The following is a 211,426-nucleotide window of genomic DNA, read 5'->3' as shown; positions in this document are numbered from 1 at the left end:
TTTACTCACATTCATGTGAAAGACACACATAAAAATGATATCCATGCTTAAAATCACTTAGAAGCAGTCTGAAAGACCCCACAGTTGCAAGTGATACTGCAGTACTTAGCTAATACTCATGTTTCGATGGCTTTGCCTTCATGATTCTTCCAGTGGTTCCTTTATGTTTTCTGGTATTTTGCCAAACACCTGTGAATCAGTGCACAACAAATATTCCTGCCATTTAATTTAGCCTTGCACAGAAAGGCTATATTAGGCCTGATGCAGACCTAATCCCAAACCTCTAAAGAGGTTTAAGGCACTCTGGTTTCACCTAATCCTGAAACCTAAACCAGAATCATTGAAAACCTCCATAACACCACAGGAATGGGCAAATAAAGGGTTTCCACTATGAAATTATTAAAAGGACACAGTGTATCTTTTGGATTTGAGACCTAAAGCTTTACCTAAGGAGCTTGGACTGTCCACAATAAAAGTGTTTATTTTGAAGATAGGAGGTTGAAAGGTTTATTTGACTAGAGGGCTGATTTCACCCCTCCCTCCCAGAAAAGAAGAGGGGTCATCTCCTAGAAGAGTGCAAAATGGGAAAAGGGATGAGGCAAAAGGAACAAGGGAGGGGCAGCCCAGTAAAGCAGCTGAAGAAAATTAAGCCCAGGTTTCTGTTTAAGTCTCAGTCATGGCCCCCTGTGAGAAAGAACAAAAGAGCAAGAGCACAGCCATTGGTGCACAACTGGGTCGTGGTCTGTGAAGTTCCTTGCAGCAAACACGTAAGGAAAGAGTTATTGGTGACATAATAAATACATCGCTGCTGTTCAAAATGGAGAAGGTGCTCTTTTGAGATCTTACTGATGGGAGATAACATGTAAAAACATGCACTGTAATGGAACTTTCAATTACAAATTGCATCCAGCTGTAATAAATTTGCTCTTGCATTAATTCATGTTAAATTAATTGGATTCTGTCATTCTTGAATTCTGGTACCACCTTATCTTCCCATATAACTCATTATTTTTGTGTTGTGAAAGGGGTATTTCATTTTCAAGGTGACTGTAGGGAATATTAGCTGTACCGTGTTCTAATAAACATTTAGCTCCTAACAAATTAAAGACCTGAAAGTATATTGCACATGTGGTTTCATTATGCATAGCATTTTATAGCAATGATCTGCTGCTTTAAATCTCTTAATTCAAATAATTTCAGCAAAACATGTAGGGAAATGCGGGGCTATATCTGTGCATTATACAGTACTGAAAGTATTTATCTGTGCTTAGGACACTCCTAATAATGAGAGGCATAGCCTCCTCAGTGTACTGCGTTTTCATAACCACAGAATGCTGTTCAAGAGCCCTTTAGAGCATGGATTTAGGAACCAGTGTTCCTACTGATGAGAGGTTTGATATAACTTCAGTAGAAAAGCAAGCCCTAGATTTACCTTCACAAACTTACAAAAAAATCTCCATGCCTTTTTTTTGCATCAATAGAAGTGGAACAGAATAGCATTTATGTAACAGCACTGCAGTACTCTAGGTGTAATTTAGCTTTGAAAGACTTTTTGGCTCAATAAGCAAAAATGGCAGGAAAACTGAAGAACAATTTTATGAGGTACCAGTCTTTCTAGCTGGAATTATAGCAGTATAGCCTTGTGAGAAGCTACATAAATGAGGAAGCTTTTATCTCTTAGCCAGGTGACACAAGCAAATGATGGTTTATTTGTTTTCCTTGAGCAAGTCTTGATGTAGCTGAACAACAGGGAATGCTTAAAGGGGGAGACTATGCCTTTCTGCAATGCTGTCATGTGTACACGTGTACATCACCTGTCTGAGGAGGGTGGATGGGTATGTTCCAATCCCACATAGCAGCATTTTTGTTCTAGCAGCAACAATACATACTGAGTTTTTTAACTGTTGCCTGATTTAATCGAATTATGTCACCTAACCATTAACTTCCATTTGGAACCACTTCAGGAGGCAACCTTCTTCTCTAAAGAGGCTGTCCTGCAAGACAACATCTGGAAAACTACGTGTGGCTATGATGCACTGAAAGACTTGGGTCTGTTTATTCCAGAACAAATCCAGACTGACAGCAGCTGCCACAAGAGGTAAATGCATTCAGGAACACGGTAAGCCCGTGCTCAGCAGAGCTCCTGGCAAATGAATGCTGTGCAAGCAGAGCGGAAGAGAGCCTAAAACACAGCCTAGCACGCACCCCACTGCTCAAACTTCATAATGAGAACTATGGTGAATCACGTAAGTCACAAACTGACTCGATGCATGCTCGATGGCAGTAACAGGCTGACACCAGCACCCCAGCCAAGGCCGTCCCAGCTGGTTCGAGCACTCCTTGCCAGTGCTACAACTCTGCTCCGTCAGATCTCGTCCTTCACATGTCCTGGCGTTCGTGTCTGCCTCTACAAAGCAGTGACACGCTTCAAGTCCAGCCTGGCCGGGCCTCCCAGTGAAGGCAAGATCCTCCCGGGTTACGGAGCAGGTGGGGCCGAGAGCGGACGGGCACAAAGCCGCTCACCGCCGCGGGACCCGCAGAGTGGGGCTGCCTCCCGGCCGCTGCCGGCACCAGGGGCCTCCCTTACCGGCCACATGTCCCCGTAGCTACCCGGGGGCCGGCGAGGACCCACAGGCTGACGGGCCAGGCCGGGCGCAACGCGCTCTAAGGAACCAAAGGCCCGCCGAGCCCTGACACCGCATGCGCGCCTCCTTGCCTCCCCGTGACGTCATGAGCGGTCTGCGAGCATCACGCTGGCGCTCGGCGCTCCTCTGTGTTTGCCTGGTTCCTGGGAGGCAGCCTTGGGTACAGCGGAGGATCGTCGAATTATCGCTGTCACACTTCCTCCCTTCCCCAGGCGGAGCGGCGCTCGGTGAGAGACGGCGGGGAAGAGGGGGGTGGAGGGGGGCCGCGCTGCATCCCCGCCGCCACGGAGGACTCCCAGCTCGGCCGCTCGGGAGGCGCCAGCAATACCCGGAGGCGGTGGCGGAGCGGAGAGAACGCCCCTGTCACGGGCTCAGCGCGTATGTGTGCGCGCGCGCCTGCGCGGGGGTGTCGCCACGGCAACGCTGGAGCGGCTGTGCGCCTCAGCCCGCCGCGTGCGGGGCCGGCGGCAGAGCCTGCGCGGGGCGCGCGCCGGGTGGACCGTTATCCTCCGCCCGCCTCGCGCCTCCTCTCACGGGTGACAGAGACCGGGGCCACCCTGTGCGGGCGGTCAGCTTGGCTCGTCCCGGATACCGGGCCCGTTACCGGTACCCGAAGGGGTACGCGGAGTTTGTCCCAGCCAGAGGAGCGAGTGGGCTGGGAAGACGCCCAAGACGGGACAAATGCTTGAGGGAGATGTGAGGCCTCTACTAGAGAAAAGTAATATTTTGATTAGAGTCTGCATCTAATTAATTGCAGTTAAGCGGCTCTGAATCAGTTTGTCTGGAGAGTCTCTCTGCAAGGTCTGTTCTGGCAGCTGTAACACTAATGCCTTGTTCTTTGAGGTCAGAATACACCTGATGAAATATTTAATATCAGTGAGCCATAAATACCAAACTTAGTTGTAATGGAATTTACAATTCTAATGTATTGAATTTTACAATGCTTCCATAATAATCCCAGTGCTTTGCTTTTAGGACCAAGAGAAATTAGTGGTTTTAAGGTATTTAAAAGTAAGCGATAGTGAACCAGCTTATGTAAACGCCACTTGAACAGATAAGGCGAGGCAGGGAACTGCATCTACTGCATTTTGAAACCAGTTCTGTCTATGGAAAGCACAGCCTCAGGTGGGTTGGTGCATACTCTGTGCCTTACTCCCACCATCTGCAAAATTATAATGGCAGTCCTCAGGAAGACTTAAAAGTGCTTTAATACTTTTCAGTTGAAAGCATTAAGAAAAGTAAAACATAGTATTGTTAATAATATGTATAATATAGTGATATGAAAAAATAGTATTGTATTTATCAACTGGTTAGAGCTCTGATCAACATGATCTGGTCTCATAGCTGACCCTGCTTTGAGCTGGAGATCAGACTGCAAACCTCCTGAGGTCCCTTCCATCCAGAGTGATTCTGTGATGGTATAATTAATACGCTAATTTCATAATGCAAACTTCTATTCAGATATAGCCTACATAAATCTACAAAACTAGCCTAATTTCAACAGATTGACTCGAGTCCCTAGGTTTTTATTTTTATTAGTATCAGGAAAATGAAGGAAATCTTGCCTGAATGGATTTTTCACAGATTGATTCATTGAAGGGGAAAGAAAAAGATGAGCACCGCTCCTTTGTCTTCACATAGTACATAACCTGGGCGTGCTGCTCCTCTTTCACGGAGCGGCAGCACTGGTGTTTTCAGATCTCGGGTAGCAGGGTTTACTTGCTTTTGCTCCCTCTACTGGCAGTCTGATTCTGCAGCGAAGTATTGCGCGGTTAGCAAGTATGTGAGACGTCGTCTATGTTACAGATATTTTCAGCATGGGCGCTTTGTTTGCTGTGTACCGTTTTATGGACCTAGCTGACATTCTGAATGTAATCTTGCAGTGTTTAGATAACATCTGCATACTGACATCTGACATTTGGATTCTTTTATTGTATATTTTTCTTTTGATAGTACTGGTTGTTTGAAGTGAAAATGCCTTTACAACTCCTTTATATGCCACTTTACAGTAGAAAATAATCTAATGTCCAGATTCGATAGCTTTATTTTGAAAGGAACAAGGTAAAAAACAGGCGTGATGTGTGCTCTGGAAAAAAATAGAGGAGAGATGGAAATCTGTGTGTAACTTTTACTCTTTTGAAGAGCACATCACGTTCTTCAACACAGTTCTTTGTGACCTGTCATTCATCCAAAGCTCCTTCCACCAACCCATGATTTTAGTAGCATTTCTGTGAGGCTTTTAGAGAGGGCTTCATGACTGGGAAGCTTTTCATTAATAATTTTTCCTGTCTGCATAAGTTATGTGGAATATAGAGGACATTTTATTTTTTTTTTCTGAATTACTACATTTTAAAGAAACTACTGGAGTAACTTCTTGTTTCTTAATGATTCGTATTAACTTTTATTGATTTACAAGTAAACTAGTTTTTTCTTGTTGTAAAAATATCCTTGTGATCATGGAATCTAACTCTGTTCTAGCTTGGATGTGTCATTATCAGTTATAAAGCTTCTGCAGATGGAAATTATGTTGGTGCATGCACTGAAATAGACGCCAGTTTCTAATATCAGATAAATAGTCTGGTTTTGGTTAATTGGTGTAAGGACTTACTTTTATGTATTAGAGTTACAATATTAGAATCAGAACACATTAGGGAGCAGATCTTTTGACTAAGTACATTATGCCTTTTGTGAGCCTGTTGACCATTGTAGAAAAATGTGAGTTTCTTTTTGCAAAGAAATGCTTAACTACTGACCCGTGTATGTTCTTACATTAAAAAGAGACAATTTTTTTGGCTCTCAATCACACAGTACATTGGGCTATATTATGTTTTGTGTTTGCATAGCATTTAATTTGAGTACTATTTCTCTGCAAGCTCAGTCATAACAACATACTATTTCATTGGAACAGTAAGAACTGTAAACCAGTCATCGCTAATTAGCTTATATGGGAGATTTAATGCTGAAGATTCTGGTTTTCCAAAATTATATTCTATGAAGCACTGTCTTCATTGCGGAAAATAGCTACTCTAACTACTCTTCTGTAATAAATTATTTTGTCTTAGCTATGTTGGATCATAGATGTATGTCAGTGAGATTTCTGGGATTGTGAAGACAAACAGTAATGATTAAAAAAAGGTTGAACTTTCTTTTTTGGACACCTCTTCTGAGTTGTAATGCTGATACATTACTTTTGTACAAACTTGAAACCTCAGCACAATATTACATGGTTTTGTGTATGTCTCTAAAAGAAAAAAGGTAAGTTTAGTAGCAGTAATACTGTTTTGATCCCATCAAATCTGTTTGGATAGATTTATGCTTTCTTTGTAAGAATGCAGTTTGACTGCACTAGAATACTTGGTAGTACAAGTGAAGGCTTTCAAATTAGTAATAGCTTGAAGACTAGTTTAGCTACTGGTGTTTTTTTCCCAAAGTATCAGTCTCTGTGGAGCAGTAAAAGTGATCACAAAGCAAGGAGAAAGAAAGAAATCTACAAAAAAAAAACCCTGCACAATTTCTGCCCAAGCAAACCAGCTTTCTTTTGAAGGAAGTTGTACCATAAAAAGTGGATTTTTTTGCTGTTCATAAGCAATAAAAATAATTTCACAACTGTAATGAATGTACTTCCTATGGTACATTTTAATTATATGCAGCTAATGATGGCACAGCTCATCATTTCAAAAATTGTTTCAGTGGCATTTATGACTTGGTATAAATGCTCATATGTCATAGGATTACTTGAAAGAACTGAACCTCAGAGATGTCAGGTTTGCCATGTTGAGAAAAGTGACTCATTAAACAATAGATGCTAGTTATCAAAAGTAGATTGTAGAGCACATTTAGGCTACAAATATTAGAGTCAACAGATTTACTTAAAAAACAGTGTTACTGGATGTTGTTTAAAAAGGCATATGTTAGCCTTGAAAGTTTCCAGACCACTAAACTGGAGAGTCCAGGCTATGTCATGATTCAGAAGCATTTAAAATATGAATCAGTCTCTTCTGCATCTCAAAAGTGAAAGTTATAGGGGAAACCACCTTTTCTATAAATGGATTTACCAGCACAGGTCTTTAGAATTGTAACATCATACTGTAAGCAAATTAGGAGTCTTAGGAGCAAAAAATCTTTTAGTCAGCAAATTTTCTCTTTCATGATTTATTTTTAAAGGTCAGAAGGTGACCATTACAGTCAAAAAATAGTAATTTGTACAGGAAAACCTTCCCAGATGAGATGCAACCCTGTCCTAAACCTCTGATTTTGCAGCCTAAGTTTCCCAGAGCTGCTGGGTGACTGTTGGGCATAAGGTAAATCTGAGCAAGAACTGTTTGGAAAGAAACATAGACTAATGTTTTGCTTTTTTTTTTTTTTTTTTTTTTTTTTTAGCTATTCCATAATTTTTCAGTAGAAGCTAAATTTCTTTGATTTAGAGGAGAGAAGGATTCTGCTTTAAAACATACCAGATAGGAATCTTAGGACAGACTTTTCGCACTCAGACAGCTGGAGCAGCTGTAGATTCCCCACAGGAATGAAAATGCTACAATTCAAGATTTAGAAAGGTAAAAAGTGTGACCAGAGCATTAAATAGAAGGGCCATATGACACCAAAATTAAGCTCTGTGTTTATTATAAAGAAAATCCTAGTTGTAGAAGGAAAAAAATGAACTTGTTCCACCACTTTCTTTTTTCCTCAGGAGAAAACACAGAATATATCCTAGGTAATAAATCTGTTTTATGGCTCACATGAGAAAGGGTGGAGAAACTCCCATTATTTTCTTCCCAGAAATTGAAATGCACATGAGCTAACATGGGAGACACTGGGATTTTCATCCAACAAATGCACAGCTGGCTTCTGCTTTTATTATTTTTCTAAGCCTAATAATTTTTCATTTGATTAGCTGGTGGCTGACAAAACTATCACTTGCTCAGTGTTTTGTATATTTAGTAGAGTAAATGTGATGCAAAAAAAGATACTGTAATACATACCCAGAATTATAGCTCAACTTGTTCAGTTGATGAGAAATTTCTACTTGCCTCTCCTTAAAATGCAAGTTTCTGTCATCAGGATTTGAGTTTGAATATCAAGAAAGTAACTTTCTGAGAACTAGATAGAGGAGAATTGTGTAAGCATTTGAGAATTTATTTTTTTTTAATTCACATTGTAGAATTGTATGCTGCTCTACATATATAAATAGTCAGGAATCAGTTGGCATTCTACAGTGCCAGTTTTGCCATGAGAAAGTGGTGAGACTATTTGAGCGAAAAAAGTCCTAGTTAGTGTTAGGAGGTGGGAAAAGTAGAGTTGCCAACAAGATATATCAAGGATTTTAAGTGTACACAGAGTGAGCTGTGCAGAAGACCCACAGACACACTGTGTTAACCCCCTGAAACCCACACAAACCAATGAGACAAAGTAATAAAGTGAGCAGAGGCATAAATGTAGGAGAACAGGAGCTACCTAGGAATGAGGTTACTCTGAGCCATGTCTGTGCAGACCTCAGTAAAGCCATGGATTCTCAATTTGAAATCAGGAGGAAGAATGGCCTGTCACAAAACTTCTAATTGTGCCTTCTGCAGAATAAAGAAAACATATTCAAGAATCCAATATCCTGTTCTGTTTTGCATTGACCATTAATACCAGGGACGAAGCAGATTGATTTCTTCTGTATTGACTCTCCTGGTGTTTAAAGTGCTAAGCTATGCCAAAGCTTGCTGTCTTTGTTGTCATGGGCAAAACAATGCTAACACCTTTGCTAAGTAAGCAGCAGAGGAAGGAAAATGCAATTTTATCCCAGATTGATAGGTCTGTGTTGTCTGAGCATTTAGTGTGTTTCTAGTTGTTATTTTCAAAAATTCCTAAACAACTTGATGTGTTATGGGGTGTCATGGTTTAGACCCAGTGAGCAACTAAGTACCATGCAGCCAGTCACTCACTCCCTACCCTTCCCAGTGAGATGGGGAAGAGAATCAGAAGAAAAAGGTAAAACTCATAGGTTGGGATAAGGACAGTTTAATAGGACAGCAAAAGAAAAGAAAAAAACCAACAATACTAATAAAAGAATGTACAAAGTGGGTGATATACAAAGCAATTTGCTTACCACCCAGAACCTGATGCCCAGCCCATTCCTGAGCAGCGATCCCTCCTCTCTGGCCAGCTCCCCACCTTGTATACTGAGCATGACATCATATGGTATAGAATATCCCTTTGGCTAGTTTGGGTCAGCTGTCCTGGCTGTGTCCTCTCCCACCTTCTTGTGAAAATTAACTGTATCCCAGACGAAAACCAGGACATTGGGACAGGAGAGAATATGAGCTATCTGCTTTAAATTGAATATTTTATGATGTTTTCTCTGGTTTTAATTTGTAGTCATTTATAAATGGTAGATGTTTAAAACCATTTAAGAATTTTTAAGTGAAATAACCTTAGAGCTAGAGGTTCATTACAAAGCCAAACCTCTACCTAATTTGAGGTCAGTTTTGTGTCCTTTTATACAGTGGCTGGCTGATGAAGGAATGGTTTTGTAAAGATTAGTAGAATCTATGTACTATGTATCTATGTTCTGACCTGGCTCCATTGCACTCACTAAATAATTGCTGACAAGTTCAAGCTCTGTAACCAGAAGGTTATGATGTTGCTAAATGCCACAAGCCAATATATTTTCACGGTAATGGAGAAATATGAGGCTACTGAAGTAGCAGTAGATCATCATGGGAGCTCTCTTTTGGTTGTCTCTCTCATGTCTGCGAGGGATCAGAATACTTGATGTATGGGACTGCTGCTGGGGACATGGAAGTGTATGAGCCTGTATCAGCGATGGCTGGTTCCGATTGAGTGTTACCCAGGGCAAAGGCCCATGTAGCAGTCTCTCCGGAGGAAGTATAATCAGTGCAGCCAACCTCTCTGTTTGCATCCTTTTTTCTCAATCTGCCTTGTTAGAATTTGCATCTCTGGCCTGCCAGTATTTAGCTATTTGCTCTCATAAATTTTCTGTGATGGATCTGTTTGACCTTCTGAAGCTGTACTTTGAATTCTTGCACCTGCGTTAGACCCTTTGATTCTTTTGTCCTCTGACATATGAGATGATGCCACATTGATTCCCAGCTGGGCGAACATGTTACTGTGTGACTGGAGGGGATGCATTCCTGGTGTGCAGCTGGAGACACTGCTGGTTAGTAGAGGCAGAAGTGGCTTGCTGTGGTGGCACAGGCTTTTCCTGCAGCACAGCACCATGGCAGTTTGATCCCTTGTCCCAGGTGCAGAGGGTTCTCCACCCAACTTGCTGTAGGTTGCAGAGAGGGACAGAGTCCATAGTGCTGTACCACACAAACAGTTGATGCGCAGCCTTAACTGCAGAAAGGTCTCGAGCCTGGTACTGTTATATAGCATTTATGCTCTGCATGAGATTTGCCAGGTCTGCTGTTGGTAACAGTTTGACATTATTGAACAAGGCTCTCAAATTTGAGAGTAATTGGGAACATGTGAAACATTCAGGACTTTTTTAAGTTTTACTTTTTTTTTTTTTCCCTAGTTGTGTGTTTAGGCCCCCCACCTTTCACTTCAACAATTGAGGGTGTTGGTTACTTCCTCCTGTGTTTGTGTAAGAAAAGCTTTTTATAGTCCGTTTTTCCAGTTGGCGTATGTACTTCCTCCATTGCAGCTTAACACATCATTCTTCCCACTCCCTCCCAACAACTGAAGCTAATGGAAGACCTTCGGGTTTTTTTTATTTATAATAAAAATGGAGCTGTGGGGTGGGGAATGGTCATTATTCCTACTTTGAAATGTGTCCTTCAACAAGTTGTGTTTTGTTCTTGGTAAAGGAGAAGCATGTAAGGAAGCAAAGAATAATCAGCTGTATTTAGTTTACAGGACATTTAGTTTGAACTGGACATTTCCAACTTAGTTTTTGTTTAGCTGAAAATCTATCTGTAAAACCAGAAATTTGTCAGAAACATGAATGGAAGTGGGCTACATGGCCACTTCCCCTTCATTGACTGACAGAGGTTTCACCATTAAAGACAGCGTGCACTGCATCCTGCTTAAGGACAGTACAGCATCTCGTTTACCATGTCTTCACTCCTGCTTCCTGGATGTTTTTATCACCATTTGTCCAGGGCTGTTATTTAACCCCAAAATAAAATTAGTAATATTCAATATTGCAGTCTTTCCCCCGCCTCTATGACAGATATCTACTGGGAATATCCTTTATTTCCTATCTTTTGGATGATATTTCTCAATAAAGGTTATGTTTTGGAACTAATTTTCCAATTAAAATTATTTTTTAATATAATCTTGCCAGGTTTTCCAACACTAATGAATGCTGCCCTGGTCCTTCAGTGGAGAGGCATGTGCAGACATGGCAACTGTGGACTGAACTACCTCACTGCTTCAGATCTTTGATATTTTTAGTCTCTATATAAGCCTTTATTTTTCCCCAGTGACTAGTTTTAAGGTGACATGGTAACTCTAACCCAGTCAGGGCAGAAATTCACTTTTCTCTTTTCCCATATACTAGCTCCACTGTAAGCTTGCAGCAGAAAAGTGGGTCTGAGGGACGCAGAGATTAATTGCAACACTGGGCCTGAGAATCCTTGTGCCTTAAATCTCATGTCCCACCATCGGATGTCTAAGGTCCTGAGAGGTCACTTTTAGCCCCTTTTGTATTCTGTGATTACTCTGTGAAAATAACATTTTAAAGGCACTTGCTTATTTTATTGTTCCACTGCTAAATAATTGAATTCAGCACTTAGCATTTAATTATAGTTATTTTATACCATAAATATTGTATATTGCCTGACGATGTAATTGGGCATTTTTATAGTAACAGCCTATTTTTTAAAATAAGGGGAAAATCTCTGAAATTCTTGCCTTCGTGCTTGTGGCCATTGAATATGGTTATCATTATCTAGTGACAATATATGTTCTTCCTAACTAGGATTCTCTTCTTTTTCATGCTGATACTATCTCCATGCTAGATTATTCCTGTCCCTAGTAACACCTCAGGGCAGGAGTGGGAAGTAAATGTGTCCCATGTGGCCACTTTAGACAGCATTTTTTGGTGTGGGGAGATGGGAAAGGAGCGACAATGGGGTGGAGAGACAATGGAGTCTTCATGCCTGACCCTTCCCTCATGGTCATATAAGTAGGGCAAGCAGAGGGGGAGTAGGCCCATGGCTTTTTGTACTATCAAGCTAGTTAGGAGTAACGTGGGAGTACACTGCATTCAGGATGGGGTGAAGTTATTTGTTCTCCCATGCAAGAGGAAGGGAGCCAGGGAGGAACTGTGACTCTGAGTCACCCGTTCTTCCTGGAGCGCCTCCTGGGGTGGTGCCGCTACATGCAGCCCAATACAAGACTGAGCCTGAAGGCTTGAACTAGCTGATTGCAAATATTTTACAGAAGTCTTATTTTCTCGTAATTGCTTTAATATGATTCAGTGTTTTCTCTTTTGTCTGATCTTGTTGATGAGCCTTCCTGCCTGATCCTTCCCCCGATGTCAGGGGAGCAAGGCAAGCATTCCCATACCATCTGTACCGTTCCTGCTGTGTTTCACCTCTTGGTTTCAGTGGCTGTGAGTAGGTGCATTTTGAAGGGTTGTTGCTGTTTAATACAGCAGACCAAGACCATGTCCTTGCAGAAAAATGGCTGATTGTGGACCTGTTCTTGTGAAGCCTTTGAAACTACTAAGCTGATTCAGATACTGGGGGTAGAGCAGTGTGCAGAATTGGGGTATGGGTACTGTTTGCCAGTTCACATTCCTAGGGATCCCTGAAATTAGAGCTCCTGTGGAAACCTGGAACTTTGCTTCTGAGGCAAGTGTTGTATATGAACTGAGTCCAAAGCACCCAGTGTTCAACAGATATATGAAGAATGGCTAGGATTTAGGTTCCAGTGGGTCACCAACGGTATTTACAAGAGACTAATAATAACAGTGAACAGACTCATTCCATTCCCGGATCTCTAGGGTTTTAAAAATCCAGCAGAACCAGCAAAATACCTAAAACCCAGCCACTGAAATCCAGCCAAGTTTTGTAAAGATTACAGTGGTAGCTTCAATTAAATATAAATTGTGCACTTTACATGTACAATTTATTTAAAAGAAGTTATTTTGCCAAACCATAAATGTACCAATAACTAAACCAAGAAATAACAGATTAAGAAATCTAAGTTTATAAGGTTTAGAAAAAAACTTTCAGATATTTTTAATGCTTTTGTTTAACCATGTGATTCATATTTAATACTAGTTAGACCTAATGCATACATACATAGCATTATAGCAGGCTGTACCCTTTCATAAGCAATTGACTGGTCTGTGTTATCACATTTGTTCAACACGGGTGGGGGGAGAGGGATGTAGAGTACCACTGACTTGCATAATCTTTTGCATATAGTAGAAAAAAAATCTGTCTTGCATTATACCTACAAGAAATACATGGATGTTCATAATTCATATTGTCCCATAAAATTTAGAAGAGCATTCAGAGACTGCAAATGAAGGTAATTTATGTATAAAACCTCATCCATGAAGAATTTATTGCCATAGTAGGTATAATATACTTTGGCACAGACTTCTTCCCTGAAACTAGTACTTGCAGACTTGAAAAAGCAACATACCAAAGACCTTGCAGGTGAAACTATAATCTGTTTTATAGAAAATACATTATTATGAAGACTTTTGTGTTTGAGAGAGCTAAAGCCAGTTGCTAAGTTAATGTTCCATGGCTGTTACAGATGTGTGTGAATATCTTCACTGTGTGATTAGTCTCTTTAAAATCAGTGTTAGTGTAGTGGTGCTACCTTTGTGTAATTATTATATATGTAAATATTTTGGACTTTACTGGGAACTAAGGAAACTGCAGAAGTACATTTATATAAAACATTCTAATGTGTAGTACCTAAAAATTAATATTCTGCTTTGCAGAGGTAGTTTGCTAGCAATTTCATGAAATCCAGATTTCATTTCCTCCTGCAAGGACTGCACTGGGACATGGGGCCTCATCTTCCTCTCTGCACTTGGGCAAAACTGCCAGATAAAGGCTACGGGATCCATCCACCATCCATCTCGTTGCCATTTTGAGACAGAGGCATTTCTGGATGACCACAGGGAGATGTGGCTCCTGTGCCCAGTAGATTCTTGCTGGTACACTTGGGCATATGGTGCCAGAAGTGAGGCCAAGGCAGAGCTGTGATTACATTGCAGCAATGTTGTGCTCAGTCTTGGGGGAGATTTCAGCTCTGTCTCCTCAGTGCTTGGGCGGCTCATGCAGCTGGAACAAAGATATATTTCCTTTTGTTCCTTCTGGTGGAGTCTGGTTTCTTTTTTCTTTTGAGATTACATTGTGCACATATGCTTTTATAATTGTTGCTTCTTCTTGACCCAAACACTTCCATGAAAGTTAATGACATGAAATGAAAATCAAGGGGGGAAGGCAACCCATTGCTACTCCAACATTTTGCGTAGTACAAAGTAACCTTAAAATAGGGCAGGATCTGGGGTACTGTAGAATATGCCGCTTAAATGCACATAGCTGGGAACGGAGAGAAACAACTGCTAGCATGGTGTATTAGAGGGATTTTGGCCCAAGTCAGCAAGAGAAGCTACAGGGCTTATTGCTATAAAAGTGGACCAAAGCTCTAAAGCATTGGTGTAGAGTGGATAGGACCTTTAAAATTCTTCCCCAAAAGATACAGTGGTGTAGGGAAGCAGTCTGCTAGGCTTGGATGGACAGACAACATTATCAGTTCCTCTGGGATTTTAACTAGTAATTCCAGGAAGTCTAGGTGTTTCAGGAAGTGCTATTAAAATATTATGCTATTTCTTCCGGATGTAGATCCTTGGACAGTACACTTACATTTAGCCTTTTCTCTGTTGGCCCTGCAGCAGAAATTCTAAACTATTGAGAGCAAGGATAACTTCCTTTGCCAGGTGTATTAGCTGGAATTATATCTGCTGCAGAAAGAAGTAACTCCTGTCTTGAAAGTGACATGTGATTTTTGAGGTCAGTCAAAATTTATCTCATCGAGGATGTAATTTTGCTACTAAGGAAATCTTAATGGGCTCATATCTGAAGTACTATGTTCAGTTCTCTGCTTTTCCAGATGGGTTTAGTGGAGTTAGAGGTGGTGCAGAAAATGGCAACTGAAATAATTGGGGGAAATGGAATAACTGTCATGTGAGGAGAAGTTGAACAGGCTGGTTACTCTTTAGTTTGGAGAAAGACAGATATTTATTACTGAGGTTTACAAAATCATGAAAGTGATGAAAAAGCTGAATGTTAAACTGTTGCCCTCCAGATCCTGTGATGCAAGAACTAGAGGGCACTCAGTGAAGCTAGTAGGAGATCAGGTTTAAACCGAAAAAAAGAAAATACTCCTTCATTTTCTGAAACTTCAGATAGTGAATTTTTTGCCACAGGAGGTAGTGAAGGCAATGGTATCGGTGGGTTCAAAAGGGATTAGTCGATTTCATAGACAGCAGGACTACAAATGTAACATCATTAGTATAGTAATTGTGCATGGAGGAGTATGAGGGGAATGAACTGGAAGAGTAGTCGGGCTTCTGTCTTTTGCCTAAGTAGCATCTCTAAATAGTATGCCACTGTTGGAAACAGGATACTAGGTTAGACAAATCAGTTGTCTGACCCTGCAGGGCATGTTTTTCTGCAATACTAGAACCATACAATGTTTTTCTTTGAAAAGTTCTTATTGTTAGTACATTGAATTCTCATAAGGATAATCAAGAAAAAAATTGGTAGCAAGTGCATTAGTATTGCTTTGTTGATACTTGAAATATTAATGTATTTTAAAGTCTGATCCATTGATAGTAAAATGCCTGCCTGTTACTGTGCATGTTACTAACATGGCATTTATTTGGAAAACGTACAACTTGGAAAATGAATTTTAGGTTTGTGTGTTTATTTTTCTTGGCAGTGAGTTTTAGTTATCTCTGAAGTGAAAATCCATCCAGGTGCAGTGAAGCTGTATGGTGCCATGAGTACTCTAGCAGGAAGGTATGCAGGATAAGTATGCAGGAAGCTGAATCAGAGTAGTTTCTTCATGTTCCAATACTGTGTGCTACTGAGATGTCTTTGTGCTAGTTCCAAGTAGGCCAAGTTGAGAGAATGAGACAGAAGAGGGACTTTGGGCCAACCACATGCACGGATCAGAGGCCCAGAACTTGGGACGTGGCCCCTGTTCCAGGCACTGGGCTTTAGTGACACCACAGACCTGCAGTGACATCCCTGTGGGTTGGAGGATCCTCCTCAAGCACCCTGTTCAGTGCCTGCCCAACTCCTGATCGGTTAGTCAAACCCTGATTATTTAGGCTACTGCTTCTCATACAGTAGCTAGCTCTTTTATTATTTATATCTTTTTTAAAAAATTATTTAGGTATTGTTTGTTATCAACATCTGTAGCATTTAGAGGAGACCTGCAAAGAGGAAGAAAAAAATCATGAATTCACTTTAATATAGGACACAGAAAAGTTCTTTAAAATGTTTTGGTCTTTAATCTTTTTTTTTTTGTTAAAAAAAATTTGTCTTTTATATGCTTTATTTTTTGAAATATTAAGCTTATCAACAAAAACATTCCCTGCTTTAATTCAAGGACGTGCACTTTGTTCATATGGAGACTTTTGAATATTTGCATAGTTCCTCTGCTCTGTGCACAAGCTTTTAGTAGCGATACTTACACAAGCCAGAAACTGTACCAGTGCAGCTCAGGTTGGTTCATTGTGTCTGAGGAAACTGGTAGTGCTCAGCTGTCAATGAGAAATCCAGTGTAAACAAATCCTCACTAGTGGTCTCAGATGTGCTATTGGGAAGCATGTTTGGCTTTTGATTAAAAGAAATGGAGTGTTTGGTTCTTAAGAATATCTTTTTTTCCTCTTGTTTCGGTTAAATAAATGTTAACACAAATGAAGACCTTAAAACTGTCTGACTAAAGCCTCAGCTAATGGAGCTTTGGTTCCATGAGAATTTCAATGTCATCATCCTTTTTGTTTTCTAGTTTTCTGGGGAAGTACTTCAGCTATAGGGCAAAAATAAACCTTTTAAATCTTCTTCACGCTTAAATACATTTATGCGTATTTTTAGTTACTATTTACTTATTGCAAATTTATCTTGATCGGAAAAAAAGTTTCAGATGTATTGTTTTTTTAACAAAAATTTGACCCTCATCTTTATAGACACAGTTTCACTATTTTTCCTATCAGCATTTAGTTCAAAGGAGCACTTCTAAGCACGCAGGCAAAAAACCAGTTCTATTGTGTAAAATAGAGATGTGTGTTTTATATCATGGGAGTTTAGAGAACAATGTAAAGGTCAATTGTGTTGCTTGCTCTCCTGTCACATGACGTGGGTGTGTATATGAATGCATCCCTGGAATTCCACTGTGGGATCTGCATCTTTGAAGCTGATGCTAAAATTACTGCTGAGGCTCTTCCAAAGGCGGATACTGATAGAAGATTCAATGAAATCGAAGGTCGCCAGTCTGGTAGGTGTTGAAAGATACCTGGCTATGATACTATTTCTGATTTAATAATGCGAATGGGAGGCTATCCCTTTGTAATAATTAGGACTAATTACTGAAGAGGTGTTGACAGATGGGCTAAGAGGAAACAAACTGCCTTTATCCAGTGGCTTAGAGTCAGATTACTAGTCTTGTGTTATCTGTTTCTCAGAAAGTAGAAGCTTCAATCATTCACTAAGTCTTCAAAGGGGAAAGGGATCTTAACAATATACAGGATTTGGGATGAAGCTATGAAATACGTCTTTGACTCAAAATGGCTAAATTAATCTCCTTTCCATAAATTATCATACTTTTAAAGTTTGAGTTACAGATGGAGAATCTGATTGTAGTACTGAAAAATACATGAAATCAATATTGATGACTGTCCTGTTGTTATTTGTTGTTGCTGCTCCTGTTCATGGATTAGTCTAAATTCAATTCCTTGCTGTTAATTATATTAATATGAATTCTTTGATTTCCTTTTATGCCATGCTTACTATTCACCTGAAATGGAGAAAAGGGAAAATATTGAGTACTCTGTCATGTTCAGTGTTTGTTTTATGCAGATGTCATATCTGCTCAAAAAGCAGAAAATACATCTGCCAAACATAATTACAGTTATTTACCTTTTTAGGAGACAAGATCATGCATATTTTAGGAAGAAACTGAATTACAATATAATTGCATTTACTGAGAAATTACTCATTGATGTAGGATTTCCTTAAAAAATATTTCTTCTCTTCTTTTGGATGTAGTGTCCATGCAGTACATCTGCATGAAGTAAGTGGATACGATTGTCCAATATGAATGCCGCTAGCAAAGACATTCAGAGTTAGTGCTTTGTCACTAGAATGAGCACTCATTGTGACTTTAGGCAAATGACTTAAAAGTGTAGCAACCCTCCATCTTCTCAAATAACTGTTTTTAAATGCGTTTCTTCCCACCCACCCTCCACCATATATATAGGTCCCGTTTTTCTGAGAAGCATGAGATAAATATGGTTGCATTGAATACCTTTTATAAGAAGAGGTAGCTTTCAATTATTTATTTACTTTTAACAAAAGAGGCCTTTTAATTAGTGTTTAAATATTTATAACTGTTTTATTGTGCTGTAAAAGCAGTTATACTTTGATCTAGATTTTCTGGTTTGAGACAATAGGGTTGGTAAAAGTTTTCGTAATGAATTTGGTCGGAACATGACATAATCTGATTATCTGATGAAAGATTGACACTTCAGTTCCTGCCAGCATAAAAGTGTGGTACAATAGGGGGCTCTTCGGCACACATTCAAAGGCTGGGAGTTCAAGTTCAGGTACTGCAGAATTGTTCAAAGTTTCAAATTAAGGTGGTGAAACAGTTTTGCATTTTTCACTACATTTTTGGTCAAGAGTAGTTTATCCTGGATAAAGAGGAGTGAAGCTTGAAGTTACATGTGTGAACTATGTAACTCTATTCTGTAACTTTGGCTTTATTTCTTTCGATTTGCTAAGTAGTAGTTAGCATTACTCCTTAAAATGTAGAGAAACTAACTGATCAGAGCATGCAGACATAGGAAACAGTTCTAGAAATTGGGAATTAAGCATCATCAGTGTTCAACTGCTGTTAAATGCAGCACCAGCTTTTTATTAATATCCCTCACATTTAACAATTTAACTGTCTAACATATGATTACTCTTATCTCACAGTCTTGAAGGTGAGCATATTTAACTAATGCATCCTACATGCTTATGTAAAATGGATGTAGACTTATGTGATCAAACTGGCATGAAAGTACAATTGTGGGTTTGTATCTAAAGTGTAAGCTTAGCCTAAACTGTTAAAATAAACATTTTTTTAAAAATTTGATATTCAGGTAGTATTTGCCTTGTAAACATCATTCCTGTTTGCACTGTAATTATAGTGATCCTTATTAGATTTCTTGGACTAATGTGCTCTCCAGTAGCTTGGCTTATCCAAATACTTAGAGTATATTGGATGGGAATCCTAAAAGAAAAAATGACACATACTATTAGTAATTAAGCTTGAATTTTGGGATATATTTCATAGCATAAAAATACTTTATAATCTGTAACTTTGACTCATATATTTAAAAGTTATATACATAACACTAAGTCTTCTCTTTTTTAAAAATACTGACGGGGTTCTTGGAGAAGGTAAAATGTGTGTACTGAACAGTAAGGTCTTTACTGAAATGCTTCTGACCTTGAGAGTTCACCTGAATAAGGATTTAAAGTTTTAGCCTAATGAAGTGATCCAGATTAAAGTACTGTCCACATTGCTTTATTTCTTAAAATACTATGTGGCATGTGAATCTCACTGGCCGTGGGAAGGGACTGTTTGTGCCTGGAGTCAGTGAGTGGAGTCCTAACCCCAGGTCTAGTAACTGCGCCACCCTGGGAGGTCACTTACTGTCCCGGTCTCGGTTTCTCCATCTACAAAGAATGAACCACAATAATGCTGGTCTCAGAGATGTGCTGTAGTTTACACAGAAGCAGAAACCTTCTAAAGAGAAAATGCTTTATGAAATACTGCTGTAGTGAATGAATCCTGCAAACCCTTCCTCATCTGAGCAGTCTCACCGATATCATCTAGCAGTTTGGATGGGTGTAGATCAGATCCAAAATTTGGAATTTGAAACATGATCTGGACCAAAATAGGAATTACCCTTCGTTATTTAATATTACTTCTATGTTTACGTCAATTTATCCCATTTGCTATTTGCAATTTTGAAGTATATTTTTTAACTGTTATGAAACAAATGTTGAGAATATAAACATGGAGGGTAGGAAACAGGTAAAATATTCTGATATAAGTGTCTCTCACACTATGGCAATGCTGGTAAAGTACTTAGACTGTTCAATTATGTGCAGAATTGTTTTTTCTTCTTTTGTTGTATATGTATTTTGTGAACATATTTTGTACTTTTCCTTTTAATTATATGAAATATAAACTATGTGATAAAAGTAAAAGGAAATCTTTTTGAAAGCACAGTCAGAGCTGAACTTGCAGTGCATTTTAATTTAATTGCCTGCCTCTGCAAGGTGTCTCACTCTTGGTAAGGCGCACACAATAGGGGGTTATTTCATAAGCAGAAGAAAGCATACAGCCAGGAACGCGAGCAGAAGTTTTAAAAGTACGTGAAAAACAGATTGCTTCATTGTGTCTTCATAAGAGTCACTACTCAGTATCTCCTCCCACCACATGTGAATTTCAGGGACATTTATATTCAAAGAAACTTAAGGACTTCTGACTGTAAATGACAGTCACTTTTACTTCAAGTATAGCCAAAGCAAAATCAAATGCAACACTATTAATTCTGTGTGTAATAAAGTATTTGTATATGTTTCTTTTATCAGGGTTTAATCCAAATATAATATTTATAGAGTAAGAAAATAATTTATATACTTTTGGTTTAATTGAAACCAAACTCTCGTAAAACTTACTGAGATACTAAAATGAATGTAATTTTAAGATAAATATGAAAATGGGTTTTGGTCTCTTTCTCCCTTATTGTTGACTGTATCAGACCAGATCCTGAGCAGAGCTCAATGTCAATGGAAACAAATCCATTTCTAGCAGCTCTGGATGTGGTCCTGTACATCAGGAATCAATTGATAAGTCATTGTGTGATGTATTGTAGAAGCATAAGTTAATTTCCTATAGGTTATATTTTTATTATGTAATATCATGTTACATATACATTTCCTTAATACTAAAAACTCTTAAGTTCTGTTTCGCACTTCGAAGTAAAAAGTATAGAAGACAAAATGTCATCCGATTTGTGCTGTGTTTCATGTTCCTATGCCCTGTGGGAGGAAAAGAAAAGTAATAGAACAGACAAATAAATAAACGTGGTGTTGAAACTGGCATGACAGTTTCTGCTCTTGCGCAAGGGAACTGCAATCAATTTATTGTCTTCATTGGTCAAATGCCAGAATAACAGTATAATATTATACAAGAGTAGATTAATTAAAGTGTAATTAGAATGGAATAAATTAAATAATCATAAAAGTTTGTCATGGGAAAAATATGTGTTTAGAATTAATTAGTTTTCAAATAAAGTGATATTTTAATTACTCAGAGTTACAGAATCCTTAATTGCAGACATATAATTCTGGTCCAAATAACTTCAGTTGCTGTAACAACTTGATATATTTCTTCTCTGTCAATTCTTTTTAATAGTTTATTACTAAACAAGATTATTGCAGGAAATGTCTGCTAAAATGTCTGGAAGATGTTTAATTAAGCCCGTGCTATCTGAGGACATTTTTAGCTCTTGGAACCAAAAGATTTGTAGCTGATGCTGCACTATGCAGCACCCCTAATTAAGGAGGATGGGCAGACAGAGCCCTGTGGCTGACAGATTGCTATGCATGGCTGAAGTAGAGGCTACTCAAAACAATCTTTTGATGGTCCTTGATTTATCAATTTTCTGCTAGATTACAATGATTTATCAAGTGTACAAGCTCAAATTCATTTTAGGTCTGATGGTATCGTATAGAGAGACAGTTGTGTAACTACTTCTTTTCACTTATATTGTGCATTTTCATATTCTTCAGATTTTCAAAGTGATTAGGCATTTGCTGTCTTTTGGGTTTTGTTCATTTGGTTGGTTTTTGTTGTTGTTTGTTTGCATTAATTTTATGGATAGTGTGTTGCAGAGCTGAACTACTATGGGCTTTTATGCCTGCTTTCTTTCTCCAAAGGCAGCTGTCTGTAGTTATATCATTGCACTTTACCGAGCAATTAATGGTTTCAGAAAGTAAAACAGATGGGTGTCTTTTCCCTCATCTGCAAAATTAACCTGTTTATGAAACACTAGAATTTCATCTGTTTCAGCTGTATTTCATGCTGTATTTTAGACTCCCTTATTAAGAGCTAGTGCAGTAACATGTGAAGCAGGGGTTCTCGTGTTTTCAGACCCCATATTTTTGGCATAAAAGTATCCATGATATTTGGCTGTCTCCAAAATGTTTACTTCAGTAAGATTTGCAATGCCCAAAATGTTTAACTGTGTTAAAATAGGTCAACCAGCTGATAGCTGAAGGCAAATATGTCAGAATGAAAGACTGAAAAAAAATTATCAGTCCGACACAGTGGGAGTATTAGAATGATTAATGTTTATGTTAATTTATGGCTTTTACATATTGATTAATAGCTTTTTGTTTCAGTGACCAAAATGTGTAAGTGGCAATGAGATCCATATGCTAACTCAGTGTCTTTCAAATAATTACAATCATTCTTAGTTTTGTTCCCATGCTGAATCTATGTTTTCATATAGAAAATAACTGTAGTACAGTGACTTTTTTAAAATTGCAGATGGAAGTATTTGAAAGTGAACCTCAAGACACAAGCCTGGGTTTCAGTATTCCTGAAGGTTACACACTGACATGTATATACATTTTTCTTGCAAACTTCATTACTTAAAATCGTAATACATTGTGGTTTAGCCTCATTCAGTTGGGGGATGCTTAGAGACAAAAAAGGTGCTAGCACTGTGAGGATCCATTATCTGTGTGGAAATCATTAAAAATGTACTGAATTGCACGATGGTTATTAGTCATTTTCTTTTCTGCTCCCATAAGATTTCTTGGCGTATCACCATTTGCTGATAAGCAATTTTGTTTGCTATCTGTCCATTGACTATTACAATTAAAATGTGGAAACTTCCATCATTCATTATCTAAATGTCAGGACAGAAGGTAATTTTGGGGAGCTCCTGAGAGAGGATGAGCTCCTAACTTCCCTTAAAGTCAATGGGAAATGGAGGTTCTCAGCACTTCTCAAAACAAGACTTTTGAAGTGGTTTTTTTGAGCAGGCAGTCGTTAGTCATTAGAAATTATTTGGTGACTATTTAGAATGAAAACTCTGACAGCATTTAGTGTTCCCAACCTATAAAAGGAAGGACTCTTGTCAGTTGTAATGTTGGCTGTGTGGCAACAGGTTTATGATATCAGCTAATAAAGAATTGTATATATATTAATCATTACATTCTTTTTGACATTGATGTGTCTCTATCTAGCAAGTTGTGCAAGTGAGAGAATTCTATCTAGAAATCCATCTACAGTGTCTAGATACTGTATTTTCCAGTGCAAGCACAAGCACACTAATGAATGCTTCCAGTCCACCATTGTGATTTTTTTAATTATATTTTTAGGTTTTGAAGTCACATACGAAATACAATTATACATCACTGTGCTTGATCTCTACTTTGGTAGTCATAGGTAGGTAGTAATATGAAAAATAACCAATTTAAGAGAAAGCATTTGGTTATCCTTACTCTTGAAAATTAAGAGTGCTTTATTAGTACATTTTACTGGTTAAATCGGAAATTTCTACTAATTCTAATTTCTGCTTGAAATCAATTTAATTATTTAAAGATTTCTACCGATTTCTAATTTCCACTTGAAATAAATTATTTTTAAATTAGCTTTAAAGAAGTCCTAGAAGTATAATACATTTTATATCTCAGTTTAGCACCAAAGATAGCAAAGGGAGCTTTAAACTGAAAGCCATGGTGTTAGTTGACTGATGAGTGAATTTTCATATATTCTGGGGTGCTGACCTTTGCAACTATTTGTATAGCACTCCCACATCTCTTGATCTGTGCAGGCAGTTGCTATACAAGCTTCTACTGATTTTATTTTTACTAGTGCATGTTTCTGTCTTTGCACACAACAGACATACCATGTGTTTCGGGGGCTGGGGTAAGAATGGGAAAGGCAGGCTGCCTGGCTTTTAGTTTTGGATTTTAACCTAAGTGGATGGCACATTCTTCCCTAAGTGTTTTGTATGTGGTAGCTTGTTACAGGACACAAAAAGGTATTTCTTTGTACAGTCAGTTACTTTTCACCTCAGGTGCAAAGGATTTCTTCAGATGGCTGTCTCGCAACATCCCTTTCTATTGCTGACTTCCCTGTTTCAGTGTGTTCTGTCATTTTTTGATTTGTACATGCAAAATGAAAAGCTGGGCTTAAAAATTTGTCACAACATGTCTGAAGAATTATTTGATTACCAAACCGTATACCTGTTTTCAGACCTTTTGTAGTCAATAACCTCTAAAAAATCACTTTTTTTTGCAGTCAGATGAGGTGAACTTTAACTCATTCAACTTATGCAGATTTGTCTGGCATCTCTTTTAATTACGTATGGAAATGCTACTCATTAAATGGGCTCTTGTAGCCTTAAACTCTTGTCCTCCACTTCCTAGAAGTGCCATATAACCAGGCAGCATTTTGCATCAACCAAGTCCCACTGTGTTCTGGCATAATTCAGTGAGGTGAATCGGGTGCAGTTGGACCCTCCTGATCTATCTTTGCTACTCAAATAACTCACCAGTAAGGCAATAGCTGGCTGCAGAAGGAAGGGCCACGGTATTCATAGTCAGCTGTGTTATAAGAGTGTTTCTTGGGCAGAGGATAGTTCATACTTTCAGTGCTATGAAACCCAGTTGTTCATAGTGGGTTACAGGCTGGAAACATGGAAATGCTGTGTTTGGAAGGCTCATAGTGCAAGGACTGCCTGCTATATTTTAATGCTGGAGATTATAAATGTAATGGAATAAACAAAATTGTTTGCGTTGCATTATTAGTTTGAGGGAGTCTTTTATTTCCACTGACTTTGTCTGCAGTTACAGCTAGTGACCCACTTTGAAAACACACTCATGCACTAGAGCTACGCTATACAACATGGCAGAGTGTCACAAAACTTTTGAGTGAGTGCAGGTAGGCATAGAAGTGCAGGCTAAAAAAGGGCTTTTGTATGAATGAAAAAGAAACAGCCTGGAAAGGGGGAGGAACAATTTATTCACATCTTTCTCAACTCCTTCTTTGCTCTGATTTTTCCTTTGGGAGGGTGGCACCTGGTAGACTAGGAATTTTCAAAAAATAACAGGGATTTCATATATCTGTTTCTGAGCACACCTGGATGTATTGAATATTTTGCAGTAGTAATTATGTCTGCACACCTGCTGGTTTCAGTCCCAAATCAGTTTGCCAGACATGCCAAGAGAGATTTATTTCTCCTATACCTGACAAAGCTCTTTTACCACTGAGTTTTTACTACTCTAAGAAGAGGATTTTTACTTGTCTTTGCTTGAGCCATTGGTATCTCAAACTGAACTGTGGAGTTTGTAGGGGGAGGAGGGTGTTTGGATGATATTTTAATAGCAATTTGTTTTTGCTTCAATGTGTGATAGAAATACAACTGACAGGAGTGGGAACAGGAGAGTTGCTGAATTCTGCTGGAGTTTTTCCTGTGGGAATCTGTTAATGTTTTTAATTCTCTGAGAGATTTTTCTAAGGTAATCCTTTTGACATTTACATATTTTAAATGACTCTCATTAAATGAAAGCTTAACTTTTTAATATCAAATGCTGAAGTGATGATACTGGAATACCACTGCATAGACATTCAAATGGTTTGAAGATTATTCTAATTGCAACCTAAACAAAGTGAAGTTTTGTGAGGGATATTAATAGTGAATTGTTCTTTAAAATAACATGATTTTGAAGGAAATTCAATTGTTCTGGCATTTAGTAGCATTGTATGGTGCACATAGCCATTTGCTAGTTGAAACACTAATTTGAACAGCTAGGTTTTCCACTCCTTGCTCATGTAGCAAATATAATCTATGGAGGAGCCCAAGGGTTTGCAGTGCACCTTGTGAAAAATACTCTTAGTTGTCTGTATCATATCAGAGTAACTCAACCCCTGAAGGAGGATGCTGTTACCAGCACAGGGAAGGCTGGAAGAAGTAAAAAGAGGAACATCTTTTTTAAAAGAGGTGTTTTAAAATGAGGTGTTGCATCTCTTACTGGTGATACCCTCTTGCAAACAAATAATGTCATAAGCAAAATGATTCATATTTTTAACATCCTTTCATAGGAGGCAGGAGTCATAGCATGAGGATATCTCAGGGACAAAGATATGGTCTAGCCCTAAGATGTTTTTAAATGAACTTTCTTCTGTAGGTTGCACTTTGCTTGTTCAAGCCCTTGAGCCAGATTTTGCTCTCAGACCTGCCTAAATACTAAGCAAATTCATTTAATTAAATTTGCTTCAGATATCCCCAGTTAACAAGAACAGATTGGTCTCCCTGGGGCTAGATGGAGTTAACAAGAAAATATATGTTGTGCTAATTAGAGAACTCATTTTCAGACACCTGGGGTGAAACTTTAAAAAGTCCTAGAGATTTAGGATTGAAAAGACATTTGAAAATGAGTCTTAGGCTTCTAAATCGCTTAGGCACTTTTGAGAAATTCACTCAGGGGCTTTAACCATCACACAGTCATCATATTTAGCATGTTTGTAGCCGTCTGCTTAGCAAACCATGGTATAACCCTTATCTATTAGTATCGGTATACCACAATGTATTTCATTATCCCTGTAAGTAAAGTAGAAATATTGAGCTACCTGATGAGTTGAAGGTAGGCTAAATGTTTGGGTTTATTTTTTTCTTTTGAGGACACTTATGTGTCAACAGGAACAGATGAAGGCTTTCTTGGAGTTTTTAAGGCACTGGTGCACCAAATTTCCATCTGTTTGGGACCTCTTGGGACTTTCTGTTGATTTAGGTACCTAAGACCAAGATGTAATTAAAAGTTCTTAAGTGACTTGTCCAAGCTCATGGATGAAGAAGGCAGCACAGATGCAATTTTATAGTTCATCACTTGCTGGGAGAAAAATGAGACGCTTAATACTGTCGCATTGCCATTCATCTGCTGAGTCATGATAGGAAGTAATAAGGAGTCATCTCATAAGCCCAATAAAAAATGACATAGGTTTAATATTAAGCTAAATTTCCAGATTCATGTATCTGATTAGCAAAAAAGCAAGCAAAGAACCAGACTTCAAAGAGCAAAAAGTCACTTCATTACTTACAGCTTGAAAGTATGTTTTCAGTTGTTGGTTTTTTTCCTGTAGCCAGTCTGAGGATTTTTCTGAAATACTGTCCTTGTAAAGACATGCATTAGTAGCGTCTGTTTCATGCCAGGTAAAACCCTTCCCACAGCCACGCACACACTTGCTGTCTGTCAGCAAAAACTTCTGTGTCAGTAATTAGAAAAATGCTATTAAAAACCTGCCTTGTAATCCCAGATAGCCTCTGGGTTGACTCAGTTCTATTTTGTCTTCCTTGCGCAGTGCAGTAACCCAGGATCATTCCACCATGAAGAGGGACCCTGCTCCTCTGACAAGCTGCCTAGCTACTGTTTTATTTACATGGTTCTACAAAGTGTCATTTTGAGACAACAGCATACAGCTGTAGTGTCCCAAAGAGGTGACCTTTGGTGACAAAATCCGTAGTCTAACAGGTTTGTAACACAGGTGAAGCATGTTACAGATGGGCACTTGGGAGCTGGATCTCACCATGGGGGCAAACCTGTACATCGTGTAATCATGTGAAAATTTACTCCAGCCTGTCATGAGTCTAGATCATCAGACAACATCATAAAACAGATGAGTCAGGGCACTAAAACATGGAGGTTATCCACTGAGCTCATTATTTTCATAACTAATTACACAGTGCTATTGAGGGAGAACTGTACATTATGCTGAAGAATCCTGTTTCATCACTAGTCCTAAAAGATAATTGTGTTTAATTAGGACCTATAGATACCATGGTGATTACCAATCTATAAACACTCAAGGTAGACCTGCAAATGAGGTGCAATAGCAAGTGCATCCATTAAACGCAATTCAAAAGCTGATACTGAGGTGAGATGACAATTAAAAGTTGAACTATTTTAATTTGTCATGTAACTTGCAGCTTTAGCACTCTGTTATGATTCTCTGCAATTCCTCTGCTGTGAACCGGCAGGCAGAAAAACACCTGCTGATCTTCCCTTACTGAATTTGGAAAACTTTTTGTTTAATCCTGTGTAATATATGCATGAATGGTAAAGAGTGATGAGAGTTGACAGCTGTAGTGGCAAAAGCTGTCCTTTTCTGTATGAGGACAGGTCAGAAAGGAAGAAGCAGAAATACAAGCATGACTAGTAATGTCACAGATAAAGCAGTAAAAACTTTCCATGGTTAAAATATTTCTTGCAATGCCTGTTACAATGCATTTTCCAATGAATTGCAAATTGTATTTACAGTCAAAGAAGCTGCTGGTTACCTTGTCCCAGCACAGGTCAGGAGGGTCATTTGCAGCAAGCGAGAACACAGAAAAGTCATCTTTGTCCTGTCCTTTGGTGCTTGTGCACAACTGCTGCAAAGGTGTTAATGTGAATGGAAATGCTTGGTGAAGGTGCCAGATCAGTAAGAGTGTGCCTAATCAGATCACACAAACTATCCTTGTGACTTCATAATAAATTGTCCATCGCATTTCCCATGTTAGACAGGGCAACATGCTTCCCCACATACTTGCCCTGTTCTTTGCTGACTTGGACCACATTTGAACCAATGACATACAGCTGAAAGCATCCATCTCTCTTTATTGATCCTTTGGGGAATACAAACCCCTCGGAATAAAATGTTTAACACAGTAGTCACTAAGTTAGTGTGAAATATTGCATTTTTTTTTTCAAGTAACCATGCTTGGAACCAAAAATTCAAACACTTGGGATTCTTGTGTAAAAATGATCATAACGCTAATCTCATCTGAAATTCTTTTTAGTTGCTATGTTCACTGCAATGCTTTTCTGTAAATGGTTGTGAGTGGAAAGCACAGAAGTAGTATTTTTATGGGGAGGAAGGGGAAAGACTTGCCAGGGGGTTAAGTGGAATGATAAATTGCTTGCCCCCTGAAATTATGGTATCCAGTTTCTTGCATTTTGTAGCTCTTCCTTTTTGCAGCAGGGAGAACAACTAAACAATTTTGTATTTGCAAGTGTGCAAGAGGTGTGTACACACAGCCAGCTCAGCACTTACCTTGCTTACAAAGGAAAGCAGCAAAAAGCAGATTTGACAGCTGCTTGATCAGTCCATGTTAAGAGGAAATACTTTGCACTGAACTGTATGGCAAATAGAAATAACATCCAATTATGACAATTCAAAGAGGAAAGTTACTAGGAAAAGCAAATGTCCTGATCAGAATATATTTGAAGTTGTAATTTCACTTTAGGCTGCCTTACCCTCTATGATATCTTGTCATCTTCTCACTCCCCCTAGTTCACTGGTTAGATGGCTCTGCCACCTCCGGATCCACAGTTTGTTCTCAGAGGTACCGGTGCTGCAGTCCACACACTGCATTTTTCCTGTGGAAACCAGGAACCTGATGTCCCCATTCTTTTCTCTGGGTAAGTAAACCAGGATTTCTGGCTTAGTTGAGCATCATATGGACATTTGTTTTTAAAACAAAGTGTATTATTTAGATAAATTGAATCTGGAGAAAACAACAAAATGCATGGTTGGTGAATGATGGATGTGTTATCTTTGTACCTTCAGTTGGGGGGCGGGGGGGAGAAAAAGAAAAAGTATCAGACTGTCTTATCAGACTGTATGCAGTGGTCACACTAAAAGCATCTGTTCTTACTGCCAGGTCCGAGAATGGGTTTATCCATGTCTGGAACCTGAAAACACACAGAGTGGACAAAACACTGGATGGCCATGGAGGAAGTTCTGTCTACTGCGTGGAGACAATGGGTGGTAAAAACAGGCTCCTCAGGTTAGTAAAGCAGACAAAAAACAGTGAAATTATTCTTGTCTCTGTGATGTACATGACTGAAAAAGAGAGGAGAAAAAAAGAGGAAAAATAAAGGGGTGTCTTATTTCTGGAATCACTGAAAGTCTCCCCAACACATATGGAAATGTACAGAAGTACAAAAATACAGAAAAACTGTAGAACAAAAAGTGGAAAAAAATTATAAAATTAATTTCTTTATGATATATGTGTGATGACATCACAACAACTTGGAGTCCATAATGTCTTTATTACTGCAAGTGAGATCAGGTGAGGTCTTTGGGTAAAGGAAATACACTTGGATTTGAAGTTGACAAATGCTCCACAACTGGTTCTCAGGGAAGATCAAAATTGATGTAAAGAGTTTATAAACAGAGGGGAGAGGGAGAAAAGATAAGGAAGGAAGAGACGAATCAGAGATGGGAGAATGGAAGACTGAAAATGAGCAAGAATGCTGCTTGGTTTGTTGCAAAATACCTTCTGTTCTTGTTTTGCAAGGGAAGGTCGGGAAGATTTGTGTACTTTGGATTAGACAGGTGATCTAGAGTAGATGCCAAAGTGTCTGTATGACTAGGAGGTGTTCTGACATGTTTATCTAGAGAAGACATCTCTTATAATATACAGTGGAACTCATTAGCATTTATATTTGTTACCTGCTTAAGTACAATTATCAACACTCTCCCCCATAAAATCATATTGAACGAGCATTGTTTGTATAGAGTTTTTCCATACCTCTATTTTTGCTGTGTATTTATAACAGTTCACACAGCAGTGTAACTTTAGGACAGCAGTTACCTGTATTTTTTGTTTCTTTGTTCTAAAGCTAAATCCACAACAATTTCTTGCAGTACCACATGCTTTGTATCGTCGGTGCTATAAATGTTTTGACAGTACTCACTCAGCTGAACAGCAGGTGGCTGTTTCTGTATTGATGTTGAAGAAGTCCCAACAGCCTGTAGATTTGCATCTACCTCTGTTCAGGTTTCATGCTTCCAGCAGGTGATACTGCTAAGTAAAATAAGAAACGGCTGAGGGGTTTTCGATGACTCCTTGTCCCAGGTGATAACACAAGGACACATATCCTGTGCTACTGTAGTTTGTGGATTGGCAGCTTCTCCACATGATGCTTTGCTCCAGAGCCAGTGGGATCACGTAAATACATAGCAATCGATGCTGTGCCCTTTGTCTGGCCCCCTTGGTCTTACTGTCTGGGACCAACACACAGATGTTTCTGTGGGACGGAGAGGTGTGCAGAGGAGTCTCTGCATGAGCTGCAGTAGTACATTGCCCATGCAGCCGCTGGTTCTCTGATTTGGGATGTTTTAACCACAGCATTTCACTATTTAATTCCTGCTACTCACTGCATTGCCAATCCCTCTCATGTTGCGTCTCCACACACACACAGTTGCAACAGTCTTCCGTGCCCTCCCTGTGGCTGTGGGAAGTTGGCCACTGAATAACTGTAGCTTTTTATTTACCCTCAATGCCATCTTTGTTGACTTGCTATTTGTCTTTCAGTGTCTATTTCATTGCTAGGATGAAAGAGTGTTAAATGTGTTACTCTCTGGATACTTTTGTTCCATTTTAAATTAGATCTAAACAATGGTAAAATGTAAGTATTTTTATTACAAAAATGTGCAAATACTCATGAGACTTCATAAATATGTATGCACATTTAAATAGGATAAGATGTGTTCGATCAAGTCTCTCTTCACAAGGAAACGTGGCTACCTGTGATCTGACTGACTCTTAGGTCCTCCTCCCTCCCAGTAACTTTTGAACTTATTGGCCAGTTTTGCAGAAGGGTGGTGGTCTTGGTGGCGCTGAGTGCCCACACATTTCGTGACAGACCCAATTACTACCCCCACAGAAGCTGTACTAAGCTCACTCCTTCACTGCATGTTAAAGACCCAATTTGGAGATACTAACCTGCAGGAAGCCAGGCTCCCTCAGACCTGCCGCTCACAGATAACTTGTTTTACTGTAACAGTCAGGGTCGTGACCAGAGGATCTGCTTGTGGGATTTAGCAGAGGGACGGACTTCAGTGACAAATTCTGTCTTCACGGAGAATGTGGGATTCTGCAGATGCGCTCTGTTAAAGGTGGCACAGGGACGCTGGCTAATGGCCATGGCAGCCAAAGCCCCGGAGGAGGTAGGAAGCATCTCTTTTTCTGGTGCTTGGGAGATGGCTTTTGGTTTTGAAATGAGAGAGTTCAGGAGGGGAAACATCATTGCTCTCAAATTCTCTGCTCAGGAGAGGGCAGCACAGGGAACCTTTGGGGGTTCTAATCACTAATTTTACCTGCCAGAAAGATGACTGAATTATATAACTCACGCTCTAATAACAGGGATTCCACCCCAAGATTTGTCTGACATTTAAGTATTTGCAGCTGCTGGTCTTTCATGTGCAGGAGTTTTGAAAACTCTTCTGGTGCTGCTGAATACTGTTCAAGGGGAACAAGAGTCCTTCTGGGGAACTAATGGTCAGAAAGTCTGTCATCAGATGGAGGTACTCATCTTCCATCTGAGGCTGAAAGTCATGTTTGGTGAGAGAAGGGGAGGTGCAGGTGATTTGTAATGCGATATGTGGTCTTTCACCCCGGGCTAATTCTTTAACTGGTACTTTGGCTGGAAGTAGTTGAATTACTATTAGCGGCCAGAGGTTTGCTCAGTGTGAGGTAATTGTAGGGTCCGTTTCAGTTCCTACAGGATAAGTGCACATCTAATACCCATTATCACAGCAATCATTGACTGACAGCTGTGTTGGCATTTTCTACTTCTGCTTTGTAGAAGTCGTATTTTGGGGTTTTTTGAAGGACTATTTGAGGACATCACACAAAGTATTTCAAATACTTTACATCAAAAATACCCAAAATACGAAAAAAGAAAAAAGTGACATAAATATGAAAAGCAATATTGTAGCTAATTGCAAATTGTTCATGAGCACAAAAGGTCACATGCTTTTCTGGACTATAGGATGCATATCTTGAAACTGAAAGTTGCATATTTTATATACAAAGTATTAAGTGGGAATGGTGCCTGTATTGCAAGAAAATGTGAAGTTTTTATTACTCAGAAGTTAAGCACATATTTAAGTACTTTGTTGGCTCACAGCCAGAACGTTCAGCCCTTCACAGAACTGAGTAAGCCTGTAGACACAGCCACCGTACAACCATTCTAACTCCCATACATTGTTCTGATCAAACAAAGAACTCTCGCCATTTTACAGAAGTGCTTGATAATATTTAAGTTAAACAATATTGACAAGTGCATTCTCGTGTCAGCCGGAGAAGAGTTTTTGTGTCAGGCAAAGAGAACACACACCTTCTGGTAATGAAGAATTTAATAATCCTCTGATCCAAAGAGAAGACGTTTACACCAATGTCTCTTACAACTCATCTCTGTTTTATTTTCATTTGTTTGCTTGGACCCTGCAAACTGATAATGATTTGCAGTCTCCTGGGGTAAGAGAGTTCCACTCAGTGTATGAACCTTTACTTTAGAACTGTGTCAGGTTTCAGTAAATTCACCTAAGCTCCCATAATATATAGTGCTTCCAAATAGGCAGCACTGTGTGAGACACAGTACATTTGCAGCTTATGATTAAAATTAAGACTTAATAAGTGTTTATGCTTGGCTGGTGCCCAAAAAAGAGTAATTTTGTCTTAAAGCAGGTTCAGTCCATAAATAATGAGATCTGAACAGGCATTTATTTGTTCATGATTGCATTTAAATCACCAATTATGAGTTACACGCACTTTTTCTTGCCAATTTGCCAGAAACATGTTAAAAGCTTTATTAATGTGAAAAAGAAAAAGGGTGTGTTTCCTTGTGGCCAGTTTTAGCCACCCAGGAACACTATTAACCTCAGGCAAAGGCAAATCATTCTCCTATTAAGCAAAACCAATATAAACACAGAACTTCAAGTTTTAGGTTACAGTTGTCAAAATATATGAAATAGTATTTATTTCCAAAGCTCAGTTGCCTCTAATGCAGACAGTCTCTGGAACTGTCAATCTAGCACAGGCAGCTCATGCCTGCCTGCCTTCTGCAAAAAGCTTTTCTCATCTTTGTGTTTTTCTTTGTCCTTTGCAAGCCCAACCGTAGCCCTTGTACCAGTTCGTCCATTTTTAATCAAGGCAAAGAGAAGGAGGGCAGGTTTTTTCTTTCAACCAGCAGAAGTGCATTTATCACAGCACACTTCTCCTTCCTTGTTACGTAAAAGTTGCAGTTTCAGTCTTGTCTAGGAGGCAATGCCCTTTGGAGAGCCAGTGATGAAAGACACAAGATGAGAGCAGGTCATCTTCATATTTATAGTCCATTTCCTGCAATAGCTAACTTGATCATTATGCTGACAGCAAGAAAGTTGCCAAGAGAAAAGCATCTTTTCTTAAGAGTGTAGCTCCAAAGAACCAGAATTCCCAGATGATCAAACTTTGGTCTGTTCATAGGTTTGGTCTACATATTGGATGGCTCTTCGCTGTAGTCTCCATTCCTCAGATCTGGAGAACAGTTTCCTGCTCCAATGCTAAGTGACTTTAGAAGGTGTTCTGTATATTGTGTGTAGTACATTGTTGACGTGCAGTCCTAGAGCGCAGCTGGCTTTTGGCAGGCTAGCTGACAACCTCTAGAAATAGGAAGATGTTCTGGCAAGCTTTGAACTAAAGGTATGGGATTGGAAAGCCATCGCAGCTGCTGTGGCCTTGATTGATGGCTCCCAGAGGAGCCGTATTTGTATAGTACCTCATCTCAGATGCTTAAGAAAATTCGCATGACTGGGGCTGTCCAACAGCACTGCTGAAATGGCTGGTGATGCTGGATTTATCAAATGTTTGAAGTCCTTCAATTTTACGAGATAATGCAGACCATTGTTTATTTCATTAAAATAAAAGATCACCTTAGTGAATAAGTATGCATTTGAGAAGCAGCGATGTTCCTGGCAGCAAGTTTTTGATACCTAAGAGCTTCTATTTCTCCATAGTTCCAGGCTTGAGAATCAGCCCAGAGTGAGGCACTTCCACGTCAATCAAGAGACTCAAAACCTTCCAGTGCCAAATCGCAAAAGCAAACTCCCCTGATCTTGCCTGCCATCATCCTGAGGTGGAAATGAGCTACTCCCTTGGCAGAGGAAAGACATGTTTCCATGCTAAAAAAAAAAAAATAAACCAAAGGAAAATAATAATCAGATCTGTAATTCATTCCCATCAGTGCAAGCAACTGTGGAAGCTGCTATGTAGACAGAGAGCAGGTGTTTAACACAATATTGTCCGACCCTGCTTTGAACAGGGTCAGACAATATTGTGTTAAAAATACCTGTGTGCATTCACTGCTCCAGCCTGCATTATCAGATAATTCTGGGTTTACATTTTGTTAGTGCAGCCAGCCAGCAAGTAAAAAAATCCAACTTTATATATATATGTATATATATCCTGTATTTCCACACAAGTTCCCTGTTAGCATGACAGAACAGAGGAGACAATGCAAGCGTCCACAAGTGAATATAACAAAAAAGTTAGCAACAGAGATGGAAAAAGGGGAAAGGGAGAGGAAGCAGGGAAGTGCTTTCAGATTAAGCAGTCTCCGGTATTATCTAGTGTGCGCACAGTATCATCTACTGCATGGAAAGACAACTATAATACAGGTTAAATAGAAGAGTGGAAGAAGAGGATGTGTTCATTCTAGCAGTTTTGTCTGGTCTTTCTTAAAACAATGCATTTATTTAGATAGCTGTAGATTCCCCTACAGCTCCAACTTAACATGTATTCCTCAGTTTCCTCCAGACAGTTTTTACTGGAAGAGCTTATACTAGCCTTAATCACCTTAAAAGACTTCTGGTTTTAACAGTAGAATTTTGACCTGGAGCCTGACCAAATACTCTTGTTTTCCTGATGTCAGGTTCAGGTTTTGGAGCTGCCATCCAAGACGTCAGTCTGTACCTTGAAGCCAGAGGTGGGTGCCAAGCTGGGCATGCCCATGTGTCTGAAGTTATGGCAGGTAAGGCAAGAGTGCCTGCTAATTGTGAAATGTTTCCCCTGTGATTCATTTTATATGAAACACATGAATCTTTCTTCACTTGGATTTTGATTTATTATCAAACCAATCAAGTAATTATACTATTAAAGGGGGGAAAGATTTGTGAACATCCTTAATGTAACTTTCAGAGCTTTCCAAGCTTTAATGGAAGATTTGCAAATGCTCAGGGAAAGCTTTGTATCCTTAGGATAGATATGGTTTTTGCATCAATCAAGAGGAAAATGAGTGACTTACCAAAGCCAGTTGTTTGATATGGTTTCTCGCTGCATTAAGAATGATGAGAAATGATTGGTTTACTTAAAAACAGTGATTGTAATGGCAGGTTCCATTCACTTCAATGCCCTCAGGAGAAGGAAGCACTCTACGAACATTTCTATTCCAGACATACAATAGGAATAAAATATTTATGGTTGTATTGACTTCGGACAAAAAGGTAAATAAAAGCAGTTAATGAAAACAAAACCCCACGTTTGCAGAGTATTCAGTAAATAATGTTTATGGGGTGCCACCAGTGAAAAACAAGTAATACAAAAAGGTGGCAGTAGAGGGAGGATGGAGTTTAGGTGATTGGCTCTAAAACTCCAAAGAACTGGAGACAAAGCTGATTCCCAGTTTAATCCCCCGATCACATGGTCTGCAGTACCATCTGAACTGATTTCAATATGTTATTCTGCAGGTTCATCTGAACATTTGTATTGGTTTCAGTTGAAAAAATTATCACTCAGTTGTGAATCTGAGGCTTTAGTGTCTTCACTCAGGGTCCTGAACTGACTGAAGTCTAGAGGAAATCAGGTGCCGACTTCAGACAAAAGTAGGAGAAGCCACGGTTCAAGTCCCATGGTGTAATTAAAAACTGGGGGGAAAAAAAAATAGAAGGAAAATTAAATAGACTGATTAGGCTTTTATTAAACAGAAAGTTTCTCCTAAAAATGCAATCAGTGTTCAGTGTTCAATGAAATGAATGGGGCTTTCTGTCTCCTGGACATATTTTAATAAGATGAAGATAACTGAGGAAATGTTCAGTGCTGAAAATTTTGTTGCCTGTATAAAAAGTCCTCTGTCTTACCATGTTTTCTACATGCATTAATATTGCTATTCCTCTAGGAAGCCGAGCAGGTGCAGAGTCTTAATTTTATGTAGTTTTTAATTTTGTTGCCAGTGGGGATAAAGCAGAGGACTGGGAACTGGGAGAGGTAAATTATTCCATGCAAATTCTGGCTTTGGAAGTCACCACAACTTCCTAGACTGCAACAGGCAAGGATAGATAATCCGTTACAATCTCACAGCTGTATTTGCTCTTTTACAAATGTGTGCAACTTGGTTTAAAAGCATGGGGGAGGAGGATATTCTTAAGGGCAAATAATTATATGTGGTGTACTGAAGTGATGCCCTGCATTCTGGTTTGTGGTTTTGCTGGAAGTGGCTCGCTGAGTAACCCTGTAACCATAAAAGCAGAAGAACACAGGCTAACCCCGCTGCACCCCTTCCTGAATAGAGGCCATCCAGGATTTCTTTGTACATTACCACATTGGGCAATATAGACATACCCAGGAGATTAGCACTCCCCAACCCATCGCTTATGGGCAACGTGTTGCCTAAGAGACTATTTGATGTTGCTTATGGCACAGTAAATTAACAAGTTGAAACAGAAGCTGACATGGAGAGAGCCACATAATGGTCTGAAGGAAGCATGCTCAGCGTTGTCCAACAAGAGTTTGGGGGCTGCAGCCATGTATCATCATTTTGTTCTGCATGCCAATAAAAAAAGATCCTCCTATCAGGGAAACAACGCACCTTACCAGCAGCAGCATGAGTTAGAAATTCTGCTATAGAGCAGAAGGAAATTGAGGCTTAGGTTAGGCTTGTAGATTAAGCCTTACTGGCTTCTCCCAAGCAGTTAAAATGCTGGCAGCTGTTTATTTTGTTGGTTTGAAATGTCCCCCTCCCCCCCCCCCAATTTTACTAAGTCTGTCCTTAAATGTATTAGTTCATTCAGTGGGTTTTTTCCTTGTGAAGGTTCATTTTCTTAAATACATTGTCCCTTCAGCTTCACACCTTCCTGCTATTACTAATTGGGTGGGGTAGGATTTGCAGGAGTAAGGATAGTCTTCCCTTAAATTTTTTGCACTCATTGGGGAAGGCATCGTGTTGCGTAATGGCGCAAACAAAATAATTCAACAGGAATAATACATGTAGAAACTGGAAACGCAGAGTTATTACTTTATATAAACTATAGCAATTATTCCTGTTGAGTTGACAACAGATCACCTTTTCTTCCTTTCTTGACAATTATCCAAATGCAACAACAAAATGTTCTGCTTAGGAAGAACAATGATTTATAATTTATTTTTTCCACTGAAACCAAAACATGACTGGTGAAGACTTTTTGCCAGAAGTGTATGTTATTGGGAACTGCAATAAATAGGCTGTTGTGAACCACTGCTTGGTGAGTCCAGCCATCAGACTGAGAGCTCCCCCGGTCTTTCAATAGCTTTTATTGTTTAAGTATATGTACTCATTGAAATATTACACTTCATGTGGTTAGGGAAAGTTAGGAAGAAGTGTGCGAGACCTTCATTACATAGAGAACAATACTTTGTTCTTAAAGTAGACCAGTCTTAGATCTCGCCTGCAAATTACTGGTTTTCCAATCTAAGCTAAGATACCCACATGACCAAAAAAAAAAAAAAATTGCTTGGCATTTCCCCTAATGCTGAGGACTCACCTGTCTCTCTTACCTTCATGAGGGTTATGAGCATCCATGAAAATATCTGTCCATCCCATTTTGAGTAAGGCAGAGGAGCTGATCCTGACCATGTCTGCAGAGCAAGGCAGACCTGTCAGATGTGGGTTAGTGGTGGACTTGGTTGGCAGTGTAGGTTTACAGTTGGACTCTATGATCTTAAAGGTCTTTTCCAACCAAAATGATTCTATGATGTTATGATCCAAGTCGTGTTTATTGGCTAATGAAAGCTATACCTTTTGTAGACCCCCGGGGCTCTGGAGGAGTCATGTGCTCATAGAAGAGCAGTACAGATAATTGGGGGAAGGTTGTTTATGCCCAAACTGGGGGCTTTTTTTAAACTTAATTGAAGCACCTATGAAATACTTTGTTTTTCTTTGATGGTTTTATCCATTATTAAATATAAATAACATCTGGAATGTTTGTTTCATCTGGATTTTTTTTTTAACTTTTCCCTTGGTATTATAAACCAGGTAGTCTTCATCCAAAAAACATGATGAGTTAATATTAATTCACAGATATTTGACATACATTCATTTGCTGTTTTGATAGCAAATCAAAAATTTGACAGAAAAATCATGCACAGTTCTGGGCATTATAAGACGTCTTCTTTGTGGGCCTTTCTAGCCAGAGCATGCTCCCTACCTTTTCAAAAGAAAAAGGTTCTTAAAGCAAGGAATGAGGCTCCTGCAGGATCCCAGGTGTGGGCAGACCTGTTCAGAAAGATGATGTAGGGGATTTCCCCTTGGTTTCCTTCTTTTAAGGGGCAGTTTTCTTCCCCGCTCAGTGAGATCCGTTCCTCATTTAAACACTTCTCTAGGCCAAATAAATCTGAGAAAGAACATGAGGCTTTTACTCAGCAGTCTTATTACCTAGACCACCCATCTCTTGTTAGTTTAACTGCCCTTAGAACAAATAATAACCAGTGGGAGAATAGTCCGGACCATTAATAGTGGCAGTGAGCCTTTGGCCACTGCAGGTTTGTATCATGACATTGACAGCCAGCGAGTTTGAAGAACCTCATTCAACAATGTGATGCCAGTAAAAATTAATTATTTATAAATGCCCTTTACCTTTATTTTGAACTGAATACCAAGCAAATGAATCCTGTAGGATCAGACGGTGTTTGGAAAGAGATGAATAAGCTGTTGGATACATTTCTTAGGGTAAGAGGTCCCGGCGTGAGATGGTCGTAATCTCAATGTCCATTTTAGTGTTTCTTCTCCTATTAAAGAAATAACTGACTTTAACAGATGCCTGTTTTTTAGTTGCTTTTCATTAGGGATTTGCATCTTCACTCACATAACCAGTTACTGCTCATGGGGTCATTAGTCTTTTGGCTGGAGCAATGATGAATATTTTCCTTAAGTGTGACATGTAATCCAGTAATGTTCCCTTCTTTGAGTTATTTCAGAGGCTTAAATAAATTAGGTGTCTGCCCAGGGTGCCATGCCCTCTGGCCTGTGACATCATTAATCAAAATAGCTTTCAATTGGTTATAGTGGGACTCGGGCGCCCGTTAACCCCTTGGTGACTCACCCAGAGATTCCTGAGGAGAGGTTCAGTGTTTACCTTTAAGAACTGTGGTGCACTTGGGTAAACGATCCCTGTGTGTAACCCTACACTTGGCAATGTGAACCCAGAATCTTTAAGCATGGCACTTCTTTCAATGTCCATACCGGTTTGTATAGCTTGATAGTAACCCACTTTTTTAAGGAACACAATCAAAGTTCAGGCCATGAAGTGAAAATTTCAGGCAGCCTTTTTTCAGGTGTTGTAGAGGGCAATAGTTTGATTTTCAGAGAGAAATTTTCTATATGTGCGTATGTCAGATACATATTATATACATAAAATGTAGAATTTTATATGTAGATATAAAAACCATAAGTGCCTGTAGCAGTTACCTAGCAACACTTTTTGTAAGTGGGTAGACTATCAAGACTATACATTCAGACTTCTAAACTTTTCACTTCTACACCACTCAGCATTTTAATTTATTTTCTTGATGTTTGGACTGAAACCTACCTTGGGATGATAATTTTCCTAACAGATTATTTACTTTTCAAACAATTTTACTTTTCTCTTGATCAGCACAACTGTGATTCACAACCTTTGCTTCTGGCTGGCTATGAAGACGGATCAGTGGTCCTTTGGAATTTGTCGATGGGAAAAGCGTTGAGCCAACTTGTTTGCCACCAGGAGCCAGTGATGAGCCTTGACTTTGACTCAGAGAAGGAGAAGGGGATCTCAGGCTCATCTGAAAAGGTGCTTAGCATCTGGAGCCTCAATGAGCAACAGAACCTCCAGGTCAGGATCATTGGCCCTCTAGTGTCATTTATCCCACTTTGCACTAACAGTTTGATAGACTAAAAAAATATTTAGTCATGAAGAGGAGTTGTTGCAGATCTCTGGCTAATTAATCACAGACTGGTTAGAATGTCTGTGCTATGTGACTAGACTTAGCAAAAGATGGTGAGGATTTAAAAAAAAAAAAAGAAAAAACCTCTCTCACATGTTTCTGGTTTTACCAAAGTTGCAACAGGCACACAAGCCTAGCATTACTCAAGCCATTGCCTCTGTATCTTCATTTATCACGTTAGTAGTATCCAGCTCTTGGAATGTCCTAAATGTTATAAATGAGTTATAAAAATGAGAAACAAAGGATTGATTTTCCAAAGGTTCTGCTTGAATGGATAGAGGTTTCTTTCCACTGTGGGAAAGACAGAAATATTCCATGAAATACTTCACAAACAAGAAAGAGTAGGAGTAGCCCAGCTAGCACCAAGAGGCTATGAAGTTTAGGCAACCAACTTCTTTGGCACCTTTAGAGCCCTAGCCAGAGACAAGGAAAAATAAGTTTATTTGATATAGCAGTTTGTGCCTGAGCTATACATACCTGGAATGGCTGGTTTAGACGGAGGTCTCATAATCACCAGTTCAGGCTATGCTGGTGAATGGCAATAAATATTGCTTAATCTCGACAACTTTAGCAAGTGTTCCAACAGTGCCAAGGGGTTAAGTAGGTTTTAACTAGGTGTGGAAATGAAGTGCATAAATAAGGCTCATGAAAATTAAAATGGCCCATGCATAGCCTCTCCACTGCTGAGTGCTGTAACCTTTTTTTAAAGTGGCAGTTGTCCCTTGAACACGCAATGAAGAGGATCTGAACCAGCCCCTGTGTGCCCCCATATCATCCTTGAGCAGAGAGCTGCTGGATACACCAGTTCATGCAAGAACAATAATCGCTCTTCCAGCTTGCAGCTTTTGTGGAGATTTTTAGGTAGTGTGGCAAGTTAATGTTGTTTTCTGAATGGTGTTACAGGAAGAAAAGCAAGTGCTTGGACATCCAATGGTGACTCATCAGCTGGGGGACACTGTGAAGGAATAGATTCTGTTAGGCCTCACCACAGAACTGGCATTTATGGAGTGGTAGGGCACTGAGACCCCAGTGCATGTAGTGTAAATGCATCCAACTGAGATGATGTTTGGAGGACACAGTGCTCACCGAGGAGAACATCTGAACTTTAATAAGCAATAAGACATGAAGTAAAAGAGGCACGCCAGACTCTGAATAAGTAGCAAAGGCATTCTAAGCAAATGTGATAAAGAAGAGTTTTAACAAATCTGGTACACAATTGTCATGGTTTGGGGTTTTTTTTTTTTGGTCATGTTTGCCCTCCCCCTGCCCCAGCCTTTCCATCACTATTGGCACACATCTGCACCTGGTGTCCTTAGCTCAGGGAAGCAGAAGGAAAGTGAGTAGATAAGTGCCAGTAAGAAACTTGGTATTGACACTAGTTTTCTAAGGCCAAGGTGTCAGAAATCTGACATCATGACAGGCTTCTTAAAGCTTCACATACTCTGGTGTCGTAAAGGAAGCTGTTCCTTCATATTAATTATAGCATAGCTTTTTCTTAAATTCAAAGAAAATATTGTTCTCCACAGCACATTTCAGTTATGAGTTAACCTTAATGCAGGGGTACAGGTATGACTCATGGGAAAATAAACAGTTGTTCACCTGAAATATTCCAGGTATTGTTTTTCACATGTTTTTTACATGTGAATGTATTCACATTCCCAGGAGATGTAAGATTAGTTACATCTTCGGCACATCACACTAAGAGATAGTAGCTTTTCTCAGAAGAACTTTAAATGCCAAGTATTATAAACTATAAGTAATGTTCCTGTCCTTCATGCATAGTGTGAATGCCCTAATAAAATGCATCTTTCATATGAGCACTAGAGATTGTCAAGGACATAGATTAAGTTTTTTCCCACTATTGCATTAATAATATAAACCAGATGGGGATTTTTTTTCCTGACATTCCAGGTACCTGAGGTAATGGTAGACGTTGGAAAGCCACTCAGTGGCACATTATTTTTATTCTAAAAGGTTTTAATAAGTAAACGTGGTGCATAGCTATCTGCCGTTGGAGAAATAATGACGCAATGATGGTACTTCAGCTCTGTTTTAAGTGGCAGTGTTCCAGTGTGTCAATGAATGGATGATGAAGGTAACTTCATAGTTTATTGCTATGGGGAAAGTTCAATGTATTGTCTTCTACAAGAAAGTTGCTGAAATCATCACTGTCACCAAATGACTGGATTGGTTATGAGCCTTCTGATTTGGACGAGATAGTGTAATTATGTGATGATGTTTGTGGTAGAATGTAGGAGGTAAACAGCTTCTGCAGGTGAATAAACAAAGAAGAACTAAGAAATCTGATAATCACAAAAGCTTCTTTATGTATGACAAGAAAAAAAAATTCTATAAGCTGTAACGTAAGTAAGCGCACAAGTTTTGTTGGTTGGGTTGCTGAGGCTTTTCCCTCAACTGCTGAAGCTAAGACTGCCGCTATCTTGGCTATTTTTGTAAGAAGAAATGGGCTTAAAGACATAATTTGGGTGTAGGAGAGGGAGATTAAAAAAAGAAAAAAGAAAAATCATAGATAGCATGTGTTAAGGAGGGAAAGAGAGGTGGATATCTGATGGCCTCAGCATGTCCAAATTTCTTAATGCATCTGCTAGTAGATGCAAGTGTCCTTGATCATGACTGGCTGAAAGCAGCTCACCTGTTTTTACCTCTTTGTTTTCTTAATTACAAGTTGATTTTCTGGTTAGGAAATGATGTTGGTATGCATTTGACTACAGTAGTTGCCAGTAAGTAACTGGATGGCACAAATCCTAGCACTAGGATTTCACCTTACTGCATATACCTTGAGCAAGTTGTTCTACTTTGTTTTGTTTTTCTCTCTCACTTCTTGTATTTGCAGATCATGCACAAATGCCCACTGTTCCCTCATGTTCCATAGCCAAAAGGCATCCCCATTATAGGCTTCATTTTCAAGTTGTAGCTTGCTGATGTCATGCAATTTCTCCCAGTTGCCCTGAGTTTGCTGTATGGATCTTGCCCACATAATTGACAGTAATGATGGGAAGCACCACGCCCAGGATTGGTTATAGCCATTAGCTAATAATCTCAGTTACAGAGTAAGGCCCATCTTACATTTGCCAGGCTGGTGATGTAATAAATCTTTCCTTTGCCAGTGTGCATATGCCAACAAAAATCCCACTGAAGCCATGCTACAGTAGTTTAACTGGGGAGTTTGGAAGAACATACATACTAGCAAAAAGCACAGGTTTTACAGTAGCAGCCCCACAAAAAAGGCCCACATACAGCCTCCCACTGTTCATCAGGCTTGTGCAGAACTTGCTGTCCTCTGTCCTGAATTGGCTATATATTGGCTATATTGGCTATTCGTCAGATCCTGTTTAAAATAGGAATGTATGGAGCATGCAAGAAGCACATCAAGTTTCATTTAGCCTTTTTTCTCATCAAATTTCACATCTCTTGCTGTTTGAGTAAGTAGCTGGGCAGTTGTTCTATAGTTGGAAAGTAATTGCATACGGCTTTGTGCCTGTAAGATTCCAAGATGTGTTCAACTGCATCTGAAACCAACTTTGAGCAGCATTTCTGAAGTTTAAGTTTTCTACATCCAGTATTATAGTTAAAATTATTTGCAATGAATATATTCTTTATAATCTGGTACTAACTATGCATCATGGAATGTCCTCCGAGAAGGAAAGCTACTCAGATGTAATATGCTTATCAATCCCTTCCCACCTCAGAAAAACAACAACCACCACACAGTGTATTAAAACATGCACTGAATTGTATTAAGCTTTGGTACAAGACAGCTACAATATTCAGTCTTAAGTAAATGGTGGCATTAACGCATCATTTCCAATTGTGCTAATAAATAACAGCACTTTAGGGTCAGCACACACCCAAAAGATGTTTTCCACATTGTGACAAAAGCTAGGCTATTTCAATAGACACGCACACGCGCATGCACACACACACACACATTCTGCTGCATATACTGCATGTGTTTCAGAGGTAGACTGCTGACTAATACAAGTTACCTGAGGTAAGAACAGCAAAAGCATATTATATTGAGCTTTTCCTCTGCGCTTCAGAGGAAGCTCATGTCAGTGAAGTGAAAACTTTTCTTTCCAAGGGCTAAGTCCTGTGCATCCCTAGTGCCTCCCAAAGGAAGCTAAATGCCTTCAATTTAATTGTGCCCCTCAGAAACTTTTGCCCCAGTAGTCTCCAAACAGTAAGTAAAGGCTTCCAAGATTGAAATCAGTAACTTGGTTGTAATCCCATTCTTGGAATTTGGTGTAAATAAAAGTCTCTTGGGAAGGAGTACTAGAAATACAGATTTCCTGACACTGTAACCTAATTCCTGGAAGCATTCCTTTCTCAAGACTGGTAAATGCTACCACAGCTTATTTGGTTTTTTTGTGAGGGGCCACAGTAGTAGAAATAAGTAGCAGGTAGTTTAAACATCAGCACAGAATGTCGGCATGGGAATATTGCAGAAGCAGGGAAAATATATGGCTATAGCTCTGAATGTTGCAGCTCATGCAAGAATAGCTGGGAGAAAAGAGCAAAGCTGTGTAGTCTGGTTCTCAAAACCTTGACTCAGAGCTTCACTTGTGACAGAATATAAAGAGCTTTAAATGCAATATAAACTAAAAACATACAAGGGATGCTTTAATTTTTAGAGAATGGTGCCAGAGATAGATGGGCTCAAGGTCAGGTCTTTTCCATCTCTGTCTATAATTGTTCTCACTAAGGCATCAGCCACAATACTACCTGTGTGATACCAGCGTGTATGGGTGGACACTATACCTTCTAAAATCCCCGAAGGTTTGTTTTAAACAATTAGAGCTCATCTATAACTTTCTCACACAGGTTTACAAAACACAAAAACTTGTCAACGCTGGCATATCTGATATCACCATCCGTCCAGACAAGAAGATTTTAGCAACAGCAGGGTGGGATCATCGCATCAGGATCTTTGGCTGGAAAAAACTGAAGCCCTTAGCAGTGCTGGACTACCACACAGCAACAGTCCATTGTGTGTCCTTCTCAGATCACAGAAACCCCTGTGAGAGACTGCTAGCAGCTGGTTCAAAAGATCACCGCATCAGTATCTGGTCAATATATACTCAGACATGATGTGTTCTGCACTGGCATGACCTAGGAAAACGGGATTGGTGAAGCAATTCTTTACACTATAATTCAAACGTGGATGTGGGGAAGTGGCAGAATGTATTTTTAGGCTGAAGTGAGAGGCCTAGGTTAATTTTTATGCTGCTTGTTCAAGCTGCAAGTTTTGTTTTCCAGAGAGGGAAGTGGATTTCTAAAATTCATAACAAGCAGAGCCAGGCCAGTCACAAACAAAGACACAGAACAAGTCACTTTCTACAGGTTTTGCAACAGCTTTTCTTTGGCAGGGTGCTTAAATAACTTGTGCCAGTATCTCCTTTTGTGAAAAAGGACTGGAATCCCTCAGACTGCAGTGGGGGCAGAATACATCTGTTTGTAAGTCATTTATGTATCCAAGAATCTGAATCGGTGTAAAATATCACTCTTCCTTGAAAATTTATACCCATTAAACCACCTCTAGTGGTTTCTCATTGTCAGTTACTTTTTCTTCCCCCAAACTGAAAGGCTATCAGAACAACCTTGATTTGTTCACACTTCTGTCAGTTTCTAACTTAAACCAACAGCCAGGAATGTGACTAGGGACGGCCTTTGGCATTTATGAATTTCATTATGTCTCCTGTCACCTCAAGCCTCACAATTAATCACAAGAAAGAAAGGGGGAACAAAAAAAAAAAATCTTCCCCTGCACTGCACTGCACAGCTATGTAAAGCCTTTTACGGAGCCAGTGCTTAAATCCTTTCCATAGACTGATGAGCTGAGGGATTTAAACTCAGCACTCCAATTAGCACCCTTCTCCTTGGAGCGTTAGAGGTAGGTTTCAGCGTGGCAGGTCTGGGATTCGGCCACACAACTCCCATTAACAGGTAGGGGAATTGCACGGATAAATCCTTATCCATGTAGTGCGAATGGCTCCGTTAACTTGTCATCTCTACAGTCATGGAAACTGAAGTGCATTCATGAAGTGGGGTTTTTTTGTTGTTTGGATCATGAAGCAGCATTTGAATTTTTTTAAAAGCATATTAGACATACAACACTGTGTTCATAGACACCTTATTCAGTCAAAAAGCTGCAGTTACAACTGTCCCACTGAAGCAATTAGCAAGGGCCAGCTTGTTAAAAAGGGGGTGGCCTGGAAACTAGAACTGAGCTTTACAAACTGAAGTGTTTTGTGTCCAGGCTGTGCACTGTTGATACTTGACTGGAAATATATGTTTCTGCCTCTGTTCAGAGCTGGCTATCAAAGAAAAAGTCATCAGAATTGTAGTGAACAGCAACATCAAAAGACTTTAGAAATTATTTCAGGGAAAACACACAAGCAAATTAAGGTCTGGGTCTGCTATCCAGCTGTGCTTTACAGGCAGAGAATACTGTTGGACTAAAAGCCTTAAGCACCAAGCCTAATGTTATTGCCATTAAAACACAGAAACAAGATACTGTTGCCAGACTTTTCTAAATAAAACTTGGCCTTACGCATTTTGGAGTGACACATTTGGATGACACTTTAAATAATGCACTTCTTTGATTCTTTCTTTACTATTCAGTAGCTGCATGGGGGAATCACACTGCAGTTGAAAGTTAAAGCCTAATTTTGAGTGATCCTGAGTCAGGGGAAGGCGCTAATGTTCATTACATCTGTCAGACAGTTGCGTAGATGGTAAATGCTCCATCTCCACCCATCATCCACCTCCCACACAGAGGAGTAGCTACCTACACCATACAAGAGGCTCCAGGCCAGCAGCCTTATGGAATGAGACGGGGTCCTTCTCCACAAACTTGCTGCTGGAAGAAACCTTTTCTTTTTTCTTTTTCCTCTTTCTCAAAGTAGGTCAGAATGTACCATAGATAAGCAAACAAAGAAACACATTAAATAAATAAATACAGAAAACATTGTTGTGTGTAGTCCAGGGACCCATCATAGGGAGTTTGCAAAGAGATTTCTTTTTGGCTGTCCTGTCTCATACTGCACCACACACGAAGCCTGTCACGCAGCCGTGAGATTGGTGTCTCCCATCTGAGTGGTGCTCTGCAAACAGAACTTAGTGAAGTTCTACTGCATAAGAACAATTTCACAATCAATTTTTAAAAAGACATAACCCAGTGGTTACATGCTTGGGCTTTAGTCTCCTCTCCACTTAGATTATAAATAAATAAGTTAAATTAAATAAATGATAGAACCCAAGTCTCCATCCTGTGCTTTAACCTGTGTAATCACTGCACCTTTTTAATCAACAACCTTGAAGTGGGAGCTGATGCAGGCCCACGCCCTAAAAAGCACTGTCAAGCTGGTGGTTGGGCACTGTCCCAGCAAGTGAAAAAACAGCTCTGCATCTCCTCAAGCATGGATCTAGGTGTCCTGTGTCAAAAATTAGCACTTTATCCCCCCCGCCCCCGCAATTCCAAGGTACAGGGTTAGAGTCACAGCTGCTACTGTAATTTTGCATGGATCAAGGCCAAGAACACATTGTTGGGACTCCTGGTACAACAGGCATGGGACTGTTCAGTGCTGGAGCCCAACATGCTTTTGGACTATCTGAAAAACTTAGCTTCTGAGCAAAATTTAAGTTTCCACAGCTTATCACTCAAAAAAAAAAAAAAACCAAAAACAAAACCCAAAAGAACCCCAACCCTCAAAACACATACTCAGTCCCTGTGGTGTGAACCACACTCAGTTTCCTCTCTCAACTGTGCATCCCAGCTATTAAATGTTCCTTTTTCTCCCTTCTTTCCAATGGACTCGAGAGCTGGAGAGCTGCTCTGCAATGGCACTGGGGTGGCGGAGAGGCCTGGAGGGTGCAAGCGTTCCTCTTCTCCATGGTGGCAAACAGCAGCCTACACTGTTGGGCAATTTCCACAGAACTGAGCTGAAGTTTAATACTCATCCAGCAGACAAGGAAAAGAAATCCAGGGCTCGCCCATCTTGGGCAAATGGTTACCATAGGAAATGAGAAGGGCCAAGCCTGGTCCCGGCAGAGAAGAAGTAATCGTTCTCTGCTCTCAACCTTTTGACAGGAAATGGTAGCTGTGCCACCAGAGAGTATTGTAAACAGTGAAAAGCCACTTTCAAAACTGGAGCAGGGACTAAGATTCAAACCTCTCCAGCATTTCAGGGCAGCTCCATGCTCAGCACACCCCTTGTCCTGAATGCCAGTGATGAGCATGTAATGCTCCAGGGCCATTGTGAGGCTCCAAGGCATTGACACAGCCTGGCTTCTGCTCCTGCCACGGCCAGCTGATGGGCTGGCTCACAGCCACCCCCACCTCAGGCCCCAAAGCAGTAGACAAAATGCATCTTTAATGAAGACCTGTGCATCTTCCACTGTAGGAAACACCTTTTGATGCAAATTTTATGATATTGGCACAGTGGCAGCCCCTAGGAAGAATGGATTAATACCCCATATCTTAATAAGAGTACTATTAGATCAGAGCCTGAAAGTTAGGAACCTTTGAGTATTTTCTTTTCTCTGAAAAATGCCATCTACTGCCAATGTCAGTGTCTAAAGTAATTATGGAGCTTCACAAGGGAAGATACTCTAAAGATTACTATGTGCCTTCACATCTAACTTACTGCCCTTTGCTGGGGGGTTAAATATTTATGTTTGTCTGACTAGGTAGATTTAAAAATAAACTTAGTCATGCAATTATAAACTGAAAATGAGGGCATGAACTGCATCTGTAATCTTTACTAGTAGACAGACACAGAGGTAGTTTCATCAGCTTCAAGAGAAAGGATGTTGCAGATCTGCTTGCAAGAACAGACCCATCCTATGCTTCTTTACCTCCCATTAACCAAGCACTATCCATGTCATACTTTTGCACATTACAACAATTAATTCATTAACACTTTACATCACTACTGATTTTATTTAAACACTTGGTAAAGGGAATTTTATTTTTTTTATGTTATTGTTTCCTTAAAATGAGCAACCAGACTACATTCATTTGATTTAGAGCTGAGCCTAAATGTCATAGTTAGAAAGTGAATTACTTCTAAAAGTTTATTTGCTTAAGGAACTGACCTGGACTTTCCCAAAGTAGAATGATTTCCAGCAGGAAGGACACTGTCTATTTTGCTATAGATGTAAAATACAGTTGTCTGATTGCATCTAGGAAATTAACAATTCTTTTTTTCTGAAGGAAAAAAAAAAAGTATAGCTCTCTACAATTGTAACATGAGCATGGTTATCACTCAAGATTTCAGCTGACTTGCTAGCAGGGAGGTTGTGAGTGAAGAGCCACCTTAAGCTGATGGAGTTAGCTCTGGAATCTCACCTGCCAGAAAGGAACAGGGCTAGCCTGTACCTGGCCTAAAGGATTCAGGAGTGAAGGTGGTGACAGCTAAATGATTACAAAAGGCTTCCTCCCAAGAATCACCATCTTTGGCACTGTGAGAGGGAAGAAAGCAACCAGCATTCATAAACTAATAGAAATAAATCCCAAACACTAGCATTTGTGCAGCAATTACATGGGATATTTATCACTACTGGAATGAATGGTGATCTCTGACCCTCTAACATTTTTTGCAAATGTATCCATTAGTTCCAACCCCTTTCTCTTATCAGTACATGAGCCATAAAGCATTGCAGTCCTAGGTGTAGATGAGCAAGGAAAGAGGACATTAATTGTATTTGTAGTAATGAGTAAAAAAGGAAGTAGGCTGAGGGCCTGCAATGAGACAGTTGTTAAATTTAGCCTTATACAACGCAATTGCATCAGTAAGCCAATAAATTACTCTCTGCAGCTTGACTTGGATTGCTGCAAAGATTTGAGTTTTAAAGAACAGATTTTTATAGTTAAGTCAATACTGGCTTCTGAACTGCTTTGGTTTTTAGCACATTTAAGATGCATCTACAAAGCCAACTTACAAATTAATAAATCTTTAATTCACTCTGCCAAGAACAAAGATAGAACACTGACTACTGCAGGAGCCATGTTAGTGATGTAAACCAAAGGACTGGGGATTAAACAAGGATTACCGAGTGCTAAATCAATGTGTTTCCTTTTCTGGCTGTGTGTCTGTGGTGTAAAAGTATGGATCATTACATAAAACATGGCACATGACTGCCTGGATTAATACTAGACAATGTTACAACAACATTGAGACACAAATTTTGATGTTTAAGCATGACCAGTGTGCTACCAAGAAAGTGATGGTGCTGACTAAGGAAGAAGGCATGGTTTTGCTGTTGTTTGTAGTATTCTGAAATTCCAGCCTGGTCACCCTACTAGAGTAATTTTTCCACGTAAAGCTGGCTGCATTTAATCTATGCCCTACTCTTCTGGGCCATGCTGGAGGTTTCTTTTATTATGTGAAGAAACCTATCAAGAATTAAAATCATACTGGTTGTTGGGGGGTTTTTTTGCCAATTCATTTAAGGATCTCACAGTATGAAATTAAACACAAATCCACCCCACCTATCCCCCCCATGTCTGCACCATCATATAGAGCAGATAGATAGAAATGTAACTTTTTAAATAGACTTAAATTGAAGCATACCAGTTGTAAAACTTGCCGACAACATCAAAGTAAGCATGGAGCAAGTAGCCATATTCTGGATACCAAATTCTTTGTCCCCTGACCCTACCACATACCCTCATCCCTTTTGATCAAGACAAGACCAGCAGCCAGAGCTTGGGCTGGTTAGTCACAGAGCCCTTCTTGTGTATGGTTTTATTTACCACCACCCCTTATCAAACACCACAAATCAGGTCTGTTTGGGTTGAGCCATCCGTTCCCCTATGCATTTTTAAAGCTGTATCAGCTGCATTTACTCAGCTCATTAAGAATTTTGTCCCAGAGTAGTGACACCCCCAAATACATTTAAACCTCATGTCTGAGGAAGTACATTTTGTTTCAGCTATTAGTGGTTTATTCCTCATCAACACAATCCATCACAAAAACTTTGACACTATAATGTATTATTAAACCACATAAGCTCTCAGTTGTGAAGGTATTGCTCGTCTGATTAACGGTATGAAATATATCTGTATGTTCTATCAGCATTCCTATGTACTGCTTTGTTCTGACTTATCTCAGAGGAATTTGATTTGCCATTCAATATTTTAAAAGGAGGGGAAAGGCGGGGGCAGGATGAGGGGGCAATTCAAAACAAAGAAGCAACTTGCCCCTGTAAGTTTGGTGATATAAAGATTCTAGAAAGCACAAAGGGCCTTGAAGCAAACCACTTCCAGGAAGGTGACAGATTCCTAATGGGAAAAGGACAAGGATGGCGGGGAGGAAAAGTACCTAGAGCAAGCATACAGTGATAGGTCTGTCTTTTTAAACTTGTACACCAGCTCATTTCAGTTTCAGAAGTATTTGCTTTTACCTTCCCACCATCCTTTTTTAAAAGTGTTGGAACACTAGGAAATCCTGTAAACCGCAGCCTACACCTCTAAATAAGCCTGTGCTCACCCAGAGGACCATGTATTTATTTCTCTACTATGAACAGTCATAATCCCAAATGTTAACAGCGCCACTGGAGATAGAAGCATGAAGGACTGAGGTCTTGAAGCAGCCACATTCACTGCAGAGCCATCCCAGAGCAGTACTATGTCCTTACAAGAGAGTGACATGTGTTTATTACAATTTGAAGTTCTAATTAATTGTCTATTACAATTTGAAGTTTTAATTAAAACAAACAAACACCCAACACACAAAACTAACAACTATTACATTAGATTGAGATTACAGATGGATGCCATTTCCTCCTAGTTTTTATTCACAGTATACGTAAATTAGGGCAGCAAAAAACTATAGAAATCCTTTGGCACTTTCTGGACAGCAATGTTCTCTCTTTCCTACCAGCTGCAGGGTTGATTGATCCTGATTATGTCCAGCTCAGGGAATCTAGGGAGGATGTTAAAATGGTGAGCCATTATTCTGCTCCATAGCTCTGGCATCTCATGCATGCAAAGGTACATTTTCCAGGCACCCATGGCATTGCTTCCTATAAACATGTTCTGACATAGGTAGGAGGAAGGTTGGTGCATTGGGCCTACGTAATAAAATATGGCAGAGAATGTGGACATGGCATTTGTCTTCATGGTAATTAAAAAAAATTGCTGATATGAAATCTCAGTGATTCATGGATATACAGAAAAGCATCTAGGCTGCTTTTAACATAATACTTATGGTAAGTACTGTCTTTTCAGATTTTTTTGCCTCAGATATTTTGATGGCATGCAGACTTGGCATCATGCTAAATAGAGACATTGAGTCTCTATAGTTTTATCTCTTGAGCCCATCTGGTTTGAAGTAGTTGACAACAAGCAGGAAAGATAATAGAATGAAAGACTCACTTCATGTTTAAGGCAGTGCTCAAATAAAAACAACCTGGGAGGAGGGCCGCCGCACTCCCCTCCTCTACACTTTTAAGATGATTGGAACAGGACAGCTTCGCCTGCAACCCCTCCACTTGCAGCACTAGCTCTGACTGCCCACTGTTGGAGCTCACACCCCAGTCAAAAATCAGCTGAAGCAAGCAGGGTGGAGCACCAAGGGAGAAGGGGAACCATCTGCTCCCCAGAACAAGGGACAATGGGAGCACTAAGCAAGCAGAGTAAAAAAAGCAAATGCAAATGCAGAGCCCTTGTCCATCAACCAAGCTAAGACTATGGAAAAAATAATAGTGCAAACACCTCACACAAAGGTACTTCAGTAAGTTTTACATGTTATTTCATTTTTAACTGCCTTTTGCAATTTACAGATACAGTCCAAGGACTTCAGCCTGAGTACCTGGGCACTTGTGCAATTACCGCTATTACAGGCAGGTATAGAACATGGCAATAACACCAGAAGTGTCCTGCCCTGCCCATGGAAACAACCATTGGGTTAGTGACAGTGACCAGAGCTAGCTTCAGTGAGAGCATATTTGGTTGCAGGAAAACATACCCTTTCTTTCTCCATCTACCAATGACCACTAAGAGCTGTTCATACAGCTACTAAAAATTTCTGCAACTAGAACTCAGGCTAGACCAGCCATAAAAGGGCACTTGCTTTCTCAATGAGGCACGCTGTATGAAATCTTGGTCCTGTCATGGAGGTGATGAGAGGCTAGCCTTTATCAGCTACAGAATCACTCTAAGAGCATAAGATGGAAGTTGCTATACAAGTTTGCATCATTTTACACCATGTAGGAGCTAGTCTTGAAATGCATATGCTCTCTTTCCCTTTATGCTGCTTTGTCTCCTCATAGAATTAGGTCCTAAATGTGACTTTCCTGGCTTTTGTTCTTAATCACTTTGTTACTAGTTCAAATGTATAATTTTAACCTAAATAGAAGTGAGTGATTTATTGTAATTATTTTGTATCAGCTGCTCTTCATAAACTTTTTTTAAAAATCTGGAAAAACATTTAATTTCCCATGTGGAAAGAACACATTTATCATACTTTACTCAGATATACTTGGCCAACTATTGCACATATATGCAAAACATATGTGACATATTCAAGGCTGAATTTCATAAAACAGAAATGCTATGAAATGTGATATAATAAATATATTACACAGACATATGTGGCCAATTTATAAAACCATGGTATCTTTGGTAAATTTATAATAGGTCATTTCTATTAATGGGGGGGGGGGGGGGGTGACTGCATTTTTCTGGCATATGCAACACATACAGTACTTTACATAGACTTCCTGAAGGGAGGTGGACCTTTGAAAAGCAGACTTGTACATCTACATATATAGTGTATATGGGACATGTACATATTTTTCAAAATTAATGTATATCTTCAAAAATAGCTCTTGCTTTTTGCATTGATCACGTATACAACATGCTGGGGAAAAAAAAAGGTACAAAATATTATTCTTGGAAATTAGCAAACCTCTGATACTCTAATTAGATTCCTACAGACAATGGGTATCTCTCACTTAATACAGAGCACATTTTATAAGCAGAGCACATTTTATAAGCACACACTGTGCTCGTGATAATGGCCAGTAACAGAAATATTTGGTTATCATTGCTTTCATCTAGTTGTGTCAAACACTCATGTAAATTAAATATCTTACTGATCACTTGAATTAGACTAATTAAATGAAGAAAAAAACCTGCATACGTGTAGGAAAAAAGTTACATATATATACACACATACAAGCCTCTACACTAGTAGACTGGACTCTTCATACCAGGTTATAGCAACGGCTGAATTATTGCTGGTTGATTATCTTCAAATTCTAACTCCCAGATTACTGCCCTTCCTTATTTATGCCTGTGTGCTTCAAAGATCAAATCTTTGCTTTATAAAACAAATCTATATTTTTCTTTCAGATTGCTTATTTGCAAACTCTGGCAAAAGTTCTCTAAGTGTTCCTTTTTCGTGCATGCATGATCTAATTCATGCGATGCCCAGCTCTTCCCTCTGGAGGGAGCCTGCTCTTCAGGCACGGCCGGGCAGGGGGTGTGCGGGTGCAGCATCCTCGTCCGCTGGAGCCGCGGTGCAGTGATACCCACATGTACCAAAGCCCCCCCGGGGGTGTGGGGGGGCCTCTCCTGGCTACACTGGCAGTTAACATAAACCGCGGGTCAGACCATTGCACCCACGGTCTCCACGCTCTGCCAGCAAAAAAAACGCATTTGTTTTCAACCCATCGTGAAACTTAACAGAAGGAACAGCAACGAGAACCAGAACATGTATGTGCACACACATGCTCTTCCCCCACCCTCCACCCCACCATGTTCAACAGGCTCACAGCAACTCTTTGAGCTCCTTGGACAAAGGTGCCAAAACTTGCTTTGCAAGTACTGCTGCATTAGCTCTTCCAGCACTCCCCTGGGCAGCAAGGCTCAGTTTCTGTCCCCCAAACCTAACCTGTGGGTGTCTAACTTGTTTCCGACCACTATAGGGATCCCTTTACACAGGCAGAATGTTGCACAGCACAAGTGAACCTGCTTTTTTTAATTCCTTTCAAACCAGGTCAAGGTGTGACTACCCCTCAGCCAGGGATCCAGGCATCACAAGTTTAAATCCACTTGCTGTAAAGAATGAGGTCTGTTTGGCAGGGAGAGGGCAGCGCACCAGCTGAGGTGGCCCTGAGCCATGCAGCCCCACTAGCCATGATTCCTTGTAGGGATGCACTAGGAAGCACCTAGCTCATGGGAGACCCACACTGTCCCCCAGTGACCTGCTGGCTGCAAAATGCCTTTTTATGCTTACTGCAGTCCTTGGGTCATTCCCCACACTGCAACCCACTGTTACACAGGCTGTAGCATGAAGGAAGCCAAAGTACTCACTCCCTTGGCAATGGCCATGCATATGTGTGCGTGAGGTTGACTGAAGAGATGTCAATGCCCCAGGATGCTGAGAGGCATCTACTGGGGACCACCTTCGTGGTTCCACCCAAAGCAGTTCTAGGGTCTCCCTGAACAGGAGGAAAGATTAAAAAGAACATCCATTAAGTGTGTAAACAGTGTACATGAATACTGCAAGCACACAGAAGTCTCATCCCCGTGGTCCTATCCTACATTGAATTTAGTCAGATCCAATAGCAAGGAAAAAATAAAACCACCACCAAAAACCATTCCTGAAAACCTGAGCTATCCTCAGTGCTTGGGAAAGTGATCAAGCAAAGACCTCCCCTGTTTCACCTGTGGGTGCCTAACCCTATATTTATCAACTGGGGTAAGTGATGTGGTTTTCAGACCTTTGGAGCAATCAGTAAATTCAGCCTCTACCTCTGGAAAATGCAGCCATGTGGCTAATTTATTCTCTAGCCTGTTTGGAAGAGACAAAGGGTGCTTGTAACCTCTGCGCTTGGGCCTGTTTTACCAGCAGCTTTTAAATACACAGTGTTATGTGTGACTTGAGACCACCATAAGTGGAAGCATTGTCTGGAAATGCTGCAGCCTTCTTTCCAAATGTGTGTCACGGACCATGGTGATGGCATGTACTGTGTGAAGTTTAAACATACATGTAATCAAATCATACAAAGGCATTTTTAAAATGAAACTGCAATGCATATAGATAAGGCATGGCCTGTACATGATATACTTTAACTGGCTGACAAGTAACATGAAATTAAAGTGTTACAGCTTTTATGTGATTTTCAAAAGGCTTCTACTACTCAATGTGCAGTGTTACAGGGTTTTTGTTTGTTTAAAGTGGATTTTTTGTTGTGATAGAAAAATAACACTGCTTGCTTTCCATATCTGGAACAGTCCCATCCAGTGAGACAGACGTAGCTATACAAGGCAGAAACACTAGTCAAAGCCCTGAGGAAGCTTGATTCAAGGACTAAAACATGACATGAAATGAACTGCTAACATCCTTAATACTAACATATATAAGCACCTTGCCTGTTGATGGCCTAAAGGCAAGCTTAGAAATACCGTTCTCATAGTTAAAACTGCAGTCTTGATACAGCTGCATGGTCTCTCCTTCCCATTCAGACACAGGACTTCTGTAGTGGTTCTTCTAGCATAGAGGCCAGACTAGTAATCCTGAGGGCCCACTGACCACAGCCATAGGTTGAAGTTCTGTGATTCTGTCTTCTTCTAATGAAGATAAATTAAAATTCCTACAATCAAGGCAAGGACTTTGAGCCACTGTCTGTAAGAGCACAGTTTAGTTCTGTTGTCTTGGGTCATACAGTCCTCTCAGCTCTTGTGCAGTAAAGTACATTTGAAAAGGTGTGTGGCCAGTCTGCACTGAGAGCCAGTGGCACTTCTTGCAGCACTGTATGTGCATTTGCAGAAAACAAGTGCTTACAAATACAAACCGAAGTATACCGTATCCATCTCAGCCTGGGACCCCAACCCTGCAAGCTGTTGCATAATGACAGATCATGACAACCATAGGCAGCTCTGGCAACCAGGGAGCAATAAGGGAGGGAGCAAACACCTACGGACATGCACTATTTGCTCAGACTAAACAACTCCCGTTTAATATCCCTCCTTATTTAAGTGACCTCAGTTTTTAGGGGAGGTTTAGACTTCAGAGCAGACAAATTGACAAATATATGCAAGTAATCAAACAAGAAATTAAAGAAAGAAGAGGAAAAACATTTATAAATGTCACTGTCCAATATCTTTTAAATTTAAATGAAATAAGATTATCTACATATATCTACAAATATCTACATGTATCTACAACATTTGCAGATATGATTCTTTGGTTGTCTTCACTTTTTCCTACACTGCAACTATCAAGAAAAAAAAGTGTTTGTATAATCTTTGAAAGAAATAATAAATATAACAACTTCATTAAACGTTTGACCAAAGCTTTGGCACTAATCAGTTTACAGATAACAAACAATAGCGAAAACTCTGAAATAACAGTGGCAAAGCAACAGAGCACATCCGAAAGCCATTTCCAACTGACTAATAATAAGCACAAGGCTATTTTACATCAACCTTTCTGAGAACATTAATTATGATTTAGTCAGACACTAAGAATCTCACAATTCACTGCAAATGTCAAATAAAATACATATTCCTTGCACAAGTCTTTTTCATTGATCCAGATATGTTTTTTATAACAGAAAAAAATTACATAAAATATTCATGTTAGCCTGTATCCCTTCTTAAACCCTTCCAAAAAGTTTTGGAAGCCCAAAGCCCACTGCCAGAGATGGAATAAACATTGCTATTAACACTGCCACCTGCATAAGGGAAGGATTATATTTTAAAAGGTTTGTAGTGAAAATGCACAAACATGGATGAATAGAGGACTTAAAAAAAAAAAAAACCCAACCCTTCTTTTCATAGAGTTAGTGGAAGAATCAGAAAAGTGTTTATAATACTGTATACCAACACAGCTGAGGAGCTGTTCAATACCTTCTCTGAACACAAAGGGACTGCTATTCAGTGAGCATCTGGCAAAAAACACAAGCCAGCTATTCAATACACATCACTGGAGAAACTGTGACAACAGGCCCATCTTTTCAACAATAAGGAAAGACTACTGAAGGACGGAAAAAAGAATAAAGTACTTACCAGCTCTAAGAGAGAAGATGCAGCAAGCAGGTAGGTGCAGAATAGGTGCTTTGGGACTACTGTAGTTTGGGTCAGCCAAATATGAGGGGTGAGGCATTCTGGGGAAAAAACTTAAGTTCCTCTAAAAGGCACCTCTCAACGTAAGAGCATCAAGAGCTCGGGAAAGGATGTAGGAAGGCAGTACTGTGAGGCTGCCTGGGAAGCAGCCACTCTACAAACTATTGCTGAGAATAGACAGCCTGAACTCTGCGGGTATTCCCTCCACTCCGAGGCTGGTTTTTAAAACTTAGCATCCATTGTTGTGAAAACGAGAAGCTGTACATGGCTGTGCTTTTGGCCATGGGCTTTTCTCAACAGCTCCAGAAAACGCTGTTGTGGTTAAATTGACCCAATGAACCCCAAAGCTCACGAGCAAGTCAGGACGGGGGAGAAGCTGACAGTTAGTTCTGACAGTGAAGATTCAAAGTGTTCCCGTAAGCTAAACTCTGCTTCCTCTGACAGTCTCCTCGAAGAACCACCTCGGCCAACTGTGAACGAGGCCAAGTGTCCCCGAGGTAAGAGAGAGACTTATATCGACATGTGCAGAATTACACTCCATCCCCGGAGCCCGCCGCTGCCGCGGGCTAGTGTCCGGCGGTGCTCACGGCCAGCCCCGCAGCCCTCCCTGCTCGGTGCAAACGTTGCACATCCCGCTGGGCTGGGAAACACCCGTAGCACCGCCAAAACTGGTGGTAATACCAAATCTCCATCACAAGACCCGGCGGGCGAGTGAGAAGGGGGCAAGTCACCTCACCGCTGCCGCTTCCCCGTCCTCCCACCGCTTACCAGCGGCCCGACTGTCCTCAGTGCCCGGCGCATTCGTGGGGCATCCGCAAGAACGGAGGCGCGGGGGTAGGGAGAAGGGAGATAACGACATATGGCTTCATTTATCAAAGTGCAGCTGCGGGTCACACCGCGATGGGGAGCACCCCCCGAACCCTCACCACACGCCACCGCCCGCCCTCACGGCCCGCCGACGGGTGGGGAGTGGGATGGGGGGGGGGCGGCTTCCTGCGATTGGGCTCTCCGATTGTCGATCAGGTCAAGCTGGCCTATCAGCTCATTCGTAAGGCGGGAAGAAAGGGAAAGGCGGGAAGGGGGGGGAGGACGGTAACGGTCGCGGCACGCGCGGCCGCCGCTAGTCTCTCGCGCCGTCGGCGGCTCCGCGGGGCCCGGGCGGCGCCGTTATCTGGGCCCGTAGTCGTAGTTGGCGGGCGCGCCGGCCGACGAGTACATGTTGGCGGCCGCCGCCGCCGCCGCAGCCGCGTTCATGTGGTGGTGATGGTGGTGGTGGTGGTAGCTGTGCCCGCGGATGCTGGGGAGGGGGTACGGGGCGGGCCGGCTCTTCGCCCCCAGGTAGTGGTCGTAGGCGGCGGCCGCCGCCGGCGGATACTTGTAGGGGTGGTGGTGGAGGGGCTCCGAGGCGGTGGGCTCCAGGCGCAGTTCGTGGTGGGGCGGGCTGGGCCGGCCGCCGCCCGCGCCGCCCAACGGCACCAAGCCGCCGCCGCCGCCCGGCAGCGCGGGGCTGAGCACGCGGGACATGAGCTGCTGGTGCGCGGCCTCGGCGTGCAGCGGCGTCCCGCCGGCCGCCTCCCGCTCGTACTCCCGCCGGCTCTCGGCAGCATCTGCGGGGGCACACAGCATCAGCACCGCCGCCCCCGACGGGCCAGGCTTTAAATAATAAATTTAAATAAATAAAAAAGCGGTGCGCGAAGATAAAAGCGAGGCTTGCAAGTGAAGTGTGCAACAGCATGCAGCAGGAACCGGGGCTTGTGGGACGGGACCTTCTGACTGCGATAAATGGAGCTGAATTGACTGACAAGCTGGTACACGCCTGAAATTTTTGCAATTGTGTAACACTAAACAAATACAGACTTCCCTTTATTTTGCAGGCCCGGAGTATGTTGGAAGAAAGGCCCTCGGTTGTCTTTGCAGTTGTTTGCGTAATGGAAAAGGAGTCAATGGGCAGAGGTGCTGTTCAACCTGACTGCAGCTCCTGAATGGGAGCAGGTCGGCGCTGAACACGCTGCCGAGGTGCGTTAAAAGGGCAATGCGAGGAGGAGCCAGCAGCCATCGCTGCATCCCTGCCTGAAAAGCTGAACTTGCTGCTGAAAAGTCAAAACCGGGACACTAAAGGAAAAGGGTGGTGTTTTTTAAAGCAGCAAAGTTGCTTAAGCACAACGATTCAGTCTTTTAGACCTAGGAAGAATGAATTAGGCTATGAAGGTGGCTTTTTTTGGTTTTTTTTTTGTAAATAGGTGGTAGCACAAAGCTCATTAGCAATGGAGCCATGCTCGCTGCAGGTGGCCATGCACCAGCATGGTGAGCAAGGCTGGCCCAAAGCATGCATGCGCTGAGGCCAGCTGTGCAGGCCAGCAGGTCCAGGGTGACAGGCTGGCCTGGCTGTTTGGGGCTCTCACCTTTCTCTGTCCCGTTCTGGTGGGCCGGGGAAGAGACTGGATTCCGGGATCTGGCAAAAGCGCTCATGAGAGGAAGGGCCCCTGGTCTGTGATTCCTGGGCCTGGAAGAAGAAGGGGAGAAGTGATACAGAGCCAATGATCCAACAGAATGAGCACTTGGAGCATTGCTGCTGTGAGCTGCAGCTGGCAAACAGAGCCTGACAGTGTCCCCCAAACTTCATGCAAGCCTTGTGCAAATGTAAGCTGGGCAGGTGCATGCAAACTGGTGGTGAGAGTGGGGTGTAGTTGTAGTCGGTAAAGACACAGCCTTACCAGTCCTCAGGGTCACAGTCTCTGAATCCCTTGGCAAAAGGGTTGCTGGCGATCTTCAGCTGCGTGATCTGTAAGGAGAAGCAAGGAAATGTCTCAAAACAGCATACACTGGGCTCCCGGGTCAGACAGCAAGCATGTCTCTGAGTAAGCTTTGGGAGTCAGCGGTGCCTGGTGTAACAGAGACGGCCCAGGTGGCCAGTGGAGCTGGGGTGCGCTCTGCCACAGAGCACAGATATGTGCTCTCCCTCTGTTAGAAAATACGGGCTAGTATGCTATCTAATATGAGTTCAAGGCGAAGGGAGAGGCAGCCTGAGTCGGCTGAAAAAGCTGTGTAAATGCACTTGTAAGAAAATGCCACATTATATGGGTCACCACTGGAGCAGCTAAGACAAATCACTGGATAAATCATACTTATGTATTTATTTAATTCGCCGGGGAGAAGGCAGGACATTTTCTATATTTAAGCAAATCCACGGATAAAGTATGTGATTGTGAGTTTCCGGAATGGGTTGAAAAACAAACTTTAAGCCCCTCAGTGACAGTTCCAGCCTTAGAGGTCAAACTGATAGAAAGCAGGAGAGAAAGAGCAGCTGTCCGGAGCCATCAGGCAAATGCCAGCCGGGGAGGGACACTGGAGCCCCTTAAAGGCACAGCCTTGCTCCGGCCCTTGCCGCCTCTCCGGAGCGGGGTGTCGGCCTGACTGCAGCATCCCGGGGGGACCCCGGGTCGATTTGCTCGGAGCCGCTGCAGACAGTGACACCGGCGCTGGCTGCTCAGGTACAGCCCCGCGACCCAGCCCCGGCGAGGGCTGCAGCATCTGCACGGAGCGAGGCGGTTTCAGAGCAGCGCTGAAAAGCCCCCAGTATGAAATCGTATTTGCACTCGCGGCTGATCACTGATGCGATTTAAAGAAGCAATTGGATTAACTGCTGCCCAGAAATCCGCATAAGATTAGGGGGGGTGGGTTGTTTTGTTTCGTTTTGTTTCGTTTTTTAATTTATAATTGTATTCTGGGGAGGAACAGAAGTCTACGAGCTCAGAGAAGTAAAATCGCAGATTTATCCAAACAAATTGTGCATGACATTTCGCAGCGGGAAGCCTGTAGTTTCCCATCTAGCCCCGGTCTCGGGTTTACATTGGTAATGAGGTTCCCCCGGACGGGGGGAAGCTGGCGATGGGGCTAGAGCTCATGTCGCTTCCTCAGCGTGCAGCGATGCGGCTCTGCGCAGCGCCCCGGCTATCGGGTTCCTTGAGCTGCCCCAGAATGGGTTTAGCAGATGGGGAGGAGGAGGCGGGAATACCCCCAAACACCCCCCGTCGCCGCCGGACACCCGCAGCCCGACCTTCAGCCGGGCGTAGGGGCTGAGCCAGCGCCGGGCGCGCCCGCACCCGTGGTACCTCCCGGGGAGTGACCGCTTTTTCGTTGTCCCGGGCCCCGCTGCTGCCTCACCCGGTGGTTCTGGTAGGCGGTCACGGCCGTGAAGCGCGTCTCCTCGAAGACGAAGGTTTTGAAGTTCTCCTCCGCGTATTTCTCGCTGTCTTTCCGGGGGTCCACGTAGACCACGTGAAAACGCGGTTGGTATCTGTGCATGGAGTTCAAAATGATCTGAATGATAAAACGAGCAAGCAGACAATAACTGATCCAGGCGGAGCATCGAGAGAGGAGAGCGCAGCCCCCGGTCCTGCCGGCTCCCCTGCCCAGGGGCAGCCGCGGGGCTGGGGCAGGACGGGGCGTGGAGCCCCTGGGAAGGGCGCGGGCAGGGGCATCCCACGGGAATCACGGCGCGGGGAGTCCCCCCCGGTGCAGCCCCGTGTTTGATACCTTCCCCCGAGAACACTTACATGCCCGTTGTCATCCAGCAAATTGTTGGTCAGTTTGAGCTTATCGAAGGAAACGATCTGCTTCATCCACTGCGCCCCTTTCGCCGGGGAGTCTGGGTGGTAATGCACCCTCCCGGGGGTGGCGGGATCGGCTTTGCCGGCCACCAGCCAGGAGGAGCTGTGGAAGGCGTACCTGCCGAGAGGAGAAGGAACCCTTAGCCGCAGCCTCAGGGGCTCCCGCCACCGCCCCCTGCAGCAGAGCCCCGCGGGGCTGCAGCACCCCGTGCCCCGCAGGATTCAGCCCGGGAGGGTTCCCCCGGCCCGGCGAGGGGGAAGCGCCGCCTCCCCCATCACTCCCGCTTCCTACGGAAACGAGAGGAACGAGCTCTTCTCCACAACCGGACTCGTTGCGGAGGAGAAATACTATTTTGTCAGGTCACCGATGGAACTGGTGGGAGAGAAATCTGCAGCACGGAAGAAATTTATAGCTACCTGCGCAGATTTGGGAGAGAAGCCTCAACAGCTCCTGCTTCCTCTAAAAAAAAAGGGTGAAAGGGAACCCTCTATACAGTAATGTTTTGGCTTTAAGTGAAAAGTGGAAATTTATGTGTAGATTAATAGCAGGTCCAGAGTTTAGCTGCCTTGTTTCATTCTTTCAAAGTACATATTCAACAGTAACATTTAAAACAGAGAAACCAATCTTCTATACACGTGTTTACTTTAAAAGCCAGTGTTTGCACAGGGGGAATTAGACACCATTGGACTCGAGCAGAAACATTACTTTTTAAAGATATACTCAATTGGATGTTATATATCCCACTTCCCTTGACAAGCAAACATTTCTAGGACGCCCTGAGAATTTGGATATCTGTCTAAATATTTATATATCGGACCCTGCGATTCCTACGCGGGCTGCCTGCTCGGCGTCCCGATCTGAAGCTAAATACATAATGCGCCTTTCACTGTCTTTAAATTAAAGGCGTTGCAAACCAGACCGCATCGCTCCCTTGCAAGTCGCCGGTTTCCAAGGCCTTCCTACGCTGTTGCTGGAAACAAGGGCAGGGCTTTGTGGCTCGCACGGCCGGTGCCTTTCCAGAGCACAAAACCTGGTCTCTTCACCCAAGCACCCAGCGGGCTCCCCGGCGGGCACGGCACAGCACCGGGACGCCCGCGGGGCTGGCACCGCCGGGCCACCTGCCCCAGCCGAGAGCCTATGGCACTCGAGGAGCACCGAGGGGATTTTTGTCGGGAGGAGACGGGGAGCTGCGAGACAGGGAGTGTTTTACTAGGCAGGACAAGGCGGGTCCTGCCCTGCCGCCCAGCGGGAACCTGCAATCTGTCCCCGGCCGGTGCGGGCGTTGTGCGAAAGCCGGGGGGGGGGGGGGCTGTGGGTCCGCGCCCCACGCAGCCGCGCCGCTCCTGGCCCCAAATTCGTTGCAACGGTGTGAAACGGACCGCAGGGCAGCCGCATCCCGCGTCTCCTCCTCGTCTCGCACCGACATATGTCTGGCCCAGGGGCGCATCCCCGAGCCCCCGGAGGACAGGCAGCAACCCGCCAGCCCTTACAGGGCCGACCACCGCGGGGTGGGCAGGGTGTTACTTGCCGGTATCGCTTGTCGTCCACGGGGACGAAATCCATGAGGAGCATGTAGTCAGCCATAGGGTCCATCCCAAATATCTTCACCTGGAAGGTGGGGAACATGCGCCTGGCACAGAGAAGAGAGAGCAGAGCTGAGTTGAGGGGCAGCAGGGAGCCCCGAGGGGCCGGTGCGGGTACTCACGCCCTCCCCGGCCCAGGGGTGCTCAGGGCCGGGTGCGGGAGCCCCGCATCCTTCACTGCCCTTTCCCTCCAGCTGTCCCGGCGCGCGCCCGGTTGCGATGTCAAGTCCCTCGCTGGAACCGCCGGCCGGACCGGGAAGAAAAGGCAGATACGGCCGGGCAGCGTGAGGCGAGAGGCTGCCGTGTCCCTCGGCAGCATCCCGAAGGACGAGCCGGGGCAACGCCGGACGGCCCTGCCTCTCCCGCCGGCTCCGGGACCGCTTGTGTCGGACACCTGAAATGGCGAGACGCGGAGGCTGGGGGGTGGGAGTGAGGGAACAAACGCCACCACCGCCTTTGCCATGGGGAGACACAAGTGAAAAGAATTTCCTCCCTGCGATTCCCCCATCCTTCCAGCAGACCTGATTTGAGGCAGATACAAGGCATTATCCCGTCTTTAGACCCACACCCGAGCCGGGGGCAGAGCCCCGGGAGGCTCGGGCAGCCCAGAGGGGCACGTCCTGCGGGCGACGCGAGGGAACTAAGTTTCCACTTCTGCAGCTTCTGCCCCCCCGCCAAATCTGCACCTATTTTAAAGCAGCGGTTACAGCAGCAGCGTGGTCCCTGGGGCCAGCGGGAAACTTCCCACAGCCCGAAGGGGCAAATGCACACACCCCCCGGCGGGCAGGGACTAGAGAGCAACTCGGATCTCCCAGTGAGCCCCCTCCCTCCTCCACCTCGTTGACAGAGCTCGGCCAGGCTCCCGGTCCCCGCACCTTTGCGGGGCGAAAGGAGAGTGGGAAGGAGGCCGGGGCTCCCGGGCAGGGCAGGTCGGCTCCCGGGGCTGTCCTCACTGCTCTACTCCGCGCAGACGCCCGGGGACTCCAGGCTAAGCCGGGGGCGCAGGTCCCAGGCTCAGGGAGTGCACGATTCCTTAGAGGGGCTGCGGGGCAAATGCGATCGGGGGTGGGCTAAGGGAAGGATCCGCGGCAGCACCCCCGTCCCTCCCTCCCGCTGCACACCGAAGATGCGCCCTCGCGTCGGGGCTCGTTAAGGCTTCGGGTTTGTTTGATTTTTTTTTTTCCGTGTAGGAAACCAAGTGAGCGACAATGAACGGTGTTAGGGAAAGGGGGTTTGTAGCCGTTGAAAAACCAAACTCCCAGGACCCCCTGATCAAACCCAGACATCGAGAGTCCCCCCTCGACTCATTCTCGGGGCGCACGGCCGGAACTGCTGTGCGTCTTCTCGGGCCTTTTTTGGTTGTGTGCCGCTGCTCTCCACCGAGGAAAGGCTGCTTGCCTTCACCGCGACCAGGGCGACGGGACTGCGGGGTTCTGCCCCCGTGGCTCCTTCCAGTCCGGGCCCGGCACTGCCGGATAACATCAGGATCGGGCGGCTGCGTCTCCCTCTCTGTAACGCTTTAGCGAACTCTGGAGGACGTTTCCAATCGCTCCCTCTGTTATTATTATTTTTAAAGGTGTAAAAGCCCCCATTAGCTCCAGTTCCGGTGTTTCTTGTTTTAAAATTTAGTTTTAAAACAAACAACCCGAGATGATAAGACCCACCTAGACAAACAGCAGGGCCAGCCCAGAAGCGCTGGGAGAGAAAAGGCTTCACAAAGCCTTCCCTGAGCCTTTTCCTGCTGGTTTTACCCCGTTTTCTCCTGTTTTTACCCGCCTGCCCGGAGATTTGTCGGTGTCATGAAGTAAACGAAGAGGAGGGGGGAGAAAGCCCCTGATTCAAATCGAGATGATTAATTTCCGAGCCCTTTCGGAGTGGAGTATTTGCACTCTTTTCGCTGTCCTGGGAGAGCGAAGAAAGCCAGATCGAAGAGCTCCTGTTTGCAGAGAGCCTCCGCCTGGAGCCTGAACGACCTTTTCCGCTAAGGAAAGCAGCGTCGAGCCCGGCGCCGGGCTCAGGGGCCGCGGCCGGAGACAGCGGGCTGCGCGACCCGGCGCCGGAGCAGGCACCGTCTGCGGGAAATCGCGCCCAGGGTCCCGCTGCGCCGGCCTCTCCACCGGCTGCTTTTACACCTGGCACTGCGGTGATTCTTTTATTTTTGTAAAGTGCTAATTTAAAAAAAAAAAAAACCGCAACTGCGTATATATAATTTTTTTTCACCTTCGGGACCCTCAGAACCACTGGAGGGAAAGCGGGAGCGCACGGCCGCGGTCACCGCTGGTGCTGGGCCCTTTCGGAGCGGAGCCCGACCTGCCGCGTTGTGCCCTTTCCCCCTGGCGACGGGGGCTGCGGCAGTGCCCGGGGCTCCAGCTGCCGCCGCTGCAGCTTTCCCCAGGGCTAACTGAGAGCAAGCACTGGGGGATTTGTTAATTTGTTTTGTTTTATCCCCCCGCCCGCGACGGATCGCTTTAAATCAAGGGAAGAGACCAATACGCTCGCCCCTCCCGAAGGCAACGTTTGCCCGGAGCCTGCGCGGGGAAAGCTCCGCAGCTCTGCCCGAGCGGCCACGGCGCTTCCTGGCGATCCCAATTAAATTCAGTAATTAACAACTGTAATTGGTACTCTTCTTTCTCCTACATGTTTTGCTCGTTTCTAACACGGTCGCATCAGCCGCTTCCTTTGTTCCCTGGCCGGGAGCGGGGCCGAGGAGAGCCGGGCTCGTTACTCGATAGTCGGGAAATGCAACAGTCCTGGAGGACGTTTCATTTTGCAGAATTAGGGTCTGTTTGCCACCCCGCCAGAAGGAAAAGATCTGCCCGTGCTAAAATACTATTTAGTTACAGGTATTGCACGAGTTTCTTTCCCCGCTGTGCCGTTCTGTCCGCTCCGGGAGCACAATGTCCTCCGCAAACACAGATCTAAGTCCCGTGCGGGGTAACCGAAAGCCGAAGGCGCCTGGTGGAGCACAGCGCCCTTTCCAGCGGCAGCGAAACTCGGTGGCGGAGCGCACGGTACGGCTCCCCCCGGTCGTGTCGGACTGCCCTGCCCGCCGGCCCCCGCACCTCTTCACAGCTATCCCGCAGCACCCGAGGCCTTCGGGCCACAAGAGCTCGCGGATTTCGCCCTGGGAGAAGCGCTAGGATCAAATGACGGCAACCGCCGGGCCGGGCCGCCCCGCAGCTTGCCCTTGGCCAGCCTCAATTTTCCCCCAAACAGCGAATTCAACCGCCTCCGGCCGCGCCCGCGACCGGGCTCTCCCGTCCCGGCTAGTCTGGGTGCCCGCGGCCGGGGCTACCGGCTGGAGAGCCGAAGCCGCTGGGGCCTCCGCACTGACCTGCCGGCCTTGGTGACGATCATCTCGGTGCCCAGCTGGTTGAACTCGTCCCACAGCGCCTTCATCTCCAGCTGGACGCTCACGTTGGCCACCTTCGGGTTCTTCTTCACCGGCGCCTTGGCCGCGGCGGCCGCCCCCGCGGAGCAGCCCGAGACGACGGCCGGCCCGGCGGCTGCTCCCCCGGAGCCCTCGGGCGGCTCGGGGCCTGGAGGCGGCGGGTTGGCCCCGGCCGCCGCCCCGCCGAAGGGGTAGCCGTGCTGGGGCTGGGGCGGCGGGTGCGGGTGCTGCTGAGCCGTGCAGGGCTCGTAGTGCGGCGGCTCATGCTGTCCGTACGGGTCCCCCGGGGAGGGGGAGAGGTGGTACCCCCCGGAGGCGTTCAGGCTGCTCAGGCTGTTGGCCGTGAAAGCTGCAACATCGCAAAAATGGGACAGCTGGGTGAGCCAGGGGCTGGAGATAGCTGAAATCATTCCAAAAACAGGCGGTCAGGGCTCCGCTCCGGCTCCCGCTTTCCCCCCCAGCTCCGCTCCGCGCGGCCCCCGCCTCCGCGCCGCGCCGGCTCCGCGGGGTGCCCTCCGCCTCCTCTCCTGCCCCGCGCCCAGCCCAGCGGGGCGCCTCCCCCTTTCCGCTTTGCTTGGCCCCAGCCCCGCTCCCCCCCGGGGCAGGCGGGGAGCTCACTTCTCCCGCTGCCTGCCTCGGCTCTTTTTTTTCTCCTTTTTTTTCTTTTTTTTTTTTTTTTTTCTTTGCAAACCCGAGAGATCTGCCAAGAGCCGCGGCGGTGCAGAGCCCGTGTTATCTCTGCAGAAGGCTTCCTTCGCCTCACAAGATTTAGGACAAAGCAAACTTTCTTCCCCCCCCCCAAAAAAAAAAAAAAAGGAGGAGGGGGGAACTCAAAGAAAGAAACTGGTTCTTATTTCCATGTAGCTACGGTGCTGCAGGTAACGTCCCTTGCTCTGGGGCCGTGGCTGACAGGGGAAGCCGGATCTGGTTTGGCAATCCCCCCTTCCCTCCATCTCCGGGCGAGAGAGGGGGAACAGACAGGGACAGGAGCAAAGCTCCAGGTCCGCGCCGAGGAGCGCCGGGACGGCCCCGGCCACGCAGCCCTCGGCCGCAGGACTGAGCAGGCCCTGCGGCGTATGACAGGCCGCCCCGGCGAACGGATGGCTCCTTCAGATCCCCTCCGATGCTGAAAGGCTCCTCGAGGTCCTGGGGGTCTCTTGAGTTATTTCCGCTGCCACCTCCAGGCCGGACAGGGGCTGCAGAGCCGGCGGGAGCCGAGCCCCGGCCCGCCGCTGCCCCGGGCTCGGCCGGCGCTGTTGGAGGATGCTCCCGCACCTCCGAGGAGACGCGGGTCCAAGCGGCGGAGCCGTCGGAAGCCGCGACCGGGGCACGGGCAGAGCCTTATTCTCCAAGGAAGGGCTGCGGGGGCCCAGACGTGCCGGAGGGCACGGCAAAGTTCCCTCCGACCTCCCCCCCCGGCGGGCAGGCCGCGCTCCGTGCGCTCCCCCCGGCCCTGACGCCGGGCCGGGACGCCTGAAAACACCCCGAGACGCGTTGGCCGGGGGGTCCCGTCCCCGCAACCCTGCGTGGCCGAGCGCGTCGCTCACCTTCCATGTCCCTGGTGACGGTGCTGAAGTGCATCTTCTGCGGGCGGCAGCTGGGGCGGGCGGGCGCGCTGCGGCCGCCGCGGCGCTCCTCCAGCACTCCCTTTCCTGCTTGCTCGGCGGCGGCGGCGACTGAAATCAGAGAGGCGATACTGAAAGCATTTGCCTTGGGAGACAGAGGGCTGTTTTCGTCCATAGGGGAGACACCAATGCAGGAGCAGCAGCCGCGGCAGCCTCCCACCACGAGCCCCCCCTCCCACCCCCTCACTCCCCTCCTTTCTACCGCACCATCCAGGGAGGTGCGAACGAGACCCCCTCCTTCCAGACGGGGGGGGGGGAAAGGGAAGCTTAAAAAAAACTAAAAAAAAAACCCAACACAAAACAACCCAAACCCTCTGCTCCCCCCCGGGAAGGGCGTTGGGGAGCAAGAAACTTCCCCGGGGCCCTTTGCAGCCAGCGCCGAGCACCGCAACGGCCGGATCGACTCCTGTCAGCGAGAGGGGACCCCCGGGGGGGATAAATAAATAACCCCACGAATTTCTTCCCCGGGTCTCAGTTTATCTTCCCTCAACTTCGTTCCCTACGATTTATTAATTTATTTTCTCTCTTCCCTTCCCCCCCCAACCACCACCTCCTGCTTCTGCCCCCCCGTCCCCTCCTTTTCTCCTGCACGTAGGGAAAGTGGCTCCCTTATAGGCGCTTTCCCCCATTCAGTGGCTGGGAGGCGTCACATGGAAGCCGGGGGTGTTTGCCTGCAGAAGCGGCGGCGGCGAAAGCGAAGTGAAACTCCTGCCGAGACGGTGTCAAAGGGCTGGGGAGGCCCATCCCCGCCTCCCGGGCACGGCGAGCGGCCGGCGGGGAGGGATGGGATGTGCAGCGGGGCGGGCGGAGGGGCCGGCGGTGTCAATCACGGCGCCGGGAGCCGGTCGACGGGAAGAGCCGAGCCCAGCCGAGCCCGGCGTCACGCTGCGGATGTCCGGCACCGAGAGGGGGAATTGCTCCCTTCCTCCAGCCCGCATCCACCGCGGGGCTGCGGACTGCCCCGGCCCGGCCGCCGGGGCTCGACGGCCGCGGGGACTCGCAGCCCGAGCCGCCGCAGCAGGCGGGGACCGGGCACGTCGGGGTGCGCTGCGGGCGCAGGTACCGCCGGCTGCCTCGCCGGAGCGGGATGGGACCCCCCAGCCCCGGGCCACCAAACGCCCAAAGCACCCGCCGGCGTTCGAGCATTTCCTTCGCCGAAAAAAGCAGAGAAAACGGAAAGCCACCGGCGGGGCGGCAGGCAAGCCCTTGCCCGGCGCGGCATGAGAGCGCGCTCCGTCGGCAGCACCTGCATGGCCCGCCTGGGCCGGGGGCCGCTGTCCCTCCCTGCCCTGGCGAAGGTGAGGCGCTACTCACCGCCCGGCACCGGCCACTCGGAGCGCCGCGGCGTCCCCCGGGCCCTTCCTCCGCATCGGCGCGGGGCGAGGCAGTGCACCCGCCCCACCGGGCCCGGCCCGGTCCCAGCCCCGGTCCCAGCCCCGGTGCCGAGCCCTCCGGGCGGGTGGCTGCACCGAAGTCTCGGGGGAAATGCCCTGATGGGGCGGGCGGAGCCGTGGGGCGCGCCGGTGGCTACCGCCGCGATGGGGGTTGCATAACCCGAGCGATGCGCGGAGAGCTGGAGTGAGCAAGCGGGTTATATATAGCTGCCCTGTCTGTAGCCTGCGGGGCTTGATTCTTCTGTTGAAATATTATCTTTGGATGTGGTAAAAATATTTGCAGAGAAAAATCTAGACTACTCTTACATATTTGAGCATATGTTCCTGCAGCTAACGGCATAAGGGCAGAATGTGACACGATTAGTGTTTTGATTCTTCGCTGCTGCTGTTGCTGCCCTCCGGCCGGGGCAGTTTCTACCCCGAGCTCAGGGACACGCCACGAAGAAGAGTGTCCCGGTGCTGACCCTCGCTGCGTACCTGGCGGCAATACAAGGAGGACGAGATGGGATTTCGTTAGGGCACCTCGGGGCAATACCGGAGGAACACGAGGAGCCGTGAGTGCGAGCTGCAAACCGCCGCCGGGAGCTCAAGGGCTGGTGTGAGCCGACGCGGGACACTAGCCCGTTCCCCGACGTGTGCCCGGCTCTGGGCAGCCTCTGTCCCAGGAGGAAAGAAAATATAGCCCCCTAGAAATTAAGAAAAGCCCCGAATCTAGCGCCCCAGCAGTGTCGGGGAGCTCGCTGCTTGCCCGCAGCGTTTCCCAGGTTTCTCCTTCCCTGCTCCTTAGGTAAAACCCCAGTTGGAAGCGGCTCCACGTTGGGGACAGTCCGGGCGCGGACGGGCCCCTCGGCCTGTCCACCCGCCCGGCGGGGTCAGGGATGAGCAGTCTCTGCCGGGGATACGGGACCGCCGGGAATCGTTGTCAGCCGGTTCCCGGGCGGCAGCAGAGCGAGTCCCTGCCGAGCCGGAGGGCTGCAGCGCCGAACCCCCAAACCCCTGAGAGGAGACTCCCCCCCGCGCTCCACTCCCACACCCCGTGCCTGGCCTCGCAGGCCGCGCGGGGTTCACACACGCGTGAGTGGGACCGGGCGGAGCTGAGACGATGGGAGGGCGAAACCCCCGCGACGAGGGAACCCCGCAGCGGCAAAGAAAACCTGAGGGAGCGGGTGGCACGGCGCTGTGTTGCAAACGGGGTCCTCTCCTCTCCTGCACCCCCAAGAGGTCCTAAACCCAGAGGTCGCGTTTGCCAGGCGTCTCGCCCAGCTCCGCGGGTGTTTGTCCCGTTTCCCGGCCCCTCTGCATCGACGGAGCTCTCTGCAAAGTGCACCCAGCCTCCACGAGGGGTTACTAACCCCGCCGTTAGCGATACTGCTCTGCCCCCGGCGCTGCAGTCGTCCCTGAGTCGGGGGCTGGGGGAAAATGGATCGAGCCCGGACGCTGTCGGAAAGGCACCAGGGAGAGGGTGAAGGGGGTTTCTTTGCTCCCCTCAGCTCACACCTCACCCAAGCAGGTGGGAGGGGAGTTCGGGGTTGTCCTGCGTCTCTCCGGCGGGAACGGCTCCACGCTACGGAAACGCCGAGAGCTCGACGGGGAAGAAGGGCAGGACGCCCCCCCGCCCCCCCTCCGCGGACACACATCTGTTTCGCCCCGAAAAGCTCGGGTCCCGGCGGTGCAAAAGCCCGTGGCGGCACCGAGGAAAGCAACGCGCTGCAACGACTCTCGCGTCCCCCGCGACGGCAGCCCTCAGACCCAGCGCGGCCCCCGGAGCCCGAGCATCTCCGCCTCCCCGCCGCCCCACCACCTTCTTCGGCCCCGGCGAGGCAGGTATCCACTGCCGCCTCCTCCCCCGTTTGGGCCCCGCACCCCGCAATCCACCAGACCTTTCAGGCGAGGCGGGGGCGGACACCGTGGGCTGCTGCCTTCGTCCTCCCTCGCGGGGGTCTCCCCTCCGGCACCGCTCCCCACGGGCCGGGCCAGGTGCCCTCGGGCGCGAACACCTCCTCTCTAGCGCCGGGGCCGTGCTTACACCAAACCACGACCCTTTTGCTGCAGAGGTGCCGAGGTCCCCGAGGCTGCGTCCCCCTGCGCACCCTGAGACCAGGCTGTGCTGCAGGTGCACCGCGGCCCGACGGGCTCTCCCCGCGCTCCCGGGCCCCGGCTGGGACACAGCTCGACAGCCCGCCGGCTTCTCTCCGTCCGCCCTTCGCACTCACCCCTCCGCCCGCATCTCTTCTCTCGTCCCTCCCGCGATCCCTCCTTTCTGCCCGCTCCCTCGGCCCTTGCCCAGCCCCGCCGACCCTCCCGCCCCCCAAACCCTGCGCCCCGACGGGCCCCCGGCGAGCCCGGGCTGCGGGGAGTGGTGTGCAAACTCTACAGGGGAACTTGGGGGCGGCCCCGCACGGTCCGGTTTGGGCTTGGCACGGCAGCCCCGGCTCCCCGCTGAGCCGTGGGGCAGCAAATAACTAGCGGGGGGACAGCGGCAGCGATCCGGTGCTGGGGCCACGCAGGGCCGGGGGGGGGAGCGGCACCGCACTCCGCGCACACGTCCGCATATGCTTATTTCTCTGCACACTTCCCAGACGAACAACCCTGCGGCGGGGCGCCCCGGGCTGGGAGGGTGAACCCCGCGGCCCCCGCACTTCCCCGCCCGCAGCGGCAGCACTGCCTGTGCGCTGCGAACGATGGAAAAGAACAGTACGTGAAAGGCTAACGCTGCCGGTAGCGATGCTGTTGGCGAAACAGTAATAATTCGTAGAGGTTCAGCTAACGGGAGCCGCGGACATTTACGAATTCGTTGTAAAGGGGGAGAAAAAGAGGAGACCGGGGAGATCTCGGCAGGTGAAAATAGCCTGCGGTTCCCACGGGTCCTGGGAAAACCAGGGATTTTCTGGCATTTAATTTGAGACGGTTATCGATGAGTACTGTTCTTATAATGACAGTCATCCTTGTTATTATTCCAACTACGGCGATTATTATTATTGTTATTTTGCAACTGACGCTTGAACTATAGGAACCGAAATTAACGAATCTATCTAACAAATACAAAAATCAAATGTGGTAACCAGGTCTTACCGAGAAAGACATACAGAAAGACAGAAAGTAGGGCAAGACAGACAGAAAGAAATAAAAATGAAAGAAAGAAAAAAGAAACAGACAGAAAGACAGAAAAAGAAAGGAAGAAAGAAGAAAAAGAGAAGAAAGATTAGAAAAAATAGAAAAAGAAAGGAAGAAAGAAGAAAAAGAGAAGAAAGATTAGAAAAAATAGAAAAAGAAAGAAGGAAAGAAGGAGAGAAAGAAAGAGGGAAAGAGGGAAAGAAGGAAAGAGAAAGAAAGAAAGAAAGAGAAAAAGAAAATACAAAGACAAAAAGAGGACTAAGAAAGAGAAAGTAAAAGAAAAGGAGAGACAGAAAAAGACATTGGAAAGACGGCCAGACCGATAAGGACAGACGAACGAAAAGGAAGGCACGGCGAGCCAGCGCGGGGACGGCCGCGCTCTGCCGGAGCCGCTTTGCCCAGCCGCTTTCCCGCACCTGGAGCGGTTTGGGCTGGGGGTACTGGCACCATGGCTCAGTGCCAGTCGCCGTCCCTGCGCGAGGCCCTGCGGGGTCCCCCGGCGCTCGTTGGGGCTCACGCCCCCGCTGCAGCTCGCTGCTTTCCCCGGGGCGCCCCGACCCCGCTCGCCCCCGTTGCGCGGCCTCAAGAGCCCCCGCAGCCGCCTCGAACCGCTCCCCTCCGTCCGCCGCGACGCCCGAGCCGGCGGCAGCGGGTGGCACTTCCCCCGCCCGACCCGACAGCCCGCTCCCGCCCGGCCCCGCCGCTGGTGCTGAGAGGGGATTTGAACCCGTCCCGTCCGGCGGCCCGGCGGCAGGTGCGCGGCCCCGCGGAGCGCGGCTCGTCCTCCTGCGGCACGGCGACGGCGGGGCGGCCCGGTCCGGGCACCTGAGGCCGCGCCGCGAGCGGCTTCTGCCCCGGCCGCCGCCGCCGGGGTCCGCGGCTCCGCACGGTAGACGCGCTGCGCTCCGCCAGTGTACGCGTTTGGACTCGGAGTTGGGGAAGGAGGGAATGAAAGGAGAGAAAAGAGAGAGAAAAGAGAGAGAAAAGAGGGAGAAAAGAGGGAGAAAAGGAAGAGAAGAGAAGAGAAGAGAAGAGAAGAGAAGAGAAGAGAAGAGAAGAGAAGAGAAGAGAAGAGAAGAGAAGAGAAGAGAAGAGAAGGGAAAGGAGGAGAAAGAGTGAGAGAGGGAGACAAAGAACAAAAGAGAAAGAAAGAATGAATGAATGAAAGAAAAAGAAGAGAGATAAATACCCTGAGGAAGAAAGCATCCAGTAATAAATAATTATTGTTATAACCACCACAATCCTCATGAAAAACAGTTGTTTTCTTGCTAATAGGCAGTCATGCGCCTGGGAAAGCTGGGGCTTGCGGGGCTCTGTGGACTGCCTGACCCCACAGACGGACATGGTGGGGAGCCCACGGCTGTACATGGGGCTCCACAGGGCCCAGGGGAGTGGGGCTGGGCTCCTGCATCCCCCACACTGCCCACGCCCCCACAGGCTCCTGCTTGCCAGCCTTGGCTCCATGTTATTTGCCATGGGGATTTCGGGCTGGTTTTATGGGGTCACTTGCCTGCAGATCCCAATGTAGAGATCATGCACGGGGAAATTCTCAGAAATAAAACTGTCAGCCACTCTCCCCCCAGCACACAGCCGGCAGGGTTTCTCCCTTTCTCCCTTTCCCCCCTTTTTTCCTTTTCCTTTTTTTCCGTTGGTTTTTTTTTTTTTTTCCCCCCCTGCTGACAACTGCTCATGCTTCTCCAGTGAGATATCTATGCTCTCCTACAGCACAGCTGCCCTGTGTGGCCCATGGTTTGGGGCTGTGAAGTTTTTGGGACCCCTGCCCAGCCCCAGAGGTCCCTTGGGAGCTCCAGGGTGCTGGCCTGGGCACGTGCACCTAGCAACTGGAGTCATTGCCTGGGGCTCCCCTAGGAGACTACTCCAGCTCTTCTGGTTTTGAGTGCACGAGGAGCTGCCCCTAAAACCAGTCACTCTCTGTCACTCCTGTCCTCATTAATGTTCATTAATACTGTCAAAAGGTTCTGTATGGGGGTGCTGCTCTGCTGCCTGGGGCTGACACACACGTCTGCCACTTAATATGTGTGAGTGAATTTGTGCCCATCCCCTCCGTTCTGGCCCTTTCCTCACTTGCACCCCAGCTCAGCAAGGAGAGGGAAGCTCTTGCCCGGCTGCCTGCACTCCCTGAACATGCAGGGAAATGGGGCTGCAGCTACAGGGGAATGAGGTGCTTTTAGTTTGAGAGAAGGATCCCCCTGATCCAGTACTGAGGTGCCAAAAATGGCTCAGTTGACGCGTGTTTCCTTATCGCAGCACAAGTTTGAGGAAAAGCTGTGAGGAGCACTGCAGAGCTCAGGAGGACAATGCTGCTGCGCTGCATTCAAAGGGAAAGCATTCGCCTCACTGCTTCTTGCTAGATCCTTTCTGTGGAGTGAGAGCAATTTTCAAGCCAACCACTTGCAACTGAGTCGCTAGAGGGAAGGGGAGGCATTTCTCCATGACTCGGTTGTGGTCGTTGCACCAAAGGTTTGTATTCACTCAGTCCCGCAGCAGCATCCTGTGCAGACATTTGTTTTGGCTAAAGCCAACCTGGTTCTCATTTGGATGTGGTCACTGAGGCCTGACCCACACAGGCGCCGTGCAGGTTGGCTGTGTGGGGGTTCGCTTCCATGCAGGGGGGGCCCAGGTGATGCCACCCCGCACGGGGCTGCAGTTAGATGGGCATAGTCCTCATATGGAAGGGATTTACAGAGCTCAGTCACTGTCAGGAGATGAGGTGGCCTCCAAAGCTCCCTACCTGCAGTTGCTGTAGGTCATCCTGTAAGGATTTTTTCCTTGTGAGGACGTTTTCCCTCTTCTGTCAGGCCAGTAAAATCCCCCTGACATTCCTTGTTGTTCCACCTTGTCCCCTGTCACAGCAAAGAACAGATCAACATCATTTGTTCTGGAGCTCATATGTTTTCATGGGGGTTTGGTATGGCAGATGATGTTATATATTAATCGCTAACACAACACAGTATGTTAGCACAAACAAATTAACACAAACAATAAACCACACGGCTCAGCATGCTAATGGGAGGCTGCACAATCCACAGGGCTCCCACTGGGATAAATCCTCTCCCTGCATTGCCAGGTATTTCACTGGGCATGTTGCAAACTTAACCCAAGCACCATAAGGAATGGATGCTTCAGCTGACGTCAGCTGCTTCTTCAAATCCAATCCAGCATAAAAACTGACTAACTCTACTCTGGAGATTTTTCTTCTTGCGTCAATGCTGGAGCTGTACCCTCTGGAACGCATCCAGCTGGGAGGCAGTGGGCTCTGCACTGTCACAGGGGGCAGCTTGCGCATGTTAAAGTCGTATGGGAGAGTGCAGTCTCTGAGAGCAGAGACCAGACCTGAAGATGAGCCCAGGACCTTTCCAGGAGCCCATATTTGTCCGCAAAAAAGCAGTGTTGCTTCTGCCAGCCTGCTCCACTCCTTTGTCTTCTCCCTTCTCCTCCTTCTCCTTTTCCCTTTACACACTTGTGGATGTGACCTGTGTGTTGCTCTCAGCTCCATTTACTTTTTCCTTGTTCCCTGGGGGAAACTTCACCCCTTTTTGGAGCACTGTGGTAAGGCAGGTGAAGCAGGAGTGGTGGTCCCTTCTGCATGCCTGTAGACCACACCAATACTACTGACAGCACATCCCACTCCTTGGGCACAAGGAATTTGAGGAATTCAGGCCATTGCTCTGGCTCCTGCTTCCACCACTCCATCAACCCAGGCAGGTATCTTGCTGTGGGTGCTGGGGACAGGCATATTGTCTCTGCTGGAGCTCAAGGCTGCTGGAGCAGGCAGCCACTGCGGTCAGGGCCTGCCAGGCACAGAGACCAGCTGGCTGGATGGCCAGCTCTGCCCGCAGGCATGACATGCCCTGTACTCTGCGTGCTCCTGCCTGCAGAGTCCTGGCCAGAGATCTGGCACCCCTTAACAGGCATCTCATGGAAAGGAAGGGGCAGAGACTTCACTAAATGCCGGGAAGCCCTTACAATAGGCTTTGTAATCCCTGCACAAGGCCTGCTAAGGGCAGTGGTGTGTTACTAAACTAACTAAACATAATGAAGCAGAGCAGAGTGGAGCAAGGCTCAGTGCTCCCACTCCTGCCTCTGCAATGCCTTAAACAAGTTCAACAGGGGGTGCCCAGGATCGCTTGGCACATCTAAATCCCTTTGCTAGTTGCATCTCAATGTCCTTCTGTGCAAGCAACAGTGATGATGTTTAGTCACCTTAGGAAAGCTGTTTGGCATTGAAATGGATCCAGGATAATTTTGGCTTGGGTTTTTGTGTAATTTATTTATTGTATTTTTAGGTTTTGTTGTAAAAAATAACACTGTATCATTTCTAGTTCTTCTCTGATGACATCTTAGCTGTTGTTCTTCCTACTCATTAATTCCATTTCCCCCTTTTCAGCTGAAATGTCAGCCTGGAACTAGTCAGAAATCCACTTTCCCCTGGATTTTTTATGTTTCTTGTGATTCTCTCATAGAATATTTTTAATGGAAAAGGGTGTTTGAATCTAACCTGTTCTCACAGATGTGGCTGATGTATGAGGAACATACTTGTCCTACTGGGTTCAGAGACAGGGTTTGGAAAAGAGATGTGAAGGTGCACAGTCAGACTCCCCAGAGTTGAGAAGCAGCACAGCTGTTTCCTGGCTTTTGCTAGAGAAAACCTGTCCCTGGTGAAGCCAGTAGCGGGACTTCTGTCATCTGAGGGAGGCACATGTGTAAGGGGACCCATAACACACCCGGGGCCACTGGCTCTGTGGGGGCCCTGGCTGCTACTGGCCCTGGAGGCAAGGGCTCTCTGCCTCTGCCATGCACAGCTCTCTGCGGTCTGTGGGTACTTCCCATGGGTCATGGCCTAGGAAACACTGCCATCCCCACAAATAGCATGAACCAACTGGCACTGAGGGGTGGGTTCAGTTTCGGGAACTGCCGATGCTCACGCCTTCCTCTGCGGAATTAGCACAAGGACAGATTAAAGAAAGCCAATTTCCTTTCTCATCAAATCAATTCCTTCTGGGGCAAACAAAGCCACAAGCGCAGTGCTCTCGTCCTCCCGTGATCTTGTGGTTTGCTCTGGCTGGAAGAGGCAGCTTTGGAAAACCCGAGCCCATTTCCTGCTCTGCGTGCTGCAGTGTATATCCTCGCCTCAGCCCTGGAAATGCTTTGATGGATATTATTAGGCCCGGAAAGCATTTGGAGCTCCTTTCTTCCGTACAAGCTGACCAAACTGCTACAGGATGAAAGAGGGGCAAATTGGAAGGGTCTGTGGATGCTGCAAACAGGCTGCATTGCTTAAGGAGCCCAAGTTGCGCTACCACCTTCTGTATGGACCAGAGCAAAGCAGCCACAGGGCCACGGTCACTGCCAGCACCAGGGGAGGGGAGACATCTCTTTCATACCTTCCTGCCAAGAGGCAGAGCTGTGGTGGGGCACCACCAAATCCATGCCAGCGAAGCCTGACCTCTCCTGGCTGCATCCAGCCCCATGCAAGGCACCTTGGCCTCTCAAATCCATATACCAGGTCTAGCAGATCCCATCCCCTTCCCCAACCCACCCTCATCAAATCCCACGAGCGAGGGGAACCAGCCTTTTGCCCCTCTCACATCGGCTGTTGCCCAGCCTGGGTCTGCATACCCCCATCCTTGCTCAGCCCTCCAGCCATCAGGAGCAGAAGTCTCTCACTGCTTTGAACGGCAAAGTGGCTGAAAAGCAAAGCCAAACAAAACCTTCGCTTTGCAAGGGACTGGAGCTCTGATCGGTCTTTCGCTGCTAACACAGTCAAGAAGTGACAGTGCAGAAATCTTGGGGAGCGAACAGCACTTGTGGTTATTGGTGAAATCCCATATTAGTAGAAAGGTCTGGTAAATGGAAGCAGGAGTCGCTCTGACTACAGCATCTGTTGGATGTGGAGAGTGGTTATGACTCTCTCCAAATACAATGCACATGTACTAGGGAAAATGACTGCTACAATAACAGGAATAAATCTTAATAGAGACTTGGGTGATAACAGACACCATAGGGGAGTTATCAAAATGAAAAACATATGGCAGCGTCTCTGCCAGACCTGCATGGAAACCCCTTGGAAGGACTAGTAGACCTTGTACCTGAAAATGAAAAAAGAGCAGGGGAGACAGTGACAGGGGAATAGGGCTGAGGGAACAAGATAAATCCTGTCATCATGCCCTGCTGAGAAGCTAGAGCAACGGGGGTTTTGTGTCAGCGTCGTGCTGCCTGTCTCCCTTCTGCACAAGTCTGGGTCTAAAAGCAGCCCAGTTCAACAGACTCTTCCCCACTACTCTCAGCTTTGGCAAGGCAAAAGGCTGCAAGTCAGGCTGGACAGGGGCCATTTTTTACTGTGTTCAAACAAGACCTCGACCTGGATTGCTTATTAGCACAAGATCCCATTTTCTCTGCCTTTTGGCAGCAAGCAGGGGCAAGGCTGGCAGAGAAGGAATAGCAGAGGAGCAAACTCAGGGCCTAGTGAAGTTCAGGCACAGCCCTGGGGTGCCAGGGCAGGATGGATTTGTTTTCCTGCAGTTATAGGAGCTATAAACTGAGCCCAGACTTCATTGTATAGCAAAGAACAAGCAAACGGGAAGCTCGACTGGAACTGACAGTTTCTTGGCAGGAAGCAGTGAGAGACAGGACAGAGCAACGTTAAATGAAATCACACCTTCTCCCAAGCACTTAAATGTCTTCACCAGAGGAGAAACCACAGATTAGCCAGAGTGCAGAAACCCAGCTTTGCTTTGCTCTCCCTGCAAGCAGCCTGGCGGGTGATGGATAAACGTGAGCACAGTGGATACAGAGCAGGTCGGCGCGAGTTGAAGATATTGTTTGTTCCTTGGGTTTGCAGGAAGGGAGCAGGAGGCATGAAGTCCATCCCCAGGATCCCTGAGGTAAGGGGAGGTGTCCAGCCTTTGCTGATCAGACCCCAAACTTTGGGGTCAGGAACAGGATATGACAATCGGTTACCTGGGAGGTTCCCCACCACCACGGGGACCAGCCATTTCTCCTTGATTCTGTTCAAAGGCTGGTCCCACACCAAAACCTGACTGCACTGACCCCCGCAGCCATAGGATACTGGGGCAGAGCCCAGGGCAGAGGGAGAGTCTCAAGCAGGGACTGTCACCTCCTCCTTCATTTTCAGAGGTGACTGTGCAGGCTACCATCATCCAATCCAGGGCCAGCTTGACAACTGGGGATTAAATAGTGGAAAATTCAAAAGACAGCTGAGGAAGGGACTTATATTAGTGAAGACACTCGGCATGCTAGCTAGCGTTAGATGACCAGGGACACCCGCAGTAAATAGAGATGTTGTTATGGTAATGGAAACAAGACTGGAGGGAGGGAGGACCACAGAGCAGATGCTTAAATGCTTAATGCCTCTAAGCTGTCAGGGACTTTGCCCCTGGCTGTCATTATTTTAATTGCATCCTAAATCTGCAGCCTCTGGTTGGATCAGGTGTATGAGGACATGGGATGGATAGACTTTGGTGCCTGCCACAGCCAAGACTACACTGAAGAGAGAGTCGGATGTGATCTTGGCTACACTGATCATCTACATTGATATAATCCAGGGTTAATAATCCCATCTGACATGTTTGCTTACAGTCAAAAATCATCTCTGTCCAGGGGATCAGCAAGGAGGAGCCTGAAGATTTGAGCTGGTCTGTTCCAGCAGCAGAGGGGCAGATCCTGCCTTTGCTTCCCCAGGTTGGGACCCACTCATGTCCATGGCTGGAATAGTCACTGGGACAAGACTCTGTCCCAGGGACAGGCAGGGACTGTCTGACCCCAGACAGGCTGCAGATGCCTGGTTTTGGCTCAAGCTAATATTAATAATTAGAATCATAGAATCATAGAATATCCTGAGTTGGAAGGGACCGATAAGGATCATCGAGTCCAACTCCTGGCTCCACACAGGACCAGCCAAATCAGAGCATATGACTGAGAGTGTTATCCAGATGCTTCTTGAACTCAGTCAAGCTCGGTGCTGTGACCACTTCCCTGGGGATCCTGTTCCAGTGCCTGATCACCCTCTTGGTGAAGAACCTTTTCCTGATATCCAACCTAAACCTCCCCTGTTGCAGCTTCATGCCGTTCCCTCAGGTTCTATCACTGGTCACCAGAGGGAGGAGATCAGCACCTGCCCCTTTGCTCCCCCTCGTGAGGAAACCATAGGCTGCAATGAGGTCTCCCTCAGTCTCCTCTTCTCTAGGCTGAACAAACCAAGGGACTTCAGCCTCTCCTCATACGTCTTCCCCTCTAGACCCTTCACCATCTTTGTTGCCCTCCTTTGGACACTCTCCAATAGTTTTATGTCCTTCTTGTACTGTGGCGCCCAAAACTGCACGCAGTACTTGAGGTGAGGCCGCACCAGTGCGGTGTAGAGTGGGACAATCACTTCCCTAGACCGGCTAGCAATGCCACACTGACGCACCCCAGGATATGGTTAGCCTTCCTGGCAGCCTGGGCACACTGTTGACTCATGTTCAACTTGATGTTGACCAAGACCCCCAAGTCTCTTTCAGCATAGCTGGTCTCCAGTGTCTCATCACCTAGTCTGTATGTATAGCCAGGGTTGCCCCTTCCCAGGTGCAGAATCCGGCACTTGCCCTTGTTAAACCTCATGTGGTTGGTGATTGCCCAGTTCTCCAATCTGTCCAGATGTATATCAGGCAAAAGAATTCAGAGATCAAACAGCATCTTTATGCCAGCCCCGACCAGAAGGTTTGCTTTATCATGTGCTTAGTCACAATAAACCAGCCAATAAAGTAGTAATAAACGGTCACCAAAAATTATTTCAGAGTCAATAAAACAAAAATGGAGTTTAACAAGGAGAAATGAATTGTTAACACTCCTCCTCTTCCCTGTCCTATAAAACATGTCGGGTTTTACAGGCAACAGGCGAATGCAAAGCTCCCCTGGTCTTGCGGAAAAGGCAGCGTGACCATTGCTACCTTTTGCAGTGAACAAGGTGACAACCCCAAAACCCCATCGTCAGCACAGCCCCAGTTCCCACTTCTGTTGCTGGCTGGGGAGCCCTCCACAAGACCGTGGGCTCCCCACAGCTGCAGGATGCGGCCCATGCCTCGTGCTTCCCCTCCGCTGGCGACAGGGAGTGCTGCGGTGACACAGCCTTTCCCTGCGGCAGTCACAAGCACTGTTGGGAGCCAGACAGTAAAACCGCGGGGCGCTGAGCTGAGCTCTCGCACTGAGCAAACAAGCCTTTCTAAAGGTTTAGAGGACCACCTTCATGTGCAGAATGACCCCCCATGTTTAAACCAAACAATCTTGACCTCTCTATGAGTTTTAACCACATAAAAGCTCACCTCTTGGACTCTCCATTAGGTTTTATGATGTGCTTCCATATTTAAATGGACATGACTCACACCAGGGTTTCTGCCATGCATGTGAAAGAAAGAAAAGATGAATGCCAGATGTTATGTATGAGTTACTTCAGGGGAAAAAAAAGGAGAGAAAAGGAAATTAAATGTTGGGCTGGGCTTTCACAGCTCTCCCTGTTCAGGTGAGCATCAGGCTGGTAATTGAATTTGCTTTAAAAATGTAAGCTCCTCCACCTGGCCACACTCCTGGCTGGCCTGCAAGCATGCAGCCCCCCCAGCTTGCCCTCCTCACAGCAGGGGCTTCAATTTTCTGTCAAAAGTCTTCTGACCAAACCTGGCAGCTGTCAGCACCTCCCTGTTTATTTGTGGAGCAGGAGGGTGCAGGAGGGGTGCAGAGAGCGGGCAGAGGGCAGCCCTGCTTTGGGGTGATGCGTTCCCTCGCCCAGAAAACCCCGCATAAGGCAGGCAGGTTGGCCATGAGATGCAGAGGAGATGCACAGGTGGGGTGGGGTGGGGCAGGGCAGGGCAGGGCAGGTTTGAGGGTGCAGGCTCTAACCGTTGCAGCTGGAAAAGCACCTGGCAAGCCACCAGCCATCCCTACCAGCTTCTGGCTGCATTCATCCAGGAGCCAGGAAGAGCTCAGCAGTAGACTACCTTGCAGCCTTGCTCCTGCTTGTACTTTCCGAAAGGACCATCTGTGCCTGCACAGACCCCCTGGATGCTATCACCTCAACCGCTCCACTCTCTATGGGCTCATTTGGCACATAACTCACATTCCTACCTTGAGAGGACGGTGGCAGAGCCTCCAGCCAGGCAAGCATGAAATCCCCAGGCTAGTGCTATGGGTTAGTCCTTCCCTGCACTGTGTATACACACAGAGCACGAAGCATGGCCATGCCCATGCTGAAGTCATGGGCACCAGGTCCTGCTCTCAGAACCAACATGAGAGCACAGGGGCTGCAGAAACCCTCAGCACCACCCATGGTGAAAGAAGGACCACCACACCCATTGCATCTTTTCCAGCAAGGGTGAATACAACCTTATAAATCTAACCAGCTATTTGTGCTCAGCCCTTCTCGGGAGTCTCTTCCTGGGAGGGCCTGATGCTCCACGTGGCCTCTCCTCCCTGCAGCTGGCTGGGGGATCGGCACGTTGACATGAAAGGGGTCCTGCTGCTCCCAACTGGGGCGGGCTGTCCCGCTGCAGACAGATGAGGCTGAAACTCCACACTAAGCATGTGTAAGGACATTAAGCTGTTGGAACTAAAGGATAATTTGAAAAGTATTTTTCTTAATACTGGCATTAGGTTTCCCCAGCTTTGCAGTTGGTAAAGAGAAGAATGTCCTTACTAAGGGAAAGCAAGTGAAAGCTGAACCGAGGAGGAATTAGGGGGTACTGGATGCTTGGAGCTGGGTCCCCTTGCTTGGCTGAGGGCTCTGATCACATTTGGGACAAGAAGAAAGCCTGTTCCCAGCCCAGACCCTGCTGAAATACCCTAGGGGTCACTGGCTTTCCCTCACTGGCAAACTGCAACATAGTGAGAGGGAACCAACATGGCCACACACTCTCTCCCGTGAGCAAGAGCATCCGTGCTGCATCCTGCCTGCACCGAGGGTAGGGCTGCACTCCCATTGGGACGCTGGAAACATTACATTTAGGCAAAACCTTTGTTTTTCCAGAAGTGATGAACTGAAAAATTTTTCATCTTCATATCACACAGAAAGTCCCCATGGGTACCTGCTGAGCTCTGCAACTTCTTTATATGGCTGCTGAGTGACCTGGTCATGAATAGAGAGAACAAAACTCTACAACTTTTATTTCCCTTCACATCTTTAAACCTCTATCCTTCTCTGGGTAAATCAGTGCAGAGTCAGTGAGATAGCAGATCTGCAGTTACAGCAGCTGCAAGTGGTGTCTGGTGAGTTGTTAGTTCTCAGTGCTATCCCATTCCCCAGCCCCACAGGGATGGCAGCCCTTCCTGATGCTCTGGGGCTGGTAAGTCATGGCCCTATGGTGCAGCCTCTCTGCTGCCTTTCTGCATTCCCACCTCTGCCCCTGCAAAGGTCCCAGGGTCGCAGGCTCTGTGCTTGCCTCTGCTTCTGCTCCCTGCCTCTGCCACCACAGGCCAGGGCAGCAGGTGGGATGCAGGGCCCAATGCTGCACCCCAAGCTCCTGAGTGCAGGAAGCTGATAAGTTGGTGGCTTGCGGAGTGCAGGGAGGGACGGTGCCAGCCACGGGGCATCAGAAGAGCCCATGTCCCTCATAGAGGAATTCCTGTGCCCTTGCAAAATGCCCGTGTGAATGGAGGCAGGAAAATTAGCTGCAATATGGCTTTTTGTGATCGCAGAGAAATGGCGAAAGGAAGGAAAATAAAAAAAGTTCCGTTTTCCTCTTGTTCCCCTTCCCCACGATGCTGGAAAGGCTCAGGAAGTGCCCAGCCATCAGGAACAATATGAAAAAGCCCTGGTACCATTTTCCCTGGTGAACCTGGCGGGATCCCAAGCAGGGACCGTAACACCCAGCAGAAGTGGGAGTCCCTCGTGCCCCTTGTGGGGAAATGAGATCTGGGCTCCCTCCTTTCATTTTCCTCCTCTTCCTTTGCTGAGTGCTGCTGCCATGTCCCAGCACGATGAGGAGGGATGTCCCACCCTGCCTGGGCACACTGTGGGCATGCACAGCAGCAAGGGCTGGGAGGGGGTCCCCAATGAATTCCTTGTCTCTGGCCCGAGTGGGAAGCAGTGGCTTGCAGAAGGACACATGCTAGGTCACTCCATCAGCCTCTTTAACTTGCTGTCTCACCCCCCAAAATGCCTTTTGATTGAGTGTCGAGGCTGCCCAAAAGCTGTTTCATCCTGAACCACTTATGTCGATGCAGACATGGCTGACAATGTGCAGGACATGTCCCCGGGAGCATTCATCAAATTTTGCAAGAGCTGCAACCACAGGAGTGTCTGGGCAGAACCGAATTTACCACAAGCCGTGTTCCTGCCCTGCCTGCTCTGCCTGTCAGGCATAGCTGGGGGAAGAGGAAAGGCAGGACCTGATTCCCAGGGTCACAACCCTGGTGCATCCCTCCCAGTGGGGTGAGGGGAGCTCTGTGGACAGGTCAGGCCCTGCCACATCCCCAAATTTGGTACGGGGAGGGTCCAGGATGGTGAGGAGCACCCGTGCTCCCAGGCAGTGCATTGCCAGGAGCACGCACCATGGCCCAGCCTCGTCCAGAGCCTCGTGCATCCCCTGGGCCTGTGTGTAAATGCTATGCTTCCCCAAATAGATGCTTTTCTGGGAACGTCCCATGGCCCCGCGGAGGCTCGGCTGGTTGGCATCGGATGACCAAAGCTGCTGCGTGCACCCATTGTTCCCCAAGGTGGTTATTAATAGAGCACCGTAATAAGAGGGGATATTTATAAAACACCTCTGTGCCTGGGAATCCAGAGCAATCTGCAAACCTATGCAGGTCCATCTGTCAGCCCTGAGCTGCTCTGGTGATTGCCATGAGGGAAGAATGAACCCTATGCCCCATTGAATGGTATGAGAAATGTGCAGGCTGTAGGGCCCACTGCAAATGTCTGGTGCAAGACATGCACACTAGCACTGTGGTCCTGCAAGGGTGCAGGGGCAGGGACACCCCAGCCCTGCCAGCAGTGGAAAACAGGGGAAGAGCAGGGGTCATAAATGCTCTTCCTCTGGTCTCAGCTGCAGCCTGGTGCTTGGGGAAAGGAGAGATGTCACTAAAGAAATCAAAGCTAACATGGTCCGTGGCAGCCTGACCATGCCCAGGCTCTCCAGGGTGCAGCTGCCGAGGGAGGCTGCACTGGTGCCATTGCCTTTCATGCAGGGTTTGGTTAGAAGGACCCATTTGCTGCCATCCCATGACATCTGGGCCACAGGGACCAGGACCAAGCTCTGAGGACAGGCTGAGCATCTGAGATTAAATAGCGGAGTTTCACACTTGCAGCAAGCTCTTTAAATCTCCCAGGCCCTGTACAGAAGATGCACCAAAAATGCACACTCTTGCTTAGCTGTATAGATGGAAAAAGTAAAATGAGGCACAGGATTCAGTTAGAGCAAAGCCAGCAACTCCGTGCTTTACAGGCTGGGGCCAGGCGCAGTGCCCGGGAGCTGCCAGGTAGGTGTCTGGGCATCAGACAAAGCCGGGACGGGGACTGGATGGAGAGGTGCACAGATAGCCTCGCTGTCAGGCTGTTCCACCAGGATCATAAAAGCCAAACAAATCCAGTCCTCCCCCCAGCCTTGCTTGAGGAATTAAAGAAATGAGGCCATTTATGTCTTCACACGGGCGACTGAGCCTGGCAATGACCTTTGGTCACTTCGGAGCGGGGCTGGATTTGAAATGCGAACCAGAGACCAGGAGGTGAAAACCTCCATATCCCATTACAAATCCCCAGGGATGCCCAAGGCTTGTCAAGTCACAGTGCTTTACTGCTTATTTATTACTATTTGTCTGCGATTGTAGCCATCACCAGGGCTTGTGTTACTGCTTAGGCAGTGGTCAGCTGCCGAGTGGCCTTTGGGGCCAGCCTGTCTCCCAGCAAGACCAGAAGCTGGGACCCTGGGGCTGGGTTGGCCGCGGCGTTGCTTCTTGCTGCTGGGAAAATGCATTGGTCCTTCCCTGGCAGCAAGCAGGAGCATCACGGTGGGTGACACAGTCCCCAAGATGGTGACAGCCATGAGGAGATTAATTCACCCTTTGAGATAACGAAGTATACAGCCCTACACAGTGAGAGATCCAGGTAAAATATCCCTGAGCCATATTACAGTGAAATTAATTCTACATATTGTATATGCAATATTGTATACTGGCTTATTCACAACCAGACAACACTAGCTGTTGGATTATTAATGCTCTAAGATAGGAAAATCCTCTGTCTGGCTTGAGTTTGTCTTCTTAAATAACTGCAGAAGACCTACATTTATTCAGCAAGTGGTTTGACTGACTTAAGTTTTCTTTTATCCAAAGAGATCTCTAACCCATCAGGTAACTGCGGTTTCATGAAATAAGCAAGTTGGAGACAGTGTGCATTTCTTTTTAAAAATATTACATCTCTCTATAAACAGAAAATACCCTTTCATCCCTTTTTAAGCCTGCTTCACCCCACTCCTCCCCACTAATCATCTTATTGCTACTTTTATGGTCTAAGAGATATCAGATCATTTTGTAGAATGGGGGCTAAGGCAGGCCTCTGGGTGGTCAGGGGCAGTCTCCCCAGAGAGGTTTTGCTGAGTTTGCCCTCCAGACAGAGGGGCAGGTTCCCATAGCCGAACAATGGGGTTTGCAAGATGTGTTATAGAAGAAGTTTTAGCACCCCTGTGTGGCATCACTCTGCTATGTGAGAGCTGAGCAGCGCACAGAAAATCTGCCTGAAGCTTCTGGTAGTCTGCAGCAGCCTGTGTCTGCTGATGGAAATGTGACTCTGCCAGGAGGCCAAGCCCAAGCGATTTCCCCATTAACAGCTCTGCCTCTGGGGAAAGCTGCAAACCCACCTCATGGCAGGGACAGACACTGCAGGGCTCTCTGATGTGGAGTTTCTTAAGGTCTCTTGAAACAGGAGAAAAAACAGCATGTAGAGAGCATGCAATGATAAACTCACATAGATCCATCTCTCTGTATGTGACATTAAATGCTTTAAAGCAGAAATGATAATTAAATTGCTTATGATGCGGGACAGCTGATGGAGATTGCTGAAGCTGTCAAGAGTCAGTGAGGCTGCACTGATTTCCATGCAGACACAGGGGCTCTGCTTGTTATACATGATGAGTTAATTCCCAACAGGACTGTGGTGATTTAGGAGGTAGAGCCCCATTTTCAAAGATGAGAAAGTACTTAAGGGCATGTTTGCTGAGTACCCATAGGTTTGCCATCTGAAGATATCCAAACATTAGTCAGTGATAGAAAGAGAGACCAAAGACCAGTAAAGATGAATAAATCAGAGAAATATCGGTCCTGACCTTTTGACTGGTTTATTAGTTTCACTAGGCACTATCTGCATTAAATAGGAACCCTTATATACTTCTGCAGATGTGATACAGGCTGCCAAAATGCTTGCATTCTCTTGAAAATACCATCCTGAGTCTCACTGACTCTCAGTGGGATTTATGCTATTAAGTCAGTTCTGGAAACACCAGCCAAAAAGTGTGCATTACTTCAGGGTCCAGCTGAAGTGCATTACTTCCAGGTGCAGGTAGAAGTGTGAAAAGCAGCTCCAGCAGCTCAGTTGATGGGAGGTAACTTGTGTGTTAATGGTGCTAGATCTCATGTCTATTTTCAGCCTTTTGCTACTGGGAGGCTCCTTTCCCCGTGAGGCTGTCCTGCTTGGTGCTGCAGCATATCTTGTTAACAGTCCCATCACTTCTGAGCAGCTCTCCAAATCCCTGCCACTGGTAGAAAGAACCTATGGGGGATGAAATGGCACCAAGTGTCTGCTGCTCAACAGAGCAAATATATTCTGAGGGTTGTTCATCAAGAATAAAACTATGGAAAGAGAAATACAGGACTGTAAGAAAGTACAGCACAAGTCCAGTGCTGAATAATGGAAATTCCCAAGAATGGGGCTCACTGGTGGCTCTTCATGCACAAAGTTAATCCAATAAAGTGAATTGTCCAGTGCAACCTTTCCAGTACAGCAGCCAATATGTGGAACAGGATTAACTTCGGGCTCAAAGCAAGGAAACACAACCTTTGTATCCAATGCTGAATTATTCTGCCTTGGTACACTATCAGAGTCTGAATTTCTTATTTTCCATTTGCTTTCTTTAGCAGAAGCATATTGTGCCCAAACTGAAATGACAATCTTAGTGAACACAAAACAGAAACTTTTAGATTTCACTGAAACACGAGTTAGTCAAGTATAAATAATGATTATGCTGTTTATGATCCTTAAACTTAGATTGGCTTCTAGTTAAAATTACATATCTGTTCCAAGTGTTTGTTTTTGTTACTTGTGTCAGGAGTAGAGTCCAAAATACCTAGGACTACATAACAGCTTAGGGAATATCCCATTTTCAGCCCAGTGGCTGGGTTGTGCTGTAGTGATTTTAGACTTCTTGAAAACACGGACAAATAATAAATTGGCTAAGTAGAAAAAAATTAAATGTAAAATCTCTTTGAAACAATCAAAGTATGCAGCTGTTGCAAAATAATCCACTGAAACTGTGCTTTTCTTGGTGTTACTGTGCTGAGAGCACTTCCATTTCAATGCCAGGTTTTAGCTAGTTCCATCTTATTTCATGCTGTGGCAAACCTACAAGAGTTTTGTCTGGTCTAAGGTGAAGTGCTGTGCTGTGCCAGAAGAGGCAAGCAGCTCTGATGGTGAGTGGAGGCAGGAAAACATGCTCCGCTTTTAGTGTAGCACTCCTTCTTGTTGTGTGCAGAGGGACATCTCAGCGCAGGACAGCTTTTCTGTACGGTTACTCCATGCCCAAAGGTTTGTACAAATTTCCTCTTTGGCCTGGCAACTGAGTCAGCTTTGTGCTCCTTTACTGAAAATCTGCCTCCTTGCAAAATCTCTTGTCCAAGGCATGGGGTTGGCACAGAGCACCTCTGGGTCCCTGCGGCAGCCTGGGCATCAACCTGCCTTGTCCAAACTGTAGAGCTTTAGCAGGTGGCCAAACCGGTGATATCAAGTCAAAGTGTCAAATTCCTGGGAGAACAGGCTGCCCTGGTGAGGGAGGCAGGCTGGGCTGGGTGCTGCCATTGCTGAGAACAGGTTTTTGGCTTAGTGAGCTCTGCAGGCATCCGGCAGGTATTCACAGCGTCTGTGGGGGGCTGATCCAGACAAATTTGACCCCCAGCATGTAGAGAACATCAGGGAAGGGCCCTGTGTCTACTGCCATATCCAGTAGGTAAAGCTTAGTAGTTGGGGGAAGACCCTGCCTTGCTCCTGGAGCAATTTGCTGTGCTTCTGCAAGCAGAGGTCTGGCAGGGAGGGCACAGCAAAGAGCTGCTCAGCTGATCCCAGCTTTACCTAGAGACCTTTTTAATCAAGGGAAATCCAGGGGACAAATGCCCCAGCAAAAGTAGTAGTGGCTGTGACTAAAGAGAACAAGACTTTGTGGGAGTAATTTGGGGCGCAAACAGAGGGGCTTCATGACAGTTTTGCAGGGGGTGGCACTGCCTCAAGACAGGTCCCACTGCAGCCCCCATGGTGCTTCCCCCACACGTCCTTCCCTGCAGATGATGGGAGAATAGGTATAACCTGGGGCAATGGCAAATTTTCAGTGTATTTCTGGAAGTCCTGGTTTAACTTCTGCCTTGAATTATCAGGGCATCTTTGAACACGGGACTCTTCATCTCAAGTGCTTGTGCTGCCTCCAATGGGCAGGCAAAGTATCCCAATGAGGGAGGGCTGACAGAGCGTGATGGGTGCTCACTGCAAACAGAGACATCAGATGCCATCTCAAGGCCAAATTTAAGTGTGGGTAATTACATTTCCCCATTTAAACTGCTGACCAGTCTCAGCTGGATAAAATGTTCCCTTCCTAGCTGGAAGTGTTGCTGTGTCCTGGGAAACAGCTGCTGTGACAAAGTTAGGGGGCAGCTGCTGCATGGAGAGGACTGACGTATTTGTGGCACACGGCCGCCAGAGCCCAGGTACCTGGTGGCAGGAGGCAGTGCTGCTGAGGGCTCATCTGTGCACTGGGAGCCCCAAGAGCCTTTTCGGGCTTTTGTATAACTTGAACCATTGCCTGACTGGGGACGGAGTGGTGGGATAGAGAAGGGCTCAAAGCCAAGTGCAAGTGGGATTTGCAAGGGTGGGTAAGGGGCCATTGTTGCCCGAAGCAATGCTTGCAGTGGAGCACTTGGTTTGGGACAGGGACAGAAGCCTCTGCCCATCTGGGTGCCCATGCTCCTCACAGAGCACACTGCACCAACTATGTGATTTTGATATGGCTGAGTTTGCAAATGAGACCAAATCCAAAGACATCTGAGTCAAAGACAAGCTGAGGCAGTGGCCCAGCTTAATGAAAGCTGGTGAAATACAGACTTTGCCCTTTTCCTTCCCTGCAGCCCTGGTGAAGTGCACGGTCTCTCAAGTAGGTCTTTATAAACGATCAAAGCGTCTGTGTGGCTTTTCAGGGGGTTGAGCTTCCACTTACAACCCAAGGTCCAGTTTAATAATGTAGCTTGTTAAATAAACAAGTGGCTATGCAGAGCCCCAGCACTGTGACGATGGAGAAGATCCGGTGTTCTCTTCCCACTCCAGCGCCAGCTGTTGATGGACATCTGTCTGTAAAACATTGGGCCTTTTATTGTTTTTAATGCAAGAAATGCCTTTTCCTGGAGACCACCACTGAATACTGCTTTGCTAGAAAGGCTCCTTCACAATCCAAACAGAGAGCAAGTGAGCATAGAGGATCCATTACCCAAAAACTCAACAAAATCTTCCTCACCCATGAAAAGTGTATGCACAGCGGAGGACGATCTTGGGGATGGGGCTTGGAGGGGGGGGAGCTGTTCCTGGAGGGTGGCGTTCTGGGACCCACCAGAGGAAAATACTTCCATTTTTCTATCCGATAACTCTACTGCCTGGCTAACAAAAATAATCCCTTATTAAAGACAACAGGAATCTGGCTTCTATAATGCATTCATAGAGATTGATGTGCTTCCAGTTTTCAGAGTTTCTATACCTTCAGAGACACTAAAAGCCACAATATCAGCATGATGGTGAGGACAAACTCTCTTGCAGACATAGTTTGGGTTCATGTTTTTGCGTGTGCATTTGAATTGCAGGCTTAAATCTGATCTCAGCCACCAAAAGAGTTGTCAAGGTCTTAACCTGCCTGAAGAGGTGGCCCATTCAGTTGGGGAGTTGAGGGGTTCGTGTGTGTAACAACCTCTTTTTACCAAAGGCATGGAGCCACATTATCTTAATTCTCATTCTTTTATTAGACTAGAGATTTGTTTTACTAAGAAAATACGGAAAATGCAAATGCCAGTAATATGTTCCTTTAACTGAGCCAAATTCCACATTCTCTTATGCTCTCAGATACCTTCACCAGCAGCATTATTTTGTCTAGTATGCAAAAAGCACAGCAGGCTTTTAGAGCAAGAAAGCACAGCAGAGCCACTGCTACCATCCCCAAGGGGGGCTGCCCCAGAGTCCCTCGCTGTGGGACAGAGGCAGCCAGTGGGTTACAAAAGCACTGCGCTGCCACAGGTCACCTAGAGTCACCTCAATGCTGACACACATTCCCTGCGCCTGTTTTGTGTGGGAAGAGGTGATTTCAGCCTGACACGTAAAATCAGGCGTTCTTACAGATCGGTCCTGGAGGAGACATCGGTGGCGAGATAGATGCTAATTGCTAATGAGAAATGGTCCATCGGAACTGGCAATGGCCCCAGCTCTGAGGTGGTAAATAACCCTAGTGCTTTTTTGGCAGTAAAGCAAAAATCTGTTTTTGTGCAATGGTCAGCAGAGGAGAACTCAACCGGAGCAACCTGGGGTATGCAGGGGGGCTCCCAGGGAGAAGGTTAATCCAGAGGTTGTTTTACTGTCTCGCAGGATTTGTGATCCATTTTTGTGCCTGGAAAAGGTTTACTTCAGTATAGGAAAGTTCCACCCATCTCAGAATAGCTTTGGTTTTCCGAAAACAATTTAATGTCATCAAAGATGATTTCACCCTTTGCCTCTTTGTGCGTGAAATTGCAGCTGAGTGACATTCTCACGTTATGCAGGGACAAGCGCAACAGAAATTCCTCCAATTGAGGAGCTCTAAATTGCAGGGTCACCTTGTCAGTGTGGTGAGGAGATCCCTATTTGTGTCCCACTGAAGGCAAGTTTGAGAGGGGTCTCGACACATGTCTCTCCTTCCCAGGTCTCAGCTCTCCCACCCTAAGCTCCCTGAGCAATGGCAGGACCGTGAAAGCGCAGAGCCCGGATGTCCATCTCCCGGCTCCTTTCATTCCTGTTTTTCACAGATGAAAAGCATGATTTCCTCCTGGTAACACCCAGGAGCTGGCAAGTTTTAGCCTGGAGTGATTTCTTTTTTTTCTCTAAAGAGCTGTGATAAAAATAGCCCCCGGGAAAAAAAATCAAGCACTCAAACCCCTGAAGGCCTGACGCAACCTTCACTCACAGGAGCACTAGGACTGACAATACCATAATAAAGATCTGAGGTATCACCAAGAAAAATAGGAAGTAGCCAAAGAAAAAGAAGGTCACCGCAAGCTCGCTGTAAACACCCTTGCTTTGCACGTATCTTGGCTTCGCCGATTTGATTGCTAGCAGGCGAGAGTGTGACGCTGCATTTTCAGTGCTACAGGTATTTATTTTACACTCTGGCTCTGAGTCTGAGCCTCTGAATGTAAAAACAATCAGAAGGCTGAAGTGTAAATTCTCCCTGCTGATTTATTTACTGTTGTGTTTTTATAGCACCACATGGCTTTAAGTTTGCACTGGGCCCATTCAACCAAAACCCATGTCATACACTTCCAGAGAAATGAATGACTTTATAAATTCTCTACAATAATAATCCCATGTACAGGAATGCATGCAGAGAACACCCAGACGGGGCTGGAATGTTTTAAGAATATAATATTGTGCTTTTTTGGTCAGGGAAACACATTTCTCTCAGGGATATGTGGTGTGGCCCAGGCTCCAGCCCTGTCTGCCTACCACCTGTAATGAGCCCTTTGGGAGATTTTAGTTCAGGCCACCCAAACTGTGAGCTGGGCAAAGAGACATCAGCGCTACGAAGTTAACAGCCTTAATGAAGCCCGGCCCGGAGGAGACTCGAAACATCCACAGTGGGGAAAAAAAAGGAAAGAAAGAAAAGAAAAGGCTTTGATAGGAAAAACATCTGATCCGTGTTCTCTAATCTTTGCTTTGTTAGTTAAAGCATCTTTAAAGGGCTTAATACCCCTGGAACAGGGACCTCTTTCTCTCCCTTCAGAAACACCAATTAGAAAAGCAGGAAACTGCTTCCAGAAAGGGGGACTCTTTAAAAGAAAACTTAACTTTAGCTCGAGGGATCTGATTGCCTCTTTTTACAAGCTATTTTTCCCCCGTTGTGTGGCTGAGCAACCGTTTTCTCCAGGGCAAGAAAGCAGCTCCTCATGCTGATCCTGCTGATGGAAAGCAAATGCAGTGGGCAAGGAGAGGGGAGATTCATGGAATAAAGGGATGGGAAGACAAGACAGCTTCTCTTTTAAATACAGACGTAATGACACCCTTATGGTGTGGTAACATGAGGAGCAAGTGTGCTGCACACTGGGAGGAAGGAGGTGGCAGGCTGGGTCCCAGCACCCATGCAGACCCTGTGCTGAGCACCCCAGCCACCAGCTGTGAGCAGGGCTCGTGCATGGCCCCTCCAGCCCCGGCAGTGAAGGCAGAGAGGGCTCAGCTAGGCAGAGATTTTGCTGATGGTCGCAGATTACATTGTCTTTGCACTACTCTGTCCTCCATGGGGAGGGAAAACCTGTCTTTTCTCTTTCCCAGGGGTCTTGGTGTTGGGAGCATGGGGGCAGCACCCTTTCCCTTGACAGGACTGGCACAGGCACAGTCAGTGGCGGCACAGCACAGTTGATGGCCAAGGGGCCACACCTTGATGCAGCACAGCATGGCCAGCCAGACTTTGCTGTCAGCAGAGCTGGTTGCGGTTCTCCTGGCAGCAGCCTGGGGACTGTGTGCCAGGCTCACCCCTGCCCCAGGGCTTGGCAGTGGGAGCAGAGATGCCACTGCAGCCCACGGGGTCTTGGCTGAGTAACAATCACCTGGACAGTGGTGGCTGCTGCTGCCATGGGAATCCCCACAGCTGGGTTGGACCTCTGGTGGCTGTCCTCCCTGATGGCCACCCTCCCTCAAGTCTGTCGTCCACACCAGGCCATATCGCAGCCCTGCTCCAGTCACAGCTGTTACGAATGATAAATCCTCTCATCTCCACAGACCCTGTTAACCCAGAGGCTAGGAGGGAAACATCTGAACAAGCTCCTGGCTCTGTTCATGAAATTCCTGGACATAGTCCATGCTAAGATCTTTTTCTCTCTAGCAGAGTATTTTCCTTTGGACCTCAGGGATGTTACAACAGCTGTTTGTAAACAGTTTGTATCCAAAGTTAGCAGGGGGGTGAGCAGGGGAATCACATATCAACTTTGTCCTCTTGAACATCTAAAAAATGTTGCAGCTATGTTGGCGCTGCCACTGCAGATTTAAGAAGTCAGCCGAAAAGGCCAGTAGCCACCAGGCAGCCGCCCATGCCTGCCTCTGCCTACAGACACACCAGGCTGGAGCGGGACCGTGGGAGGCAGCCCTGCAAGGTGCCAGCCTGCCAGAGGCACGTGCTGCCTCTGCTGTGGTTGAAATTCATGCCAGAGCCTGTGGCCAGGTAGAGACCAGCAGAAGGAGGTTTTCTGGGGAAAGAAGGAGGCAGAGGCTGGTAGGAGCGTTTGGAGCTGAGATGCCACAGGGCAGGTAAGTGCTGAGGAGGCTGAGAGTGACGAGCACTTTGGAAAACATGGTGTCCCGCTGTGAAAGGCTTGGGTGGCTGTGGGGTAGCATAAAACTGGGCTTGAACCCAAATCCTGACCCTTCTCCCCATGCTACCAAGCCCCTTGCAGTATCCAGCCTTGAAAACAAGATACAGACCCTGGGTTCCTCCCTGTCCTCCTTTCCACCACAAGTCCCTGCAAGCTGAGTTTTGTATCAAAAAGAGAAAACTTGTGAAAAAATGTCAATAAACTTCCTGCACCATAATGGAGGGAAGGATAAAATCTTGTCATCACTACATAAAGGATTTATGGATTTTGGAAAGGTTTTTACTTTTCTATATAGCCCAAAATGGTCTGGCCCCTGTGAGAGCTCATCCCGTTGTGTGAAGCTGTTGCAACTGTGGTCCCTGGAGACACCTGAGCTTTTATAAAAGGGGGGCTCTGTGAGACTGTGTGGCCTTGACACGAGACCTCAGCGACAGGAGCCACAGCACTGGGTACAACAGGGTTGGGGGGCATCTGCAGGCCATCTGTGTTGGCAAAGCTTTTTCCACCTCTTTTTCTCCCCAGGGTGCCCCTGAGATCATGTTACCTGTCATCATTTCTCAGAACAAGTGCATTTCAGGAGATATCTCTAAAACTGTGTCCAGCAACAGGCTCCCACTTGGACATTGCATTTGAGTAAATAGCTTTTTCCAAGGGCAGAGTTTGCTCCTTCACGCTTTTCCCTCTGGAGATGCCTCAGCTGCCTGACTTCTCCTGCTGTCACAGGCAGCACAATGCCTCCATGCTCTTCCCTGCCAGCCCTGACTGATCAGCGCTGTGTGCTGGCACAGCTCAGCCATCCTGACAGGTCCTTGAGTGTTTTTCTGGATGTGATGGATTGGCACAGGGCATCAGCAGAACCCAGAATTTTTCTTTCCATCCTTTGCTGGCAGTCTTTCAGCTGATGTTGGGAGGATCTTATTTGCTTTCTTCTTCAACTAACACTTTCCCTTGGCGTTAAAATTATCGACAATGGTGCTGACACTGGCAACAAGTCCAGAGTATTTTTTCCAGCTCCAGTAAAAAGGTGAGTTATGACTCATTGTGCTCAGCCTGACACCAAATAATTCTGGGTGTAGACGTGTGTAAGATGTGAAAATGTTTTGCATGCATCTGCTGGGGCTGCTGCTCATTTTCTGATGCTATTCAAGGCAGCCCAAACTGAAACACAGAAAGATGAAGCACACAACCTTCACAGACCTCTGGCATGCAATCAGCAGCAGGAGCTACCTGAGATGGGGCAAGGGGCTTTGTGGATTACTGCCCTGGTGCCAGGTTAGTGCTGGGCATTTGCCATGGAGGGTCACTGCAGTCTTCTCCAGGGCGCCAGATGCTTAGCTAAGGATTGAGCCACATGGCCCCAGGTACAGCCCTGGTACAGCCCTGGATGCTGAGGCTAGGTTAGGATGTAAGCATGTGCAGAATGCTTATGGATGTCACACCCTGAAGCAAATTGACCACAATGCACATTGCAAATAATTGCTCAATAAGACAGAAGAAACAGAAGGTGGAACTAGCCCTTGGGCTTTCCCATAGCATGAGGCAGAGAATTATTTTTATTTGCTGCCTATCATGTCCACCTTCTGCTTTCTCCTCTCCCAGCCAAAGACTCCGCTCGGTACCAGATGCGCTCCCTCCGCTGCCTGCTGCCACTCAGATGCTGCCTTGCTTTTGCTGCCTGACCTGTCAGGCTGAAACAATACAGGACATGTTTTACAAGGTACTTCTGCAGTGGGGAGGGAGAATTTGTAATTTTATAGAGCTTGTAAACTGAACTTGTAAAGTCCTTTAAGGCCCATAGCTTGGGCATTTCATCCTACTGATGCTTAGGGATAAAGGCCAGCAAGGGCAGAGGTGAAAGGGGCCAAATTCATTGCTGAGATGACTGCAGGCACTGGAGCTTACACAGGGAATGAGTTTGTCTTTGTTTAACCATTAGCTTTACAAAATTAGCCTAGATTGTCTCCCTTGCAGCAGAGTCTCTCAGGGCTAGTTCTATCCTCACGTGGATACGTGAGCACAAAAGACTCTGAGTCAACACAGCTGAGACACTGAAAGGACCCAAATGAAGTGCTTTTGGTTTGCAAGTCACCAAATATGGTGGTAGTTCACCAAATCCGGGGAGACAACTTACACCTCTGGCAAGTTTTGTTTATATGCCCCAAAAGTCAGGGTGAGCACCACGGACTGCAACACCACAGGAATATAAGGTACCTGCTGAAGCAGCCCCTAAGAAGGAATAAATAGCCATCTATTGCAAAGCACCAACCATGAACATAATGGAAGGCAAATGATAATAACATCAAGTATTACAGCGGGGCTTCTAATAAAGCCTGCTCTGTGTCCTGAGCCAAGTGCTTTACCTGCCACTGTGGGCTCTGCAAGGTAATTATTCCACAGGCAGCTGGGATGATTGATGGAGATATTCATTAAACACAAACCTGACACTTTGCTCTCTAAGCCCAAATAATCCAACCAGGCTGCCTCTGAATAGGGCACCCTCCCCTCAGCACGTTTTTAATGGAGGGTTTCAAAATAAAACCAGCAGTTGAGTACCAGAGCCCAGACCCAATGGGGGGATCCCGGCTTGCTTCTGAGGGCCGAGGGCAGGTGCTTGGGCTGAGCCAGCTGTGCACACACAGACCCTAAGCAGAGAGTATTAGGCTGTGACAGCTGCAGCTGGCTCTGAAATAAGCACCAAGCATGAAGAGATTATGATAGATTTTGCTTGTATTATGAAACTGATTTTACATCATATACGAGGCAAAAAATGTCTGTCTCTCAAAGGGCTGGAAATCCTTTTGCATGGCCAGAGCTGCCAATGGAGTCAAGCTCAAGGCTGCTGGTGGGGGTCAAACTAATGAAGCATCCTCTCTGCACAGTGGCTTGTCTGCAGCATATGGCACAGAAAAAACTCAGTATCCAATAGTCTGGCTTTAGTTTGAGGGAGAAATAAACTGTCTTTTATTCTTTCTCTTCTCTTAATAAAAGCATTTTTCAAATGTCTTTGCTATTTTCGACCAAGAACCAGGATGGTTTGGTCCAGCTGATTTTGTCTGTAGTGGCAAAAGTAGGGGACAAGGTAGGAAGGAAGGACTCATCTCCTCTCTCTTCATCATCACTAGCAAGGGACATCATTCCTCTCAGGGATGATCACATTGTGTTTGCTGCAATTCTAGGATGGTGCTCTAATGACAAAGCTCTGGGCTGCTGGCAGGACCTGCCTCTCTGTACCAAGGGTCCCTGCTTTAAGCAAGTTTGGAAAGAAATGGCCTCAGAGCAGAGGGGAGGCCAAAGTGATGGGATCTCCAGTGCAGTCCAGCCCAGGGTCCTTTCTGCCACTCCTCCATGAGCCAGGAGGTTTGGTTTGGTCTGTAGTCAGCAATTCCTTGTGCCATACAGACGTACGTAAGTGTTAATTCACAAAGAGATCAATCTTACAGTGTTGAATAATACTAATGGCATTACTGGTATCACCTCATTAGTCCTCTAGTACCTGGCCCTCAGGAGAACAGTGTTTAAGAGAATAACAAAACCCTACTTTTAAAAAAAATACTCTCTAACTTTTTTACTAGTACCTCTGCAGCTATTAAAATGTCAAAGTTGCTAGTAAAGGGCTTCTGTTACTGGTGAGAGGCTATACAGCTGGTTGTGAATTTTTATGAGTACATTGTACTATGTGATTTGGGAGCCAAAGGGATATGTACTAATTTCTGAAGCAGATCATTTTTGTGTGACTGAAATAGCACCTAATTCCCCTTCAGTTAATACCACAAAACAACATCCATGTCATTATCATATGATTAAAGTCCCAGATTATAACTTCAGACCTTTTAAAACCTTGACTGACATGTCTTAACGAAAGGAAGTTCCAGTTTTGGACACCATAAAGTCCCTGCAAAAATGCTGTCAATGTCTGCCACCTTCACCTGCAATTAGATTTTTTCTTTTAAATAACTCTGCTGGGAACTGGCAACAAGCATGTCTTGGGTAGTGACTGGGTCCCAGGACAACTTTAGCAACAGCGCTCTAAGCAGGCTAAGACTCATCAGGAACAGGGGAGGGGCTCATCATGGGCACTTGGGCAAGAAAACTGTGGGGTCTCAGCAAAGCAAACAAGCAGGTTTGTCTAAGGATGGATGGTGCACCAGCAGCAAGTCACAGAATTGGAAAGTAGGGATTGAAAATGATGAATTAAACACATGATCCAGAGGAACATGTCAGGTGCAGATGCTCTGATAGGCCATAAGAGGTTTGCCTGAATCCTTAGAAAGCTTTAAGGGGGCTTGTCTTTCCAGATGATCCATCCTGCAGTTTACACAAAGATAACCTCTAGGTCAGGAATTTAGAGTGATCGGAGCCACAGAGCAATAGGGTGTTTCTGAAGCAAGCTTGCCCTGCTCTTCCCCAGGCATTGGCCACTGTTGAGGCAAGAGATGGGCTTTGGTGAAGCTGTGGTTGGATCCAGTGCTGTCTCCCTTGACTAGCAAGGGCAGTGGGTGGGAACCAGGGTCTCCAGACCACTTTGCAGGGCAAATACTCCCAAAGCTGGATGTTTTTACTTGCTCTTGACTCTCTTTCAAAGCCAGTGAAAGGCTTGTGGTTCCCAGGGTGCATCTGACCCCTCTGGGATAGTTCCTCACTTCTTGCATGAACCAGGTGTCGGCTGAGGTGCCTGGGGAAATCTGCATGGGGAAGCAGGATGCATCGTGGCTTCAGGCTCCCCTCATGGCACTATTTAGTCACTGGGGTTATGGGAAATAGCCTGAGGTATCCAGGAACTGACAGTGGGACCCCATCCTGTTATCATGCTCTATGATGGCCCATCAGGAAATGACATAAATACCCTCATTACTCTCTATTTTATTTTTCACCATTGTGAAGCATCTTTTTTGTTTTGTTTCTGCTGGCGGCAGGTGACCAATTGCAGTGCCCTGGCTCCCCACATCCTGCTGGGCAAGGTCTGCCTCTGTCCCTCTGAGAATCAGGCAAAGGATGTGCCTGTTGGCCCATGTTTTTTCTTGCCGCCCCAGTGATGTTGCCTGGGTCAGGAAATAAACCTATTTGGAAAGTGGCAGGAAGGCAGGCTTTTATCAAGCTGCCTGTGTTGAATGTCCACAGCAAGATGGGCACCGTGCGTCAGCCGGGACAAGTACTGTGAGAATATGAGTTCACACTGGTCTGGCTGTTGTGATCCAGAGTGACTCCAGGTTGCTGACTCCTAGCAGCTGATCCCTTCCCTCTTGGAAATCTGCATCTGCCTCAAGTGACCTTTACTGCAACATTTTTCATTTAACTTTTGCAGATTGCATCCTGCCTATCCTGAGAGGGGAAGCTCCCTTTCTTTGCATCTTTGGAAATATATTAAATATTACTGCAAGTTAATTGCCCTCTGAGAATTATACACCAAACTGCTAGACAGGGAACTCAGAAGACACAGAGGAGAACCAGCCTGCCTGGAGAAAACAGGAAAGCCAGTTTGGTACCATATTTCCCTGCTGTGGTCACACACTCTTTGAGGACAGCAAGATGGATACCACGGGTCCAGCCAGCATCTTGCACTGAGTAGGTGCCAGCCTGAGACCTAAGAGAGAGGAACCCTCTCGCTCTTGTCTGCTTGTCCTGCTCTGAACAGTCCAACACATAAAGAGCCAGGGAGAACTGTCACAGGGCGATTTTCTGATTTACAATGGGACTGTGGTAGAGTATTTCTAGCTCAGTTAACAGCTGTTTTGTTAATTCTTAATTTCTCCCATAATCTGTATATTTTTGTCCCTGCTAGGACATAGTCTGTGATATATGATGGAGAGCTTTGCCATTAATCATGTGAAGTGAAAGCATAAACTGGTTTTATTAGTTTTCAGAGTGCCAGGTCACATAAATTAACTGAAGCATGTGCTTAATGTGTCCTGAGTAGTGTCTCCTACTTTTCCTGGTAAGGCAACATGTCGTACAAGAACTTGTTTATCTTCATGGGCAGCAGGACCATAGACTTTCTCATGCTACCCTTGGGTGACTTTTGCCTACACTGTCACACTGGGGTTTGGCTGGGCAGTAAGACAGGCACCCTGAACACGGACATGTCCAGGTGCTGTGGGACAGGACCAAGGCACAGGGAAGGGTACTGCTGAGTGACTGTCCATGCTGAGATACGCACCGGTGGGGCCAGGGTCCCATCACTGCTGAGACCCCAGAACAATGTGTTTGAGGTCCATGGCAGGGGGCAGATGCCACAGAAAGGCTTCAGATGCTTGTGTGGTATGAGTGCTACTTTATCAAGTGGCTACCGTGTCACTATTGGTAGCCAGGCCCTGTTTGCTGTAGTGCTCCTCTTCCTCCTAGCTCTCACCAGCCTCCATGTGAATGAGCCCATCCTCACCATGCAGCTAGCTGGGATGTGAGCTCACTCACCCAGGGCTGCAGGAACAAGAGGGTGATGGCAGAATAACATGCATGACCTTAGCAGCAAGTTCTCCTAATGGGGACAGTCTTACAAACCCTAGCCCTAGGGAGAAGCCAGGAAACTACTGAGGCGCAGCACCCTCTTCTTCTCAGCTGGGGACTGTGTGGTGACACGTGATGAGGTTGCCATGGGTAATATGTCTTGATGCCATCTCAGGAGCCATGTGTCATGTTTAGTTATCCTTCTCCTATAGAAGCAAGAGGGGAGGCAGATGGGAACGGTGTCCTGCTATTGTGTTTCTTAAGCATTGACTTTCCTAAAACTTCGAGAAACAAAAATTTCCTCCATTTTAATTGCAATAGCATTGCTGGGACTGTACTGGCACTAGATGCTGTATTTGCATTTAGGGTAGCCTGCCTATCCCAGAGAAAACGCTTTTTTACTATTACTAGAGATTATAGATGGGGAAACTAATGCAAAGTGAGATGATACAGTGGGTGTGCTGCCAGCCTGTGCAAAACCAGGAGCCCAGCCTGTATGTCTTGAGTGAGACTTGAGGCATGTAACTGTGACACCAAGGAAAGCTTCCTGAAATGATTTCACTGCAACCCTGCATGCTCCTGCATCTGAAACTCAGCTGTTTAGGGCAAAGCTGTGCTATGAAAAAAAATAGTGACTCAGGTCTTTATGGGTTTGCATTTGCCTTTGCATCTCCTATGGCACATGGTGAGTATCCTTCCAAGGACCTGGGTTTTTTGGGACGATAGGGTGTAACCAATTCATTAGCTGACCTCAGCATCCTTGATTTGCATAGGATGCTTCTGCTCTGTAACTCTAGAATAATGGCGGTGATTATAAACACATGACAGAGAGGGGTGAGGGTGGTGAAAACCATTGTAATCACACATGGGGCAATGTGCTGATGGATGGGCTGTGGTTTCAGGATCCCGGGCTCTGGGCAGCCTGCTGAGCTCCCACACACTGCGGGAAATCCCCCAAAGCAGCTCAGCAGCTTTCCTCGCAGGAATTCATTTCCCCCCACAAGGGTCCTCCCAACATGGAGCCGTTGCTATTGTGCAACAGAGAAAATATAATATTGCATCTATGAAATGTTGTCATCCAGCTCCCAGATCAGAGTCTGTGATCCTGCACGTGCAGTCTAGACAGCCTGTGTCTCGGTCCTGCAACTCAGAGCCCCTGTCTCGGCAAAGCTGGGGCAGCTGGAGCACAAAGTGGATGGATTGTTTTTGCGTACTCCTGGCCCTTGTAGGATGCAGAGACTGCTCATGTTCTGACGTAGACTGGAGCCACCTTTGGGCTAATCTAACTCGTGCTGGCTGCCAAGCCCCCGAGCTTGATCTAGTATCATAGGTGGGCCCATGCTCTCTCCTGACCTTAAATATCCTCTCTTGTTCTTATTCGGATATCCAGTTTTTGCCGAAAACACCTCCCATTCTTAGTGCAGAGAGAACCAGATGTGGTACCTGCTCTCCTATCACCCATTCACTCATACACAGACTATTAATCTGTGCAGGAGTGTGTTATAAATGGTTTGATATGTATGTAAATCCCAGAGCTAGAGTGTTGTTCTTGGCAGCCTCTTCCATGAGCTGATGTGCAAAACTCTTTTCTTTGAAGTCTGCAAACAATTTGCTGGATCTCAGCACTTTCCATATGAACTCATGGGGACTCAGTGTGAGATGGGCAACACCAGACTAACCTGCCCCTTGTTTTGGGGAACTGTCAGACCTGTCTCCTCCCTTGTTCCAGATGAAAGCAGTTTTTTAGCTTGCCCCAGTAGCCCTGATGCTCCCAAAACAGCTGCAGATAAGACTCCAGTGACTTCACTGTCTTGCACTTTTGAGGAGTTTTCACCATAATTGTTTTATTATTCCCTCATTTTGTTTTGCATTTGTTTTCTGATTGCACTTGCTTGGACAAGCGAAGTGAGAGAAGGGATATATAGCTTTGAGGGAAGAGAATACGGTCTTAAGCTCTAGACCCCTTGGTACACTTGGGTTTTCCTCTGCTTTTCCCTTTTAACTGAAAGCTTGTAAACACAGAAATAATTTACACTTAGGTTACTAATGCCCAAAACATTAGCAAGAAATATCCAAAACCTGGATATTTCAACCAAGTCCATAGTTATTCAGACAGTATGAATTAGACCATTTATTGTCCAACTGGGTATTTTATTTCTGATGCACACTAGGACCTGTACATCAGGTGAGAAGCAAGAATCCTTTTCTGGGATTAAAAAATAAAAATTTGAATAGTTTATATAGAAAGGAACATGTTTTTCCTAACACTGGCAATTAACAGTTAACTTCTGTGCTTTGAGGCATAAGGGTTTCTAGCATCCATCCATTTATCCCATCTACTTACCTCTGCCCTAACTCAATAAATGTAACTATCCTTCTCATACATGAAAATGTTTGTGTACTTGATATAAAATGACCATTTATTATCCTATGGCACTCTGGTCTCTGGTGGATCTTTCAGGAATTATTTCCATGATCTAATTGCCACAACAGGAAAAGATTTCTTCTTAACATGTCCTCCTTCCTTTTGCCAATGGAAATAACTAACCTCTCACATCCCTAAAAGGTCTCATGTAGGCCCTTTGGTAACTCGCATTAGTTTGGGAATTATTCTTGCAATTTCCTAGCTACTGACTCGGTGCTCCTGGATATTTTTCTGGTGCAAAAAAGAGGAGGGGGAGTGGATGTTCCTTACTGCAGGTAGAAAGGTCTGAAGAGCCATTTGAATAGTTACTTGGCATTTGCTCCAGTGCTTAAAACACTCTTGTTTCCAGTCGGGACCCTATTTTTCTCATAGAAACATTCCCTGATTTGTGACCCATCTGCAGGTGCCTGGGTTTTTGTTGGCTGAGTGTCCACGTCCTGAGGTGACATCATTGACTATTTGAGGATTTGCTCCTTACCTTGAAAAGACCTTTAAATTTCCAGAGACAGAAACGCCATGAGCAAGGGTTGCTGATCAGGCTTGTTTTCACACGTAGAGGAGAGGGGATGCTGCAGACTGGCTATTGCTGGAGGCTTGTGCCTGACTCTGCTCTGGTGGGTGCTTGGTTTGGGATCATGCTGGATAACTTGAATTGTTGCCAAGTTGGTGTGAGAGAGGATAATCTCATTTGTCCTTTTCCCACCCAGCTGCTTTCCGGGATCTATCAGGTGTTTGTTCTATCCGGCCTATCTCTGTCCAGCTCACATTCCAATGCTCTGGGCACCCCAGCCGCATCCCAAATACATCCCTCCCATGTGGGAGGCTCATATTTTCATTTTCATAAAGTGCTGTGTCTACTGGGACTTTTCTCAAGTTTTCAGTCCATTTATGACTAAGCAAGACTGTGGTTAAAGCTAGAAAACACCTAAAGCCTCTCTTAGGACTACATTTGTGTCTGTCATGATCTTAATGGTCTGGGCACAGGATAACTGCTTTGTGCCAGCTCTCCCAGTGATCTTCCTGGCTGCCACTGTACCATTTTATCTCTGGAGAGGAGCTTGCAGCAGTAATTTCTGCTAACTTTGTCCTCCTATAAATCAGCCAGGAGACACAGTCAGCAAAGAAGAGTCTTTCACTGTTTGCACCAGGCTTTAGATGAGCTGCAAACTTCTCAGTTGCGGGGAACCGAGGACCCACCCAGATGTGTCTATGTTCAAAAATTTGGGCTGAATCCTACCTGCTCAGTATTGTGTCAATCCACCCAAATTCCCTATGAAGCCCGGACAAGAAACACTGATATGTCTAATGACATCATGTCAAAACTGTCCCCAAACCTGGAAACCCAATAAAGGCATTGACTCCCTCTAGGAAGGGTGTTCATACATGAAAGTGTGACACACAATGAAAAAGATATTACTGGACAAAGAACTCTGTTAGCTTCTTGCTGTTCAGTGGTTATGGATTATGTGTTTAACAGATTTCTACTCTATCGTCCTATAATTCCCCTCAGTAGGGAGGCTTATTTTAACCGAATGGACCACATTTTCACTTGTTTTTCTAAGATCAAACTATCTGTGCACCAGGTCAGTTTTTATGGGTATGAAGGAGCATTTATAGGTGCAAAGTATCAAAGTTTCTGTAACATTCAATGAATTACCTGTTGGGAACAAGGATTCCTTTTTCCCTCATTTGACTAAAATTCCCAGATCTGTCCTCCAGTTCCCTTTGAAACTGGGAACTGAATCAGATTAATCAAGGCTGAAGGCATTTCCGCTTGCTATTCAAAACACTGCAACTCCCCTTTGTCCTTATCATAGCGCTGCTCAACCACTCACTGCCATAGAGGAATGGGCTTGGCTAGTGGATGAGGACAATGCATATGCTTCCTTTGACTCAGATCTACCTTCCTTCCCTTTAGAGTCATTGTAGCATTCCTTTGCTACACCTTCCATTGCTCAGAGCTTAAAAGTAAAAACTCCTCCACAGGGATGCAACAAGATGGTCAGAGCTGGCAAATGTACTTGCCAAGGTAGAGGAATCCAGATTATAATTTCACTGGCTCATCTTTCCTGTCTATGCCTCATTTTTGCCCTTTGAGAATGATGCATGACTTTCCTGTTCTTCATCTTTATATTTCAGGTGGCATCAGCTATAGTACATGGGCTGCCATCACATCCTTTCCTTTTGTTTGAAAAAAGTCCATAGCCTATCCCAGCAGACAGCTCCCCTTTGATGGGAATATGCTCAAAATTCAGTGATGAAGTATAAAGTGTACTGGATATCATAATATGGAAGGAAAGAAGGGATGAAAAAGAGACATGGAGCTCTGCAGGAAAATGCATAAACCCAAGAAGCCACTTTAGTTTAGAGCTGGGGAAAACTTCCTTTACAAAAATCAACTAGATCCTCAGAAAATATATTCTCCCACTTCTGATAGCAATACAAACTCAACAGCTGACTGCCCAGTTGTCATTCATACTTCTGAAAACCATTTTAAAGTCAGAGGAATTTCAGAAGCAGCTCATCAGTCAATTAATTTAATCACTTAACCATAAATATGGAGAAATCACAACCAACATGATGGAATACGTAGCAAAAGCTTTCCCAATTGTTAAAACAGTTCAAGGATCTGGACAGCAAAAGCTTGGCTAATTTAGCCTATGCGGCCCACCATGTACCAGCCATCTGATCATAGCCTTCATGAGCATCTCTAGAAAACATGCTTGTGAGAACATTAACTGCAAAGATGGGCTGACCACAGATAGGTACCACATCCCTAGGATAACAGACTCTTCTATACTGCAGCCTCAGTCAGTGGAGCAAACCCCCTATGGTCCGCACAGCAATTGCAAGTTATAGCTATTAGAAACAGATAGAAGCACATAGAGCTACAAGTTACATATTTTTACATTCTTACAGTTGGCTCTGGAGTCTTTATATAGTTGATTCAGGAGATCACTTATATTAGAGATAGAGAAGACTCCCTGTGTGTGTCCCCAAGTCCCCCAGTACAGAACCCTTCCTTATAGTCTTATGTGTGATTGGTACTGGCAGAGTTTGAAATTACTTGGACAAGGGGTTTCTCTCACTTCTTTCGGAAGATAATTAGAACCCATCAGCTGGATGTCCTTTCGTTTTAGCTTATTACTTAGCTTGAGTATACTCATGGTGTTAGTACAAGTCCACAGGGAGGTGTATACATGAATCTGAGCTGGCCTAGCAGGAATTCCCTGCTGAGATGGTCTGACTGGGGAGTCGACAGTGTGTGGTGTCATGCAGCTTGCAGGAACTTGGCACCTTTAAGACAATTCTGTGGCTGTGTTCATGCAGGAGGAGGAGTTTCCCCATTTCTTTTTGTCCATGTGACACACACTGAAGGATCCCTGAAATATTAAAATAAACAGAAATCTTGACTTGCAGAACCTGTCTGCTAAGCCAGGAATCACATTTCTTGCTGCATTTTCAAACCGTCATCCAGAGATTTGTAAAGCATTGACAAAAACCCCTTTGCCACGAGAGCTTTCAACGAAAACAACAACCCAGTACTTGCACCCATCCCTGAAAGAGCAAATATATTAAAGTCTGTTCCTGCTTCACTCTCTTTGCTTTTACCCCTGCAAAAGGAGGAGCTCTGAGCATATTCTCCTTTGTAATTTCAATTCCTTTTCCATTCTATTATAGCTGATTTAAGAATTAGAAGGCCCCAACATGCCAGATGTGGGGGAAGCAAGCTTAATGGATGTAGTAAAAGAAATGAAAGGAAACCCCTGATCTAAAGGCCCATTTCCTGCTAACTCTCATCACTGCTTTCAACGAGGAATGCATAATCTCTTGTTCAACAGAGCACTGCTAGCTTGTAAAGTGGGACTGCTCTGAGGCTGGCTTACTACTACAAGGTGTAGTAAAGCACAGGGTGCCCATGAGAGAGAGACCTCTAGCCAGATTATAGATAGATCTAAGCAGATTTTACATATATGCTGGGTATGTAAGCCACATAAGAGCCCCTCCTCAATGACCTGCTGGACTCAATAGCCACCACATACACACACAAGGACAGGGCAGGGTTAGTTTGTGACTCACCCAACAGGTCTGTGGCACAGCCAGGAACTGAACCCAGGTCTGAAGGATGACTTTATGTTCTGCACAGCAGACATGCCTGTTTTTCACCTTCATTCTAATAAAATGCCTATTGCTGTCTCTATTGTGAAAAGAGAGGGACTTCCCTAAATGACTTTGTTTGAAAAAAATCTGAGTGAACAGAAATCATGAAGACTATTCCTGGATAGGGTGTGAGCTTCATAATACCTGAAGAATTTTTTTATCCTCTAGCACTTCTTGGTACTAAATAGATGCTCAGAAGGATGCTGGAAATGTCTTATTTGACTGAGACTCTTGTAAGTTTACATAGGGTTTTCAGGTGATGATGTTTTATGCAATATATCCCAGAGCCTTCTGTCCTCATGTTTGGACAGAAGGTTCAGTTTATATGCCATCCACAAGAGCCATCAACTCTTATGCTGAAAAAAAGATTGAGTAATTTCCAAAGGAGCTTGGTCTTCTGTTCTACACTTTGCTGCTCACCAACCTTAAGTAGTGGGATTTGAGAAGATATTTGATATGAAAAAGCAATTTAATTCTACATCCAAGCAAGCCAGCTAGCACTATCCCACACTTAGGACCAGTAAGCCTCATAGCAGCTGCTGGCAGAGTATCCCAGGTTAGGTGTCCAGTGCTTCTAGCAATCCACAGTCAGCAGCCAGTTTTGAAACAGGGGTTTGTTTGGTGAAGAAATACCAATCACGCATAGTCAGATGGACTCTTTCCTCCTCTGGTTTTCTTAGGGAAAACTCTTTCAGCTGTTCGAACACACAGATCTTGCTCATCTCAGAGGAAGGTCAGAGAGCATGCTTCTCTTGCTGACCCACCCAGCAGGACCCACCCGGGGGCTGTTGGATCCCTTTGCTGAGCAGAAGGACCATTCTAGGATCTCTCCATATTGTCAGCCTAGACGAACTTTGAGAGCCAAATTTGAAAGTTGGATACACCCAGATGAGACATCCAGTCCTTTTGGTGAGAGGAAAGACAGAAAGGTGCCAGATGAGATAAAGCCTTTCTAAAGCAGCAGAGAGGAAGGGGGCATCAGCTGGCTGGGCTGCTGTGCTCTAGTGATGGGAGACAAAACCATTCAAAAAAACATCCCATGGAGATAGGGATGCACCTCAGCAGCTGGAAATGTCTTCATTTTCTCCCATGTTCCTTTCCTTCTCCTTCTTTCTCCTTAATCCTCCTTTTTTTCCTCTTCCTCTTCCTTTTCAAGAGTGTGCTGCTAGCCAGGTTTTCCTATAGCTTGGCTGGCTCTGCTTTGAATTCTTTTGAGCTCATTGAACAAAAAGACTTTCACTGCTTGGCGAAGAAACCTGGAGAGGCTGTGGATACCTGGGGCCTCTGACCTTGACCCTGCTGAAAGCCCAGGGTTTCACTGACAACCCCCCACTGTTCATTGCTTCCTTTATGCTCAGTTCTCTTGAAAAGCAGAGTCCAGGGCTACAACTATCAACAGCTAATATCCCACATTTCAGTAAGATCAGACCTCTGCTCTAGGTATTCTGCTGTACAGATCCAGTGTCTACAGAGAAGGTTAGGCAGTTGACACCTTCTTAGGGCCTTGTTCTCTGGGATTTCTGCCCGCATCTGCATGATACCATGCCATGCACAGCAGATGCTGAGACCAAGCATAACAGCTTTAATACCAATGAGTCAGGTGGGTGACACCAGGAACTAACCTGGTTTTGGCAGTAGGTATAAACCAAACCTGGTCTAGAAACGATCTTAAACTCAAGAGGCAAGAGTGAGAACAACTGGTTTTGCAACATAGAGGAGAAGTATTTACATTGGTCAAATCAGACCAAATAGTCTCTACCTCAGTGGTAGAAGCAGTGAAAGATGAGAACTGGGCTGGATTTCAGCAGTAGAGCTATGGTAATCTCCTGAATGGGAAACCTTGTGCCTTGAGGATGTTTGCATTCAGTTTAGGAGAGAGGACTGCCCATACAAGCCCCAAGGACTGAAGAGGCCAGAAAAGCATAGACTTAACATCTCAACAACTCAGAGGAGGTGATAGAGAGATAGTGGGACAGAGGAGGGTATGAAATTGTAAGCTTTTATTAGGTGCGGATGTTAAAAAATGTGCTAGGCAATTGCTGTGTGTTTGGCATCCCAGGAAAACTGACTCCAGCTGGCACCTAGGGACATGAGCTCTCCAAACTGTAAAGCTCAAGAGCTTTGCTGAGAATGTAAGTCAGCTCTTTCTTTATCAAATGCTGCAGGAGATCAAGTGAGATAATTTGTTTCACCTGAATCAGCAAATCATTGCTAAGTCATTGCCTGGACTCATCTATACACGCAGCAAGAGTATCTGTCTGGCTTGCTGGCCTCCCTAAGTGCTGGCTGAGTGGTTTGCAGCTCTTCAGCCACAAGTGTTGGGAGAAAGGTGTGAGATGCTGTATTGAAATTGCCAGCTGACAACTTCCAGGGGATCTTGGGAAGCTCCTTGCAGCCTGTTCCCTCTCACACTCTCTGACTCCCATGACCTTTCCATATATGTGTAAATGGCACCTGAGAGGCCTGTGTGCAGAGCTGGTAATTTGTCCTCACCCAGTCTATCCCCCACCGGTATGCAGAAACATGCTTGGTGTGAGAAATGTGTCCTTGGCACAAAGCCAGGGCCCAAACAGACAAAGAAATAATGTTTACCCCCAGGGCCTTTCTGACAAACAATAAAAAAGCAATAGCGTCAAGATAGATTACGCGTCAGCTAAAATATTACCTCTTCCTGCCAATTCTTATAAAAGGAGGCAAAGCTGCTCTTCATGCTGAACTAAAACTTCTGTTAAAATACTCAAGGAAAATAACCATTTAGACAGCATCTTTCTTTCTAGCCAATGAAATTAATATTCTTGTTAAATCTTTATTGTGACAGTCTGCTTTACGGGATGCAGCAGGCAGTTTGCTTTGTTTGAATACAAAGTCACACAAAGGACTAGAGGACTTACAGCTCAAGATGAACGGCCTGGTGATAGCATCTTTGCAAGCAGAGGAATGGCCTAAATCTACTTCTGGCAGCTACAGAAAGCAGCTTTAGGTTGGTTGTTGGCTTCTTTCTGCCCTGTGCATAACTCACTCTCAAAGGCATCAAGGAAACCATTGCCACTTCGGCATCAGGGAGTATGATAAGTGGGAACCCCAGGCTGCCTTCACCTGAGCCAGCACCAGCATGCCAGCTACTAACTGGATGCCTGTGCTCACCTGAATGGATCCTAACCACAAGGAGATGAATAGGAACCGTGTGAATATTTTATTCAATAAACTTGGCTCTGCTGTTGTGTGGAGGGTGAGGCATGTGATTTATTACTTACAAGAATTTGGACAGCCCCTGGCTTAACGTGAAAACACTGGCAAGTGTCAGGAAATTAATGAACTTTACACGCATGGTTATCAATGACTTTTATTAGCAAACAATTCTGGATATCCTCCCTTTTGAAACAATGCCACTGGCCAAGCAGAGCAAAACACCCATGTGGGCCTAAGGCGGCAAATCACACGCTATCATTTGCAAATAACCCATAGTCAGAGATTTGTCTGGGTAACATCAGTGAGAGGCAAAGATTCTGCTTAGGAACAGATTAAGAAAAGGGCTTACACTCCTGCAAAGCTTGGGTAAGTTTTCAACAGGCACCACTTATAGCAGTGTTCAACACAAATGCAAAGCTGGATCGAGCCATAACTCTCTCCATTCACATTGATGAGCATTGCTCAGTTTCTCTGTGGATGTCTCTGACATGGCATGAGCTGACAATGGAGAATTTCAGTAAAAAATATGATCAGACAGATGAGATAAGCTTGAGATAGCTTCCTTGGCTTGGCAAACCTAAAACTTCCTGTTACAGAAAAATAATCTCTGCACTCAACAGGACCCAGTTTTGGATACTGGGCTTCCATATTGGTTATTGGATGAAAAGAAATGTTTCTGTGAGTCAGCACATCCTACTTACAGCCCTCCACACTTGTCTAAACCCATAGATCTGGCAGGGAGACAAAATGTTTACTCACAACCAACTGTACCTGAAATGAAGAGTTCAAAGTGGAATATATAAAGTAAGAATTTACTATATAAAGTAAGATCTATTTCAATAAAGACAACTGAAGCATGGAGTCCTGGCTCTCCTGAAGCCCATGGATGGAGCTTGCACAGTGGAGATCAGATAATACAATGGCACACTGTGCAAAGACACTGTATATTAAATTCTGCAGGAAGTACCAACTTGTTCTGCATGAGAGTTCAACACTTGCTGGTGTCCCCTTTGGAGTTAAGAGGTTGTTCAGATCTTAATAAAGTACTTAAACATATGCTTAATCAAAGCTATTCAAGGACAGACTGCAATGGAAACTAAGCCCCTCCAGTTTAATGGTGCTTAAGAGTGCAGTTAACTGGGGTTATTAACATAACCACTCTTACCCTGGGTGAGAGGAAAACTAAAAAGTGCCTTTCAAAGTAAGAATAACAATGGAAAATTAAGAAACTTACCCAGCAGTAATGAACCCCATTATAGCAAAGTATGACCAGTCCCTCCGTCAGGAAGTACTTGTAAATACCTATTTCTGTTCTGAATTTGAAAAGAAAGAAAAGTGGCTTATTTATATCGTTCAGTGATAATGACATCCTCTCTGGTCCATCAGAAACCAGGGAGAACTTTCAACAGGAAGAAGTCAAGTGCTTTAAGATCAGCAGAAGTGGGAGCTGTATGACCTACTACTGTTGGTTTTGAGGAAATTTTGGAACATGAGGGAAATTCCATGAGACTGAAAAGAATTGCAAATCGTGCCAACATTTGAACAGGGGTAGACGGGAAACCCCAGGTGGTATTAAGTCAGTTAATCTGATATTGATTCTGGGTTCAGTTGTGGAAAGACTGATACTGGATATAAGCATTGAAATAATTTAAAGGTAGCATATTTCATGCCAGTCAGCATAGTTTAGTGGAAAATAGGTTTTGCCAAATGAATGTTATATTGGTTTTTGATGGAATTACAAGCTTCATTAATAAAAATGCTTGTGTTGATACGATACGGAGTTTCCTGTAAGGCACAAGGTTTGTCTGCAAGACATTCTGATTAAAAAAAAAAAAAAAGCAGTGTAGCGTTTCTTAAGTTGATTACAATTAGGGAACTAATAGAACACGAAATAGATGTAAATGAGGAACTGTGATGAAATGGGGTTGTTTCTAGTGGTGTCCTAGCAGGCACTGCTCTTGAGCAAATACCAGCCAGTTTCTTTCTTAAGGATATTGATTGAAATGCAAATTTAAGTGGGGATAACACCTAGAACTGCCTTAACAAGTGAATGTGGTAGTTGGTGACAAGGATGAAGAACAGCTCCATAGAGCTGTGGAGCTCTGGCTCGTTTGATCAATATGCACTTGAATTTGACCAAAGGAAAAAAACAAACAGCCAGTGTGAAAACTGGAGGTCCCATTTCTAAGATGTGAAGCCCTAAAAACATTAGAAGGGACCTGGGGAGCACAAAAACATCAGCGCTAAGAGCATTTGAACTCAAAAAAAAAGAGACTATCAGGGGGAGATGAAAATGATATTATCTTTGCCTGAGAAATTAGTGAGACCACTGCAAGAATATTCTGTCCTGCTCTTGGACCTACCCTTTGAAAGGATGTGGAAAAAATTGGGATGCACTTAAAAATGTATATCTAAATGAGAGAAGGTTTGGAAACTACGCCAGATAATAAAAGGCTTATGGAACGTAATCTATGTAGTTCATTGACGAGAAGCTGGGAACAGACTTTGAGGAAAGCTGCAATATTTTCTGTGTTCATTTCTGCTTGGAGTGAAACCAAATTTTAAAACCTGACATCTTTCATGAAATGGATCTCCTGCTCTCTGAGCTGTTCTCATCACAGTGATCCTGAACTCTAACAAATCCTATGCCAAGGGTAACATGAAGCTGAATTTGAACTGGAGATTCATTACATTTCTTTCTAGGCAAATCATTTGCTGGTGCGTGCAGCTACAGAATTACACACCCTGATGTCATGAACAATTTCTCCTTGCACCCAAAGAAGCCATGTGGCTGAGAAGTGGTTAGAGAAAGCAAGGACTAAGCTGTGAGCATCCTGGGCTCTAATCCCACCTAAGCCCCTGCCCAACATTTTGAACCTGAGCAAGTCATTTAACCCCCTCAGCCTCCAGTCCAGCTGTAGAACTGTGCAAATATCAAGATCTTGCAGAAAAACAGATGTTGCATCTTGACTGAGCTTTACATTTCTAAGAAAGTAACTCAATGAAAACACCTGCTGGGAATGCAGGCGAGCGGATGGATGGAGACTGTTGCAAATACTGTAAATTCACACTATTCACATGGATGCTTAGGGATAAAGGGGGAGAGGATTTTCCCTGATGATCAGTTTAGCCCAGTAGCATCCCCAGCATCAAAGTCACAGTGATAGCACATACAGTGCTGCCAGCAACCAGATTTGAATTTTGTGGATTGACAGCCTGGGCATTAAGTTGGCACAAGAAAGGAATTTTATACCTGTCAGTTTTTGCACAGGTCTGTAAGTGGCAGAAACTTTCAACTTCTGCCAGAAAAGCATCAGGGTTTCCAGATACAACGCCAGAGAAATGATATATCTAGACCAAATACAAGAATTTTATTTTGATTTCAACACAGTCACTGCCCCAAGTAGAGGTGGTGGGTGGTAGGCCCCTTCTTGCTATCATCTGGTTTGGAACAGACCAGTGAGCCCTGCCACTGGAAAGCCTCTGTTTCAGTTCATATTTATCCATGTGCTCGTTTTTCTTGTTTGGTGAATGTTGCATGTCAATATTTAGTCATTGCTGTGGAAACAGCAACACATATGCAAAGGCAAAGGCAAAGGGAAAAAAAAAGAGGAGGGAAAGAATAGAAAACAGTTTTTCAAGGCACAACCAGTTTGGCTGTGTTTGCCTATTTGACTCAGGAATGTGAGTTCATTTTGCCCATGTGCCTGCAAAGGGAAACAGGAATTGAAAAAGGAAGTACTACCAAACTGTTTACTTGAAACTGTGGGCAAGAGTGGGAGCCAGAACGTCTGGGAATCCCATCAGGCATCCTCTGTGTGCATGCACAGCTCACTGGAAGAGCTGCCTGGGGCCAACGCTGCAACAGAGCTGTTGTGTTTTCAACCACCTCCCCTTCTCTCCAGGGCTTATGGAGTAGCCTGATCACCTCTCAGAGGAGTTCCCTTCCTGGTGTTAGGGCCTTAGGCAGGCTGGATTGGAGCTGAGGGTGGGCAGTGAGGACCAGAGACACGTTCAAGAATCTGAGGGTCACTGGAACGTGGAAGAATATATCACCTCTCACTCACAGTTCTTCTCCACAGCTCTTCTGCTTTTGGCTGGGTGAGATCTGCAGGGGCGAACTGGTATAATGCAAGGCTTCCTAGATTAGATGCTGGAGGCCAATACGGAGAAGCTGTGACCATTAACACCAGCTTATGTGTCGGCCCTACTTCAATGTACATGATGCTTGTGGGCTGTGCATCTCCTGAGAGTGTTTCAAAGCTATGTAACTCTGAGTGGTGCTGGAGGGATCTTTCTATCCATCAGCAGCAAAGAGGCAATGGAGCTCTGGGGCTCCTGACCTTCCCGTTCATATGCAACTTGCATTCAAAAAGCAATAATACTCAGACTTTTGCTGATAAGACCTACAAAACACTGGTTAAAAATGAAGTTTCAGTGAGTAATATAAAAAATTGCCCAGCATTTTTTAAACTTCATTTAAATTGCTGCTGATAGTATGTACCTGCTGCATAATAAAACCTAAATGACATTGGGAAAATACTGGATTTTAATTACAAGAAAGAACATAGGAAAACTCTGTAAGTTTTATATTTGAGTTATAGTCAATTTGAAAAAAAAAAAAAGAAAATGTGGTGACTATGATCCCCAAGGAGTATTATTTGCTTCATATATACCAACAAATTAGGGAAAGTCTCCTTTGTTTCTGTTGTTGAAAGTGGAAGAGGGATATCTAGTTGTGATTTGGAGGAAGAGCAATCAATACAGTGAAGAGCAGTTATTATCTGTTGCACTTGGCAATGGATATATCCTGAATAAAGACACAGGGATGTGCATGCAGAGACCTGAGGAAAACTCAAACCTGAAAGAAAGGTCAGCTTGTGCTGCCAGTTAGGGCTGCAGGGTTTGTTCTGCTCAGGCTCTAGTCTTTCAGAATGACATTACCTTTTGTCAAAAAATGCCAAGTCTCAGTGAAACCCTGGAGAAAGGGGAGACTGCAATACCCCCCCAGGCTTTGGCAATAGTTATAGAAAATACGTGTGTGTGTGTTTAGATCCTTGATTGCAAAAGAAAAATGGCATTAAGTTGGCACAAGAAAGGAATTTTATACCTGTCAGTTTTTGCACAGGTCTGTAAGTGGCAGAAACTTTCAACTTCTGCCAGAAAAGCATCAGGGTTCCCAGATACAATGCCTGTATCTGGAAAATGATATATCTAGACCAAATACAAGAATTTGATTTTGATTTCAATACAGTCGCTCTGGATATAAGAGCTGAATAAGTTTGCAGAGACTTGATATAATCTAAAATGGAAATAAAGCTTGATACGGAGAGTCACATCTTACATTTCTGCACTCACATTTCAGCCTGTAGTGTGTAAGTCTCTTTAGGAGATATATCTAAAAGCTGCATTGACTTATAATCTCTGATGGTTGGGAAAAGTCTAATTTGACCTTTCAGGAGCTAGGATGTTGGAACTGGAGATCAAGCATCATTAAGCATGAGGTGACCTGCAGTTTCGTCCTCCCCGTGCAAATGCTCGCCAGATTCATATGGACGGTATTTGTGCATTTTCTGCCTTCTTACGTGGGCAGGGACTAGCCTCCCTGTTTGTACTAAGTGTGGGATGCAAACCCCGGTCATTATCAAAGCTGGCCTGTTGGCTTCAGCCCAGCAGCACATGGGGCCTTTGATGCAAGGTCCTGGAGTGGCCTAGTGCCAAGGAGAATGACAAAACTGTCCTGCAGCAGACGTGTGGTGGGATGCCCTTTACATGAGGCTCATTGCGAATGTCATTCTAATAACTCAGGATTGACCAAAATCTTCAAGTCCTTCCACAATTCAACAATTAAAGACAACTAAAGATAATCTTTACACAGGTGCCAAGCCAATTACAGGTCTTTCTAGGATTCAAACAAGTGCTGCTGAGTCCTAGGTCTAAGGAGATATGTGGGTCAGGCTCCAGGCAGGTATCTAGGGTTGCCAGTCACCTTGTCTGCTCTTCCCTGTAGCTCTCCAATCTCTATTAAGAAACTGTAGAAAGTAGCTTTTTGGTTTCTGTGCCATGTTCCCATCCTGACCAACGATATCCTTTCTTGGAGAGGGTGTGTAATTTGTGCCAGGTCCGCACTGTGAATGTTGTGTACATGCAGTCCCTTTTGAATCACAGGAAGTATGTAAGCTTTGGAGATTATCAGCCCATTATTAACATTTCAGAAAAATATAAAGTGGTTTCCGCTTTATCTGTTTACTCTGTGGCTGATAAAATATTAACATTTTTCAACCTTCACTGAATAATCCCTAGTCCCCATATTCCCAGACAATATGGTGTGTGGCTTAAACAGATCACCCCAAATGAAGCTGTTTCTCTTGGCTACTGTCATACAGGAAGCTGGTGAGAAAAAGGTTGTTTGCACAGGATTTAAGCATTTAAAAAAAAAATTATGAAAATGTGATGCTGAGGAAAACATCAGGCAAGTAGTAAAAGCGCTTTGCATGTGCGCAGCTGTTTCCTGGACATTTCTTTCTATTGCAGGGGCACTTGGTTTACAGGAAATTCCAGTTCACATACAATGCCAGTCTGCTCAGAAAAACGGGCTCTGGGCTCAGCTGTATCGATCTGCTTTGTGCAACTGGTGGTGCCAGCGATTTCACCACCTGCACACCCACGGGCAGCAGGGACTGTTTTGATTTGATCCTAAATCATTTGTAGGAAATAGTAGTAAATTTGCCTCCATCTGTTTTATAGCAGGGCTGTTGTTTCTTATGGTTAGTTTTAGACCTGCCCAGATTAGATATTGGTCTAGATATAACTTAGCACCTAAGTTCTCTAAGCAAGTGGCTGGCTCTGGGCTTGTGCTGTGCATGACATGGAGTCATGCTTTTTGGTGGGAGCTCCAGTGGAAAGAAGCAGAACTGCAAATCCACAAGCTGAAGCACCGGCATAGGCTGAGAGTCTCATATCACCCTTCTCTGTACATCCAGAATTTGTACCAAGTTTCGAGGTCCTGAGAAATTAATGGATTCTACCAGCTAAACATTCTGGGCTGTTCTTCTAAGTTTTTTTTTCTTCCAACAGTGACAACAGGAGATGGGTACAGACTCCAGCAAGCCCAGATAAACTTTACATGTTTAGCATTTTCTGTTGGATAGAACCCTAACATGCTCCGAGCACTGGTATGGCTCATCACATGGCAGACCCAGCCATGTTCAGTTCTCATCCGGAGGTGCTGGGAGCAAGACAAGTGTGAGCAGGGTTAGCTGGAGTTCCCATTCTGCTGAGTTGGCAGAAAGCCTTGTAGCAGCAGATGCAGGGGGACTGAGATGATAAATGGACTTTGGAAAGCAACCCAAACATGTACATACAAATTAGTATTTAACATACAGTTGCTATTTGCAAATTATCCCCTTGTGATTTAGCTCTTGAATGAAAGCAACTGTGTTAGCTGAACAAACAGTAGCAGAGGGAGCTGCAAAAATGCACCTATACTCCCACCCACAGCTGTACCCTGGCGAGTGCGTATGCCAACCCTGTACACGTGTTCATACGAGGCACACAAAACCTTTCCCAAGCATGCTCTGAAAGCCACCCAGCTGTGTTCTCTTCTCCCAGTCTACCAGGCACTGTAAGCCACACAAGCCACCCTTGCAAGCTGCTAGCCCCTGAGTTAAGGCCCTGGACTGTGAGGAAGGGGCTGATGGCAAGTTGCACTGTCAACAAGCAGGTCACTGATGAAAGGGAGGCAGGCGGCTGGGCGTTTTGCCAGGTGCTTTGGCAGAAGACGAGTTGGGTCACTAGCCCGGGTTTTTAATGGGAAGTGATGTCATGGCAACACATGAATCATAAATAATCTGACACCAAAAGGAACAAGCTACAGTGGCCCAACACTTGATCACCTGCCTTGACATCCGGAGTGATGCAGTGGGCTTGACGCAGCAGGCCAAGCTCTGACGTGCATTGTGAATCCTCCAGAACCCCAGAAACCCTCCAAACCTCAACAATCAAACCCAGACCTTCCCAGCCTGGCCTGAGAGTCCCTGTGCTGACAGCTTGCACTATCCATGGGCCTCTGGGAGGCACTGGGGCAGAGGTGAGAAAATCAAAGCTGGGCAGCATAGTGACCATGCTCTGTGCACACTTGTGGTGCAGCCAAATAGTTAGCCTGCAAGGTGTTGGGACAGCATGTCCCAGCTAAGGAGCCTGCTTGCATTCAGCAAATATGAAGAGCTGGTGAATAGCTGTCTCCTGACATTTCTCCCAGTACCGTGTGCTCAGGGCTATGCAGGGCAGGCAGCCCACACGGCTGAGTGCCCAGATGAGCGCTGCCTCGACTGCACTCTGCAGGAACCTACCAGGAGTGGCACAACTCACCATCCTCCCCCTGACCCCACTGCAGGGCTGGAGTTTTGAGGTACCAGAAAGGTGGTGTTACTCAGTGGCCCACATTTTGCAGGTCAGGTCTTTCCCAGCCAAAAAAAGAGGAAAAGGATTACATTTCAAAATAGTTCCCCTTCCCTTTGGAGGGAGAAGGCAGAGGTAGAGCCAAGCAGCTGCTACTATGCATGATTTAAGGAGATAAGAAGCAGCAGCAAGAGGGAGAGACTAGGATTTATAGTATCAACCCTAAAAATAGCTGTTCAGAGAAAGCCTAAGCCTGGCAAAGCCTCAGTGGGAGTTGCCCCATACACAACAGCTCAGCTCAGCGGATGGCATCTAGATGGGGAAGATTTGGCTTTGAAGAGTTTGTCTCCACCATCACCACTCTAACCTAAGGTACCACTTTACACTTGAGGTCAAAGTGGCTCAGCCCTTGCGTGGATGTCCCTGGAATACAGGTCACCCTGAAATACGCTGAAACAGAGCTGTCAACACAGCAGCTCACGCTAGTTTATAAAAAGAAACTTCAGCTGAAGCCAATATAACTTCCTCTTCGAGCATCTCTGAGCAGGGCGGTGACTTGCCCGAGCAGGTTGGTGGCAGACGCTAGCGTGGAGAGGGGCTCTCCAGGCTGCATTTACAGCCGAACCCAAATTACATGCCCAAGTTGGCAACCAGGTCTGGAAAGATCGTCTGCATGTTGAGTCTAGTCCTCTGCAATCGCAGACAACCGTGTCATATAAAACCATTTAACTTTGTTAACTATGCTGCTCATCCCTTCAAACCTACCAGGAGTGTTTTTAGACCCTCTCTTGTCTGCTGGCGTCTTCTTTGCTTTCCTTGCCAAAATGAAAGTCCCTAGGGCAGTGGGACCAATAAATACACATTCCACACTCAATCAGGAAAACCCATCTGCTCTGAGAAAAGAAATATAAAGACAAACCCTAGTGAGAGTGAGATCAATACGTATCAGTAAGCTGCCAGCTCTTCTGCTGGAGATGAGCTTTCTACTTGCATTTGCACTGAATGTCACCCACACACATAAAAAGACACTGGTGCTATTGCACAGGTATGTATTATGTACTGTACTGTGAAGAAAGATGTGGCTTTATAAAGTATCTGGTTTAGTAGTTGTTAGAAAGTTGATTTGCTGCCCTAGAAAAAATACTTTTCTGTTTTCTTTAAAATCTTTCTTTGACTTTTTTTTAAAAAATTAATTTATTTTTAGTGATGGAAGAGCTGCAGATACTTTGTAAGGGAAATTTTGATGGTTAAAAAAAAAGATGTTGCCTCTGGGGATTTCCAGGTAGAGGGAAAAAAGTCTATTTTCCACTAAAGGAACATGAAGGTAAAAAGTTTGATCCATTCTGTGTTTGGTTGTCTCTCCTCCTCCACTCACTCATGATGCTGAGTATCATGTACTCCCAGTCTGTGCTCTGAACTGGCCGCTCAGCCAGAGCCTGTGAGAGTGTGCCAGGCATTGCTGTGTGCCTTGTCCTCCCTACTGGCAGTGGTAGAGGCCTGCTTGTAATGCTGGTTTTGCTCAAATTGTCCACATGCTGTTTCTAATAAAACCTGATCTTGTTCCTTTTGACGTAGACGACAGGAACTGGTCCTGGTTTAAGTCACCCTGCTGGAGAGCGCACACTACAACCAGCCTATGATAACACTGTGGAACTGGAAAGAGGGACTCAGGAAGCAATAAATCAACTGTGCTGAGTTATGACATTGGTGACAAAGGAATGGTTTCTCCTCCAGCAAGCCCTGTTGAAGGTACTTGGTCTTTGAAGGGACTGTAGGGGCTGGGCTGGCAGGCCCCACAGCAGAGCAAAGGGTGTTTATTTGTCCTATATGCACTCTAGAAACAATCAGTGCTGTTGTGGATGGTTTACATATAAGCCTAATAAATAGCATCAATAACATTGAAAAATGCATTACTTTGGTAACACTTTGAGGCCCCATTGAAAGTCTGTATGTCACTACACTAGGATTATACAGCCTCCTAATAGGAATTGATTCACTCCTAAACAGGGAATATGGATGAAGAGTAAGGGAGGCTGCCAGGGCAGAGAGCAGTGGAAAGATGTTCAAGGTCACACAGCAGCTTGTTGTTTTAGCAATCCTGGTTCAGTATGTTATTCACTGCTCTTCACTAACCCCTCTAACATTATTCACACTATGAAAGTATCTCTATTATTTGACCATTAAATCCCATGATGGAGCAGAGACAGGAAGAGTGAGACACAGGGAAGACAGGGCCAGTGTCCTGAAAAGCTACAGCTGGTAGAAACTGCCCCTTTTGCAAATGTGTTCCCAGAGGAGCCACAAGGCTGGTGTTTTGCTGGGCAGCATTATCTGAGCTCCAAGTATTTGGAGCAACCACATCTCACGAGCATAATTTTTCACTATGGCCCCACAGTACTTCCAAGAAAGAAGCATTGTGACAGCAGTAACTTGTCACCCATTGACTGGCCAGGGAAAGAAACTAGGAGTCCAGGTTGCCAGGCATATTTTCTACTTGATAAACTACCCTTCTACTCCAATCACTTAACAAGATGCCCATGTAAGTGCCATGTGGCATCAGAGACTCATCCACACAAGGGGTCTGCAACCACAATAAGGAATCCGTCTGGGTGGAAAAACTGCAGCAGGGAGCAAAGGCAGACAGGCTGGTTAGCCTGCACACAGACAGAGCTGTGTGGCTTCTCGGAACAAAGCGTGGAGAGCTCAGTGTGATTTCCTCTGTGCTGCCCTGAGTGGAAAGCTGAAGGGTCTGGGCCAATGTAACACCAGTGCCGAACCTGCACACTCCAGGACAGGCTGTACAGAGCACAGCTCCCTCCAGGGGCAAAGGCTGGGGTAATAAACCATTTGCTAGCTTGTCTAGTTTGTCTATAGACTCTAAAGCAAATAACTAAGCATGCATCTTGAACTCAGCTTGTAAAAATGTCATGTCCCCCTGTTTACAAGAGATTTCTCTGTGATATTTGCTCAGACAGAAGGTAAAGTCACACCAGCGAAGCAAACAAGACAGGAGAAGGAAGTCACACAAAGCAGTGAAGATTAAGGTCCCAATCAGCACAGAAGGATGGAGGCTGTTGGGTATGGTCACGCCACCTCCCTCCCTCTCTCCCATGCATCAAGTTATTTGTGGCCAAGGAAAGCGACCATTTTAACAAAGAGAGCCTCCCAGGGAAGCCTGGTCTCAGCCCACTGTGTGAGATGTGATCTCTTGGTCAGACAGTTTCCTCTTGTGGAGCCAGGAGGACAGGATGTGTCTAGTCCACCCTGGAAGAGGAGCGCAAATCTATGCACAGTACACCAGTGCCCTGCACAGCCTTTGGAGGGAGATGGATGGTGCTGATCTCCTGGGAAAGGTGGCAGCTTCTGCACCTGCAAGGGGGAGCTAACCAAGAGGCTGGCAAGGCTCTGCAGAGCACTGTGGCAGGATCAGGAATGCTTTTCATTCCTGCTGCTCCTGTGACAGAGACTCTTCTGCCACTGGGAAGTGAGTTGTGGATTCCTCCCTTCGCTCCTGTCTGCTCCACAAACAGTAGATGATAAATTGAATACATTTGACACCATAGAGAAAATTCAGAGGTGATGTAAACCCCAGTGTGGGTTACGTGTTGGGTACATGTTGGTCAGAAAACAGGTGTAAGTGGCAAAGTGCTATGATCTGGCATGTGGCAGATATGCAGTGTGTAACTGACCCCAGCCAGGATTCTGTGGGAGTCCTAGGACACAGAGATGGCTGCAGGTGGAGGTGGAGGGCTGTGGCATCATGCCATACTTCATATACTCGTTTAGTGCTCTTCCTGTAGTACACGGCATCTCCACGAATGTGGGAGAGCTTTGCACACTAAATGAATGCCAAACCCCAGCGAGATACCCTCACAGCAGCTGTTTCCTAACTTATCCCAGGGTGTAACTGATACCATGGCTTTGCCTTCTGCACAAAGGGATGGGGGTTAAGGTGTGGGGAGACTGAGGGATTCATCCCTGTAACTTGGAATATCATCATGTTTCCCAGGTAGGTTTGCTCTGAGATCCACAGGTGAAGAGCCAGACCCTTGGCTATCAAACTGACTTGTTTCACAGACTCCAGGCTGCAGCAGGCTATGGGGCAGATCCTAAAAGGGCTTGTTCTCCTTCTCCCAGGGCAAAAGGAAAGCCACTGAACTGAATTCAGCATGAAGATGTCACAGATGTATATGAAAGCTGGGCAGGGGACTTTCCTCCTTTCCACCACTTTGAAGCTTGTGCAGCAGTGCCCATGTCACTGGGAGTGAGGAAAAACTAAATATGGGTCTCAAATCTGATGCATTTGGGTCAGGCAACGTCATTGCAAGACACATAGCACCACTTACAGGCACAGAGCAGGCCCCGTCTTCCTTTGCACAGAACACCAAATTCCCCATGCTCTGTTAGTCCTGGCTCTGTACATGAAGTCTGAACTGTTCAAGCCTACATAAACAGCTCCCTTTGAAATAAACCTTGCCTTCCATCTCTACCTGCACAGGAGATTGATCCTATTAAGGTCTCAGTAACGATCCGTAATGTTATGTGTTACCCATGAAAAGTTCCATCAATTCAGGAACTTGTTTATAAATAATTTTAAAAGCAAGCACATGGGCAGGCAAAGAAGTAGAAGAGGCATCTCTATCCCTCAGGAACTGCTGGCTCCTGTCCATGGGATTTTCACAGAGCACCTTTATCTCATTAAAATTCTGTTTTTTCATGAGCCATGAAATGATTTTCCGTGCATGGAAAGGGTTCATAATGCTCTCAGCTCTGAGCAAAAGAACCCACTGAGAATGGCTGGGAGAAGTTGACGCTACACCTGGCCCCAGACAGAAAAGAGGGAGCGAGAATAAAGCCACCAACTCCATGGTATCCTCAAAGGACATCCTAGAAACACCAACCTCAATGGCAGGGTTCGGGGTCACCAGGCAGGCATGACTTACGGCTCTCAGCTCTGGCTGACACTGAATCTGAGAAGCAGTAGCAGCTTGTTTCCCACAACAGGAGCCCTTCACTTGCCTAGCCCTTCACCAGCATTTTTGGGTGAGCCCCCCAAAGAGGGAACACACCCAGCCGCACCGCTCAGCATGATGACAGTCTGTCTCCTTCTTGGGGTGCACTTAGCACTTGGCTCCGAGCCCCCTGCATGTCCCCTTGGGATGGGCACTGGCAGTTTTGGACACAACCTGGGGCAGAGGGAGCTGTCCCAGACTCAAAGCTTCTCTCCATCCCTTCCAGCCGTCTCCTTTGCAGAGCCAAAGGCCCCTTTGCAGTACCCTGGAGCTGCAAAGCTCTTGGGGCATAGTGAGGGTCTACTCTTCAGCTGTTGGAGCTCCAGGGGTCTTCAGCTCTCTGGAAAAAGGAGTCTAAATACTGCTCATTTGCAGAAGACACAGGCTGGAGGAACGCCTCTTTCCTAACCCCTATTCAAAAGGAAGATGCCAATGCTCACTCCCCTGTGCTGCCTGCCAGCCCTGTGCAGGCTGCAGGCCGCAGGACCTGTTAGTCCTCCTCCAGGCCCTTGTCAGCAGGTTGGTCCATCATTCAGCCTTCAGCACCCTGCCACCTTCCTCAAGCTGCGTGTTTTCACACCCGCAAAACTGCTCCCAGCAAAATATTTGAACAGTTCCTTCTCAAAACACCAGGAGATTAATATGAGGCACGTGCAGTGCTGTGGAGACATCTCTCCTAGCACAAGATGATGAAGAAAGTGCAGTGAGTCCCACACTACTAATAGGTACATCTTTATTTTTCCAAGCAGCTACGGCCAGGGCATATCTCCCAGGTGCCACTCGGGAGATCTTAATGTTGCATAAATACATCAGCTGGATTGGACTTGTTCCCCAGATGGTGAGCTTGACACTCTGTCTTTATAGGTTCAGACAAGATCAGTGCCCAGTAGGTGACGGAAGGGCTCTTTCCACACCGCTGCTCTGTGCAATCCCCTCCACAGCCCATGCAGAGTGCTGTGTGCTGGGCGCATGCCTGTCTGTGGCCGCTCTGTCTCCCTTCCAGCTCTTTGCTCCCTCCTTCTGTCTTTTCCTTTCTGAGGGTGTTGATGTTGGATCAAGAAACACTTCTGATCAGCTTGTAATAAATGAAGCACAGTATTTTAGCTCCAAGAAACTTTGGAGAGACTCACGCAAGGCTAGAATTTGGCTTTCATTCCGAAAGCCAGGCTGCAGAAAAACCCCCTTTGAGATCACTTTACTATTACCTGGGTTACTTCTTCCCACCCTTTTGCAGGAGGCTACAGTGCCAGAAAGTGTCAATTTACTCTCACTGTTGGGCCAAGAACATCCCTGGTACAAATTTATTGCTCTTAATAGGGCTGGGCCTTTAATTCCTAGTGCATACTTGTGAAGAATTTTGGCTTGTCACTGAGGAGTAGGAATTATTTTCCTCTCTACAGGTAGAGGCAGGTCCTCCTTTGGCTGAGGGCTCTGTACATCCCGAGAGGAGCCTTACTGCAGTGCTCCCATAAAGGGGATTTGAAAACCCCATAAGCACCTGCCTGTGCTGAAAGCCAGAAGCAGAGTGGCTGCTGTTTAGCACATGGGATTTTTTTCTTATTCCTTCCCCCTTTTTATTGCTCTGCTACGATGCTACTAGTTGAAGTGCTACTGGGAGATCAATCTGCTCCCAGTTCCCCTGGGGAATTAGACAATGGGGTAAAGGGCTCCTATAATGAAGTCGGGGCAATTTTGCCATTAAAGTCACTAACAGCTGAAGCTAGGACTAAGGTTTCACAGCAGATTTTATGACTTCTTCCCATTTGTTAAGGGATCTGGTTTAAATGCTGGTCAGGCTCAGCTAGCTGGGGTTTCTGCCATGCTTCTCTGCACACAGTGCTGATGTTCTCACTGCTGCAAAAGCTGCTGCTGGTGGCTCCCAGTCACTGATCGGGGAAGTGGCCACCAATAATGGCAGCCCATTAAATGGTATTCCCTGAGAGAGGCTTGCTGGCAACTGGAAGGAATCTGCCTCCTGCATTTCAGCTAACTCAGTGTCTGTAGGACAAATCTAGGCTGAATCTTTTCAGATCACAAAAACACCTGCCCCACATGTAGCAAAAATCAGTCTGAATGAAAGCAGAGCAAAGATGAGCACACTGCCAGCATGTGCCAAAAAATCCCACCAGCCTGTTGGTGTGTCACCTGCCACCCACTGCAGTGTCCCCAGCAGTGCAGTCTGGGAGAGATGAAAAGATGTCTCCGAGCAAATGCCCTTCTGCAACCCAGAGGGCAGCCAGGCTGGCCAGGCCAGCAGCTCTGCTCATGGCTCTAAGACAAAAAACCCCAAAGGCTGAGTGCCAGTCTCCCTGAGAACACAAACAACAGTGACTACTGAGGGATGCACTTCCCCCAGCTACATCTGGCTACAGCTTCTTCTTTACAGGCACGACCAACTGTGGAGATTATGTGGCTTCAAATGGCAGCAAAGGGCTCTGTTACTGCAGTCCCTTTCTGTAAGGGTGTCTGCACCCAGTTTGGCAGCAGAAGCAGTTGCAGACCACCGCTAAACCTGATGCCAGTTTGCAGTAGGTTCCCCTTTTGACGTCTTTCCCAATAAGACCAGTAACTTACTCCTTCCCTGGGGGTTGTTACCCTGTGAAACCATCACCACCAGCACACGGTCAAGCGAAAGAGGGGATTTTGTTTCAGTTGTTCATATAGCTGAACTGTGAACAAGAGATGCAGATAATCAGCCATCACTTTTCTTCTGCAAGGGACAAAAACCAGTCTCTGTAATCAAAAATCCTCTCTGGATTTCAGCTAATGGGTGCCTCGGCTTCATCAGATCTACAAAGGAGGATTTGTGACTGTTGGAAAAGCCCAATGAAGAACATATGGGAGGATGAAAAATGATGAAAATTCAAATGTCTGCCTTTACCTCCCTATCAAACTCCTCTGGACTCAGTCATTATGGAATATTTGTGGTTAAGTGTAATAAAAAGGGTCTCTATTCTTACAAAAGAAAATGACGCTTACAAGGGGTCCTATCATCCCCATCCTGGCAGATCTGTCCCCTTCTCTACAAATCCATTTCTGCTTTCTATGCCTTTTTGTATCTCATGATGTTTTGTGTACATCTGAGAGTCTGCACAGACACTCAACAAACCATTTGCCTGAGGACTTAATTTCATGGATACGTGAACCAGTCTCCAGATAGATAAGGTTGCAGAGGTTAAATAGCTAGTTACAGTACATAAAGTTTATATCCACTGTACCTAGATGAAGCTTTTCCCTTGTTTTATGTGCCTTTTTTTTCTCTTCATGAAGAAAAGAAAGACAACTGCAGTCACATCCCAGCTTTACAATTCAATCCTAGTTTAACTGTAATAACACACAAAATCCTCCCTATTTTACAGAAAAACACCTGTACTTCACTTCTGTGGCAGAGAGACATGCCACTCAGCGTGCAAGGGAGACTCAGCATCTGTGTCTCAACAGTTTGGCCTAACACACTGCTACTTCCCTAACTGCTTTCCTTATAGACTGATTTCAAATTAGGGTTTTCTTAAACATAGTTTCTCTAATTGATAATATTCATTAGGTTATGGCCTTTGAACATTTGATTAAAATGATTATTAGCTGGAATTAGAACATGATTTTATTTTCTGGTTCATCAGATGCAAAATTCTAAAAACATGGTGAACAATACAAAGATAACAGAGCTTCCATGACTTCTGTGAAAGTAGGGATTTGGGGTAAGAGACTCAATCACTGCCCCGCGAAGGAAAGGCAGGCAGTACTCAGCTGTTGTACAGCGCCTGGCAGCCACTTGCACAGTCTCCCAGGCTGACTGCAGCACATGCTGCTGCTTGCCCCATCGAGGCTCACTGAGGACATGGGGAGAGCTATAGTTATTACAGTGCGAGCATTAGAGGACAAAACTACAAATCTGAAGCAAGTCTGGTTCCTCAGTTCTACTTCTCATAGTATAATTTGCTAGTGTTTTTTTGTTGTTGTTGTTATGGAATATCAGAACTAGAACACAATTTTCTTCGCTATATTCACTGTTTGAAAATTCCTTGCTGCATTTTTTTCATATTTTATCCCTAATGGAATAAACTTGTAGAACTGCAACTTGGAAAAAAGTGAATGTCCCACACAAAGTGAACTGCATTTCAAAGCTGATCTTGTCTTTGTACATTTGGAATAAATAACATGTCACTCTCAAAATCTAAGGTCAGGTATCCCAGGATTTTCTGTTGCAAGGCACAGTGCTGCAGAATGCAAGGTGCATTAGGTTCATCTCATGGATTGGTACAAAGCTGGACAACAGAAGTAGCACAAACAACTTTCATCCTAGAAAATTGTTCTCAACAGAGGACTGAATGTACTGTCATGGCCTTCATTAGCTGAGGAAGCACACAGATCTCCCAAGCACCCGTCAGCATTGAACTCCCTCTTTAAGCTACCAGATCTCTGAACCTTTGCCTTAAAGGAACTGACTGAGCACAAGAGTAGATATGTGATGCTTTATCTACAGCCTCAATTAGGAAGAGGGGATAAAGATCAGCTCTGAGTTAAGGGTAATAAAACTGAAAGCTGACATCAGAAAAAGGTAGCAGGGCTGCTATACTTTCTAACTTCTGCAATATTAGTTCTGTGAAAGTTTCTAACATATTAATGATCACAGCCAAAGCCAGCCATGCTCTGAGCTCTGATCAACATGAACTAAGCTCTGCTGTTAACCCAGAAAAGGCCAGGCAGCTCTCTCCTTCCCCTTTTTATTTCTAAGCACATTTCTGTTTTTCAACAGAATATGAACAAAACCGAACAGAGCAACATACTTCATCTTGACATATTTGTAGCTCAGTCAGAAGTGAGGGGTAACAGAAATCTATAGTCCTCCTGGACTTCTAACCTAGTTTGAAGACCCAGGAGACACAGAGAAAGGGGATGAGTCAGATAAGTTTAGCATTTTTTTCAATTATTTCCAGCCTTTTGCTCTGTATCAATAATAATTTACCTCTATCCAAGTGATTACAGTCAGAGAATTTTAGCATATCTTAGCACTGTCATGTAGTTCAGTACTGCTTGTTTGCTAAAAATATAGCATGCTTTTTCTTTACTCTCTTTTCTTTAAATAGTTCTGAGGTATTTAGGCTTTGGAAAGAGATAGATTACATGAAATGCAGAATGTTAGAAAACCTGTGGTAGTTTAGTGGTTTCCTTGGAGACATATGCTCAGAAGATAAAGGAGCTTAAAGTTAGAAAGTTCATGAAAGCTGTACAATGAGTCGTTTTCACCTGAGCCTTTTGCCTTTGCGTACATGTGTCCTTTTCTGTTGGAGCTGGAGGAACTGTTCCAAGATGTGACCTCCACTCTGACATGAGACAAATTTTTCATTATTTTCAAAGAGCAAAAAACAATTTTTCTTAAAATTTTTCTTAAAAATGGACAACAGAACCTGTAATAGTGTCAGTACTGACCAACCACCTAGCTGGGTCAGCTTACTGGTGAAAACGTCTTTGAATTTTTCCCACACAGCAAACTACTGATGGGACAATCCACAGGAGATTTGGAGAACGGGAGACATAAAATTCTGAAATATTTCTGGAAAAATTCTGCCTATGCCTGCAAGGTTGGGACAGCAATACCTTTGGGAACAGATTCTGCCAGGAGTGTCCAATATTTTCATGCTGCCCCTCTGCTCAGGACATGAAAGAACCTCTTGAGACTTCTGCTTCAAGTCCTACACAGTGAATAAGAGTTGGAAGAAGATGGGAAGTAAACTTATTTTTTTCCCTAAACTCGAAGGCAGGTTTGGTTCCTTCTCCTCTTGTTTGGGCCAGCAGGGAGGCTGATACAAACACCTGGCCCGTCATGGTTTTTCCTGCAGAAGCTACTGGATGTGTCCTTGACAAGGGAGAGTATTAGCAACATGACTGATACTCTTATATCTCTGTAGCTCAAGTGAATAGGAAAAGCTCTGGCTTTACTAAAGGAATTATTTAAGAGTATTATTGACGTACAGATGTTTCTGTATCAAAATACAAGGCCATAGCTCCTTGTTCCAAAGCTATTGAGATGTATGATATAAAGTCAGTAGACAATGACATGAACATGGGACAGAGATAAAACATGAGTGTATCCCTTATTTTCTGTGGCACCATACTCCATAATTTCTTTCTCCTCATTTTCCTCTGTGGAAGACCTGTTGGTCAGGAACAAGAACAAAATCCTTCCCACCAGACAAAAAGAGGAAGAAGCTGAAGACCTGGGAGGTTTCACACTGGGCTGGGCTTGGATGGCTCTGCCAGACATAAAGGGCAGCAGCAATGAAAAACAAATTGAGAAATCCCTATGGTATGCCTTCTTTCCACTGTCAGCTTTAAAAATGACACTGATGTAATTACGTGGGCAGTCATGGCAGGGGTTGTAAGGCTCAACTGATGTTGTAAGGGAGTTCTTTGTTTCAATTTCTTTGATGCAAAGTGCTCTGATTATTATTATGGCTGGGAAAAGGGGTGTTTTAGAAATTAGGTTTGGAGGACAACCACATTTGTCTAGAAAGTGGGCTGTAAATCTTACAAAAAAGGTATGATTTGTGAGAGTTCATTGCCTCAGGCCAGTAGGTGCTTCTGAGGCCATCCAGAAAGTGAAGAGGAATGAGAAGGAGATAGGTCTCAGAGACCTGACAATCTTATATTTCAGACTTCTACTGAGATGAGCAAGGCTAGATGCAGTGGAGATCTGGAATCTGTCCCAGGAAATTGAGTTCTGCAAGTAATTTCCTTCCCTCCTTTCATCAAATGCATATAGCAAGAATATCACTTCCTTCCTGCTGTAACCTAGTTTTCTATCAGATTTCACAGAGAAGGTCTTTGCAAGCTTCCACACTTGATGGTTTATTACCCCTTTCATTTCATAATGTTAGAATACTTCATAAAGGATAATACTATTATCAGATACTCTGTGATGGCCCTGATGGAGCTACACAGTCCCAGGCAGCTAGTGCCATCATTTCTTCCTCGACCATGCCAGGAACGCCAGTGCCAGCTGGTTATGTCTCAGGAGGAATGATTCCTCCAGGGGCTCACTAGTTTGGTGACTTGTTCCTACCTGCTCTCTTGTCCCTATTTGCTCTAGTGCAGAAAGTGAGGAATTTTTAAATGATTCATAAGATAGTCAAATCTAACGTAAGGAGCAACCTTGACTGAATCTGGACTGTCCTAATGACCATTTTCAGCCATCTCCTCCATGAGAATTGTTTTTCTTGATAATGATCCCTCTGTGCTCTGCAACAGGCATATCTCAGAGCACTGGCTATGCACTGGACCACGGTCTGTAAATAGATGTGAGGAAGCAAAGAATTGCAAGGCAGGAAATGGCCACTTGGCCCAATGAGCCTGGCCCTTTAAGTTTATCTCAAATGCACCTCCTTGCTTTGTCTTTGCATCTGCAAATCTCCTTTCTTCTCATAAAAATGTCTAGCTGTCTCTTGAACTCATTCAAAGTATTTGCTTAAGTGACCTAATTTGGCAGTGACTCTATAGCATTTGGGCCGGTCTGAGTGACATAATGCTGCTAGAATCCCCTGTTTATTTTTCATGTTGCCTGCAATCCTGCCATGCTGGGCTGGGCTGGGCTGTAGCAGATAAACAAGTCTTGCTGAGCCCACAGGAACCATCCACGGAAAACCCAGGGCTACCAGAAGTGGCAGTGCTGACTCAGCATACAAAGCATTTCCCATGAAATACCTGCAGAGCCAGCCTCTTTGGAGCTTGGGTAATGGTGCTTGTGGAAGAGCCATCTCTGACAGACTTCTGAATGGGCTTTAGCCTGTTTTCACGGACAGATGTTCTAGTTCTCATTTGGCAGGTAGCTAATTTTAAACTGAATTACAGTTAAATAGTAAAGATTTTGTGACGATTAGCTGACTTTTGTGCTCCTCACAACTTTTCTTAGGATAGACATCCACCTGCTCGTTCTAACCTTAAACTAGCACTGCCATTTAGTTCATTTACCATGGTTCCTTCCTCCCTGGTGAAACACCAGCTTCGCCCATCTGCTCAAACCTAGTGTAACTCTGCTTCCCACTGGAGTTTACAGTGGATAATTTGTTTCCCCATATCTATTCTCGAATTGCGCTTATTGATGCTACTGAACACACACTATCCCAAGAGGGTCAAGTTTTGATGATACAGCTGATGCAGTGTATTTATACCTATCGATCCCACCCAGTGCTTTTCCTCCATTTCTGCTTGGCAGCCCCTCCATTTCTCTCTGTGGGACTGTACACTGGATAGCGCAGTGACCTGAAGCCAGTGAGCTTGTGATCAGATTTTCCTAGCTACCTTTCCTGTGTCCTGGGGAAGACCCCAGGCTGAAAATCATAATGGGGGCGGGGGGGGGGAAACTTTATCAGAGGATGTAGAACCTCATCCATATGCACCATTACATGTGCACCAATGGTTATACACAATGTCTAAAGCTTTAAAGTCATTAAAATAAATACTTCAACACCCAACCTTTTGTCTTTTGTTGCAATTCATATTCTTGAACACACTGTGAACAGCCAACGCTCTTCTCTATTAGTTGCCTGAGTGTTTGTCAGCTGAACTGCAACAAGGGGGAGGCGAGAATAAAAACCTCCAACCGTAACATTTCAACATACACTATATTCTTAGGTTACAAGATAATCCTACATATTCTTATGAATGTGGCCTCACTAAGGCAAAGTGATCATTGATATGAAAACTCATCTGGAATATTAGGATCTCTTCAGTTCTGGTTATTTTCCAGATCCTGTAAATGGTTGGCACATGGAAAAATCCCTTTGCTCTTGATAAAATCCCATTCTCATAAACATTTAAAAATGCTATTATTCCAGTTTTGCAAATAAGAACAGACCTTTAAAGCATGTGGAAACAGAATCAGTTTTTTAATGAGCCTTTTTGCCCAACTCTAATTACATTTTTTAGCATTTTAAATGACAGGGTTCCTGATGTAGCCCTTCTACAATCATTAAAACACTACTGATATTTGATTTTTTTTGTTTTGTATATTTTAAGCATTGCTGATGTATTTTATGTTTTGTTGCTATCCATCTACAAGCATATGCCATTCTGTTTTTTCCTCTTTTTTGGTCTCCTTGTAAGAGGAGACCAGATCCTGCGCTCCCGGGAAAGCTTAGTTCTAGCTCATTTAATTTGATCTATAATAAAACTTACTTTCCATTTTCCTATCTGATGACTTCTACTGTGTAAGTCCCCTGTGTGTACTAGGTTGTGCTGACTAAAGCTACTTCTTCATCAACAGTTTGTGTACAGAATATTCTGTATTCAGAGAGGTGTATGCAATGCTGCAAGACACATTTCCCCATTGAAGAATAAATCCCAATTTGTGAAAGTCTGGATGAATATTTGCCATAGCCTCAAGCCATTTCCCAGAAACTGCCTTTCATTTCACCCTGCATTTGGATTCCACATTCACTTTGCCCAGCCTCTTCCTCAGCCTGGCAAACAGCTAAAATTCACTCAACAGCTTGATATCAACCAATGCTGTATCAAAGAAAGTCTAAACTTCATTTAACAGTGCATAGGGGGATATGAAGGCTTTCAAGAAGACTAGCAATACATAGCTGCTAGTCCTAAGAGTCCCTCATTGCACTGCCACAAGCCTAAGCAATCTCACCCTCCCTGCACATCTTTCCCACAGTTAGAGAGCTATATACAGCTGGTGCCACCCTTTATACGCACCCCAGCCATCCCAGGATGTGTTGTTGCTCCCCTGTGTGCAGCTGTAGCTGCTAAGCCAACGGGCACCCAACTGAGGCTCATACACTCATTTAGCTCATTAGACTCAGACAGCTGTAGATTACACAGAGAACAACAAGAGACAAACCAACTAGAGAAAACTGAAGAGAAAGCCCCAAGGATGGCTATGTTGTAGAATTGCTTCTCCTGTTTCCACATCACCATTTTTGGCTTGCTCCTCTGCGTCTAAGTATTTCTAAGCAGAAATCTGATCTGCACATTTGGGTTCAAAATGGGCCAAGTTCCTGCTATAGTGCTGCATGTGTTTGGTATCCAGATCTGCATGGGAAGGAAGCTGCCTTCCACAGCAGGGGATCTGAATACCTCTAGTGGATTTAAACATCTTGGCCTTTGTCATGGAGTCCTGACCGTGGCTTCACATCCTGCGCAACCCAACTGCAATGGGCTGAAAGCAAGGGGGAAACTAGGAGAAGGAAATAGCTATTATAGAAGAGTTGGAAAATAAGAGAGGCAGAGTATGCCTGGTTGGTACATGATTTTTTTCCGCTGATGATGGCAGATAAATCACTGCCCTCCCTCATGTACCCATGGCAGGTGTGTACAGAGCAGCTGCTCTTTGGGCTCTGTTGCCCCATAATGGCACGTGTACATTCTACCTACACCCGTCACAGCTGCTGTGAAATAAATCTGTTAACCTACTGGAAGGTGGATGCCCCCATCATGTCATGGGGAGAGGTATTTTCATGGGGAGAGGAGAGGATGGGAGGAAACAGGGCTTTGTAGCAAGAAACGTGCAGGACAATAATCAAAGACACAGTCCTGTCTTGCCATCCAGATGTTTCTAGAGACACCAAACCAGTGCATTCCAAACTCAGGGCTTCTCATTCCCACCAGACAGGCACTGCATGAGGAAAGGATATGTGCACTGTTTAACCTCATTTATTCCTTAGCAACCGAAAGCTCCCTGTATTTTCCCATCTTGGGGGCTTATATGCGGATCCCCATTCAGTGACATTCTCCCACCATGAATGATTAAGGAATCTGAATCTTTAAAAATTGCCAGATCCCATTTCTATTCCTAAATACAGCCCTATATAGAGAGATAAGCCTGGGAGGCCAAGGGATTTTAGTTAATGATCCCTTTTTATGGGGCCAAGAAGCAGTGCTATGAAAAGGAGGTCTGGGGCCATTTCTTCCCTCTGTGCCTGTGCTTTGCAGAGATTTATGCAAACATTTTTCATGTTTTATCTAGCTGTGCTGTGTTCACTAGGAAAGTAAGCCAGGCTCTTGCCCTGGGATGTATCGCACAGCCATGTGCCAGGTCTTGGAAGATATGTTCAACACTGGCCAGTGCTAATGGAAAGAGACGATTAACATCTTAATCCGTGGGTATAGCTATCCTAGTGACATCCTGGCAAAGACAATGCAGTGGGCAACTACCTCAAGGTGGAATCAAATACGAGGCTAGTTTGAAGAGGGTCCCCCTGAGCGAGCTGCCCATTGCCTTGTCTTCCCATTTGAATGAACGGGATTTTGCCTCGCATTCATTAATAACATACTTTTATCCTAATGAGGGCAAAGCGTGGAGGGTTAACTGTTTAGCAAGGTCAGTGCTGTGCAGAACTTTCCTTATCTAATAGAGCTCTTGAGAACAGGTTTATTTGAGTGGTTTACTTCATCCAACTGCAGTATTTTCCCTCCTGCACAGGGCTGAATGTACCTGTTCAAATTTATGCTTAGGACCAACTCAATGATCAGTCCACTACAAATAAGGTAGATGAGTTTCACTGTCTCATTATCTGTATTTTCCTGTGGAAGGAGGTGGGATTACAAACCATGGGGCAGGAGAAAACAGCCGTGGAACCCAGAATGTCCTTAGCAGTCCTGCTTGACCTTAGAACCTGCAGTCTTAGGGAAAGCATAGCGTAACCAGCAGAGCCAGCAGCTGGAATTCAACTGCCCCAGCAGGAACTGGAAACAAATGAACAGAGTAACTGAAATATACCTCCCCTCTGATATCTCTGAATCAACACCATGCTATTTACAGTAGTGTATAATAATATTGAATCAAGATTTGCATGGGACAATTTCTACTCCACAGCACAAGATAACTTTCCAATAACTTTTTTTTCAGAGATGCGAAAACATTTACTTTAATGATAATGAAAATAAAGTCAGTAAAATCCCTTTGTCCTGCTGTTTTGATCAGATAAACTATATCTACCAATTGTTAGAAGGAGGATTAAGTTGGGTTGACATTTTTTTTAATGTACTATGAGAAAAGCCCTGGGGCCAAAACATTTACAGGCCAGGTTTTAGTGTACGTTGATCTTATAGTTTCTCTGAAGAAAATGTCTTCAGACCTGGCAGGTGTGTATTGGTTTTCATTACTTCAAGTGTCTACTAGCAAAGTTTTAATTAACAAGGTTGTATGCAAAATATTTCCAGTGTTGTAAGAGCGAGGAGCTTGGGAAGAGGACTCCTGGGTTCTCTTTCCAGTTGCTGAACAGGTCATGGTAGAGAGCATTGTAGTAGTCTTGCCTGACTATCCCATGGCCCTCAAGTTGGTGGGAGAAGATCTTATATCCAAGTGTTCCTCTGATGTGTTATTTGCAAGACTCCAGTCCTGCTCTGTCAGGTACTGCAAAAATTATCTCTGCTATGGACTAAAGGGAAATACAGGTGCAAGGAGATGGACAGACTTGGCTGAAATTACCCAGCAGGTCTAGGACAGAACAGGGACAAGCTCTTAGGTGCCCCAAGACCTATTCTGGTGACCTAACCATCCTCAGCTGGCAGTTTGCCTCTCCCCATTCCTCTTGGGGAGATGCCCACTTTTGAAGTCTGTGGAAGAACAGGGAACAAGCTTAGAAAGCTGCTTGCCTACTGCAAACATGACAGGAGGAAACATGGCGTTTGCTTTGTCTCTTATCAGAGACGTTAGACCACAAGAGATAAGGTTATTAGCCAAAACATAACGCTGGTGCTCCAGTCAGATAGCAGAGGAGATAGACCACGTATCAGCTCTTTTATGAAGACTCCCTCACTGTTACTATAATTTGCTGATAATATTATATGCAGAATTTATAGCAGTTTATTTTTCCTGGACCTGTTCTTTTCACTTGCCCTTTTCTTAACAGGTGGTCTTTTTTCCTCTTCCAGTAAGTGGATTTTCCCTCTGAAGTCCTCAGTTTGGCTGCTCTGTTTTTCTCTCTTTTAGATCCACTTCATCCCAGTTTCAGGTTGTTTTGATTGCAATTTTTTTACAGTCTTTTGCCTTCTGTTGTTTCTCTTTCAACAGAGATGCTGGTCTAGGGGATAGGTTTTCGACAGTAACAGCAGCAAATGGGACAATTTGCACTTCACCCAAAACTCCATTCTTTATCTGATAAGGATTTATTTAACATGGATTGTATAGTCCTTTTGTGTACTTGGGAAAGAGTAACTTCATGATTTAGGTTCTGTGCATTTCCACTGCATGATTCCCCCAGGAGAGAAGGGTGCGCTCCTGCTCTGCAGATACACCGTTAGACAGAGCTCTCCTTTCCTTGTCATTTCTGTGCGCAATGAGACATGAGCTGGTAGAGAACTGGGCCTGGAGTCCAGGACTGTGCAAACCCAGCCTCTATGCAGCCTGACTACGATCTCCTCTGTGTCCAGAGATCCACACACCTTGTGCATATGGAACAGTCCCCCAAATCCCTTCTGTATCCCTGTTCTTGAATGCCCTCATGTTTTCTTCTGTGAATATCCCCAGTCCCAGCTCAGAGCTGTGCTGCTTACGCTGGAATATGATTCCTGCACACAAGGTGCCCTATTTAAGCCAGACCTCCCCATCACACTGCACTTTGTCCCTCTGCAGTACTCTGTTAATTAAAAGTTTGCTTTTATTAAATTACATAAAATTAAAAGAATCAGAGAGCATCAAAGAGCTCTCTGGTGACCTGCTTGCAAAGGCAAGCTCCTTGAACGGTTCCTGCTGTAGGCTCTTTTTTTTTTTTTTTTTACATTAAGGTTCATGATTCTGAAAATGTAAAAGCAACTTCATGCAAACAAAAAATAGGCCCTAAATTATGAAGTGCTGATCCTGTACTACTAAAATTAGTGAGAGATTAATCACTAGTTCCAAAGGGCATAGGGTCAGGCTCTACCAGAAAAACACAGTCACCCTCAATTTATTGTGCACGTTTTCATGGGACAGCCTTTGAGATGCAGCAAAGATCTCAATATGGCCAAATTAAACGGTATGTAGAAACCCTCCCTTTAGAACCATCTGTATTCTCCTTATCGTGCCATGCACGTCAAGCTGAAAATTTGGGTCGTTACCATGCAGATTATAACTAATTTCATACATATGATTTTGAAAGAGATCACTTTACAGGGCCTTTGCACAGGGATTACTTGCAATCCTCCTTGAGGGGTGATCTCAAAATTTTTTTCTCAGTATGATAGATTGATTTTTCTTTTGGCCATTTGGGATGATTAAAGCAGAGATCTTGACAGGTCCTCCTACGAAGGGTCAAGTCCTGCTCCTGGAAAGATGGGAGTTGGCATCTGGTAGCCTGAAACTAGGACAGACATTTTAAAACCAAACACTTGGCCATGGCATTAATTCAAAATGTCTGGATGGGACTGTTTGTCTGCCCCTGTGGTTCTCATATGCACTGTTTCCAGGAGTTGTCCTTCCTAGAATAACATAAATCTCTGAGTGATGCTTTTTGGCTGCCCTCAGAGTACCTCAGCCCGAGTAGGACACGCTGTCTTAAATCATTTTTAATTCCTTCCCTTCCGTGGTGTATAATGCCTTGTGTATGCTGCTCTGGCAGACTGGCCTCTGGACTTACAGCCTGGCGAGAGGCTGAATTATTGTGCTCATTAGGGAACTAACAGCTTGGTACATTGTTGTATTTTCCTGAATTTTCATGAGTATATGCTTTAATGATTTTTTTTCTGTGATATTCAGATACATCATCTAGCATGTGTGAGTCCTAAACTTGTGGCAAACTGAGCATTAACTGAAAAATACAGAGCAAGATATTTTTTCCTGATCAACAGAGTTTCTCATTTGTAAATCAAGAAAAGGACAGGCCTTCCCCAAGTGCAGCAGAGCTGGGCTATTCTGTTGCAAAGGCTGTCAGTGCCTGAGCACTGCACTCTGCAATCCAACCTGCTTCCTTCTTCATTCCAGAAAAACCATGCTGCCCTCAAAAGCTTGACTTTGTCAGTAGATGTGGTTTCTCATAAATACTGGCTTGGTTTATGATGCTGTAATACTGGATCATTTTGGCTGTGTTTCATATGAAGGTCCCATTTATAAATGACTTCTAAAGAGAGTGTAAATGCTTAAAAACATGCATTTTATACATATAAATAGGGTATATTATGAATGGTTATGACCAGATGAGAGGAAGATGTCCCAGAATGTTTTGGAGGGCCTGTTGGATGCTATAGCAATCACTAATGACCAACCTCTTTGTCATTTAGTAACAACTTACATTGCATGTATAGGTGGAAAATACAAAATACAATCAGATTTTCTTTTTGGTGATAATATTGCAATCTGAGGAATCCTCTATTCTAACTTGCTGGATCCCTTCAAAGGCCTCAAGAGACACAAGCAGAAACAGTAGTTCTAACCCATTTCCCTTTTACAGCCCAAATCACAACCAGGCAGCAAATGAACTCTGACACACCAAGTAGTTTGGGGGCCTTTTTCAGCCACTGTCAAAAGTCCAAGTAACCTGGAACATGAAGTTCAAAATTGACTTACTAACATTCACAGACAGGTCTGAGACATTCATACATTTCCTGGTGTGAAAGTGTAAGAAGAATGTGAAGGGGGCATCTGAAGTGAAATTCAAGTTCTTTAGCTGTTAAATAAGGTCAAAAGTATTTATTTACCTGATAGTGATGCAACACCACAATTCCTTAATACAAACCGAACTCCAAATCCCTTTTCACTGATGTTGTGGTTTAACTCAGCAGGCACCTAAACCAACCACACAGCCACTCGCTCTTTCCCTGCCACCAGTTGGATGGTGGAGAGAATTGAAAAGGAAAATAAAGGTAAAACTCGTGGCTTGAGATAAAGTTTAATAGGGTAGAAAAGGAAGATGATGATAATGATGATAATAGAATATACGAAACAAGTGATGCACAGCACAATTGCCCAGAACCAATGCTCAGCTAGTTCCCAAGCCGAACCACCTCCCGGCCAACTGCCAGTTATATACTGAGCATGAAGTCATATGGTATAGAATATCCCTTTGGCCAGTTTGGGTTGGCTGTCTTGGCTGTGCCCCCTCCCAGCTACTTGGACACCCCTGCCTTCTTGTTGGTGGACCAGTGTGAGAAGCTGAAAAGTCCTTGAGTGCTTGGCAACATGCTTGAAAACATCAGTGTGTTATCAACATTATTCTCATCCTAAACCCAAAACATGTCACTATACCAGCTGCTAGTAAGAAAATTAACTCTATCCCAGCCAAAACCAGGACAACTGAACAAAATGGTGGGAGAGGGAAGCAGAGTGGCACTACTTGGTGGAAGAAGAACCTAGCAGTAATGGGTGCTTGGTCACTGGCCAGGCCAGCTCCCTGCTCTACGGGGCAAAGAAACTGCAAGTCTTGGTGTGAAAATGCACTCACACAGCCCTGCGGGTCTGTGCTATTTCAGTCTCCAGTGAAAGCAGAATCACTTTAACTCAGCTGCAGAAGCACTTAGGAGTTGTGTGGGAGTCCCCCAGAACACATAACAAATCATGGAGTAACAAAGGGAATTAAAAGGTGGTAATATGATATGCGATTTAAGAACATGGATTAAATATTGAATTAAGCCCTACTCCCCATTCAGCCTACAGCCAGTCCCTTCTTCGCTATAAAATGGCACCAGGGGCCAAATCCTGCTCCTGCATTAATGGGAATGAGGAGAAATTGCAACAGAGTTATGTCAGAACAAGCCTGGGATGGTGAGAGGAGCCTGAAGCCAGGGCAGCAATGTGGTCAGGGCATGCCCAGGAGGGAATGAGGTGAACGGATCTCCTGACACAGTTGTCAGTGTAGGCAGACAGGCCCTAATTGGTCTGATCTGATTACTTTTTCCAAAAGCTTTGAACTTTGCACAGGATGCCTTGGGCCTGCAGGAGCCTCTGCTCTGGTAGGGAATTAGCACAATGGCTGGGCTGACCTTCCCCCCACCCCAATTGAATTTTATTATCTAATGGGCAATGGTTCAGTGATGAATGACTGACAGGTGTGATCAGCTGATGGGAATGGCTGGGGATGGTACATATACACTGCAGTTTTAGCAGACCATAATGTATTCTGCAGTGGGCAAAGGATAAAGCTTGTAAAACATTTGTTTTAAGTCTTAAAATATCAAATTCCTCATAACTATGGGCTTCCTAAAACTGGCCCTGGTAATTACAAGTGTTGAGCCATGAATAATTTCATGCTAGGAGGTGCATTAATTTTAAACTCCTCCCGCCTCCTCCAGACATTGTGAAAGCACATTACCAGTGAGGACAAGTTTATGATCTTATCCAGGACAACTGGTGCAATAATATGAAATGAAAACCAAGACAAAAATGTCATTGTCTGTGCACTCTGTACAAAGGGATCCTGCAAAAAGCTCCCCTTGCAGCCTGAGACCAAGAGGAGTACTCCAAAGGTGCAAGTGAGATTTATGGAGCTTTTCCAAGCACATGGCTCAGACCCTGCCAGATCCAGCCATCGTCAGCCTGTTGTCTAGGGATTGTTTCAAGGAACAGGAAGGAGTTTTGACATCATTGTACCTATGATGGTTTGCATTTAAAATCTTCAACCATACTTTCACAAAAGTCCACTGAGACTTGGGACCAGGTTAATCCACACGTAGCATACTTGGTCCCAAAAGAATTACCCTGCAGCCTGGGGTACTTAGGTTTATAATCTCACTATCATTAATTTCAAGGCAGTGGCATAAGGATCTATTTGGCAAGCTCTCCCTGCTTAACATCTACACATGTTTGTCTGTTCACATTTACGGCAGCAATCCCATAGTTTCACAGCTCGCTCAGAAATTACACCTCAGTCAGAGAGGAAACAGGCAAGTCTGGCTGGAGGAAAGATCAGAGATTTCTATCTTGGGCAGGGCACCCCACAGCGTATTTACCATTCAGGCTGTGTCAGAGGCTGCACTGTCAACACCATTCTCAAGAAGGATGTATAATACAGATGTTAAACACCAATTATCCCGTTAAAGATCAGGTAAAGTTAAATAATAGCAAGGGTGTGATGCTGAACATTGAACAAATTAGGGATGATATTCTCTCCCTAACATTCCCAGGTGCCCCTGTGGTAGCTCTCCCTCACCTTGTACTATTACTACATCAGACTGTGTGTGTTGTTACAGCAGTGCACGCTTGGGAAGTAAAAAATTGTCTTGATGTAGCATTTGGAAGCCTTGGGGTTTGCTTCACAACCTCGGTGCTAACGTGCTGACAATGTCATTCTCAGTTGCTTCTCCGTCCCTTTGGACTAAGCTAAACATGTTTTGCTAAATATATCAAAACTCATGTTTTATATCAAGACATGACAATTCAGAAGTCATTAAAGCTGTTGGGCTGCACAAGGTAGAATTTAGCTTCCATGTCTCAATCTATGACCCTGAAAAATAAAATCTTTGGGTACATTTATGATTGTGCCCTATTTGTTCTTTATAAGAGTATAATAGCACTGAAGCCAGCTATAAGTTATTTTGGGGGGATTTTTCATGCTTCATTTTTACCCTTTAAGAAAAATGTATCGGTGTGCCACTATTACTAGGACGAATTTTTTCCCTGGAAATCAAAGCACAGTGAAAACTCTTTATCAGTTTCCCTGTTCTCTTCAGAAAGCTGTGGTAGCAGATGCTTTAAACTCTCTCGTGGGTGAAGGGGAAAGGTTGGATTACTGAAAAAACAAGGCAGGCTTCAGAGTGTGGAGGAGGCATTAGGAACTGCTTAGGATCTCAAACCTGCAACACCTTGAACCCATCACCAGCCAGAACCGTGATGGATGGGAGAGGATAAAGGGCAGTCTAGCTGACCCATGATGCCTTCCAGTGCCCTCCAAGAAACAAGAAGAAAAGAGATTCTTATCACTCTGTGAAAGAACAGAGGGGAAAATTATCATTAAAATGCCTTCCTAATAAAACTAACAAACAGGGGCTTTTTTTCTTTCAAACTCCATTCTCTTATCCCTTCCCTATAAGCTTTAAGATGGCCATGACTTGAAGAATTTTAGTCTTTGGGTGAACCTTTCCTAAGCAGAGGTCACATCCTTCTGCCTAGACTTCAGTTTTGTTAGACAGTCGTCTTTGAAAACCTCAGGAAAATAAATAATATTTGGGGTATATCTTTACAGTAATTAGTGCATAGAATCACGATGTAGAATTATGCTAATACACAGAATTAAAATATATAATAAAATTTCTCTATTTGTGAATCTGAATTCACATCCCACATCACCTGCTGGAGAATCATTGATGAAACATAAATGAATCACTTTATTTCTCTGTTTGCTTTAGGTTTGGGAATTTTGCTGTCTCCTTGGTAAAGTGCTCTAGGATGATGTCGAGTAGTGAAGTTAGGTGTGTTATGGAAACCAAAGCAATTACAGACCTTGTAGCAAAGAATTTACAGTATAAAGCTGGTCATGGAAAGTTAATGTCCTATGATTGTTTTCCCCCATAGATATCTGCAGCCTGGCATTCACAGCTCACTAAAACCTGTCCATTTTCCCCTCCAACTCTCCCATGTCCAGCTTTCCATTTGCCTCTACCCAGCATCTTCCTGCACTCCAGGAACACAACTGCCTCCTTGCACTCCAAATGTCTCCTAGACTTTCTCCTGCTCGTAGCTCTCAGGGCAGAAGAGAGTTTCTGTCTGTCTCCTCTGTTCTCAGAGCCCATCCTTCTTAACCTCTCTCTCCCTATCTGCTCCCAGGGTACTGTCCCTCTCTCAATTTCCATAGGCAGTCTTTGAACTGAGTACAAATAAGTTCAAAAGCCAAAGAGCAGGAATTTCTATGGACATGTAAATGTGTTATAAGCTGGTATCTGTGGTTCCCTAATATCTGGTGCCCTGTAATTCAAAGTCTTATGAAGCCTTCTGGCTCAAATTCCACCTGTGCAACAGGTTGCTCATTAGACAAGCACCACAACTCCATGAAAAACAGGCTCTAGGAACTGAACCCCAAATCCAAGAAATTCGCCATCCAGCTGTCCCAGTATTTGGTCATATATTAAATACTCCAAAACATTTGGGTTTTCGGTTCTTTGAAACCAACCCTTTACCTCAATATTGGTTTTAGGTTGTTAGCATTATGCTAATCCCCACAGACCTTTGGGTGTTTGTTCTGCAAGTCAATGACTACATCCAAGGTGTCTGGGTGGGAGAGGCCAAGACAGATACATTAACTCACAGCAAAGGAAATCTCCACTGTTCTGTGGCTGAGCTACCAGTTATGAAGGTATCTTCAAACTCCTAATTCAAGCAACAGAGCCTCTTCTTTAACTACCCCCACCATCATGCTGCCCAGGCTCTCTCTTGATATACTCAAGAGTATTGCCTGAAACAGATCTTACCCTGGTGAGAAATCAGAGCTCAACCTCCTAGAAAACCCTCCTAATTCTACAGGAAAAAAAGCACAAAAGCACCTTTGCTAAACACATTCATATCTAGTAACTAGGTGGGACCTGCTCTTTGCCTCTGTCTCAGAACTCACATGCAACTCTCTGACCCAGCAAACTCCCACTCGTACTAATTGAAAAGCTCCTCCTCTTCATCCTGTTAATCCTTCTCCATTCTTTTTGCACTCTTCAAAGTAAGGTTCAAGGTGTACTTTCAAAGCAAAATACCGGTCTTGCTATACACCTGCTCCATGAGAGCACAGTCCTGTGCCCCCAGCAGCATAGCCATGTTCTCTCCCAGCCAGCCAAAGACACTCTCACAGAGCTCATGGGAATCTTTAGGAGTCAGATCTTCCCAGTAGTGGCATGACGCTACAAATGTTTTTTTGCATCACATCTTCCTGGTGGTCTTAGGGGCTGTTAGGACAAGGCTGCAAAGCTGAGTGGGTCTCAGGTCACTCTGTTCAGTCTCCAGCTACAGTACACCTTACTGGCTTTGAAGTTCTGGATAACTGGAATCAAGAAATGGCATGTGGAAATTCAGCTGTTACAGCCCAACAACCTACCCACATACTCTGCAGCAGACAGCTGGGGGCTAAAATGCACACAAGTCTCTTTCCCTGTTCCCCAAAAGCTGCATATATGATCTGGTGTGCTTTAATTAAAAGGAGGGCTTTAATTTTTTTATTTTTTTAAGTTAACACTAGGTATTTTAGGCAGTCACACATATGTCTGATCTTTTTCTGAATCCTTTGGCACCAGTATTGTCTCAAGGCCAGGAACTGCTGAACAGCCAGTGCTGAAACAATGTCAGGCAGCGGGGATGTTAACACAGACACTGTGGTCTTTCTTTTAGCTATGGAGCTGGAAATGTTTCCCAAAAGCTGCTGTGATGTGGTGTCTCAGACTTTGCCTACCCTGGGACCCTGCACCAGCACCAAGAAACTGGTTTTGGATGTGAAAAAAAATTCAGGTCACATAGATATGCTGGCAAAAGATTTAATTTAAATGTAGCTAAACCATCAGAAAAAGGCTCTTTTGTCTCTGTGCTGTGCATCATCCAGCACCTCAGCCTAGGCATGACAGCCCTTCTACCTGGCAGAGCTGCTCCAGTAAGCTACGGCAGAGGGGCTAACATCAGATGCTATAAAAATGTGTGATTTCCCGAGTGCCACCACACAACTCAGGCCTTTAAAACAGCTTTGCTGCTGAGTGGCCAACTTACTGAACCACCCCAGATCACTTGTAAATCTTGCCTCTTCTCCTCCAGAGCCTGCCAAGTTCCCATGATCACCAAATTGAGGGTAGTTTGTAACCTTTCTCCATTAAAGGTTTATTCCTAATCCTGTTGGTTCCTATCTTACAATGACATAGCTTGGATCCCCCAAACATTCCAGTAATTCCTCCCTTTTGAGCCGGCAGACGCTGCACTTCCTTGGCAAGCAGGCGTCCCGCATTCCTGGACTCGCTTCCCAAGCTGTCTTACCCACTCCTCAGGAATGGCTCCCTGCAGGGACTTATTTCCTTAAGGATGAGATGTTTTCATACCCTGGCAAGTTTCCCACTGCCTATCATCACACGTATCCCGTGCAAAGAGGGAGCAGAGCAATGCGGGTTTCTTCTCAGTTGTTGTGAGTGCCCAGACACCTCAGGATAACAAGCAGGTGCTTACAGAGTGTGTGGTCCCTTGCTCTGACCTGGGACACCGCTGGAGTGTGGCTAGGGGCCTTGGGGCAAACTCTGCCTGAGGAATGACAAAACACAGGGAAGAGCCTTTCAGAAGTGACACATTAAATTACACGAACTCCTCAGAGGTGCTCCTAGGTTTATGGCAGAGACCGATTCCCCGAAGTTATCAGCACTGAGAAAGCTGATAAAGTATAAGACGGCCTCACACACATGAGCTCTGCTGCTACACAAGGATGTCACAATTTCTAAGCACCTTTCTAGATCAAGCTCAGGTGACAGTGTCTGAACATCAGGCTATTCTCCAGGAACAATTGCCAAGACATATCTGGGCTGAATTCACCACCCTGTGTGTTGTGTGTTGTGTTGCCTTCTACCTTGGTGCACAGAACAGCAGCACTTTGCATCTCATCACCTCCTTCAGCTCTCCTGGGATCTCATAGCAGGAACCAGTGTGGGGCCTCCTATGCAGACTAGCCGACTCTCCCTGACTGCCCAGGATCATGCTGCCAGCCTATTCATTCACACAGCCCCTCTCCTCTCCCCAGAGAGCTGAGACCTGTGAAATTCCCTCCCATTGTCACTCTAGCCACCACTCTCTTTATGAGCACAGGAGTTTTTAAGAACAGGAGTTTTTTCAGGCATTTTGTACCAACGCACAATGCACAGAGGTGGATACAAGCTAAACACAAACTGCTGAGCTGGTTATTACAGGTCATCAGCCAATAGGCTGCGTGGTTTAATTTCTGTCTCCAAATACTGTTAGCTGCTTGTTTTCTCATTTGCTTTCCATTGCTGGGCTCCCAAGGGTGCTGCCAGCACTTAAATATATTTCTATATGAATTCCAGTTTATTTAGGAAAGAAATAAGCTCACTTCCCACTGCTGAGAGGCCTGGTGTTAACAAGCAATGTGGGCTCTGCTTAACTCCTATTCTACCAACCTAAATCTACAGGAAATATTTCAGACGACACCAGCTTACACAACCTGTTTTACACGAAGTTACTGCATGAGTTAAACCCAGAAGAGCTGCAGGTACAACCCAGCAGCCTCCTGCACGACTCGAGCTCCAGCTTTGTCCCCGCCGTTTACCAGGCCTCAGCATCATCACTGTTGCGAAGCACACGGAGACATCTAGTGGGGAAACCCCGCAGGGCGGCGCGGCACGGCGCGGCACGGCACGGCACGGCACGGGGTCCCCTTGCTTCCCTCCATGTCCAGGGCTTTACCGTGGGCACACACAGCCCAGGTAATAGCACGCTGACCGGCTCATGGGACACACGGGCTGACCTCTGCCTCCTTCCGAGTGCTGGGAGGCCAGGAGCATTGTTTTTGCAGAGCTGCTGCCAATAATGGGTTTTTTCCCATTTTCACTGAAAAATCTCCATTTCAGATCTAGTTTCACATCCCTTGCCATCTTGTACTGGTTCAAACACAACCTTTAATTACTTTTGTCAGAATTTTAAAACAATTATATAGGAAGATAATGTAAAAAGCATTACAATTTTCACAGTATCTCTGCTGAGGAAGAACTTGGCAGCTGTGACTACACAGCGTGCCAGATTTCTTCTCCCTGTCCAGCTCCACTGGCCCCAAGAGCCACTGTCCAAGCACAAGTGCCAGCAGTGCTGGATCCAGCACCTTAAAGTGCAAAAAGCCAAAGCTGTCAATCTGTGCAATGCAGTGGGTGAGTGTGTGCATCACTCACAGGAGCACCCAAAGCCCAGCAGCAGCACAGCAAGCCAGGCAGAAGGCCAAGGGCAGGAAGATGCACAAGTCTGCTGGCCAAAGCAGATGCTGTAGAGTCAGTATTCAAGAAGCTGTCATTGCTGTAGGAGCCCAAAACACAGATGACCCTGGGACAGCCTTCTGTTGTATGCAGAGTGTAAAAGTTGTTCTTCTTAATGTTTGAGAAAAGGGATGATGCAGGACACTGCATCAGAGCTGAGGAGTTCTGTGGAGAAGAGGCCATGCAAGTTTACACTTTGTCAGTATGTATCTGGCCAGAACCGCCTGGGACATGCAATTTCTTTCTGAAACATGGTGAGGTGAACACCCACTATGTGTCCAGGGAGAGAGCGTGTTTGCTGCCGACACTGGCCATATGTACACCTCTGCAGCAGAGCAGCCAGGGTCCCAGTGAAAACAAGATGCTGGGAGCCAAGACTTCAGATACTGAGGAGCCATTGGGAGCTTGCTCTACTCGGGTGCTTTGGTTTCCTCGACTTGAAAACCAGGTAGTAATATATGACCTGCAGGGGTGTCATTAGCATTGCAGAGATCTTTGAGGTCCCTGGAAGAGAAGTGCGGGAGAAATGCAACCTATTAAAACCGCAGTTTTCTCCTTGCCAATTCTATTCTGCTTCAAGGAAAGGGGCTTTTGCACTGACAGCTGGGATGAGCTGGTTTTGACAAGTCAGAGTATGCAGATTTTGATGGAAGATTTAAGTGAAACATGACTAAAAGACTAAGATCGAGTACAGTGCTTTTGCCTTCCATGCCCAGGTGCTTCACCTCCCTTTGGAAGAACCAAGGCAGGGTGCACTGAAGTGTCAAGAAACCCATGCTGGATTTCAGCAAGGCACCAGCAAGTCCAGGAGAGCATGTGGAATATGTTTGCTCAGATAAATAATCCAGCATATTCTCCCACTGGGTTTCTTGCTGGACCAGCCTGGAACTGAGCCAACCATGTCCTGACTGATATCCTCAGTTCTCGTAACTCGCTGTAGTTTTCAGGTAGTGGACTTGTTACAAGGCAGATTCTCACACCTACTTGCCACTTCCCAGAATTATTTTTTTTTCTGCTAAAAATTCTGCTGCTTTTATTTTAATATTACACCGAGGGTGGGATTTTCCTCCAAGTTTGATTCCTCTCACACACTTCTGTGGGAGCTGCACAAATCCACCCAGGGCCAGCTGAAAGATGATCCTTCCCTGCTCTGAATGTAGGTCTTCGCCACAGCCAAAAACCTGGTTTACAATACATTTAAAATAAAAAATTGTGCCAAATAATTCTGGGGCTTGAAGCAAAGCGAAGATCTTGGATGTGCCCAGGCAAATAGCAACAATCTGTTTTTGAAGGGGACAAGGATTTTGGTTTGAAAACCTTTTTCTTGGAAACTTACCTGCCTGGCCAATCTAGGGACCAGAATCTGCAGCTTACAACAAGACCCAGCAATGTGAATGTGTGTTTAATGACTGCCCTGGATGAGCTCTGGGCAAAGCTGCGCACAGAGATTTTCCTTGGACCGTGTCGGGGAACACTGCCCAGAGAGGGGGCTTGGATGGGCTCTGCCTCATGGACCAGAGGAAAGGAGCTGGGAGGAGAGGCTGAGTGCACTGCATCCATTCCGATGTGCTGTGAAAAGCTATGCTGGATGCACCAGTCGGTCATAGGGCTCTGATAACAAGTGCTGGCATGCACTTCAGCCTGCTCACGCACACAGGGGAAAACATTCAGAAAGGTTCTCCTGATTTTATAGCATCAGCTGACATCTGGAGCCACAACCTGCTCCAGTGGAGTTAAGGCAGAAGAGAAAGGAGATTTTGCCAATGTGTGAACTTTTAGTTAAATCTTAATGCCTTAATTAAAGCAAGGAGGGCTTAATTAAGGACTTAGCTAAAATTTAATACTTTAATGGAACTAAAGACTTTAATTTATCACTGGGCTGAAAATGAAAAAAAGCATGAGGGCTCAGTCTGAGATGCACATATGCACACCAGCCAATTATAAAAGAATCCCAGGGTGTCAGGTTCATCAGTCTGAGCGCACTGTGCACAAGGGGGAATCTGCAGTTGTTCACATTTCCATGTTACCTGCCTAAAGTGTAAGCATAGCTTGAGATCATCGCATTAAAAGGTATGGGGTACCTTTGCCTCTTTCTAAAGAAGTTTTTCTGAATTGATGAAGACCTATTTCTGGGCTGTCCAACTCACATTGCAGTGTCAGCCCAGCAGTGAGTCTGGAGGTGTCCTGGTGCACCTGCAAACATCCAGGCTCTGAGCCTGCGAGCTGCCGTTTCGGGGCGGTGTGTGACTGAAGATGCTCTGTCACTGGCACATGGCCCACTGGCCAGCGTTACTGCAGCGACAGGAATGCTGCAAGGCATTTGGCTGGCTTTTAAAGGCCAAGTTTTCACGGGGCTCAGAGCTCAGCACCTCCCATCTTCCTCAGACGGGATGTTTATCTACTTCTTGGTATTTCTTGTGGCTGGGAAATATGAACCCAAGCCACTGAATCTCACTTTCAGCTTTCCAAGTGTGCTAGCATTACATAGTGATGTTTGTGCCACAAATAAGTGAGCTTTAAGGCGCTTCTGAAAGAGTCCCCACATGCACCAATCTTTCAGAGGAACCATTTCCAATAATTTGACTTTTCAAAGCTTGTAATTCACTGCATCAATTAATGTAGTTACCTAAAAAGGAATCAGGACTATTGACAAGCACAAGAAAATCTACCCTTTTACATTTCTTATAGTGTGGTTTTGCCCTGTAGTATTTTCTGCAATCGATCTTGAAAATCTTCTGAAAAGTCAATAGGTATTATTGCAATTTTACCAGTGGAGAAGTTGAGGTATGGATGGGGCAGTAAATGACTAATCCAAGATCAGACAGTGACCTCACAGATATTTTGAAGACCCTTCCCCACCAGGCAGTGTGCAGCTGCACTCCTTTGAAGGGGACTGGAGCTTAAGAAGAGCCTTGGGTTCAGAAAATGCAGCCTCTCTCCTGGGTGTAACGTGATACTATATGGGGCTTGGCATTTTGGTCAGACTGTCATTTTTTCAAACAGAAATCTGCCCAGCCTATGGAGAAAGGACACATATGTTTCCTATAATGAGACTGTACATTATTTTTTATATACATAGGAAGACTGTAATATCTGAGAAGACTCATTGCTTGCTATCCATTCATATCTGCAATTCTCTATGGAGTCACATAGGCCTAATATGTTATCTACCTCAGACACATGGAGGGCCAAAGCTTCATCTCTGTCCAAGGAGCACAGAGTGCAGTGCAGCGCAGTGTGGAAGGACCGGCAGGTCAGGATGCTGAGACTTGTCTCTGTTTCTCTGCCCACCTTCATCAGGAGCAGAGCAGTCCCCCAGAATGCTTTCAGCACTTACTAACTGCCAGAGGTGAGAGCACAGCTGGGAGCAGTGAGGCAGGGCGCGAGGGTGCAGGTAGCCCAGACACATCCCCTCTGCGGGTTTGCTACAGACACACCAAAACCCAGGAACCTTCAGTAGCTCTGGGTGACTTTGTTATCCCCAGGATGTGCATACCCATGTGCAAAGTAGAGGAGGTGTTTGGGGTGTGCAAACATCAAATGCCCCCCAAAACCATGTTAGCAATTTCTCCCATAAATCAAGAAGCTGTAGTGGGTTCTGCCTGCCAGCACCCCTTGCCAGGATGTGAGAAGAACTGCTCTCCTCGCACACCTCACTTGCTGAGTCTGCGTGCTCCGTCTGTGGAGGCAGCCTGGGGGTGAGGGGCTGGGGACTTGCCCCATATGCTAGCAGTAATTATTCCACTTTGATTCTTGCTCATCTCTGGCCCATGAAATCAAGGCCAAACTTTGGAGCATGTGTGGGGGGTGAGGAGATGGAAGCTGGGCCCAAACCGCCTTAACTGGTTCCACAGAGCTGCTGCTTTCTGCAGTGAGCAAGCCAGAACAATGTCATCTCAATACCCCGCGCTAATCTGGGGGAAACTGAGCGTGACCGACTTCACGCATGACAGCCTGGAAGCCAAGCATGGGAGGTCAGCACCAGCCTCACTCCAAGCTCCCTCGCAGCCAGCTTGGAGAGACAAGGCACACAGACAGCCGTGTCCTGTCCCAGCGCCCCATCACTCTCAGCATCCAGTGCCACTGGGGTTGTCCATTGCACTGAGACCCCAGTCCCCATGCTGACAGCCCAGCCAGACTTCCAGGGTCCCAGCTACCCATCAACAGGAGAGGCTGGTGCACATTTCAGGCATGCTGTCATTAACAAATGAGGCACAACACTTGATTAATTCCACAGGTTTCTTCCATTAGGAACTACTACATCATTGCTACACGAGAGCCTTCCTCCCCTCAGCGCTGACCTTCCTCCCACAGCTCGCCCATTTCCCTTGGCTGTGGAAGTTATTACAGACTGGTTATTTGAAAGACCTGGAAACCAGGGCAGCCGCTGCTTCCTTTCATCTCCAGCTCTGCTGCTCCTCACTCCTTGGCAGTTTGGAAGGATGGTGGAAGTAATTAATGGCTGGGGAGGGGAGGAGGAGGTGCTCCTAAGAGGGGAGTCAAAAATTCCTTTTGACAATGACCACATGTCTGAGGCTCGGCTACTAGTTCACCTGACAGCAATAAGGGTCTAATAGTCATTAGTCACCACTGCAGACATGCTCCATGCACTTCCCCATGCTCTTTTTTTTCCCTGATGAAGGCTGAAAATAAAACAGCATCAGCCACCCTGATGGTTTCAACCACCTTTTGTCATCTTGCAGGGAAAAGACTGTGGAACTGATAGCTCAGAGAGCTTTGTAAGCATCCCTGACCAGAGGTGGGGAAGGATCTTCAAGCAGAGATGTAAAGCAGATAAAAAAGATTAAAAATCTTCAACTAAAATCCACCAGAAAATGAGACAGCTGGGGATGGACAGAGAATACCGTAGGGAATTCAGGCTGATCGACATGGAAAGCTTGTGTGACCTGATCCCATGTGGCCTGCAGCTCCCAGTTTACTCTTTCTATAAGAGACCCTGTGTCTCTCTTCCTTAGCGGCCACTCCTGTACCTCCCTGCCTTTAATTTCTCTCTGCACCTGATATTTGGTTATCTAAGGGCTTACTTTCAAAGAACTTTCTTCCTGGGATGCAAGCTACAGCAATGAAAATACAGTGATCGTACCATGGCTCAAAACCAAGAAGGGAGCTTGGCTTTGCAGCATCGTGTTCAAGGCAGTGGAGAGCAAGGGTTAGACGCCAGCCCCTGACTCCCAGCCCGGTGCCTGCCCTGGGTGAGACGCTGAGGCCAGGAAGCCTGCGTGCTGCTCTCCCTGCTGACTTTCCCACCCGCTCACATGATAATATCTGAGGTTTTGGCTCAGAGTCACCTGTAATTAGAACAAAACTGGCAACTTTCTGAGGCTGAACTCCAGATAAAATTGGTTGTGAATGAAAAAATAAAAGGAGTGCTATAAAGTGGAAATGATATATCTGAGAGCTGATCAGGATCTAAAAGAGCGGCACGGGAATGCTAATGCTCCTCTGTGGAGGATTTGGATATTACTTTTTGGACTGAGTGCAAAACCAAAACATTTTGAAACATAGGCAGGAAGGGAGTGCGGCTCTGGATCTTGGCAGCCAGTCTGCTTGCCATACTGTCCTGCAGCCACAAGCCATGGAGAAAATCTAGGGCACTGTGCCTGTCCTAGACCTGCTGACTCTGTGAGGCCAGCAGCTAAGGTACAAACCTGGCATCTAAGCCTTGCCCACCTGTCGGTTTGGTATCGTCACCCAAATGCACTGGCAAGGAACAAGTGGGCTTGCTGGCAGGGCTCTCCAGAGATGTCCACCTGGGACCCTCCAGCCTCCCTTGTCATGGGGCTGCTTCCCTGTGTAAGCTGGATTTTGGACTCTCAAAAGCCTTGTGGAGCAGAGGCTGCAGCTTAGCTTTTCTGAGAACTCTTCAGTTTTTCTATTTTATAACCCAGCACCCTGGATCACATATCCCCCCGTATCTCTGCCAGACAGATTAATCCTGCCATCCCCATTTTTCAACAGGAAAACAGGGGCATAACAAATCACAGCAACCAGCCCAGGGCCAGACAGAAGATCTGACCTATTGAATCCAGGTCACGCAGTTCTTCAACCAGGGTCTTAATTGCTGGATCATCCATTCCTCCATCCACAGCTGTCCAGGACAGGAGTTTTCTCCCAGAAAAGAGAGGGTAAAAGACTCACTGGGCCCAGCTGCATTTCATAAGTGCCTTTGCCAAGCTTTTCTGCCCCATTTAAGAGGGCTCAGGCATGCTTTATAAAATATCAGATGGAGATCTCTGAGATAAAGCCATTTTGTTCTGTACTGCTCAGTACAGTACGTGATTTGGCTGCAGAGGAAAAGCATTGCTTATTTGCAAAAGAGTTCCCCTATCTGTCTGACCTAGATATCAGTCATTATAATTAAAAGTAATTGTTGTATTACTGAGAGAAGAGTGGTTTGCTTTCACCAGCAAAGCAGCCATACTGTTTTTGAGGAAAACTGCACTCTCCAAGGAAAGCCGTGACAGGCTTGATTGGCGCCCGGCTGCCATGCAGAAGTTAAACCAGATGAGCGGTGTCAGCCCAGTGGAAGGCAAATGCATGGTAGCTGCTCCGAAAGCCTCTCTTCCCCTAGATTTGTCACTGACTGCATTGTTATCTGCAAGGGGGCAGAATGTAATCAGAAACACATTTTTGAGTGAAGGACTGACCTCTGCAGAAACAACAGGAATTTCTGAGGCTGTACAGCTGTGCAAGTGCCTTCCCATCTCTGCGAGGCAGAGCCATGCCCGCTTTCATTTCAGTGCTCCGAGCTCTCATGTGGTGCTGAGCAGCATTTCTTTCCACCTTAAATTCATGCACTGTGTTCGAAATACAGCTGTGGAGCACTGATATATTTCAGAAGTTGGCAATTTTATAGAGTCAGAGAGTAAGTTGAGAGAATCAGAGGCTCCAATCAGAACCCTTCCCTACCCCAGCATTTCACCTAGGTATTTCTACAGTGCTCAGTACTGTGTGTTTGGCCACTCGCTGCTTGTCTTCCAGAAAAGCATCTCCTCTTGATTTGAAGAAGCAAGAAATGCAAAAATGTACACATAGCCTTGTTCTGATTATTATTCTCACTGGTGAAAAGAAAAAAAATGTGCCTAATTTTATATTTATTTGGCTTTAGCTTTCAGCCACTAATTCTTGTTCTGCCTTTCTACTCTAAACAGCCTTTAGTACCTGGTATTTTCCTTCTGAAAAAGTGATCATCTACTGTACCCAAGTCACCTCCTACACTTCATTTTGGTAAACCAGATCAGATGGAGTGAGCTGTTTAAATATTTCACTGTTCAGCTTGGAAAATGTACCCTGCTCTTCCCCCCACCTCCATTTTTTAAAGTGTGGAGCTAATCCCAAATGTGGGCCAACCAGCAGGTCCTAGCATCAGTCCCACCAGTGTAACGCAGTGCCAGAATCCTCTCCTTACTGTTCCATGCTGATCCGTTTTCAGAGCCCGAGGGGAACCCTAAGGCCATCCCAGGACACAGTTCCCACTCCAAAACTATGCTTGTGAAGGTAAAAACTTGGTTTGGGGTCAAGTATACAAGAGCTCTGGAGACTCTGGCCTTGGTCTCCAATGGGAGCAATAGAGGAAATTCTACAGAAGCTACTAACAGCCTTGAAATGTAATTCATTTCCTGCAGAGTATTTTATTAATATCCCTTGAACAGCCACACTCTCAGAAATGTGCAGTACCCCCAGGTGCTCAGCATTGCAAACTTCTGAAAACCTGGCCCCAGGGCTCAGTCTGGAGGGTGCTGAACGCCTTCACGTCTCGTTGAGGCACTGGGTGCTAAGGTGCTCAGCACCTCCAAGGCTGTGGCCCTTAGCTGTCAGTCAGAGTGAAAATCCCTCCTGAAGCTGAACATGCAACGGGCTGTGCCTGGAGGCGGCATTTGCGTGCAAAGGTGATGTGTTCAGCGCGCCTGCTCCTGGCAGCAAGCTAATCACACTTCTAATGTTTCTGGGCATTGCAAGCTCTCCTTGAAGCTCCTGTTGGCTTTCTGGGAGGGAAACACATCTTGTAGAGTCCCTAAATGCACCAACTTTGGGCTTTGAGAAGGAAACCCTGGGAAGGATTTGCTGGCATACCAATGACTAGAACTTACTATGGCAATTGCTGAAAAAACTTCACAAAATATGAGCTATGCTTTCTTTGCTCTCTTTCAGGTTTGTTTTCAGGATTACATACAGAAATCAAGTGCAAAAATTCTTTATACTAAAACCATAAGGATAATAACAATGCTTTGTTTCCTTTTTGTGTTCTAATTTACTTGATTTTTGCCTAAACCCACTCACACAAACTGATTGCACAAACTGATTGCACTTTAGGAGAAAGGATGAATCAGTAGTTCTAAGGAACATGTTCATTTTCCAGTGATTTGAGGTCACTGTGGTATCAGGGAGCAGGTGAGCTGAACATACGGTTTTAGTTCTCATTTTACAAGTAAGGGCAAGCCTCACAATTCTCTTGCATACATAAATCCCATAACTGCCTATGCACCTCGTACACAGGATTAAAACCTTGTCAAGGTGAGAAGTTGTAGCCACAATGCTGTGGTTGGAAAGCTGAGTCTTCATCTGGCATTGGGACAACTTATTCACGAGATCCTGCTCTCAACAGCTGGCACTGCACTCTGCTAAAATGCAAGTGGAATATTTTCAAAAGCACCCCCAAAAGTTAAAACTTCTATTTTAATATCCAAAATAAGAAACAGCCCTTCCATAACACTTGGCAGTGTCCCTTTGAAAATCTCCAGTCACTTCTGTGGTTTTTTTATAATTTCTAGCAACTTTCTGTGATGCCCAAATGCTGGGTAACAACCCTTGTGACTTTTTTGCAGCTATCCCAATATTTGCTCCTTTCTATCTCAAGGCTTAGCTGCTGGATCGAAGACCATGAACATCAGAGCACCTTGCTGCTCTTCGTGGTTACTGGGAAACACCTGAAAATGCAGAACAAATGTATCCTAAAGGCTCAGATGCCAAAAGGAAGATTATATTTTTAAACTCTAGATTTTTTGGCCTGCTGCATACATTTTGATCACTGGGGGTTTTGCAATTATGCAAATGGCTGAAGAGCCCTCTGAAGCTGCGGCTGAGCTGGAGTACAGACCAATATCTGTAATAAAATCCTGCGATAACTTAGAAGTGCCACTTCAGGCAAATATCCCTTTCCAAGATAAAGAGAAATACACTATTGCAATAAGCTGGGTTCTTTTCATTCTTTTGCCTTCCCAGTGTTTGGCACAAGTCCAAATCTGCTCTGTTCTCCACCCACCAATCAGACATATTCTGCTAAATATCCTGTCCTCTTGTCGTTTTGGCAAAAAATAAACTATGCACGAGAAAGAATTATGCCTGTGAGGCTCTCATAAAAAAATTCCTGTGAACGATAAATCAAAACAAAATAATAATTATCACCAGCCACAGGACCACATTTATATTTCTCATATTTTCCTCTTACTTTTCGTAGATTATCAAGTCTACACAAGAGCGAGAACCAGATTTTCCTAAAGATATTGATACACCGGTAATCTCCAACTCTGAAACTGAAGCTCACCTTGTCTACAAGAGACTTCTCTATGCTATTTACAGACAGGGTTAAAATTTTCTCTTAGAATTAGAGATGGTACATTTCTGTCCTGGAAACAAGATGCCTTGTTTTTTCCTATGGCTACATAAATCTTCCACAGTCCCTGTGCTACCCTCTGACTTGCGTTTAATAAATAATGAGTACTTATAAAGTGATTTTTCTTCGTAGACTCTCAAAGGCATTGACACATACACACATAGTTTGTAGATGGGGAAACGGAGGCACGAGGGACTTGCCCAAATTCACAGTATGGCTGGGTGCAGGCCTCAGCCTCCCAGATGCGTGATCTCACCCAGCAGGTGTACAGCCCTCCGCTGAGCAGCGGTGGCACAGCAAATCCCAGTCAGGCTCAGGGACATTTTCCCGTGGGACCACTGAGCACAGGGAGCATCCACTCCCCACAGGAACAGTGCCTGGCACAGAAGTGTTCTCCAGCCATGCTGGAGTTGGGGAACACAGGTGGGTCTGAGACAGGAGTTTCCCCCTCCGGCAGAGTGGGTTGGGCTGTACGAAGAGGGGAAGGGCCAGCAAGACCACCTTTCCTCCCTGCTTGCCAGGCTCTGCCCAGTTTTTGGATGCTGGGCTTCAGTGCAACATGGACCAACTGAACAGAGGGGAGAGGTTTAGAAGGAAATGTTCTCTAAAGAAATGTTGAAGAAATCAGCATGGTTCAGTCTAGAAAAGAGAAGGAAAAGTAATACTCTACTGTTTTTCCCAGCTTTGCAAAGTACTAATGGCTCACAGTAGCTGAAACAATCTGGAGCTGTGGCAATCAGCACCCAGAGCTAAGGTGTAACCTCACCTTTTTTTTTCCCCAGCAGCCTTGGAGCTTGAACAGAGCCAAATTCTCCGAAAAGCCCAAGAGCAGATGGAATTAATGTATGAAACCCCACCAAAATAAACGTGTATGGGACTTTTCCTAATGCATCACAGGAGCTCAGACAACCACCCAGCCTTTGCATCAGCACCTATCAGCTTATTCCCACTCCAACAGGCAACAGAAGTTGTGCCTCAGTGTGCTCTTACAATAGCAATTAGGCTCATTAGAGAGCAATTAATACTTTTACTTATCAGTCAAGTTCAGAAGATTTTTCAAAATTAGTTTGAAAATTGCCCCATAAGAAAAAATACTATGATCCTACACTTTTGCTAGATTGCAGCATTTCTGGAACTTAACTGCATCTTTTCCTGTGTAAAAAAAAAAAAAAGAAAAAAAAAGAAATACTTGTAATTGCTAACCAAATCCCCTGAAAAGGGGCGTTGAAATAATCATTTTTTGATGAGCTCTTAATGTCAGGATTAAGTAGGAAATTATGGCAATGCTTTTATGTTAATATCTCAACTTTTGTGTCAATACATTAGCTATGCTAGTGTCAAACAGAATCCTGATCACAAACTGATGTCGTATGAAAAAGGTGCAAGCCCAGCCAGATGCACCATGGCGTGAGCAGTTACCACAGGCGCTGCATAAGGATGAACCTCACTCCCCACACAAGCCAAATAATTAATGTGTAGCAACACAGTTAACAAAAGATAATTCAAGGCATCGGAGATTTAGAGAGAGAAACAGCACGCATCTAAGCTGCGGCTAGGATCCTCTGGCGTGTTTGCCCTGTGAAATGGAGCGTGGTACAGACACTGGAAACCACAGAGACACAAGCCGTAAGTTCAGGTTCAGCACAGACCAGCACCTCCAGTGGCATGATACGCTTTTTGGGTGAGCTAAGCACTGCATACAAGCTAGTAAACCCTGAGATTTATTAAGCTAATGCAACCAAATCACATCCAAATCCAAGATGGTTTACATCTAACCACTTTAGGTATCCCTGCAGTATGCTCATCTTGTCTGCAGCTATCACAGTTTGGTCCCTCTGGCAGACCCTAAAATCTTATTTATACTCAAGGTCTATTGAAGAGAAGTATTGAGGAGAAAGCCAAGCCCTCTGAAAGCATCCACGGAAGATGACTAATCACATAACACAGCGAATTGCTACAAGAGAAGGAGCTGAAGAAGGTAATGTGCTGCTCAGCTCTGTGATGGCCTGAAGGTTTTAGCGTCTGCTAGATTTTTGATGATGCGATGACTGGGGGGAAGGGAGCAAAGGGGTGACATGTTAGCAATGGACTTTCTATCCATGAATAGCTTCCTCTTACTTAAATCTGTTCTGAGTAAGCCCAGAACACGCATGCCTTGTCTCCTCCTCACCATGTACCTAGCTTTGCAAAGATCTCTGGAGAGCTTGTTCTCTGTCTTCCTGCTCTATCTGCTGGCAGTAACCCATTCTCAGTCAGCTGATGTGGTAGAAACTTCATAAACGAAATTTCAAGTATGCTCTGACTCCGTAAGTTTTCCGCGTAAGTTGGGCCTAAATACTGATTGTATGAGTTAACCCAAACACTTCAAAGATAGGAAAAATAAACACTGTGATGGAATAAACTTTCTTGGCTGCTCATAGACTTAGAAACAAATAAGCTGCAAATTTGGAAGTCTTTTTTCAATTAATAGCTTTGTAGACTATCATGGCTGAGAAAAAGAGCGTCTGTACAAATGTACATTGCTAACATATAGCTGTTTCATGGAATATCCTAAACCTCTTCTCTCCTGTTAAAGTTTTCATATTTAAAAAGGGAACATGATGCTGCTATAACAAGCAGGGTTGTGGTTTAAAAAAAAAAAAAAGCCATAATACTCTTCCCTCTATGAAGACCAGGAATACAATGCAATATACAACAAAACCAGGAATAATAAATAGCGTAGTCTGTAAAAATGAACACCCTGCAAGTTGTGGAGAACTCTGCTGCAGAAGAGGCAGTGGGACACTGAGTTGGGATCCAAATGTTATCCCTGGAGATAATCTGATACATGTTGGCAGCACAGGGTGTTTCTGCAGGACAGAGTGAGCAAGGTGTGCTGGGTCAAAATATGTTTGGAGGGTCACAGACTTTTAAGGCCAGGATGACATCTTATGTCACTTGGGCCAAAGAGCTCGTCCTGTGAGTTCTCCACTCAGTCATCCGTGGCAGGGATTTCAGGGAAAGACTGTGAAGCACTTGTACATGGTAAACCTATTAGTTTTATTCTCATAACTACAGTCTCCCAAATATAAAAGCCAAGCAAGCACATCACAGGCCTGGCAACATGAGCCACAATCTTGGAATGTGACTGCATGGTAATGTTGAGGGCAAGTTTCTAAACACTCCCCACCCTTCCCTGAGAAATGCAAAGACACGAGCTATTAAATAATCTCTTCATTTTAGTAATTTAGTTGCTGTTTGTACAATGCTTTGAACGTGCACAGTGCCACTACACAGAAATGCTAAGTACTGTGTTATTTAGCTGCAAAGCCTGTGATAATCCCTCATTATGAAATAATAATTAATCATCATCATTTTATTCAAGAGCTCCTCACCCCCACCCCCACCCAAGCCCTACAGGCACTGAGCAAACTCTCTCCTGGAGCACGTCTGGACAGGATAGGTTGGTTATGGATGCAAAGTTCAGGTATGAACTTTCCCAAAGTTCAGGGCTGTGCCTACCTGCATGTCTCACCCAGCCCGGCGGAGGGACAACGCTTCCTAATCTCCAGTGGAGGATCAAAGCTGCAGATCCACCCAGCCCAACCATTCCCATCATCCTCACTAGTCCAGAGAAGGAAATTGAGACATTCAAAGGGTAACTGAGGACTTCAAGAGGCTGCATCTAAAAGAACTCTCCACGAGGGACAGAGTTCCTGACTCAGCCATCTCTGTTGTATGTTTAAAGATGGGGCAGATCTTCTGGGCCTACCTCCCTGGGGGCAAGGACTGTCCTGTTCTTAGTGAATGCCCAGAGCAAGGTGAAGGGCCCTGGGAGGCTGTTTGGTTTCAGAGCTATCTTTATTAAAAGCAATTTGACATTTAGAATATCACACAATAGCACAAAATATAATTATGACTGCTGCAGGCAGAAGAGAGAACAGAGCCTGGACATGTGAGGAGCCAGGGGGGACATGCTACAGCAATGCTGGGACATGAACTGGTCCCCAGCTACTTCGACCAGTCATAAAGCCCCGCTGCACTTACAGCCTGGGTGAGAGACAATAGACAAGGCTTAGTCATCAAAGAGAAAGATGCAAGTGCTTCCCCTTGCTTGGGACCCTGAGCTCTCCCCAGCAGTTAGCAGTGCAGACAGTAAATGCTTAATGTGAGACCCCATCCCACCTCCTAAAAGAACCATGATTCTCACCAGGCATGAGGATGTTTTATTTCTTGTGGGAGCTGCTTTGCTTTGTACAATATATTGTTTCAGAGCAGACGTAGACGTAGATGTTCATGTACCAGCTGAGTGGAGATGTGCATTCCTACATGTGTTTGAAGATTTGGGCCCAAGTGTCCTAAATTATCTTTACCTTGCACAACACAACCCTTACAGCATTACAGACATCCTCACACCCAGCAGATCTCCCACCAACCCTGGTCACCCCAGAAAACCAGCTCTCAGCCATCTCCCAAAACTTTACCAAGGAAATGTCTGCAGCTGCTCCTATGTACTTTAAAGCTTTAATAAAACTAAAGTGAAAAATATTGTGAGGTGGTTCATATTCCATCATGCTTTCTGGGGAGAAGACAGAATTAATCTCCTAGATAACAAAAGAAGGACAGGTTCAGGGGGAGCAAAGTTACTTCTGAATGCCAAACGAACGAGCAAAGTTTCCTGTACATTGTCACAAATAAGCAGCACTCACAAAAGCTACTAGTTTAGCAACTTGTCATTAAATTGTCCAGTAAAAAGGAATGGCTGTGGGTGGGGATGGCTGCTGTGAAGGGTCATTAGACACAACGTTACTGGTAATCCCTTGGTATGAGAAGAGCATGGGAGAGTTTGAAACCTTGGTGTGCTCTTGGGTGCAGTCCCCTGAAGGTGGAGCTCTACTTGATTTTGGCTCTTCACCTGTGATAGCTACATGAAGTCTCACTATGCCACTGCTAGGGTTCAGGTATGTTTTAAGATTTAATGTTCTTAGTTAAGCTTTTCCTTAGTAACAGTGCTACCAACTTTGTAATCAAGCAGCTGAACTCTTTTTGATGCAAATTAAACACATTCTAATTTTAGGCTAGCTCAATATTTAATGTGGAACCACTCCCCTTTCCTGGAGGTAGCAAACCTAAATAAATCAGAATTGCTGATGTGTCCATTTAAACTTCGTGCAGCTGAGCTAGGAATGGCATGAGCACTGGTATCAGGCAGTGCCAGGTAAAGGGAGACTCACACCCCTTGGTAGATGTCATGCAACACTTTCTGGCATGGAGCAGACAACAGCAAGGCAACAGACAGCTCTAGCAATGTACCCCTTATTGGCACCTCTATTTCTATGAAGCATTACAGTGAGTTCTTCATGATATTGTGAGCAAAAACAACGCTAACAAAAATCTGTGCAGGGTGGATTAAATAGCCTGAAACCACTTCAAAGACAGAATACAAAAAGAATTTTTAAGAGGGAGGGATTTGGGGAGGTTTTGGAAGTATCTTGGACAGATGTATTCTTGTGATTTTGGTTCAACAAACTTTTCACTATTCTTTTTCAATAGCCTGGAAGAAAATACAATACCAGCATTGGAAAAAATTCCAGAAAACACTGGCAGCAAGTTGGATTAGCTTTTCACTCCTGCAGAAGAAGGCATCCTGAAATTCAGGATATTTAGGCTCCAAGTAGATCAATTAATATGAGAAATGAAACGTTCATTTCTAATTGTGAGTGGTATTCACAACTGGAACAAAAGTGGCTTCTCCGTTACTCACACTGTTAAAATGTTGAAGTGGACATCTTTCTGCACTAGAGCAGGGGAGCTGTTAGATGTCCATAGATATTGTTGGATTTCTTGCCAGAGCTGAAGACCTTTGGTCTGCAGCTACAAAGCAGGTTTCTTCTGCCCCTGAAATCTCTCTAATTAAATTAGACCAGGGCCAAAGCTTGTTCAGAGTTACACTGGATTTAATCCAGAACAAATCCATGAACCTGTTCGATATGCTCTAGGTTTACACCTGCATAAGGAGAAATATATTGTTGAGCCCTCATATTTAGATTTTCACTTTCTCAGAGGAAAACAGCCAATACCAAAACAGTCAGACAGCTTTCTTTTCAGGGAGCTGATGACTATTAGTAAGATACTTTCCAGGTTATCTCTGCTATGCATCCAGCTCACAAACTGGGACTCTTGCTCTTTTTCTTTGCTCCTCAGCAGGTTTCCATTCAAGTCAGGTTGTTTGCCTCTTGGCCATAGATATTTCTGCAAAGAACAACTTTCAGACAGGCTGACATTTCCAAAGTGCTTGGAGGGACAAGTCTGACCATGTTGTTCTGTAGCCCTGACACAGTATCAGATACTGACCCAGAGGGAAGGTTTTTCTGCTGAAAAAAGGAGTTAGATCGTTTTACTTATGTCACAGCTTCTTGACAGTAAAAGATGAAGAAGTGGGATGTAGAGAGACACTGGGGAAGAATGGATTCACTGCAGAGCTTTCCTCCAGCCAAGACTGGCAGTGGGTTCACCAAGGAAAAGCAAACAGCAGATTCCAAAGCACACAGCCCTGTTTTCCTCCTACAATGGCAGCAAAACTAGCTCCAGCTGGGAAGATGGGAGGAAAACAATCAGGACCTAAACTGTATCCCTGACTGAGCAGTTATGTGATCCCATACAGGTCATGACAAATATCTCAGCCTCAGTTTCCCCATCTCTGAAAAAGGTGCAGTGACAGTTTGGCATGTGTATTAAGTTAGATTTGCAATGGACAGATTTGCAATAATGTTAAAAATATAATCAGAGAAAGCTGAGATGCTTCCACCTTTCCTCTTACACCAGCCAGGTTTGACAACCCACAGGGCAAGAGACAAGATGGCACAAACCAACTGCAGGAGCTGAACCAAGACTCACCCACTCGGACCTGATTTTGGTCTCACTTATAGGGGTACAAAACCTACGTGGCAATGGAATCACATCATTTTAAGGGAGAAGTGGAGCACAATTTTTATTTTTTAAGAGATTAGTGGTACTTAGAAGTGTTTTAGAGATTTCCCGCTTTGTTACATTTTATTTTGAAAGATTATGGTCACATTATGCTGAGATCAGTTATGAACTTCAGTGCTTCATATGGCATAATGAAATACTAATCATAGCATTTTGCCCTTGCATACCCATTGAGTGAACAGTCGCTTTCCAAAGCTCTCTGGTGATTACACCATTTCATTGGCATCTACCCTTTCAAAAAACACTTGAGAAAATAAAATAAAAATTGTGCTGTAAGCTTCTTCCCATCAGAAACCACAGCAATCTTAAGCTGCAGAAAGAAAAAAAGCCTTCCCTACTGCCTAACAGCAAGTTGCATTCTTTGCCGAATGGGAGGTCAAGAGGTGACCTTGCCCCTGCCTGACTTCCTGATCCTCCCCGGCTGCCACCACTGCGCCTGGGAGCCCTGGGCCACTCCGGGCTTCCTCACAGTGCAACCACTCGGTGCAGCCGGCACCAAAATGGCCTGACAAGGCTGGAGGGAAAAGGAAGCTGCTGCTATTCCCACAGCCTGTTGTTTGTTTTTAATGGTAAATGGCAACTCCATCACTGCATCCCACAGGTCCCAGGGAGGAGAGATGCAGGCTGCACAGGGACCGTGGGCTGGTGAGCTGCACAGGTGCCACCACAGCTGCGACTCTGCAGGGGTTCAGACAACACTGCAATGGGCAGTGGGTGCCTGGGACGGATGGGGTATCAGCCCTCTGGTCTTACCCCAAGACTGTTTTGCTTTGTACGTGTTTTTTAAATTTCTCTTCCTTTGCTTCCTAGCTTCTCAGAAAAGAGATGACACATGGTGTCTTGCACATCAGGGTTCATTTTTGACTTATTAAATAATTAAGTGAAAGTCACTAGAGATTCTTGGATAAAAGGTATAAAGCACCATCATTACAAAAAGAAAAAAATTTACTAAGTCATAAAAGACAGAATGTACCAATGGATCTACATGAAGAATTTGAAAACTGGAGGACTCATCAAAGCACGTGTCTTTGTAGAAAAATCCTGAATGGGGAAATAATTGAAAAAGGCATATAAAAGTCCTATTTAATGCCCAGTTCAGGGAAGCATCCTTACCCAGTAAAGAAGCCTGAAAGCTTGTATAAAATAGCTAAGCATGTGCTTAAATGATCTTCTGACTCACAAATTACATTTCACTCATAGGAAAAACGTATTATCAGTTACATTTCACTACAGCGCTGGAGACAGATGAGGACCTTCGCTCATAGGACTGTAGCCATCCTGGATATTCATTAGGGCCTGAACTGAGAACTGTTGCCAGATGGGATAATGCAAGGTCTTCAGGAACAGAGCTTTCTGGAAGAAGGTACAGCACCAAAGCACATAACTCACATGATGCACAAATCCAAGCTCTTTTTCCTAGTTGCAAATACACGACAGAGTGGAGGGAGCAGCTGATCAATGTACTGTCATTGTTTGTATTACAGTGGCCTTCATCGAAATTTCAGTCCTTTTGCAAGAGAGTTGTAACAACACAGGTAGAGTCAAACTCCATCACAAATATTTTTCTCTGAGCAACGAGGAGCACAGACAGTTCCTTTTGCTTCCGAGGAAATGTCTGTGAGGGCACGAAAGGGAGATACACAGGAAGCTCAGCACCAGATCCAACTTGTCTTTCTCATGTTAATCACTTGTCTGTCATAACACAACAGATAATTCTCATTGTACAAGCAGGCACTTGGAAGACAAAGGCAGCCAGCCGTATGTGAGGCTTATAATGACTGGCAAGTGCAGAAAATCATCCAGCCTGAGACAATTATGTGCTAGTGTGTGAGTTAGCTTGGGGTTCCCCTTTTGAGAACCTGGCCTTCAGAAGCATTGCAGACATGCAGTGCTTCTTTTGCAAAAATAAATACATTTTGCTAAATAAACCTGTGCTGGCCTAGCTGTATCGTTAATTCTTTGACCTTGAAATTCTTTAATACTCTTTGGCTTTAAGGGAGCTAGGGTTTTTTGCATAGGGCTGTCGTAATACTGCTGTCTCACCTGACACACAGCTTCTTGTGAGAACAAATATGTTCTTCCCAGGTGACTTCTGAAAATGAAACTTGAAAGGAGTTTTGCACCAGAGGTTTCCAGCACATGGAGCAGTATGGAGGGCTGCAGCCTCCTCATTTTTTCCAAGTCATCACTTGCTTCCAGAAGAAGGGAAGAAATTGTGAATACCATAACAAACACTCCTAGCTTCTTGCAAGGCTGTGTGTCCCTGCTCTTCTCTGCAAAGCTTCATTTGCCCCAGGTCGCAAAAGCTTTAGCTGATTCCACACAGTAACAAGACATGCACAGGTGCACTGGCAAGAGAAATCTATTTTATGGCCACATCCCCACTGACACTGACCGACTTTATCCACGTTATAGCCACATCCCACAGCAAAAGTTATTATACACTCACTTATGGCTACTGCTATGTGTTTGACTGCTCTGTATAGCTATTGTACCCTTAGGATTTAAATTGTCAAGCAAATAGTCTGCTCTCTATTTTCTTTGCTCTTGTTCTGCGTCTGCTTTACATACCAATGGAGGATTACCCTGGTCTTACCTGCTTGTCAGGCAGCTATTCCACTAAGTACTAAATGTATTGTTCTAAATCTCTCACATTTCTTGACTAAAATTCAATTTACTTTTTTGTCACAAGAACCACATGTCTGATTGTCCTGGCCTCATTCTCTTTCTTTGGTTTTCCTTGTCTTTTCAAAATGAAAAGCTTGCAGAAAAGCTTTAACTGAGCTAATGGAAGGGGAGATTGTTGTTTTAAGGCAGATGTGTGTCTAAGAGCATTTTGGCACAGTAAAAGAAAAAAAAAATATAGCCAAAGCAAAGACTTCAAAGAAAGTCAGTCTCTGCTGTCTTTATTCTACCTGCTATACAGCAGTTGGTGTTTTGCAATGGCATGGAGCACAATGACTACATATAATCACTTTTTTCTCATGCATCTATTACACACACACTCCTCACATCTTACACTCAATAGCTTTTAGGTCCCCTTTACCAATGTACACCCTTTTCTGTCACAGGATAGTCCCTGGATGCCACAGCTCTTGGTGAATGCAGATGGGAAGAGACCCAAAGAGCAGTCAAGACCTTTCTGGATCATGTGCCATACAAAAGGAATGGTTTTTTAATGCGGAATGATGGCAAGGAGAGAGGAAATCTGGGGCCAGCTTCTTAGCCAGGGTTGAAGCAGCAGTAGGTGGGCTGCAAAGCAGCGGGAGTAAGTGGAGAGGAAGGGTGCTTGGCCAGGGCTCAGTGACATTAAGGGGCTAGAGAGTGACACTCATCCAGCCTGCTCCCGTCCTCCGCAGCTGCCACTGCCAGCTTAGGGTTTCTGCAGTAAATCACTCGGCTGGGAGGGTGGGGGGGAGTGGGGTTGGAGGGGAAGGGGAAAGAGTGGTGTGGAGGCAACTGCCAGGGCAAAGGGGAGATGAATATTTCATTTGTTCCGGGGCCTGAAATAGCTCTTAGCAGCCCTGAGTGCGAGAGTCACGTTGCGAGGAGGTGGCGGGGGAGGTGGGTGCCAATTTGTCAGCAAAGCCGCTTCAGAGTTATGCCAAAGATTTATGGGTGTCTGGATGGTCCTTCCAGTAACCAAATACTGCTCAGGGTAGGTGAGCCTCACGCTCTGCAAGGGTAACAGAGCTCAGACGCATTCACTTAGTCTGGTCTGGCCGGAGAGCACTGTTATCCACATACTTTCCAGGCATCAGCTAAGGCCTTGGAGCTGAAAGCTGGCCTAGGGAGTCACTTCTCCCTGGATGTTTAGTTACAGTTGGCCATTAAGTGCCTTTTAAAATGTCAGCCAGAGGGTTAAGGGACAGACCACAGTCTGACAACAGACCCAGGGCAGAGCCAAGATCTGTGGACTTCACAGGCACTGGGCTCACACAGAGACACATCTGATTCACACTGGTGTTTTAATATAAAACATAATGTTTGTTTAATCAATTTTGATGTGTCCTAATGGAAGGAACAAGGCACCAACCCGCAGGATAGAAGTCCTAGATTTTGGCTCTGCACCTCTGTCATTTCCAAGTCAGAAAGGCAAAAGGGAAACAAACAAACCAGCACAGCGTTATTTGACCTCCTCATAAATCCTGACAGCTACCACTGCCCCAGCCCAACCTTCACAGGCACTCACTTGTTTCCCCTGTCCCACCCAGCGTAGCCAGCTCCTCACCGTCTCAGGTGGAGCCCAACCCTGACGGTCTATCTGGAGCTTTGGGCAGAAGCACAAGAGTTTGGTTGTGCTCCTGCACAGGCTGGAACCGGCTCAGATTATACAAACAGCTCTGAAGTCTGCATGCATGAGATGTCTTATCACCCAGGGGGACACTGTACATGCCCTGTTCAACTCTGCAGAACTCAGCAGAACTCTGCTGTGCTGCAGGTGAAGTTCATTACTGCATTTAATAAGCTTAGCTAAAACGAGATTGGTTTTAAGACATTTTAAACTGATTAAACTGGGCCATGTGACATGGTTGTGCTTTCAGGTGGAGACGAGACCTTAAATGTTTATTTTGCCTCTCAACTCAGAGCCCTCCAGGAGGGAGAGGCTAAGTTCCCGAGCTGTGATGGGTTTAGGTGGCACTTTGCAGTCATGGGGACACAAAGCTCTCATGTCTGAGGGATCATTCTTCTACATCACTGAAAGAGGTTTTGGGAGGTGTTATGTTAGGCCATTCTGTCACTATATCTCTACAGTGCCAGCAGCCTTATAGCAAACATGTCTAACCCTGCTGATTTAGTATTGCTGCTTATACTCAGAGAGCAGGGAAAAGCCAATAAAGATGTAAAAAAATAATGGTCTGTGGGGAAAACTACACAACAAAAATTAAACCTCATCTGTGAGTCAGGTCCCTGAATTCTTTTGTCTTTAGTAATGCATCTTCATACACGGGAAAACACTAAGCATGAAACTGAGCAACCTGTAAGCTAAGGCTCTACAGCCTTCAGCTTAGTTTTAAGAAAATATTTATTGCATATTAACAAAAGACTAAATGATTGTTAAAAACACATTTCCAGGTTTAGTGCTAGGTCACAGATAGGTGCAGATGTATTAGAGTTATAAATAACTCCCATAATCATCCAAATCTTTTAATCTAAACACTGTTTAAATAGTCTAATGGAATGTATTTAATTTTCTTGTTATTAAATACAAACCAGAGGCATGTCTGTGAATCTTAATATTGATAGTGCCCCAAAGCTCAGGTTGGAGCAGGAACACCTCTGTATGGGGGAGGATGTGGATGACTCCCTTTGCATGGGAGAAGACTAATGCCAGGCAGCTGAAAAGGCATAAAACAGCCAGGCCATATGTGGAAAAAAGTATTGCATTACTGGCATTAAATGGTTCATGGAAGGAATAAGCATCTGAGATTACTTGCTCAGATACTACAACAGAGACTACACTAAGCTCCAGTCACCACTGTAAGAGGAACCTTTAATGCCTTTCAGTTAAAACTTAGAGGAAGCAAAATGCTGTTTCCCAAGTGATGGTCTGACAGATTTCCCAAATTTCACCAATACCTCCATTTGTTGCATGTCAGCAATATTCCCCTTGCCCTTTGCTGGATGTGTCTCCACTGGCTCCTCACAGGACAGACCCCTCTAGCTCTCCTCCAATGGCAGGAGCTAGGCATTTGCTTTAGCAGCAGGAGAATGCAAATTCCACCACCTGTGTGAGCTGTGACACTCCCAGAGTTTGGGCTATGCAGCACCCACCCCCTAGAAAACTATTAATTTCACATTACTCCTTTTGTCAGGGAACCTTGGACCACTTACAAACAACAAGAAGTATTCTCTAGGAAGAAGCAGGTGGAAACATTTCATGGGTAGGTAATGTATAGAGGAAACCACAGGCTAGGAAGAGCCAGGCCCTTCCATGTCCTGAGATTCACCAGTCACCCAGTCACACAGGGAGCTTATGAAAAGACAGACAAAAAAACTGCCACTGACCAGTCATCCGGGCACCTCATGGAGGTGAGGGGAGCAGAGGTTCAAGTCCCTGATGGAGAGCAGAAACTTGAATCTATTCCTCCCATTTCTGTACAAGGCCTGTAACTGCTGAGCTGTTCCGCGCAGCTCAGACCTGCTTGCCTTGACTGGAAATTCCACTCTACCTGGGTATCCCTCTGTTTCAGAGAAAAAAAACAAAAAACAAAAAACAAACAAAAAACAAAAAAACAAAACAGATGCTTCTGAGAAAATCTCATCTTTGTTTAAAATTCCTAACCAAATCTGTCCAGGAATAAAAACTTCCAGTCTTGCTCCTGCTGCCAAAGCAGTATCACTGAAATAAACCTGAAATGTGCATTGAAAAGAACAACTTATTTTTCAAGATAAATAGTCCTATTTGAGTTCAAATTCAAGGTGGCATTCAGACTTCAGGCTGGATTTCCCAGTTGCAGCTTGAGCTATGCAGGATTAAGTGAGCTGAAGTCAGCTGGAGGAAAGGCAGGAAACACTGCCTGGGTGCAGGGCATCCCTCCACCTCAGGGAAAGGGGCACAGGCAGAGCCCCTTTTGGCAATATTTCATGAGTTAGAAGCAGACACTAATATTTTAATGACATCATTTTAGAAGAGTTTTTAAACCTCTTGATCCCTCCTGTAACACAACAGACTTTTGAAACACAAACTCTTTTTCTTAGCTCAGTCATTGCAGTTAGAAGAGGCAAGAGATGATGAACTGTGTGTCCTTGGTCATGTCTCAGTGCATCATTAGAGTGAAGGTGAAATGCAGCAGGAAGAGTGCTCCAGCAGGGCCTCTGTTCTGGGATACCTTGTTCTACCTCACACCTCAAGATTTTCCCCTTCACCACACTGGATATTGGGAGAGTATATCTTTCCCTGACAGCACCTTTCACTTCAACACCACCTGGTGCTGAAGCAGAGGGTCAAAGCATGCTCATCCAGCAAAAAGAAACAACACAAACAGCATCCCACTCCCAGCTGAAACCCCAAAATCATTATCTTTTAGGAACAGCCAGCCCTCAGGCTGCAAAGAGGAGGGGGTGAGGGACCCACAACCCTGCACAGCTCCCACTGCAAATTTACTGGCCTCCTGTCTCATTTTAACAGAAAGAGGTTGGGGGAGAGAAATACCACACATAAATTCGCACCATCAGTCATACAGGGGGAGAGGAAAAAAGCCACAGTCGTCTCCAAGATTTACGAGCCCCCCTGAGCTACAGCACAGAAAAAACAAAGACACACACACACATACACACAAGGAGCGAAGGGAAACATGATCCCACTTGCAGCTTTATTCCTTTATCATGTTCCCTGACAGCAACCTGGACCTGGGCTGTACAAACAGGAAGCATACAGAAGGTGTGGCTGTGAACAGCAAAGCAACAGCCCCCGACTAGTAATGTGCACATTACAGTTGCTTGGCACTCTTCCTTCTGGATGATCTCAAAACACCACAGAAATCCTCCAGTCCCCCTCTGACCTCAGTTAAACTGGAAGAAACTGAGTCCTGCCATGCTAGTCAATGGAGTCACTGCAAACTCACCAGGCATAAGCTGGGACTGAGGTGCATCCCATCGTTGCTTACACCTTCCCTATTCCCTGGGACGTGCCCATATGGACATATGCTATCTACACTTCTAATTTCACTTGTGGTTCTTCCACAATTTTTAGAAAAGCTATGCTTTAACAAGAAAGAGATCTGTGGACCCAGATCCTCAAATATGTCTTCCTATTTTGGACAACTTGGTACCTGTAGAAATTAGATCCCTTTAAACTTTCTCAGTTTGGGCATTCAAAAATGCAGGAATTAACATATATTTTTTAAAAAATCTTGGTTGTGGAGTCTACTGTGTCTCTCTCACAGATACAGTAAATGGTACATCGGTAAATGATACACTTAAAACAATCTAAATCAAGTGAACATGACAAGAGCTTATCATCAATGATCAATCACACTGCTTGTTGCTACATTCCACTCAGCTCCTTGCAATATTATATCATCCACGTAGGCTGCACAGTGACAGGAACATTCCCCTCTTACATGTGTGTACAACACCTAACGCACACCTCCAGACCCAGTCCTGGGGTCTGACCACTGGGGAATGCTGCTTCTGCTCAGCTGCTTGTAGGAGTTAAGGAAAGGAACCTATTCATGCAAATTAATAAATTCAGTCATGATTTCCATGGACTGGTCAGTATCCCTGAAGTTAGGGATAGTTTGTCTTCAGCAAAAGGCAAAGGAAAGAAGAGTGGCCAAACACCCCACAAGGTCTGTAGCAGAACTTGGAAACTGCAGAACCTGGATCTCCTGAGTGTCAGCTGAAGGCTCTGTTAAATGTCCATTTACAGTGTTAATTTACTAAAAGCTAATTTAAACATTAACTAAAGTCCTTCCACCATTTTTGCACCTCTTTCCTGCTGCTTTCTGACTGGATTCAAACCCATAGATTTTAAACTTCTAAATATCAGGGATGTTCAAAATAAACTCAGGATCAGATCTCAGTTGCCTCTTTTAAAATCTTCCTCTTGTAAGTTTACCCTTAACAAACTCCAGCTGAGGGATGGTTGGATAAAGTTCACCTAAGCATCGAGGCAGAGGTAGGGTGCAAAGAAGCAGCCCAAAAGCACTGTAAGTTTTCTCATCGCTGGTCCTGACTCCAGTGCAGAACCAGCAACTGGTTTACACCTGTTTCCCCATTAGTTGACATAAGCAGTTTAATCTGCAACCTGTCCTACTACAAAGACTTATCAGCCAGTGATTCCTTCTCTTTTCAATCACATCATATGACCATGCCCAACAAATATGTTTGAACAGCTCTCCCCCTCTCAAACCACTGGGTGTTTGAGAGATTATTTGGGTATGCTCCAGTTCAGATATGTTTTCTGAAGTCACTCTGTGACTTTTAATCTAGTAGCTCTGCTATAGCCTGAGATAATTCGTAGTGTCTGCAGACATTGATGCTCAATCCTTCAGAACACCTGTAGGAGGGGAATGGCAGGTGCAGGTGAAAGCAGCACCTGGGCCAGCAGAAGACCTGGGATCTATGTCCCAGCTCTACCCCTGGCTGACAGCATTATGGTAAGAAGCCACTCAGTGCGCAGTTTTTAAAAATAACGACTTGGGAGCATGAGCTGTCTTTGTAAAAGTCACTGATGGATTTTGGACTCTAAGACCCAATGACTTTCCCTGAAGCCCTGGCCCCTAAAAGCCATATGAGGACAGGGTGGGTGCAGACTAGCCCCAGGAGCATGAAGCCACACACAACCTGGTTACATCTGGAGGCAGGAGCTGAAGTTTCAGCAGAAATGGAATTGGTCCTTAATGACCAATGCTAAAGCCCAGCAATTAAAATCATCCTTTTTCTATACTGCCAAATATATGTTAAATTTATGTTCCATATTTATGGTATAAAGCCTGTGGTGCATGAGGCCTTTGGGATTCATTGCTGCGTGGGTGAGGCGAAGGGGCAGGAGGCCATGTTTTGACAGAGCCAGAGACATGTAGCTCAGCTTCCTTTGAGAAATGAATCTATGTATGAGCGTGCGGGAGCTGTGCACCAGCCCGTGGGATGGTTTTGCTTGCTCTGTAGCAGATACTGCCTCAAAAAACGAATCAAAAGGATTTCTTCGGGGTGATGAGGCAGGCTGAAAGAGGACTAACACAGTTCCCCAGTGGCTGTGGGATGATGTATTTGTGCCTTACCATCACACCTGTTGTTATGGAGCTCAAATATGCTTTGGAAGAAAAGTCCAAGCCTCACTCCAACTAGATCTCATGCAATCCAAATCCTCCACTCTCCTACCTCCCAGAGCTTTTGTGCTGCACTTTCAGTGCAATTACATGCTAAATATCTGTCTGTCAATATGCTGGATCCCCTCAATTTGTATGACACGCTTTAACGCAGGCCTAGCCAAGCCTAATGGAATGACAGCTATGCCCTCCAACCATAGATTGAGTGCTGCTGGGAGAGTCTGCCCAGCTCTGCAAGGAGCAGGGAAGGGGGAGGACAGAGGAAAAACAAATGCCACCAATTAGCTGCCACAGTCAGACCCCTGGCTCAAAGAAAATACGTTGGCTTCTTCCTGGCTGCTGGCTCTTGATGAAAAATCAGAGAGGGAATGCCATGTTGTGCATCACCTTGCCCCAAACGGACACACAGCCTCTGTCTTGGGTGGCTTGCCAGCAGGTGTAAACCTGGGTAGCTTGTACTGAATGTTACTGGGCAATGCAGGTTTACAGCAGCTGAGGATTAGATCCCTTAGTCTTTGCACTGATTCTGTATCACAAGTGTTTTAGTCATGCACACCAGGGAAGAGTGAAACTGGAAAAAAAAGTTTTCTTTTTGAAAGAAATCCTTAAACCCCCAGGCTAATCTTCCATAATATCGATGAATCTCTCCAAGCTTGTTTTTGTCTCCATGTCCAAAATAGCTGGGAAGGTCCTTAGAAATGACCAAATTCATCATCCTCTGGTAGGAAATGAGAAAAAAGGGCCAGAGAAAACTTCTTAACAACCAGAGAGAATTCTATTTGTTCAAAACCTGGTACAAGGCGGGGGGGGGGGGGAGGGGGAGATAAAATGTATCCCAACTGCACATTGTCAGGAGGAGAACGAAAACCAACTAGAGGGACATGGCTCTAAAAATAATGATTTTTCACCAGCAGCCAGACAGCCATCTAATCCCGTATGAATAGAGACATCACTGGAATAGCCCCCATCAATGTGACTGCTGATGCTGATTCCAGCTGGACGGGTCTCATACAGCCCAATAAACATACCTCAATCCTATGCTTGAGTTAAAACTTTTTTTTTCCTTTTAACTGTTTTCTTTCCTCCACACTTATTGTCTGTACTGTAACATAAGATTTTTTTTTAAAGTTACAATAAAAAAGTTAAATGAAATGAATGTATTATTAACCCCAGCATTTTAAAGGACTGCGCTGGTGTTTGGTTGCAAAGGTGCTTGTAGCTGGGCTGTGGGATTGTTCCTTTATGTGATGTTACACAACTTCCATGGTGCAACATCTCTTTTTTACAGATAGAGATTATTGATAATGTCCTTCTTACCATCAGAAGTATTTAATAAAGACCTCCATATATCAAATACCAATTCCTTTGCCTGGAATAACAGCTCTGGACAGAGATTCAATTAGTCTGAATTTCCCACTCAGTAGGGAAATTTTATTGATTTTAAATCAGTGGAAGAATTTCCTAACTTACATGTATGGAAAAGAAGACAATAAATCCAATGAATACAAGCCAATTCCTGACTCCTGGTAGGAGCTGTCAGCTGGAGCTCCCAGCCTTCCTCCTAGTTTCCTCTCCTTGCAGGATCCATTGGGCCTCCATGAACCAAAGGCTAGTGAATGGCTGCAGCCCGAACACATTACAGATACAATAGCTCTGTGGTTTCTGCTCTGCAGTTGCTCCACAAGCAAGCCAAACACTGTGTGTTGGTGGTGCTAGAGCAAGACTCTGTTGGCAGCAACCAGCAATGTACAGCTGGACTTGCATAGTATATATTCCTCCATGTATGCCAGGACTGTTTAGTCTTGCAAGGAGAGCTCCTCATTTCAAGACTCTTTGTCCAGGCCTAATGTCCTGTCAAGTAGCTGCCAGGCTTTGCTGCACGTTTTAGCCATGATTGCAACACGAGCGTGCAATTCAGCATCCCAAAGAAAGTATGGCAGGGCTGAATCCATGAAACACTAGCTCAGTTCTCCTGCTCACATAATTATTTTTACAGCCTTGAAACAGAGTGGTCCTGCTAGCTAACTACCACAGGACATCAAGAATGCTTTCCTTTCTAATTGATGTGATCTTTTTTTTGCCTTTCATTAGTGTTTAACTATGTCTATAAAGAAGTATAAACTAAAACCATCTACTTTGCTTTATGATGATAAGAACCACAGAAGAGCACCTGAGAAGTACAATTGCTGCACCTTCTTCCTTCCCTCTCTAGAGATGATTGCCAAATCTTTTTTGTAATTCATTATTCCTTCCATATGTGGACTTTTGTTGCCATGTAAATTCTGAAACTGCAAATCACCTGAGAGAAAGAACAAAGGTCATGGATGAGGATTTAAATCTTGTGTTCATCCCATTTTGATGCTTGGGCAATCTTTGACCTAGTCTCAAAGGGTAGGAAATGAAGACAATCCAGACTGAAATGCCCACAAATTAAAGCACTCAAAAAATCAAACTCAAACATAGTTCAAAATTGCCAAATAGCCTGCTTTTTATAGAGTGCCGAAATGAAATTCTAGTTCCAGATTTTCCCTGGAGCATCCCAAATCTGGACCCATGGCACCATTCTGCATTTTAGCATGTCTACTGGTATACAGAAAACACCTTTGCTCTTTACGAGTTCAAACACACTCTACACTAAACAATTCAGAATTAATACCTGAAATAATGTCAGCAGAGCCAGATGTTTAGCATTTGTAAAAGCTAGTACAAACCAGCTCAGTCCAGATTTTCCAAATGCTCAGAAGCAAAATGTCCCTAAATATTTTCAAACACGTCAAAGTCAGAAGTCCTTGGTGAGGTCTTTGAGGAGAGATTTTTGTTTTAAAGTTGGCTTCATGGGTTTTTTCCAGGCCTGAATAATGATGCAAATCTGATGAGAATTAAGACAGTAAAGGAGCCTACAAAATCCTTTGGCTACACAGCAACAGAGAGGGGGTCTCCAGAGAAGGAAATTTCATCCGGCTGCTTTGCTGACAGGAGAAGGCTCAGCATGATAAAAGAGATCCTGCCACTTGCTCTGAGAAACCCCAGCAAAACTCTGCGCTGATACATCTCTGCTGACACCTGCTCCAGCTGGTCCTTTGCAATTTGACAGGGCTGGAAGGCTGATGGCTAAAAAGGAGGTGGGCCAGGTCCTCAGAATAAGCGTAACATTTCATGTGTCCGATCTGGCTCTTTGCTGCTGCAAAAGCTGAAAATGAAAAAACTGAAATATTTGGGCAACCAAATTTGGGCAGATATGCCTCTGATACATTTTCTAGCATATCACCCAAGCTAGTTTTTGCTTTCCCCATTTCCAGTCTCATGTTCCTTTGTTTATTGAACATGTCCTGCTATGCAGGCTAAAATTTCCTCCTTGAGAATTCCCCCCATGAATCCTCCTGTGTCATGCTATGCAACCTATTCTCCCCGATGTTTCCCTCCTACTGTAAGTTCATTTCTCGGCACAGTATTATTGCTAGACACTTTTTTATTTTGCTTTTTTAGCATTTTCTCTTACAAATCTATACTTTCAGCTCCCTATTCCTTATGCTCCTTGAACTTGTATCTGCACAGGACAGCACTGCATTGTTTATCCCTCTCTAGTCCTCTGGGGACTTTGCTAAAATCTTCACCTTGAGAACATGAAAATATTAACTGGCACTGGCACTAGTGCACAGCCAAAAAGCCTTGGAGGGTGCAGGAGACCTGATGCAGCTTTCCGGATGTATAACACATCTTTCTCAATTTACATGAAACATTCACTTGCAAATATTGACAACCCACAAACTGCTCATAATCTACATGCCACACGTTACAGAACATATACACGTGCCACAGCATGACAATGTCAGCTAATGTATCTATTAGTAAGTCTCAGAGAAGGGTTTTCTATCACAAGGCTAGCTTTGTAGATCTCTGTCTCCAGGGCTTTTCCATGAATGTTATTGTTTGAGGCTATGATGTATCTCAGTTATTGACTGGGAGGAGAACATTATAATAATCTGAACCTCATTGGAGGGCTAATTTCTCAGTCACACATACTGGCACTGCTTTTCTTTCTGGAGTGAAGGAGTGTTTAGTCTATTTAGCCTTTGTAATTCATGAAACAATAAATAAACAGGCACTGACTGTGTTGTTCTTTCCTCCCCTTATAAATACATCACTGTGATGTGTGTTATCTGCTGCAAACACCAGCCAATTTGCTCTTTCCTTTAGAGATAAGAGGAAGCATCTTTTTTCAGTGAAGATGAATAATGTCAGACCACATTACCTGGAGTCAGGTTGCAGATGCTTACCTGCCGCACATCTCCAGACCACCTCCCCCTGCCACTGTGGTTAGCCTTTCTGCTGAACTGCTCCCAGGCACTTCAAAGCAAGCTGTGGGGTGAGGCTGAATGCAGTATTTCCATTCATTGAAAGCATAAGCCTTGCACAGTGGTGGCTCCTTTGTGCCTTCTCTTCCCGAAGGAGGAGTCTGTGTTTGGCCTCAAAGCTGATACATGGGCACAGTTTCATTCCCCAGCAGTAGTGTGTTATCCCCCCCATGTTATAACTCAGTTCTCAAAGTGGTGCTATTATAGTGACAAAATATGTTGCCTCCATTTCCATTCTTTTTCAGTCCATCAGTGTTTACAGTCCATCCTGTAATCACTGAACTTCAGTTTCCTCCAGTAAAAAAGCAGTAAGAACAAAAATCAGGAAGGATTACACATCAGCAAAAAACTAGTTTAGAAACCCACTCTGATGGTATTTCTTAAACACTGTGCCAGATGGAAGACTTTCAACTAAGAGAAAAACTTGGAAAACTCCCATCTCTTTTGGCCGACTGACTGTGAGCGACTAAGTTCCATCCCACCAGCATGAAAGGCAGTAAGATGCAGTTCATAAATTACACTCTGCTGCTGCCATCAGGCATGAGTTACCAACTTGTAATTTTGTAGAGATTACGCCAAAGACATGGGCAACGTCAGCCAGTCCTGAGCTCTCAAAATCTCCAAAGTTTTATATTTGTCTGAGCTTTCTTTTCTCTTCCTCACCTTGCAGCAGGCTTTGCCTTTTGCTTCAGATCACGCTAACAACATACAGAATATTTTTTTGAATGCCCTTTCACATTTCACTGAAGACACATCAATTCTTATGATTGCAAGATGGATTTTCACCTATTTTGCAAAGTGAATTAAAAAACCCAACCAACTAGCAGAAGTTTTTAACACATTAGTAAAGTTTGGCCAAATCCAAAACCTTCTCTTTTTTTGAGTATTTGGTGACTAGCCACTAAATTAAAGACCCAGTCCTTGATGTAGGAATTTAGGCAACTGTTCTGCTCCAACCTGCTTTCATAGGCAAATATAGTTTATGCAAATGTTCACAAACTGATGCAATTATTTGAATTCAATGCAATTAAAAGATCTTCTTCCAGTGCTTCCCTATTGCCTGCCCCCCATATGACTTGCCTCTGCTTTTTCCCTTTCTGGCTTTTCTACACACAGCCTGGTCTTGTCTGGATCCCTTGCAAGGGATCCAGCTTCCACTGGAAGGCGGAGATCCCTGCTTTCACAGAAACAAGTGTCCGTGCTTCTCCTGAATCTGGCAGGCCAAGGTTTCACAAGGTCACTCTCCATCTTGGAGGCTACAGCCTTCTCAGCCCTGTGGCGTCACACTCCTATGTGTCCATACAGGTCTGTAAAGGAGGAATTTGCTTTCTGATTACTTCAGCAGAGTCCTGAATCCTCACCCAGTGCATAGCATGATAAATGGGCTGTGCACTGAGAGAGTCTGTGGAGCCCATGGAAGGGGAAATTAATCCTTGCCCCACTGCTGAGGGTCCAGAACTCCCCATCTCCATCCTGTGCCTGCTGTCCTTCCCCACAGGGAGGTGTTGCACTTCGCCATAGGAGCAGATAGCTGTAACCGAAACCAGCTATCACGTCCCCCCTTTACCCCCAGATACCTCTCCATTCTGCAGGGTAGTTTATAAAGTTAAAACTCTGCATAGCTTGTTACGTTCTCCACATCAGATCCACCCCTGCTTGCAGCTCTGCCAGGCTGGTTAACACATTAAGCTTTCTTTCTGTCCCTGGCATAACCATTTTGCACTCCTGGAGTCCTTGGGCTGACAGCAGTGGTGTTGGGGGGAGACAGCATTCGCAAACATGGAACAGCCTCATAAACACAGAGCAGCTCCCTGGGATTCAGAGGGAACTTGGGGAAACTGCAAATCCCAGAGGTGTATGAGGCATAGCACGTCCATCCTCCCTCTTTAGGTGGCATAGAGCACTCCTATATTGAATTTGCTTCCTGAAGGAGGGAGGGAGCTGGTGTCAGGTGAGGATTTCAGGGTCTGGCTCATCAAATTCCAGCAAAATGACCACCCTCGTAAACCAAAACATCTGCTGTGTTTATAGTAAACATAAATGATAACTGGGTGGCCTTTGAAGCCACCATGTCCATTGCTGGTAATTATGGACAAGTGGATACAGCAGTGATGATCCAGAGCATTCGTTTAATGTTCAGACATAATTATGGCCATTATCAAATTTCTGCCCCTTCAGCAAAAAGATGGGATGGAGTCAATCGTCCGACAGACACCATAGGCAGAAACAGCAAAGGAGGGGTTTCTTCCCTGAGTAACTCACACTGGATAAAATTCCTGAGTACCACCTGGAACAGCAGACACCTTTGCTCCAACAGAGGCAGGTGATGATGGAAGGCCCCTTGGGCACACCAGCCAAATGGATTCAACACCAGGGCCTCCCACAGAGCTGTCCCAGCCCCTGTCCCTTGGGTCCAGGAGACAGGGTAGTTCAAACACCAAATACATGTCTTAGAATGTCACTTCTTGAGTGAGGGGAGAGGGCAGTGGCGGCATTACTAATTGCAAAGAGGTATCGGTTGTGTGCATTGGGAATACCCCCCACCGTGCCACCCCCACACTGACTAGTTTGTGAAGGATGCTCTCCTCTCTTCTCCCCAAAACTCCAGCTTTATGGCAGAGAGAAATACCTAGTTTGCAAAGGGTTATTCCAAACACCAGAGCTGATGAAAAGGTAACTACACGAGGCCTTTATGGTGGGAATCTGAAATGACCCACAGTGACCATTATCAAACAAAATCCAACCGAGTATGTCAGTGAGAAAGGCTGGAGGGATGGGGGATAAATTTTACATTTTCAAAGTTGGTGGCCTAATGCTGGGACCCATGTAGCATGCTTATTCCCCAAATAAAACCATATGATTATGGAGCATCTAAAAATTCTCCAGAAGCTGTCAGGAGCTGTAAATGCACAGACTCTGTCAAAATCACACCCTAGCTAGATGGTTGTCTTACTCTACATGCTGATATGAAAATATTGTCTACTCCGCACTTCAGTGAGGTAAAAAGCACTATCTACAGACCCACAGACACCTGGGCATCCCAAAAGCCTTTTCTATTGTGCTCTCACAGGACTAGCTTTTTTCCCCTCCTTGGAGGGAGAGGAACAAAGATCAGAAAGCGGAGTGAGAACTCAAAGTATGTTGCATGGCCCAGAGAACTTGGAGCAACATCCCTGTGCAGCTGTGCACCTGCCTTGCACAGACATGGCTTGCTGCTGAGCAGTCTCACCATGGCTGTGAGACCTTGGAACACAATGCAGAGTTGTGAGGTGGATCGTCATCTATTTCCTCACTTGCAGGAGTCCCTCGCACAGCCTCACACCCTGAGCAGCACTGCTTGCTCTGTCCAAGGGGATGCAGTTCCAGTGGCTTGGAGGGACTGGAGGGATGGGGTAGCTGCTCTCTCGGGAGCTGGTCCCTGAGGTCAGGGCTGGGGCACAGTGCCGGAGCAGCACCAGGAATGTGCTTACAGCTCTCTGTTCAGAGGATAAACAGAGGGCTAAAATCTCTGGGGCTGTTAATCTGTCACCTTTCCCCAGCACTAAATTAATTTTTTTAACATGTTTTTAAAAGAAAAATAAATACAAAGAGAAAATAGAAGAGATGATAAATGGGTCCCCTTCTATTCCCTTCATCTTTGGGCAATACCACCCAGGTATCTGGCAGGGACAAAATATAAAAAGGTTTCCCTGCCTTGCCAAGCCTGTGCTTCATTTGGGTTGACAGAAGCCCTAAAAATCTCTGTGTATCCCAGATTTACTCTCCTCTTCCTGCAGCTTTGGGGGTTGCGATGAAGTAGGCCTGCTGGGCTTTCATGAAACTCTAGATTGCGTGAACAGTGCTGCTAAAGTAGAAAGCTGATTTAACACCATGCTAAGCTGTTCCAAAAAGATCCTGAGTTTCCATTGTGGTACCTTGATTTTCCTACTAGAAGCTGGGAGAAAGCGTCACATAATCTGAATCTATGCCACACAGAGTTTGCAGCTGTTAAAACAGCAAACAGTTTCCCAGAGGGTGCCTGTATTTGATGTAGAACAGAGTGCATGAGGCTGCCTGCTGCACTGGGCAGTGCATTGGCCTGGGACTCGCGAGATCCAGAGGCTGGCCCAACTCTGACCTGCTGCGTGACCTTGACCACATTACTTCACCTCTTTGTGCCTTTGCTCCCTTTGCACTACTTTATCTGGCCTCCCTGTTTACCCTGTCAGCTCTTTGTGCTAGGTATGTCTGCTAGAGTCTAGTACAGATGACACAGGCAGGGGCCAATACTTCTCATCATAATATTAACATTTGCTAGTCAGTTTTTGCACAACTCTTCACAATGGACTGAGGGATTTTCTTTTCACAGCAGACAGTGAAACCTGGTAACAAAAAGTACACACACTGCCACCACCCATGAACACAGACTGTGTGACAACGCAAATCCTGCCAGTTGTTGCCATCTTATCTCTAAGAATCACTGCTTCCACCTCAGGGAAGGCCTGCTCCTGGAGCCCAGTGCCTCTGCAGCCAGGTGCTGTTGGCCTCTTAGTCGAGAAGTGCTTTAGGTGCTTTCATTCTATTTCTCTTCCTAGAAATTCTAAGTGAAGCAAAGCAAATAATTGGCAGCATGTGGCAGGAGAGGAATATGCTCCAGAGACTGCTGGAGTCCACAGAGTCCTGGCGACACCAGTGGTCTTTGGAGCACATGCCATCTCAGCTGGATTGTCTACTTGCTTCCTAATACAGCTGCCTTTAAGCAGGTTGGAGCAAAAGCAAAAAGTACCTCCATATGTGCACCATCTCTCCAACTAACAGAGCAAAATGTTTATCTGAGGCTTGAGCCAATTACTGCTGAAGACACACAAACAAGAGCTGGTTCAGCAGGAGACATGCAAATGCATGCTGGAGCACAGGGTTCCCATGACAGCATGAAGGCTGTCACCCGTGTGGTGCTCCTCTGAACACAGCTGTAATCGTCTCTAGCCCAATATTTACCTTCCTGAAGAGAGCAGTGACCAGCCACCCAACAGCACCTGGCTGCTGTACAAAGCCCCGGTCAAGCTGCTTCCTCTCTGTTTTGTTGTGAAAGCTAATCATTTTCTCTCTCAAGCTGTATCACACAAGTAATCAAACAATTGTTGAAAGTTGGGAAGGGAGGTGTTGGGGGGGGGGGGGGGTGGGGGCAGAAAGGACCGTCTGTTAACCTGAATGATAAGCTTTGCCCAGCCACAGCTCAGCCTGCCTCGTAGGCGGGGTGATGGGCATGCAGGGTTTGTTCTTAGCAGTTCACCTGCTGCTGGCTTTCAGCACTTTTTATTCGGTTATTTTGTTTATCTTAGAGGCCTATTGTCATCACCTCCGTGCCGCCAGGGCAGGCTTCAGGTGCAGAGCGGTCCATGGAGCGCTCAAGGTACAGCCACCGCAGCGATCAACAGCCACACCAGGGAGGGGCTCCCTGCTCCCCGCTGTTTATGAAAATTGCTTCCTTTGCTGATAGTGATAAAACCAGGCAAACAAACACTGCTCAAGCTATTGAGCCTGTCTTTCTCCTCAGGACTTGAATTGTGTGGAGCGTTCAAAGCAGTATAAATAGACCTAATTTTCAGTAATGAAGCTGGAGTAGGCACGAGCAGGTCTAAGTACCACTTGATGACAGGTCCTGTTCTGGGATTATTGGATGAATGGAGGTGCTAAGCATGACCATTGTTTTCAAGTGTAAGTTTCAAAAAGACTGTTTCCTATCTTTTGAGCTCACATTTTGTAAAAATCCCACCCAACTGAGCCAAATACATTTTCATGGGATTTTTGGACCACTATCCCAATTACATACACAACAGAGGCTCGATGTACAGGGGAAGGCATCCTGCCTAACTCCGTTTTGTAAATTTGCTGCAGAATGTGGAGGCATGGATGTGCCAGATTTTTACAGAAGTGCCCAGGAAGGTGAAAACAAAACATACAAGGGACTGTCTACCACTCACTCATGTGTCCTTAAGAAGGCTTTAACTAAAATACAAAACATCATCTTTTAGTGTGAATACATCATCTGCTTCCCTGGTATTTACTCCCAGTGTGCTGGCAGAGCACAGCCACAGGTCCCTGTTGTTTATTCTGATAGACAAAATAAGCCAAATTTTGTATATAACACAAACAGTACATTTTCCTGATCATTTTAGGTGGCCTTCTCTGTACCGCCTCCAGTCTGAATCTACCTCTTCTGGGTATGTTAACCAATACTGAACACAGTATTAAAGATGGGATTTCCCAGGTCTCCTAGATGGTGTTGACACTTCCCTACCTCTGCTGGGAATTGCTTCCCAGATGCGTCCAGGAATAAGAGTTGCTCATCTCATGGCGACACTGCACTGGTGGTTTCACATCATGAGTGATAGACTGCTCGCGACTTTGTGATTGCTGCAGCAGCTCAGCTCAAGAGACTGTTGCGTGGACAGGGTGGGTCATACCAGGAGAGGTCATCTCATAATCAACATAGACAGCTGCACCACCAAGTACAGGCTTTCAGCGCTCCAGCTCTAACCAATATCCTTAATGGTACTTCCATCACCATTCAAGCTCTTCTCCCCTCTGCCTTAGGCACTTTCCCCTTTCTGCTCTTGGATGCAGCACAAGAGTGGCTGGCTCTCAGGCCTCCTGTTCAGATGCACAACCCCGCAGCCAGCCTAAACCACAGCTGCTCAGCCATGCCGTTCAGGGATAGCAGTGTGCAGCTGCCAACCCCCAGAGCCAGCCTCTGAGAGCCCTGCCATGGATTTTAGTGGATTTACTGCACTGAAATGCAGAAAATTTCGTTGCCCTTAGGATTAGTCCCTTTCATTTGCACATACAGCAGTGCACGCTGTCTGGGTCTGCTTCGCTGCACATGGTGCTCAGTCCTTCAGTTACCTCCACCAGGACTTCTGCCTGCAGGACGCTCACAGTTTTAATTCCTTCTATCAGCAGTCACTGCAGCTGGACAGTTTCCAAACACAACTAGAGCAAAGACCATCAGCAATTTTATCACAGCCAACCTAACTTGGGTTAATTTGTACTGATTTTTTTTTAGTGGTGTCTGAATTAAAAGGTAATCTTTTCATTAGAAATGTTCTAAGTTTCCATTATAAATGGTAAATAACAAGGCTATGTTTACCTATGCTGAAGCAAGGTAGGCTCAAGAAAGGCTGCCTGGGCACGAGCAATGCAGCCCTCAGTCTCCACTGTGGCCACCAGAGCCTCCTCAGGGAGCACAGCTGAATTGCAGGGTAGTGTCCTGCAAGAATAACAGATAAACATGCACGCTTCACAAGCCACTGGGCACTATATTTCTTCTGATGAGAACCATCCATTATTCTTCCATCCTCCTCTCTGTGTCACATTAGAGAGAGGTTTTACAAAGCAAATCAGGGGACAGGTTTATTTACTCCCAGCTGCACTGCACAGCACCCAGGTTCATTGGTATTGGTTACAAATGACCTCAGGTCTCCCATTATGGGCTAATGCCTGCAGCCCTCTGACCTCCGGAAGTGCTTAAGGAAGAGCTGCAGTAAATCAGAGCAGTACTTAGTTGTGGAGGAAGAAAGTCCCTCCTTATCAATCTGCCAGTGGGAGAGGAAGGACTCTGGCTGGGCTGCTGAAGGGTAATGTGCTCTCTGCTGCTCGGAAGGCTCTGCAGACAGAAGTGGCCTTTGTATCTGCACTTTTCCACCATGGGTTGTTAGAGAGAAGCCAGAGGGTGGTAAGCCTAGCTGTGTTTCTCTTTCAGCAGGGGAAATCACAACCATTCACTTTACAAGGCAGGTCCTGTGCACACAAGTTGACTTCTGTAGTCAACCAGTGCAAACATGGACTACATCAAATACAGCTCAACTGGTATGAGCATGTGTTCCTCTGCTACTGATTTAATTTTCACTAGTGCCAGCCCCACTGCACCAGCCTGAAGAGAGCTGCAGAAGCTGCTGAACTTGCAGCACGGATAATGAGGTCTGAGGGCTTGTTCAGGCTGCTGTTACAAGCGGTTTTGAGGATGCCATCTGAGGACCAGTCTGTGGTGGTGAGAATGGCCAATGTGATGACTATCCTAGATAGAAGGTCCCTTTGGAGAATCAAGGAGTGGAAAACTGACAATCTGCACATCTTGTAAGCCAGGTTGGGTTAGCTGCTAGCCCATTCTGGAGATATCTATGCAGGCTGCTGCTTGGCACAAACTCTTTTACTGCTTTCATGTGAAGGATGTCTGGTCTCACACACTGACTCCATCGTAAATGAAGGCTGTATTTCAGGAGCCTGCACTATGGTCTATAATCAATCCTTACCACTCGGCTTCTTACCAGAGGATATGAATAGTCTGTGCGGTCTGAGCAAATTAGTCATCATGGAGTCAACCTGAGGATGCTATTAAACACCCTGTGCGCCAGAGCATGTGGAATTATAGGAGGAAGCAATAATGTAACCACAAAACACCACACTTGCAAATCATCTTAACCACAAGCAGTTCTCCCCATGAGGGTGGAAACAAGAAAATTTGCCACATCCTCTGTGCTAACAAGTGGAGCCCCAGAAGAGGGCACAGAGCAGGGAGAGTGTGCTACCCAGCAAATCTCCCATCTCTGCAGATCCTGCGATCAGCAGGGGATTTCAAAACTAGTAACAAGCAGCCCTTGAGGAGGCCCAAAGAGCATTGGGATGGGACCAGGGTACTTCCCTGCTCTGGACAGGCAAAAAAGGGGAGAGGATGAAGATCTGCCAATGAGAATTTGGTACGCACAACTCATCCCTTACAATCAGGGCAAGAAGACCCTGAAGAACAAAAAAGCAAAGGTGGGAATATCCTTTCCTTCCCCATTTATCTCCTAAACACTTCTAGTCTTTATCTCTTTCTTGGAGACCCTGGCTTAGGTCACAGGAGCTTCCTATCCCTAAGATAATCCTATACCTCATACAGAAATAACAACAACAACAACAACAACAACAATAATAATAATATCATCCTGCTGTACTAGAAGCAAATGAAAATGCAGCTAATCAGCCTGCCTAGCTCTGGAGAAGGCTTGAAGATCCAACACCCCATCTATATCCTTCATCCCAGGAGCCAGAACACCACCTAACATAAAAAGCAAGGGAAGAAAAGGGAACACAAGGATTTTTAATGTAATCAAATGTGTCATGTGTCTAAAAAGTATTCTGCTTTATCATATACATAGATCACTTTGTATGAGTTTTTTACTTCTGCCTGTCTCCAGAGCAAACACTGCAATTTTACTCTCCCATAACTATTTCATGGCTCCTTCTACACATTCTAGTACAGCAGCATCACAGATTCACTACAGAAAGGACTTTCTCGATCAGCTGATCTAGTTCATTGCCAAACTAGCATTGTTCTCTATTGTATGAGAACTAACTCTTTGGGGAAAGTTGGAGTGTAACATCCAGCAAAAGGAGAGGCTCTGTCCTTCAGGATATAGGAAATACTACCAGAAAGAATACTTTTTTTTCTGGGAGAGCTTAAGTCCAAGCTATACAAGAACTAGGGCCAAGGGTGTAGAATCACCTCCTGATGACAACTCGCAAGGTTATCCGGAGAGGGTTTTTGTGGCTTATGTGCTTTGGGGGTTTTGTATTCTATTGTGAAAGGAAGTTTACAGTGGGGAGGTTTTTGTTCTGCTACAGTTAGAAACAGGCCTAGACCAAAACCTCATAATTAACAGAATCCCAAATCTTGGAAATGTCCACAGATATATTCACACTTCACAGTTCAGACCCAACTTTCCACTACATAAGGGTCAGTAATTGGGTTTTTAACATGCAAACGTTAAGCTCAACCAACCACACAAACACAGAAGAGTGCAGTAAGAATATGTTTCTATATGTGCAATGCAGAAAAGATTTTTTAAAAGAATCAGCATTGTGAGCCTGGGAGCCTGGATTCCCAAGTCAGCCTGAACATAGCAAGTGTGACACCCCATTTCTCTGCATCTCTGTTTAACTGCTTGTTTGCTGTTTACTTGGCGTTTCAGAAGTACCAAGCCACAAGATCCAGTCTTGCCAATTCTGTCACTTTTCACTTGACAACTGTCCCTCTTCCACACGGTGATAACAACTTTGAAATTCACTTGGCATTTCAGTTTCCTTCCTGCTTCTCTCAACAGCTACACAAATGATGTCAACACATACAGAACAATAGCGTATCATGAGCTGATAAGCACAAAGCGCACAGGAGCCTGTGTCCACAGGGCAATTCCCAAAAAGAGACTTGAATGCATTAAAAAAATGTATAGAATCATTAATTCTCACAGAAACAAGGGAGCCAGAATTTATTGCTCTGTTGTTTTGTGTTGTAGGTCCCAGATGCTGCTGGGATCAATGGTTAGAAATGATGCAGACGGATCTTGCAAAACAGAAAGCTAAGCTAGGTAGAATCGAGCTTTCTAAAAGAGAAAACTGAGCTGTCCCACAGCTGTGTCTCAGTTGTCACTATCACCAGGGGTTTTACCTTCTGCTACATCTGAAGGAAGGAGCAGGACCACAGCCCAGCTCACCACACCGAATACACATTATGTGATTTACACTCCAAGACAGAATTTCATATGCACATACACCACCAAATCTGCCCATAATGATAGCTTATCTCAGTGCTATAAGATTTTCCCTACAAATCTGTTGAAGGATAAATCACAGCACAATATCATGTTCTTAAGAGGTTTCTTGGTTTTCTGTTTCTTTATCTTCCTCAGTGCACATGTGAATTCAAACATTTCTCTAACAAAAAAACCTGAATAGCAAAATAAAGCACAAACACAAACATATGTTATTTTTTGTAGTGGAGACATTTAATGCCAGTTTTGTATTATGGCAGCTCAAAATCATGGGACTGCCCATTAAGACACTATCTGAAATAAAATAAAAATTGTGAAAAGTCTGTACCCAAAAAAAAAGTATCACTGAAGCAATAAACTCATGGCACACTGTGTTTGGCAGTGGAGATATTCTTGCCTTTCGCTGCTTCATCTTGTTCCTAGAGTGCTATTATAGGACCATTTTTTTAAAATCAGGATCATTCAATGACCAGGTTTAGAGCATAAGCAGTTTGGGAGAGGGGAGCAGGGGGGAACACGTGCACTGCCTACCACCAAGCCACCACGCCAGTGCCCAGGCAAGGGAACCCACCCAACATCAACCTGAGGAAACCCTATTGGACACAGCATGTGGGGAAAAAACATGCCAAAGGACTCTTCAGTCCTCCTCCATAAGCACTGCTTAAAGCCTCCCCCCATTCCTTTTTTATCTTTTTTAAACAAGCAATTTTCTTTCATGAGCATACCCATCCATCAGCTGTTTAACAGCAAAATGTGGATGGTTAATGTGGGCACTTCAAACACCAGGGACATGTCAGCTTATGCTAGAATTTTAAAAGTCTCTAAAATAGGACTAAATGCAATTCAAATGTGCAAAGTAGCTTTTCTGTAAATATGAATAGGTTGAATTTGAGAGCTTTGAAAACTTGGTAGTGCCAGTGAAATCCTGCTACTATGAAGACAACCAGACTTTGCACCCTCCCATACTATATCATTTTAAAACCTATTTGCTGACTGTTTTTACAGTTACTGTCAAGTGAGAAAACTTCCAAATTCACACTTCTCCTAGTATTTTCTGCCACAGAGAATCTTACTGCAATTAGTCTGGTTTGAAATGGAAAACAGATGAAAGTAGAAATTAAATCAAAACCTTGCCACATATCTAAGGTGTTCTCATGCCATGCATCCCAAGAAGTTTTCCCAAAACCAACACATTAAATTAAAAGCTCAAATATTTCTACCAGACCCAACAAATGCAGATTAAGCTTAAATTTAAACAGGAAGTGAAAAGATTTTTCCTTCTCCTCACCTGCCAAGTCTTCAAAGTTCAGGGCTCTGTGTTTCTCTTTCAACACTTAACAGCAGAAACACCTAGGGTTGAGTGGAGAGATTTCCTCCTCACACTGGCATTATTCATTATTTCTGAAGTGTCGACAAATGTCTTCAACACTATACAACGCATACAAACAGAGAGTCCCTGCCCCAATGAATTTACAGTCTGAGGCTGTTATCTTCGTTCTGCTTTGGTATATCACCACAAATTTCAACAGGGCACCAGATGAGCTCAGTCCAGCTTCCACCAGCAGTTTTCCACTGCTTTTAATAGGAGTTGGACCAGCCTCAGTCAGACTAAGTTACAGAATTAGCTATTGCAGGAGAAAGCAGAGTTTTTGGCATGCCTGCAAACAGCAAAAAACCTGATTCTCAACAGTTTTGTTTTAAATTAGGTGTATATTTGAATGTTTTCACACATAATACATTTTGAAAACTTAAAGAGCTCCCTTTCACTGTATCTTTCAACCACAGCAGCACTACAGATCAGCCAGCAGTAGGCAATTTCTGAACCAAGGCAGACTGGCAGCTACAGGAACAGCTCCAGCTGGTGGAAGTTGGTGAAAGTTTTGTTTTGTTTTCTGGTATTTTGTGCTAAGCTTTCTGCCAGGACATTTCACACACTGGAAGTGTGTATTTTCTCTGACATTTTGAGAGCCTCCAAGTGTTCCTGCAAATAGCTTAAGAAATTTATTCCAAATTCAAATTACCGCAATGTCTGCATATCCAAAATTCTGCACTGAGTTGCTACCCGTGCCTTTCCCCCAGCTGCATCTTGTGGAAGAGAGAGCACAGTCACACAGTCCTGTGCGCTAACAAATACAAAAGACGCATACACCTACTAACACGCAAGAGGTCATACGAGGATAGTACCAACTAGAGATACTGCCCTTTGGTTTATGCTCTAGCTCAGGCCTGGGTCTTTGACAACATTCCTATGTAAGCCAGACTTGATTTTAAACTTGGTAATAATTAATTATTGCAGTTCAAGTAGTGTTTCGACCCACAAATGAAACACACTCCAGCTAAAAGCAGAATGGACATTACTGCTATGACTGGGGAAAGAGGCATCTTAAAAGCACGTCCTAGTTACTACTGATTCATACCATGCCAAAGCCCAGCATTAGCACATCCAAATGCCACAGCTTAGAAGAGACTGACCTCACCAGTCCATAAACTAGACTAATTTCAGACAAAGACAATGTGAAATGACTGAGAAAACTCCACAGTTCACAGAGCATCTTTAGTCATATGCCGTCAGCATCCCCACCCAAAGCCCTCTCCAGCCTACCTGGTGCCGTCTTCAGGTGGAGATGGATCCAAAAGGGCTTTCTTGCTCATTGCATTTTGCTGATCTGCTCTCTGTTCCAGAAAGGACATAGCCATTAAGTGCTGTTAACATCCAGGCAAGATGTCCTCCAGCTTAAAAATGCTTCTTGCAGTTATCCCTGGTTACAAGTAGCATTTTCCTGATTTGCTCAGAGATGTCCTCCTCCCTCCAAGATGAGAAGTCCAAGTGGCTTTGATCCTCTTCCTCAACCACTTGGCTCAGTCATTCAGCCACTCTGGAAAGTAAAAATCAAGATATTGAGAATTCTGTGCAACAAAGCAGCCAAACAGTTTACCATAAAACGTGAAAGTACACTGCAAAAGTTTGCCATGGCAATTTTTATGTTCAACCCAAACAAATTGCTCTCTGATACTTTTTAATGTTTGTTTGTTTGTTTTTAATGGCTATCTATTTAATTGATATTTTCAAAAGTTCCAAAACAAATTTAGGCATAAATAGCTTTCATAAGAAAGTATCCAGTCTACTTACCTGGAAACACTGCTTGGGTATTTGATAGGGTAACTACTTTTCTACACTGTATCAAAATACTTACTTAATTTCCTGAAGAAAGGTTTTTAGTATTTATTAAAGTTTTAGCTTGTACTTAACTTCCTTGTTTTGAAAAGCAGAACCTCAGTTGCTTTCTCTCCTGTAGCATCACCCCACTGATTTCACACTCTATGCAGACCTGACAGAACAAGACGCAATGCTCGGCTGTGTTCAATATATAATTCGAGATAATCTCTTTCCATACTGAAACTACCTGTTTACTGTGGAACCACTCTGGGATACAAGCCTAGTATTGGACTGGTTATTTGGATAAGAAAGAGGGGTTTTTGCCACATCTTTCAGATGGGAATGGAGTGTTCCAAGATGTATTAGATTTAGGTTATTGTGAAAATGGGATCCACTCTGAAGATCATATGAAAGCTTAGAGTCTGAATGCTTATAAAATTTTGGATGCTCAGGCTCAGAGCAAAGACTTGCTGATTTCCTTTATAAATGCTGAAAAGTCTTTAGGGAAAAGAGACTTACAAGGTCTACATTTTCACCATCTAGAAATAACCCCCTGTCACTCCTTGCCTCCCTTTCACTGTCTCCTTCTACCTCCCACTCACCCATTTCCCATAAAGGTTTTTTCCAGACACAATTGATTTGAAAACTCAGATTATTCCGTTAAACTTGCTGACTTTGGACTTGGGATCCCAAGCCAGATTGGGACAATCCCCTCAGGTTCTTTCTGCAGCTAATTTATAGCAATTTTTGTTGAGACAAGGAGTTACGGTCTGTAAAAGGCTTGCTGTCGGCCTCTCATAAAACCCCAGCACCCTGTCAGAGAAGGAACAGACCCTGGGAAGAAAGTTTCAGCAGTGATCAGCTGGTTTCCAGATGGGTGGCCTTCTACACACTGTCCAATCCCATGGGTCCAATAAACCAGCCCTGATTTTGCACTTTAAAAAAACAAAGATACAAACCCTCCTCTACTCTCAGTTAGGGTTTTATAAACACGTTTCCAGTCTCTGTGTCAAATTTATTAAGAAGGAATTAATTCTGCTGTCTCTCCCTTTCTCTCTCTTTGCATGCATGTGGCAGCCCCTTTTGCACCAGTTTCTCACTTTTACATGGGGTGGAGAGACTTGCATCATGATTTACACCCTTCTGGGTTGTTTTCCCATCAGAAATAAAGAAGTGGGGGAAACAAGTCAGAAGGTTGAGGGATTGGCCTCCAAGGTATAAAACCATCCACATGAGGCAATGTTTGTTCTCAGTCTGGCATAAATTCCCCTCTTGTTCTGTCCTCCATCTTAACAAACCAAAAGAACACATGATTAAAGTAGTAAAAGGTTGGTCAGCAACACTGGTAGTCAGAAAACAGCATACTTCTGACTAAGCGAGAATGCTGCCTCTGAAACAGCACTACCACAGAAGCAAAATGCTACTGCTCAGAGGACCTTGTTCTGTCTCAGCAGAGAAAGGAAACTTACCCTGCATCTATGGACTTTTACTTCAGTTCCCTTCTCAGTAAGGAAACCTCTATCGGCCTCTAGACAACTATTTAATCAGTTACTATGTCTATCTGTCTATATTAATTGTGACATGCATAATTTTCCCTGTATTTAGCTAAAATTCCCCTTTTACTTTCAGCTCATTACTCTTACTGACATCACTGACTTCATCAGTGCCAGGATTTAATGCCTGGCATTACCCTGAAGGGAACTAGAGATGGCTATTGTGGCTCCTGTGCCTGGCAGATGTCTCAGAGCCAACATTCAGGCTTTGGACTTTCCTTATAAAGCTGCAACTTTGATGCCAATTTTGTTCTTCTCTAAACTCAGTCTGTAAACATTACTATTCCTAAATAGGAACCATTAGGACTTTCTCTCAACTGTCCCATTAAGATGACGACCCTAATTATAACGTGTTCAGAGACTTTCAAAAAGCTGCAAAAATAGAAAGCATAATTGTAGGGGGAGACTGATTGTCTTCACAAAGAGTGGATAAATGTCATATTTAATCAAGATGTAGAACTAAATTTTTGGGCATCATAGATGTCTGCTCACTAAACCACGTAGTTGTGAGTGATCCTGGAATTTGAGTACTTAGACTTGGTCTTTGTATCAAGGAAATTAGTGGAAACTATGCTAAGGAACAGACTTAATTGTGTGGACACATATGTGATAATGGTACCACAGATCCCTTAGAGCTCTCTGAAGGATTTCCTGTGTGTGTGGATAAGGATGATCTAGCTGATGTTATTTAAATGTGGTTTTGTTGGTTTTTTTAAAGTAAAACTTTCAAGAAGTCCCTTACTAAAAAGTCCTAATGTTGTCATGGTGTGAGAAGGAACAACGTCTTGTAGATTAATAACTGGTTAAAAGAAAGGAAACTAATCTTTTACAGCAGAACAGGGTTGCTAAAACACTGTTCCAAAGGCCTGTCCTGGCATCTCTCCTGTGCAACTCATCCATAACAATGCAGGAAAGGGGTGATTAGGAAAATGAAATTTGCAATTGATTCCCAAATCATTCAAGATTGTCAAACCCGAAACTGACTGTGATGAGGTATAGCGAGATCTCAACAAACTGACTGACAGGCTATGGATGCACCAGATTGAATTAGACTTCAACAACGACAAAGTAATGCACATGAGAAGAAACTCGAACTCCATAAACCCTTTGACATGTCTGGGTTAAGTATTACCACTGACAAAAAGAGAATTAGAAATCCTTGGAGATACTGCACTGAAGACATCAACTCAGTACTTGGCCAAAAATCCCCCCAGCTATAATCTTAGAAATTGTTAGGAAATTAACAGAGAACAGAATAGAAAACTTCCTTATACCTAGATGTGAGCCTTGACCACTGCCCGCTGTGCAGTTCATTCCCTCTAAAAGGATACAAGAGACCCAGGAAACATACAGCAAATGGCAATAAGAATGAACAGAAAATAGCTTCCATGTAAGGTGAGACTGAAGAGGTAGGACTTTTCAGCTGGAAAGGAGACAAGTACAGGGGGATATAGTAGAAGTCTGTAATGAATTGGCAAACATGATTTACTAGTTGACCAGGCAAAGTTGGGAGACTATTCTTAAGCTTAAATTAAACATGTGGCTAAGTATGTGGCTCAGGCAATGCTCAGGCTCTGCCTGTTATCTTAATCCCCCTTTCCCACCTTCATCTTTTGAGTTTTACTCAGCTCAGAAAATGATAACACGGTAGCCCCCTTTCATGCACTGGTTCTTGTGTAGTAGCACAATGTCTCAGTGACTAACACTGCCTGTGAACACTCCTACGCACGTAAATACTTTTCATTGAAAAACAATGTATGCAAAGGCACAGATGCCAATATGCTGTTAGATCCTTTGTGGTACAAAATGATTGTTGGCCCAAAATATTTGAAAAGCTTCTTTGAAATTCCAAATCCATATATACAAAGGAAAAAAATATTTCCCTCCCTATTTTCCCTCTATATAACACTCTATGACAAGGCATTTTACAAACCAGAAGCACGTTTTTGTGAACAATCCCAGGTGTAACATTTTCCCATGGGAATAGATCTGCAGATTTTGATGCATTTTGCAAGTGGTAATTGTTTGCAGCATTCAGAGCATCTCAAAACTGCAATTCTTATTTGAGGAAAAAAATCCTTTGCAAAACAGTGAGACGTCTGCCCATGTGAAGACAGAACAAGTCATTGGGAGTAACCCCGAAATGCATTCACTCCTGGCAGACAGATTACAACCAACTGGCAATGGGGATTTCTAGATCAAAACCAAATCATCACCCAAGTAATTAGTTTTGTATCTATAATGCAAAGCTTCTCTGTGGTAGCCACATGTCACATATTCAGCAGGAGACAATTCATAGCTCCCCATCATTTCTCTGATATATCCATTACAAAAATTTGCTTGCCATGACTTGCAACCCCCCTGAAGGCTATGACCAGTTTCCCATGGACTTCAGCACAGCCAGGATTTCACTCTCAGATATGAGCAAACGTTTAAAGAAAAATGTATCCCACAAACAATGACAACATTTTCCATCAACACAAAATTCATCAACTTCAGCAGCACTGACAATCTTTGTTAGAACAATGAATTTTCAGCAGTAGCCTACAGGAACCTCAGGGTGTAGGATCAGGGTTATTGCTATGTTTTTAGAGATATAAAATTCCCTCATTAGGTGCACTGAAAACTAGAGCTCCTTCGCAAAGGATTAATGCTTCACATCCACTATTAATAAGCTTTCACTGCTGAGGTTCAGGACAGCCACAAAATGCTATTATCAATCTTTCCCATGCATCTCTGCCCATCTGCAGTATTTGGCACAGGTTTTAAAGTACAGTAGACTCGAGTTTTCCAGGGAGCAGCCATCACTCCTGTGTTCCCTCTGGAGTGACTACTGGAAGCCAAAAGCATTTAAGCAAAGCTAGATAAAATCAGCAGCTCCCAATGTGGGTTCTTTCTGGTTTCCTGCAAGTAAACAGACATGTTTACAAGGGGCTGTACATTCACATCAATCATAAGGTGACTTTGTTTACAGTAGAGGAATTTCCTGCAGGCTTTTGCTGTCCTGGTTTCTTTCTCTTTGTATTTACTTTTGTTCAAATGCAATTTAAAAAAAAGCTATAGGTACTCCAGCTCAATTCAAAACGTGACACACTGAAATCTGAAGCAGGCTATAATTCATGCCCAGATTTAGTTGTTCTTTTTCTTGTTTGTTTGTTTAAGCTAACACACGCCTCTGCATTAAAAAGCCACTTTTCTCTACCCATCCAATTCATCTACACCTGGCAAGAAAGCAGCTTTGATTTGTCTCCCCATAAAGAGCTGCTTTTTTCATCAAGCCCACAAAACAGCAGAAGCCCACCTGACACAAGGATCGGCCTTTTACTTCAGGCATCTGAGAGACAGATCCCTCAGAGGAATTAAAGTCAAAATGTTATTGAATGTAACTGAAAGACTGGCTTATATATCAGCTGAGCAACTGGGATTAAGGACTTCTGTTGCCATGAATCAGAGTGAACCATTTCTCCACCCCTTGATTGAATAAATAAATAATTTACTTCAGTGGGGAATTGATTTGAAGAACTGCTGCAGAATTTGGCTGCAAAATTCAGAATTTGGACAGGGAACTGTGTCTCAATAGCAAGATCCTAATTTTCTATGAAAGAAGTCCCAGAACCTCTAAAGACAGAACATACGTTCTGGAGCTTTTTATCTGTATTCACCCAGAAATGAATACAGCCAAAATCTGAATAGAAGGACCTGTATGGTCACTTCTGCGTAACACAGAGCTAATGTGCTGCAGTGAGCCACGGGGCAGGAAGGAAGCCACAATCCTCTTGTCTTCACTTTTCCTCTCTGATCTCTGCCTAAAACCCCAGCTGTGCCTGGAGAAGCAGGCCTGCTGCTCACGATGCATGGAGATGAGCGAGGCACACAGCAATGAGAAGCTACGCGGTTCTCATCTGCAGGGAGCTTAAGCCAAAGCATAACACACAGGGCTTTGGCAGGCTGGCAGCCACCTGCAATTGCTATGCTATCTCTCTGTGCTGATAACTTCAGTGTTCTGAGATACACATATACTTTGATAAGAAGTCACGAACCAAAACCTCAGTTATACTTAAGCTACTGGGTACAGATAAGAAAAAACTGCAGCACTCAGGCATACATCTCACCCATCATGATGGCACAGATCTTACAGTTGCTCCATCAGCCCCTGAAGTTATGTGCTCGCTCCAGCCTTCACCACCTGAGCTGCTTGCTCTCTGTTCTGCTGCATGATGTGACCATGCATTAGGTCACTCTGGTTTATTATTCCTGAGTGCAAGGGAGCATTAACAGGTCAAACAGAGGAAGCGCCAGGAAAATTTGCTCCTTTAACACACAAGCTTTAGGAGGCAAGGCACGTATAACCCACAAAGGCTACAAAAGATAGAAGAGCAAGAATGGAAAGTGCAGAGACAGAGATGTGCTGAGAAGAAAGCAGATCGCTATTTCTGAGTAGCAGAAGAGGGAAGTACCACCCCCATTTGCCCTTTCAGGTAAGGGGCTCAGCTGCAGAAACGGGAGCAGGGTCCACATGAATATAAGACTTCAAGAACTTCTTTCCAGTAGTTTCCGATGTACAAGCCATGATTCAGTATAAAAAACAGCCTAGTACAGGCTCTCTTTGTTAGCATCTGTTAGCAAGAATGTCAGCTAATCAATATATTTTTATTGCCAGATACCTACAGGGCTGGAAGAGACACTATTTCTGACACTATTTTCAGTGTTCTTCTTACAACTCATATTCTTGGAAGCAGTTTTCCTTCACCCTGTGTGGCATCATTACTCATCTTCACCGATGCTTATCTAGTTCCATAAATCTGCAAATGCCCATCCAGAGAGCTGCATCCCTCTGGACAGTCTACCAAGCTTATGCAGCTAACTCTGTCCTCCCTCACCACTTCATCCTGCCAGACTGTCACCCACAGCTGGGTCAGGATTCATCACTTCATGGTGGCGAGCACCCCCACAGCTGACTTGCATTGGTCCCCACAAAGCAGTTTCTCTGCTGTAGGCAATGAGAGGGAACAGCTAGGACTTGGCAATACACAACAAACAAATCTTCCCCATCCTGTAATCCAATTTACAAAGCAGCACCTCGTACCACATTTGTGCATTGCAGGTGAATAGAGCCATAAGCCACATCTGTTAGCAGCCCTTGCTGCAACCATAGACTTCTACAGAACTATTTGGCACACTGGAGAATACATGTTAGCAAGCCTGGAACTGCCTCCTGGAAACTTCCCAGACTCTTTTCTTGCTTCTCCAGACAGACACTTCTCCCTTCCCAGGTATCTGTGCGTTTTCTCTCCCATACACTGGCAGAGCCCTGGATTCCTCAGTGCTTTGTGCTTTTGAGGAATCCCAGCTGTACCCATACAGGGCAAAGATTAACCAGCTAGTGGTGCTAAGCCCAGGTGCTTTTCTGTACCACAAGTGCTGCTTCCCAGGAGGATGTGTAGCATGGAAAACAGGGCACTCTGAACCAACTGAGGAGCCTTCTAATCTCCTCCTGCCCCGACCTCTTGGCTTTTGGCAAGTCACTCATGTCTCAGGATCCTGTCCTGCAGCTTAGCTATTGAACTGCCTGAAACAGCACAGTTAAGGCACAAGCTCCAAGCTTATATCTCAGCTCTGCTTTTCATATTTCCTTTGAGATTATGGCCATGTCACAGTCTTTGTGAAAACTGTGTCCCAACCTGGACATAGCAATTCCACCTTCTGCATGGAAAAGCATGCAGTGTCATGGCACCACAGTGGGAACAGGAGGAGGCAGCCCCAAAATTTTTTCAGAGATGCCCATCCCCAACACACAAGCTATAGAGGGCAAGGTCTGTCTCTTCGCACATGCTGGTAAAACCAAGCACCTGTCATATTGTGTCACTTTGCATTAATGCACTGCATTCAATAAATAATTTATTGGTATATGGGCCAGGGTGAATCCAAGCTTGCAAAACATACTCAGCAGAATAAGTACCAAGTATATAGGATATACTATCTCCGGGTTACTGTCTGAAGGGAATAAAATTAAAGTAAAATTAATCTACTTTCATTTTCAATCAACTGAATAGGCAATATCAATTAAAAGAGGGGACACACACCCAACAGTACCATGCACGCTTTGGGATACACATCATTATCAACAGTATCTTGGAATAACATATTTAAGAGAATTAATTTAATTTTGAATACTGTCTTGCCTCAGGACTAGTTTGTATTTGTCCCAAGACATGTTGAAACAATAAAGAACATTTTCTCACCAAGCCCCTGCAAAAAAATTTCTCTTAAGGCTTAAAAAAATTGGCAAAAAGCCTTCTGCAACAAAAATGGAAATCCTCCTTGTCGCATAATCATCACACTGCCTCAAAAAGTTCATACAGGTATTGGTAACTTAGAAAAACTTACAGGTTTAAAGTGAGATCCTTTTCTGGTAAAGACAAATGACCACTCTACCTTTAGAAAGGAACGACACCAAGCAAAACTTCTCGGAGTATCTTCTCAGAGTAAAGAGCAAACAGATGATTTCTGTAAGTTCTTAGACACTATACACTGATGAAGCATGTGCTGTACTTGATAACTAGGTTGTAATGTGTTTGTTTAGCTGCAGGACAGTGAGATTCTGGGACTTCTAGTTGCTAATACAACCCAAAAGATCATCAGATATTTTGAAAGTTTAGAAATAAGCAGGACATCAGAATAAACAGGCAAGTGTTTGGCATTTGCCTTACATTAACCAACCTAACAGGTCATCTAAATATTCCTGAATGTACATAAAACTTAGGTGAGCTGATCAAAATGGGGAGGCTGGTCAAAATTAGGAGCTACTTTGAATCATATCTGGCTGCAGCTTTAAATTCTTTGAAGGACAGTGGCTGAAGTATAAGAGGCTTATTTCTTCAGTGAACCTCTTTAGGGCAGTATCTGCCACACAGAAGATACTGAGGAAGAAGAAACACATTCCTAGCATCCCCCATGCCCTGATATTCTGTACAGAAACACTAGGTGGTAGCCTGACATTCATCAGACTTCAGAAGAAAAAATCTGAGTTCCAGCAAGTTCTTTTTTAAAATGACCGTTTTGCTGTGGAGAAGACTATAATGGCTGTTTAGCAATATGTAGAGGCATTACAGAATAGCATAAGATAAAAGGACTTGCAATGGATCTCTTTGGTAGTGTCTGCCACAGCTAGCTCAGAGCCAACCAGCAGTGGAAAGAGGAGAAAAGTGAATTTCAGTGTATCAAAGACCCTGAAGCTACTACCTTCCTGAGGCATCACTGGTACAGAGCGGGCTCACTGCAGGAAAAGAAAAAGAAGCAAAGTGAAATGACTCCTCTTGCATCACGTACTCAAGACCTACACATAAAACACAGCAAAAGCATCTGCATGGTTTGCAGCCTCCTGGAGGCACCCTGCATGCAAAGAGGAGGTAGTTAATCTATCCTGTAGACATGTACGATGTGCGCTAGGGGTCAGGGTAATAAGGAGGAAAAATGATTGAACCCAACGCAATGCAGTCGCTGGGGAATGGCTTCCTTATCTTTGCACCCCATGTGACGATAAACAAAGTCTCTTTCTCCCTAGTGAGCTTCGGTTACTTATTTCATCAGAAAAGGCACAACCTGGGCCAGGAAGATAAACGAGCTACAACTGGGGATGTTTTTCATGTTTAAAGTACAGTGAGTAGCAGTAGACAACTAAGTGCTTGGTCTTTCTCATCTCTGTAAGAAAAGGGTTTCTACAACTTTTTAAGAAAAGCAGAAGAATCCTCAGCGTTCTGGTCTCCTTTACATTGTTCACGGTGAATATTTGCATAGTAAATCCTGCATACCTGAAATTTCCTTACCCAGACTGTGTGCATGCTCACACCTGACAGCAGTTCTGCTGTAGTTGCTATCATAGAGATTGCTTGACAAATATCAGAGATACAGCAGCAAACTCAGCTATCATTATGTCATAAGGAATCTAATCAATTCACATGTTTTTACTTAAGCTAATGTAAAAATTGTTCAAGTGTTCCTCCTTTCCCCACTCTGCTACTGATTAAAGGTTATGACAAGCTTCACATCCCTCCCCATCCAGTAAAACCATTTGTCTAATGCACTGGTGCATGTGGGACAACCATTTGTGCCATCCTGCAGCATCAATTCAGAAAAGTGTTTCAGCATATGATTAAGGCCCTCTGAGGACAATGCCAAAGCTAAGCACATGCCCAAGCACACTGCTGAGCTGGCTGTACCGGCGAATCAAGATTTTTGGCTGCCAGGCTTTGAATGAAGATCTTGATCCGTTACACCAATGTCGTCTTCTGCCTTGGAGTTTGGTAACTGCTGCAGCTTCAATCTATTGGTAACTCCTAGGGCTGGTGCATCCCTGTCTCAAGGCATGGGTGGCAAACAGAAAGTAGGCACTACGGCAGAGCAGTGCTGATAAGCATAAAGAGTAGCATGAGCAGCTAGGGACAAAACTTGTAAAGATTCAAGTCATAGGATGAAATGTGGCTAGCAAGAGACATCACAGCTAACAGGAAATGTTTTAAAGGCTCCTAAGTATCAAGAGAGTGAAGAAAGAAAATGCTGGTGGCCTGCTCACCTGGGAGCAGGGCTGTGATCCCTGAGCTCAGAAGCGACACTGGAAGTGGAGCAGGGAACAACCAGTCCAGGGCTCTTCTAACCCTCATGTCCAGGTTGTCCTGTTGCCATGTAGGCAGGCTGATGTGGCACAAAGGTGGAGTAGAGTGCAATTTGGAGGCAGTGTTGGACTCCTGGGGAGAGTGGTTATCAAAGCATAGAAGAGGGTCATTCATTCGCTGTGCTGCCAACCACTTCTGGGATCCCCCCCTTGAGCTCTGCTTGCCCTGTGGGACTAAGCAAGTCTGGGATTTGAACTGATGTCTCTGGGCACCACATGCAATTCTCTCTGTGTCCAGGTGGCATGCCCTAGGGAGAGCACACACCTGTAAATACACTCCCCCAAGTGGCAAACGGAACAGGAAAATGGATCTCCACTAGAAAGCAAAAAACCTCCTGATGTTAAGCTGTGACTGAAGAGAGATTCTCTTCATGTGAAGCCATGTGCCATCCAAAACTAACCCAACTGTCCTTCATTTTGATCTTTACCAGGAATTATTAGCACCCCTTCAGGAGAACATCCACCTCCTGTATTCTGTTTCCAGCTGGCTCCAATTCACTCATGTTCCAAATGTCCCACTGACTTCTTCTAACAATTTATAAGGTGGCAGCTTAAATTCCTGTAATCTGTGGCCCCAACTATGGCTATTAGAATTCAGTATGAAAAACAATATATGGGGACTTTGAAAAAGCAGCCTCTAAATATGACTGCAGCTTCAGAAATGAGAGTTTGCAAATGTCCAGAGATCGGGCTGGTCTCATGTAAACCAAGTCACCTAGACACTGAATATCCTGATCTGATCACACCTGTTGAAGCTTGAAAGAGATAGGGAGAAGGGGAACGTGTAGAGCCTCCATTTGCCACACTGCCAGTGTACATTTATCTTGAATATGTCTCAAGTGTGAGAAAATCTAATGGAATGCTCTCCTGTGTGTGCTCTGCTCAGGAAATGGTAAAAAGTGGCATAATTTCTCTCTATAAATGCAGACTAACAAGGCTTTTGTCCCAAGAAAATGAAAGATTCCCTGCTCTGTAAATGCTGGTTTCTAATAGTAATTGGTCATCTAAAAGATGGAGGGGTGATCCAAGAATCTGATGAAATCTGGTGCCCTTTCTTATGTTGTGGGTGGCCGAGATGGCCAGCTGGCTGGTGACTTACCTCTCCCCTCCCTAAGTATCTCGACAAATGGCTTTTAAAACAGATTAATAAATTAACAAACCTTGTCTCAATTCATAATCTCTCCAAATTGGAGGGGAGTGAGAAGAAGGGGGAAGTTTAAGTCTGGTTGAAGATCCAAGCATTAAATACTGAGTGTAATACAACAGAACTAAGTGAAGAACTAGATAAAGCTAATAATGAACTAATAATTAATAACAAATCTGTCATACCCTAAGCAACAACATCTCATCTGCCAGCAACATCAGTCTTAAATGTCATATATACAAACCTCTTCAGTGTATTAGATTTTGATTTCTTCGCTTACCATCATGTTCAAACACAGTTGTCCCTGAGACTATCTTGTCCCAAAGGAAACCACAATTTTAAAGTGCAAGTCATGAATATCCTGACGGATATAATGATTCTCAGCAGCATTTGGCATTACAGCCAAGGTCATTTTTTCACTAGCTAGTAAGGGATCCTTAGTGACCTGTAAATCCAAGTCTATTACAAACCTGTAAGTCTTAACTGAGCTAACAGCACATACTGTCTCCAACCTTTTAGGGTAAGTGTGAAGATGCCTCTTAGATCAGATCCTCAAGATAGCCTGGGGATACTGATGCATTCAGGTTTGAAATTCATGCCAAAAAACCCCCAAATAAAAATGCTGTAAAAAAAATCCAGTCCCAGGGTGTCTAGTTGGGAAATGAGAGTGCCAAAATAATTTGAGTTATTTTGCTGGGAACACAGCTTTTAGAAATCACAGCCTCATTTAAGGGGTGCATGTGGGACTCTTAAACACTTAATTATCAAACAGTAGAGAACTGACAAATGCTTCATGTAAGAACCTGAGCCCGTATGTCTGATGATTTTTTTTGTTGTTGTGAGTAACATGACACAGTGGTCTTAAGGAACACATTTCCCGTAAGTATCCTGGATTGCACCTTCATACTCTAGTGCATGGTTATTGCATGAGCAGTATTGTATGTGCAGCTCTACCCATCTGGGTGCAAAATCTGCACTTGCTATATTTGGAGGCAGAGTAGAAAGCTAGTTGGCATATCCCCTCCTTCCCCCCACAAGATGCCCCTTTATAGCCCAGCAGTGACCAAGTATTAGACCATACCTTTAACCAGTCACTCATCTTGACTCAAGTGTTTGTAAGGCTTCCCATTAGTCCATTTTCCTGTGTTTCACACCTCCAGCATTTGAGCTGCCATTAAACTGAACCAAGGAGACATTCAAACATTACAGATCATCTCAGGATACTTTATATTTAGAAATCAGCCTCAGGCTACAACAGTTCTTGAGATTCCTAGCTCCCTTCAGACCCAAGTATATAATGTATCCCCCACAAATCACTTCAATTACAAATTAATATTGCAGAGTCCTCAAAAGCCACGGAGAAGAATGGTGCTTCCACTGAGAAAAAAAAAATTAAAAAATCAGGAAATGGAAGACATGGCCCTAACCACATGTAAAATCCAATCAAAGAGTTGTTTTGGTCAGTGGAAAGATGTTTTTACAAATAATTAGGTTGCCCCCCTATACGTTTTATTATTAGTTGCTTGCCTTTCACAAAATACTTTTCTCATGCACTGGCTTAAAGGGTTACTCTACGCTGGTCTAATGTGAGCTGGCAAAAGATAAACATGAGCTGCCTACAAGATAAATCCAGAGAGGAACACACTTGATAGTACAATCCTCCATTGCATCTGTTCACTTCATATGAACAACTGCTGCAATCTGGTATTTCTGTTCCAACATATTTATGCATTTCATACATCAGTGGTAAGCGATTAGGCAAAGCAGTCCCAACACTGCAAAGAGCTCACCAGCTGAACTGTGCATGTGTGGGACGATTAGCTGCCAGTCTGAATCCGCATGGATTTTGTTACCTGTTGCCCCTGTGCAACACAGTAATCAATATTAAGGGATTACACTCTAAGAAGATGAGTGGGGTTCAGTTTTCTCTAAGTGACCCAAGCACATGCTCAACGTGTTTGTATGAGGGGATCAAGTGAAAGATCCATTAGACAATAAAGCAGTACAAGCCCACGTTCCTGTGGGCTGAAATCAAGGGCACATTTTCAAGCTCTGAGTAGGCTAAAGAAACCTGATGCCATCTAAAACAGCCCCCAGTTAGTGTGTACTGGCTGGTTAGAAAATTCTCATTATCTTCTTATCCTGCTTTGTACCTTACTGGGTTTTTGCAGTGTCTCAATAATAGAAAAGCTAGGTAGCATCCCAGAAAGAGAAACTGAAGTACCACACAATATTCTCTTTATTAAATGCTTCATGTATATGCCTCCAATAGCTTTTTCATAGAAGCTAAGGATAGTCACAGGGAGAGGCACAACGAAATCAATCTGTCTCTGGAAAAGTTGATATGCTCTTTACTTGTTGTAACCTGAAGCTGTTGCCTTCGTTTTTCTCCCCCCCCCCCCCTTTTTTTTTTTAATTACTGGTACATATTTGAGACCTGAGCCAAAATGATATTAGAAGGAATCCTGCTGTGGCTTTGCTGATTCTTTGAACAGGTCCTTTGACAGCAATAAACACCCATGCTGATAGCAGAGTATAAGGCAATTTCAAATCAGCCCATAAAGCAGCAAAACCAGATGAGTGCTGAAAAAAACCCTAATGTAAGTGCATGTGGTGATCTACTACTGCAGTGTAACACCAGGTGCTCTGATAAGTCCTTCTGGTCAATGAAGTTAGAGTACTTTAAAAACACTCATGAACTAAACACTGAAGCATGTCATGGAAGCACAGAGGTATCCTTCACTCCACTGCAGTATGGTGGAAAGCCGATGCCTGCTCTCACCCCTGTGGTCTTGGGGACTCTGATCCCAGCAGGACCACAGAATGCTCATCCAGGAAGCCATTGACAGCACTGGGACTCAACCCACAACTCCCAGCCTTTTGCCTAAACAGGAATACAGTCCTTCCTCCAAGGTGAAGGAAGAAAATAGACAATGATATGCTGATAGGCTAATCTGAGGACAAATGCTGTGCTAAAGTTCCACATTAGACAGTGGTGATAAAGACTTAATAATTTCTAGACTGGAATGCACAAGATTAATAATGCATTTTCTTTTAATAAATATTTAAAGTGTAGTCACATAGTGTCAAACTCAAGCACTCAACTGAGATAGCATAACTTCGTGGGTTGTTGTTTTCTTTTAAATTTGCCTCCTAATTTCTGAGCTTTGAGTCCTGTTTTCCAGATTATTTTTTTTTCCTAAGACAAGGAGGGCTAGAAACTGCCTTGGTTTTTGAAAGCTGAGATTGTCCCTTAATTACATGCATGGCTCTAGGAAATACACCAAATATCACATAACTTGGCATTCTTACTGTGTGTCATGTTCAAAGCAATTTGCAAACCTCAGTTAATGAATCATACAAGCACTGGTGTATTGGAGGCAGTCAAAAATTATTGCTCTGAGCAGGACTTGGGACTCTGACAAGGCTCATTGGAGGATCAGACCCTAAGCAAGCTGTCTCAGGGTCATTGAAGGACTCATAACTGGGATTACAGCTTTGGATTCCTCCTGTCCTGAAAACATACTTCTCTTATTAAAGATATTAGCACTCAAACAGAGCCTAGTCCACTCGAGCATCTGTTTACACTGCGTAGGTATTTTTTACTTATTTATATTACTGATATACCTTCTATCCAATCCTGCAATAATAAAGCAGCATACAAGACCAATAAAAACAATGCACAAAAAAAAAAGTTTTTAAATTGAAATCACACATCTCTAAGACCTGGGAAGTAGCAAAGCACAAAATGGCAGCTCATGTTTCCACACCTGCATTTCTTCACCATCCAAAATTTTAACAGGAGTGTTTACTTGAAGAAAGAAAAATTAAAAGCTAATGGATAGGAGATGCACACTGGGGATTCAGAGTGCCCTGGTCTAAGGACAGGGAAGTTCTTATTACACCTGGAGAGCCTTTTTTCCTTTCACTGCTAAATCCCACTCTTGGGCATCCCTTCTAGAAGGCTTTCTGAGGTTGGCAGTGTTTGCACTGCTTTGAAATGCAAGTCTCCCCTGCTTTGTTTGTTTTTGAAATGGTTTGAAAGGGAGGAGCAGCCGTCCTTGGCTACTAAAGCTGAGCTTTCCCAAAACACAAGCTGCTGCTCTTTGTTTGCTTCTCGTTAATTAGCTGTGTGTCTAATTAGTGACAGGTTCCCTTTGGCTTTCCTGAAACTAAAGCCACTCCATGTCAGTAGAGGTCCATCAGGGGACTTGTCAGTGCCCGAATGGTTTCCAGCTGCTCCGCAGCCCTCCACACAAGCACACGTGTACACACACTGACACTTACCCACTTCAGCTGACTGACTGGTGATAGCCTCAGTGATACAAGTCACTTTATCTGCGCTGAACCCCTGATTTCAGCTAGGTTCAATTGGTAATATCGTAATTCACATCACATCCTAATTCATTGCAGAGACAGATTCACAGCAGGATAGAAAACAGGGTTTTGGTTTCTAACCCTCTGCTATAGAGCACTTTCTCTTTGCAGTG

At 44.9% G+C, this 211,426-nt stretch overlaps 2 protein-coding genes across 12 annotated transcripts; one reads left to right on the top strand and one right to left on the bottom strand.

The window, feature by feature from the left end:
• The first annotated feature begins 2,735 nt into the window (after positions 1-2,735).
• Positions 2,736-48,677, top strand: GNB1L (G protein subunit beta 1 like). Of its 5 annotated transcripts, XM_054844587.1 has the most exons (9): positions 2,794-2,872; positions 25,346-25,450; positions 27,291-27,460; positions 29,262-29,389; positions 29,632-29,757; positions 31,763-31,925; positions 35,669-35,767; positions 40,641-40,856; positions 45,811-48,677. In XM_054844587.1, exons 4-9 carry the CDS (start codon positions 29,274-29,276, stop codon positions 46,075-46,077), a joined length of 987 nt encoding a protein of 328 aa, XP_054700562.1. In that variant the 5' UTR covers positions 2,794-2,872; positions 25,346-25,450; positions 27,291-27,460; positions 29,262-29,273; the 3' UTR covers positions 46,078-48,677. The 5 variants fall into 5 exon arrangements, with proteins under 5 accessions (XP_054700563.1, XP_054700562.1, XP_054700565.1 ...); XM_054844588.1 differs by lacking the exon at positions 25,346-25,450 and having other exon boundaries at positions 2,736-2,872; XM_054844586.1 differs by lacking the exon at positions 25,346-25,450 and having other exon boundaries at positions 2,797-3,023.
• A 7,065-nt stretch (positions 48,678-55,742) lies between these two features.
• TBX1 (T-box transcription factor 1) lies at positions 55,743-195,078 on the bottom strand. Of its 7 annotated transcripts, none has more exons than XM_054844818.1 (9): positions 195,014-195,078; positions 70,201-70,329; positions 68,597-69,053; positions 65,208-65,309; positions 63,625-63,796; positions 63,233-63,388; positions 61,783-61,850; positions 61,471-61,571; positions 55,743-60,675 (listed from the first exon to the last, which is right to left on the bottom strand). In XM_054844818.1, exons 2-9 carry the CDS (start codon positions 70,232-70,234, stop codon positions 60,236-60,238), a joined length of 1,530 nt encoding a protein of 509 aa, XP_054700793.1. In that variant the 5' UTR covers positions 70,235-70,329; positions 195,014-195,078; the 3' UTR covers positions 55,743-60,235. The 7 variants fall into 7 exon arrangements, with proteins under 7 accessions (XP_054700793.1, XP_054700789.1, XP_054700795.1 ...); XM_054844814.1 differs by lacking the exon at positions 195,014-195,078 and adding an exon at positions 73,553-74,035; XM_054844820.1 differs by lacking the exon at positions 195,014-195,078 and adding an exon at positions 73,886-74,035.
• Between the last annotated feature and the right edge of the window lie 16,348 nt (positions 195,079-211,426).

Source organism: Grus americana, chromosome 16 (assembly GCF_028858705.1).
Source record: "Grus americana isolate bGruAme1 chromosome 16, bGruAme1.mat, whole genome shotgun sequence".
Taxonomy (NCBI): domain Eukaryota; kingdom Metazoa; phylum Chordata; class Aves; order Gruiformes; family Gruidae; genus Grus; species Grus americana.
This window is presented reverse-complemented; position numbering and strand designations above follow the sequence as displayed.

Excerpts from the sequence above, each read along its gene's own strand:
- TBX1 (XM_054844812.1), bottom strand. The coding sequence starts at position 70,393 with ATGGACGAAAACAGCCCTCTGTCTCCCAAGGCAAATGCTTTCAGTATC. Across the intron at positions 65,310-68,596 it reads ATCGTCACCAAGGCCGGCAG|GCGCATGTTCCCCACCTTCC; the intron begins GTCAGTGCGGAG and ends TCTCTGTGCCAG. Across the intron at positions 61,572-61,782 it reads GACTGTGACCCTGAGGACTG|GCCCAGGAATCACAGACCAG; the intron begins GTAAGGCTGTGT and ends TTCTTCTTCCAG.
- GNB1L (XM_054844588.1), top strand. The coding sequence starts at position 29,274 with ATGGCTCTGCCACCTCCGGATCCACAGTTTGTTCTCAGAGGTACCGGT. Across the intron at positions 35,768-40,640 it reads TGTGTCTGAAGTTATGGCAG|CACAACTGTGATTCACAACC; the intron begins GTAAGGCAAGAG and ends TCTCTTGATCAG. Across the intron at positions 40,857-45,810 it reads ATGAGCAACAGAACCTCCAG|GTTTACAAAACACAAAAACT; the intron begins GTCAGGATCATT and ends TTTCTCACACAG.